Below are 288,358 nucleotides of genomic sequence, written 5' to 3'. Positions count from 1 at the left end.
AGCACAATGTTCCTCACCCACTAGCTACATATAGAAAAGTCTTGCATCTAGCACGGTGTAGCAGAGAAAGGAAGAAAGAAAGACTTGCATTTATATAGCGCCTTTCATGGCCTCAGGGTGTCCCAAAGCATTTTACAGCCAATTAAATACTTTTTGAAGTGTTGTCACTGTAGTAATGTAGGAAATGCGGCTGCCAATTTGCACACAGCAAGATCCCACAAACAGCAATGAGATAAAGGCCAGATATTCTGTTTTAGTAATGTCGGTTTAGGGATAAATATTGGCCAGGAAACTGGGGAGAACTCCCTTGCTCTTCTTCAAAATAGTGCAGTGGGATCTTTTACGTCAACCTGAGAGAGCAGACGGGGCCTTGGGTTAACGTCTCATCGAAAGATGGCACATCCAATGTATAGCACTCCTTCAGTACTGCAGTGGGAGTATCAGTCTAGATTAGTTGCTCAAGTCTCTGGAATGGGACATGAACCCACAACCTTCTAACTCAGAGGTGAAAGTGCTACCACTAAGCCACTGTTGACACTTCAAAGTACAGGGGGTGAAATTGGTATTTGCCAGTAGCACCAAATAATCTCATTGAGAATCAGCAATCCTGTTTTACACCACGCCCAACCAGGAACACTTGGAAAAGAAAATCAGACGCAATATAAACAGATTGCCAATTCGCTAAGAGCCTGTTTCACTTTACTGCAGAAGACCAATTTCACCCCCAACAACTCAAATGTGTTATATATCTGTATGTCAAGAAATTTATGATAAACTCAAAGGGCGCTAAATTGGGCCGTGTAGCGCCCGTTGTTTCGGCGTGACGCTGCCTCTTCGACATCCAAGATGGCGTCTTGGATGCGCACGCACGTTTCCAGCGTGACATGCGCCAGATGTCATTTTGGTATAGAAGTTAGTGCAGGCGCAGGTAATGAACGCTGGAATCATGTAAAGTAGGGAGAAAATGGCTTCAATCAGTGTACAACGCTGATTTAAAGTGATAAACACCATTTTGGGACTTAACACTCAACTCAATGCAGTCTTAACCCCGACCATCTGAACGTGTCTTAGAGTCCTGGAGGACCCCCCACCGGCGCTATTTAAAGGGACCATGCAGGATTTGCAGATTAGTGGCTGGATTATTGCTTCTGGCTGCCGAGACATTTGTAACTGTTTTTGGAGGTCTGCTACACTTGAATACTAGGATGCAGGGAAATAGCCTAACATTTAAAGCCAAGACATGCAGGAGTGAAGTTAGGAAATGCTTCTACGCACAAAGGGTGGGAGAAGATTGGAACGGTCTTCTGCAAACGGCAGTTAATGCTAGCTCAATTGAGAATTCTAAATCTAAGATTGATAGATTTCTGTGAACCAAGGGTATTAATGGATATGGGGCTAAGGCGGGTATATGGAGTTAGGTCACAGGTCCACCCTGATCTGATCAAATGGTGGAACAGGCTTGAGGGGCAAAATGCCACTGCCACTTGCTGCCTCCTGATATGTGCCAGCTTCTCCTGCAAGAAAGCGGGACGTGTGACTGGGTGATGTGCCTATCATGGTTGAATAGCTGCCAGTGTTTTGTGGGTGGGCGGCTTGCAATGGTGGTAATGTGTAAGAGTGGGAGGGTTGAGTACTGATGGAAAGAGTTTGTTGGTATGTGAATGATGGGGGGGTGTAGTGCGTGGAGCAATGGATGCGGCTAGTGGTGTAGTTAGTAGGAGACGCCACTTGACAGTTGACCTCACTCATCTTGACCACTCATGTCAAAGCATTGAACTTCTTCCTATTCTGCATCCATGTTCATGATGCTGTGCGCCTGGCATTGATTTCATCCCCTACTGCCTCCTACTACCTTTTGGGTGTATGTCTGGAGGGCCTCTTGCTCCCCCGCTCCCCCCCCCACCGCGGAAATAGAATATCCCTCCTTCTGTCCACCTCTTGCACCAAGGCATCTGGTACATCAGCAGAGAGCCTTGGTGCACAGAGTCTCAGATCGGCAGATTGGTGAGGTCTGGCATGCAATTTGGAGGATGTGGGATTTAGTGGTGCGCAACCTTTATTCAATGTTTTAACATAACTCATCAGTATATAAAAATAGGGATGGGACCTGCATCTGTGCTTTATGTGTGTGATGTCTGATCTCTGTTCAGACTCTGTGCAGACACCAGGCTGTTATATTCAGAAAATAACAGGTACCAGCTACCTTTAAGAGATTTCTAACAGACAGCCTGCCTTTAAGAGATTGGAGCTTTCCCCTGCTGGTGGAATGTGCGAATTGCATGGAATCCTCGTTCAACGCTGATTTCCAATGCAGATTGCAGGTCAGTCCTCAGGCCTGACAAAAATCTCGTCCTGCCTGCGCAGGGACCATTGGGCACGGGGTAATAGCGGATCGTGCTACACCCGCCCAAAAACAGGCCCTATCCAATTTTCCCCCCAAATAATCATAATCTGTTAAGTTATTCAAGCTGATTGGCTCAATTATGCCTGTGCCTAAAGGTGAAGCATTTAATGGACAGGTAAGAAAGCTTCTAATGTACCATGAGCAAGCAGCACACAACTACCCAATCAAATTCTGAAACTATTTTCAGATCCAGTAATCTGAAACGGGCAGCTACCACAAACTACTCAAATAATTTTTTCACTGTTTTTGGTCACCATTTTCTTTCTTGATAGGAACATAGGAACAGGAGTAGGCCATTCAGCCCCTCGTGCCTGCTCCACCATTTGATAAGATCATGGCTGATCTGTGATCTAACTCCATATACCTGCCTTTGGCCCATATCCCTTAATACTTTTGGTTGCCAAAAATCTATCTATCTCAGATTTAAATTTAGCAATTGAGCTAGTATCAATTGCCGTTTGCGGAAGAGAGTTCCAAACTTCTACCATCCTTTGTGTGTAGAAATGTTTTCTAATATTGCTCCTGATAGGTCTGGCTCTAATTTTTAGACTGTGCCCCCTACTCCTAAAATCCCCAACCAGCGGAAATAGGTAAGTGTATCGAGGAATATGGAACACGGGTGGGTTAATGGAGTTGAGGTACAGATCAGTCATGATCTAATTGAAAGATCTACAAGTTTTAGTTATCTTTCTCCCCCTCTTTAGGTTTCGTCTTTGCCACAGAGCATTCTCTGAACAGGAGGCCAAGTAAGCAAGCTGTTACTCTGTAAGTAGCCACATTTTCGTCTTTCCCTATGAGATATACGTCACCTCCACTTATCCCCAATTGCATAGCTGAGATTACAAGTTCATCAGCAAACCCACTTCCTACCTCTTTGTTTGGACAGCTCATTAATAATTAAATGCACTCTGGTATGATCACTTTTTGGATTCCCACTGATCTGATATGACTATGAGAACAACATCAGCTTGGCTCAGTGGTAACACTCCTGCCTCTCTACACTGCAGTACTGAGAGAGTGGTGCATTGCTGGAAGTGCTGTCTTTCAGATGAGATGTTAAAGCAAGGCCTGGTCAGATTCATTTAAAGATACTTTGACACCATTTGAAGAAGAGCAGGGGAGTTCTCCTTCCACCACTAAAACAGACTAATTGTTCATTTATTGCATTGCTGTCCGTGGAGCCTTGCTCTTTGCAAATTGGCTGCTGCATTTGTCTATAAAACTGCAGTAACCTCTCTTCAAAAGGCTGTGATGTGCTTAAGGTATGAAAGGTGCTGATCAGCAATATCTACAAGGTGTCGCACAACTGGAAAATAACATTCTAGGGCCTCCTCTAGATATTGGTTAGGATATCCGGGGTTTTTTGTTAGTAATTTATGTTAGTAATTTTTGTTAGTAATATCTATGACGTGCAGAATTTATTTTAAATTAAATTCCTACTTTTATTTTTCTAGCTTCCCAGAATTATGTCAAACAGCCTCCAAGAAGGCTATTCAATAAAAATCTATGGCAGTCATGGCCCAAACTAAACTGTTTTGCTTACTGTTCTTAGAATTAATGAACAAAGGACTAAAATTCATAAAATAGTTAACTTTGAATTACTTCCAGTGGATTATTTTAATGTGAAAAAATGAATGTATTTGTTTATAACATACAATTTCATTGTTACTTGTTAGGTTGAAAGAAATGGGCAGCTTCTCCTTCATTCCAACAAGAATGAGCAAACCAGCCACAATTTCTTGTCATTTTGGATTAAGTCCAACAAATCAAAAGCTGATACCCTCTACATGCTAGGGTGGATTTATGAAGCTCTGATAATGGCATGGAGCCATGTTGGATAGTAGCATGGGTAGCAAAATTGGGCTTGCAGGCATTTCGTGACCAGGAAAAATGCCAGCATTTCTGAAGGCTGCATTGATGTCCATAATGCCTCATTAAGGCTCCAGAATTATTTAAACAGCTCCTTCACTGGATCTTGCATCTTTCTGGCTACCTTTGTGCCAGGAGCAATGTTTGATCAATTTAAAACAGACGTGGATGGCCTGGCCTGTGGGAATAGACTTCCCACTTTTAATTTACTTTTTAATTTTTGGTTGGAAAATTTTTTGCTAACTATTTTGCTTTATCTGCATTTTATTGATGCATGCATTTTTGTTCCTGTTTAGGCCTTTTAAGTTATCTCCCCCCCTTTCCACTCTCCATCATCCCTCTCACCAGCTGCCTACCACTTTTCTTAATCTCCCTAAGGCTGCTGCTTCTCCTCCAATGGTCCACGGCTTTCTACCACTCGTCCCTGTTCGAGTGAGGGGAATTCTATTTCCCTCTGTTTGACAGGGCAGTTAAAACAGATTGGGTGAAATACTCTGTTCCTGCTCCATTCTGATTTTAAAATGCCTGATATTTCAGGTGTATGAGGTGCCCGCCAGAGTCAGATGAGTGCATCATACGTTTATGCAAATTGGAGTCCTATTATGTCAATAGGACTCCGACGCCATCTTAACCTGGATGAGAGTGGGGCGTCCACAGTGCTCGTTCATCAGCTACAATCTGTTTTGAAGATCAAACAGGCCTTTCCAGGTAAGTTTAAAACTTTCCTTTGTTGGGCCAGGAGGAGCAGGAGTACTCCCTCACCCCTCTTCATGAACTGCTGTTTGCCCCAGAACCCCCATCCTCCTCCTGTGCCCGCACTTACCTTGGCCCGGCAAGCAGCATCTTGGCCACCTAACTTTCCGCTCCTTCTCACCGACACCGCCCCCCCCACCCCCCACCCCGTTTTAGGCCATAACTTGGCCAGCGACATATTAATGAGGGCCAACTATTAAAAAACACTGGGACTCCCGCTGCCATTCCTGGAAGGACCAGCTACTCACTAGGCTGCTTTCCCGCCCGGGAGATAAAACTCCCACCAATGTGACCTACAACCGCTTTTCATTTTTTTCATCTCGCTTTTCATCTCCTCCACTGCCACTCTCCCATTTGCCACCATTTGCCTTTGGTCCCAATCTATGCTCTGGCCTGCGGCCTGCTGCTGCTCCTTCCTTGCAGCTCACTACCACTCTTGCTTCTTCTGCTGATTCATCTCTGGCTGCTTTACATTTCAAAAAATCTTTTTATTCCCACTCCGCCTTCCCCCTTTGCACCACCACATTTTCTTCGACCCTGAACTTTCTTGTGGCCCCCGGCTTTGTACTCCTGCTCACACTCCTCCTCCTTCTGCCTATTAGCTTTCCAAATATGAGTTCTCTCCCTGATTTGCCAACTCCCAGACAACCACAACATCAAAAAGACAAACAGAACACTACAGTGAATGAAAGATAGATATAAAAAAAACAAAGAACCATAAAAGTCAGAAGCACATTGGGGAAAACAAGACAAAGAAAAAAAATCACATTTAGGTATAAGAAAAATACACAGACAAATAAAACATAAATTAGACAGGGAAAAAACCCATGAGAACACAAACATAGTGAAACACAACAGCACAAAAAAAGAAACAAGTAAAGCACAGACAAACTAAACTACAAAAGACACAGAGCTAAACACAAAGTTATTTCTATATATTGATATTCATATTATCTGAATTACTATGAGAAATATCATGGCAGCCCATTAGTTCTCTTCTTTGGATGTCCTTATTGATACCCTACTTAAGAATGGAAGTCACCCTTAGTACTGAGCCACATAGATCAGAAAGATCACAAGTTTGATCCATTGTTTGTGCTAAATTAGCTGATCACAGCGAGGTCACTACAACTGACTATAGTGTCCCTGGGCTAGAGAGGGTTTACCTCTCATGATCACTATCTAGTGGCCTCTGTTAGAAAGTCTGTGAGCAGATGTCAGGTGAGGATGGGATGAGGCTTGACTATGATGCCACACAGTTGATTAGTGTACAATACCATCTGAGCACACAGACAAATATTGGCCACCTAGGAGGAATACAGAAGGACTGACAGGCCTGTGGAGCTGCACGTCAGCGGGGGTAACTGCCTTCAGAAGATGAGGCGAGAAAATTGGAGTTGGGGGGATGGGGTGGGATTCAGCTTGCAAGCTTCAAGAAAATTTATTGCTCATGAATTATCAGGGTTTTACCTATTATGGCAAAAATGGTCAATTATGCTGCTTTTTCAATTCCTTAATACTACATTAGTGAAAGATAGTCCTATGTAACTAATCAAAGCATAATAATTCCTTTGTAAACACTGCACCATTGTATTTTGATGGATTGAAGAAAAAAGATTTAGTAGGCTTGGTTAGGGTTAATAATTTCAGGATTCCCAGCAGGAACAAAAACACTGACTGACTGTGAGACATTTCGCATCTGTGCATGTGGTGAGGTTGTTTACAAAAAAGTTAAAGGAGAAGCAGGGGAGAATACAAAACACCTGCTAAAGCAAATTTATGCAATGCGATTTCCATGGGAACCGTAAATAAACTGTTTCTGTTTCCAGTGCTGGTGTCAGTTTATATGTCATGATTAATTAGCAGGTGGCAGAACCCCCTTAATGACAAGTCCAGCTGGAGCCAGAACACCCCTTGTGGTGTACCCTAACCTTTGGCACTATCAGGTGAAGTCAAATTGAAATTCAAATGACCTCCAGAGGAAACATTAAAATTGACACACAGATACCCAAGGGAAGAATGGAAAAGACGGATGTTCTCTCTAAACCCAGCTGGGCGTGTTGACCAAATTACTGATTATAACAGGGAGTTGTCTGATTCGGAAAATTGCAACACTGCAATGCAGAATATAAGAGATTGAAGTCTTATGTGGATGTAACATTAGCTGCTTAACACTTCAGTTGCTGAATTTTCTGAAGACAATGCTGAATCAAATCTTATTTTTCCTCATCTCAGACCCACAGGAATAATAAAATTGACACATTACAGTCTCAACGGTCACTAAATTTTATTATAAAGATTCCAGGGAAACAGGTGAAATTTTAGCAAAGTGTTACTTGAGTACAGATCTTAAAACTGGAATGCAGTTTCAGTTCATAAAAAAAATATGTTTAGCCATTTCCTCAGTAAAATATGGTTGCCTTTCCTCGCCTAAATGGTGAGCTGCCATTTCCATGTAGGCCTGCCATTTTTCAAAATGAACATTATGAAAATCAAGCCATTAGCATCAGACGCCATATGGTTGCCATCTCAAGAGGTGTAAATGATGTAACACTGAAATCATTCAGAAAAGGACAGAAACTGCACAGTTACAGGATATTACAAACTCTTTGAAGTGTGACAAAAATGAAAATGTCAGTTAATTAACCAGTACTCCTGTTTAATTGACTGTTTGAATGTTCTAAACATTGCACTGCTAACAAACACCATTAAGGAAAACAGTATTTTAGATTAATTTTATATTGCATATCTTAGAACATTGCTGAGACTCAAATTCAAAATGATTAATTTTTAGGTGATATTCTGCTTCATTAAATTCCTCAGTATTGGATTATTGTATATGCAGAGGTTTGTTCACTACTTAAGAACTGCTGCATTCTTTTTAAATTATCCAAGATTTTTCTAAAATGGTGGCAGTTAAAATATACTTGCCTATTAAGCCAGGTAAAAATAATTCCTTGAGCATATATTACTATAGCTTCATTTACTGTGAAATTAGTAAAGTGTACAGATAATATAACAATTGATGGAAGTGTGTTACTGCTGGTAACATGCTCAAGAGGTGCGAATGATGTAACAAACTATGAAGGTAGATTTCCTCTGTGCACTATATGTATCAAAATTGTAAACAAGTTTAGAAATAGTAGGTTTACAATTTCATTACACACCAACTACAGAGGAAATCATCCCATGAGAATAAATTTCAACCAGTTTACGTAGTGAGATACAAAATTCTACTGGTGGTTCTACTGGTCTTCTGCGACTGGAACTATGACTAGAGACCAGTGGTGCCCCCAGGGTCACAGGCCCGTTTGCAGGCCCCAAATTTGTTATATTCATGAACATATCTGCAAACTTCATTATTATACAATATATCTATCTATCTATCTATCTATCTCTCTCTCTCTCGCTCTCTCTCTATATATATATATGAATATAGTATAATAATATATATTACAAATTGGCTGTGGAATTGCCCACGGTCAGTTGATGATGAGTATGTTTTTTTGGTAAATACAAGGTGGCAACAGAGTTGGGATAGAGACTTCAAAACTTGCTCCCTAGAGCCCCCCATTGGCTAGAGTCTACCACTATATTGTGAGAATTGACAGCAAATTTGAATGGAAATTGTTGATATAACAATTTACTGGTAGTCATTAAAATATTTCTAACTGAAAAAATATCTATATAAGTAGTTTCACAAAACATGGTGAAACTACAGAATTATGTTACACTTCAGGAAAATCTATAGGGTACATTTTGCAACCTTCCATGACAGGTTTACAGCTTCCCAAAATTCACCCTTATATGTCACATTTAACATAGTCTTAAAGGGCACCATTTTCCTGAGAAAATGTTAGCAAACCTTTTTTATTGGTTTACAAATAATTCAATGTCACATTTACTTCAAAGCATATTGTCATGTCACTTGCACGTGATGCCATTGTGAGAAAAATGCTGCATCGGTCTGCTACCTCTTCTTCCTCCCCAAGTAAAAACCATTTGTTGAACACTTTTTAAGTGAAGACATTACTTAAAGCTGCAATGCTCTGTATAATATAACAATGGATTTTGGCACCAATCTAGAGGCTGTTTGTTTGTCTAAGCAGGAAATATACAAAAGGCATAGGTACAGGGAAAGTAGCATTAATAAAGTGCATGTAAAATGGATTCAGGTATGAAAAATCATAAATTATCATACATTTGTGATAAAAATGTTTTTTTTACATAGTTGGGCCTTATACGGTATTTACGAATTTTCAAAAAGCATTGTTCTGTCATAAAGACAGCTTTAGAATGTGAGTGGTAAACATGAAAAGTATCTTAGCCAAATTTAAACAAGAGTATTGGTATTAACATCAATATGGTTCCCTTTCTCTGTACAATAATGAGGGTGGTATTGACAAAGCTCTGTAGACCTGTAGCAGTTAACCCCAAACAGGATTGCAAAAGTCAGCAGCTCCCATTAGTTACCTACTGTCAGTGTGACAAATTCCACGGTATTGTCACTGTATAAAGATAGATGGAGACAGAAACTAACTTTGTGTATAAATGTATATATGAGTTTATTGCATTCTGCATAAATTTTAAGCTGAGTGAGTTCTAAGATGGCTGCCCGCTGCAGCGTGTCTAGCTTTCGGCAATGGTCTTTTTGTTTTTGACTTCCTTACAGCATTAACATGTTAATTAAGCTAAGAAGACCTGATTTGGATGATATGACCCACTTATGGATCGTTCAACCTGGAAATGGGACTGCTTGAGGAAACATTAATCCATGAATATGCATTCCAGGCATTTCAAAGGCTAATGAAACATTTAAATCTCTGGCCTGACATGGAGAGAGAAAGAGAGAGGGAGACTGTGCCGTAAAAGCATGAGAAGTAGGGTGGTCCTGAATAGAATGGAACCAAAAGTGAGTGTTGGTAAAGAGTTTTTCACTATATGCACCACTGACAGGAACAGAGTATAATTTAATTTCCTGCTGTCATTGTACAATACCTTTTATTGCTCCATATGTGTCTTACTTATTTAATTTCTATAAATGAATGTAGTTAGTTCATTTGGAACCTGAGCCCAGCTTCAGTGGAGCATACTGATATTGCCATCTTACAGAGTGGCTTGGAGAGAAATAAAGTGCAGTGGATACTGGTGATCTATGATTTTGAGAGTTCTGCAGGGGTAGAAAACTGGAGAGCTGCAACTTCTGGATCATGGGGGATGCAGGCCACTTACGGCAAGTATGGCAAGACTGTTCCGAGAGGAAATGGCTCGTTAACAAATCTAAAATTAGGATGGTGGCAATGAGTGGTGAGAGATACCTGTACTGTCACAAGTAAAAAAGCCACAGTGCATTAAAATTGGTTACATTTCTAATAAGATAACCCTTCTAAATCAAGTGGGAGAGTGATACCCATATAGGTCAGCATCCATTAGATGTGAAATGCATTCTGGGTGAAGCACTGTTCTCTTTCTATTGCTGAACAGCCAGAATATACTGCAACAGTGTAGTAACACTGCTCAGTCCCTCTGAAGGATGCAAAGTTGCAATTACCCTGCTACTGTTTGAGCCCAAGATCACAAGTCTAATGTTCAAATGACTGAGCAACCCAGTTAAGGTAGGAGCCATTTTAGCAATATCATTAGCTGAGTAGCAATATCATAGTACTTACAGCACGGGAGGAGGCCATTCAGCTCATCGTGCCTGTGCCGGCTCCTTGAAAGAGCTATCCAAATAATCCCACTCCCCTGCCCTTTCCCCATTGCCCTGTAAATTTTTTCCCTTCAAGTATTTATCCAATTCCCTTTTGAAAGATACTATTGAATCTGCTTCCACCACCCTTTCAGGCAGTGCATTCCAGATCATTACAAATCGCTGCTTAAAAAAATGTTTCCTCATGTCACCTCCAGCTCTTTTGCTGATCACCTTAAATCTGTGTCCTCTGGTTACCGACCCTTCTGCCACTGAAAACAGTTTCTCCATATTTACTCTGTCAAAACTGTTCATGATTTTGAACACCTCCATCAAATCTCCCCTTAACCTTCTCTCTCTAAGGAGAACAATCCCAGCTTCTCCAATCTCTCCACATAACTGAAGTCCCTCATCCATAGCACCATTCTAGTAAATCTCTTCTGCACCTTCTCTAAGGCTTTGACATCATTCCTAGAGTGTGGTGCCCAGAATTGAACACAACACTCCAGGTGAGGCCTAACCAGTGTTTTATAAAGGTTTAGCATAACTTCCTTGATTTTGCACTCTATGCCTCTATTAATAAAGCCCAGGATTCCATATGCTTTTTAACAGCTTTCTCAACTTGTCCTGCCACCTTCAAACATTTGTGTATGTGCAGCTCCAGATCACCCTGTTCTTGCACCCCCTTTAAAATTGTACCATTTAGTTTATATTGCCTTTTCTCGTTCTTCCTACCAAAATGCATCACTTCACACTTCTCTGCATTAAATTCCATCTGTCATGTGTCTGTCCATTTCACTAGTCTGTCAATGTCCTCCTGAAGTCTGTTGCTTTCCTCCAAATTGTTTACTACTTTTCTGAGTTACACGTTATCTGCAAACTTTGAAATTATAGCCTTTATACCTTTATACCTAAGTTCAGGTCATTAATCTATATCAAAAAAAGCAGTGGTCCTAATACTGACCCCTGGGCAACACAACTGTATACTTCCCTCCAGTCTGAAAAACAACCGTTCACCACTACTCTCTGCTTTCTGTCCCCTAGCCAATTTTGTATCCACATTGCCATTGTCCCTTTAATCCCATGGGTTTTAATTTTGCTAACAAGTCTATTATGTGGTACTTTATCAAATGCCTTTCGAAAGTCCATATACACAACATAAACTGCACGACCCTCATCAACCCTCTCCGTTATTTCATCAAAGAACTCAATCAAGTTAGTCAAACACGATTTTCCTTTAACAAATCCATGCTGACTTTCATTTATTAGCCCATACTCTTCCAAGTGCCAATTTGTTTTGTCCCTGATTATTGTATCCAAAAGTTTCCTCACCACTGACATTACGCTGAGTGGCTTGTAATTGTCAGGTTTATCCCTCTCCAATTTTTTGAACTGGAGTGTAACATTTGCCATCCTCCAGTCCTCCGGCACCATCCCCATACCTAAGGAGGATTGGAAGATTGTGGCCAGAGCCTCCGCAATTTCCACCCTTACTTCCCTCAGTAACCTAGGATGCATCCCATCTGGACCGGGTGACTTTTCTACTTTGAGAACTGCCAATCATTTAAGTACCTCCTCTTTATCTATTTTTATCTTATCCAATATCACTACTACCTCCTCCTGTACTGCAGCTTCCTCTTCTCTAGTGAAGATGGATGTGAAGTATTCATTACTGCCTTATCCATGCCCTCTGCCTCCATAAGAAGATTTCCTTTTTTGTCCCTAATCTGTCTCACACTTCCTTTGACTACCTTTTTAATATTTATATGTTTATAAAAAACTTTTGGGTTCCCTTTTATGTTAGCCGCTAATCTATTCTCATACTCTCTCTTTGCTCCTGTTATTCCCTTTTTTAGATCTCCTCTGTACTTTCTGTATTCAGCCTGGTTCTCTACTGTATTATGAACCTTACATTCATTATAAGCCTCCTTTTTCTGTTTCATTTTAATATTATGATCACTGTTCCCCAAATGTTCTCCCACTGAAACATGCTCCACCTGCCCCACTTCATTCCCCAGAACTAGATCCAGCACACTTTCTTTCCTGGTTGGGCTGGAAACACATTATTCCAGAAAATTCTCTTGAACTCACTTCAGGAATTCCTCCTCCTCTAATTGAAGTCCCCCATTATCACTATTCCCTCCACCACAACATGACCAGAATTTCCATGGGCATGGGGCAGGTGGGCGCCAGAGGTGCATCCAAACTGACACTTATACCCACCTGCCCCGTGCTAATAAAGTGCCCACCCACTGACCCCACAAACTCCACCAATGGAGGGCACTGTCAGGCGTGATGCCTGCGTAACTGCTGAGATTGTGACCTGAGGAATTTCAGGGCCACTATTTGCATAGTTCTTAAAAATATTTTCCCCAACATCAAATTTTACATTTTTAATATGAAGAAGAGCCATATACCAGAAAGCCCTGTAAAAAGACAAGAGGTAAGGTAGGGGACAGATAGGCTGGTGCTGCTTGTGTGCCTGCCCAACCACTTATTTTCTGTATTGTTGACAAAATTACCCTGCAGCATATACAGACCAGTTACACCAACGGGAAGTGGTGCCTCTGTAGACTTGAAAGGCTTTCAATGCAGTTGTGTTGTATAAATGAAGTAAAAGGCTCTCACGGTCTGACATTTTGACTTCAGCACTACAGCACAAGGCTTCCAACTAGCCTAATGATATACGCTCTACCTATTAAATTACTATATTTCTAGAAACATCCATGAACATTCTCTAGAACTGGATCACTATTTACTGTGCAACAAAGCTTACAAGTCACAAGTACTTGGTTAAGTAAGTGGCCCTGTTTATCCTCAAGAAAAGAAATATTAACTGTCCAAACACCATGAACAAGCTTATTTGTCTGGTTACTGTCAGGCTGCTAACAAATATACAGCAGCCCTTCTGGATTTTGACTGTGGAAGGTGGAGAATGGGAGGCCAGCAGGGAAAACATTGATATAGTCGATATTAGAGCTAACAAAGTCATGAATGAGTGTTTCAGCAACAGATGGGTTGAGGAAAGTTGCGCTGGGTGATATTACAGAGGCAGAAGTAGGCAGTCTTTATAATGGAGAGTAAATGGGGATGGAAGTTCATCTCGAGGTCAAATAGGATGTCAGGTTGCGAACAGCATGGTTCAGCCTGAGACAATGACCAAAGAGGGGGGATGGAATCAATCAGGAGGGTATGGAGTTTGTGGCAGGGGACAAAGACAATAATTTTGGTTTTCCCAATGTTTAGCTGGCGGTATTACAGGTCATCCAAGACTGAATGTCGGCCAAGCAGTCTGAACATAGTGAAGGAGTCAAGAGAAGTGGTGAAGAGGTAGAGCTGGGTGTTATCAGCATTCATGTGGAAGCTATGTCTGTTAATGATGTTGCCAAGGGGCAGTATGTAGATGAGGAAGGGTCAAGGATCGATCCTTCGGGGACTTCAGAGATAACAGTGCGGGGGCAGGAAGAGAAGCCGTTGCTGGAGATGCTCTGGCTACAATCAGCTAGGTAAGAGTGGAACCAAGCAAGAGCTGCCCCACTGAGTTGCAGAATGGAAGATAGGCGTTGGAGGAGGATGTTGCAGTTAACTGTGCCTAAGATGGCAGAGAGGTCAAGAAGGATGAGGAGGAATAACTACATTTAAAGTCACAGAGGATGTTATTTGTATTAGAGTAAAGAAGTGACAATAAACTTTTACAAAACATTGGTTAGGCCACAGTTAGAGTACTTTGTGCAGTGTGGAACCTCTTTTTCAAAAGAACATTAAAACCATAAAAATTGTACAGCATACTTACCCTGGATAATGTCAGGGATAGAAAACTATAGTTATGAGGAGAGATGAGATTCTAGAACTGATCCCACTGGAATAGAGAAGGCTAAGGGTTTTAATAGAGGTTTTTAAAATTCCGAAGTTCTTTAATACAGCGAATAGAGAAAGACTATTTCCTTTGGTTCGGGACTCAGTGGTCAGGTGGTCATGAATTTAAATTTGCCACTAATTCAGTGGGGAGAGAGGTTAGGAGAAAATTAATTGTCCAGAGGATTGTTAGAGCATGGAATGCTTTGCTACAGAGATTGGTTGAGACAGAGACCACTGCATTTTTCATGGGAAAATTGAATAAATATTTGAAGCAGAGGAAGATGCAGGGCCATGGGAAGAGAGTTGGGCACTGGTTTCTCTCTATCCATCCTCATCCTTCAATGCATTTCCATTGAATACCATAAGACCATAAGAGATAGGAGCAGGAGTAAGCCATTCGGCCCCTCGAGCCTGCTCCGCCATTCAATGAGATCATGGCTGATCTGATTTTTACCTCAACTCCACTTTCCCGCCCTTTCCCCATATCCTTTGACTCCCTTGCTGATCAAAAATTTGTCTAACTCAGCCTTGAATGTATTCAATGACTCAGCCGCAACAGCTTTTTGGGGTAAAGAATTCCAAAGATTCACGACCCTCTAGGAGAAAAAATTCCTCCTCATTTCTGTCTTAAATGGGCGACCCCTTATTCTGAGACTATGCCCCCTAGTTTTAGATTCCCCCATGAGGGGTAACATCCTCTCAGCATCTACCCTATCGAGTCCCCTCAGAATCTTGTATGTTTCAATAAGATCTCCTTTCATTCTTCTAAACTCCAATGAGTATAGTCCCAACCTGTTAATCTTTCCTCATAAGACAACCCTTCCATACCCGGAATCAACCGAGTGAACCTTCTCTGAACTGCCTCCAATGCAAGTATTTCCTTCCTTAAATAAGAGCACCAGAACTGTACACAGTACTCCAGGTGTGGTCTCACCAGCACCCTGTACAGTTGTAGCATGACTTCCCTGCTTTTATACTCCATCCCCCTAGAAATAAAGGCCAATATTCCGTTTGCCTTCCGGATTACCTGCTGCACTTGTATGTTGACTTTTTGTGTTTCATGTATGAGGACACCCAGATCCCTCTGTACCGCAGCATTTTGTAATATTTCTCCATTCAAATAACATTTTGCTTTTTTATTTTTCCTCCCAAAGTGGATGACTTCACATTTCCCACATTATATTCCATCTGCCAATTTTTTGCCCATTCGCTTAACCTGTCAAGATCCCTTTGCAGACATTTTGTGTCCTCATCGCAACTTGCTTTTCCACCTATCTTTATATACATTACATTTGTATACAATGCATTCTGCTATTCTTGTGTTTTCCTTTCAAAATGTATTACCTCCACATTAAATTGCATCTGCCACCCATCTGCCCATTCTGCTAACCTGCCTATGTCTCCTTGAGGTCTTTTACAGTCCTCCTTGCTGTTTAAGAAATCCCATACATTTGTGTCATTAGCAAATTTTGAGATTGACATGTCCAAATCCTTTGTATATACTGAGAACATGGCCCTGATTTTAAAAAGAGAGCGGGTATGGTGCAGGCGACCCCTGAAGTGGGCGGCACATCCGGGGCGTCTGGGGACGTGGAGGCCCAGCCGATCTGGAAGGAGGAGAGACAGATGAGGATTTGACCTCCCAGGGCAATAACCCATCCACCCCTCCCAGCCAATCTCCTCAGAGCACTGCAGAAGATGCAGGTATCAGCAAAGCAGCCGGCCAGCACAGATTCTGGAGCACTGGCAACGGGCAGGTCCACCTCAAGACACAAGGCGTTCATCTCTGGCAAGTCACATGGTCCCAATTGAGGAGCAACAGTGTGCCACGGCACTTGCTCCTCCCACTGAAATGACACTTAGAAGGAGCATAAGATTAGGAAGTGGACTGTATGCACTCTACAGATCACCAAAAGCAAGTACCAGAGATGTAAACATTGATGCAAGAATACATGTGGAGCAAGAAAATAAACTGATTGTGTCATCTTTGAAATGTTTAGTAGTGATTTGTTGGTAAGAAGGGATTATATGAACCTTGGTATTGGGCGCAAGCATGCAAGGGTAGTAGTGAAGGCAAGAAGATTTAGCCTAGCATGTGGGTATGTGGCATTGAGGTATTGAAAGGACCATAATAGTGATCATATAGGGGCTCAAGGGCTGTTTTTAACAATGTATTGTCAATCACTCCTTGACACACCAGTCGGCTTGGCCATGAATCAACCCCAACCACTTCTGCTTCCTTCTTTTCCTCTTCTTCTTGCTCTGTAGCCAAGGCAGGCTTGCTTTCGAGCACTTCTGGCTGCATGAACCCCTCATTATCATTGGTGAAGTCATGAAGTACACAGCAGACACGGATGATCTTCATCACTTTTTCAAGGCTGTAGAGTTCAACTGATCCATCCAGATCTCAAAAGCACTGCTTTAACATACTGATTGTATGTTCCACTACAATTTGTTTGGAGGTATAAGCTTAATTATTTTCTTGCCAGATTAGTGAGAGGTTCCTGATTGGTGTTACTAGCCAGAGCAACAAGAGGTAGCCTGGTGCTTTAAATTTTGGTGGCAACGTAGATTGTTTTAAAATGAAAGCAGCGTGGCTGTGGCCAGGTTATCTGGCAATTACTTGCATTTTTGTGTTGTGGTGGTCCAAAATCATTTAGAAGTTAATGGAATTAAACCCTTTGTGATTCATATTTGTCACTGGGTTGTTGTTTGGTGTCCTGATGGCTACGTAGGTGCCATCAATGAGGCCCTGCACCTTTGGGAAGCCAGCCATCTGGTAGAAGTGCTGTACCACCTTGAGTTGTTCCCCTCTTTCCATGGGGAAAGGGACATATGTTTTGCCTCTGGCAAATAAGCCTATAGTCACTTCTTTGATGCATTGGTGCATGGACAATTGATTGATCGAGCAAATGTCACCAGTGGTGGCTTGAAATGACCCAGGGACATAAAAGTTCAATGTGGCAATGAGTCTGACTGCAGTGGACAAGGCTATCCCTAGGTACAGTCTGAATGTCAGGCTAACTTGAATAGCTGGCTTCCAGTTGAATCATAATTGGCAAAGGCAAATCTCTCCTGACAAGCCTAATTAGTTGCACCTGGGTCATACCACATAATTCCTGGCCACCTATAAATGGGCGTCAGAAGCCTAAGGAGTAAGCATCCCTGCTTCTCACAAGATCGGATAAGCCATTTAGCCCATCTTAATTCATTCATCCAACAAAATCCTATAATCCCCCCATTACTGCATCTAGTTGTTTCTTAAATGATTCTATTGTTTTTGCCTCCAACTGTGTGCTTAGAAGTCCATTCCAAATGTTGATCACTCTCTGTGTGAAGAAGAAGCTCCTGCTATCAGTCCTAAAGTTATATTTTACTATTGTGAACCTGTGTCCCTGGTCCTAATCCCACTCTTTATTTTAAAGTAATATTCTGGATCAACCTTTTCCATACCATTGTCTGTCCTTTCAGCATTGCCCACCATTTCTTCCCTTCCACCCCTATCCTGCCCTTTACAGCCTTTGCAAAGGTTGAAAATGTGTGAGAACCAATTTTGAGCTTTTAAAAAGAATCCAATATTTTTATCCTCATATATGCAGTCACTTACCTTTAAGTGTTCTACGAGACCTCCTTAATTACATTCTCTGCACAAGGTTCAAGCCATGCAGATGGCATATGATAATAATATTCATGAACAGATCTCTCAGCATCCGGCAAAGCCCGCTGATTGTTCTGCTAGTGTGGGATTTGGGCTTGTGCAGTGGTCCCAGCAGCTTTTTCGGAAGAATTGCTAAATCAGCCACCATATTTGCTGAAACATCATCTGAAGTCTTGAGTTGAATATCAAAATTTTAATTGAACTTCTCCTTGAATTAACTAAAACCAGACCAGACACAACTAAAAATGTTCTTCCAAAGCTTTATATCAGGAGGCACAGGGAGTTTGAATTCTAGAAGCCCTATACGAAGAACAAGCTACATCCTGATTCATTTATTTCATCTGTCTCTCCCAAGTGATCTTGTCCAACCAGAAATGGAAAACAAAAGATATTAAGGTACATTTTGTGAGTCTCTCCACTACAGTCGAGATCTCGAGTGAAGCCAGAGCTCATCGGAAAATGGTGGGCATCGCACCCATGATATTCCAATATTTGATGGCTGCATGCAAAGCCCCACAAGTGGTGCAAAATTTACCCCATTGTACCTATTCACAAGAAAGGATGAAAGTTAAGAGCTTGCCAACCAGAGTCAGTATCCCCATTTTCAATCATATGACAGCTTATGGAAAACAGAATGAGAAACTAATGTAACACGTCAGTCACAATAACCTGTTACTGTTAGTTTGGCTTCAGAGCAAACTGATACTCTCAATTTAATTTCTCCCTTATGTCCAGCATGAAGTCAAAGCAGTATCTTTTGACAGTTTAAAGTTTTCAAAAGGCTATGGCTTCTCTGCTTTAATGCAAAACTGGGGTGCTGTAAAGAAAGCTTGATCATGACACTCTTCAATTTTCAGCTTCTTTCTTGGTAACGACAAGTAAACTACATTGAAGAAAAGAGTTACTTTATTTTTGGCAGTCAGCAACATCAGTGTCCATTAGTGGAATATTGTAGAACTGTTGGGCAAGCAGCAGATAAAACCTAGCTTTTGGTGGTGGGCTCAGTACAATCCAAAACCATTAAGATTAGTGAAATGTGTGAAGCCATCTTTTGAAACATCAGAGAAATGCTGTTAGTCCTCTATAAAATCATAACCAGAGCAGCATTACAAAAGATGTAGGGGGTGAAATTGGTCCTGGGTGGTAGTGCAAAACAGTCAATAGCAAATCGGTGCCCATTTTACACCCCGCCTGAATTTCTAGTCAGGTAGAGTGTAGAACAGGCTACTGATTCGCTGTCGCTCAAGACCAATTTCACCCCCGCAATATTTATGCCAAGGCTGTATGAACTACTGTAACTCTGCCTCAGCGTTATGCAACATTCATAGTATCGTAGTAAGTACAGCACAGGAGGAGGTCATTCGGCCCATCGTGCCTGTACCGGCTCTTTGAAAGAGCTATCCAATTAGTCCCATTCACCTGCTCTTTCCCCATAGCCCTGTAAGTTTTTCCCCATCAAGTATTTATCCAATTCCCTTTTGAAAGTTATGATTGAATTTGCTTCCACCACCATTTCAAGCAGTGCATTCCAGATCATTACAACTCGCTGCATAAAAAAATGTTTCTTCATATCACTTCTGGATCTTTTGCCAATCACCTTAAATCTGTGTCCTCTGGTTACTGATCCGTCTGCCACTAGAAACAGTTTCCCTTTATTTACTCTATCAAAACTGTTCATGATCTTGAGCACCTCTATCAAATCTCCCCTTAACCTTCTCTGTTCTAAGGAGAACAACCCCAGCTTCTCCAGTCTCTCCACATAACAGAAGTCCTTCATCCCTGGCACCATTCCAGTAAATCTCTTCTACACCCTCTCTAAGGCCTTGACATCTTTCCTAAAGTATGGTGCCCAGAATTGAATACAATACTCCAGCTAAGGCATAACCAGTGTTTTATAAAGGTTTAGCATAACTTTCTTGCTTTTGTATTCTATGCTTCTATTAATAAAGCCCAGGATCCCATATGCTTTTTTAATAGCCTTCTCAACCTGTCCAGCCACCTTCAAAGGTTTGTGTAAGTAGACCCCCAGGTCTCTCTGTTCCTTCACTCCCTTTAAAATTGTACCATTCATTTCCTGTTGCCTCTCCTCATTCTTCCGCCAAAATGTATCACTTCACACTTCTCTGCGTTAAATTTCATCTGCCATGTGTCTGCCCATTTCACCAGTGTGTCAATGTCCCCCTGAAGTCTGTTACTATCCTCCACATTCTAAAACATCAGCACTGAATATCAGCAGTGAAGCTGTATGTACCGCTATTACTGCATTCCGATCTGGTTGTCACCTGGAACTCTCACTTGTAAGTAAAAGTTCAGAGTTAACCATCTCTTGCTAAACCAAGGTCGTTGGCAAACACGAGGATTAAGCTCCGGGAAAAGGTTTGGGTTATCAATAAGCACTGTAGGAATGCATCAGATCTTCAGAAAAGAAAAAGAGCTGCATTAAATCTCTTTAGCAGGCAGATCTGCCTCAAGTCAGGCTATCTTAAACATCCTCTGGAATGTTCTGTGTGAGCAACCCCTTGGGATGAGATGTCTGTGCTAGTGATTTCTATTCTGAAATCCACAGCCAATTCTGTACTTGTTTATTGTGAGGAATCAGTCAGCTCTGCTCTTAATCGAGCATTTGATTTTTCCACTTAAATCAGTGTTGCAGCTATGTGCTGTATTGCAGTATTTTGAACATCCATCATTGTTTTAAAATCTATTAGCATGCTACATGATCTGTATTTTGTGCTTTGCTTGATGGTGAACCCTTCTTGTCTTAATTTCCCAGCAATATTTATGGTTTCCTCTATTATATCTATTCCCTCTCACTGATTATACAATACTGATTATGAATGGTCAGCAAATCTGCACTTGTGCATCTTAGTGACTTGTGTGTTGCATATCAGATTTTTTTTCCTGCTGACTTTGCAAGTTACCTATACAATCGACTCCTAATAAATCAGTCATCTTTTTTACAAAACATTCAAATTATTCAGCAATTCAAACTAAACAACTGTACTAAATTAGCACTGGAGGCTTTTTATTGCATTTGAATTTGAACTATCCAGTAAGTCAAGTTAAATGAATTTGAATTAACGGGAGTAAATTGAAGTTTCAATGGTCCAGGTTTAGATTCCTGCCCTCTGACTTGGCCTATGGTCCAGATTTAAATTCCTGCCCTCTGACTTGGCCTATGGTCCAGGTTTAGATTCCTGCCCTCTGACTTGGGCTATGATCCAGGTTTAGATTCCTGCCCTCTGACTTGGCCTATGGTCCAGGTTTAGATTCCTGCCCTCTGACTTGGCCTATGATCCAGGTTTAGATTCCTGCCCTCTGACTTGGGCTATGATCCAGGTTTAGATTCCTGCCCTCTGACTTGGCCTATGATCCAGGTTTAGATTCCTGCCCTCTGACTTGGGCTATGATCCAGGTTTAGATTCCTGCCCTCTGACTTGGCCTATGGTCCAGGTTTAGATTCCTGCCCTCTGACTTGGCCTATGATCCAGGTTTAGATTCCTGCCCTCTGACTTGGGCTATGATCCAGGTTTAGATTCCTGCCCTCTGACTTGGGCTATGATCCAGGTTTAGATTCCTGCCCTCTGACTTGGGCTATGGTGCAGATTTAGATTCTTGCCCTTTCACTTGTTGAATTCCATAATAGTCAAGCAGCATATCTTTGTAGCCGTTTGTTGGAAAAGGCAAGAATAGAATATTAATGTTCACAAGACTGAATGAACAGTGTAGCAAACATACTGATCACCAATTAAAGCATATGCAATGAATGTACAGCTTCTTCTCTGCAAATCAAGAACCGATTACCAGACTAACCATTTTCACAGACCTTTTCAATATACTGTTGCATTAGGTTTTTCTTCATTTTTTGTGGGGAAAAGATTTCCTATGTGTGCTATGTATCAACCCAATTAAAAAGACCCAGTTTATGATTTCATTTCACATATGTTTAGATCTTGCACTTTGGTACTCCCTAGTGCACTCAACAATAACTAGCATTTATGTATTTACTTATTTATTTTTTATTCATTCGTGGGATGTGGGCATCGCAGGGAAGGCTGCATTTATTGCCCATCCCTAGTTGCCCTGAGAAGGTGGTGGGCCTTATTTTTGAACCACTGATAATGGTTTGATACAACTGAATGGCTTGCTAGGCCATGTCAGAGAGCAGTTAAGAGTCAACTCCGTTGGTGTGGGATTAGAGTTGCATATAGACCAGACCGGGTAAGGACAATAGTGAACCAGTTGGATTTTTATGAGAATCTGATAGCTTCGTGGTCACTTTTACCAATACCTTTAATGCAAAAAAAATCCATAAGCACTTCATACAGGTGTAAGGGAAAATGTGGATGCTGAGCCAAAGAAGGAAACATTAGGACGGGTGACTTAAAGCTTGGTAAAGGAGTGGGGCTTTAAAGTGAATTTTAAAGAAGGAGAGGCAGTTGGAGAGACTGAGATGCTTAGGGAGAGAATTCCAGTGTGTGCAGTCTAGGAAGCTGAATAAACGGCGGCCAATAGTGGGCCGAAAGGAGGGGGGAGATGAACAAGAGGCCACAGTCAGAGGATCGCAGAGTTTGGGGTGGGTTATAGTACTGGAGGAAGTCACAGAGATAAAGAGATAAAGGTCACAGAGATATAGAGGACAAAGCAGCCCGCTTGATTGGCACCCCATCCACCACCCTAAACATTCACTCCCTTCACCACCGGCGGACCGTGGCTGCAGTGTGTACCATCCACAGGATGCATTGCAGCTACTCGCCAAGGCTTCTTCAACAGCACCTCCCAAACCCGCGACCTCTACCACCTAGAAGGACAAGGGCAGCAGGCATATGGGAACAACACCACCTGCATGTTCCCCTCCAAATCACACACCATCCCGACTTGGAAATATGTCGTCGTTCCTTCATCGTCGTTGGGTCAAAATCCTGGAACTCCCTTCCTAATAGCACTGTGGGAGAACCTTCACCACACGGACTGCAGCGGTTCAAGAAGGCGGCTCACCACCACCTTCTCAAGGGCAATTAGGGATGGGCAATAAATGCTGGCCTTGCCAGCGACGCCCACATCCCACGAACGAATAAAAAAAAGACCATGGACCAATTTAAACATAAGGATGAGAATTTTAAATTTGGGGCATTGGAGGACCGGGAGCCAATGTAGATCAGTAAGGAAAGTGGTGATGGGCTAACGGGACTTAGTACATGATAGGATACAGGCAGCAGAGTTATGGATGAGCTAAAGTTTACAGAGGGTGGAGGATGGGAGGCCAGCCATAAGAACTTTGGAATAGTTGAGTCTGGAGGTGACAAAAGCATAGAAGAGGGTTTCAGCAGCAGATGGGCAACATTACAAAGTAGGTGTTCTTTGTGATGGAGGGGATATGCGGTCAGAAGTTCAGCTCAGAATTGAATAGAAAGCTGAGGTTGTAAACAATTCAGTTCAGTCTAAGACTGTGGCTGAGGAAGTGGGTGGAGTCATTGACAAGGGTATGGAGTTTGTAGCAGGGACTGAAGTCTGGATGTCGGACAAGTGGTCTAAAAGCAGAGAGGCAGTAGGGCAGGGGGTGGGTTAAGAGAGGTGGGGGGAGGGAGAGCTGGGTGTCATTAGCATATTTGTTAAGGCTGACCCAATATCTTCAGATAATGTCACCAAGGAGCAATCTGCAGATGATGGAAAAGAGGGGACCAAGGACAGATGCATAGGGGACTCAAAATCAAAATAGTTAATGGAATACTGGCCTTTATCTCAAGGGGGGTGGATTACAAAGGGGAGTAAGTTATGCTTCAGTTGTATAGAGCCTTGGTTAGACTCCATCTAGAGTACTGTGTTCAGTTTTGGGCACTGCACCTCAGGAGGGATATACTGGGCTTGGAAGGGGTGCAGCCCAGAATCACCAGAATGATACCGAGGCTTAGGAGGTTAAATTATGAGGACAGGTTGCATAAACTTGCCTTGTAAACCTTTGAGTATAGAAAATTGAGGGGTGATCTCATCGAGGTATTTAAAATGTTAAAAGGATTCGATAGGGTAGATACAGAAAAACTATTTCCTCTGGTGGAGGAATCAAGAATAAGGGCACATAATCTTTAACTTAGTGCCAGGCCATTTAGAAGGGAAATTAGGAAGAACTTTTTCTCACAGTAGTAGAAATCTGGAATTCTCTCCCATAAAAGGCTGTGGAGGCTGGGACAATTAGAGCTTTCAAGACAACGTCCAGTAGATTTTTATTAGTTAAGGGTATCAAGGGATATGGAGCTAAGGTGGGTAAATGGAGTTGAGGTATAGATCAGCCATGATCCAACTGAATGGCAGAGCAGGCTTTAGGGGCTGAATGGCCTACACCTGTTTGCATGATTCCTGAGGTGATGGTGCAGGTGTGGCAAGAGAAGTCGATGGTAGATATGCTCTGACAATCATCAGACAGGTAACAGTGGAACCAAGTGAGGGCAGTCTTACCAATCTGGACAACAGAGGAAGGTATTGGAGGATAATCGTGTGGTCAACCATGTCAAAGGCTACAGAGAGGGCGAGAATGGAAAATACACCATGGTCATAGACAATGTTGTTTATAAATTTGGTTCACACCATTTCGATGCTGTTGGAAGAGCAAAAACCTGATTGGAGGGATTGTAAAAGGGATTTGCTGGAGAGATTGGCACGAATCTGGGAAAAGACAACACATTCAAAGATTTTGGAGAGGAATGGGAGGGTGGAGATGGTGTGGTAGCTTACAAGGACAGAGGGGTCAAAGGTGTGTTTTTGAGGGGGGGGGGGGGGGGGAGGTGATGACGGCAATTTTGAAAGAGAGGGAGACAGTACCTGAGGAAAGGGAACCAATTAAAATGTCAGCTAGCATGGAGTCCAAGAAGAGAAGATGGGTGGTCAGCAGTTTAATGGGGACAGGGCCAAAACAGCAGATGGAGATTATTTCCTGATATGCTTTCCTAACATATGCCGTGCAGAAGTGGAAAACCTCCTCTATAATAAACAAAGTAAATGTTCTTTATGGTCTCTTCAAAACATAAATTATTTCCTGATTAACAGGGCAGGGAGGCAACCAACCTTCAGGCTCCTGCCTATGCTCCTCTGTGACAAGCTGCTAGGAAATAAGTGAGACATCCTGGGGTGGGCCTCTGCTGAGCATCTCTCCACATAGTGCAGCAGAGATTGGTAGCTCACAGTATAGGGGAATTATGGTGTGAACTTGTGTCCTACTGCTTTCTGGCACGGTACATTGGAACTCTAACATTTTGCAAAATTATGTGACCCCACTGTCAAATTTCAAATCATATATCCCAGGGTTTTATTAAAAAGACAAGCCATAAAACCATTACACAGAGTAACAGGGCAGAGGTTCAACCTACACTGTCACTAAAATTAAGACATTTCCACTCAGTGATTGTCTCAGACTGACATTAAATGATATTTATAGTAGCAAATAGCAGATCAGTGAATGGATCCTTATCCTTTTTTCTAAAGCTCCGATAGCGGATGCAACTGAACTTTGCTTTCCACCACTGTAAGGGGGTAAATTTGACATTGTGCGATGTTTTTTTATTTGTTCATGGGATGTGGGCATCGCTGGCGAGGCCAGCATTTATTGCCCATCCCTAATTGCCCTTGAGAAGGTGGTTGTGAGCCGCCTTCTTGAACCACTGCAATCTGTGTGCTGAAGGTTCTCCTACAGTGCTGTTAGGAAGGGAGTTCCAGGATTTTGACCCAGCGACGATGAAGGAACAACGATTTATTTCCAAGTCAGGATGGTGTGTGACTTGGAGGGGCACCTGCAGGTGGTGTTGTTCCCATGTGCCTGATGCTCTTGTCCTTCTAGGTGGTAAAGGTCACGGGTTTGGGAGGTGCTGTTGAAGAAGCCCTGATGAGTTGCTGCAATGCATCCTGTGGATGGTACACACTGCAGCCAAGGTGCCCTGGTGGTGAAGGGAGTGAATGTTTAGGGTGGTGGATGGGGTGCCAATCAAGCGGGCTGCTTTGTCCTGGATGGTGTCAAGTTTCTTGGGTGTTGTTGGAGCTGCACTCATCCAGGCAAGTGGAGAGTATTCCATCACATTCCTGACTTGTGCCTTGTAGATGGTGCAAAGGTTTTGGGGAGTCAGGAGGTGAGTCACTTGCCACAGATTACCCAGCCTCTGACCTGCTCTTGTAGCCACAGTATTTATGTGGCTGGTCCAGTTAAGTTTCTGGTCAATGGTGACCCCCAGGATGTTGATGGTGGGGGATTTGGCGATGGTGATGCCATTGAATGTCAAGGGGAGGTGGTTAGACTCTCTCTTGTTGGAGACGATGACTGCCTGGCACTTGTCTGGCACGAATGTTACTTGCCACTTATCAGCCCAAGCCTGGATGTTGTCCAGGTCTTGCTGCATGCGGGCACGGACTGCTTCATTATCTGAGCGGTTGCGAATGGAACTGAACACTGCAATCATCAGCGAACATCCCCATTTCTGACCTTATGATGGAGGCAAGGTCATTAATGAAGCAGCTGAAGATGGTTGGGCCGAAGACACTGCCCTGAGGAACTCCTGCAGCAATGCCCTGGGGCTGAGATGATTGGTCTCCAACAACCACTACCATCTTCCTTTGTGCTACGTATGACTCCAGCCACTGGAGAGATTCCCATTGACTTCAATTTTACGAGGGCTCCTTGGTGTCACACTCGGTCAAATGCTGCCTCGATGTCAAGGGATGTCTTACCTCACCTCTGGAATTCAACTCTTGTCCATGTTTAGACCAAGGCTGTAATGAGGTCTGGAGCCGAGTGGTCCTGGTGGAACCCAAACTGAGCTTCGGTGAGCAGGTTATTGGTGAGTAAGTGCTGGTTGATAGCACTGTCGACTACACCTCCCATCACTTTGCTGATGATTGACAGTAGACTGATGGGGTGGTAATTGATCAGATTGGATTTGTCCTGCTTTTTGTGGACAGGACATACCTGGGCAATTTTCCATATTGTCAGGTAGATGCCAGTGTTGTAGCTGTACTGGAACAGTTTAGCTAGAGGCGCAGCTAATTCTGGAGCATAAGTCTTGAGCACTACAGCCGGGATGTTGTCGGGGCCCATTGCGTTTGTTGTATCCAGTGCACTCAGCCATTTCTTGATATCATGTGGAGTGAATCGAATTGGCTGAAGACTGGCTTCTGTGATGGTGGGGATATCGGGAGGAGGCCGAGATGGATCATCCACTCGGCACTTCTAGCTGAAGATGGTTGCAAAGGTTTCAGTCTTTTACTTACAAAGGTTCCAGTGCTGGACTCTGCCATCATTGAGGATGGGGATGTTTACAGAGCCTCCTCCTCCCATTAATTGTTTAATTGTCCACCACCATTCACGACTGGATGTGGCAGGTCTGCAGAGCTTTGATCTGATCCATTGCTTGTGGAATTGCTTAGCTCTGACTATAGCATGTTGCTTCCACTGTTTAGCATGCATGTAGTCCTGTATTCTAGCTTCACCAGGTTGGCACCTCATTGTTAGGTATGCCTGGTGCTGCTCCTGGCATGCTCTTCTACACTCCTCATTGAACCAGGGTTGATCCCCTGGCTTGTTGGTAATGGTAGAGTGAGGAATATACTGGGCCATGAGGTTACAGATTGTACTGGAATACAATTCTGCTGCTGCTGATGGCCCACAGCGCCTCATGGATGCCCAGTTTTGAGCTGCTAGATCGGTTCTAATTCTATCCCATTTAGCACAGTGGTAGCGCCACACAACACGTTGGATGGTGTCCTCAGTGTGAAGACGGGACTTCGTCTCCACAACGGCTGTGCGGTGGTCACTCCTATCAATACTGTCATGGACAGATGCATCTGCAACAGGTAGATTGGTGAGGACAAGGTCATGTTCGTTTTTCCCTTGTGTTGGTTCGCCCACCACCTGCAGCAGGCACAGTCTGGCAGCTATATACTTCAGGACTCTGCCAGCTCAGTCAGCAGTGGTGCTACCGAGCCACTCTTGGTGATGGATTTGAATTCCCCCAACCAGAGTACATTTTGTGCCCTTGCTACCCTCAGTGCTTCCTCCAAGTGGTTCTCAACATGGAGGAGGACTGATTCATCAGCTGAAGGAGGGCGGTAGCTGGTAATCAGCAGAAGGTTTGCTTGCCCATGTTTGACCTGATGCCATGAGATTTCATGGGGTCCAGATTCAATGTTGAGGAATCCCAGGGCCACTCCCTCCTGACTGTATATCACTGTACAGCCACCTCTGGTCGGTCTATCCTGCAGGTGGGGCAGGACATACCCAGGGATGGTGATGGAAGAGTCTGGGATATTGGCTGTGAGTATGGCTGTGTCAGGCTGTTGCTTGTCTGTGGGACAGCTCTCCTAATTTTGGCACAAGTCCCCAGAGGACTTTGCAAGGTCAACTGGGCTTGGTTTGCTTTTGTCGTGGTCCGATGCCTTTATGACTTTTTGTAGCGAGATTGTACAACTGAGTGGCTTGCTCAGCCATTTCAGAGGGCGATTAAAAATCAACCACATTGCTGTGGGTCTGGATAGGCCAGACAGGGTAAGGACGGCAGGTTTCCTTCCCTAACGGACATTAGTGAACCCAATGGGTTTTTATGACAATCCAGTAGTTTCATGGCCACCATTACTAATGCTAGTTTTTTTATTCAATTGAATTTAAATTCCCCAGCTGCTGAGGCGGGATTTAAACTCTTAACTATTAGTTCAGGCCTCTAGATTACTAGTCCAGTAACACAACCACTATGCTACCGCACCCAATAATGTAAAATGGGTGATAGTGAATCAGCTGGCCATTTTACATCTTTCACGATTTTTATTTCCATTGAAGTCAATGGAAATTAAAATCAGGAGAGATAAATCAGGCTGCCGATTCACTATCATCCATTCTATGCTATTGCACAAAGTCAAAATGACCCCCTTATTTCATTGGCTATAACACATATTGAAATGTCTTGAGGTCATGAAAGTTACTATATAAATGCAAGTTCTTTCTATCAGTAAGTTTTGGTAAATTACTGCACTAGTGGTACAGGGAAGTGGGAGTGTTTGTGACAGTCAGACTAATGGCGGTGAAGTTTATGGCGACCATTTTCAGCGTACCGCTGCTAAATTTGCCCACATTATGAACGGGGTGGTTTTACCAGCAAAAGATTGAAATTCTTAACAAAAAAAAGAGTATAAACGTACAAGCTCAAACTAACTTCTGATATATACACCATCTACCTAATTAACAGATTTCTAGAAACCTCCAGGAAGATTCATTAGAACTGTCAATCACCAGTCCCTCAAATAACAAGCCTCTACTGATTAGATGCATAGAATCGCTTAATAAGTTTCCCAGCTCCAGGAATTTAACAAATTTTGCAACAATCCCGCGAAACACAAGTAATAGAAATTCAGATGTTTTTGAATATCAGCCAATGTACCATGAAGCCAGCGGCCATTTCTGCTGTTGCAGGCCACACAGGTTCAGGGCTTATTTGAGAAATCAAATAGTGAGACAATTGCAAGTTAACACAGCAGCCATTTTGCTTGTTTCATGAAAACAAGTAATCTGTGAGATCTTAAAGAATTGTAGATTATTTGGCATGTTCCTATTATACACGTTAATTTCTTCATGATTGCAGGTTCACAAACATTTCACAAAATGTTCTGGCAATAATAATTATGCAATTCTGGAAAAAAAACATAACAGATAACTACATATTTTTTGTGAACAAATCAATTGTCAGAATAATATTTGGGGTCTCCAGGGGACCAGCAAGAAAGAATTGTTCAGCAATCTCCTGAAAGATTGGCTAACTTGCTGAATGCACGAATGTTGTGTTGAGATCTTATGCCCTCTGTAGGAATGGTGATATAAAGGGAATGTACAACACCTTTTACAACACATCTGTAGTTGATGATATTTACGCTGCAAACTGACCTGCCAAATATCCAAGGATCAATGAAATCATAAGTTGTCTAGGGTAGCCTCATGACTATCAGAATGGGAGGGGAGTGGGTGGGAAGTGGCAGCAGTTCAACAATAAGGCTGAGACAGCTGAAGGCTGGTCAATCAGAGAAAGAGGGGATGGACAGGAGGCCAGAGTCAGAGGACCAAAGGGCGCAGGCAGCTACAACATAATAGGACTGGAAGAGGATGAAGTGTTGGGTTTGTTAAACCATGGATAGATTTGTAAATGAGGACAATTCAAAGCATTGACAGATTGAGGAGGGAGCAATGGAGATCAGCCAACTTGGGTGATCGGTGAGCAGGATTTAGTTTGTGTCTGAAGGCGGGAGACAGGGTTTTGGATGAGTTGGGTAATACTTGGGAGGCTGGCGAGGACAGTGTTGGAGACTTCAAGTCTCAAGGTAACAAAAAAAGTAGATAAGCATTTCAGCCAGGGATGAGGTTAGGGCTGAGGCAGACATTTTGCGGAGATAGAAGTAAGCGGCTTGACGAGGGATAGGATATGGGGTTTCAAACTTCAAACAGGACTCTGAAGTTGTGCATCATCTGGTTCAGCCTGAGCAAGCAGCCAGGAAGGGATTAGTGTGGAGGCAAGATTGTGTTTTTGTGGCAGAAGTCAAACAGGATAGCTTTGATCCTGCCAGGATTCAATTGGAGAAAGTTCTGGCACATCCATGACTTGATGTTGGACAAGTCATCCAACAGCAAAATGGTGGTCATGACTAAAATAACCGGCAAAATAAATGACAACTGGACATAGATATAAACTGGTAAAAAGGTCAATTCTGGACAGATGTGAGAAGTACCACTTCATACATAGAATTATCAATACCTGAAATGGCCATCCATGTAGGGTAGTGGAGGCCTTAGAACCAATTTTAAGAAATCACGCTCCCAGAAGAGAGCCTTCCACCCACACCACCCTCCACAACCTCCCCGCCCGCCAGCCCCCACCCCCCCAACATCAGGAGTATACATCAGGAAATTACAGCTGTACTCCCTGTGATTTTGTGATATATGCTTCCAGCAGGCAGGGCTTCATGTCAAGAGTGCACATCTGTCAAATTGGCCCTGTAACCTCTGGAATCAGATGCAGTTAGATGTTATGATGGGGTGAAATTGGTCCTTATGGAAGGATGTGGTAAAATGGCCGAATGGCTTCTGTTATCTGTACTTATCATTGTGACTATATTTCATTGTTCTTTTCCTGCAGGTTAAAATTCCGAAAGGTTTTATTAAATTTTTTATTGCACCTTCAAAGATCAGAATCATCATCCCATAAAAGCAATTTAAGCTCTTTACCTGTGGTTGTTCAATCCACATTTGCAGATTTTAGAATGAGTTTCTCTTACTTGCACATTGTAATATTGTTGCAAAGCTAAAGGCTGAAAAATACTAGACTCCTTAAGAACTGTGAAGCAAAAAATCTGGGACCCTTCAAGCACACCCCTGTTACACTTCAGGCCTGAACATCTGCCGGCAGGCCAGTACTCCAAGTAAAGGCAGGCGGGATTGAGACCCACCTGGGGGGTCCAAGCCTGGGTCATGGATTGGGCTCCAAAGATTTTAAGAATTTCTGGAAAATTTTCGACCCCTTTATAAAGGGAGGAATTCTGGGGAGGCCCCGGGATTTGCACCACCCCCGCCCCCAGATCAAGCACCTCACACTGGGGGTTCTTGGCCTCCCCTCACTGGCAGTCACCTGAGATGAACCCTTAGTTGTTCAGGTGCCCGCCACTGACATTGTAATGAGGTGACCTCCCCCTGACCCTGCAGATTTTAGGTCCAGTATTGTTGGCAGAATTATCTTCAATCAAAGGTTCCCAAGAAAAATAGATTTCAATATTTCCAATGACAAATGGCCATCTTAAATTATACTTAAAGCAGCCGGGGTAGTTATCAAAGGCAAAAGAAAGAAAGCGTGAAGTTAACTCCCACCGTTACAACGACAATATCCACTGGAATCTTCCACAGGCTAATCTTTAAGTTTCAGTCTTGTCAGAAATTTCAGGAAATTGGGAATTGATATCACAAAAATGTCGCTGTGTGAAATTCAGCTGAGTTCCTTCGTAGGCTTTTAAAGTACTTTGTTGTGTTCTCGATCCTGAAAAATATAGCTGACTATTTTGAGAAGGTCGCAGGTCTGTTCAACAGATCTGACAGATAGTGCTGAATCACAGCTCGATAAACCAACAATACAACAAAACTGCAAAATGGCACAAAGGAGATGTCATGTCGATTTGATTTATTTCAGTTGGTTTCGAAATGTAGCCCATAGATCAACCAAACCGCTATAATTCAGAGAAAAACAACAATAGAGGGGAAAAAATCACATCAGGGTTTGCTGATTCGAATAGCATTAATTTTTTGAAGTGGTGCTCAGCCAGTGCCTGCTTGTAAATTAGAAGTTCAGTGGTAAGTAATTGGAATCTGCCGACATGTATAGAATTGTTTTCCAGAAAGTAGTGTTGTCTCACATCGCCATCTGCAGGAACAGGTAGTAAAGTTGAACTATCACTCAAATCAAATTTTTAACTAAGTACAATATTTTTAATAATATTGCTGGTGATTTCAAAAGTATTCAGCAGCAGGAACAGTCTTGTCACTGTTTCGCTTTGCAGTGGTGGTGAGTTTGTTTCTTGCAGCAACAACAACAGAAAACGCTGGGAATTTAAACAGACGAATTGGTACCTGAAAATGTAAAAAGTTAGCTTTTCAAGTGCAATTCTTCATCAGGATTTTGATGAAGGGTTCAAACTCAAAATGTTAAACTGACTTTCTTTTTCAGGCGATGATAGATCTGCCATGCATTTCCAATATTTTCTGCTTTTATTTTCCAGGATTCCACATTTTTTCTTTTTGTTTTTTCACTGCATTCACCACTCTACTTCAGCTTCATAAAAATATCAGCATGTACAGATGGATTGAGGAGGCAGGAGATGACCTGTTCTTCAATTTTTCTTCCAATCTTTTCTGTTCTTCTCCATCATTTTTTAAAAATCTATCTCCCTATTTCCCTTGATCCCACAACCAGCTCTTTGCTGCGAGTTCCTGCCTGACATTAGGGTTGTGCATAAGCCAGAATTTTCACCAGAAGTAGGAGGAAACCAATGTTTTTGGCCACCACCAAAAGCTCTGCACCCTTTCCAAAGGATCATTCCCCTCCTTTGCTGCTCACACAGGCTTAATAGAACTTTGAGGATCTGTTCTACCCACATCTGAGCTTCAATCCCATCATATTCTATCCAGTACCAAAACTGATTTTTTTCTACCTCCCCAACACTACCCACCTCTGTCCCTAACATACGCTCACTGCTGCTAAAACCCTTATTCCATGTCTTTGTCGCCTCTAAACTCAACTTCTCCAATGCTTTCCTTGCCAGCCTCCCAAACTTCACTCCTTCATTAAACTCCAAACTGTACAAAGCTCCATTGCTCACATCCTATCCTGTCTTACCCATCACTCCTGTCCTGGCTGACCTGCACTGGCTCCCTGTGCTCCAGCAGATTGACTTTAAAACACTTATTCCCTTCTATTAGTCCCTCCATAGCCTCACCCCAACTTATCTCTGCAGCCTTCTCCCCTCCCATGTTCTCTAGTCCTCCGACTTTAGCCTCCTGCATCACTACCCCCCCCCCCCCCCGCATCCCCCACTTCACCTTTGGCACCAAGACTTCAGCTGTCTTGTTCTACTCTCTGGAAATCCCTCTCTAAGTACTCCCATGTAAGAATGTGGTTTATACCAAAACATAGTCAAGTATCCTGACAAGCACCAGGCATTTCCAAGACAGTTGTGCTTGTGGAGAAGAGCTCCTCATCTCTGGGTTGACAAAGACATGCTAGGTCATGAAGTCTGCAGCTGGATAAGGGGTGTGATTACTAAGAACAATTGAAATTACTTGTATCATTGAAAGACTGGTGAAACAATTAGCACCATAGAACTGATATCAGCAGAATATAGCAGCCGAATAATATAAAAACAGGGCCCGTGGGACCCCAATTTTAGAGCTCTCAGGATGGTCAGAAGTCCACAACCCTACGGAGGCTGAGCTTGATCACCTTGAAATCTGCGGGAAAAATCAGGTTGTACAAATGCTTGTTGTTTGATAAAACTGTATTAGAACATTGTTCTTTGGTCTGTAATAAAGCTTTCTGTTACGAACACACTAGTGTCCGAACCATGTGGAAATTATTGAAAAGGATTAACAACCCTTGGTAGCAGTAATAATATTTTCCAACACCCCATCTCTCATCCTCCCTTCACACCTTTAAAAAACAATATTTAAACCATGCCTTTGATTGCCTCTCCTAACCTTCCCACAAAGGCTCTATGTTTACTGCTTTTATCTTTCATGAAGCAGCGTAAGATGTTTCTCTATATTAGCTGCAAGTTGGGAAGCAGAGGATTTGGTTGGAGCTTAGAAGTTTCTCTGCAGTGCAGGCTGGGGAGCTGGAAGATGTACAACTGAGGTGTTACAGCACCACCACTGGCAGCAGGACATAATTACAGCATAATAAGCCTTTAAAGCAGTTCCATTATATATGGGAATGTAAGAATTTATAATGGAAAAGTTGACAGGAAGTGCACACAGACATAAGATTATTAAAGATTATTAAAGATCCATCTCCCATGTTATTGCACATGACAAGTCAAAGAATATGTGGGTAGTTTTTTTTTCTCTGGGCAGTAATCTGATGGGGAAGATCACATGGCCTTTATAGGAACTGCCTTTTTTCATTCCATTGAAATGGAAAGGCAAATCGGACAGGGTGTATAATGGCAGTGAATTCACAACTGCCAGTTTTACGACTATGCCCAAAGTGAAAATGACCCCCAAGTTTCTTTTTTAAGTAATGACATTTAAGTAATATTCTTTAATTCAGACTTCATTTGAAGAAAGCTCTCTTTCAAAGTGAAAATATTATTTGCTATTGTTCTCCATTACCTTATTTGACATCAAATCAAAAATGTTATGAAATCTCATTTTGCTTGCATAAGTGTCCTTATATAATTGTATATATGTATTTTTAATGGTACTCTTAAGTAAATTGATGGTTTTAAAAGCTTCAGGTTTGTGGCCTAATCCTGCTCCTATTTCTTATGTTCTTGTCAGGATAAGGGGTCAGCCATTTAGGACTGAAATGAGGAGAAATTTCTTCACTCAGAGGGCTTTGGAACTCTCTACCTCAGGGGCCTGTGGCTGCTCAGTCGTTGAATATATTCAAGACAGAGAGATAGATTTTTGGACTCTAAGGGAACTGAGGGGTATGGGGATCAGGCGGGAAAGTGGAGTTGAGGTCAAAGTTCAGCCATGATCTTATTGAATGGCAGAGCAGGCTTGTGGGGCCGTATGGTCTACTCCTGCTCCTATTTCTTATGTTCTTATGTTTTGTTGACCTTATTTCTCCCCAAGCAGTTTGAATTTTAAAGCAAAAACTTTTAAAAGTCCATCATTCGCATTTTCAAGAGGCTTGAATAAAAGTGCAAGTTAATCTTATAGCAATCTTTAATTGGTCAATGAAAGATGCTATTAAAGTGATTTTTAACAACAATTTTATTGAGATATGCGAGGTTTGCAGAATCATGGTACAGGTCACACAGCACTTGAACAGTGCTATACATACCAATGCAAAGGCTCATCCAGAAGGCTTATATATAGTGAGGATTAGGCTGTCTAAGCCCACCTTCAAAAATATATTTTCCAATAGCTGTTTATGAAGTAAAAACCTCTTATGAAGTAGATGTGTGCAGAGTAAAGATCTCGGCCTAGAAATTGGTTCATGCCGGCCTACTGACAGCTTGCCAGTAAAAAGGCAGCGGCCCTCATGATGGTCCTGGGAGAGGGGGAAAAGCGATCAGGAGAGGCGATCAGAAGGGGGACAGGGGAGCAGAGACACTTCGGGGTTCAGATGCACATAACTTTTAAAGTAGGAGGATGTTCATAATAGGGTATAAAGTGCAAAAGCAAAGAGGTAATGCCCAACCTACATAAATTGTTGGTTAGGCCACTGTTATAATGTATCCAGTTTTGAGTGCTTTACTTTAGGAGGGATGACAAGACCGTGAAGAGATTGCAGAACAGAATCTCTGAAATAATGTCTGAGAGGTTTCAGTTCTGAAGAGAATCTAAAGAAACTGGGGCTGTTTACATTAGAACAAAGAAAGTTAAGAGGAGGTCTAAGAGAGGTATTCGAATTAAGAAGAGTTTTGATAAGGCAAATAGAGGAAAACTATTTCCCTGCCTTTCCCAGGGAGAGAGCCCAACAAGTTCTAAAGAGGTAATTTCATGTAAGAATTTATAATGAAAAAGTTGGAAGTGCACACAGACATAAGATTATTAATATATTACTAGTCCATCTCCCATGTTATTGCACATGGCAAATCATGCACAAATCTTTACCCTGCAGGAAGCAAAATGGGCTGCAGTCAGAATGTAATCAATCCCTTTGTTTCATTGCATCTTGGGGGCCTTTAGTAAGCCCACAATGGGACCCATGTGTGTTCTCAGCGGGCATGGGTTCAACTAATCCTATAGGGTCCAATAATGCAGCGCTAGTGCAAAGGTAATAGGACTGCTGCTGCTTGGATGCTGCAAACACCTGTATCGCGTATTGCCCCCTAGATATTTGTGCACTAATAGGTATTGGGGGAGACAATATTGACAAAGTGTGTACAATTTTAAAATTGCTGCCCTCACCCCAGTATAGCAGATATTAGTAAGAAAATCTTTCCTAAAACAGAACCGATACAGACATTCTTGTTCTGTTGAGGACAAATGGATAGCCCCACTTCCATAAAGCCTCTGGATAAGATAATCTCTCTTCTTCCAGATTGTTGTCCTCTGACTCTCATCTGTTGTGAAACAAATAATCCAATCACAGGAGACATATTTGAAGTCAAAAATATGACACGAGGACTGAGTGCCTGGTAACAGTATTCAAATTTCTTTCAACCTTCACAATGAATATAAGATTTTTAAATCAGCTTGGCTTAATTTAGCCAGATCTTCCTACTACTAAAAAGTATTAATTAGTGTTTTAGTCATTGTACACTAATCCATTGCAGCTTGGTTCAATTGTACGTACAAAATCCAAATTGAGCTACTTGTCATGGCCTGGAATTTCCTCAAAACCAGCACCGAAACAATGGCATAAGTACAGCATAATGCTGATTTTCAGCACCAAGGTCGAGGAAATTCATGTGTAAGTGATCTATGCCGGTATTTACACTATGCCCGTGATTCTTTAATCTTTTGCATCGGTTCAGCGAAACCTCCGCCAAACCCTTTGCTGTTCATTAACATAGCTCCGCCCCGTGCAAAAGACCAGAGAATGTGAGTTTCCTGCATTTACACTAGTTCTGAATGGGCTGTAAATTTACACCCCAAATTTTAGGCACAGCAGAACCCAAAGTATTATTTCTGGTGTTTTATAGTGAGCTTTTAAGGGGTTTTTTTAAATTTCAACTCACTGAGACGCGCACTCTATTTTCTGTATCTTTGAATGCATTTTTATGGCATTAGAATGAGTCTCATTAAAAATTGAACAGCTTCTCCGATTGCATTTTCTTAAACATGCTGTGCGAAATGTGCATAAATGATAATTTAAAGGCTTCAAACTATAATTTTCATACATAAAGAGGAACTTGAAGGAATATGGTGTAACTTCCACGCATTCCTCGGGCCCTGATTGTTTATGTTGATTTCTGACAGTTTTTATGTTCCAATGCATGCTAATAAGATTGGCAGGAAATTTCAATGACAGTTGGCAAGATCGGTGTAGAAACTGACATAAATTTTGGCGTAACCTGCCAGTTACGCTGTTGCAGGAAATTCCGGTTGTTGCATTATTATCAGTGGTACTACATGACAAATGGAACAAAAGACTGGTTTCATATCACTTATAGGAACTCCTGCATCTGGTAACACAACAAAACACCTGATGAAATTTGTCAGTAAAGAGGAAATGACTTCGAAAGGCAATTGAAGTCAGGAGGATTTGAAACTGTAAGCTTTTGGCTTAGATTTGCCAGTCTTCTTTTTTGTATTGATTTTGAATCTATGAAGACCAAGAATAGGTTTCTGCAGCATGTCAACATATTCTTGATAGAGCTGCAAATTCAATGGACTTGACCTTTTTCAGTATGAGTTTAAATGAAATATTAAACAAAAGCAGCCTTAAAATACATTAAAATAATATCACCCTATAAAACCGCGTAATAGGAAACAGTCGAGTATGAGGTAGTCAAATGAATCTATCCCTGACTCAATAGTGTTTTAAAAGGTCACTGTATTTTTAATTTGATTGTCTCTGATACCACAATCTCTCCAGTTTAATTAGAAGAAAAATGTATGCAGACAAGCCCGTTCCTAGCTTCTAAAGTTAATGTCAGTGTAGCAACATTTTTTAAAGGAGGAATAGCAAAGCATGCTACTACACTGATTAATAACAGTATAAAATATTGAACTTAGATACATTTTGGAAATATCCACAGAAAGAATGTGACTTTTGTATAAAACCATCTGCAATCCCAACAACAATAAATGCTTTAGAAAGAGGGAAAAGGTCAGGTCTTCTAGTTTTATGTATTATTTTAGATAACCAAAAACCCATTCAGTTACTTCTTGTATATGACACTGTGATTACTTTCCCCCCAGCCCCCCCTCCCCCCAATGACCACCACCACTTTAATTGAATTAAAATGAAAATATTACATTTATAAATGTGCCATTGGTACCAATGCAGTTGTATTAAAACATAGCAACATTATCTTGATTTAACCTTTTACTACCAATTGGCAACATGAATTTTACTAGTTAGTGTCCAGCCTTAAAGATTTTGGTTTCTCAAAGGAATTATTGTCAGGTAAGATTTCACCCCAAACAACTTTAATACTCTTTCAAAAATGAAAAAAAATTGCTGCTTTATCATAGTATCAAAGTAGGTACAGCACAGGAGGAGATCATTTGGCCTATCGTGACTGTGCCGGCTCTTTGAAAGAGCTATCCCATTAGTCCCGTTTCCCCGCTACTTCCCCATAGCCCTGTAAATTTTTTCCCTTCAAGTATTTATCCAATTCCCTTTTGAAAGTTACTATTGAAGCTACTTCAACCATTCTTTAAGGCAGTGCATTTCAGATCATTAGAACTCACTGCCTAAAAAAATGTTTCCTCATGTCACCTCTGGTTCTTTTGCCGATCACCTTAAATCTGTGTCCTCTGGTTACCGACCCTTCTGCCACTGGAAACAGTTTCTCCTTATTTACGCTATCAAAACCATTCATGATTTTGAACACCTCTATTAAAGTAACCATAAAACAACAAATGAATGGCTTACTGAAAGGTTAGCAGTATAATACATGAGATGTTGGCAAAATGTCACTGAACAATTTTAACCCTTTCTTAACTGGAAAACTATACGTTAACAGCTTTTATGTTACATTTTAATTTAAAGGTTTATTTTATGCCACAACTCTATAGATGATCACTTCACTTCAAGACATCTTTTTGTCAGCATGACAGTGCCTTCAAACAGGTCACAGTGCTCATGACCATTTACAACTCTCGTTTTGTTCTCTTGGCCTCCATCCATCGCGATACTCGTTCACAAATACACAAACCAATCCTTGGACTCAACACGAACTCATTTCCACGTCAGCCAATATCTGGACTTTCACCCCCATCTGTTATCATCATTAAACACAAACATCCAGATTTACTTGAACCCATTGTCTTCAATATCGCATGCCCATTAAAATAATACCAGAACATATGGAATGAGAAAAATTCGGCAAGCCTATCAAACCTGTTCCTTTCTATAGCATTATTCAATTCTCTTCAATATCACATATCAGCTTCCAGACTCCTTTCCTTATTAGTTCTGACAATATTTACCAGCAAAATAGAGCTGTTTCTATTACTGACTCATCTCCATTTGTGCATGGTTACAATGAAGGATCCAAAGTCAGGTGAAAACTGAAGCAAGAAGTTTTTGTGGGTGCGGGGGGGGGCTGCTTCTAGTGGGATTGTTGAATCAAGCAAGAATAAGGGAAGCTTCAGTAAGGAAACATTGGCTGAAGTAAGGATTCTTAAAGCCTTGGAAAGTTATTAGATGAAATTTCCATTTGATAATGGTATTAGTTTTTTTTAAATCACTTTCATTATATATACATATTCGGCCCCATCATCGCTACCGAGCTGACGGATGGGAATTCAGTAGCAGCAATATATAGATACACATACACACACACTTGGTACACAGTGCAGCAATATAGCAAATTTTATGCTATAAAGTATCTATATAAACTTCAGATCCAATTAAGAAGTCTCTTGAGATGGCTGTGCAGCATGTAGTAACCAATTAAAAAAGCTATATTAGGATAGCAAAAGGGACATCAGGGATTTAAAGGTATGTTAAAAAGGTAATGTTAAAGGGGTTTTAATGTCCATTGGTCTTTGGTCTGCTCTTTCATCCCTCATTGAAATTCTATCCACTGAGCACTACTGCAAATTTCATATTTAAAATATGTATGTAAGTATGGTGCAAATATAGTAAATTCCAAATAAAAAGACTTGGCTCCTGAAAAAGTCTGATCCAAGTATAGAAGTTCAAAGTACCACATCACCCATTCACTTTTATTAAATGCAATTTTGTATTCAGTCATAATAGTTAAAAAATACATAATCCATAAAATCTGCCCTAATTTATGCTTTATTGCTCACCATGATGAATATTTTATTCCCTCGCCTAATTTTGCCCAAAGACAGCAATACTTGTTAGATGTCATGCCTTTCATACATTAACAGTCTTTCGGAAAAGGTTTGTTAATATTTTATCATGGTAAAGTGTTTGTGGTTTAATTTACATTACATCGCAGAATGAATGATTACATGGATGAGCTTAAAACACTCCAAATTGGTATTTAGAAATACTAGTCTAGGCATAACATTTCTCAGCAAAGCATTAATCAGTGTATCCCATTGTCAAGTATAAAATGAAACTTTTAACAAGAAATGCATAAAACATTAAAATGAACTCCACAACCAGTGGGTGAAAATTGATTTGGATTGAATTGTAGAAACCATATGCAATTGTACTGAAAAGAAGCACTGAAAATTCCTCTTCAATAAAAGCGTTACAAACTCAAATTCCAACTTTTTGCCCACCTGATCTTCCGAAGTCAGTACACCTGACGTTAAAAGTACCCACCCAAAAATGGGTGAGCATGTGGTAATAATATGATGATGTCAAACATCCGGTTTCCCATCATTACCATCCTATTAACACTGGTCAAAAATCACAACCCTATAAAATGGACATCAGTTGTATTAGGTGGTGAGAGAAAGGTGGAAGTACATTTAAAGGCTCCACCACTACTGGAAAAAGATTCATAAAAAGCTTTTTTTAGCTAACTTAATTTATTTTGTTTTTAGCTTCTGACAACTACTTCAATGTCTACCTTTGTGTGTTTTGTTGCCGGGCATCCATTTTTGCCTCATTCCAGCTCTAAGGAGGTTAATGGGTTTTCTTTTTTTTTATTCGTTCATGGGACGTAGGCGTCGCTGGCAAGGCCAGCATTTATTGCCCATCCCTAATTGCCCTTGAGAAGGTGGTGGTGAGCCGCCTTCTTGAAACGCTGCAGTCCGTGTGGTGAAGGTTCTCCCACAGTGCTGTTAGGTAGGGAGTTCCAGGATTTTGACCCAGCGACGATGAAGGAACGGCGATATATTTCCAAGTTGGGATGGTGTGTGACTTGGAGGGGAACGTGCAGGTGGTTTTGTTCCCATCTGCCTGCTGCCCTTCCTGTTGGGAATGCCCCTGTATCTTTGTTTTTGGAGGAAGAAGAGGATGAGGAATGGAGGCAGGACAGACTATTCAAGCAGTAGAGGAGACATAAGGCACCCACCCACCAGTACCTCCATTCCAGAATATAGAGCCCAAGGTGCTCCTACCTCCAACTGACCCAGAAGTGAGGCTTGCAGAGGCTGCACTTCACAAGGGAATGAGTTACATCATTGCTGCTCTTGACTTGCAGTACACCACCATCATAGGTACCACAGTGTCAGTACTTGTGAAAGTGATAACTGTCCTAAATTTTTATGCTGTGGGGATCATTCCAGGCTGCCTCTGAGGACATCAGTAGTGTTAGTCAATCCGCTGTAAGCAGATCCATCAAATAAGTTGTAGATGTATTGCTTGCTGAAGCAAGACCATTCATCCACTCCCCACAGACAACAGTTTAGAAGAATGAGAGGTGATCTCATTGAAACGTATAACATTCTTAAAGGGCTTGACAGAGTAGATGCTGAGAGGCTGTTTCCCCTGGCTGGAGAGTCTAAAACTAGGGGTCATAGTCTCAGGATAAGGGGTCGGCCATTTAGGACCAAGATGAGGAAAATTTTCTTCACTCAAAGGGTTGTGAATCTATGGAATTCTCTACCCCAGGGGGCTGTGAATGCTCAGTCATTGAGTATATTCCAAACTGAGATCAATAGATTTTTGGACACCAAGGGAATCAAGGGATATGGGGATAGGACGGGAAAGTGGAGATGAGGTCAAGATCAGCCGTGAACTTATTGAATGGTGGAGCAGGCTCAAGGGGCCATATGGCCTACTCCTGCTCCTAGTTCTTATATTCTTATTTTCTTAAGAGGTGGCAATGTAACAGGGTGTTGCAAGTGGCAGGATTCCCTAAAGTGCAAGGAGTCACAAATTGCACCAATATGGCCGTACGTACTCCCTCCATTAATTCTATCAACTAAGTAAACAGGAAAGAATTCCATTTGCTCAATATCCAGCTTTTTTCTAGAATGCTGAAAGAGGAAGGGTGGGGAAGATGTGTTTATACTCGTTGCTCACGATGCGGTCCCCTCTACATTGGGGGAGGCCAAATGCAGATTGGTGATCGCTTTGCTGAACACCTCTGTTCAGTCCATAAGCGTGACCCTGAGCTTCCGGTCGCTTGCCATTTTAATTCTCCATCCCACTCCCACTCTGACCTCTCTATCCTCGGTCTCTTACACTGTTCCAATGAAGCTCAACGGAAGCTCGAGGAACAGCATCTCATCTTTCAATTAGGCATTTTACAACCTTCTGGACTCAACATTGATTTCCTTAGAAAGGATATATTGGCCTTGGAAGGAGTGCAGCGCAGATTCACCAAAATGTTACCAGGGCTCCAAGGGTTAAATTATGAGGCGAGATTACATAAAATAGGCTTGTATTTCCTGGAATATAAAAGATCAAGGGGTGATTTGATTGGGGTTTTAGTTTTTGAAAGGAATTGATAGGATAGATAGAGAGAAACTTTTTCCGCTGGTGTGGAAATCTAGGACAAGGAGACATAATCTTAAAATCAGAGCCAGGCCATTCAGGAGAGAAGTTAAGAAACATTTCTTCACGCAAAGGGTGGTAGAGGAGTAGAACTCACTCTCACAAAAAGCAGTAGATGCTAGCTCAAATAATAATTTTAAATCTGAGATTGATAGATTTTTTTGCTAGCCAAGGGTATTAAGGGATATGAAGCCCAAGGCGGGTTGCTTTGAATGGCAGAACAGGCTCGAGGGGCTGAACAGCCTACTCTTGTTCCTACATCTTGTAAAGCAGTCAAGTTCCGCATAACACTGAATGTTCAGTGTGTGCACTCTGTGCAGACCAACGGTTACTGTTCAATCTGTAAAGTGATGCTTGACTCTAACAGAGACAACAGGAAAGAGTATAACTAAGAGAATGAGAAATGGAAAGAGCTAAAGAGAAACGTATGGAAACAACGTTGGTGCCAAGAAATATTAAGAGGTCTGGAGGGAGAGCAGAGAGAATCAGAAATGCAAGCCAGAAAATAAAACAAATGGCGCACAGTGCACTGCTGCACTAAGGAAGAACCGGATCACCTGGATTTTCTAGAGGCACTCATTAGAATAGAGAATTAAGACTTTGTGTGCAATGGATGCACACAGTTGGAGCAGGCCACACAGGTGATAAGACGTTCAGGTGTAACTGGACCTTTAAGGCCTGAGGCTGATTGAAGGGGCATGGAGCAAAAGGAGGGCAGAGGAAGGAAGTGCTGCAGAACAATTATAATTGACTAGGCTTGAGGTTCTTGCAAAAAGGTAAGTGGCAGTTGTGGCTCCTCCTGATAGTTTTAAAGTTTAATAAAATCCTGTCAACGTATTACTGACTGAAGTCTTCCCTAGAATGCATTGCCCATGCTGTTTTACAAGTTCAATCCCTTGTTGCTGTTTGATTCTCTAACACGATAGGAGGGAAACAGCACAAAGAGGAAGACAAGAGGCTTCCCAGTTTGATGAAGCAAGCACTGAAGTGCTGTTACAGGCTATGGATGGGCAGAGGGTGGTGTTGTACCCACATCTGATGTTTTTAAAGTCTCAAAAACAGCTAGACATAATGCGTGGCAGCAGATAGCAGAAGAACTGAACTCCAGCTGTATGGTCCAATATACATGGATACAGAAGAATTTGACTCACCTCGTCAGAAGGGGCAAAGTAGGGCACTGGATGGCTATGCTTCTCACCGAGGAGAAGGTGATTGTTGGGTGCATCTCAATACATTCTGCCCCTTACAATCTCTATTGTTTTTCACAGGTCCTGAAAGCCAACTGTCTCCACTCTTCTAAATCTTCCTTACTACCACTCATCTCACAGCACAAGCATGCCCACTGCTAGAAGATCCCACATTTGAATGCGCCATTATCCCCATGAAGCATAGTGCATAGAAGCTTCCAACAAATGGTGGTTAGTTCAGAGGAGTCCAATTGTCACAAAAGTGGGGTATTGAGGGCCAGTTTACAGAACTTCCAGACATCCTTGGTGCACGCTTTTCAGGCACTTTTAGTTGCAACCACCTGACAAGCCTTACCGGAAATTCAACCGCAATGGTATTCAGGCACCAACAGTGGGGGCAAAGAATTAGCACTCATTTTCCCTGTGCATTGTGATTTTTCAGGCATTAATTTGGTGCTAAACCTAGGAAAATTTGCCCTACTGTTTCAAGCTGGCATATTGACTTGGAGAGGGGCAACTGCAACACAAGGGAGGTAATTTTAACTTTTGGCGATAGCACAAAAGTGGCAATATCAGATCGGCGGCCCATTATACATCTCGCCCAAGATTACTTTCCATTGACTTCAAGTGGATCACAAGACTAAACTGAAAGAAAAATTGAGACAGATATAATAGCAAGCAGTAGTAGGACAGAGATATTTTTAATTATTTATGCAAAACCGTTGACTGCAGGGTAAAACCACCATTGTCAACCTAATATGTATCATAAATACAATTAGCCATTATGATACCTAAGTTTCATTTGGAAATCTTACAAAATATCAGATGACAAATTATGATATGATGACAAGAGACAGAGACCCAGAAGAGGACATTGAGCTGTTTCACTCAGTTATACCTAAATACAGTAAAGAAAGAAGGTTGAACTGGTGATAATTTTGATGCTACACCCGCTTCAAAAGTACTTACAGTCCATAGCAATTGGATAACAGGCATTCTCTTCAAATATCAGTGTATATAAACCTAACTAGGAGACAATGGGATATTCATGCTAAGAAAACAGATTTTAAAGCAGGTCATAAGTGATTCATTACTATATTCATACGACTATAACTGGTTGCAAAGAGCATTTTTTTAGTGTAACAAATCAAAATTATGGTTGGAATAACCTTGATAAAAGATGAAACTCTTCCGTTGGAACTTGAACTTGTTGCTTGCAATTTCTGAACTGGTGTGTTAACATATAACACAGCATTAGTTGAATCTAAACACGTCTTTTAGTGCATGAACAGGGGGAGATGCACATTCACATTGCCTTTCTCCCTAGTTTAACAACTCCCATCTGCCAAATTGTCCAATTCTGTACTATAACATTACCTTGCCAGTGGGTACACATTTGTTCTGTGCAGTTTTCTTGAACTGTAAAGAAGGAAGAAAGAATATTTAATATTGTATTAACATCAGTCCTCTTTGTCAATGTTTTATTCAGATAAAACATAATAGGCATGTTACAGAATTAAATATTTCAATAGTATTACCTTCTTTAATGGTCTAGAGCTAAATGAATTAATACTCAAACCTTTCAGTTATAACTCAGAATATATTGGTATAATAAAACAGCACTTAAGTGTTTTAACAGTCCTTAATGTTGAAGTAATGCCCACTAAGCTTGGGTAATGGCCCTTCACCACGAGGATCTGATAACTTCCCTTTAACTTCATGTACAAAATTTTCAAAAAGAAGGCAAACATGTTAAAAATACATACTTGAAAAGAAATATGAGACATCAGCATTTCCAGTGCCAATGACATTCTAAAACAGATGAATGGTTCAATGATGTCCATTTCTACTCTAAAGGTCAGAGCAGTTACAGGAAGGTTGGCGCCAGACACCTTCAGTTTACACTTGCAATCAAATTTGGTGAGAATTTACTAAAGATTTTGTGTTATTTTTGAGTATTGTATTAACATCAGGCCTCTTTGTCAATGTTTTATTTAAATTAAAAAGTGGACTATAAACATTCCTTTTAATGATTCTTCTCAGCAATAGACTTTTCAATGTTTAAGGGCCAATGTTCTTGTACAGAAACCCACGCACACACAGTATTCGCATACATGCAAAGATATTCTCTCACATGCATGGACCAACTGTTCTAGTTTATATTTGCGTAGCATTCATTCTTTAATAAATACAAACGCAGCTACAGGATACTAAGATCAGGGTGGCATACAATGTGACGTGGTTCTAAGTTAAGTTACTACTGAAGCAAAAAAATGTATTTAAAAATGTTATATTGTTCAGTCATTTTAAACTTTGCTTGAAGCATTAATTATAATTATAATGTCAGAGAAGTGGATTGTATTATCCACAATCTCATTATATTGCTGAAGGATTCCCTAGCAATTCCAACTCAAAAACTAGAGTTAATCTCAGAATTCAAACACGTTGGGGACAACCCCATATCCGCTCCATCACCAAGACCACCTACTTTGCCTGCCTCCGCCCCTGCCTCAGCTCATCTGCTGCTGAAACCCTCATCCATGCTTTTGTTACCTCTAGACTTGTCTATTCCAATGCTCCGCTGGCTGGCCTCCCATTTTTCACCCTCCATAAACTTGAGCTCATCCAAAACTCTGCTGCTCGTATCCTAACTTGCACCAAGTCCCGTTCACCCATCACCCCTGTGCCCACAGACCTACATTGGCTCCCGATCTGGCAATGCCTCGATTTTAAAATTCTCATCCTTGTTTTCAAATCCCTCCATGGCCTTACTCCTCCCTATTTCTATAACCTCCTCCAGCCCTACAACCCTCCAAGATCTCGGCGCTCCTCCAAATCTGACCTCTTGCACATCCCCAATCTTAATTGCTCCACCATTAGCAGCCATGCCTTCAGCTGCCTAGGCCCTAAGCTTTGTAATTCCCTCCCTAAACCTCTCCACCTCTCTACCTCTCTCTCCTCCTTTAAGACGCTTCTGAAAACCTACCTCTTTGACCAAGCTTTTGGTCACCTGTCCTAATATCTCCTTATGTAGCTCAATGTCAAATTCTGTTTAATAACATTCCTGTGAAGCGCCTTATTATTACATTAAAAGCGCTATATAAATGCATGTTGTTGTTGTGTTCTTGTTGTTGTCAGCACTGCTGGGGCCCAGAACAAAACAGTAGCTCACAATACCCTTGTGTCCCTCTCACCAACATTTGCAAACACCAGCACAGCTACAATCTAGAGCACACAGTTTGTGAGCTTGAGAAGGCAGCACAACATGTGCATAGGTGAGGAGAAGCAAGTGGTGGGGCCAGAGGAGCAGGAACCTACAGTTGGGTGTGACTGCCAACAATTATCTTCTCTATGATGAAAGAGCGGTAGCAATCTGGAATTCTCTCCCCCAAAAGGCTGTGGATGCTGGGACAATTGGAGCTTTCAAGACTGAGATCGACAGATTTTTGTTGTGCAAGGGTATCAAGGGATACGGAGCAAAGATGCGTAAATGGAGTTGAGGTGCAGATCAGCCATGATCTAATTGAACGGTGGAGCAGGTTCTAGGGATTGAATGGTATATTCCTGTTCCTAAATTGCTAGCAACTGACACTATCTCTATGATGGGAGGTAAGCTGCAGGTATCCTTCCAGTTGGTGGCACAGTTGTGCAATTGGCTTTGTGTTGATCCAGCACCTGCAAAGCCTGTTGTCCTTGGTCATTGCCAGGTATGTATGCTAGGGCTTGCAGATATGGCTGGTAGCATTGTGATGGGTGCAGGCAGTCTATCTTTAGTCCTATATGATCTCCCTGACATGCCCTCATGCCAATTCAACAATGAAATCTGTACTTGAGACACTTTAAATGCAACCCTCATTATTAATTTGACATTCACATGGTAACCAAGTGCCAGCCTGGTGAAGCTAGAACACAGGATTACATTCATGCTAAACAGTAGAAGCAACATGCTATAGACAAAGATAGGCAATTCCACAACCAACAGATCAGATCAAAGCTCTGCAGTCCTGCCACATTCAGCCGTGAATGGTGGCGGACAATTAAACAACTAACGAGAGGAGGAGGCTCTGTAAACATTCCCATCCTCAATGATGGCAGAATCCAGCACGTGAGCGCAAAGACAAAGTTTGCAACCATCTTCAGCCAGGAGTGCCGATGAATGATCCATCTCGGCCTACTCCCGATATCCCCACCATCACAGAAACCAGTCTTCAGCCAATTCGATTCACTCCACGTGATATCAAGAAACGGCTGAGTGTACTGGATACAGCAAAGGCTATGGGCCCCGACAGCATCCCGGCTGTAGTGCTGAAGACTTGTGCTCCAGAACTAGCCGTGCCTCTAGCCAAGCCTTTCCAGTACAGCTACAACACTGGCATCTACCCGACAATGTGGAAAATTGCCCAAGTATGTCCTGTCCAGAAAAAGCAGGATAAATCCAATCCGGCCAATTAACGCCCCAACAGTCTACTCTCAATCATGAGCTAAGTGATGGAAGGTGTTGTCGACAGTGCTATCAAATGGCACTCACCAATAACCTGCTCACAGATGCTCAGTTTGGGTTCCGCCAGGACCACTCAGCTCCAGACCTCATTACAGCCTTGGTCCAAACATGGACAAAAGAGCTGAATTGCAGAGGTGAGGTGAGAGTGACTGCCCTTGACATCGAGGCAGCATTTGACCGAGTGTGGCACCAAGGAGCACTAGTAAAATTGAAGTCAATGGGAAGCAGGGGGAAAACTCCTCAGTGGCTGGAGTTGTACCTAGCACAAAGGAAGATGGTAGTGGTTGTTGGAGGTCAATCATCTCAGCCCCAGGACATTGCTGCAGGAGTTCCTCAGGGCAGTGTCCTAAGCCCAACCATCTTTAGCTGCTTCGTCAATGACCTTCCCTCCATCATAAGGTCAGAAATGGGGATGTTCGCTGACGATTGCACAGTGTTCAATTCCATTCGCAACCCCTCAGATAATGAAGCAGTCCATGCCCACATGCAGCAAGACCTGGACAACATCCAGGCTTGGGCTTATAAGTGGCAAGTAACATTCATGCCAGACAAGTGCCAGGCAATGACCATCTCCAACAAGACAGAGTCTAACCACCTCCCTTTGACATTCAACGGCATTTCCATCGCCAAATCCCCCACCATCAACATCCTGGGAGTCACCAATGACCAGAAACTTAACTGGACCAGCCACATAAATACTGTGGCTTCAAGAGCAGGTCAGAGGCTGGGTATTCTGCGGCGAGTGACTCACCTCCTGACTCCCCAAAGCCTTTCCACCATCCACAAGGCACAAGTCAGGAGTGTGATGGAATACTCTCCACTTGCCTGGATGAGTGCAGCTCCAACAACACTCAAGAAGCTCGACACCATCCAGGACAAAGCAGCCTGCTTGATTGGCATCCCATCAACCATGCTAAACATTCACTCCCATCACCACCGGCGCAACGTGGCTGCAGTATGTACCATCCACAGAATGCACTGCAGCAACTCGCCAAGGCTTCTTCGACAGCACCTCCCAAACCCGTGACCTCTACCACCTGGAAGGACAAGGGCAGCAGGCATATGGGAACAACACCACCTGCACGTTCCCCTCCAAGTCACACACCATCCCGACTTGGAAATATATCGCCGTTCCTTCATTGTCGCTGGGTCAAAATCCTGGAACTCCCTTCCTAACAGCACTGTGGGAGAACCTTCACCACATGGACTGCAGCAGTTCAAGAAGGCGGCTCACCACCACCTTCTCAAGGGCAATTAGGGATGGGCAATAAATGCTGGCCCACCCAGTGACGCCTATATCCCATGAACGAATAAAAAAAAACAGTATAGCTTGCACTCTATAGCTTGCAGGTAGACGTCCTGACGCTTCCTGAGCTGCAGTGCAAGGTGGTATTCTGATAATCTCTTTTCTTGTCTACACTTCTTTATGATCTTCCTGTTCAGCTGAATTCTTGTAAATGCTTCAATTGGAATTTATTTTCTGGTGATTTTATAGACAATATTTGGCTGCTTTGTTTCTTTTTTAATTATGTTTTTTGTGCTCATCAAGGTTGGGGAATGGAACGCTTTCCATTTTAGGCAGCCATTGACAGCATCAAGCACTCTTAAGTTAGGTATAGCACAGCCTGATCAAAGTATAATTCACTCTTCTCTGCCCCAGCAATGTGCTTCAGCCCAAACTCCAGAAGAGCTCCCCTTACTGCACCAGTGTTGCATCTTTTCATTTCCCACACCAGTCATCTTAAGCATCTCTGAATGACATTGACCATCAGTTCCAAATTTGGGGTGGTTTTGTAGACTAGGAGCTGGATTGAAACTGCCCAAGTTCATTTCATAGCCAGCAGACAGAAGTTTTCATCCCATCAGTCTGGACTGCATTTGAACCCAGGTTTTTGTTTCATTTGCTCTCAGGATGTGGGTGTGTACCCTTCATAAGAACTGGGAAATGGGTGATGACTGGAAGGAAAATGTTCTTTGCTGGGAGAATGTAGCACAGTGTGGTTTCCCTCTTATAGTAACAGTTAGTACACAGCCTTTCAATTAACTGATTAATTCTGATTCTTTCATTTTAAAGCAAGATTCCGTAATGTGCCAATTAGCCAAATGATTCTAATGCTTACAGAATGATTGTTCAGTATATTAATTAAGTGAACGATGGTAATGTCTAGAAGCCAGGCTATTGTGAAATATTTTATTTAGAGAAATACAGATATTCATGTAGTAGTCTGGTGTTGAGTGTTTGGTATTGCTGATGCTTTCAATATTCTTCTCCATGTTGGAATTAAGCCAAGTTTTTATAATAAACTACTTGTGTAGGCAACTTATCACAAGTATTCCGTCATCCTGCTCTACTAGTGTAGAGTAAAAGTCCTTCGGCTCCTCCCCCGGCTCACCAAATAAACTGGAAGAGATTCGCCCCCCTTATAAGGCATCCAAGAAACTCCTGGAAACAGTGGAGACCAGACACAACCAGGTCTGCGCTGTTTTCCCAGGGGTCATGCCAGTCTCCACCAGAGTTACGATGGGAAACTGATGGAACCCCCAGGGAATTTCAGGCTATGGTATTTAAAGGAGATTGATTTCCAGAAACCATAGTTTGAAAAAAAAGGGCAATGTCTGAATTTAAAGATTACATATTTTTCAGAAACACAGTGGTAACAGATTGTAATTCATTTTAGTCATTTTGTAACGTAATCTTGGTTGAAATATCTTCATAACTAAAGACAATTTAAACAGTAATAAGCATGTGGGAGTATAAGCAAGTTATAATTGAGAACAGACAGCTTAATTGATGGATGAGATCCCAAACCAAGGCTCTGAATGAAACTGCTCTCCTGTATGACTATGTTTATAATTATGATATATATTCATATATTGCCTTTTATCCAAACACAGGGATCCATACTATAGTTTATAGTCATAAATCTCCTTTAAATACCATATTTTTTATTTCTTTTGGATGAGATGTTAAACTGAAGCCCCTCTGCCCTCTCAGATGGATGTAAAAGATCCCAAGGCACTATTTGAAGACGAGCAAGGAATTTTTAAAGTGGCTTGGACAACATTTATCCCTCAACCAAAGTCACCAAAGCAGATTAACACCTCATTTCTCTTATTGCTGTTGTGGGCTCAAATTGGCTGCCTCCAAAATAACACTAACTCTGCTTCAAAAGTACTTCATTGGCTGTGAAGTACTTTGGGACATCCTGAGAATGTGAAAGGCACTATATAAATGCAAGTTATTTTAATGATATGGTAATAGAACTTTACTTTTTTTTGAAAATCTATATTATTAAAAAATCTCATGTCTATTGTGGTATCACATGATTGCAATATTAGAGTGAGCATCTAACATTGCATGCTGGTCCATGTGAAACATATGACATCACAGGTCAATCAGAACATTTGAAGAAATTCAATCTGCTTTCAGCCTCCATGATAATTTGCCATTACCCCCTCAGGTAACCTCCGCATCCGGCATTTTACTCACTGGGTGTAAAATTGGTCAACGCCAGTAGCGCAAAACGGGCTGATAACGAATCGGCTGCCCGTTTTACACCTCACCTGATTGTCTTTTCCATTGAAGTCACTGGGGGTAATTTTAACTTTTGGCGTTATTGGATGAGTTGCCCTTTATACATCTCTCGTAGTATTCCTGACAGGAAAATCGAGAGAGGTGTATAACGGGCGGCTGAATTGATATTGCCCATTTTACGTTATCACCAAAAGTTAAAATTAACCCCACCATGTCTAGTCACTGCTTCCTCCCAGGCCCACTGTGAATATTCCAATTCTATTCTGTTCTCTAGGTCAAACCCTAGTGCTCCCTGCCTCATACTGAGGGCTGCACCCTTCTTCCATCACAGTAGCTTAGGAGCAAGCCCACTCCCTGACTTTCTCTATGCCTCCAGGATCTCTCATGCCACTTTCCTGGTTCCACGCACCCCTCCTGCTATTCTCCCAGCTCTACACCTAATTTGCTCCACTCTTCTGGCTCCACACACCACTTATTAGAGGTGCAGTGGGATGCTGCTGGAGACCATGAGCATGAGTGTTAAGTGAGCTATCACCCCTTCTTGATTTCAGAATCATAGATCAGCTGATTTGCCAGACACTGCTCCTCCTGCTTCTAAAACTTAAAACAAAGAAATAGCAGAATTCGTGCTGGGATGATCTGCTGACTCTGATGCTACAGAGTATGTATGCCCTTTCAAAACTCTCGCTACCGGTCCGCAGCAGCATCCCTGCTGTGCCACCAGCATAGTCACTGGCAACACTCTCTTGGCCCTCAAATACAAAGGGGCAAGCATTACAACAGCTTCCCCTCCATCATCCATACTTGGGCCCCACTCCACTCCTGCTCCAGCTTCAGGCCTTAAGCCCCATCTTACACTTTCCCAATCTCAGTCCAGTGGGTTCCTGATCCTGTCCAGACTCATACCCCCAGCCTCTCTCTCACCCACAGATTGGAGCTGTTCCCATGTGTGTCAGTATTGTTCCGACTTGTGAATCACCCAACATCAACAGGAAGATCATCGGTGGGTGGGGAGTAAAAATATTCCACTTTCAGAGCGGGATCGCATCCCATTTACTTCTGGATTTAACCCCAGGCAGGTTTGTCTGTGTGTGGAGACCAGATACCAAGAAGTCCCGCCCCCATTTAAAGCCGGCGGGCCGCAACTTAAAAAGGCAATGTACCTCATTGAGATACTTGAGGTACTTAATATTTTGTGTATTAGAAAACTTAAATATTAGAAACCTTATCTGTTCGGGTTTCCCATCGCTTCTGATTCACGTCAGGTGAAAGCAGACGAGAAGGGCCGGATCCATGATATGAGTGCCTTTATTACACTGCTTGTGGGCCAGAGGAGCAGGAGTGCTTCATGCAGGTCCAACAAGCTCACCTGGCCGACAGGAACCCCACGATCGGCCAGCCCCCCTCCCCCGATGATGCCATCCCTCCTCCCCCGCCCCCGATGGTGGACCCCACCACCATGGTGGACCCCCACCTACCTCCAACTCTTCACTCGACCTCCAGTGACCTCCAATCATCTTCTCAGCCCCCCCACCCGATCTCTTCCTCAGCCCCCGATTCCTTTCTCAGCCCCCAATCTTCTTCTCACACCCCCAATCTTATCCTCAGCTCCCCGATTTCTTCCTCAGCCCCTCGATCTCTTCCTCAGCCCCTCGATCTCTTCCTCAGCCCTCCCCCCCCCCCGATCTTCTCCCCACCCACCCCCCCACCCCGATCTTCTTCTCGGCCTATGATCCCACCCTCCCTCTGATCCCCAGTTGCGGCCTGCTGCAGCAGGCCTTCCTGCCCGCCAGCCAGCCAGCCTGTCAATCCCTTCCAGGCTGGAAGTTAAAATTTACCCCTTTGGCTGCAGACACCAGGTGGAAATTTTGCAAAGGACTCCCTTGATTATTTCCATTAAAGAGATAAAAGGTCCCATTACTAATGGCTCTTAATTAGGCTGTCTTTCAGAAGTAATGGATTTCGTGAGTACAGAGGAGTCATTCGGGTGGATGAGTTGTCACTCTCAAGATCTTGAAACATCAATTATCAAAGAAATAGAGAATAAATTTTCGACCAGCAAAAAGCTTCTGAAATTCTATTTCATTTTAATAGTTCATTTCATTTGCATCATTTTGTAATCTAATTGCAATGTCAGATCTTTTACAATTAACCCTTAATCATATACCACACTTCCTGTCACAAATCAAACAGATTAAAAAGACACGCAATGACATTTCTGTCGCTTCCAGACCTGAAAGGATCAGAATTAAATCTGCATGTCATACTTTCTGATAAATTCCAATTCATTCAAAATGAAATTTCAATCTTAAGTTTTAACATGACAGCCAGTTCCGTAAAATTATCAATTAGTAGTCCCAAGTTCAAATCTAGTCCCTCACAGTATCATGGTACGTTACAGCACAGAAGGAGGCCATTCGGCCCATCGTGCCTATGCTGGCTCTCTGAAAGAGCTATCCAATTAGTCCCACTCCCCTGCTCTTTGCCCTTAGCCCTGTAAATTTTCTCCCTTCAAGTATTTATCCAATTCCCTTTTCAAAGTTATTATTGAATCTGCTTCCATCACCCTTTCAGGCAGTGCATTCCAGATCATTACAACACTCTGCTTAAAAAAATGTTTCCTCATAATGCCTCTGGCTCATTTGCCAATCACCTTAAATCTGTGTCCTTTCATCTGAAATTCTTAGTTGTATTTCTTCTATGGAATGAGTTAACCAATCTGAGCTAATTTGTTTGGGGATGGGAATGGGAAAATTGTCCAGAAAGTGATTCCTTTTCTAGGGGCACGGTAGTACAGTGGTTATGCTACTGGACAAATAATCCAGAGAGTGTGAATTCAAATCCGACCATGGCAGTTTGATAATTCACACACCATCCTGACTTGGATATTAATCTATCAAAATCCCTACCTAACAGCATTGTGGGACCACCTTCACCACACAGACTGCTGCCTTCCTTCTCAAAGGCAACTAGAGATGAACAATAAATGCCGGCCTTGTCAGCAATGCCCACATCCCGAGATTTAGCTCCATATTTGCTTCATTTTAAACAATGATATTTAAAGGAAACAAATCACGAGAAACGCTAGAGTGGGCCCATGTGACTGAAAGGTCATTGTGGATTATTGTCAGAGAAAAAAACGTAATGGTAACAGGTGTAAGTCATTTTGTCAAGTCTTTATTTATATTACCTCACTATGGAGATGACATGAGGTGCTGACTATCAGCTACACCATAATCAAAAGCTAGATGCTGGAAATCTGAAATAAAAACAGAAAATGCTGGAAAAGCTCAGCAAGTGAGGCAGCATCTGTGGAGAAAGAAACAGAGTTAACGTTTCAGTTCGAAGACCTTTCGTCAGAACTGGAAGATGTTAAATAGTTAACATTTTTAAGCAAGTACAGAGCTAGGGGAAGGGGGGAGGGGGCAAGTGGAGGAAAGAACAAAAGGGAAGGACTGTGATAAGGTAGAGGGCAAGAATGATTAAATGACAAAAGGGATGATGGTGCAAGGCAAGGAGGGCGGTAATGGGACAAGTAAAGAAACAAAAGATGGGTCTAGAGGAGCTGTAAATGGCAACATTAGAACCATTACCAGCAGCTGCAGTCCAATATCAAAAAAAAATGGGAGCAGTGGTTATGGTCTGAAGTTATTGAAATCAATGTTGAGTCCAGAAGGTTGTAAAGTGCCTCAACGAAAAATGAGGTGCTGTTCCTCGAGCTTCCATTGAGCTTCATTGGAACAGTGTAAGAAGCCGAGGACAGTGAGGTCAGAGTGGGAGTGGGAATTAAAATGGCTATACCATAACGTTTTGTTGCTTACTTCCTCTTCAATTAACAGAGTTATATCAGGAATGTAACATCTGCTTTTGTTTTACACTTTTCAACTTTGATCAGATTTTGTCAAAATATCTCTAATATTCTGCCATTATTTTTGTCCATGAGCAACAACACAGGCAATCAAATAGTAATATAAAGTTCCAGTATTTTCCAACTTTATTGCAGGATTCCAGCTCTCTGTTGTCCCATTTTTTTTTCTTTTCTTGGTTGGCAAGTCCTTCTTTGTCCTGGGATAGCAGGACTATCGTATGAGGAGAGATTGGGTCGACTCGGCCTGTATTCACTTGAGTTTAGAAGAATGAGAGGGGATCTCATTGAAACATATAAAATTCTGACAGGGCTAGACAGACTAGATGCAGGGAGGATGTTTCCCCTGGTTGGGGGGTCCAGAACGAGGGGTCGCAGTCTCAGGATACGGAGTAGGACATTAGGACTGAGATGAGGAGGAATTTTTTCACTCAGAGGGTGGTGAACCTGTGGAATTCTCTGCCACAGAAGGCTGTGGAGGCCAAGACACTGAATATATTTAAGAAGGAGCTAGATAGATTTCTAGACACAAAAGGCATCAAGGGGTATGGGGAGAGAGCGGGAATATGGTATTGAGATAAAGGATCAGCCATGATCATATTGAATGGCGGAGCAGGCTCGAAGGGCCGAATGGCCTATTCCTGCTTCTATTTTCTATGTTTCTATGTTTGTCGCTGTTCTTAAATGACTCAAGCTTCAGTGTCACCTCTTCTGCTATTACACTATCTCTAACACTCTTATCTTTTCATTTTTATTCTGATACCATGAATATTCAGATAAACCAAATTTCTATGCAAATTACAAATCCCAATAGAAAAACTCAGATGACCCTATTGTGAGTAGAAATAGCTGGGAAGCTAGTGATGTTGTGTGAAACACTGAATGAACTCATGGTGCCACAAATTCCTAATTTTCATTTGTTTTTGTTTTCATTTTCTCCACTTGCTCTAAAATACTCCCTTTACATTGCAGAACTCTTCACCGGTAAGCCCTGCTGATTGTTGACATGCAAAGCATTTCTTTTGCGATATTCCCAGTGGACACCTTTCTTCTTTCAGCGCCTTGCTCTGCGCTTGTTCATAAAGCTTGAACAGAATTATTTCTACTGCACTGACGTTCTGACTTTACTCATTTCACTGACAAGCTCAACATGACAGGGGTCTTCAAAGGAACTAAATTCAGTGAATTGGTCTCAGCGTCACACCTAATTAGTGTCCCCTGGTATTGAACCCATTAGCTTGATGAGTGAAAACCACATGTGAATACTAATTTGGACTCATTCCCTGAGGACAATAATTGGAGGTGACACCATTAAAGATATGACTCTTCAAAGCTGATAGAAGAAATATTGGGAACTGTGAACTTAATCCACCAACGTCTAAATTTAGGCATAAACGTAGCAGTTTTTTAAAAATCTATTTCTTCTTCAATTATTTTCTGCTCATCAGAACAAAATGCCGATATTACTCTGGAGTGGAATAATGTTCAATATTTTGTAACTGATGATAGTGCTCAGTACATCCAGATTGCAACCATTGACGGGTCAAATGCAATTCTGTGTTGCGTATTGCCTTCCTTGTGAGGGAAGTCAAGAGAAATGCTGTGCAGTCTTGTCAGACATTCACAGTCAGTAGTAGTGCAGTGGAATTGCCATTCAGTGAGAGATAAGCTGTGCAGACCTCCAATTCAGTGACAGACCTGTAGCAGCGCTGTGCAGACCTACCATTTCATGAAGAATCAGTAGGAGTACTGTGTAGACTCTCCATTTAGTGAAGTATGAGTAAGAGCACTGTGGAGGCCTGCTGTTCACTGTGGTGCCAGTACAAATGCTGTGCAGGCCTGTCATTTGGTGAAGGATCAGTGGCAGCACAATGCAGGCCAGCTATTCGGTAAGGATCAGTAAGAGTGCTGTGTAGGCCTACCATTCAGTGAGGAGTCAGTAGGAGCAATATGGAGGCCTACTGTTCACTGTGGAGCCAGTATAAATGCTCTGCAGGCCTGCCATTCAGTGAGGGATCACTAACAGTACATTCTTTGACTATGGAACTCCATGAAATCACCCGACCCTGGCAAAGTGCACAGCATATACAGCTAGTACCATGTTTTCCTGGGGTTGGGTGGCACCAGATCAATCCCAGACTGGTTGAAGTTGCAACGCCATTAAAAGGAATGGATCCATTCCAGCATGCAGGTGGTTTTTACCCATCAGTAATGAGGGGTCTCCATCAGGGCAGGGAATTCAAAACTTTCTTATATATAAAATGTAACAAGTTTTTTTTTGTAATTTCTTTTGTAATTATGTGCCATTGACATTTAGGGAGTACTTTGAACCAAAGCAAAACTTTTCTCTTCTAGTTATTCTTTTAATGTGCCATCTTGCAGTTAAGTGAAAGTGTGATTCCGGACAGAACAGATATTAAATACCTTGTAATCTAGTGGGGAAGAATGAGAGGAGGATAATAGTACTTCCATTTCACCTTTTAGAAGGGGAAGGTAGATGTGGTAAATTTAAGGTGCTTGTGCAGCAGAGGTGTTAACACAGCATGTTAAAAAGGCACCAGGAAAGAAGTCATCCTACATCTGGTATTTAATAGTGAGCCTGAGGTGCTGGAAGATCTGTTGGTTCAAGAAGGTTTGAATAACACTGATCAGATGATTCGATTCCACCTCGTGGATAAAAGAAGCAAATCTCATTAAAATTCAGAATTCATTTTAAAGAGGAGCTACAAAAGATGCGAAATAAAACTGGGTGGAAAGTAAGGTTAAACAAGAATGGATTGAAATTTTAAGATAATTGGCAAAAAATCCAGGGGGGAAATGAGGAGATTTTCTTTGATGCAGCGAGTTGCTATGATCTGGAATGCACTACCTGAAAAGGTGGTGGAAGTAGATTCAATAATAACTTTCAAAAGGGAATTGGATAAATACTTGAAAAATAGAAATTTGCAGGGCTATGGGGAAAGTGCAGAGGAGTGGGACTAATTGGATAGCTCTTTCAAAGTGCCACCACAGGCACGATGGGCCGAATGACTTCCTTCTGTGCTCTATGATTCTATGCATGCTTTAAAATGGAAGGAAAAAATAGTTTTTGGTACCTCCATAGTAAATAAAAGACTAAAGTACAGAGGAGGAAGAATAAGAGAGGTGAGTTAGAGGAGATCGCCAACATCAAATCTATAATTTATAGAATATACTGGAAGAGGATGTAAAAGACATTTTTACCATATAGAAGTAGGAGAATAATATTAAAACCTGGAATTAAATATTTAAATACACAGTTAAAAGTCACTACCGAGGGAAAAGTTGATTTCAGGAACTGGGGAAAGATTAAGGTTGGAAAATGTAATAAGATTTGATCGTGAAGAAGAAGAGAAAATTGGAAAAGCAAATCACAATTGACACAGAAGAAACGAAAATAGATTCTTTAACCATGCAAAAACGGCAGTGACTTACTAGCCTAGATTTCTAGATTTCTGATCACTGTTATTTTAACATCGGGAATATGCCACTTTCTTTAAAAAGGGTAACGCCAGCATTAACATAACGCCAATCGGATAATCTAGTCTACTGAGTCAGAGGGGATAGGAATGGCCCAGGTTTGACCCCTAGCCTGTGATGAGTTATTTGATATTAGCAGGAGCAGCAACAATTAGCCTCAGTCTTTGTGCAAGAGAGGGGAAAAAGTAATCACGAGTTTCTAATCTTGATCTCTATCCTGTCATCCCTATTATAAAAACACGTGTGGCTACTGTCGGAGGTGGGGTAAACTTCCTTTGGTCGCTATGTGTTAGGAATTTTGGGAATACAGCAAAATTTCCTGTGTTCAATGTTCTCAGCAAAGTCATAAAAACATCCGAAAAGGAAAGATTTACAATTTGACTAGAAATACTGAATAGCGGAAATCTGATCCTTACATGTCGGATGGGAGTTATATTGGATAACCTCTGAAAACGGGCGGTAGGATCGGGGTACATGATTAACCCGCAGGAAAGAAGTCATCCTATATCCGATATTTAATAGTGAGCCTGAGGTGCTGGAAGATCTGTTGGTTCAAGAAGGTTTGAATAACACTGATCAGATCGTTAGATTCCAGCTCATGGTACAGACTAAAACAAGGGACAAAAGAAATAAATCTCATGAAAATTCAGAGTTTATTTTAAAAAGGAGCTATAAAAGATGCATTGTGAAATAAAACTGGGTGAAAAGTAAGGTTAAACAAGAATGGATTGAAATTTTAAGATAATTGACAAAAAATCCAGGGGGGAAATGAGGAGATTTTTTTTAATGCAGTGAGTTGCTATGATCTGGAATGCACTACCTGAAAAGGTGGTGAAAGTAGATTCAATAATAACTTTCAAAAAGGAATTTTGCGATGCAGGCAGCACATAACATTCGTGCTGCCTGATGATTTCAATGATTACTGCATGCAGCCAGTGCTCTTAAAGGGGAGGTGCACTGTGGCTGCAGGAAGTGCTGGAAGTCCATTGGGAAGTAAATCTGTGCTGGAATTTTGTGAAGAATAGCTGGGCTTGCGAGAGAGCATGCTCCAAAGTTCTCAGATGATGCATTGGAGGCCTCAGTGGAGGAGATGGACAGACGGAGGGCCAGCCTATATCTGCAGGGGGGGAGGCAGCCCACCAGACATATGCTGAAGAGGCAGTGGGAGGAAGTAGCTGACGAGGTCAATGCCAGGAGCATAGCACCACGAATGTGTTTGCAATGCAGGAAGAAGTTCAGTGATTTGACACGAGTGGTCAAGGTGAGTGAGTTCAGCTGTCAAGTGGCAACTATCAACTGCACCACTAGCCTCACGCACTGTTCCATGCACTAAACACCCCATCACCCACCTACCAACAAACTCTTTCAATCAGTACTCAACTCTTCAAATCAGATGCTTCATCTCATCCTCACACATTACCACTATTGCAAACCGCACACCCACAACTCAGAGGTCATGCACACTGGTAGCTATTCAACCACGATAGCCACATCACCCAAACATCTTGCAGGGCACTCACTGACTCACTTCTCTCTTTCTTGCAGGGGAAATTGGTACATAACAGTAGGCAGCAAGAAAGAACTGGAGGACAGGCACGGCTACATGTCCTCACCCCCATGGAGAACACTGTGCAGTCCATCATTGGAAAGGCCACCGCTGAGGCCGTAGCCACTGACAGTGCTGGAGGTGTCGATGATGAGGGCCTCTACATACTTAATTCTCCTCGCTTCCCACGTCTCCCTCATCCCACAACCTTTTCTGACTCACATATTGCAGATGGTGTGAGCACGCACTTCTTACTTTCTCCTCTCCCCTCACCACAACTCAACACGTGTCCCTTTGTCATTTCAGATACCCAAGAACTGGAACCGGCACAGTCAGAGGAGGCAGAGAACGATGACAGTGATGATGAAGATACACCATCACTCGATCTTACACTCGCAGCCACCAGCTCAGATACTGACACTGTGCGTAGCTTCGAAGCTAGGATGGAGGACGGATCTGCACGTGGTGAGACACCGGGCACAACTGCACAGGAGCCAGGGCGGGTGGAATGGGTTCCACAGGTGCCAGCTTGCTGGAGGGCGAGGTCGCACACTAGTTCTACTGCAGAGGAGTCAGATAATGACCTTGATGGGCCAGGTTACAAAAGATGGCTGATGGGTGTACACAACCAAATGCTTGGTGCACTGGAAAGCCTGCAAGAAAGCCTGCGCACAATGTTAAGAAGCATGGAGGAGTCCAGCTCCAACACGGCACAGGACTTTGCACAGAACTTGGAGCCCATCCTTTCCCACATGGAACGGGTGGTCACCTCTATCAGCACACCTGTGGAACCCACCATGATACAACATCCGATGACCGATGTCGCAGCTTCTATTGCAGCACAAACAGCTGCCATCCGAGGTCTGACTGCTGCATTTGGAGCTCAGACTGCTGCTTTCGTGGATCTGGGTTCCACTGTGGAACGGGGCTTCCAGGGCGTCACAGCAGTCCAGCAATCTGTTTTCCAACAGATCACCAGGATTGCTGAGGCACTGCCCCGGGAGCATAGCAGAAGATGAACCTGCTGTCCTCTCTCAGGATAACAGCATTCCTGCTCCCACCCCTGCCACACCGCCAGTGCCCTTGCCGTTGCCTGACAGCCAGCCAGGCCAGGCTGCTGCAGCCCAGGCCAAGATGTGAAGTCTGAAGCCAGGCTTTCCTGGCCCAGAGCTGCTCGCAGTCAACCTCCAAGGCCATCTGCACTCTCCTCAAATGAAGTTCAGCAGCCATCCACCACCCATGCTCCACCCACTGGGGATGCACCTCGTACGAGCTCTAGGAAAGGTAAAGGCACACGAATGACAGGCACTAAGGGAATGCACAACGGGGAATAGTATCAGTTTGTTTGAATCACTTCATGTGTAAATCTATAAATGTGCTTTTGAATTTGCATTTGGTGTCGGTTTTCATTTCTGCAATGAGATAAGGGACGAACCAAAGTGCAATCATAAGGGAATGATTTGATGATCATTGGGAGAGGAAAGGTAAGGAGTATGGGACTGTTGGTGAATGGGGAGGTGTCATTGAGGTAACTCGTATCGCTCATTAATAATCTGATCATGCAGAGCCCTGGCAGACAGGGCCTGTCTACCTTGATTCCTCCCTGCCTCTTCCTCCACTTCCTCCTCCGCCTCTTCCGCCACTTCCTCTACCTGTTGCTCAGGTTCTCACTGGATAGACAGTGGCAACGGCTGCTCCCTCATAATGGCGAGATTGTGCAGCATGCAGCATTCAGTGACAAATCGTGACACTCGCTCAGCTAAGTACTGCAAGGCTCCTTCAGAGCGGTCCAGGCTGCAGAAGTGTTGCTTGAGGATGCCCATGATGTGCTCTATGATGTTCCGTGTGGCAGCATGGCTCTCATTGTAGGCCTGCTGTGCACATGTGCGAGTGTTCCTGATAGGAATCATGAGCCACATCATGAGTGGATAACCCTTGTCACCCACTGGCCAGCCTTTGTCTTGCCCTGCTGGTTGAAGTATAGGTGGCACATTGGACTGCCACAGAATGAAGGAGTTATGACTGCTGCCAGGGTAGCGGGCATTGACCTGTATGATGCGCTGCGTGTGGTCGCACACCAGCTGCACATTGAGGGAGTGGAATCCCTTTCTGTTCACGAATATGGCCGAGTTCAGATGTGGAGCATGCATGGTAATATGCATGCAGTCAATGGCACCATGCACCATGGGGAAGCCTGCAATGTGAGCAAATCCTTGTGCTTGCCCCCGCTGCTTGTCTCTGGCAAGAGGGAATGAGATGAATCTGTTTCGGAGCGGGTACAGAGCCTCAGTGACCCTCCTTATACAGCAGTGCAATGCAAACTGTGAGATGTTGCTTATATCTCTGGCGGCAGTCTAAAAGGAACCAGAGCCATCAAAATTAAGCGCCACGGTTACCTTGACAGCCACAGGCAGAGCTGTTCTTGCCCTGCTCTGAGGCTGCAGTTGTGGCTGCAGCAGTTAACAAATTCCAGTCACGACCTCCTCAGTGAACCACAGCCGTCGGATGCACTGGTCATCACTGAAGTTGAGGTAAGAGAATTGGTCCCTGAAGGCCCTCCTTGATAATGGCCTCCTGCTGAGTGCCCTGCTCCTCCTCCTCCTCCTCCTCCCCCCTCTTCTGGCAGCTTGTCCTGCTCTGCGTGGCCTCTCTGCATTCTCCCAGTCATGTTCAATTCCCAGAGGAAGCCCCAGCAGGCCACCCATGTCGAGAAGCAGCTTTTTTCAGCACTACATTTTAAATGCCACTAACAGTACTGCAAACCAGCCAGACCACTCTGTATATAATATTGTAGCTTTCTCCAAGTATAGGAAACTTCCACAAACACGTACAATTGTATCAGCAGCCAGAATAACTAATCCAGCAATTAACCTGTAACTCCTGCATGCTCCCTTTAAATAGCGCTGGTGGTCGGGGGGGGGGGGGGTCCTTCATGCCGTTTAAGTCCTGTTCAGCTGTGCGAGATTAAGCACTGGCTGGCTGGAGTGTGGAGTTCCAAAATGTCGCCAGCTGCTTCAAATCAGCGTTGCACACTGATTCATGTCATAATCTCCTTACTCTACTTGCTGCCAGCATTCATTAGGCACGCGTACGCAAACGCCTTTACCAAGATGGCGTCCTGCACAGTTCACACCGGATGTGTGCGCGCGTATCCCAGACGCCATTTTCGGGCTTAGGCGTCCGCAATGGGTGCTACACGGCCCAATTTCACCTCCAATATCTCAAACACACAGCAACCAGAGAAAATGTTCTTCTGTAGGTGAAGACGGGACAGAGTTCAGATGTGGTGGCCCCCATGGTTGAATTGGCTGTTACCTCTGTTCAGTAAGTGAAGAATGACCGCTTCGGCATGGTTCCAGGATAGTTCTGACACTCAACAAGAGTCATTGGGGGGGGGAACTTCAACTTCCGTCTGAAATGGATGCTAAGTGGGCAGAGGGATAGTGCCACCAGCTCAAAGCCAGGGTCAGGAGGTCTGAATCATTCTCAGGTTCGCATCTCATTTGAATATAGCTGGCAAGCTGCAGGCACCAACTGAGCGTTCTGCTGCAGCTTTCCAGATGTGAGTAGGTGGGAAATTGGCCAGCTCCTACACTGAGCCTATCGGTAGGACAGGCCTGGTGAGGTAGCCGATCCCCGGGGGAGGGGGCGGGGTACGAGCATGGGCCAGCAGCGAGCCTCGGTATTTTTGTGAAACATTCCTGCTCCTCCTGACGCCACAAAAATAATTTTAAAAAAGGTTTCGGGCCCTGTTGTGGATCGGCCATCAGCGGCCCATTTAAGGATTGCTGGTTAGCTCGCTCACTCACTGCCTGGTACAAATCAGCAGAGCATGCAGAGTGTCTGTCCGTATGTACTTCAAAATTGCTAATGGGGTCCTACCTGGTGCCCATTTACAGGCCTGCCTAATTGCACCAGGCGAACTTTGAGTGTACAAGGGTCAGTTGAGGTACCCCCGCCCCCCTCACCCCCATTTGAACTGCTCTCCTCCCATTTTTGAGGTGAGAAATAGTAGGCAGCAATTGAAAATTGCTCCTGCTACTTTCAGGAGAGAAGGGAAAAAACTGCAGGGACAAAAAAAATAGCAGGCAACGTATTAAAATGCATATCAGCACCTGAAGGCTGAGATAATTGGGAAGGTTAATAGTTTTCTCTCCAGCATTTATTTGTACTATTCCCAAACTGGTGACTAAAATGGTGGAGAGACAGGTATATGGAGAAAATAACTGTAAGCAATGAAATGTTATTAAGAAACTGGAACACTTGAAAGTTCATGGAGTGCCACACTCTGATTGAATTCATCCAAGAATATTGTGAGAAATGAGAGCAGAATTAAGGGATGCAGAGATAAAATTCTTGCAGTGTTACTCGACCAAACATTGAAAGGGCCACCACATTGCATAGTAACAATTGCCAAAGCAAATAGAATGTTTAATTGACTACGTAAGGTGGCATTGTCCGGGTTTTGAAGCGAAAGTCACTGCAGGCAGATCTTTGAACAGGTTTCAGCAAAGCAAAATCCATTTGTCAACCATTGCCATTTCATTCAAGAGAATGACACAAAACAAAATTCACCACAGCAAACATTTTCTGCCGGGAGAAAAATAAGACAGAATTCACCTGCAATAATTGAAATATCTATTGGAAGAGACCCATTCATAGGGAACTTTAAAACTGGCATAAAACAAACACAAATGCAGCACCACCAATAGGGGTAATAGCGGGAGTGTAATAAGATATGTGCTGTCTTCTGCCCTGATTCCTCTCTCCCAGACCCTCTTGCCTCTGCTGATTCTCTTCCTCTTCCATTATTATGTAGAACAGAAGCATACAAAATTGATGGGCAGGAAAAGACCAACTGGTCCAGCTGGCCCACACCGTGGTGGCCAGAGCAGCATTACTAAGCACTTCCTCCCTCCCCCCTTCCCTCACAGCCACCTTCCCCGCCCCCTCCAGCAGACATGTAGGGCATCATTTTAGCACTCGCTATCGGGTGCGTTCCTGGCGGGGGGGCTCCGAAAATCAGAGAATCCCGAAGCGGATCGGGAGCCCGGCTCCATCCCGCCCACTTCCGGGTTCCCCACTGACGCGCCGGCGTGCGTGCGCAGCCCCCGCTGGTGGGAATCCCGCAGGCAATTAAAGCCAGCGGGGTTCCACTTGAAGGTATTTATTTTGCTTGTTCAGGTCATTAACTGACCTGATTAAGGGATTATGTGAGGAGGGGTGGGATTTTACAGCAAACTGGGACTGTTTCCCACACTGGGGGAAACACTCCCAGTTCAAATGGACCTGTTGCAGCTGTCAGCCTGTGGCAGCTGCAAAGGTCCATTTGACAGGTGTGGGGGGGGGAGACCCTCATTCATTGCAGGAGGCCACTCTGTCACTTGGGACAAAGTTTGGCCTCCACCACCCTCCTCCTGACAATCAAAGTCACCAACTTGCACACTTACCCTGGGGTCCAGAGACATGTACCTACCTTGCGGACCCCCTCAGATGTATATCTTCCGGATGGGGGCCGCCGTAGCTGCAGTCATGACCTCCTCGGAGGGCGAACAGCATCACCAGCCTCACCAGCCTCGCCATCCGCCTCTGACACATGGAGCTCCACAACAGAATGCTGTGACACATCCACCTGTACAGCAGGAGGGAGGGCAACCGCAGAGAGAGATGCGTCGCAGAGGGCACTACCCTCGCCACAGGGTCCACAGACCGAGGCTCAGCTTCCTAGACCTCTCTGAGCAGCAGTGCACACGGAGGCTCAGAGTCACTCGACATGTAGTCGTGGACATCTGCAGCCTCCTTCATGCCAAGCTGCTCCTGGCTGGCCCGAGCACCATCTTCTTACCTGTCGCTGTCAAAGTCACCACTGCCCTCAACAACTTCTCCTCCGCATCCTTCCAGGGTGCCACCGGGGACATCGCCGACGTCTCTCAGCCGTCTGCACAAAAGAGCCCTGCAAATACACCTACACCCACTCTGCAGTGACACAATGGGTGGCATCAGTTGTGCGTCTTCATAGTGATCCTCAGGAAAGGGCATTATTGCACAAACCAGACAAGATTCGCAAAGACATGGCAGTAGTGGTGCCAATATAATATGTAATGTGAGTTGGTCAGAAATTCAATATAAGTAACAACCATGACAAACCCTCAAACACCCTTGTGCATCCCCTTCATGCTCACGACACGTTTGCCTTACGCTGCCTACTGCACATATGTGATGCATGCCCTGTGGCTGCAGCACAGGTAGTGGCAGGTTGAGTGAGGCTGACCGTGAAAGAGATGCATGAGAGGGTGAGTATGAGATGGAGCCATGAGATTGTATGAGGATTGGGTTGAGTGGTAGTGGCGGGATGAGTACTGGCGAGGTAAGTTCAGGTACGATGAGGATGAGGTTTGAGTTGGTATGAGGGGTGATGTGACAGAGTAGTGTTGGCAGTGCAGAAGATAGGTGTGGGGTGGGGGCGATGATGTGGCAGATGGAGTGTAGGGGAATGAGTAAGTGTACTCACTTTGGCTGACCTACTGAGGTCATTGGAGCGCCTCCTGCATTGTATGCAGGTGGGCGATATGTTGGTGGTGCAGGTGACCTTCTCTGCCACCTCGAGCCAGGCCTTTCTGGTGGTAAAGGCAGGCCGCTTCCTCCCGCCTGCCGGGGGGAAGATCTCTGTCCTCCCCCTCCTCCTCACCCCATGTATTGATACTTGGAGTGAGGCATCATTAAACTGGGAGCAGCCTTCCCCCTGGGCAGCTCCATGCTGTAATTTTTTCTATTTGTTGCAGCATCTGTCAGTGGAGGACTGCCCCTTTAAATAGAGCTCCTCCAGCTGACAGATCTTACTGCGCATGCGCAGCCCACCCGACGCGCAGATCAGCAGTGGGGAACCCGGAAGAGAAGGTAAGTGGATCCAATTGGGCTACGATCGCGCGGGGGGCTGACTAATTTCACCGGGCGCGTTACCCACGTGTCCGATAGCCCCCCCGCCGCGAACCCGCAGCCCTGCTAACATCGAGCCCGTAATCTCCTGCTCATTCGGAAGGCCATTACAGCTGCTTAGTCCTTCTGAGTACATGGTGGTTGGAGGGGGTGTAGGTCCGAAAATATTCAGTTGAACTGAGATTGTCAGCACTTTGGTAACGAATTTTTTGTTTTTAAAATGAAGAAAATCGCTGTCAATCTCCAGAAATTTCAGTTCGGGCCACGCTACATTCTTGTGCAAAAATTTACACCCCACTCAGAACTGCCGTAAATGCAGGAAACTCGTGTTCTCTGGTCTTTTGCATGGGGGCGGGGCAATGTTAATGAGTTAAGTGGGATTTCAGCAGGCGTAACTCGAGGACAGTGCAAATGATTGAGGAAATTCACGCGTGGCAAGGTTCAGGCGTAAAATCGCCACAAGTTACCTTGGCATAAATTTCCTTAAGAGGAACGGCACAATACAGTTCCTATGCCTTTGATGTGCCATAAAATACCAGGAAATTCCTAGCCATTATGCTTTTGGGGCATGAAACAGATATTCAGAAAAAGAGTGATCTTTGCATGCTTGTGAAAAAGACAACAAATATGAATGATTCATAATTAATCAAATACATATGGAAGCCTAAAAATGTACCTAAAAAGATCTGTACATGAAAGAAAATCACTTAAATTTAATTCGCCCCTCTCAGCTCAGTGAGTCAATGCATCAAGTGGTGTGGTACTGAGGCATAAAGACCAAGACGGCCTTAGGATCAATCACTGTTCAGTGTTGAACTAACTGATCTCAGCTGGTGGCCTCAGCGCCCCTGAGCTTGGGAGGGTAAAACATTGCCAGCTTCATGCTGGAAAGAGTATTACCTATTCAGGATGTAACTTAATAAAAGAGCTCCAGCTCCTCGTGGCCCCACAGGATATCTTGGGCCTCCCCTGCCTCCCTCCCCTGATCACAGACTTGCCAATCGCCCTCAAATTCTTACTTATCTTGCCAAGGACCGTTTCTGTCGGTCCCCCGTGGTGGCCTGATCTCCCCCTTTCCCTCCCCCACCCCACCAATTTTGTCTCCCGCCCGCCAATGTTGATGTAATTCCCGCCAGCTTGGGGCAGGAGTCAGTGTCAGGGCATGTAAATGAGGCCTGGGAGTTAAAATCTCCCGATTCCTGCCCCGAATTCAAATCGGTCCTAATGAGTTAAGGTCCATAATGCTCACTTCCCTGCACATGCAACTTCAATTACACCTCGTTTCCACCATCCTGTCTGCCAGCTGCTAAAAAACAAACCATCTTTTTAATATACAGTGGGATCAACAACAGGGCTGTGTGTGCATTAATTCAATCACTGCCACTTCTGTGACATTATAACAGCTACTGCTGCTCTCACAACTACTGCTGTTCTCATTGAGTTTAAGCTTTACTCTTCATTATAAACGTGTTAGATAAGAGAGCAAGACCCATCAGCATAAACAGCAGACATTCATTTTGCGGTACATATACAGAGGCATGTTTTGAAGCCAACTTCTTAAATATGTGTTATTGACGTTACAACAGAATCAGAATCACAAGGATAAGCAAAGATAACTTAACCTTTAGTACACTATGAACAAGTTATCATATTCAAGCACAACTGCATGCATAGCACTGTGAACATGACAACTTGTCTGACAGAAGTAGGTGTCTGCTTGACATGAGAAAATTGCATCAAATATTGATCTGGTTACATCCGTCAATCTTTATACTTCGATTGACTGAAAAAAGCTTTCTGCTGTTGGTGGCATTCAGCCCTATGTTACCCCTTCAATGATTCAACTTGGTAATCCCAATCAGGTATAACAAGGCTTTATTGCAACAGTAGCAGAATCAATAACACACACAGTACTTAAGCAACAATTGACAGAATCAAGGTGGATATTACCCGGTCCAAGTCACTGGACAGCAGCGCAGCATGGTCTTGTTTGAATCTACTGCTGTGTTCTGTTCTTGTTTGGCCATTCATTTATACCCTACCCTATGGCTCTAATGAGGTTAAGGCTCCCTGACATCATCTGCCATTTAATGAGGTTACTTCACATGTGCTCTTGCATCAGCCAAAACTTGTCACACACTGGCTGATTGCCTTTGCTCTGTTTAGCAGTTAACGATGTTAAGGCTCCCTGAGGTAATCTGCCATTTAAAGAGATTATCTTGCACTGCGCTAGTTTTCAGCCAAAGTCCAATTGGCTCCAGAATGGACGTGACCTACAGGGCTGAGAAAGGAAGGCAAGAAAAATGGTTTAAACTTTAAGAAGAAATTGTTAGAAAAGATAAAAGAGGGCATATTCAGTTGAAATAAAGTTAAAAGTAATAAATTAATGAGAGAGTGACAAAGAAAGGGAGGGAGTGGAAGTAAATTTTTATTTACATGTTTTAAGTCTTTAATTAAGTTGTACAGAGATAAAATTACAACGATAAAGCTATTCCTAATATCGCAATAGCTTTATTACTGTCATATCAATATTTGCTTCAGCTAAAGTCAAAAACTTACAAAAATTGTCAGCCAAAGATTGAAAATTCTCTGGACCTGCTGTCATTCTAAAAGTTAATAGTAAATTCATTAACGTCTCAAAGACATCTGTACCTAAAGTCAAACTAGCATTTATATCATATAATAGCCACATAATATACCATAGCCACAAAATTTCATGGGGCCAATTATGTCAGTTTTGCAACCCTGAGCGAGGACTTTCGCCTACCTATGTCCTGCAGCACTGACCCTGCTATCATTTCAGGGTCAGCTCATTTAAATATCCCTTGGCCGTTCTATAGCATAAATCCCATGTAAAATTGAAGTACAGTGCTGGGGTGTTTGAGAATTAGAGTGCAGCCTTTAAAAAGCCACGTCTAGCTGAACATTACAGCAGCAGATCGGGTTTGGCTCAATGAGTTGACTGTCAGGAAGCTGCAACGGATGGCTCATGTGTGATTTGTGCCACTTTTAAAGAAGGCCTTCCAGCGGAGACAGCCAAAGAAGGGAGAAGGGCATTGCACAGAGGCAGACGAGAAGACCAGACAACTTCAATGAGACCCACCTACTAACCCTCTTGGATGAGGTTCAGCAAAAGAGAGAGGGACTGCTGGGTCTCCATGGGCATTCATAAGCCAAAAGGAAGCCTTTGCCTTTATCTGCCACCAAGGCTAATGGAATGCTGGCCTTTATATCTAAAGGACTAGAGTACAAGGGGGCAGAAGTTATGCTGCAGCTGTACAAAACTCTGGTTAGACCGCACCTGAAGTACTGTGAGCAGTTCTGGGCACCGCACCTTCGGAAGGACATATTGGCCTTGGAGGGAGTGCAGCGTAGGTTTACTAGAATGATACCCGGACTTCAAGGGTTAAGTTACGAGGAGAGATTACAAAATTGGGGTTGTATTCTCTAGAGTTTCGAAGGTTAAGGGGTGATCTGATCGAAGTTTATAAGATATTAAGGGGAACAGATAGGGTGGATAGAGAGAAACTATTTCCGCTAGTTGGGGATTTAAGGAGTAGGGGGCACAGTCTAAAAATTAGAGCCAGACCTTTCAGGAGCGAGATTAGAAAACATTTCTACACATAAAGAGTGGTAGAAGTTTGGAACTCTCTTCCGCAAACGGCAATTGATACTAGCTCAATTGCTAAATTTAAATGTGACACAGATAGCTTTTTGGCAACCAAAGATATTAAGGGATATGGTCCAAAAGCGGGTATATGGAGTTAGATCACAGATCAGCCATGATCTTATCAAATGGCGAAGCAGGCACGAGGGGCTGAATGGCCTACTCCTGTTCCTATGTCCCTATGTTTCCTATGTAAGTTGGAGCTGCAACTTCACTGGCATGGTAATTAAGGGGCTTGGGGCCAGTGAGTTGCAGGTTACATTGCTATCGTGGCACCATGCTGTGGCTGAGTGCTTGGTGCATGCGCAGTGCAGGTGTTCGTTTCCTTTCAGTGGGCATCCTTTATTCAAGCCCTACCATGGCAGTCTTCTTCAGTCCTGAGAACTTTTTCTGCTCCCATGACCTACTGATGTGAGAGGCATTTACTCTGCTGCTCCCTCCTGCTGTGCCTGCTGCACCTTTGCATTTTTAGGAGGGTTCCCCTCAGCCCATAAAATGGCCACTTTCCTCAGTGCCACCTCCTCCAGCAGGCTCTCCAGGCTCCTTTCACTGAGGGGACAGATCTGGAGCTTCTACAGCCATCTTGCTTAGCAGCAGTTAGCCTCCACCAAAAGATCTATTTTTTTGTGAATGTTGTGTTCATCAACTTGAGGGATGTTAGCTCTGGGCAATGGTATAATTTCCATTTCAAGCACTCAGTCTCAGTATTGAACATTCTCAGGTCAAGGGTTAGATAAGGAGCAAAGTTTTCTCTATTCTGCCCCAAAATTATGCGTCCGCCCTAGTCTCGGAACATAGAAAATACATAGAAGTACATAGAATTTACAGCACAGACACAGGCCATTCGGCCCAACTAGTCCATACCAGTGTTTATGCTGCACACGAGCCTCCTCCCACCCTACTTTATTTAACCCTATCAGTATATCCTTCTATTGATTTCTCCCTCATGTGATTATCTAGCTTCCCATTAAATGCATCTATGCTCTTCGCCTCAACTACTCCAGGTGGTAGCAAGTTCCATATTTTAACCCTCTGGGTAAAGAAGCTTCTCCTGAATTTCTTATTGGATTTATTAGTGACTATCTTATATTTATGTCCACTAGTTTTGGACTCCCCACAAGTGGAAACATTTTCTCTATAACTACCCTATCAAACCCTTTCATAATTTTAATGACCTCTATTGGGTCACCCTTCAGCCTCCTCTTTTCTAGAGAAAAGAGCCTCGGCCTTTTCAGTCTTTCCTGATAGTTAGAACCTCTCAGTTCTGGTATCATCCTTGTGAATCTTATTTTGCACCTTCTCCAGTGCATCTAAATCCTTTTTGTAATATAGAGGCCAGAACAGCACTCACTACTGCACCAGTGTGTCATTCATGTCAATTAGGGGCAGTTTTGCACACTGTGTCCCTTCTCACTAAGAACTAAATTGAAACTACCCAAACTAATTCCACATAGTTACAGCCTGCAGACAGTGAAGATGTTCGTCTCATCAAACTGGGCTTAATTTGAACCCAAGTCCCAGTGCTAACCTCTTCCAGCTGATTTTATAAAATGAGCTCTCAAATGAACTCTCAGAACCTCAGTCCACAACATTATGGTCTGGATTGCTTTCTCCAGCAAAAGCAAAGTCTATAACTGTACCATTTGGTGTTTTTTTACACTTGAAGTGGACATAGTACATAATTTTCACAAGCTCACCATTAAGCGTCAATCAAATCCTCGTGTCAACACTAGACAAAGAACCTGAAGGAATACAGCATCTCATAACTGGTACTATAGTATTACAAGCTTATTTTTAACAGCTGATTATTATTTTATGCTATATGCAGTATGTGCAACAGTTTTAGTAAAACATAGAGTGAGACAATTGCTCACCAATTACTGTGCATTATGACTATTCTTTGATTGTAAAAACTGAACTATAGCTCATGAATTCAATTTGCTTTTCACAAAAGGCCTATAATTTAATGTTGCTGGGGAAAAACTGTTAAATTTATGATTGTTTAGACCCTACTCCTGGTAAAACCTTAAGCATGTCCAACTTTAAGCATGGCCTTTTGTGAATTTGAGAACACCATATCTCGTCACTTACTTTTTCCTATTTTCTCCTTGAAAATAAACTATAGCTAGCCTTGCCGTCACTGCTGTCCTGGGCTAACTTCACCCTGTCCCAGCTTCTGACAGCTAACCCATTCCTTGCCACAAGATGAGCACATGCTCATGTGGTAATTTCTCCTTGTAAACCCTTAAACTTATCCAATACCGCATGAAAGCACTAAATCTTTCAGGTTCCCCCGTAGGAAAGGACTATGAGGTGTTCAGTAAAAGTCACAAAAATACTTCCATCATAAAAAGAAAGTGGCCTAGAAATTGGATCACGTAGAGCTTGTTTTTTCAGGCGAAAAGCAGGTTCTGAAGCATCCAATATGGAATGTGATGTGCACGAGCTCAGTCTGGACCAGGACAGCACCGAATGCCGAATTGATTAGGGCACAACAGAAATCATCCAGGGTGCCACTTGAAACTAGCCTATGCAAATGGAGGGCCTAATGCTCATTTCAAGCTCCTTTGGGAAATTGGACTATGCTGTGGTCATTTTTCTCGGGCCAAAGTAGCCAAAAAAGCAGTCCTTAAAGGGACCGCTGGAAGCTACTACCAAAAAGGCTCCACAGTACAACTGTGGGCCACTGCCGGCCACCACTTGCCCCCTCCCAATCTCATTCACACCCCAGACTTACCGTAAGTTGCCGCCAACCAACGTTCTTCCTCTTCGCGGCTGCCTCTTCAGGCAGGACCAGCACTCCTGGCACGTTGGTCGCATCTTGATGATGCAAGCGGATTCATTTAGTGTGGTCCTCTTCTACATCAGTTTCAGCACAGTGGTTATTGCCGCTGCTGGTTTCGTGTCCGAATTTGGTCACAAGCCAATTTCTAGGCAAGTATCTCTAAAGATATCAACGTTTTTTTATTGTAAGCTTTTTGCTATCTTAATCTGTGGTAGAAAACAACGGCAGAATAAGGACAGTGAGATACCATGGTGCTCACATTTGTGAGTAAGTCCTTCCGAACTCTCATTACTTTGTACTGGTTGACCATTATGTCATACACATAGTCAGGTCTCAGTGCAAGTCTGTCAAAGTTGATCCAAGCAATTTTCTGACAAGTGAAACTCTGCAGCATCTAAAAATAATAGTGTCTGGTCGCCTCAGGTTCCCCTGGTACTATGTGAAATATTCTGCATAAATTGTTTTTCAAAAGATGGAATGGTTATTAAAGTCAATAAAGACTTTGTGTGGGTTTGACCTACAGAAAACACAGTTTCAAAAATCATGTTATGCAGGCTTGATTTTTGAATTAGAGTAAATAATCCTTTCGCTGCTGAAAATTCACTGAGGGGAGATTACCATTTCCCTCATCTATGTCGCAAGCTTAATTTAGAAGCCATTTATTTTCTTGAAGTACATTATAAGATGGTCCTTGTGGTCGTCTGAAGTAATTTATAATGACAAAACTGGCCCTGTGTGCTGAATTCCACCCCCCTACCAAAACAAAATGAGCTCTACAATGATTGTAAGTAAAATTTTATTACATTACTTATAAAATTCAATATATTTGCAAGGAGGAATAAATTATTTTGAAAGAGGGGAAAAATGGATGAAAGAGGTTTTCCTCTTATCAGCCATGGCAGGTATTTGAAATTGTCATTCGTGAGCTTAGCTTATGTGGAATGGAAAGGTGGATGATTTTTTTCTTTTAGAATATTTGGAGGTTTAAGTATTGACTTGATTATAGAATTTGCAGATCTAGATGACCATTTTTTATAAATGGAGCCAGCGGGTCCTTTTTGTTTCATCTTTTGATCTTCAATCTTTTGTTTACAAACAGAATATCTGCTGTTGGTCCTTGAATGAAATTTAATTTCTTCAGCAAATCTTGTGGTTTGCCTTTAATTGAAGAAAGAATAAATACAATGTAACTATTTTATACCATGTTTGCTTTCTATTTTGTCAAAGTATGAAGAAAAAATTACTGAATGCAGAATGTGGTTCTGTTTAATTTTTGGCTACTAATTCAGGCTGGAAAATAATCATAAGAGTAACTGGAAGGATCATAGGGCGGTAAATTGGGCCGTGTAGCGCCCGTCGTTTTGGCGCTACATGGTGTTTCTGACATCCAGATGGCGTCATGGATGCGCACGCACGTTTCCAGCGTGACGTGAGCCGGACACCATCTTGGTATAGGAGTTAGTGCATGCACAAATACTGAACGCTGGAAGCATGCATCCGACTCCTGAGGTTCACCAAGGAAGCCATCACCGAGATCTGTCAAATGGTGTGGCCACAACTGCAGCCTCAGAGCTGAGCAAGGACAGCATTGCCTGTGTCTGTGAAGGTCACCGTGGCACTGAATTTCTACGGCTCAGGATCATTTCAGGCCTCTGCTGGTGACACGTGCAACATCTTGCAGTATGCAGTGCACTGCTGCAAAAGGGAGGTCACAGATGCACTGTACCACATGAGGAACAGGTTCATCACCTTCCTTCTCGACAGAGACAAGCAGAACGCGCGAGCACAGGGGTTCACTTGCATTGCTGGTGTCCCCATGGTGCAGGATGCCATTGACTGCATGCATATTGCCCTGCGTGTCACACATATCAACTCGGCTGCCTTAGTCAACCGAAAGAGCTTCCACTTCCTCAACGTGCAGCTGGTGTGCAACCACATGCATTGAATCATGGAGGTCGATGCCTGCTATCCTGGGAGCAGTCACGACCTTCGTCATGTGGCACTTCAACGTGCCAGCTATCTTTCACCCTACTGGGCAAGTCAAAGGCTGGCTACTGGGCGACAAAGGCTATCCCCTCACGCCATGGTTCACGACACCGGTCAGGAACCCAGGCGCATGTGCACAGCAGGCCTATAATGAGAGCCAAGCTGCCACACGCAACATCATGGAACACACCAAAGGCCTCCTCAAACAACGCTTCCGTGCAGTACTCCCCTGAACGGGTGGGCAGATTTGTGGTGGCATGCTGCATGCTGCACAACCTCGCCATCATGAGGGACCAGCCTTTGCCACCAATGATTGGAGAAGACACTGAGCCAGAGGTGGAGAAGGAGGAGGCTGAGGAGGAGGAGGAGGAGGAGGGGGTGAAGCTGGAAGAGGAAGTGGAGGAAGACGCAAGGGTGCAACAGGAACCACACGCCTTGTCTGCAAGGGCTCTGCGTGCTCGCCTGATCCGTGCCCACTATCAATAATGTCAACTACATCCCCCAACTCACCAACAGTCCTACACTCCCCACCTTTCCGCTCCCACAAAGCACTCAAATCGCCCTCCATCTGATTGCACATTGGTTTCCCCCTCAGCTCATTGCATAAATAAAAACCATCACCAAATACAAAATCAAAGTCTCATTCATCAATGAATCAATGAAATTATGCAAACATAACAAAACTATTCACCCTTGTGAATTCCCTTTGTGCCTTTTGTTCGTGTGCCTTTACCTAACCTAGTGCTCCTACAAGGTGCTTCCCCAATGGCTGGAGCATGGGTGGTGGGAGGCTGCTGGCCTTCAGTTGAGTGGTGCGCAGATGGCCTTGGAGGACGACCTCGAGGAGGAGTGTGATGGAATACTCTCCACTTGCCTGGATGAGTGCAGCTCCAACAACACTCAAGAAGCTCGACTCCACCCAGGGCAAAGCAGCCCGCTTGATTGGCACCCCATCCACTACCCTAAACATTCACTCCCTTCACCACCGGCGCACCCTGGCTGCAGTGTGTACCATCCACAGGATGCACTGCAGCAACTCGCCAAGGCTTCTTCGACAGCACCTCCCAAACCCGCGACCTCTACCACCTAGAAGGACAAGAGCAGCAGGCACATGGGAACACCACCACCTGCACGTTCCCCTCCAAGTCACACACCATCCTGACTTGAAAATATATCGCCGTTCCTTCATCGTCGCTGGGTAAAAATCCTGGAACTCCATTCCTAACAGCACTGTGGGAGAACCTTCACCCCACAGACTGCAGCGGTTCAAGAAGGCGGCTCACCACCACCTTCTCAAGGGCAATTAGGGATGGGCAATAAATGCTGGCCTTGCCAGCGACGCCCACATCCCGTGAACGAATAATAAAAAAAAGATGTTTGTGCTGCAATGGAAGCTGTGACATCAGTCATCAGATGCTGCATCAGGGTGGGTTCCACAGGTGTGCTGATGGAGGTGACCACCCATTCCATGTTGGAAAGGATGGGCTCCAAATCCCTGCGCGAATGTTACTTGCCACTTATCAGCCCAAGCCTGGATGTTTTCCAGGTCTTGCTGCATACGGGCTCCGACTGCTTCATTATTTGAGGGGTTGCGAATGGAACTGAACACTGTGCAATCATCAGTGAACATCCCCATTTCTGACCTTATGATGGAGGGAAGGTCATTGATGAAGCAGCTGAAGATAGTTGGGCCGAGGACACTGCCCTGAGGAACTCCTGCAGCAATGTCCTGGGGCTGAGATGATTGGCCTCCAACAACCACTACCATCTTCCTTTGTGCTCGGTATGACTCCAGCCACTGGAGACTTTTCCCCCTGATTCCCATTGACTTCAATTTTACAAGGGCTCCTTGGTGCCACACTCGGTTAAATGCTGCCTTGATGTCAAGGGCTGTCACTCTCACCTCACCTCTGGAATTCAGCTCTTTTGTCCATGTTTGGACCAAGGTTGTAATGAGGTCTGGACTCCTCCATGCCCCTTCACACTGTGTGCAGGCTTTCTGGAGGCTTTCCAGTGCCCCAAGCATTTGGTGGTGTACGCCTATCAGCCGTCTTCTGTAGCCTGGCCCATCGAAGTCCACATCTGATTCCTTTGCAGCAGAACTAGTGAGCGACCTTGCCCTCCGGCGAGCTGGCACCTGTGGTACCCGTTCCCCCCGCCCTGGCTCCTGCGCACTTGTGCCAGGTGTCTCACCATGTGCAGATCCCTCCTCTAACCTAACCTCTAAAGGACGCGCAGTGTCAGTCTCTGAACTGGTGGAAGCAAGTGTCAGATCGAGTGACAGTGTGGCTTCAGTGTCCCCTCCTCCTCCTCCTCCTCGGACAGTGCCGCCATGTGTTCTTGGGTATCTGCAATGACAAAGGGAAACAAGTTAAGTTGTGGAGTGGGGAGAGGAGCAAGTAAGATGTGCGTGCTGACAGCATGTGCAGCACGTGAGTCAGAAAAGGTGATGGGAGGAGGGAGATGTGGGAAAGGAGATGAAGCATTAGATATACAGAGACCCCCTTCATTGGGACCTCCAGCGCGGCATGTTGTCACGGCTGCAGCGACGGCCCGCCCAATGATCCGAAGAACTGTCTCCTCTAAGAGGGGTGAGAATGTGTAAGCGTGCCCGTCCATCCTCAGGTCCCTCCTGCTGCCGGCTGTTATGCACCACCTTCTCCTGCAAGACAAAGGACAGTGTGCCAGTGAGTATCCTGCAAGGCGTGTGGGTGATGTGCCTGTCATGGTCGAATAGCTGCCAGTTTGTGTGACCTGTGAGTGGTGGTTGTGTGGCCTGCAAGTGTGGTACTATGTGCAGGTGAGGTGCAGCATGCCGAGTGCAGCATTGCTTATGGATGGGCAGTGTTTGTTGGTGGGTGGGTGACGGGGGTTGTGACGCATGGAGCAGTGGTGCAGTTGGTAGGATGTGCCACTTGACACTTGCATTCCCTCACCTTGACCATTCATGTCAAATCATTGAACTTCTTTCGGCACTGCACCCAATTGTGTGGTGCAATGCTCCTGACATTGATTTCCTGTGCCACAGCCTGCCAATGCCTGTGGAGCTGCAGTTAACAGTCTCCTGTTACCCTGCAGGTACATGTTGGCCCTGCTTTCGTCCACCCCTTCCACCAGGGCCTCCAGTGCATCATTGGAGAAGTGTGGAGGCCTCTCTCATGTCGGTCCTGCTATCCTCGTGGCCATCTTTCCCTTCTCCTAGTAAACTGTGTACCTGCCATTTGAAATGTGCACCTGCACCTTTAAGAGGTGCAGGCTGCTGATGACATGCGCTGAGCACATCCCATTTCCAACTTCTTCATTCTCCTCACAGAGCGCGAATAGCGATGGCTGCTTGGAGATATCATGGTAAGTAGCAGGCAGCACAAAGTTCACATGCTGCCTGCGTAGGGGCCATCGGGCACAGGGTACCAAGTGCGTCACGCTACCCCCGCCTGAAAACGGTCCTTATCGAATTTCTCCCCCATAATGTCATGCTAGAAAGTAACTTTTTTTTAATATTAATGGTGGAAAGTTTGGATTTTTGATTAATGTACCAAATATTGGTTGATTGCAACTATTCCATGGCAAGAGTTACACATCTATAACATATTAAAAATCCTATGTCTGCGCGTGCTTGCTGTAAGCTTTTTCTCCCATTATAAATTCCGAAGTCCATATTTAAAATGAAAGCTGCCCATGTAACCTTGTCGTGCTGTAATTACACCCTCTTGCAATTGGATGTGCTGCAGCACCACCACTAGCAGGAGGGTGTAATTACAGGCCATTTCCATTATAGATGGAAACACAGGAATCTATAATGGAAATACAAAAATAAGGACAGAATTTATGACTTTAAAATGGGGACTGAATTATATCTGCGCACTCTGGTCCAATTACCTTTGTCCTCTAACTCCCCTGCAGCTAAAGATAATACTTGATAGTGATTCCCTGTGCGCAATGCCACAGGAGATCGACAGGTTTGCTTATAAACTCAGAAGCTGATCATTAGTGCAGGGAGCAAGAGATCGTTAGCTGCGCAAGCATGTCCAACAGATAATCAGCTTTAAACCAAGAACAACAGATATAGCAGAGTGATGCATTTTTTAAGCATCAATAAGATAACCTTTGAGCGAATTAAAAGTCACGGTATTTTTTGCCCATTTAATAACGGTCCAAATATTTTTTTAATTAGAACTTCTGTTACTTTTCTCCTATTGTCTGGGAACATGTCAAAGGGAAACAACCTCAGGGTATGAAAGTAAAAAACATGATTATTATACACTGTATTTATAAAAACTAAAAGATTAGTTTGGTGTCAGTTGGCTCTGCAGATATCTTGCTACAAGACTAGGTGGCTATGGGTTTAAGGCCTTCCTGATGCCTTCCACTGACATGTTAAGGTAAAACTGCATTATTGGATGCACCAGCCTCCATAGAGGGTATTAAACAAGATCGATGTCCCAATCCTGCTGCATGATAAAGATTGCTTGGCATGAGTTCTAAAGAGGAGTGGATAATCCTAGTGTCCTAGTCAATACTACCCATAAATAACAAGCTTCCCTGTACTCATATTTCCCCATAGTCCAAGTGTAAATGAGATTTAAACTGTCATTCAGCTACACAATTAAATCGTTCAAATAAACACAGATTTCCTCCAGTACTTTTAGCAAAATTATGGAAATGAAGTGATTTTGAAATATATAATTATGGTATTCTAAATGCACTCAGGAGGTTGATTCATTACACGATTCATAATGTTATTCCAAAATGGACATCCTTTGCATCCTGATATCCAATGGGCAATAAATATTTTTTTTTATTATTCAGATGGATTTCCTACTGAAATATAGGCTCCTTAGTTCCCTGAGAACCCATTGCTGTGCAAGTGACCTATACAGACGAGGAAGGACCCAGATTCAATTCCTTCTGTGCGTTGAGTTAGCTGCTTTCAGCCGAAGGTAGTCAGAATGCAATTATTGGCCTCAGAATCCTGAGTGTCAGCAGGAAAGAAACCAGACAGAATTCCTGCTGCTTATTGTTATTGTAGGAAAGATTGGATCAGGATTTATGTTTTATATGAAATCCCTAACTTGACTTAAGTTGTCCAACTGAAACTGACTTGAAGTAAAACAAATCCAGCCACTGTACAGTCATTACCAGGAATGCAATAGAACATTAGCTGAAGTATCATCTAATGCTTGGCTCACCTTAGTTATTAAGGACTCACATGCTTTATTTAAAAATGGCCCTGATTTTACTGGGGGCCAGTTTTCAGCGGGTGAATTTTGATGTCAGTTCAAAACTCACACACTGCAGTAAAAATGAGGCACGGGATGTGCCGCCTGCCGACTTCCCACTATTTGGGGCAGGAAACGATGCCAAATCTGCTCAGCCCAGTGACTGGCTGCCAAGGGCAAGTAAGTCCAAGAGATCAGTTGCCGGGCCATCCCGTAGGGTCCCCATGAACAGGGGGAGGGGGGGTGGCGGGAAGGGGGAGGAGAACTTGATAACAGCAGGGGAGGCCTAAGATTTCTTTGTGTGGACCTGTAGGAGCACTGCTGCTTCTCCGGCCCCCACTAGGAAATTTTTTAAAAATAATTAAACTTACCTTTTTCGGGTCTCTCCAGGTCCCGATCTAATTCCTCATTGGATAGGCCTGGTGGAAAACTTTCCCGCTTGGGCCTAGCAGTAAAAATTGCATTAGGCTCCTAACATACCTATGCTAAAAGGACCCCGTCGGCTTTGGGTGGCTCTCCTTGCTGCCTGTGGTGAAAATCCAAGCAGGTCAGCTCCCGGCGGCTCCAGAGCAGGGAAGTGACCTGTGGGAATTGTAACTGCCCATCTGTTTGGTTTCATCATTACAGCAAAATGCAAGTCTGTTTAATAATTTGAGAGTAATGTTATGTTTAACTTGCATAGCTAAGTAGAAATCCCCAATGTGTGCCACTTTTAAAATATTTTAATTATGGCTGCTGTTAACATCCTGAGCATTCTAGTATGGGTGGCACTCAGCTGTGCAGTTCTCTATTGTAACTAAAAGTGCTACTGATGGCCACAGCTAATCCTAACAACAGAAAATAAATTGTCAAATACTCTGGGTTTTTCAAAGTTCTTATAATCAAGATGGGGAAAATAAGGTGCAAAACACAAAATGTAAATAATAAATGCAAATCAGAATCCCATGACGTGCATGGGACCCCAATGGTATTTTAACCCGCACCCACTGCGGCCACCCCTTCAGATCAAGCTAGCGGTAAGCCAGCAAGGCTCGCTAAGGTAAGTTAAGCAGCAGGGCTCCTCCGGGCCCCACAAGGAAAGTTCGAGCCTCTGCGGCCCCAGACTCCTCCCACCTCCCCCCACCACAGCCCGGCCCCCCAGGCTGCGAGACCCTGATAACACCACCCTCTCCAGCCTACCCTTAATGCTGGCAGAAATAAGATGCCACATCAAAGTTGTTGAAGGGATAGCAGCAGTTGAGGCTGAGGTTCTGACCACTAATTCCCCAGTGGAAGTGCCAGGGTGGTCATCGTCAGGGCCGGTATCTTCCTGCAAGGATCTTAGGAAAAGGAGTAGGCCATTCAGCCCCTTCAGCCTGTTCCGCCATTCAATTAGATCAAGGCTGATCTGCACTTCAACTCTATTTTCTCGCCTTTGCTCCAGATTTCCTGGGGGGCTTTGCAGCTTCTCTGGAGATGTTGCTGGCTAAACTGAGGGCCGAAAGAGGCAGACTGCTGCACATTGAGGGCAGGAAGCTATATGAGAAAGTGGTGGAGGGAGGTGGCAGAGGCAGTCAGTGCAATTTGCCCAACCCCAAGAGGTTCAAAGGCCTGAGAAGGGTGGCAGAGGTAAGTAAAGGCAGTCTTAGCAATACACATCTAGCACTCATACAGCCTTCACTTGCCTCCTTATCAATCATACACTTCCTGTCAGGGTGTCAGACAAATTCTCTTCCGCAAAAGGCAACCTTTGCAAACACTCAAGCACCTTCTTTATTTAAAACCACATTAACTGCCACAAGGGACATTGTTAGTCTTCATGGATGTTTTGTTTAAAGGGTACAATTCACCTCCACTTTTCATTATCATGGTGTGCATGCACTCATATGAGGGGAACTATCCATTCCGTCACATGCCCTTAAAATTGTCTTCTCTTCCCCCCCCCCAGAGGAAAAGATAGCTTACAATCAAAGCCAAAGAAGTAATAACTGGGGGAGGCACAACAGTGTTAAAAGCCCTGAGCAGACATGAAAAAGAGATGCTGCAAATTGTGGGCAGGCAGACAGGAGACCCTGTGGGAGAGGATATTTCTTCAAGAGGTAATATTGTGTGGACTGCTGAACAAGATCTTCTGTGTTTCACATCACAGGGGGTGCCTTGCATTTGTTGGATAAGGGCATTAAGGGATATAGAGCAATAGATTTCGATATTTCTTTTGTTCCCAATTCCAAAATGGCCATTTTATTTTTCCAGTAAAAATGTTGTGTTCGGTTACAGAGTTAACATTTGAGACACTCTTAACAAGTAGCAGGTTTTTTTTGCTATATACCAGCATACCCCAGAAATGTCACCCTGTCCAAAGTTATCTTGGGAGAGTTTGCACTTATCAATGTCTAGAGAAAAAGGACTGAGAAAAATGATTAGTACACAGGAAAAGTAGGGCCATGATCTGGGAGTTTTAAATGGGGAATTCTCTAGAATCCTGACTCAGATTGAAATCTTGAATATTTGTAGGCATGTTAAAAATGTTCCTTCCAATCATGATTTAATTCTGCAGTGTACGGATGTCAGTCACTGCCTGTGATCCCAGCTGAGTTCGGATCGGTCAATGCCCTGTGGGTGGCGGAGAGGGCCCAGGGGCTATGTGGCCGGGTCCTGCTCCGACTTCTTGTGTTCTTTAGATTTGTGGTTGGGATCAGATCAGCCATGATCTTATTGAATGGCGGAGCAGGCTCGAGGGGCCGATTGGCCTACTCCTGCTCCAATTTCTTATGTTCTTATGTTCTAACCCAATGATATGGTGCATGCTCACAGGATGAAATATGCAGCAGATTATCTGACTGTGTTGAAGTCTTCATTCCCAGGAGGTTGATGTTCAGGCACGCAGTGCGCTGCTATGAAATTAGAGCTTTCTATGTAAATGCAGATGGACCTGTTTGGGAACCATGCAGAGCGAAGTGAAATTTGCAAGACTGCCTCCAAGTAATCTGTGCAAATGTGTCATTTATTGGCAATGCAACTGCAATAGCATGCAAGAAGTGGAACAGTGAATGGGTGAAGCCAATGTTTAAATGTTACACCTGTCACTTTTTTTAAGCTCCATTTCTGGTCTCTTCTATTAACCTGTTAACAAATGGTTTACTTTAATTTGCACCAAGCCAGCCGACAACTCACTTCCATGTGCTCTTATATTTCATTGCTGCCCTCTAGAGGTATTACTAGATATATCAGCTCAGAGTATGAGCAATTTAGTTTTAAACTTGAAGCAGATGACACTCAATTTTTAAGTTATATATATATATAATATTTTCAATTCTTTGTAACTACAATTATTAATTTAATCATTCATATATTGTAATAATTCTTACATACATTGCAAATTCTGCACCATCCTAAGAGCACCTGTAGCACTGGGACCCTCCCACATAAGAGTTACTTTTCTTTGGCAATTCAGCTCAGTTCCTCGTAACATTCTCCAACAAGAAGCCTATTACAGCTTGCTTTGAAGGAAAACGCATTCACATATTCCAGGCACGCATTTCAGTTGAACGCTTTGCTTAGTCCTTATTTAGTTTGTTCTTTAGTACTCATGTAACCATGGGAATCTAGAAATTCTCTTCCTTCATCAGGCTAGTTACCACTCTGAGCATGAATAATTGCCCATGCTCAGCTGACAGCCATAGATTTTCTAACTAGCTCTTAGCAAGTTGAGTGACTCTCAAGAGTGCCAACATTTCTCATCAATAATTTTTTAAATCAATGTAAAAACATATTTAATAAGTAAGACTCGTGGAAAAATGAATGGCAACTATATTTCGGATCTTAGTGGCAGAAAAACGATCCACCGTGTACTCTTCTTGCTGTTGTTAATGCAAAACTGGCAGATTTGACCTATTTTCCGTCTAAGATAGCATTAAAGTACGGCACAGCCACCCACTGCCCTGCTGTAGACAGCACATTATAACTAAAAATCTGTTGCTTAAGATGTTTAAAATGTTTTCTAAACATGTTTTTATGTTTAATAGAAATCAGGTATATAACTGAATTGATAATCTATGTGAGAAGTACAGAAAAGTCGTGAATGCTGGAGATCTGAAATAAAACAGGGAAAGATAGGTTAACCTTTCGAGTACACTGGTCTTCTGGTGATGAATCATTCCAAAAATATTATTCTATTTCTCAGATGTTAATAACATATGTGCTGCTTTTACATGGTAAATACTTATCATGTAAAAATACTTATATCTGACTGAATTAAATATATATATGCTGTTTTACATGAGTAATGCACTCATTGAATCTTAATAAAGGCTAAAGCCCCAATTTAAACTTGAGACGGGAATTGGCTGGGTGGGGTCAAGGCAGGCAAAAATGCCAGGCCTCATCTGCATGTCCCCCGTCTATTGCCAAAGGAACGGTTCCCATTGTTCAGGTAAGTCATAAGGCGGAGGTTTCGGAAGGTCCTCACAATCCGGAGGGAGGGAGGGGGAGGGGCCTGGGGCTGGAGGAGCACTTCTGGAGAAAACCTCTTCCTCCACTTTAACAAAGTCAAACCCCCACATCTCTTCCTCCACTTTAACTGTTTCTTTTTAATTCGTTCATGGGATGTGGATGTCGCTGGCAAGGCCAGCATTTATTGCCCATCCCTAATTGCCTTTGAGAAGGTGGTGGTGAGCCGCCTTCTTAAACCGCTGCAGTCCGTGTGGTGAAGGTTCTCCCAGTGCTGTTAGGTAGGGAGTTCCAGGATTTTGACCCAGCGATGATGAAGGAACGGCGATATATTTCCAAGTCGGGATGGTGTGTGACTTGGAGGGGAACGTGCAGGTGGTGTTGTGCCCATGTGCCTGCTGTCCTTGTCCTTCTAGGTGGTAGAGGTCACAGGTTTGGGAGGTGCTGTCGAAGAAGCCTTGGCGAGTTGCTGCAGTGCATCCTGTAGATGGTACACACTGCAGCCACAGTGCACCAGTGGTGAAGGGAGTGAATGTTTAGGGTGGTGGATGGGGTGCCACTCAAGCGAGCTTCTTGAGAGTTGTTAGAGCTGCACTCATCCAGGCAAGTGGGGAGTATTCCATCACACTCCTGACTTGTGCCTTGTCGATGGTGGAAAGGCTTTGCGGAGTTTGGAGGCGAGTCACTCGCCACCAGAATACCCAGCCTCTGAGCTGCTCTTGTAGCCACAGTATTTATGTGGCTAGTCCAGTTAAGTTTCTGGTCAATGGTGACCCCCAGGATGTTGATTGGTGGGGGATTCGGCGATGGTAATGCCGTTGAATGTTAAGGGGAGGTGGTTAGACTCTCTCTTGTTGGAGATGGTCATTGCCTGGCACTTGTCTGGCGCGAATGTTACTTGCCACTTCTCACTCCAAGCCTAGACGTTGTCCAGGTCGTGCTGCATGCGTACACGGACTACTTCATTATCTGAGAGGTTGTGAATGGGACAGAACACTGTGCGATCATCAGTGAACATCCCCATTTCTGACCTTATGATGGAGGGAGGGTCATTGATGAAGCAGCTGAAGATGATCAGGCCTAGGACACTGCCCTGAGGAACTCCTGCAGCAATATCCTGGGGCTGAGATGATTGGCCTCCAACAACCACTACCATCTTCCTTTGTGCTAGGTATGACTCCAGCCACTGGAGAGTTTTCCCCCTGATTCCAATTGACTTCAATTTTACTAGGGCTCCTTGGTGCCACACTCGGTCAAATGCTGCCTTGATGTCAACGGCAGTCACTCCCATCTCACCTCTGGAATTCAGCTCTTTTGTCCATGTTTGGAGCCGAGTGTTCCTGGCGGAACCCAAACTGAGCATCGGTGAGCAGGTTATTGGTGAATAAGTGCTGCTTGATAGCACTGTCGACGACACCTTCCATCACTTTGCTGATGATTGACAGTAGGTTGATGGGGCGGTAATTGGCTAGATTGGATTTGTCCTGCTTTTTGTGGACAGGACATACCTGGGTAATTTTCCACATTTGCGGGTAGATGCCAGTGTTGTAGTTGTACTGGACCAGTTTGGCTAGAAGCACGGCTAGTTCTGGAGCACAAGTCTTCAGCACTACAGCCGGGATGTTGTCGGGGCCCATAGCCTTTGTTGTATCCAGTGCACTCAGCCGTTTCTTGCTATCACGTGGAGTGAATCGAATTGGCTAAAGACCGGTTTCGGTGATGGGGATATCGGAAGGAGGCCGAAATGGATCATCCACTCGGTATTTCTGGCTGAAAATGGTTGCAATAGCTTCAGTCTTGTCTTTTGCACTCAGATGCTGGACTCTGCCATCATTGAGGATGGGGATGTTTACGGCGCCTCCTCCTCCCGTTAGTTTTTAATGTCATACCACCACATACCTTCCTCTACTTTAACAGTTGTAAACAATTTTACAACACCAAGTTATAGTCCAACAAATTTGTGAGCCGGCAGTTTGTGGTGTCGATGATAGCCATGATGTGGAGATGCCGGTGATGGACTGGGGTTGTCAACTCCAGTCCATCACCGGCATCTCCACATCATACTTTAACAGTATCATACCCCCACATCTCTTCCTTTACCGCTCCCATGCCACTTAGCACACAATCCTCAACTGCCAGCCTTACCATCATGTGGAGATGCCGGTGATGGACTGGGGTTGACAATTGTAAACAATTTTACAACACCAAGTTATAGTCCAACAAATTTATTTTTAAGCCTTACCATCAGTCCAACAAATTTATTTTAAGCCTTACCATCAGTCACTCTATCGTCTTACAGGACAAATTTGCATACAATGCCCACCTTTAAACTCTTTGTTCCCTTCGAGGACAAGGCCATTGAAGCACTCTGCTCTTACCGTAGGAGGTGGTGAGGTCGATGGCATCTCGCCTGCGCCATGTTATTCAGAGGTGCTTTGCTACTGGATCTCATTTTGACTTATGCAAATGAGGCCAGTAGTTACTCAGCTGGAGAGCTGCAGAAGCACGAGGAAACTCAGGGGAGCTGGTTACACATGGCTTCTACCCAACTTTGCTCACAAAAAATATTGCCATAACCGTTCCAGCACATTAAATGCACTGGAAACAGCAAGAAAATTTACCCCCTTTATGTTTTAGCTATCAATGTCTTACCTATGAAATATTACAGGAGGCCCATCTAAATACTAAGTTGTTTTATGTTAAGATGTTATCCTTTATTGTATAGGATAAATATAATGGTATATCAGTTTGGGTATGCAAATTTAGAGGTATTCCTTTAACACCAGTAAGTAGTGCATTAATATTACAATTAAGCAATGGGTTAGAATCCAGAGAAGTGAATCAGTTTGCAACATGGAATTTGTAAGCTAGCAGTGAGTTACTGAAGGTATGACTGTAATTAATATAGCTGCTATTCCTTTCTCATTCACTGTTGGATTATTAGGAACCGTAAAAACAGTGGGGCTGAAATCCCACGAGGATCTCACTGATCTGCCGCTGTAACTCCAGCAACGGGCATTTCTGACATTTCCCTGGGGGTTCCACTGGTCTCCTGGAGTTATGGGAGGGAAACTTGTGAAACCCCTGAGGAATCTTAGCCCCAACATAAGAGCAACACATGAGCTTTGAGCAAGAGGAGGCTCCACTTCTGGCAAGAACTAGCCTCAGTTCCATGGAATAAATATTCAAATTAAAGTCTGGGATCAAGTGAGAGAGGTTCTGTGGGATTAGGAGAAGTCTCAAATTAAGTGTTACACTATTACTATTTTGGCAAAGAAGGTAACAGCACAAATGTAAATAATGAGTTGCTGCACTCTCTGGGACATAGTCTACAAAGCATGCAAATAACATATTCTCCTCTTCCCAAAATGCTTTATTGCACTACAGGTGTAGGGTAACATCTAGTGAGGCATGCTAATAGCTTGCACTGAAGCACTGTACTCTGAAACAGTATAGCCATCAAAATCAGTATGTATGATGCATTGCAATGCCCTTGCACAAGGTTGTCCACTAGTCACACGGTTACCATTTATAATGCCCTGGATTCTTGGGAAGCCTGCCACGTGGAAAAAGTTTCATGCCCTCACCCAGCTGCTGCCTTCTTTCCACAAAGTTATAAAGGTGTTTCCTCTGTTAAATATGGCATATTTCACTTGTTGTGTGCATCTATGGGTAGCACATTGGCTATCGTGGCAGATGACTCCTGTGGGAACCTGGAAGGATCCTGTGGCATTGAAGCTTAATGCTGTGATGACCTTCACAGTGACAGAAAGAGCTGTCCCAGTTCTTGAAGTTGTTTGCAGGTCAGCCTGGAGCAGATGGTAAATCACTGTCACATTCTCTCGAGTGAGGCAAAGGTGGCAAGAAGATGTTTCTTCAGACATGCTAAGGTACAACTGGCGGGAGATAAATATTGCTCTGGAAGTACTGACGAGTGTACACATATCTCCTGAGATATCATTGCATGTAATGCCCCCGCATGAAATTGTCCTCCTTGTCTCAATCATGCGGATTTTGCAATTTATGTTCCCAGTGCAGAGCATGTTGAGAACATATCAGGAATTTAGATATAGAGGTTAGCATGCTTGATTTCTAATATGTGCAGTTGTTAAACATTGTTCAGTGGTGGGAGCGCTAATTCGTAAAATCTACAGGTCAGTATTCCACATGCAGTGCTTTGCAGTATAATATTGCAGTTTATTGCAGACATTACAGGAATGCTAACCGATGAGCTAAATGTAGCACAGTACTCTGTCTCAATCATTTTCTCTAGTGCTCAGGGAATTTTTTTAAAGTCGTTGATGGAAGATTGCTTTCTTCTCTTATTGGCAATCATGTTCAGCCTGTGATGAACTGTCATAATGGCTCTAGTATTTTCCTGAGTGGTAGGTTCGTGCCCTTCATAGCAGCACATAAATTAAAAGCAAAATTTTTACTATGTAATAGTTATGAGATGACATAGTGCACTTGCTCAGTGTGATTAGAAGCACTGTTATAACAAGTGATAAATAAGTTAATAGATTGATACTCCTGGTTTCTCCTGTAGGTTGTTTGACTTATGATAATTGCATATACACACATTATATATACATACACACACACATATACATACACTTATATATATATATATAAATAAAACAAAGAAAATAATCTATACTAGTAGAACTTAAAGCAGAGGATGACATGCATGATTTTGACTTACCAAGTGGAAAGTTTGGCCAGGTTATTAATTGGTTTCTGTGCCTCTGTACTGTTAGCATTTTGGCAGAACAGGTAAATATATTATTCGAGCACTTGAATTAAGTTTCTGATCTAAACAACAGTGGCTCATTTACCTTCAATACATTTTTCATGCCTATTTCTTATTTCAAAGGAGCTTCTGTTTCCCAGTTCCTGATTCAAATGCTTTCCTCACATTCCCAGCATCTTGCTCTTAGCTCACAGCAAACCCCAACCACCCCCCCCCCCCCCTCCACCCCAGACAATCTTATATCTTTATACTGTACGTTCAGTTTAATACCAGCAGCAACTATATTTACAACAACATACACCTATACAGCACCTTTAAGAAAGCAAAATGCCCGAAAGCACTTCACGGAGGGCATATTAGACACCAAACAGGAATTCGAAGTGTTGTGGCAGTTGATGAAAGGCGTGGTCAGAGCGATAGGTTTTGAGGAGATGTGGCAAAGCCGGGGGAGGGGAGAGCTTAGGCAGAGAATTCAAGAGTGAGGGGCTGTGATGGCTGATGATAGAGCGAGGAGTGAGGAGTGAGGGGGGAGGGATCTACAGTAGTCCAGAGTGGAGTTACGAAATGGGATGCAGGGCTGGAGGAGGTTGCAGAGGTAGGATGGAGCAAGGCCATGTAAATGAGTATGAGGATTTTGAAATCAATGTGCTGGGTAATAGGGAGCCAAAGGATGTCAGGGAGGACGAGGGGGAGACTTGGTGCGGGATAGGATTTGGTTTGCAGAGTTTGGATGAATTGGATTTTGTCTAGGATGGCCAGATACATCACTTAGGCGATCTTACATTCAGTTCTTTTTATTCCAAGAGGGCAGGTAGTGAGACAGCCCGCTCTCTTCAAATGGCTTAAACTAAAATGCAGACTGTTGCCCCACGAAAGTTTTTTTGAAAAAGCTTTTTAAAAAAACATACGGTAAAAAGTAAGATTTAAAAGCAGAGACAGTCATGTTTTATTGGTGCAAAGCAAAATGAGTTTACTTTTTAGAAGTGATCTTGATTACAGTCATACCAGCTCCGTTTTGGCGTTATTACTTAATAATGCTTTATTTATAACTCATATACCCCTTGCCAGTCCTAGTGCTTTACTTCTAGGTCAAGCACTCTCCTGTGAATCCTACTGCTTCACTTATAGGTCATACAGCCCCATGCCAGTCTCAAACATTTGCTTATAGCTGATTAGCATATTCAGGTGGCCTAACACCTGTTTTAAGCAGACGCCCTGGGCACTCAGAAGTTGCCATGTCTGGGAGAATTGAGTGTGTGAGATCGTGCCCGGAAATTGGTCCCCCCAATGTGAATTTTGCAACCAAAAAACAGGCACGAAAGGGACCAATTTCTTCCCCCTTTATCTTTGCATTGTTTTCTATTGTATTTTATAGCATTTAATTTTCCTGTAGCGTTCCTAAGAAGATAAATTAAATGTGTTATGGGATTTATCCCAGTTCATGGAGAAAATTGCTCTTCTTAATGACTTTTTAGTGGTCAGCTACTAAACATTTAATAAGCTAGAGCCCAGAAATTATGCTGTCTGATATTGATCACACAAATGGCTTGATGCATCGGTATCAAAATCCTCAGGCCACTACTTTAATGGATGCTTTAACCATTTTATTTTGAATGTTAACTATTCTGTTAAAATAGAAGGCAAAGGAATTTGATATGAAGGTGTTAAGTGTTCATATTATAATAATGGACAGCTTAATTTCCAGGTTTGTTTTTAATGGATCCTGAAATACAATCTACACTATTTGATTTTGCTTATATAGAAACTAGAAAATCTTCTGCAAGGACTGATATGGCTAATATTAGGAATGGTGTTAAAAAATGTTAGATATTCAAGAGATCATTCGGATTAGTTTCAGCCACCTTGATGACTGGCCACTTAACAAAATCCTATTCACTTTGGATGAGGAGTAACTGGTCAGTATCATTCTTGCAATGGTGTCAACTCCAAGCTGCAATTATTAAATGCAAAGATGGTCACATGGCAGAATTTCTTGCAGCCTCTGGGACAAAGTCAACAGCGCGTGACAATGTACCATCTATCAGTCCAATTTCACTACCTCTCAATGTGGAAATTCCCTCCACGAGCATTATTAGTGAGTCACAAACAACTGAACACTCCTTCAGGAGGGATACAAGGTCCTGAGACCCCATAGACTAAATAAGATAAATATCAGAACCAATTTATGTTAAGTGTATTTAAAGATCAGAGAAAAGCTATTCATTTTGCAAATGGGAAAATGGAAGTGAAAATCGAGAGAGATGTATAACAGGGCGGCTGAATCAATAACGCCCAAAGTCAAAATTACCCCCCTTGTGTGTATAAAGTCAAGCTCCTGTTTGTGGAGACCAAGGGCCCACTTATAGGACTGGTCTTTGGCACCAGGTATAAGAGAAAGATTTGGTGAAATCCTAAAATTATAATAGTATAAATTTTAAACTTAAGAAGCAAGCTGTGGAAGGAGATAATTTGGAGATTTCTTTGTGGAGAGCCAAATGAGAATTAGGTTATGTTATGAACTATTACGTTATGAAAACTGCCAGTAATCACTTCACACTTACCATGTTAGTTTATGAAATATCCTGCAATCCAGCACAATGAAAGTATACTCAGTTGAAACATTGAAAAAGAGATGGACGGGTTCTTGATTCAATGGGGAATAAAGGGAAGTTGGCATCATAGCAAGAGAGAAATGAAAATAGTCCTCAGCAGATACTGAACTGGGATGTAAACAATTGAACAGTCTAAATGGGCATAAGCTCACATCTTATAAAAACATGAGAAAGTCTAAAGTGAGAAAGGCCATTTGGCCCATTAAGCCTGCACCACCACTGTCCATTGTGATTGTTTGATGTTGGATTTCCTTACACTGATAACTGTTGATCCGCTACAAAGGGGTCCCTTTTCCTACCTCCACTGAAATAAAATGAAGCAGTGCAGTTAATGGCCAAGACTTTTTACCTCATTGTGTGCCATCCTGCAATTTTCCAACCGTTAAAGTGAATGGCTGAAAAATCTCAAGCTAATAAGTGGAAAAGCCTGGCCAATATCTTTATAACCCTCAATCATCCCTCTCATCAAATATTGATCCAGCTTCCTTTTATAAGTGTCAATTAGCTCTGAATCAACTGGGAGTATGTAACAAAACTTTTCAAAATTCTCATTCCTATTTTCTCAAGTTCTTTATTGTAATTCACTTCAAAATCCATCTTTAAAAAAATCATCTAGAAAGGAAAGTCTATATAATGAAGTCAGATGAATACAATTATAAAACAATCTATTTCCCAGAACTTTTCAACATTCTGTGCAGCAAAATTGAAGCCATCAACTCTAAAGATATAAAGAAAACAATCACAAATGGAGAGGCTGTTAACTTTTGGGTGTTAACCCTATGGCAATTTTATCTCTGCTTATTGATAGTTTTGTCAGACCTACTGAGTATTTCCACCACTTTCCATTTCTATCAACTCCGCTGAAATCAGCATTCTTGGGGACTTCAATGTTTTCTGTGAGCAATGAGTTTGGGGTTTAAACCCCTCAGATAATGAAGCAGTCCACGCCCGCATGCAGCAAAACCTGGACAACGTCCAGGCTTGGGCTGATGAATGGCAAGTAACATTCGCGCCAGACAAGTGCCAGGCAATGACCATCTCCAACAAGAGAGTCCAACCACCTCCCCTTGACATTCAATGGCATTACCATCGCCAAATCCCCCATCAACAGCCTGGGGGTCACCATTGACCAGAAACTTAACTGGACCAGCCACATAAATGCTGTGGCTACAAGAGCAGGTCAGAGGCTGGGTATTCTGTGGCAAGTGACTCACCTCCTGACTCCCCAAAACCTTTCCACCATCTACAAGGCACAAGTCAGGAGTGTGATGGAATACTCTCCACTTGCCTGGATAAGTGCAGCTCCAACAACACTCAAGAAGCTCGACACCATACAGGACAAAGCAGCCCGCTTGATTGGCACCCCATCCACCACCCTAAACATTCACTCCCTTCACCACCGGTGCACTGTGGCTGCAGTGTGTACCATTCCCAGGATGCACTGCAGCAACTCGCCAAGGCTTCTTCGACAGCACCTCCCAAACCCGCGACCTCTACCACCTAGAAGGACAAGGGCAGCAGGCACATGGGAACACCACCACCTGCACGTTCTCCACCAAGTCACACACCATCCCGACTTGGAAATATATCGCCGTTCCTTCATCGTCGCTAAGTCAAAATCCTGGAACTCCCTTCCTAACAGCACTGTGGGAGAACCTTCACCACACGGACTGCAGCGGTTCAAGAAGGCAGCTCGCCACCACCTTCTCCAGGGCAATTAGGGATGGGCAATAAATGCTGGCCTCAGTCGGAGTGCAAAACGGGCTGCCCGTTCTGCGCTACCATCTAAGACAACAACTTGCATTTATGTAGCACCTTTAATAAATTAAAACATCCCAAGGCGCTTCACAGGAGCGTTATCAGACAAAATGTGACACCGAGCCATACAGAGATATTAGGACAGGTGACCAAAAGCTTGGTAAAAGAGTTAGTTTTTAAGGAGCATCTTAAAGGTGGAGAGAGCGGTAGAGAGGCAGAGGGGTTCAGGGAGAGAATTCAAGAGCTTAGGGCTTAGACTGCTGAAGGCACAGCCTCCAATGGAGGGGCAAAGGAAATTGGGGATGCACAAGATTCCAGAATTGGAGGAACGCAGAATTCTCAGAGGGTTGTAGGGCTGGAGGAGGTTACAAAGATGGGGTGGGGCAAGGCCATAGAAGGATTTGAACACAGATGAGAATTTTAAAATCGAGCTGTTGCTGTACCGAGAGTCAATGTAGGTCAGCGAGCACTGGGGTGATGGGTGAACAGGATTTGGTGCAAATCAGGATACAGACAGAAGAGTTTTGGATGAGCTCAAGTTTACAGAGGGTGGAAGATGGGAGAACAGCCAAGAGAGCATTGGAATAGTCAAGTCTGGAGGTAACACAAGCATGGATGAGGGTTTCAGCAGTAGATGGGCTGAGGCAGGGGCGGAGGTGGAAGTAGGCGGTCTTAATGATGGAGAGAACATGGGATCGGAAGCTCAGCTCAGGGTCAAATTGGATGCTGCAGTTGTGAACCGTCTGGTTCAGCATCAGACAGCGGCCAGAGTGGGGGATGGAATCGATGGCTACGGAAGAGTTTGTGGCGGAGACTGAAAACAATGGCTTCAGTCTTCCCAATATTTAATTGGAGGAAATGTCTTCTCATCCAGTACTTGATGTCAGACAAGCAGCGTAACAAATCAGATGCAGTGGAGGGATCAAAAGAGGTGGTGGTGAGGTCGAGGCGGGTGTTGTCAGCATATATGTGGAACCTGCTGTCATGTCTTTGGATGATGTCGCCAAGGGGCAGCATGACAAATTTATACTGCCTTGTTTTTAATTTTCTATTGATCAAGTCAACACTAATGCTGAAGTCCTTGTTATCCTGAATGACCGCAAATTGGCAATCAGCCTACCTGTATTACCTATTGTTTCTGTAACTTATCTAATCTCTTGGAGCTCTAGCTCATCTCCCTTCCTAACTCATATGCTATAGGGCCAATTTTACGAATGCACATTCCTTGCATGGAGCCTTTCCCACCAGGAGCATATATTGGGAGATCACAGAATTGAAATGGACAGAAAATTGTTGGGAGCACACCCACAATTTCATAACATGTGCTCCCGATGGGCAAGGCCATCAGTGCTTATTCGTAAAATTGGCTGTGTCTCCCTCCTCAGCGTTGGGCTTTTCTGACCACTGTCTTATATCTGCCCCTTTCAGACTAACCTGCAACAAATCACAATCTGCAAGACATTGACTTCTTCCTTGGCCCCGTGAGTTAGCCAACTGGGATCATTTTCTCCTGGCTCAATTACCGTATTTACTCCTTTAATCCCTCTCTCTGTGCCAGTGAAGTAACTGATGTTATTTTACATGGCATGAAAGCGAGGTATGAAACCTCTTTCCCTTCCATCAGGTCAAGTATTGTGTCTTAGTTCACACATGCCTACCACCCTGCTGTCTTTCATAAAAATCTGCCTATTCCACCTGCACCGTTGATCAATCAGAGACATTCTGAACCAACCTTATCTCTGATCATTAACTCCCACAAATTCATTCGAAGTTGCTAACCAGAAATGGATGAAGAAAAATGTCTCAACAGCTGTCTTCATTATTCTCCAGCATCCATTCTTTCTGGTCCCTTGCCAAAGCTTGTCTCTTCTAACTTAATAGTTACCAGCCCTCAAAGAAAAACCTGCCTCCTTCGGCTCACTTTTTCCTCCATTTATAATGTAGGTGATCTTGATAAAGAACCTCCCTCGATTGTTTCATTCTGTAAGACAATTATGACTGATATCAAGTTTAATTTCCACCAAGTTTATTGAATCTTCCACCCTCTGGATTGAAAAAGACCTCTGGTACTTATGGTGTCCCATCCATCATTCCCAAGCTGTGAGTTTCTGAACTTACCCTTGACCTATGCCATCTCTTCAATCTTTCTTACTTTCAATCCAACTTTCCATACCTTGGAAACATATTTGTATTCCCCTGTCTCTAAGAAAGGTGATCCCTCTTGACCACCGAGCTACAGCCTATTTTCTTTTCTAAATTTATGGATGTTACTGTTAACTGTTAAATTATTATTTTTCTTGAAAATTTTGGCCTAATCCATGATCAACAGTATGATTTTTGATATGACCTAGCTGCTTATGTCACAAACCTCTACAACACCATTCTTTAATACTTTGGTAAATCAATTCTCATTGCCCTGAACATCTCCAAAGCTTTTGATAGAGTCTGGCAAATGGTTTCCCACCAAAGCTTTGTTCACAGGTATCAAGTTTCCTCTCAAATTGTTCTCTCTGTGCTGTAGTTAATGGCTTTGATTATTTTTCCATTAATTCAGGAGTTCCTCAGACTCTGTCCTCTCCACCAGTCTGTTCCTTCTTCATACCAATCAACATCCAACCCAATACTGCCTGAACATTAAACATTGCCTGGGAAAAAATGGCAGCTAACAGAACCCTCCTGCTTTTCCGTCCATTAAATTAAAGAAAGAAAAATTGTGCAGGTTCTGCTTTACTGTGGGTTTCACTATTCATTTCAGGCTCTTAAAACACAAAGCTTGGTGTCACAGAATTATTGCTTTTTGCTGTATCTTATTACCTCTTTCACTCTTTTCAACCTTGATGGTGTCCTGCACTATGGGTGTTGTCCCTTCACCTTGGCTTTTCAATTTAAAACAAAATCATGCCCAGAATTGAGTTAGTGAATTAATTCAGGATTTAATTTGGCAGATCCGATTCACGTGATTCTTAGCATACTGTATCAGTGTGAAATAATTACAGTACAATTACCTAGCCATTCCCAAATGACAGCAATTAAGAATGCACTGTTCTGCAGTAGAGATTTGTACAACAGGTCTCTTGATAACATTTTTTATTTAGCAGTAGTTATCATACTGCAGTGTGTTCCAAAATTTATCACATGCTGTGATAACATGATGAGGAATGCAAATCCCCCCAGACTATTGCTACAGCTCTATCATATTCCATTGCTTTACGATGGTAGCACCACATGCATGTCTTGCTAAATGGATCCGAAGTGCCAAAAGCAACATTTGTTCCATACACTGTGACTCTTGTCATTATGGGATGTCATTACTCCCAGGGCATTTTAAGCTGACCTCAAACAACAATGCAAGGTTAGCTCATTTAAGTATTTTAATAGTGTTCTGGGAGTACAATGCATGATGCACCGAGAGAACCAGTGAGGCCAGGAACTGGAATGTCGGGTGTCAGCTGCTCGCTGCCTACACTGTGTTTTGTAACTGGTGGCATTCACAAAATTGCATGTAGAATATTTTTGTTTCCTCGTTTTGTCAAACTTTTTAAAAAGCCAAGCCCAGAATTCCGTCCACGCAGCAGGCTTCATTATGACCCCCGCCCCACCCCCATCCAAAATCACAGGGAAACGGTAATTTAAATATTAGGGGCAGGCACTCACACTGGTATCAGCACTACAGGAGCGCCCACCGCACACAAGCCTTCTGCATCTAGCAGCATCGTTGGGTTGCACAGTGGGCCCCAGAGGCCAGTCTGGCTAAAGATATAAATAGGAACATAGGAACAGGAGTAGGCCATTCAGCCCCTCGTGCCTGCTCCGCCATTTGATAAGATCATGGCTGATCTGTGATCTAGCTCCATATACCTGCCTTTGGCCCATATCCCTTAATATCTTTGGTTGCCAAAAAGCTATCTATCTCACATTTAAATTCAACAATTGAGCTAGTATCAATTGCCGTTTGCAGAAGAGTGTTCCAAACTTCTACAACCCTTTGTGTGTAGAAATGTTTTCTAATCTCGCTCCTGAAAGGTCTGGCTCTCATTTTTAGACTGTGTCCCCTACTCCTAAAATCCCCAACCAGCGGAAATAGTTTCTCTCTATCCACCCTATCTGTTCCCCTTAATATCTTATAAACTTCGATCAGATCACCCCTTAACCTTCAAAACTCCAGAGAATACAACCCCAATTTGTGTAATCTCTCCTCGTAACTTAACCCTTGAAGTCCGGGTATCATTCTAGTAAACCTACGCTGCACTCCCTCCAAGGCCAATATGTCCTTCCGAAGGTGCGGTGCCCAGAACTGCTCACAGTACTCCAGGTGCGGTCTAACCAGGGTTTTGTATAGCTGCAGCATAACTTCTGCCCCCTTGTACTCTAGTCCTCTAGATATAAAGGCCAGCATTCCATTTGCCTTCTTGATTATTTTCTGCACCTGTTCATGACACTTCAATGATCTCTGTACCTGAACCCGAAGTCCCTTTGGACATCCAGTTTTTAACTTTTTACCATTTAGAAAGTACCCTGTTCTATCCTTTTTTGATCCAATGGTGGAAGAAGCCTCAGTCAGAGGTCCTCATCAGGGTCAGAAAGAGATGGAACCTGACAAACAGGTTCTGCTCCAATTTCCTGATTTGCATCCTGAAAAAGAATGGAATTTGTGGGCTTCTAAATTTTCTACATGCTTTTGTTATTCCCAGCTGCTGTCCTGGTTCATATCTTTCAATTGTCCAAGTCAACCACCATTCAAATGTATAGCAGCGAACACTGGGATCTAAATTGAACATCGTTCCGCCTGTTTTTCAGGCATGAAATAGGCACAACGGTAACTAATTTAGTGCCTGATCTGCACAGCTGTTCACTGTTAAATTGGTCCTGCGCCCATTTCCCAACTAGACATGCCCACTTCTGACCCAGATGCCCAAATTGCAGTATTTCCTGGTCTTGAGCTGCGTAGCCAGTCCTTAAAAAAAAAACGCTCCAAAAAAAATGCTCCTAAACATCCTGAAATGGCCTTCTTGTGGAGTCAGAAGGAGCAGCAGTGCTCCTCCTGGCTGCACAAAACAACTGCGGGCCCCTGCCACCCCGCCTTCACCCATCTCCTCACCACCCCAACCCCCCCCCCCCCCCCCCCGCAAACTTACTTGTGTGCCTTGGTGCCGGTTGAAATTGGCTAAGTCCCAACAATCAAGATGCTTCGGACCACCTGATTGTCGCCCGCACTTGCCTGAATTACGATGAGTTCCGAGGATGAATTTAGGATTGTCCTCAGGTCTATCCTTTCTAGTGCATTGTGGTTTCCACAGTACTTGGGACATGAGGCACCTTTAAAGTAGCTCTGCAATACATACCCAGAATTAATTTCTGACTTGAAAGGAGATCGGGAAAAGTTGCCCCCAGGCCGAAATAGATAATCTATAAGCATTTTTAGACTGTAAGACCTGAGATAGTTCCGACTGAGACAGCGTTATAACTTTAACCTTTACGTTACACGTTCATCGGCGCAACGTTGCTGGTAGCATTTGACTGTTGGCCAATAAATGTGAGTAGATAAATGATTTAGAAATGTTGTTGGCTGATCAAAAATAGGCCAAGCAATTATTTTCTAGCATCTGTCTGTAGGGTAAGTGTCCTTTTCCAAATGACTTCTATTCCTCCACACCCTTCAGTATCAAACCAAAATTACTGGTTCTTACATTATTTGTCTTTAAAACAGATTGATAAAAATGCCAACATGTTGAAGGAATTTTGTAGAATTGGTTAAAAATCTGATAAATTCACAATATTTAACCCCATTACATCAAGCGTTGTAATTTTTACAAAGTGAAAAATTCAAAATACCAACATAAAAAAAGGAACAAGATTTTACAGTACTGTGTGTTTATTTGTATATTTAACAGAGTTATAGAAGTGCACAAGAATCAAAAAGACAAAAAATTGCTGACTCCGATTTTTATAATTATTAATCCAATAACTGAAATTCATGTACAAATGGATGAAAATCAGTGATGTCTTTGACAACAGTTTTCCTTCATTTCTACCTGTTAATTCACATTCACTGGCCAGCAGTCTTATCCCAGTGACAGTGGAGATTTTTTAAAACTATTCTCCCTGGGATGCTTACAGTGCATTGACTAGCAGTATTACAGATGGATGAAAAACCCAGGTCTTTTGACGTATATATAGTCAGTGTGTTTAGTAACTTCTGGGGAAGGTGTTTTGGCACTGTTGTCATCAGCAACGGTCAGTATTTACATAACAGATGGAAGAAGTTCATATTACCCTTTAATAAATTGAATCAGGTTTTTTTGTGATACAATAGTCAAATGATTTACCACCACTGACAATTGAGAGGGTTAATTATTTAGTTGAAGTCTGTCAGAGTGCCCAGTTTAGCATAAAACCTCTACAGTAACCTACAGGAGAAGTCAAACTGGTATCTAATGTTAGCCCTCAATTTCTTTTCCCATGAAAAACGTGAGGACCTTCTGCTGGCTGATCATAGCCCTGTGGTGTCAAGGCAGTGAAAGAACCTGGAATCTGTAATCTCCCAGCTAGAGGGTCCTAGCTGACCCAAATAATGTACAATAGTAGTAATAGGGTCAGAGATACCATTAAAAAATGTAAACAAATGTTGCAATGTAAGTGTAACCTAATTTCTTAATAGTAATAGGGAATTCAAAGAAATATTTCTTCAGAAAATATGTTTATCCAAAGCTTTTAACAACAAAATGCTGAAGCATCAACTTCAGCCATTATAAATCTTTCCTTCAATACAATAACACCATTTTAAATGTTGTTGTTCAAACAAAACCATTGTAAAATACCAGTTTATTGTTCCACGGAACAATTAAGATATTTGCATGTTCAGTCCAAGTATTTATGAACCCGTTTTTGCGGTTGAAAATATAATTCGGTATTTCCATTCCATTTTCTAATATTTTCTTCCTCAAATCAACTCAGCAGTCTAGTTTTCTCAGTCAAAATTGGTCTTGTTGCCTGTATATTGCGCTGCTTTTTTTTTGTAGAATCATTCTAAAATGAGTGCTTCAGCAAAAGCAATGTATTGTGGTATCTAAGACATCCAGATTGGAGGACATAACCTCAAACCGTTCCCTTCAAAGAAAACTATATTGTTCCAAAATTACGTCCAGTTGATAAAACTATTTTTGCACCTATTGCTGGCTCCTTTAATGCATCTAAAATTGAGTTTCTGGAAGTCAGTTATTAATTTTCCAGAACCAATCCTTTAAATTTGATTATTGCCCTTCATTCAAATATTTCTTCTTTTCCCAGGTGCAGTTACAAGCATCTGAAGGTTAAATGAAGTGATGTATTCACACTTTGAGATATTCTTGGTAAAAATCCTTCAGGTATCCCTGTCTCTCAAGACGGCAGTAACTTTATTTCAGACATGGTTTCGGACTCTCACAAATTATTAAGAAGCTACACTCAAATCACAAACCTGGATTACTCATCTTCAATTTCAAGCAACTGTTTTGTTCCTTTTGGAACAACTTGTACTCCATTTTTTTTAATGTACCTTAACAAGTAAGTCAATGTCAGTCTATGACTTTTGAAAAGCAAAGTAAGACTAAAAATGTGTTAATTTAAGACAAAATGTAGTTACATGTAAGTCAAACTCAGGCATGAAATGGCTTTGCTTTTATATAATGTCTCTCACAGACCAGGGACCTGTCGAGAAAGGACATGGTGTATTTTTTACATGAGAAAAGATCAGCCTGCAACTGAGGTTTAGGTCACAAGTATTGTCTTCAGTCTATCAATGAAATGTTATCTACACCAGAGATCCTGCCCTGTTCTGTGCAGGTACCATAACTGGTATGCCGCCCATTCGCTGAAGGTTTGCATGACTAACAGTATAGGAGAGTGTGTGCTGTGGGGGTGTCTTACGACCAAGTGAGCCATTGCACCGTGCTATGTTTTGTGGAGATGGAGATGAACTTGTAGCAACGACCATTGCCTTTGGTGTGGTATGGTGGCTTCCATTCGTATACAACGGTCGGTTCTGTGGTTGACTGGACGACGTGGTAATTGAGTTCCGCGTGTGACCATTATACCGATTGAATGAATTCGACTCATAGGTGGGCTTCTTGTTTTGCCAGTAGTGGGCATTGTATGTGTTCTTTGATGTGAGGGTATAATTTTCAGAGGAACCATCTGGATGGAAGCCTTTAATGGATGATGATGGTGGGATGTCATCTTCCCTGAATGAAAGGAATATTGAATTTTTAAAAATGTTATCAGAATAATTGTTAACCACCTATTGATTCTGTTGCATCTTTCTATTATGTCAAGAAATAATACAATTGTAAAGATGATTATTCCATGAGTTAGAAAGTGCTAAACCTGATGAGTCACATAGAACTAAAATGTAATAAACTAAACAGGTCAGCTCTAGGCCTACAGCACTGTAGCCTCAATATTCCGACCCATGCTCCCATTGCATGTGGCTCCCCACTGGGGGCACAGGATCAATAAATTTATCCTAATATGTCAGTTATTCTCTATATATTTTGTTTGTACCACAGGTATAAATGAATTACATTAAAACTCCTATAGTGAAGAATGTTAACCTTCTTTATGACATTATTGTGAAATTAATATGGTATATATAAAGTATTATCCCACGGATTATTCAATTCCAGAGGAATCAGACCGTGCATGAGAGCAAGAATGTTGCATCTTATTCATGAATATTACAAACAATAACAAGGTTCATGCTTTTATTTAATTCTAATCAGAGCGATACTCATTATTGTGTTTTACAAAATAGACCAATATTTCATCAAAACTAAAAGCCTTAAGATTAATTCCACAATATGTTGATTGTTATGCCAGTATTCTGCAGATTTAACACAGAACTTGAAATAAATGACCCCACTATCTTCTGCATTGTTGCCTAGCAACTTTGACATCAAAGTGGTTTCAGCACTCCTATCAGTTTGGCCGAGATTCAAACCCATGTACAACTAGTGAAAGCTCAATCTTCTGATCATCTGCTTCACTATTTTCCTAACAGTCAGACATTTATGAAGTTACTTTCACCTTCAAGACACCGTGGGACACGCCTATAGTTCCGTGGATGAGAGCACGGCATGATATGGTATTGAGCCTGCCCTCCACTAAGTACTTATCCATAGTAGTGTGGCTCAGTAGGGGAATTCAGAGAGAATCAAACCTGTCTCCCACCACTCCCTGCGCCGTGCATGCATTGATGTTCCAACACATTATGCCATCAAACCACATTCATGCAAAATATTTTAACTGGTCTGTGAATCCTTGCTTTTCAAAAGAAACCTCGTTGGGTGAAATACACGAAGCATAAACAGACTACAACTGATCAGACAGCCAGAGAAAAAAATCTCAGGGCCCACAGAGCTCTTGCACATCATCCATTATTCCACAATCCGTCAATCCTTATCATGCAAATTTTGTACTTCTTTTCTGGAATCATAATTAGGGCATGAGATTTTAGTTTAAAGGATGACAAATGTAACTGCTACAGCCGTCAGAATGAAAATTTAATTTATTCATTTAACCTAATAAATCAAGTGCTCTACACAATGAAAATAGAATGAAAATGTGTATTTCCATTAATTTTCTTCTGCAGTACTTAATAGGGAACAATAAATTTCGGAGAAACTTGCACTGATGTCAATCACAGAGTGCCATTATGTATTTACATTGAAATTCACATTAAAACTTCTTGCGGTCACTAATCTGTTGCATGGAAAAAACAGAAAAAATTTAAATCCATATATATTATACAAATAAAAGTCTTGTGTCCAGCATTTATCTGTAACACTTCAGATGTCAGACTTTACACTTCGTGGCTCTGCCCTTGCATATGCAATAAACTTTTACACCACCAGATCCTTCCAAGCCATCAATGTGACATATGCCAAATGAGTCAATCAGCTGCCCACAGATGCATCAAAAGCCTTTGTTTGCAAGGGGTAACACATTCATCACTACCTGTGGAAAGGAGGCAGCAGCTTGGCAGAGTACAGAATATTCCCAGCTGCCAGGGTTCCCCCAAAAATACAGGGGATAGTGGATGCACTCTGTACTGTACAGACTGCTGCCACCTCCTGATAAGCAGTGTGTGCTGCTGCTCACTGGGGAAGATATCCTGAAGTGCTGAACAGGCTACTCCTCCTCGTATTCACCTCATGCAGCATCATGTCTACTTTGCCAGTCATCAAACAGGTGGGCAGGTGCGCTGGCCACTGTCATTTGCCCACAGACTGCATTTTGTGCCTCCACATTGTGTTTCCTTTCACCTCATTTGTGCCTGGCACATCTCGCTCCTCCCAAACCCTGGTAAAGGCTGACAAATATTTGAAATTCAATTGGAAGCTTTAAAAAGGCTGAAATAATATTTACTCTCCTAAGCAGTCATTTACCTCTAAGTATGCACTTTGGTTTAAATCTGAGCTGCTGGCCAGATTTTGTGCATCCTCCATTAGGCTAGCTGCTGGTGCAAGACCAGCATTGTGCTGGGAGCTTATGCTAATTATCAGACCCTACAAAATTGGGCACACTCTCCTCACTGCACTGTGGGCTAGCTTGGGCCAGGCTACTAACTGTTCCCAGAACAAATTTTGCTAGATCATAAAATTGAGACTTTTATTAAAATTAAGATCAATACACATGTAATACAAAAAGGGAAACACCTTTCTGCTTTATTTAAAAAATATCCTGCTCTAATGATGTGCCTGAAACAGGTGCTGAAGAAAATGGAAAGCACAAGGGAATCCCCCTTCATGTCTTATGGGATTCACAAATTGATCGTCAGGGAGGCATGGCCAGTTATTTTAACTCTCATCATTATTGGACATGGTGCAAAAGAAAGAAAGAAAAAGACTTGCATTTAGATAGCGCAATTCACGACCTCAGGATGTCTCTAAGTACTTCATGGTCAATGAAGTACTTTTGAAGTGTAGTCACTGTTGTAATGTAGGAAACGTGGCAGCAAATTTGCACTTGCTAAGGTCCCACAAACAGCAATTTGGTAATGACCAGATAATCTGTTTTAGTGATGTTGGTTAAATAAATAAATATTGACCAGGACACCAGGCAGAACTCCCCTGCTCTTCTTCAAAATAGTGGCATGGGATCTTTTACATCCACCTGAGGGGGCAGACGAGGCCTTGGTTTAACGTATCATCCAAAAGGCAGCACCTCCAATAATGCAGCACTCCCGCAGTACTGCACTGGAACGTTAGCCTAGATTTTGAGCTCAAGTCTCTGGAGTGGGGCTTGAACCCACAACCATCTGACTCAGCGGTGAGAGTGTTACCACTGAGACACGGCTGACACTCTATAAATGCTTCTGTAGTTCTCAAAGGGTTTAGTAACTGCTGCCCTCTGTCGAAAGCCCACTAAGTACTGAGGGAGAGCTGCATTGTCGGAGGTGCCATCTTTCGGATGAGACATTAAACCGAGTCCCCATCTGTTGTTCAGTTGATTGTAAAAAAAAATCCAATGGAACTGTTCAAAAAAGAGCAGGGGAGTTCTCCTGGTGTTGTGGCCAACATTTACCCCTCAACCAACACCATCAGAAAAACAGATTAACTGGTCATTATCTCATTGCTGTGTCTGACACCTGGCTGGGCTCCAATTAGCTGCCACATTTGCCTAAATAAAAGCGGCGACTGTGCCTCAAAAGTAATTAATTGGCTGCGAAGTGCTTTGTGATGTCCCAAGGATGCGAAAAGTGCTGTATAAATGTGAATTCTATATTTCATAATAACCTGAAGTACTAACCGGATCTCGTTGGGAATCTCTTCCTCTTCATACTTGTTTTTGCTCCTCCAGTAGAACAGAATGACAACAATAGAAAGGATGCAGAGCAAAAGTGCCAGGATGCCCGTCACCACAGCTCCAACTATGATTCCAACATTCTGGAGCTGAGCTGTTGAAGCAAAAGAAAACAGAAAATTTTAGCTTCTTTTTCCTCCCTGCAACCAATTTATGTGAAGTATTTTCTTCACATTGTTCATCACTCCCCAAATGCCAAGACAGGCAAGTGACCTACTGCCAGGTTTCTGATGCTTTGTAACCAACTGTTCTGAAATCTACTTATTCCTGCCCTCTGGGGAAGTATCAAGCCTCTGTTTGGGACTTTTCCTGATGTACCAACCGAGACTGGGACATGAACCTGCATGCAGCACACTGATACAACATATAGCATGCTAGCCCAACAGTGCAATGTCATCTTTAACTTCTATTGAACCATTTCATAATAAAGGTATTGGGCTGAACTGTCAGAGTATTTTGATGGTAAATAAGATTTTCTCACTGTCTTGCTGTGACTTCCATTTCCAGGTTTGTGTTTGTGGCTTGTTCTGCAGCACTACTCTGAAATAAGTTCCCAAGATATTGGCAATTGTACACATTTTACTGCAGGACTAAATTCTGGGTGTGGAACGTTCAGAAGTTCCTTGCAGCTGCTCCCACTTCTCTGCCTTAACTTCATCGGAAATGTGGCGAAAATCCCATTTACACGTGTTAACTTCCGTAAGTTGGAAATTGAAATGGGAAGTGTAGCAGTTCACAATGACAGTATAAACAGGGCACTATTCACCTAGTCCTTTTCTCCTTCTTTATACCACACCATAGTTATCCATGATTTGGCTTTTCTTCCTTCTTTCTAGCCAAATATATATCTGGAAAGTCTTGGTGCCTTCTAGTGGTTTCACAATGGCATGATTGCAATAAAAATATACCTTCTTAATATTTTACAACATTTATAGAAACTTTAATGTTTAAAATCTGCAAAACAGCCGCCTGGGAGGGACCGAGAAAGGTCTGAGATTATTGTTCGTATAGCATTGCAAATATAGTTTGGTGCAGAAACCTTATTGGAATCCCCTCCCCCTACTCTCACTATATTAGCATGACATTTCCATTTCCCACATTAGCCAGCCTCATAACATCTCTGTGAGATTGCCTCATTAGTGTCAATTAGCGCCAAAGTATTGGGAGGTCTGTGCTGTGGACCTGCATCCCCAGAGAACTGGGTTGTGATTGCCTGAACTAATTTCACTTAAGACCATTAACAATCATGAGAGAGAGGTGACTTTCATCCCAGCAGTCTGACTTGGTTCTGTCATATGACAACACGCAGTCCCTTCACTAATAATATTTTTAAAGATCAACTCAGATGACAAGCAGACAATGAATAACAAATAGCAGAAGCTTATAACATAGGATCTGTAAATGGTAAATTTAATAAATATTTTTGACATGTTCCCATGTGTGCTGTTTACGTCAATGTTAACAGCACCTAATAGTCCAGATCTTTATCCATCTTAGTAGAAACACATGCTAATTATGACACCATATATGTATAATATTAATAGTTACTTTTTTGAGCAGTTTCACTTCCTGCTTAATAACATTTTCCCCACTTGTTCTGTATGTTTTCATCTGAGTTTATCTCAAATGTGTAGTGATAAAATGGTTTAAATGAAGGAGATAGCACATTTCAAAATATTTTGTTGGATCGAAAAGATTTATTAGCAATTTTAAAAATTGCAATTAATGGTAGATACAGTTCCCAGTGTAAAATGAGTCAGAAAAGCCACATTCAATCCCTAGTTTATGCTAACTTAATTGATCTCAGCCAAGGTAGCATCAGGTGTGCTACAATTGGTCCTAAGGCAAGGGAGATAAAAAAAAAACATCCAGTATTCCCACTAATGCTCACTCAGTACATTTGTATGATCACTGGGTGAGAACAAGATGGGCTCAACTACAATGCATCTTATGATCAAATAGCATGTCAAAACTCACTGCCTAGACTCACACATGAAGAATGGCCACTAAGGCAAGGTACTAGAGGATAGCCAGTGTCTGTGAAACTGTAACCCCGAATCAATCAGTGCCTTCAGCAAAGGAGGAGAGAAAATTGGAGGGTTGAAAATAATGGGAAGCCAGTTTATGACTACAAGAAACATAATTAAATAAACCAAATAAACCTCATATTTCTAGAAACCCATTGTAAAACTACTTAAACCTCACCCCCCCATCCCACCCACCCTCCAGAAAAAAAAAAATCAAAAATGTCAGCTTGGCTCAGTTGGCAGCATGCTTTCCTTTGAGTCATAAGGTTATGGACTCAGACTCCACATCAGGTCCTGAGCACATAATCTGAGTTAACACTCCAATGCAATGCTAAGGGAGTGCTGTATTGTCAGAGCAAATGAACCATTAAACTGAGATTCTGTCTAGCTGCTGAGATGGATGTTGAAGCTGTAATGGGCAGACGGTAGGATTGGTTTTACAGAAGAAGTTGTTCAAATGGGGCAAGGGCCTTATTCATCTGATGTATAATGTACTAATTTTCACACTAAATAATCCCCCAAAATATTACTGTATAATAGCATAGGTTATTGTTAAAGATAATTGTTTGTAAAATTCACAAGATGGCTATTTTTATGATAATTATGCCACCTTAAATATTCTTTTGATGTCCCTTAACTCTTTGCTTAATCCATCTTGAGCCTGAATCATTTCAGTGCCTGGACAGCTAATGTCTACAAATGGTGTAGAGTTCAAAATCTCAGTTGCTATTATTGCATGGAATATATTGAAAACCGTAGAGAGATAAAACTAAATTCTGCGCTTATAGGGAGAGAAAAGAAAAAACACAAAATGATATTTTCTGCCAAAGCCAGTGTTGACAGTGTACTTACGCGCAATAACCTGTAGATCAAGGGCACAGGTACTGGATCCAATTGCATTTGAAGCGGTGCACTGGTACAAACCATTTGTAGCAGTGCTAATATTCCGGAGAATCAATGTTCCCTGCATCTGATCTGGAACGATATATTGAACATTTATGGAATGCACAATAATTTTCTGGTTCATAAAGACCATTTTTAAAGAGTTCTAAATTGTATCACCTCACCCACAAGACCTTGCTGCAGCTCAGGGGCACTCCCTAGCTTTTTACTGAAGGCCACATTCCAACCAGATGATTGCTACAGTTCGAAGGAAAAATACAAAAAGGTAACCCCCATACTTTACCTTTATGCCACAGCCCACCTGGGTCACTATTCAGCAATCTGGACCACTGGTTCTGTTTCTATTAGCGACAAATCTTTGACAGTACAACAAAAATTTTTAAAAACTCTGCAAATATTGGTAATCTAAAACAAAAACACAAAATGCTGGAAGTAAACAGCAGCTCCATCTGTAACCGCAAAGAGAAAAGAGAGGGTCACATTTCAGGTAGAGACACCTTGGCCAGGGATTTTCAGAGCTGCTCCCACTCCAATGCCATAACTTCACCAACAGTGCAGTGGTTACTCTGTTTATGGGCACAGTTACAGTGGCGAAGCCGGTGCAGCTCCGAGGAAATTCCCAACCTTTATTATTTCTTGTAAAATAACCCTGTCTTTTCTATTTTCAAATAGTCATGGGCCTACTGTGTGTTTCCAGCATTTTCTGTAGAGAAAGAAATGATGGTGGAGTGGAGATAAAGGTAGTAATATTACTTGCAAGCAAGCACATTGCTTTGTTTTCATTTTAGCTTGCCAAAGTTGGAAAGTGACTTGCCTGGTTTGTTGGCAAGTAGGACTTTTCAACTCTGTTTTCAGAATGTATCAGGATAGTTCTGCTTTTAATTAATCTACCATTCTGTTTCTTCACACTTTTCCAATACATTTAAAGAAGTTTATTTTAAAATATCCCTTATAAAAGGAATGAACTTTGCAAAGTCATCATCGAATGACGATTAAGCCCTTCGATCCTTTTATCAAAAGGTACTGTTTGCACTGTAAGTTTGTATTCCTAGAGACTGCTACAGAAGCCTGTCCTTTTTGTGGTTTCCAACCAATCAGTTGTTGAAATATTAGGGCCAATTTTCCTACATTTTGTTCCCGGGATACGTCCATTCCCTGTATGCACAAATCAGGAAAAAATGAGCAGCACTCAGTTCACTAGGTCTCTGACCCCTTTACACCAGGGTTTACACCAAAGGGTGCAACATGGCCTGCACCTCCAAATGGCACAGGTCCAACCTATCAATGCTAATGAGGTGGTAGGGAATGTTCACACCTCTTTCTCCTGCAGTAACACCCATGGCGCACCAAGATCCAGGGTACCCTATCGAACTGGTGTTGGACATGCACCAGCAGCACCCCCCGCCAACCCCCACCCCCCCGCAAGACCAGAGAGGCTGAGGAGCAAGTCAAGAGGAGGCCAAATGATAAGTTGAAAATTTCTTACTAATTGCCCATTTTTGGGCTTTAGGGTCGTCGTACTGCTGCACTCCAGATCCCAAGTCTGGCGGCAAGGAACATAGCTGCTAGCTTCGCAGACTTCCCTCCCCCTTTTGTCAACAAGGGATAGGCCTTCATCGAGGCCATGTTAATGGCCTGGGAAAGAAAAGTTCAGCACAACTGGATCTGGACAGCTGCAGCGCACTTTGGGTGCACTGTTCGTGTCCAGCGCCAGGGCAGAGGGGTGCCAGGACAATCAGCAATATAGAAGCTAACCATCCATGTTTTACATGGACAGTCAGTGTTTGGACAAACTGCCTCCCACTGACATTTCCAGGTGCTGCACTGCGCAGAGCTGTCCTGTCACCCACCATGTTCAGTTTAAGTGCGCTCTTTGGGACAGATGGAAGCGAGAATCAGGCTCGTATTTCCTCTGCAGCGTGGTTGTAGGTAAGACAGAGGCTACATCTTAGAAATTACATTGTTGGTTGGCTAAAGCTACCTTTTGAGGTCTAAAGGAAAGTTATAAATTATATAAAAATACATAATATATATATATATATTACACACACAAACACGCATGGACTCATACACACAAACATATTACATATATATATATTTGTAAGTTTTGTCAATAGGTAAGTTGTGGCTCTGGAGTATCAGTGCATGTATTATTTGTTGGGATTTGGTACATGTCTCAGCAAACTGGAATGGAGGATGATGCTTAGCAGTTAGAAGGCAGAGAGAGACGACAAGGCAGCAGTGAAGTTGGCCCAGACTCAGAAATGTTTGCAAGTCAGGAATCACAGTTTTGAGGTGGAGCAGAAGGGGCATGCTATATGCAGCTGCTGGGGTTCTAGTGTTCCCAGTGCCAGGACAGGTTTGCTCCTCATTAAGAGGAAATGGAAGCAGTACCTGCCCAGATCAGTTCCCAGCAGCAGAGACAGCTCTTTCCCAACCAATCATAGTAGGTACAGCACAGGAGGCCATTCAGCCCATCGTGCCTGTGCCGGCTCTTTGAAAGAGCTAATCAATAAGGCCCATTTCCCTGCGGCCCTGTGAATACTTTCTCTTCAAGTATTTATCCAATTCCCTTTTGAAGGTAACTATTAAATCTGCTTCCACCACCCTTTCAGGCAGTGTATTCCAGATCACAACTCACAGCATTAAAAAAATGATTCCTCATGTTGGCTCTGGCTCTTTTGCCGATCACCTTAAATCTGTGTCCTTTGGTTACTGACCCTTCTGCCATTGGAAACAATTTCTCTTTATTTACTCTATCAAAACCGTTCATGATCTTTAACACCTCTAACAAATCTCCCCTTAACCTTCTCTGTTCTAAGGAGAACAACCCCAGCGTCTCCAGTCTCTCCACATAACTGAAACCCCTCAGGCCTGATACCATTCTAGTAAATCTCTTCTGCATCGTCTCTGAGGCCTTCACATCCTTTCTAAAGTGTGGTACCCAGAATTGAACACAGTACTCCAGCTGAGGCCTAACCAGTGTTTTATAAAGGTCTAGCTTAACTTCCTTGCTTTTGTACTCTATGCCTCTATTAATAATGCCCAGCTGCCCTGTCCCTTTAATCCCACAAGCTTTAATTTTGCTAACAAGTCTATTATGTGGTACTTTATCAAATGCCTTTGAAAATCCATATACACAACATCAACCACATAACCTTCATTAACCCCTTCCATTACTTCAAAGAACTCAATCAAGTCAGTCAAACACAATTTTCCTTTAACAAATCAGTGCTGACTTTCATTTATTAGCCCGTACTTTTCCAAGTTCCAATTAATTTTGTCCCGGATTATTGTCTCTAGAAGTTTCCCCACCACTGACGTTAGGCTGACTGGCCTGTAATTGTTGAGTTTATCCTTCTCCCCTTTTTTGAACAGGGGTGCGATATTTGCAATCCTCCAGTCCTCCAGCACTATCCCCATTTCTAAGGACAAATGGAAGATTGTGGCCAGAGCATATGCAATTTCCACCCTTACTTCCCTCAGTAACCTAGGATGCATCCCATCTAGACCGGGTGACTTTTCTGCTTTGAGTAAAAGCTCCTCCCTGCGCGTCGAGGACAGCGATGGAGGTGGGAAGAAGGAATGTCCCTCCAGCTACATTTTCCATCCAGCTGCTCCTTTTAGTAAGAAACACTCCTGCAAATTCTAATTTTTGACATTTTTCCCAGCATTTAATTAGACTTGGCAACTTGACCAATATTATTGACAGAAATATTTGCAAGAGAACTTACATAAAGTATATAGATTTTTTTTTTGAATTGCTCTGATTTCAGTAAGTGATTTTTAAAAACTTTTTTTTATATATTTTAGAAAATCTATATTTTATAGCTTGATTAAATTTTTATTACCAGACTTTAATATTTTAAAAGTCTATATCTTGTTGAAATGTTATTTACTTATTATTTATTTATAAGAACATCCTTACCCAATAGATTGTGGAAATGGGTTGTACGGGGGAAAGGGGATTGAGGTTGGTTTATCCACTCTATACCATGAAATGATGAAAAATTCACCAAATAAAATGTCAAAATGTCTTTTTTTTTCTGGGATAGTGTGCCCATGTTTACCCTAGAAAATAAATGTTGTGCCTTCAACACTTGTAGCCCCCTTTAGGCTTTTATATACTTATGAGGAGAAATTTTGCACAGTTCTGCTCCCAGCCTGCAGCTCTCCTGATCGGGGGTTCTGATGATGGATACACACACAAAACAGCATATCCCGTCTTTGCTCTTTACTGGTGCTGACTAAGCCGGTGTGTATTTCCAGCCTCTTCGGATTTTATTTTAGATTTCCAGCAGTTGCAGTTTTGCCTTTTGATTTTATTAGGTGCGCGGCTGCCCTTACTCCAGGATCATATAAACAGACTCACTCATACCTGGGCATCTCAGAAGAAACCTGTCTTTGCTACCTCAGCTTCACAAGGAAGGCAGTGACAGAGCTCCTTGAGGCTGGCCTGCAGACAGCTTTAACTGCAGGGACGGTTCTTCCGTGCCTGTAAAGGTCACCACTGCATTAAATTTTCAAGCCACCATCGGTGACACGTGTCAAATATGTCATATCGCTGTCCAAAGTTGCATCGAGCAAGTGACAGAGATCTTGTCTGATAGAGACAACACATTTATCACTTTCCCTGTAGAAAGTAGGCATCAACTGGACAGGACACAGAGCCTTTGCCAGACTGCAGTGTTCCTAAGAGTACAGAAGATCATACAGCCATTCAGGAACCACACACCAACCTATGGCCTACATGAACTGATTGGGTTTCCATTCCCTTAATGTTTTTAGGGGGGGAATTCCCGCAGGGATTCTCCTACTCGCTTTAATTTTGGCAGGAGAACTGCGGAAACTCCAGAAAAACTGCCTGAACAGCGTTTGCACTGTTTTTCTGGGGTTTGTGCAAAATAACCCCATAATCTGCCTTATAATACAGCCCCTGCACAATCACTCATGCACAAGCTATCACCATTCAGTAGCCCAATAAACAATCTTCCCTACATTTTCATCTACTCTACCTTAAGTTCAGTGCATGCCCACCCTTCCAACTGCCACTATTTTAATATGGCCCTTCTCAAAGAAACTCAGGACTAAAGTGAAATTAAGTGCAATTATTTTATTTCTCTAAAATTGAAAATGTGTGTGCGACTCTAGAGCTTCATGGTGCATGTCATTTAGAATCTAAATTGCTGCTCTTCAAAACACTACCCAAATGAGACACACAAATGCGGTGGCAGGCTGACTTTCATCACTGGGGCCTCATGGCCCTTTAAATGCTGGCACCATGCCTAATACTGTGGTTGCCGTCAACTCCTGTCCCTAAACCAGCACTTCTTCAGTCCAATGTGCCATTGTCTTCAGAATCATCTAGCTCATCTGCTCCTCTTCCTGCCATGCCCCAGATACTGGGCATTCCTTTAGGATGACTAGGGATCTGTGTGGGAGCAAATTGTTGGTCACCACTGGGAAATCTACCATCAAGGTGCTCTCTGTCCAATCCCCCAGCTTGTCCAATTTAGAACTGCACTCCATGAAATGGAATAAAGTACACATACTACAGCCCAATACTAATAATCTTCCAAATTTGGATAGTCTTATTCCTGTGTTCCTAGAACATGCATAGGGATAGGGGCCCAAGAATTCTTAATCCAGCTCTGCATAGGGAGTTTATTACAATTAGCTTTCAGTTGCTGACGTCAAAAAAATTTAGTAGGTTCAGTCCACCATGCTTCCAGTCCATATTTTGCCAGGATCACAAAATCAGCCCTATGTTTATTTTGAAAAAATGCAAGTGGAGGAATGTTATGTATACTTACTGCTTAAGTTACAACAAGCTTGAGTCCTATTGAATGTTAAGTATCATAACTTGTTGCAACATGTCACTGGTTTATATTTAGGACTGTCTTTTAGCAGTGAACTCTTTTGGGGCTCGGTCAGCTTTTTTGAAGGTTTTGATAGTTTTCGACATTGGATTGTTTGTTGAAGATTTTCTGCTGCATATCACCGATGGAAACACGTACAGGCAACGAGATGAGCTGCAGCCAACGGAATGTTAATGGAACTTTCTTTTAAGACTGATATAGTCTTTGATCAAGGCCATAGATAAGGAGGAGGAGGGCTACATGTTGCTTGTGGGCAGTACTTTGATTATTGGTGATCTATTTGATAAAATTGTTGTATTTCATAACTGTTTTAAAGCAAAAATGTGAGTGGATGCGTTTGGCCGTGAACAGACAACCATCAAAATGATGGAACTGATCGGGATCCACTGGAATTTGTGAACCCCACATCAGTACTGTCCTTGTCACGATGTTACATCTACTTACAAAGCACTTTTCCTTTGGAAATAGCACCACATTCTGATATATTGGGGGATTTTGCTTCATTTCTTCACCTGGGGACGAATACACTAAAACTGTAAATAAATCATGTTATTTTAAAAAGAAACTTCTAAACTTGAAAAATAATATGAAAATATCCACAAAAAACTCATCGATCGACTATGTAGTAAACAATGTGGAGGATAGTAACAGACTTCAGGAGGACATAGACAGACTGGTGACATGGCAGATGAATTTAACGCAAGTATTAAGTAATACATTTTGGTAAGAAGAATGAGGGGAGGCAATATAAACTAAATGGTACAATTTTAAAAGGACTGCAGGAACAGAGAGACCTGGGGGTGTATGTACATAAACCTTTGAAGGTGACAGGACAAGTTGAGAAGGCTGTTAAAAAAGCATTTTGGATCCTGGGCTTTATTAATAGAGGAATAGAGTACAAAAGCAGGGAAGTTATGCTAAACCTTTATAAAACACTGGTAAGGCTGCAGCTGGAGTATCGTGTTCAATTCTGGGCACCACACTTTAGAAAGGATGTGAAGGCCTTAGAGAGGGTGCAGAAGAGATTTACTAAAATGGTGTCAGGGTTGAGGGACTTTAATGATGTGAAAAGACTGGAGAAACTGGGGTTGTTCTCCTTAGAACACAGAATGTTAAGGGGAGATTTGATAGAGGTGTTCAAGATCATGAACGGTTTTGGTAGAGTAAATAAGGAGAAACTGTTTCTAGTGGCAGAAGGGTCAGTAGCCAGAGGACACAGATTTAAGGTGATCGACAAAAAAGCCAGAGGCGACATGAGGAAACATCTTTTTTGCAGCAAATTGTAATAATCTGGAATGCCTGAACAGGTGGTGGAAGCAGATTTAATAGTAACTTTCAAAAGGGAATTAGATAAATACTTGAAGGGAAAAAATCTTAGAGGGCAATGGGGAATGAGTCTAAGTGAATAGCTCTTTCAAAGAGCCGGCACAAGCACGATGGGCAGAATGGCCTCCTCCTGCACTGTACCTACTCTGATATGATACTAAGCCTTTAAAAAGGATGTTTTATTATTAGTAATCCTTTCCTGTCCATTTTTGATTCTTTTTATTTTGAACAAGTTTAGTTAAACAATGAACGCTGACAATACTATCAGGAGCCTCAGAGGAGTCTGATGTTTTCATGAATCTTAAGTGACATTATTGCATAAAGTCATTTACCCGCAGCATTTCAGTGATTTTTGTCCTTTTGACCGTGTGTGTTAATTGAGCCTTTTTTTGCACCATCAGGTTTAGTAACTGTTCCAAGTCAGCTCCTTGATGAGGCCATCAACAGTCTTCATTTAAATAAAAACAGATCAAAAATAAATCACCGGTAATAGATAGAAAATATAAGTTACAGCTTTTTAATTTTAGGACGGGGTGCTGATGCTAGTGCTCAAGTGAGACCAGAATTTTTGCCTCATGGATAAAGTGGAATAAACTCCCATCAAAAGCAGTTGATAGATAAGGATTTGGAATGTTACTGATGTAATTATGCAACTGTGTTTATCAACATGCTGACATGGGAATGAAATTACACTTTGCAATATTAATAATGAACGTATTTGGATGAAATTTCTCTGTCCGCTATTTTAATGAAATCATTACCCACATTTGTTAAAGCAGTGGACAAAGGAATTTCATCCAAATGCATTAACATGTATGACCATAGAACCATACAGGTTAACTTCCAGTTAGTCACTTCTTCTAAAAATTAATACTAACTGATACTTACCTGGCAGGGGCGTTCCGATGATCACGAAGGTGGGGCAAGTAAAATGAGCTATAACCAGTTGGAGCTTTGCTGACATAGAGGTGGGTCCTAATGCTGGCCGGAGACCAGTCTAACACCTTTTTCCAGTAGAGTGAAAACTATTTTTTTTGCAGCAAATATGGTGGCCAGAGCTTCCCTAGCACCTGGGCACGGGGTGTGAAATACCATCAGGCTAACCGCAAGGACGGGTGAAGGAACTTCACCATGGCAACGAAACAGTCTTTGTGAGGAAGGTTCTTCTCGAGGCCGGTGGATTCAAGGCTGCGGACATCTACAGCCTGCAAGACTTCCCGAGGAGCGGATACTTTGACGTGCCCTTCAGGGATGTCGCAGGATGCCTAAAGATGCTCCAGGCCTTCAAGGAGAAGGGGAAGGAAGTGCCGTTGTCATTCCTCACCCCGGAGCCGCCCTTTGCGCTCCTGCAGGAGAAGGAATGGACGCTGATAGTCCACAAATTCAACCCGCATGTGCCCGTCATGGATGTGTTGTTGGTACATGGACTGGTACGTGGACGGAGTGGATTGGAGCATCGACATCGAGGACATGTTCGAGGCAAGAGGAGCATCAAGGCGATGCTGAGGGTGGATGACGAGGGAAACATCGCTCACCTCCCATCAAGTTTCGCAATTGGGATGAGTTGTGGGTATGTGGTGTACCAGGGGTAGCCCAGAGTGTGTCACTGCAGTAGCAAACTCGGGCACGAGGTGGCCGCGTGCAAGGCGGTGATCTGCAGGAACTGCTAGGAGGAGGGCCACCAGACACTGGACTGTGAGTAGGCCAAGTGCTGCAACCTGTGTGGAGAGGTTGGTCACCTGTACAAGACCTGTCCAAACCGTAGACACAGGCAGCGAGAGGCAAGGTCATGCAGGAGAAGCAAGCAGCTGTCGTGGCTGCCCCAAAGGAGGCCAGGCCCCTCCCCCTTGCCGTGGCTCCCCACCCCCCCATGAAAGAGCCAACGATCAGGAGGAGGACCAAGAACAGGATGGGAGAGTGGAGGAAAGCAACCAAACCCCGACACCCAGCCCTGAGACTTCCACTGAGAACATATTAGATTGACCAAGCGATGTGCTGTGACCCTGAACTACCTGTCCAGGGTCAAGGGGGACCTGCTGTTCTTGCATGAGTGCGGGATCCCACATCTCAGCAACTACTGGCAGTGGTCACGCATGTGGACCCAAGGCAGTCGATCTGGTCGGGACGCAATGACAGTTGTTCCTCATTCCTGGGGATTCTGCTGCGAGAAGGCCAATTTACCATCACCGAGGTTAAGGTGGGGGTGGGGGGGGGGGGGGGCCACCTGCTTGTAGTAGACGTCCTGTATAAGAATGCCCCATTCTGACTGATCAATGTGTACGCCCTGGCCCTCAGGAACAAGAGGCTGGAGGTCTTCCAGCGTCTCCTGATGCTGCTGGTGACTTCCAGGCCGGTCGTTATCACCGGAGACTTCAACTGCATCATCGATGGTCCAGCAGGGTCGACAGAATACTGAACACCACGTCCAAACTTCTGATATAAGCAGTGAAAGATGCAAAGCTTCGCAACGTCTTCAGCAACTTTGCAGACGGAGCACCGCAGAGATACACCTGGTCCAGGCCAGACGGGTCCATCCATTCCAGGCTAGACTTCCTATTTGTGTCCCTAACACTCAAGGTCAGATCCAGCCGGTGTTCTTCTCTGACCACTGCCTCCTACCGCCCGACTGTCAATTGCAGGAGGATCAGAGAGTGGGCAGGGAGATATGGAAGCTGAATGCAATACTGTTGACCCCAGAGAACATCGAAGAACTAAAGAGGGATTTACACAGGTTGGACGACCCTCTGACTCCAAGGTGCACTGGTGGGAAGCGATCAAGGCCAACATTAGAAGGTTCTTCATCCTCCAAGGTGTTCAGAAGGTGAGACAGAGACAGAGGGAAGTGTCGCAGCTCCAGGAAAGCATGCAGGATCTGCTCCAGTTGCAGTCGATGGGGGTCGATGTCGGGGAGAAAGGGCCAGCAAGCCTCGCTCTTCACCTCCGAGGCCTCAAAGATCATCTTCCAGTACGTGGAGCAGGACGAGAAGTGCTTGTGCTGCTTCTTCCAGAAGCTGCACAGAGAGACTTCTGTGATCAGCAGCCTGAAGGAGGAAGACGGCTTGGTGATGTCTTTGCAGGCAGACATATTGAGGATCAGCAAGTCCTTTTATGCCGGGCTGTATGACGCGAAGCCCACAGACAACACGGCCTCCCAGTTCTTCCTGGCCCATTCCCTGCTACTCCGTCACAATCACCCAAGCCATCTTCCACTTTGTCTGGAGGTCCAAGGTAGAACGCATCTGTAGGGACACCAGGTACAAGCCCCCAGACAAAGTGGGGGAAGGGGTAGAGGAGGGAGTCCACAATGCCGCTTGATCCTGATGGCCACCTTTGTGTGTGGCTGCCTCAGGATGTGTGTAGAGCCCCAGTACGCAAACACGTGCTGAGAGTCTACCTGTCCAACACACCGAGAAGACTGGGTCTGGCAGGACGTCTCACCCAGCTGGACCGTATCCCACCACCTGTCCCAGGTGGAGAAATTCCTGAGGAGGAACCCCTCCGACTGCAAGGCCATCAGACAGTGTTTGACACGGAACGTTCTGGGGGTCCTGCAGGGAAAGGAGAAGGCGGACCTGAGCGGACAGTTCCCCAACCAGACGGTCAATGTCATTTGGCAGAACGTCTCGTCGCCAGAACTGACCAATATGCACCAGGATGTAGCTTGGATGGTGGTGAGAAGGGCCCTCCCAGTACGGTCCTTCCTACACGCACGGAATCTCAGCGCCACCGCAAGCTGCCCTTGAGGCTGCGGCGGGGACGAAACCATTGTCTACTTCCTGATGGACTGCCCCCTCCCACAGAGGTTGTGGAGAGAGGTGCATTGGTATCTATCCCAGTTCATTCCCAACAGTTCGGTAACACAAGACGCTGTGCTCTATGGGCTGTTCTCCGGGACGCACACCGAGACAGATATCAAGTGCTGCTGGAAGACCATCAACTCGGTGAAGGAGGCCCTTTGGTCCATCTGAAACCTGCTGGTCTTCCAGCTGAAGGAGCTGTCCATGACCGAGTGTTGCTGACTAGCACACTCCAAGGTCCAGGAGTACGTGCTGCGGGACGCACTGAAGCAAGGTGCGGCCTACACAAAGGCTCTATGGGGAAAGGCCACCATGTAAGGCCATCCCATTTTGTTATGTACAGAATGTATTAGAAAATATGTACTGTGTTTTGAATTGTAATGACGGGATCAGAGTGCGTACCATCTGTATTGTAGTTTTGAATTGTAATTGTGTATTTACTTTGAACTGTGTGTACCCTTAAATTTTATGAAATGAAGTATATTTTGAAATTTAAAAAAACTTCAAAAAACTATTACATTTGTCAAACACCACTTGCCTTCACCAAGTCCATGCTGGCTGTCCTCGATTAACCCCTGTATTTCTAAATGATTACTAATTGCATCTCCATTTCTCATATTACATGGTACACTTTCAGCCCAATGATTTGCATCGCAAAGATGTTATGCTTTCACTAAACCCAGCTGCATCGCTTGTATGGTACATCATGATTGAAATGACACAGGTCTTTAATGCCTTTTTCTTCCTAAAATAACTTTAACATTATGTTAATTAAGTCCTTTGAAAAAGAGAGGGATAAATATCGGATTTCCAAAGAGACAATCAGGTTAACTATTGATATGAGACACTGACTATTCCATGCAGCACTACGGCTCCAGGTTTCCAGCACCATGGAAACGTCATAAAATACAACTAGTCAGGTGAATAATGTAGACTGTAATATATTAGATTAATATCACACAATTTCACTGGATTGTCTTCCAGAGGAAATTTCAGGCAGTTTTACCTTTGTGCTTTTCCCTGTGGTTATTTGTTTACCTCATAAGTTGTGTTGAGTCCATGACAGTGGGAATTGCACATGACGCATTGCAAATACTGGGCTTAATGGGCCAAATGACCTTTTTCTCATTCCCATACTTTCTAATGTTTCTATTTTCCTCATGTTTAGCTTCCACTAATGGTGACATAATTCTAGGTGCCCCATCTACTGTCATAGAATTATTCTGTTTTCATATCAATGTAAGATCACTTAACATTCAACACAGACTGACAAAGGTGACAGCACTCATTCAGGATATAAATGTCCTGCTTACAAACTCACTTCCATTGTAGAAAAGACCTTAGACTACAAGAATTCTCTTTATTTATTATCCTTAGCAGTAAGCATTGATAGGTCTGCAGAGGTGAATGACAATGTCCCATGCCAATGTACTATCTCAATGTTGTAATCTATATCTGCTGCATTAATGTGACTTCAGCCTAAGAATAGCATCCTGGTCTATCGCTATTCACTATGATGATCTTACATTTTATACCAATCTACTTCACTATTCCTTGATTAATGTTGTCTGATCTTTTCTTTCCCAGTCATGACTTTCCCATTAATCTCTGTCATTTCTCTTGTTCCCATTTGCAAAAAATCTCAGTGCAATGCTGTTGCTGCTCTGTTGCACCACATTTATTTTTTAATCAACATTTCCCATGTTGCATTTCAAAAACAAATTTCTCTCATCTTTTAAAAAGTTTCTATGTTTTCTTGTGTAAATGAGGCAATTATTTCAAGGTAATTATAACAGAGGCATAGTCTTTGCCATCATCGCTATTGGTTTAATTGATAAGAGTCTATAAGCCACTGCAAGAAGCCAGAAATAATAAGGTAAACTTGTTACTTGTGATGTTGGCTTTGAAAACCAGCTTTTCTATTTCTGCCTGAGCTATCTCTTCAATAGAAATGGACAATCAGACAACTGTAGGTTTTATTTACGATTTGCAAGCCAGAAACAGTTCATTCGGTACCTACTTAAGAGCAGGAAGCAAAAATTTTTTAAAAGCTCATAAATTCACAATAAAATAAAAATTACAAGAAAGTGTTTAACTAGGCAAGTAATGATATTGAAGTTTGTACATTACCCTGCACTGACATTGGTGGTAGTTTAACAAATGAATCCAGTTTCTCCCAGGAATACGTTGGGATGGGGATACCTTCTTCTGAACTACAAGTCAGGGTGACATCATTTCCAGTGTCAACTACTCCTTGAAGTTTGCAAAATGGAATAGTGGGTGGCACTGTAAGGAGAGATTACAAAACATCAGGCCTGCAAAGAAATGGTTAGAGCACCACTAAAACACATCTTCTATTGAAACCAATGAGAGTACAGATGTGAACACAATTATTTACTGCCTGGGGTTATACTTGTATTTAATGCCTCAACTGCAATGGTGTCAATGAGAGAAAAACCACAAAACTCCTGCACGACCTCTCAACTCAGCAAACAACATCACCAAATTACGTGTTTTCACCATAACAATTGTTCATGAAGTTAAAAAAAAATACATTTTAGAAATGTACTCACACTACCTCTGGATCTTAGGTAAGAGGCAGTCTTTAGGGCCCTAAGTTCCATGATATTGCAACTGTCAGTATTATGTTTTTGCAGGGAGAGTGGCACAGTGATTGGTTCATACTTGCCAGAGCAGTCACCAATTCACAGATAGTACCTGACTGAGCGTATGACCTGTCACTTCGGCTGTGGGGTTCAAAACCCCTTTAACAAAAGACATTTGAAGGAAAGGGTTAACTGTATCCCTTTTTTTAAAAAAAATAAAAAGACTTTGGTGGAAGACCAGTCTCTTCTTCACCACCCGGCAGTCACAAGGAATGCGCACTGCAGTTGAACATCACGCAAGAAGAAGAGGACCCCGAGGATTGAAGAGCTGATCAACCTTCAGGCCCGATGAGCAAAATTTGTGGATTAAAAGTTGTATATGTATTAATGATTTGCCTGATGTGTGTATGAATTAAGAAATTACACAATAACGTTCTGAATTATTAAGTGTATAATGGGATTTTATAGAGGAAAGTAATATGTATGGTTTGATTTTGCTTCATAAATGCTCGTATGAATGATATTAAATAATTACTTTTGATTAACAAAACTATCGTGAGTGAGGGTGAGTTTCTTTACTTGATTATTCGTCCAGTGTCCAAGAATCACACAAAATAAGGAATTCCCTACATGGCCTCTGACTTGTACTTTTAAACAACCTATAGGTCCATTCATGGTGGCATTATCAGAACTGTGTTAAATTCTCAAATTAGGGAGATCTCTGATGCTCAGGAATCCAATCTTGGATTCAAGAAATTAAAGTATTATGCTGCAATAATACTTTCCCTCTCAACGAGGTGATTGAGTAGGGATCTCTTACTGGTGTCTAAAATAATATCTAGGACAGAAAAGATAAGTCCAGGATATTACTTCAAATAAAACCATGACAGTAATACAATGTCAAGAAGTTCTTCTTCATACAATGATTAACACATAGAATGGAAGTCTAGTTAGGGCAATGCAGGTACGAAATACTTAGGTATCATTTAAGAAATAGCTGGATGTTGTAATGGAGTACTGTGCTGATAAATAACTATCCTCATCCACATCTCTGATACGAGGTATTACACAATAATTATGCTAGTGAGATTTAGTGGCAGGGTGTCAATACTTTACCAATCTTTATTTTCTATTGCATTGACAAGCTGTCCAATTTGGCCACCACAAATCCTTTCCTTTGTGGTGAACAGTTGATTCTGGAGGGAGGTGTACAGTGGTGTATCCCAGGGGTCGGTGCTGGGACCACTGCTTTTCTTGATATATATTAATGACTTGGACTTGGGTGTAAAGGGCACAATTTCCAAATTTTCAGATGACACAAAACTTGGAAGAGTAGTAAACAGTGAGGAGGATAGTGATAGACTTCAGGAGGACATAGACAGGCTGGTGGCAAGGGCGGACACATGGCAGATGAAATTTAATGCAGAAAAAAGCGAAGTGATACATTTCGATAGGAAGAACGAGGAGAGGCAATATAAACTAGATGCCACAACTCTAAAAGGGGTACAGGAACAGAGAGATCTGGGGGTTTATGTGCACAAATCATTGAAGGTGGCAGGGCAGGTTGAGAAAGTGGTTAAAAAAGCATACAGGATCCTGGGCTTTATAAACAGAGGCACAGAGTACAAAAATATGGAAGTCATGATGAACCTTTATAAAACACTGGCTCAGTTACAACTGGAGTATTATGTCCTGTTCTGTGCACCGCACTATAGGAAAGATGTGAAGGCCTTAGGGAGGGTGCAGAAGAGATTTACTAGAATGATTCCAGGGATGGGGGGCTTTAGTTACATGGATAGACTGGAGAAGCTGGGGTTGTTCTCTTTGGAACTGAGACAGTTGTGAGGAGATTTGATAGAGGTATTCAAAATCATGAAGGGTCTAGACAGAGTGGATAGAGAGAAACTGTTCCCATTGGTGGAAGGGTCAAGAACCAGAGGACACAGATTTAAGGTGATTGGCAAAAGATCCAAAGGTGACATGAGGAAAAACTTTTTTTACACAGCGAGTGGTTAGGATCTGGAATACACAGCGCGAGGAAGTGGTGGAGGCAGATTCAATCATGGCCTTCAAAAGGGAACTGGATAAGTACTTGAAAGTCAAAAATTTGCAGGGCTACGGGGAAAGGGTGGGGGAGTCGAACTAACTGGATTGCTCTTGCACAGAACTGGCGTGGACTCGATGGGCCGAATGGCCTCCTTCCGTGCTGTAACATTTCTATGATTCTTAGCTTTTAATTGCATCTCAGCTATCTATTGACACATTTAGAGATCTAACTGAATCCATGTGGATGTGCTTCACCGCATCAACAGCAGTTCTGACAACTTTACACCACATATGGCTTTGCAATGGGACAATGTGTTTACGGCGACAGATTAGACAATTCCTAAGTAAATAGTAACAGCTACTTTCCTACAACAAAATGATTGCATAACGTGTCATCTGCAGTGTCAACTACATATCGTGATGGTACACTTCGACGCACCACTTAGAATTGAAAGTTCTTGTGAAATGCTTCTTATATTAATATTGAATGCACTGGTGTGCTTGTCATTGAAATGATAGCCAGAAATCACTCTCGATATAGCGAAGGAGTTCAACAGCGCTCTCAGTTTTTAGTGGTGAGTTGAAGGAGCAAGTTCCCGCATTTGCACATGCACAGTGAAACATGGAAATCGTGAACTTGCTCCTAGTGGTTTGCCGGTGATATGACAGCTTCGAATAAAGGGACATCACTGCTGCAATTAGCGAAATCATTGAAAAAGCGCCAACTTGCTTATCTGCCCAGCTGGAAAGTAACTAATTACACCACCAAACAGCTACACTTAAAAATTCAGGTCTAAACTAAGTTTTAACAACACGATTAGGCTTAATGACTGCCAAGCAACTAAAAATTAAAGTTTAAAAATGCTTATTTTAATAGTTTTTGCTCATTAAAAAAATTTTAAATATCAAAAAATAAACTTTCTTTTCCCCTTCTGTCTCTTCCATTTAATTCAATTATTTCTTTGGCTTTTTATTAAAAAAATTTAAATTTTTATTTACAATGACACCCAGAATACTAACTTTAAATGAATGAAGTCTGCTTGCCTGCTTGAGCAATGCAGCCTGAATCTGCGAGCATGACTTCTCTTCCTGACGAATTCTCTGGGTGTGTTTTCTCCTCACAGACATTTCCTGCCACGCAGTTGCTCAGAGGCTGGGTCGATAGCGCACATTTTGTTTAAAGTTCAAATTCAAGCAATTGGATGCCACAGAGTCTGCAGTAAGTATTTTCATTAATTAAATTTGCAGGAGCTGCGGTGAGTGTTGCCTCGCCAGTCTGCGCGATTTCTGCCCCTTTCTCTACAGTGTAAAAGGTAGCCTGGCAGTGGTGCTTCCGCCACTTAATGCTCTATACTATGCAGATGCCACTGATCAGCAATTCCTTATTTTAATATACTGCTGGTTCCTTAGCTATGTGTGTAAATTCTAGTTATCCTATGTATGATGGTTGAAAATGTGTAACAGATTCCATTATTTGCATATTGTGCTATGGGGAGAGATTTCCTCTTTGTAGCAAAATCGTGCACGAGTTCTTGACACTCACATTTACGATTTCACCACAAAGTATACACAGAGAAGATCATCCCCCAAATTAGCAAAGGTACTGTCACATATACACTCATGAAACTGCCTGCAATAACCTTAAGAAATTGAAAACAGTTTTTTCCTGAAATTAAACATTCAATTGCAGCACACAGAGGATAATCATGGTGAGCCATTAGATAAAGATTCTACACAATGACATTATTGAATTTTTCATTTGCAGGATTGACATTATTATTCAACAGTGAATTCTCAAGTATCCTACATGCATTCACCAGATAAATATAATGCTGCTGCAGCAATGAGATATACATCAGCTCCTGAAACAAACCGACATTTTACAGTTTCAAGTTTATGTTATTTCATGCTTTTATCGATATGCTCCTATATTTGGCTATTCAAATAAACAGCACTAAAGAAATGCTTCCACAACCATAAAAAGTAGAGCCTTGGGAGACCTGTCGGAGGGAATGGCAACTGCTGAATGAGACCAAATAATCTTCACAACAAAAATGAAAGCTGTGCAACCTATCAAAGTGATAACAAGAAATATCAAATATTGACCAAATTTTATTTTGTTTTACTCTTCTATTTTACTCACCTTCTGGAGTTCTGGGATCATCCAAATCCTATATTTCATATGGCAAATGGACAACCTAATCTTAAGCTCCTACTTACACTGTTCTTGAGGTAGCCATGAGGATGTGTGCTGAGTTCCCTTACACCAGTCCCTGGAAAAATGCCTGGCCTCATACAGTAACCCAGGTGATATTGGGAATTCATAGTGAAGGTACCCAACTTCCATCCAATCGCTGTTCGTATGCCCCAACATATTACTCCAAATTTTATTAATAAATTTCACCATGTTAAAAAAAAAACTATAGTGGGCTGAAGAATTTTTATTCCAAAATGGACGTTTTTTGAAAATGGGCATTTTTAAAGTGGAAGGCGACAAATATATTGGAGAAACACAGGCCAATCAAGGAATGCATTTTCACGATTTTAAGGCTAGAAAGGTTGAAAAATAGATTACTACTGAAACAAATAATTCCATAAATGTTACTGAAATAAAATTTCACAGGATTGAAGCGCCTTTGCTAGAGACCCTTCACAGTCAGAATGGCAGGGGAGTTCACTGGAGCTGTGGTGCTTTGCAGCATGGATTGGGAGCACATGAGATTGGGTTAGTTCTCAAACTCTGTTGTGCCACTATGTGTAGACAGCTAGCAGAGGCCAGGGTTCAGCATGAGAAGGGAGAGAAAGATAAAACAGAGAATCACTGAAGCTTGCTCTGGAGTCCTTTTAGCAGCTAGTAATAGAAAAGCAAATTGGCAGTTCTAAGGAAGCTCCCCACTCTCTCAATCAAGGAATTGTGTCTTTCACAAAGATGACACAACAGGGAAAGAGGAAAAATAATTCATTTTTAAAAATGTACTAACATGGAATCTGTGATACTGTCCTTAAATCTACAATATCACCTGATAAACATTGTAAAAGGTATAGAGGGTGCAGAAATCTTAAAATGCATTTTGGAGAACTTTTTTAGCCAGTACATAGCAAGCCCAACAAGAGAGGGGCAGATCTGGATTTAGTTTTAGGGAATGAAGCTGGGCAGGTGGAAAGAGTATCAGTGGGAGTCCATTTTGGTGGTAGTGATCATAATTCAGTCAGATTTAGCATAGATATGGAAAAGGACAAAGATAGAACAGAAGTAAATGTTCTCAATTGGGGAAAGGCCAATTTTACTAAGCTGAGAAGCGATTTAGCAAAAATGGATTGGAAACAGCTACTTGAAGGTAAATCAGTGTCAGAGCAGTGGGAGGCGTTCAAGGGGGAGATAGTGAGGGTTCAGAGCAAATATGTTCCCACAAAGAAAAAGGGTGGGACTGCTAAATCTAGAACCCCCTGAATGTCAAGGAGCATACAGGGTAAGATAAGGCAAAAAAGGGAAGCTTATGTCAGATACCAAGAGCTCAATACTGCAGAAAGCATAGAGGAATATAGAAAGTGCAGAGTGAAATTAAAAAGGAAATTAGGGAAGCAAAGAGAAGGCATGAAAGGATACTGGCAAGTAAAATCAAGGAAAACCCAAAGATGTTTTATAAATATATAAAGAGCAAGAGGATAACTAAGAGTAGGGCCTATTAGAGACCAAAAAGGTAACCTATGTTTGGAGGCGGAAGATGTGGGTATGGTTCTTAACGAATACCTTGCGTCTGTCTTCACAAAAGAGGGGAATGATGCAGAGATTGTAGTTAAGGAGGAGGAGTGCGAAATATTGGATGGGATAAACAGTGAGGGAGGAAATATTAAGGGGATTAGCATCTTTGAAAGTCGATAAATCGCCAGGCCCAGATGAAATGTATCCCAGGCTGTTAAGAGAAGCGAGGGAGGAAACAGCGGAGGCTCTGACCATCATTTTCCAATCCTCTCTGGCTACAGGCATGGTGCCGGAGGATTGGAGGACTGCTAATGTTGTACCGTTGTTTAAAAAAGGGAGAAAGGGATAGACCGAGTAATTACAGGCCAGTCAGTCTAACCTCGGAGGTGGGCAAATTATTGGAAACAATTCTGAGGGACAGGATTAATAGTCATTTAGAAAGGCATGGATTAATCAAGGACAGTCAGCATGGATTTGTTAAGGAAAGATTGTGTCTGACTAAATTGATTGAATTTTTTGAGGTGGTAACCAGGAGAATCGATGAGGGTAGTGCATTTGATGTAGTGTACATGGATTTTAGCAAGGCTTCTGACAAGGTCCCACATGGCAGATTGGTCAGAAAAGTAAACGCCTATGGGGTCCAAGGGAAAGTGGCAAGTTCGATCCAAAATTGGCTCAGTGGCAGGAAGCAAAGGGTAACGGTCAACAGGTGTTTTCGTGACTGGAAGGCTGATTCCAGTGGGGTTCTGCAGGGCTCGGTACTAGGTGTCCCTTGCTTTTTGTGGTATATATCAATGATTTAGACTTAAATGTCGGGGGCATGATTAAGAAGTTTGCAGATAATACAAAAACTGGCCGTTTGGTTGATAGTGAGGAGACCGAGAGGTGTAAAGGAACAGAGGGACCTCTGAGTGCTTGTCCACAGATCCCTGAAGGTAGCAAGACAGGTGGTTAAGAAGGCATACGGGATACTTTCCTTTATTAACGGAGGCATAGAATATAAGAGCAGGGAGGTTATGCTAGAACTTTATAAAACACTAGTTAGGCCACAGCTCGAGTACTGCGTACAGTTCTGGTCACCACATGACAGGAAAGATGTGACTGCACTAGAGAGGGTATAGAGAAGATTTATGAGGACTGGAGAATTTTACCAATGAGGAAAGATTGGAAAGGGTGGGTTGTTTTCTTTGAGGGGAAATTTAATTGAGGTGTATAAAATTATGACGGGCCGAGATATGGTGAATATGAAGGATCTATTTCCCTTAGCAGAGAGGTCAATAACCAGAGGGCATAGTTTTAAAGTAATTGGTAGAAGGATTAGAGGGGAGCTAAGGAGAAATGTTTGCACCCAGAGGGTGGTAGGGGTCTGGAACTCACTGCCTGAAAAGGATAGGAGAGGCAGAAACCCTCATCGCATTTTAAAAATACTTGGATGTGCACTTGATGTGCCGTAACCTACAAGGCTATGGATCAAGTGCTGGAAAGTGGTTTTAGGCTGGCTAGCTCTTTTTGGTTGGCACAGACTCAAAGGGCTGAGTGGCCTCCTTCTATGCCGTAAATTTCTATGATTCTATGATTAATATCTTCAATTCAGCAAGCCTCACTCATCAGGATTGCTTCATCACACTGGAGTTTAGTGCATCTTACAGCAACAGAATTGTAAGTGGTGGTTCTTTTTTATTTTTAGTGCTGACGATGTCTTTATTTCACTGACAAGTACAGCTGCTTTATCCACTAACAATCTGTTTACTTCAAGAAAAAAGTTCTTTTTCCTCCTTACTTTTTTGTCAAACACACAACAGGGTCTCTGAGTTTATTTTTTAAATCCTGAGGTGCTGGGTGATTTGTCTACTACAAAGTAACATTTTCTGAAAATATTTCGACAGACCCAGCTGGTGCTTTACTACAAACACCGAGAGAAAAGAAATACATTTTAATTTCTGTTATATCTATTATTGTCTGCTGAAAGCCATTGGAGTTTGGAAGTTGCATTGCTGTAAAGCAATGACTCCTTTGAAGAAAAACTTAGTCCAATTACACCAGCGCTATACTGAAATTTCAGGGTAAATAAAACAGCAACATATTTTCAATTGCCTTCTCTCCATGAATACTCGGATACCCTGTGGCGCTATTCACAAACATGGGATTCAAGACATGTGCAGCAATTACCCACTTGGTGGGACGGGAACCAGATTTTCTAAATTTTAAAACACTGAAACTGAGGATAGGAACATGGGAACATTAGGAACAGGAATAGGGTAATCAGCCCCTCGGGCCTGCACTACCATTCAGTTGGATCGTGGCTAGTCTGAAACTCAACTCCATTTTCCCACCTTTGCTCCATATCTCTTGATACCCTTACCTACCAAAAATCGATCTCCCTCAGTCTTGATAGCTCCCATTGCCCCAGTGTCCACAGCCTTTAGCCAGGAAGCTGTGGAAGCTACATCATTAAATAAATTTAAAACAGAAATAGACAGTTTCCTAGAAGTAAAGAGAATTAGGGGTTACAGGGAGCGGGCAGGAAATTGGACATGAAGCTGAGTTCGGATCAGTCAAGGCCCTGTGGGTGGCGGAGCGGGCCCCGGGGCTGAGTGACCGGGTCCTGCTCCTACTTCTTGTGTTCTTTAGATTTGAGGTTAGGATTAGATCGGCCATGATCTTATTGAATGGCGGAGCAGGCTCGAGGGGCCGATTGGCCTACTCCTGCTCCTATTTCTTATGTTCTTATGTTTTAGGGGGAAAGAGTGTTCCAAATATCTACTGTCCTACGTGTGAAAAAGTGTTTCCTAATTTCGCTCCTGAATGGCCCAGCTCTAATTTTAAGATTATGTCCCCTTTTGCTTGATTGCCCCATGGCTCATCTGTTGTGTACAGGATCCTTTCCAAGATTCTACTTGATTTAATTCCAGTTCCTAGAATTTCATACTGAATTATCCTTGGCTGAGTATAACATGGATAACCGTGGTGCCAGATTATATATCACAAAGAAGTTAAAAAAGTACTGAGGAAAATATGTCACAAGAGCACCCTCTAGTGCATTGCTTCATTCCTGCACATCCTTAAAAAGGTCATTTTTTAAAATTTAAAAATCTAAAAAATATACTTGATTATCTATAGAATACAACATTCTTTCCAGTTATACCATAAAAATGTTATATTCTGGTATGACTGTTTTGCACTATAAAAATACCTAGGGTTGTGTTATTTTAATGGAAAATTAAAAGTGTTTACAAAACTAAGTACATAGGCCATGCAGCAGGATTCAGCACTCTGTATAGCCTGTATAACTGTGGTAAATGTGTACATTAGGTAAAAAGAGTGACTTAGCAGAAATTCATTGCTAATAGTTTTTAATTAATTGCTGCAGAAAAATGTTTTAATCTTTTCATTTTACTTTGATAAAAAATGTGTGCTGCAAGGAGAGGTATTTCAGTGCTGGGGAAGCAAGCAACATTTTACTTTGAGGGGAAGGGGGTGGAGAGATTTTGAACTGCCTGTCGTGGTTGTGAAGCATGCTGCCGACTCTCGGGGCTTTCAGGGTTTGATAGCTACAGTTAGATAAACCGTGCTGCTGATCAGCAGGGACACAGATCAAAGGCCCAGTGGAATGGCAACGGCTGGAGCTGACTTGACCGATACTGCCGTCTTTCTAGACAACAGCGTATGCCAGACCTCTGGCCTTCTCCCTCAGAGCACCACGCCAATGGAACGGAGGAGGCAACACCAGACTGCCCGGCAACAAACTTCAGAGATGCAGCCAACGGTGTCTCCCTGCCAGGAACAAGCTACCATGAGAGGAGGGCCACCTCAGTGCCATGAGCCTTTTGCAGAACATGAGCAGCCAACGTAGTAAAACATCCCAAGGCACTTCATAGGAGCAAAATCAGACAAAAACCGACACTGAACCAAAGAAGGAGACATTAGGATAGATGACCAAACACTTGGTCAAAGAGATAGGTTTTAAGGAGCATCTTAAAGGAGGAGCAGGTCCAGGCAACTGTACCTGTTCTATAATTAGAAGGAGGCATGGAACGGTGGAAGTCATGGAATTTAGGGCAGTTAGTGTCTTCATGTTCTAACTCCTTGGTTTACTTACCTCTGCCACAGAGAATGGGCGCTTCTTCAGCCTGTCCTGAAACCTGCTGGCATTTCTGACACAGCAGTTTTGGGGCAGAAACCTGGCAGATGTAGGGTATGCCCCAAATCCCTGTCCCCGTACAGGCACAAATGCTGACTTTTGCCCTCCCCAATCAAGCTAGCAATTCATAATGACAAAACTATACCTTTTCCGATATATAGTGCAAAATATATTATATATATTAGATAAATAGATATATATATATATATATATATATATATAGATAGATAGATAGATATAGAAGTTAACAGAAAGAAATGCTAACCTTATAAACTCCAATTCTGAGGGAAAAGGTGTTCCAGAAAGATTTCTGTACAAAATAGCAAACTCTACAGGGTACGGTAGCATAGTAGTTATGTTACTGGAAGCCTGGACTAATAATCATTATTTCAAATCCCGCCACGGCAGCTGGGGAATTTAAATTCAGTTAATTAAATAAAATCTGGAATAAAAAGCTAGTATCAGTAATGGTGATCACGAACCTACCGGATTGTCATAAAAACCCATGTGGTTCACTAATGTCCTTTAGGGAAGGAAACCTGCCATCCTTACATGGTCTGGCCTATATGTGACTCAGCAATGTGGTTGATTCTTAACTGCCCTCTGAAGTGGCCTAGCAAGCCACTCAGTTGTCAAGAAGGCGGTTCACCAGCATCTTCTCAAGAGCAATTAGGGATGGGCAATAAATGCTGGCCTTGCCCACATCCCATGAATGAAGTTTAAAAAAAAAGCAAGAAAGCTGGAGTTGCATGCTCATATTTACATAATTGTAGGGTTGAGACCTGAAGAGGTCACTGTGCCACAACAATTGACCCACCATGGCAATATTGCTAGATGGATACACATGCAAGAACTACACTAATGCAGGGATTGCATTAGTATCTGGCTTCCATTTGTACCCATCTATAACACCGAAGGCCACAGGTCAAACACAATTGGGAGGAGCAACAAGCTGAATTGTGGGCTTAAAGTGACTAAATTTGGCAGTTTTGGGATTATTCCTAAATACATAAATTTTGTCCAAAATTGCAATCGTTTTAGATTTAGATGTCTCTCTCCCTTTAATAAAAAGTGTTGCAGCACCAATGATGTCATCGGGTGGCAACTTTTACATTTTAATTAGGCGCCGCCTGCCTGTTGCAGAAGCCTCGACCGACTTGAAAGTCGGCGAAGATAAAACTCTGCCAGGCGGGAATGGAGCAACCACAGGTCAGTAAGTTGACTTGCCCGATTTTTAACCATGTACTCCATGCCGGAGAAGGTAAAAATCGACCCTATAATCACAGCATTCTTACAGTTCATATGTATCTGTGTTCCCTTGAGCTGGACAGATGGCAGGTACTTGTCTGATTGCTGGTGGTTTAGTGTGGATGTTTGGCATTGTTAGGTGGAAGGCGACTGTTGGTCTAAATCCAAATCTTTAATAAGCATCTTTTTTGAAATCTGAGCAATTATCAAATCATAGGTATTGAAATGAATTCGGTGGTAAATTCAGTGCCCCTGCACTCCAAGTAAGGTGCTTTGCTCAAAGGCAGAACTGATGTTGCAGCTCTGTCTTCCACATCATCTTTGAGTCCAACTCCCCATTGAGAAAATGGGATCGCTGAACTTATGCTCTAGTCTCAGATATTAAATATATACGATTATTTCTTACGGAGCTCTAATTAACCCCTTAAAGTTTCAGAGACAGCGTGAATAAAAACTGAAGACTATGAGAACACCCATGAATTATAAGGATGTCTTGTTCTTTGAAATTCAAACACGTTGTCCATCAGTTTTGATTAGATTAGGTATCAAAGCAATAATGGTTCCTTATCCAATGACACCAATCCTAAATCACACTTTAAAATGGACCAATAAGAAAACAAAGGAGCATCTACATCCATCAAAATTGCTGAAGCACCACAGAAATTATGTGTCTTTGAAGTTGTGTACATTATTAGCTTTTAAACCAGCTACCCCAACCATCAATGTATTTTTCTCTTAATTGATTTCTGACCAAAAGGCATTTGACCGTTTCCTACCTTCCATTTTGAAAGACCCTGAAGAGCGAGCAGCATCCATTTTAACCCTAGCTATTTTTAAAAAAAACATGTAAATAAAAGCATGAATTCCCATTTTTGTCACAAGAAACTGAATTCCCTTCTGTGTGGTAGTATCATGAGAGGGTGGAATTCTGCTCACCACCAGAGACTGCCGTAACCCCAACCAATTTTTCTGGGTCGGGTCATTTGATATGCAGGGCCAAGGTGGAAATGAAGCTGCTGCTGCACCAGAAGAGGTGGAAAGAGATGTTAAAAAGCCCAAAGCCAAATTGGGTCCTCTCCCTCCATTTACAGAAATCAGTGCCAGTGCTGTCACTACCATGGGCCTACTGCCCCTTCTCGCCAGGTAGTCCCAAGTAGTGGTGGCAAGAGAGGCAGTCAGCAAACCTGAGCCCTGGCTCCCCATCGGAATTTAATTGCAGCGGATAGGGAAAGGTGGCCAGCGGTGATACCTGCGGGGGCATGCAGAAGGAAATCAACTTGGGACAGAAGCGCGGTGGTAGGCCTTACTGCCGAATTGCTCCCCTTTTTCCACCAGCACCCGTCCGATTTGGGGCAGGGCAGACCTATCTTATCTTGACTGCTGCATTATTCATCCTTGATTGTCGTCTTTCACATTTCATAGACACAGGAGTCATCAAGTTCCATAAAGTATAGCTTTGGTTCTGGTATTTGAAATATGAGAATGTTTAGATGACAAAATATAAGATGGGATTTCAACAATATCTCGATAAACATTACATTATAAATACACTGCGAGTGAAACCGATAAACCAGTGTTACTTGGCTGAATTTTTTAACACAATTTTGTGGTGTGGATTGAGCTAAACCGAAAAATAGGATTGAAAATGGCAGTCTTAGGTGGACCTGTAACCCTTAACAGCCAATCTAGAAAATAAACTTTCATGTCCACTAAATAGCCTCAACTTGAACATTGATTCTATAGTTCAAAGATCATGGTAAATTGCAGCTGCTCATCTCTTTGAAATAGTGAACAACTGTGGAAGAGGGCAGATCAATTGACCTTATGACAAGTCGTTCTGTAGTGTGAGCAGCTTCATGGAAACTGTAGCATTTAAACAAGGTGGCAAAATGTTGTCTAACACATGACATGCAGGGTCATAATCACTTGAAAAGGGTAGACGAATAAATAACATACCTAGTACAGTCAATCCAAGGACACCTATGGTCTTCCCTTTTGTGTCAGGCAGATTGTTCACCAAACATTGATACGTCCCTGTGTCTGACAGTTGTGTGTTATTAATGAAGATGGAGGCACTTGTGCTGGGCATGGTGACGACAAACCCTACACGGGAATTAAACTGAGTGGCCCCGCTGATTACTTGCCCTCCCTGGTACAAAATTACCTGTAACAGAAGAAAGCAAAAAGGAAAAAATAATAAACACATTTAACCTATTTTAAATGTGGATCAGTTTCTAAAACATAACATCACATTAATTTACTAAAATTTCATCTTATGGCAAAATGTAATTATACAGGATAATGTACGACTTTATACACATACAGTTGTACTGATTTCAGGAACACAAGGGGCCCTATAGTGCTTGGCTCCTAGAAAGATGACAATGAGTCCTAAAGATGCCCAGAGATGTTTTATTGCAAAATTTTGATAACCTCCGAATGTCACTAATCCCGTTAATTATCAGAGAATGTATATTTTCTGTTAGTGTGAAAATTCCTTACAGGCATTTTAACCTTTTCTGTTGAAATACTGTGATCATGATGGGTTTTCTCACCTTTGTTGCTGGAGCCATAACTGAACTACATAGAATGTACAGCACAGAAACAGGCCATTCAGCCCAAATGGTCCATGCCGTATTTTCCTGAGGTGGCTTGAAGCACTGGTTTTTAAATGGAGGATAGTCATGACCCATATGAATACTACACCGGTGATAGATCATGATGATTTTGATAATAACTGTGATTACCCATCTCTAACAACAGACTGGAGTATTCTTATAGTGAAAAGCAATGGGAGTGTGCACAGTGAGCCTGGTTATCAAACACTCCATAAACCATTCAAGGGATTGAAGGTACACATTCTAGACAAAAAAATATATCGCAATAGTCTAAGATATTGTTAACGTACAAATGGTGTGGCAGCAATTCAGCTGAGCTAGGCTACACTAGTCTGCTTCTTTAAAAACAACAAAATAGTTTGTTGGATGCATAGGAGCTTGCATCAATCCTCCTTCTGCTGAAAACAATGGGATCTCCAGTGTGTAGGTAGGCAGAATGCAGTATAGCTGCTTTCAAACTCCCATTACCACTGCAAGAATGCATCAGTATGTGTGTCATAATAACCATATGTTTATAAACACCAATAAATGGGTTTCAATCCCAATACATTACTGATGTTTTTATTTGTATTTTCCTAAACCCTTGCTCCAAAATGATCATTTTCTTTCATTTCTACATTCTTCAACCAGAGTAAGCAAGGTAGGGCATCCACTATATGAATTCTACATAATTGCTTTAAGAAGTTTTCATTGCCTCTGGGTGTTTGAGAGAGGAGGCATGTTTATTCAAAAAGGAGATGAACACCGTTAAATTTATTCTCCCACCAAGGTGAAACAGTGTGCTGTTATGCCTTGCTTAGACTTCAAAACCTGATCACAACTAAGGCTGGCAAATTGAAGTGTCAGGCAACAAATGGACTTTCAAGAGTTCAAGTTGTTAAGCAAGGGCTCATAGGTAACCTATGTGTGGAGGCGGAAGATGTCGGTATGGTTCTTAATGAATACTTTGCGTCTGTCGTCACAAAAGAGGGGGACGATACAGAGATTGTAGTCAAGGAGGAGGAGTCTGAAATATTGGATAGGATAAACAGGGAGAGAGGAAGTGTTATGGGGTTTGGCATCTCTGAAAGTAGATATATTGCCCAGGCCCAGATGAAATGTATCCCGGGACTAGATAGAGTGGATAGGGAGGATCTAGTTCCCTTAGCAAAGGGGTCAGTGACCAGGGGGCATAAATATAAAGTAATTGGTAGAAGGATTAGAGGGGAGTTGAGGAGAATATTTTTTCACCCAGAGGGTGGTGGGGGTAAGGAACTCACTGCCTGAAAAGGACGGTAGAGGCAGAAACCCTCAACTCATTTAAAAAGTACTGGATGTGCACTTGAAGTGCCGAAACCTACAGGACTACGGACCAAGTGCTGGAAAGTGGGATTAAAGCTGAATAGTTCTTTCTCAGCCGGCATGGACATGATGGGCCGAAGGGCCGAATGGCCTCCTTCTGTGCTGTAACTTTCTGTGATTCTTATTGCTGGAGTACTGGCACTCCATTAGTTAAACAATGTTCGAAAATTAAACATCACTGCATCACTAATTCAAAGTAGGATTAACTCAGATACAGTTTGAATTATAAATTTCTAACTAGCCATTGACTCTGAACTAAGTGCAACCTAGTATTAAATGAAACAGTTAGAATATCTTGTTTGTACCAAAATGCCTAGGAAAACATAGGAAAAGGCTATACTTGGGACATTATTGGGTGAGACCGCAATGCATGGTGCATAAGGAGCATACAGAACTCATCTCGTGATTTCACAAGGTCAGTTCAATTTAATAATAAAGATAGGCTCTCTGTGCAGATTGGCTTATGTACAGGGTGCTCACTGGGTGAGTATCCGATGAATTACCAGCTCTTAAATGGCCGCTGCTCACAAATAAAGCAGAACTGGATGCTGAATTTTAAGTCTTGCTAACAGTAGTTCTGAATGACATCAAAGGGCGATAGGATCAAGATTGCTTCTTTTGAGGATGTAACTTACTGCACTGATTGAGGGTTACCCTGTTTGCAGTTGCAAGGCACCCCCGATCAGAAACACCATTCAAAATACCTAGCTGGAGATGGCTTAGCAAGTCAAAGCAGATTCCCATGTCCATAGGTCATGACAGCAGATAATAAAAGGAAATTTCTGGAGTCATGAAGATTGTCTAGATAAGACTAACCACAATTTGCTTACTTTAAGTATATAGCCTTATGATGAATGGCTACAAGAGTTCACGCTCACCCTGGTGTGCCTTCATTGTGACAGCGTGCAAAGCACTTAGGCAACCTTTCAGCCAGTTGGCACGTGCCCATATTGCTGGTACAGAAATCCTTCCCATGTCACATATAAATCTTGTACGTTAGGACCACTTAATCACACTGCCTACGCAAGCTACTTGCATATTCATAGACTCACACAAGGTGGCACGTAGCCTACATCCTTGGGTGACAGTGTTTCTGCTCTTCCAAGTTCCAAAATATGTATGCTTTATATCTACACATAGCAGGCTGGAAGAAATGTGGACTGATGTGGACCCTTGTTAATAGCACCAGCTACTCACTATGAGGAGAGTGCTCTTCAAGTTCTGCGCACAGAGGCCTTAATGGAATGTGCGAGAGGGATTTTGGACGCCTCCCCCAAGCTCAGGGCTAATACCAACCTTTGCTTATTACATTTTACTTTCCTCACTCATTTATTCCCTGGCATACAGATATACACCGCACCACAAGGACATAACACAGTGGGCGGAATTACCCACCCCACAATTGAGGATTCACACGGACCAGGCAGCTTATTATTAAAATCGTGGATGTACTGCAACAATTTTCACTCTGTTGACAGTAACGGTGGGAAAATTGTAGGTCGATTCCATTAGGAACTTTGAATAGGCAATTGGATGTGTGCTTTAAGAGTACTAATTTGCAGAGTTATGGGGAGAAAGCTGGGGTATGTGACTAAATAGGACAGCTCTTTCAAAGGAACAGCACAGGCACAACGGGCCGAATGGCCTCCTTCTGTATTGTATGATTCTATGGGGAAATAGACACCTTGGGCTCCAATATAGAACAGTGTCCCTTGTCCAGTTTCAACATGTTGGGAGATCAGACTTGAGAGCTATAATGCAATGCTTCAGTGACTTCATTGCAGCCCAGTGATCTGCTCCCATATAGATTATTGGACATGCTGAGGATGTGCCCAGCAGCAGTTGGCACAGATGCAGAGTTGTCTCTCAGATTCATCGCACCCAGCTACCCGCTCAATGACTGGCAATATGCCAGATAGCATGCAGGATCAGGCAGCCACTGCAGCTTAGATGTGACACCAGCAGTTGCAAAGGCAAGTCACCTCCATCCCAAGAGGCATGCACTGACACCGAGCAGGCAACCACATACTTCCTCCTCTCACTAGGGAATCATTTAGACTGAGCATTAGTTGAAGGCACTCATCAGACACTTTCACAAAAGGCAAAGGACTGGGGTAAAACACACTGAGCACACATGCACCTCACAGCATTGGGGACAACAAAATGGATGAATTTTATTTAACTGTGTCTTGAGCATTCACTTGCAATAGGGCAGAGTAAGACAGCAGCAGAGGAATCGTTTGGTATCTGTGATAGTTGATGGAGGGCAGAGAGTAATGGCAGTGCATTGATCCACTTTGTTGAGCAGATGTCAACGTAACTGTTGAGAGCGGGCAGAACAGGCACTTACGTTAACAACTCATCGAACAGAGCGTGCTGTAAGACTCTTCAGCCTCGATATTTACGGGGAAGCAGGGAGGGAGCAGGGGCGACTTTTAGCAGCTGAAAAACCCGGATATATGGGGAATGTGGAGGTCCTGCCGAATTTAACAGCAGAACCTCATTTGATTTTTTTTTTCCCCCCGTTCCAGCGGTGGAAGACCGCAGCCAGGGACCGGAGAGGAGGGAGGGAGTGATCATGGTGGTGGTGGGGGGGAAAACAAATCAGAAGATCGTGGAGAGGGAAGCAGGTTAGCTTGAGGGATTGTGGGGGGAGGGGGAGCACTCCTGCTCCTCCTGGCCCACGAGCAGTGTGGGAAAAGCACTTATCTGCTGGATCCAGCTGTTCTAGTCTCCCTTTAGCTGCCGAGTTTCCCAAACCCTGGCAAACCCGGCCTGCAGCCGTTAAATCTAAATGGCTGCTGAAGTCTGAGGTACATAGCCTCATTTGTATATTTAAATTACTGACCCGCCTCTCAACAGCAGGTTACTCACCCGCCCCGGTTAAAATGGAAGTGGGCGCATTCACGGCATGTTGGAGTCGGGTTTCACAATTTTAAGAATCTAACCCCCCTGCCCATTCCGGGGGGGTTAAAATTCCCCCCTTCCTGTCCACAAGTGGGCTTCAGCAAGCATGCCTTCAGGCTCAGTCTCACCATGCCCCATCCATCTGCTCCATGGGACCGGCTTTTCGTCTGGCAAAGTTATGCAGTACGCAATGGGACTACTATGATTTTTGACAGCCAGAAAGAACTATTTTGCAACACTCCTCCCCCAATCTGTCCAAGCATCTAAACCATCGCTTCAATATTCAACAGTATACTTGGCCATGATCCTGGTAGACATGTGTTCTTCACAATATTGTTATTCTGCTCTTGTTTATGGTTATCTCAAGGATGTCAGGAGTCAGGGCAATGTCGAGGACATCCTTGGTCAGCATGGAGACATTTGTTCATTTCTTAAGAAGTCTTGACTGTTACCAATGTCACAGGCATTCAAAAGCATAATTCTGTGCCTATGGACACACACAGTTAATTAAGTGGAACATTTTCTCGTTCATAAAGGGTGTGGGATTGGGAGTAGGGGCTTTTAGAGCCACATATATATCTTCAATAACATCCAGCATTTTGGGGGAACCTGCAAGATTGAAAACATGCAGTGCCAGCTATCTATGGAGAAAGTGTTGGAGGAGTTAGTCCTGGTAAACAAAACATCCATCATCTGCTAAATGCATCATTGCGCTGCAGCTTCAGAAATGTGGCACCTTGCCCCCACTGTTGCTTGAATGCAGCAGCATAGAAGTTCACGGATATGGTCACTTTGAAAGTTATTTGTCATGAGTCTGTCATGGAACTTGTATGAAAGTCTACGATGGGGACATAATGTAGGGGGAAAAATTCCAATGTGCCCTTTCCTGGTGCTGCTGGCAGTGCAGGTCACAAAATTTCACATTTCCAACCCACGATTTTGCCTTGATCAACTTTAATGGACAAAAATTGTGGGTTGCGATGGTGCAATTTTATGACATGCACTCCCAGTACATTGGAATTTTTACCACATAGTTTCATGACTGCTTCCCTAGTAAAATTGTAAACATTTATGCGAAGTTGTTCGAGGATTTCATTTCCACATTCACCTGAGGAAGGAGGAAGCCTCCGAAAGCTTGTGAATTTGAAATAAAATTGCTGGACTATAACTTGGTGTTGTAAAATTGTTTACAATTGTCAACCCCAGTCCATCACCGGCATCTCCACATCATCCCTAGTAAAAGGCAGATCTCGTCAGGCATATCTACATATGGCTAATATGGTTAATAAGGCCATAAAAAAGGCAAGCCAAGCACTGGGGTTCATTTCTAGAGGGATAGAATTGAAAAGCAGAGAAGTTATGTTAAACTTGTATGGAACCTTGGTTAGACCACACTTGGAGTATTGTGCACAGTTCCGATCTCCATATTACAAAGAGGATATGGAGGCATTGGAGAAGGCACAAAAATGATTCTCAAGGATAATACCAGAACTGAGAGGATAGGAAAGGCTAAACAGGCTGGGGCTCTTTTCCCTAGAAAAGAGAAGGCTGAGGGGTGACCAGATAGAGGTCTTTAAGATAATGAAAGGTTTTGATAAGGTCGACGTAGAGAAAATGTTTCCACTTATAAGGGAGTTCAAAACTAGAGGTCATAAATATAAGAGAGTCACTAATAAATCCAATAGGTAATTCAGGAGAAACTTCTTTACCCAAAGAGTGCTAAGAATGTGGAATGCTTTACCACAAGGAGTAGTTGAGGCAAATAGCATAGATGCATTTAAGGGGAAGCTAGATAAGCACACGAGAGAGAAAGGAATAGAAGGGTATGCTGATAGGTTAGATGAAGTACGGAGGGAGGAAGCTAGTGTGGAGCATAAATGCCAACATAGACCAGTTGGGCCGAATGGCCTGTTTGTGCTGTAAACTCAATGTAACATAGATAGACCTTGGTCTGTAAGCATCATTGGCCAGATAAGGCAGGTGCAGCAAGCCCATTGTGTAAATGTACTGTATGTTGTGGTATCAAGCCAAGCACACAAGGAAATTCCAAGAAATTATCAGGTTCCTGTGTGGTCTGTGCCGAATTACCCATAGCAGTTGGGCATTACAATCAGCCTCTGTGGCCAGGCAGAGGAAAGGTGTCAAATTGCCCACTCTTGCATTTGTGTGGGTACCAGACAATCACATGATCATACTTAGTTTCCCATCTCAGTTGATTATCCTGCTGACACCCAGAGCCCGAAAACCCACAATCCCACTCCACCACAAAGACTTTTATTTCTAGGTAACTTATGTTATTGACCCCATTGGAATTCCCAGGGTTGGGGATTGAGCATATTGGACATTGGCACCCAGTGAAGCTGGGGTGCCCACTAGGTGGAGGGGCAGGAATATGCGGTAATGAACAGCAGCATGGATCCTGAGCTGGCAGCGATGGTTGAAATCAACAAAAATTGGCCTGTTGTTTTGGCTGACGTAAGGAAACCAGCCTTTGCCAACTTGGTGAGCTTCACTTCAGTCATCATAAAGCACTGTGCCCCTGCCTTTTGCGGATGTACAGTACGTTTGAGGCACTGGAGGGGGGTTCTGGTGGGAATTCTGGAAGATGACATCTATCTCGCCAGTCCTGCCCCCATTCCTAACATCATTAAGCAAGGGGATGGACACAAGAAGAACCCTCTCCCACACCACTAGGAAACCCGACCTGTTCTGGAGCAGAGTGGCTGCATTCTGGCATAAACAGGTACCACCTCTATATCCACCCCCAATTGCCCCAATACTGCCCCAAATCCACAAGGATTGCAGATGTTCAGGGCCACACTGTCCAGGCTAACACAAAAATAATTACTTTGATGAGGTCATTGAGGACCACTGCTACTTGTGGCAAGATGCTCCTGCAGGAGAGGAAAAGGGAGAAAATGGGAAAAGGAAAAAATATTTCCCAGTCAATTCCTAATCTGATGGGCACAGTTGTTGAACTGGTGATTTCCCTGCAATTGTAGTAGAGGTGGAATTGAATTCCTGACAGCTTGGGGGACGAGATAAAGAGGAAAAATGGCCCGTACAAATCCTGCAGGGAGAAAGTGAAAGAGGCTCATTGGGATGAATATAAGAAAATGCAGCAACATGTTAAAAGGGTGATCAAAAGGGAAGAGAGAAACCTGCAAAAGGCACAGTAGCTGAGGCTGAGAATAGCAGTAAAACATTATTTCAGTACCACAACAGAATGAGGATAGCCAGAGCAGAGGTGTGAACCATAAAAGATGCAAAAAGGCTTGAAACCGAGGATGAGCACAAAATAGTAAATATTCTGAAAAACTACTTCAAGTACTCAAGGGAAAACATGAGCAACATGCCCTCTAAACAAACAGGTGGTAATAAGAAGGAAAATTCAGCCCATGCCCTTTTCAGGACACTGTTTATACATCTAAAATTGAATTAAAATCTTGATGTGCATTCTGACCACTATCACACAGTACTGTGTTACATTGCGGTATCCAGATGCACAGGGCTTTGGTTATACTGCAATACTTGTCGGAGAGTTCCTTAAATTGAAACTGCCTTCACTTGTGATTAAACATGGAATGGGCAGACCAGGCATTTTCATGGTTGAAAGGAGCTCAAAAGGGAATAAAGTAGTAATAGGTTCTCAGGAAAAGAAAAAGTACATGGAGTTAGGCTGTGTGCCCCACGGGAGACAATGTAAAGGGATCACAGCTCGAGGGTTGTTTGCAAAGCAAACAGAGCCACAACACAGGATCAGGTTGGCAAGGTATAATTTGTCCACCTACAGATTGCAAGATTATAAGGAAACCTGGGAACATTTGCATCCAATTCACCCTGGCTTTTGTGAGTTAGTTTTATTTACATGTTCTTGGGATGTGGGCAACAGGGGCAAGGCAGTATTTATTGCTCATCCCTAACTGCCCTGAGGGCATTAAGATTTAATCATGTAGTCTTGAATGGAGTCACATGTAGGCCAGGTAGGGGTGGTTGGCTCTCTTTCTTGAAGGACATTAGTGAACCAACTGGGTTTTTAAAACCACAATCCAGTAGCTTTTATGCTCATTTTCTGGCGCCAGCTCGCAAATTACCAGATTTATTAAATTCAATTTCATAACTTTCCATGGTGGGATTATGAACTCATGACTTTCAGGTTACTCAACCAGTACCAAGACCACTAGACTCCTGTACCCTTGGTCATTTGGCTATTGTCACTGCATATACTGTATATTCTAAAAGAAAATGATGAAAACTTACATCTTTTATGGTTTACACCTCTGCCCTGACTAGGCAAAGTATAAAAGCACTAGCTAAAAACTTATCTGTTCAACTGTAACAGAAACATAGAAATTCCAATCTAGCACAGTCCGGATCAATGAAAAATGACGACAATCCAATTGACTTAATATGCTGTAATAGGTTACATAAATGTAAAACAGGCTGGAAACTCTAAGCAAGATAAATGCTGGCAGAGGTGGAGATGATGAGAGTAGGCCACAGTCTACAGCATAAGAAAAAAAACGTAATTAGGAAAGCAATATGCAAGACATGTTTTGCAATATGAGGGAGCAGGCTACTGCTGACCAAAGAAATGGTAAAGTAGGTGTATTATGCTTTTTAAATTTATTTTCATTTTTAAACAGTCAGAAACTTTGGTGCCAATTTTGATCTCTCTACTGCCTTGTTTAGTCGGTGGGAAAAGGGTGATTTCAAGAATAAAATCAAAGTGAAGAGCTTCCCACTCCATTCCCGCCAACATCCAACATGCTGTCATATTTGCAGCAGGCTGGCAAAAAGGCCAGGGTTCCTGCCAGAAACTGGTAGAAGCCTCACTAATGTATGCAAATCGGGGTCCTACAAAGTACTTACATCCCCGATGCAATTTTGAACCACAATCACGTGATGCCCATGTTACATGAGCCCCACCCACTGGGACTGTATGTCAAGCAGCCAGGCCACCAGTCCTCATGAGGAAACTCCTGGGGACCGCTCCTAAACTGCCACAGGTGTGTTTTAAGAATTTTTGTGGGGCCAGGAAAAGCTTTGCGGACCTTCCTCGCTTCCCCCTTTAAACAGCAACTGCTGCCCAGCTCCATGGAGGAGCCGCCAGATTTCCCACAGCCCCCCATTCAGCGAGCTATAGGTACTCATTCAGCACTGGCAACTCGCCAGTTGTATTTTAAATGAGGCCCATCATAAAAGTTGCTTGGGCATCCGCAGAACTTCATTGGTCAGATGATGGGCAAGCTCCATCCACTGCCTGACTGATGTAAGGGGTCACATGAAAATTCACCCCCTCTTGTGCACAATCACCAGTAAAAATCTAGGGATTGATTTTTCTCCTCCCTCTGCCCATGCACAACTGAAGCTCTGTGATACCATTTGAAATCAGGCAGGATAGAGGAAGAAAATGGGGCAATATTGTGAACCAGATTCTACCACCATCTTACCGCTTGACCTTAATATCCCTTCCACCACCCACCCCCCCCCCCAAACTTTGGACCACCTCTAGCTGCCCCTTTCCCACATACATATGCCAGCCTGAGGCAGGGCCCAGGTTCCAGGGGATTTTCCTACATCTGCTGCTGTTCCTGACACTCCCCAGGACCACTGGAAGAAACCTGGTGGCAGCTTCTGGTGGAAAGACCTCGAAGAATCACGATAGAAGAAAGGGTCTAGTAATAACCTCTTCTCTCTCCAATTCAGCACAAAGCCCCGTCTTCGTAGGCCTCAGTCTGAGCCGAGGCTGACAAGAACGTCATCTAAGTGTAAGTATAATGAGGCCCATACTTCCACCTGAGCTATCATCGAACACACAATTAGCATGCTGATACAATGCTTCTGGTGCCTTGACAGGTCCGGCAGGTTGCTGTAATACAATCCAGGCAAATACTCCAGGATCATCATTATTTGCTTTATTCTGCACATCACTGAACGAGGTATCTACCTGGAGGGACAGTTGCAAGCGGCCTCAGAAGAGGTGCTGTAGGACATCCCTGAATGCTCCCTTTAGAATTGTGCCTGCCCACTTGCCAGCTGCATAGGCCACTCACCAGACCTTGGCCGAAGGAACATTTTTCTGAACACAAGAACTCTTCCTATTCCCACTGCTCTCACCAACTTCCCAAACTGCCAAAGACTCTCACCACGTGGTCCCTTACTTACCCTGTAAGCTTAAGCAAGGCAATCGGTGAAAGTCACAGGTGGGCATTTTCACTAGGATATGCCCCCACCCCATGCAGATTTTCTAGGCCATTGTCTTTATGCCACACATCGTTATCCACTCTGCTGAGCAACTCACAACTATAACCTGTTCTCAGTTCAAGCTGTCCTCTCTTTTTCCAGCTGCCTCTTCTTCGGAGACCTTGGGCTGTATTCTGCTTTGTTATATTGCCTGAAGTGGGGCAGAATAGTGGCAGAAAATGAGGCAAAATAATGCAGTGAGGCCTACCACTGCCACACCACCTCCACCTGAATTTCCCCCTCCGCTCACACCAGGACCACCGCTGACTGCCCCTTCCCGCATGCAAATGCCCGCAGAGGGGCATGGCCCATTTCTCTCCCATCGCTCCCAGTGGATGAAGCCAGCAGTAAATTCATATTATAAATTATATTGCGCTAAGTGCGGTGCTAGAGCCTCCAGCTCCTGACATACAAGTCTTCCGCAGCCCCAGAATAAGCTTGCAAGATTTACTAAGGTCAGTCGCCAAGAAGGCCCAGTAAAAGAATTCTGGGCGGCCCAATAGAAGAACAGCTTCCTAGAAGCTGGCCTTAATGAAGCTCGTGATGCTCACTCTGGTGTTACCGCCAGCTGTCCTGGACCTTGTACATCAGGTCCCAGTGACCGTGGCACCCCACTTAGTGCAATATAAAAGCAGCTTTTGTTGCTGACTTCTGGGAGACTCACCTGAGGAGCTCCTCTGAACTTCAGAGACACACGTGGAGTAAGTAAACATAAATGACAAAGAAATGGCCACACCCAGCCCGGCCATACAAGTGCAGTTTCTTGAATTTTCCTTCTGTACCAATAACCTCCCCAGGGGCAGGGAAGCTCTGCATCGGTACAGCTAAATTGAGTGATTTTAACACCAACAGCAAGAAAATTCAGAAACGTGTAAACATATCAATTTATAAATCTGATACTTTTTAAAAGACCAACCTGTTCTGGCTGATTGGCATTGGAGAGAGGTGCCACTGTCCAGATGATGTTCAGTTGATTCAGCGCAGCATTTGTTATGAAGGTACATGGTAGTACAGCTGTTTGACCTCTGGCAACCTGCACACTGTTGCTACCCACAGTAACTTCTAATGACTCCACCCAACCTGCCAAGAAAAAAAGTTAATAATATTACATGCATGCAAAGCAACCAACTAATGCCATTAAAGTGACTGTTAAACATGTTAGACTCAAGTAAGGTATTGCTTATGTTATGCAGTCTTAATGAGCTGTTCACATACAGTGTAACAGTTGAATCGGAATGTATTGTAAACCTGTAACATGATCAAGGCCAGATGATGCCATAAACCATGGCAATTGTGCTACAGTATGGAACTCGTTTTACCTATTATAATCTAAATAAGATTAAGATATTTCTCGGCAACATCAACAAGAACTTGTATGAGCTGGACTTGCTTCAGAAAGGCTGAGGGCCTGAAAGACATTTCAGATAGTTTTACTTTCACCCACAGTAAGAGGTTCTGTGTGTCTGGTTTGGGTTTCCAAAGGGCATTCCATCATTTGCAACTTTAATGGAGGAAAGGTGAGGCAGCATTTGAAAATGATGCATTCTTTGAAATATCATTCAACCTCAAGCAACTTGCAAATCACACAGATCTTATGACAATCTCAGTGAAGAGCTCTGCATGAGAAAAGTGTGCTTCATCAAAGAGGCCACAGGGGAGCTGTGACCAGCTACTGCACTAAGACTGTCCAAGATCATCTGCCTGGACAGTTCTGTCTATGTTAGTGAAAGTAATGATCACACCCAATTTCTGTGCCACATGCTTATTTCAAGCAGCCATATTACCAAGGGTTCAGTCCACACATGTATTCGTCAGGTAACTGACTCACTTTTTAGGAAAGCTGGGGGAATTCATCTAGTTTAGCATGAGACCAAGGCATCAGCGTGACAATGCCAAACAGTTTTATCACATTGCTGGGTTTCCCGAAGTACAGGGTGCGACAGATGGCAATTACATAGCATTACGAGCTCCTACCGTTAACAGACTCAATAGGAAGGGGTACCAACTGCAGAATGTCCAGCATATTTCTGACCAGATGCAAAGAATCCTTCACATGAATGTCAGATTTTCAGGAAGTTGCTATCACCCATTTATCCTCCCTGTGCTCTTCCAGGAAAACAGTCAAGTAAACAGATAGCTTATGGGTCATTAGGCATACCTCTTGCTGCCATGGATAAGGACTCCAGTAAGAGTTGCAAGAACATTAGCTAAGGAGCACTACAACAAGGCACATGCCTCAACCAGAGTTGTTATTAAGACAATGTTTGGGGTCCTAAAATAGCACTTTTGCTGCCTTGATAAATCAGGAATATGCTCAAGAGCATGTATCCTGCATAGTTGAAGCTTGCTGTTGTTAAAGTTGAAACTTTGCCATTGAAAAAGGTTTGGACATGAAGATCCCTGGAAAGGTGGCTGTTTTGAAGCCGAAGAACATGGAATGTAGTATCAGGAAGACTGTCACTCAGAGGACTCCTCAGTGACGGCTGCAAGGGGCATCAGAACTCATCAATGCAACGTTCTTTTCTGTTTAAGACTTCCTTTGCCACCACTACCATTACATGTCTCCCACCTTTACATAAATCACAAATCTTTCAATCCAAAACCCATCTTAGATCATCACATCAGACTTCTTTATGATTGTGCAAGTCCACCTAATATTAATGAATAACTGTACACAACATAAGTGCACCATTTGCTGAATGACTAAGCTGAATTCAAAATAAATGCACATTCTCCTGTATTACAAGCAACTCAAAAGGGAATGTAAGCCATACTACTCTTTCCTCACATTGTGCGTCCTCTGGGCGTTTGTGTGCCCTACTTTCTATTACTCTCCTGCTTCTGCTAGGTGCAAGCTGAGGGCCAGTATGGCTGCTCTTGTGGTACAAAAAGCTCAGGTGACTGCGGCTGCCTTCCTTTCATGGCAACTTGCTCCTCGGTAGAAACTATTGCTGGCTGTATCTATGGAGGATGTGCCTGGACAGCCGGGTGTCACCTCCCACGTGCCACTTGCATGATGCTCGGAGGGGAAGGTCATGTGCTTCATATATGCTGCTGTCCCAAGAATGGCAGTCTTGTGCAGTTCGCCTTCAGTCGTCACCATTGCAATGGGCCCTAGATTTGTGTGTTCACTGATCAGTGGGCTGGCTGGTGTAATGGTAGCTATCAGATCCTAAAAGCTCTGAGAAATAGCTGCCTCTATCCAGGCCTCCGATGTTTGAAAACTGGTACAAAGGGTGAAGTCTAATCTATCTAGTCTGTGTTTCTGCGGAGGCGGAATCATCAACTGGTCCTGGGCCACTTCTGATGGTGGGCTGTTGCAGATATCAATTAAGCTGCCAGATGCTCCACTGATTCATGCAATGAAGAAAAAGCATCTCTGATGTTACCGCAAATAAGGGCTGTAGATTCCAGAGTCACAGCTGTCAGTTGTTGCATGTCCTCAGAGATTGACCTCATGTACGTATGATGTCCCTCGAACATACTTCTTTTCATGCAATATCGCATGAGTTCTGGGTCCTAGACTCCAAAACCATGGTCAGTCTTTTCCTCAACCACCAATGGGAGTGTGGCACAACCTCAGCCAGCTCCCTCATGCTCTATGAATTACAAAATATTGCATCCTCACTAACATTATCTAATTCACCCCCAGGTGAGTGTGTCTGAGCTGGTGTGTCACAGTGAAAATGTAAGTGACGCAGAGGATGAGATTAAAGAGGTTGTGACAGAGTAACATGGGGCAGGATGTTGCTCCAGGGACGACTATGTGGTCTTTTTCTCAGCAACTTCAAACCACTCAGTAATAGAATATGTACAAGGACTTCAGCTGTTCAAGGAGATGGCCACCATCACCATCTCAGGGCCACCAGAGACAAGCATTAAATGTGGCCTCGGCAACATTGCCCTCTTCCTCTTCATCATCCTCTGCCCCCACTACTGTCATGAATCTGCAGGAAAAGTGGGTATAGGCTTAGAAAATGTGAGCATAACCCTTTGGGATTAAGGAGGCTGAAGAGCATGGAAGCCTCCTTTAGTACTCTGTCTTTTATGGGCATCGTACGTAAGTTTCTCCTGTAACAAGCTTGAGTGAATTAAGTGAAGGCTAGCATTTAAAAGGATGTCTCCCATCAGACCGCTGGTGTAACATATATGCCGATATGGAAGAAGGGGTTTACGGTTCTACATGCAAGTAATTGCTGTTAGAGGAGATGGCGACACATATTGTCAAGTCCAGAGTTAGTGAACTATTTTTAATTCGTTCATGGGATGTGGGCGTCGCTGGCGAGGCCAGCATTTATTGCCCATCCCAATTGCCCTTGAGAAGGTGGTGGTGAGCCGCCTTCTTCAACTGCTGCAGTCCGTGTGGTGACGGTTCTCCCACAGTGCTGTTAGGAAGGGAGTTCCAGGATTTTGACCCAGCGACGATGAAGGAACGGTGATATATTTCCAAGTCGGGATGGTGTGTGACTTGGCAGGGACTGTGCAGGTGGTGTTGTGCCCATGTCCCTGCTGCCCTTGTCCTTCTAGGTGGTAAAGGTCGCGGGTTTGGGAGGTGCTGTCGAAGAAGCCTTGGCAAGTTGCTGCAGTGCATCCTGTGGATGGTACACACTGCAGCCACAGTGCGCCGGTGGTGAAGGGAGTGAATGTTTAGGGTGGTGGATGGGGTGCCAATCAAGCGGGTTGCTTTGTCCTGGATGGTGTCAAGCTTCTTGAGTGTTGTTGGAGCTGCACTCATCCAGGCAAGTGGAGAGTATTCCATCACACTCCTGACTTGTGCCTTGTAGATGGTGGAAAGGCTTTGGGGAGTCAGGAGGCGAGTCACTCGCCGCAGAATACCCAGCCTCTGACCTGCTCTTGTAGCCACAGTGCATTGTGAAGGGTGACTTGTGCAGCTAATAATTTTAGTGGATAAGCAGAGTTAGTGTCCATGGTGCCCAAAATGAGATAACGCACGATTTCAAATTAACAAACTGGTTTATTTTACTTAAAATACATGGATAAACAGAATACAGTTTTCATAGCGGGAACAGTCAATTTCCTATGTTTCGCCAGTTTGAGAAGTAATAAATGCACAGGTGGTCAATTTAACTTAACCCGCTCAGTGGGAAACTGGCGGGATCAGATTGGCCGCTGGTTTTATACCCCACACGATTTTACTTTGCAATTTGTCGATTGATCAGTTAGGTTAAAATTAACCCCACAACCTTACTGACTCTCACTGTGTAGGTCAACTTTCAAGCTGAACTATTCCAAAGCTAGCTGGTCCAGAATTTAAGGCAGCCTTCTAAGTCGCTAAAATCAGGGGTTTGCCTTGCGTAACTGTCAGTCACAAAGGGCTCCACAACCTACCCGTAGAAATATGGGCAACCAACTTATCTCTCAATGCTTAATTAACCCAGAATGGCTACCTACCAACACTGAATGAAAACAATCTTTGCTGATAGCCTAAGATGCTCATCAATACCTGGCTATTTCAAATGACTGACTGACTGACCTGCTGGGGTCTTTCCACTGTTGCAAAGCTACAATAACTTGCATAAACAAGAAGTCCCATTGCTGGGATGTCTATGATGGATCAGTTGCAACTCCCTCAATGGATAGCTAATTAACACTTCAAATTGCCATGGCATCCAGCTTGGTTTCATCCTCGCTGACTTAATACTGAAACAAAAGACTGAATTTAACATTACAGAAACATTATAAATTTTAAAATGGGGTGAATAGTGACACCGCTGTTGTCAGCCAATGAGTTGGAGGCGAGGTGAGGCGGTGGAGGAGATCTTGTGGTTTTAATTTACTCATGAACTACAGCAAACAGAGACTCCTGAGCACAGCAGAATTATTTCTCCAACAAAATGCAGTGAGTGGAGGATAGTTACATAATACGAATTATGTGCACAATATCAATCACAGTTACTTACAGCAGTGTGGTCTCCAGCCATGATTGATGGGGGAATTCCCCCATCTCCACCACTCTGGCCAGGGCTTGTGGTGTCACTATGTGCAACCATTTTAAAAATCCAGTTCAGGCAATACAATTAAAGACTAAGGTGTTACATGTATCCTAGCCAATACACGGGAACTGGCTAAAGAAATGTGATGTTACAAAACAAGCAGCAACAAAGAGAGCTGGTTGCAGCAGCAGGCTAGGGGAGTGACAGGTAAGTAGAAAAATGCTTGGCTCACTCAATTCAGCATCAGATAGATTGACTGGATGTCTCATAAGTGTTTTAAGAAAGTCTGCAAAACATGTGCAGAGGTAGCCAGAGAAGGGATAAAGGCATAGCACAGAGACAAAGAAAAGCCCACAACTTTAATGAGTAGGACATGCAAAGCCTCCTCGATGAAATAAAGCAGAGCAGAGACAGACTGCTGGGTGTCCGTGGGAAGAAGCCTCCAAAAATGTCTCCCATGCCATGTTGAGGGACATGGTAGTGACACTGAGTGGCAACTCTCACCCTCAGGACTGCCCATCTTCAATGACTTGATTATGGAAGGTGAGGTAAAACCTAAAAGCAGCACTGGAATAGGGGAAAGAAAACACATTTAGACACAGAACAGGATCAACTTTAGGAAAGATATTTGTTCTATTAAACTAGAATGTGCACTTGTGCAATGCTTTGTTATTCATGGATTACAGTAATACAGGAAAGGGTGCACTTATTTTGTGCTGATTCATTCAATTATTACTATTAGCAGTGTGATGTAGGGACAAAGAGGCCTAATGTGTTTTGATGTTCCAGGATGAATAATGGATTGAAGGATTGGTCCTTACTTTGAAGTTGAGGGAGAAGTAGATAAGGCACTGGCGACAAAGATAGAATCTGTTGAACAGAAGACTTCCATGATCATTGCACCAGTCACTGAAGAGTAGCACACCCCAGAGCACTATCCTGCTGTTTCCAGTTGTCCGTGGTGAATGCGATGAATTCATTTGTTTTAGCAAATATGGCATCAGTCATCTGCTTCATGCGAGTATGAACTGTAGACTGACTGATGTTGCTGATATCCCCTGTAGCTCGCAGAGATCCTTACCCTCCCAAAAGGTTGTATAGGTCCACAGTGACATACTTACAGTTCTCAAAAGAGCAGTGCCTAGGAGGCTGTTAAACACCTGGGTAGCCTTCTGCAACCAGGTCTGGCACCCACGCCCACAGCTCGCACTGCATTGCCTGTTGCAGTTAAAGTTACTACAGTCCTCAACTTCTTTGCTTCCAGCTCTGTCCAAAACTAGAACTGATGGCTCTACAGTTCTAGTTGCAGAACACTGAACTCCTAACCAGAAGGCTGTGAGTAGACACTTATCTTGAACTAATATTTTAACTCATCTGCCTTCGCTGACTGAGCTTTGCTAGTTGCTTTGGTTGACAAACAGACGGAGCATTGTGCAACAACAGAGCACTTCAGCTTAGAGGGACGAAAATTGGCAGGACATCCGAAAGTCACATTTAAAGAACTCTGTGCTGTTGTTAATTATTTTTACGTAGAAATTTTAGCTATAATTGGGGACATTATCGGGTCAATGATGTGCAAGAATCCCAGCAAGAGAAAAGCGACTTTCCTTCAGCTTACAATATAATTTTATCTGGTAACTTTTATATCTGTAAGTTATCCTTTTTTAGGTGAGTACTACATGGAATAAATTGCTAAAATTATTTTGTCACAATTGAATTCTGATCAAATATTTCCATTTTCTACCCTTCTGCTTACCCTCAAAAGTTGTTAGCCTTTGCACTTTTTGTTTGGATAAATCAGAAAATGTCTGTAAAATTATATACTGAATTAGAAGCAAAAAAGTTATTCAAGGAACACCACAGAACAGCAAAGCTTTTAACAAAGAATTCAGTTCTGTAATTATAGATTCAATATGAACTAACAACCCAGTTTAATATTTAATCTCTATCTGCTACTAACTGGGAAATAATGAAAGTACCTGATGAGAATCCCCATTCCAGCTCAGAACTTCCGGGCTGATTCACTGCACTCCTTAATTCATACCTCAGGGTGCACAATATTTACATTTGTTTTAGGTTTATTTTTTCTGCTTTTGTCTTGTTAAGAATTGTGAAGTAATTTTTCAATTAAAATGTTCACACAAAAAGTAATAACCTTTTGCCAGCCAATCGTAATCCTTGGCCCAAGAAAGAAAGAACTAGCACTTTTTTGTAGCCTCTCACAAACTCAGGATATCCCAAATACTTCAGAGTCAATGAAGTACTTCCGAAGTAGAGTCACTGTTGTAACGTAGGGAAATATATTTTTTGGTGGCGTTGGTCGAGGGATAAATGTTGGCCAGATCACCAGGAAACCTCCTATGCTCTTCGAATAGTACCCTAGGATCTTTAACATCCACCTGAGGGGGCAGATGGGACCTCGGATCAACGTCTCATTCAAAAAAACAACAACTGTGTGATGGCAATATTTTTCCCTCCATTTTGATAGTAGAAATTTCAGCTGGGGTATCGTTCCATGGGTGCCAGCAGTTTCCAACACCTAGCTAAATCACCATTCTTCAGGTATGAACTCAGACAAGCTATTTTACCATGGGGATCATAACAGCAAGTTCAAGCTTTCTTCACCCAACATCCACACAAGTTCAAACAGCAGGAGGGGTCACTGGATAGTGATCAGGAACAAAACCAATGGCTGATTTTTCTTCTGCTAAGTCCAGGACTCTTGAGACTAACATTCTAAATTTACAGCACAGAAGTATTTAGCGTTTAACCTGCAAAGAAGGTCAGCGATAAAGTGTTTCTAACCACAACCATTAAAGGAGAACTCTATCCAATTAGAATTGCGGGTACATTCTAAGATAAAAGAATGAATGGATAAAGGGAACATCTTCCTCACCATTGTGGTGTCCCATTAGAGAATTCTACAGTGCTGATAGAATGTACTGGATTGAATCTGGGTAACTTGGTTTTTGTTAGATTTTTCTTTGGAAAATATCGTTCATATTGTACAGTCAAAGGAATATTTAGAATTAAATATCTTAAAGTAGGTTGTCCAACTATCTTGTACAAGTGATAGCTCCTATGCACCCAAGACCTGCAGCCTAAATTTTATTGTGTTGGCAGCTAATGCTTTCTTACATTAATGCCAGGATATATAATTTTCAAAAGTTCCTTCCAAGTTCCTGTGCTTTTTTTTTTCTGCCCAGACACATGCTTCCTTGTACCTGAAAACTCTACTTCAATTGCTCTCATGTTAGCGATGGGGCTTAAAAGTTATTTATTGACATGACAAGGGCAGTTGTAACGATAGATAACAAGTATAAAAATAGTAACTATACTCCTGAAGTTGCATTCTGCCTCATGACTTTGACCACAGCCATTTCATCTACTGAAGATAGATTTTCATTCAGCAAAACCTTGAGCAAGATGAGGGCAATAAAGAACAGGGAATTTTTTATTGTTACCCTTGCAATGGGATTTACAACAAAGTAGAATGGATCAATACTGATGATCAAGACTAAAACTGAAAAACCTCTCCCCTCTGTGAAACTTAGGAATATCCACAAGTGTGACAATGAATAAGGATGACAATACCACAGTCCTAGGAATAAAAGTGTCAAGGATCCTTTATTATTTGTTGCTAGGAATAGAATTAAAAAGGTATACTTTGAAATAGCTACGAAGTAACAATTTCAAATCTCATGATTCAGTTATATAGACACTACTCTCTGACGGAAGACAAAACATGTAAGTTTGCCATTGCTTTTAAACTGATCATTTCAAAAGGTAAGCCCTGCATACAAACACATTTCCAAAATATGATGATCCCATCTTTGAATTGGTTAGGACTGTCCTTTGTTAGTCACAGTCTCAAATAAACCTATGGTACTCATGCATCGACACTGCCCAATAAAGTCAACCATACTCATCCGAACTAGCATGCCCTAATCATAACTGCCAACTGCTACTCGGTACTAAGCCCATCCTGCGCACGTATAAGGTCACCATGGATCTCTAATATTTGAGATTGAGGATTCTCAATCACTTTGATTGAAGGAGGGCAGCCCTACCATTGAAGGATTTGGAAAAATCCATCTAAATTCAAATTTATATTTTTCTGCAATGGGAAGTTTGGAAGTTGCAGGGGGTGAAATTCAACTTCAGTGGGGGCGTAAAACGGGCAGCAGCAAATGGATCACCCGTTATACAACCTGCCCAATTTTCTTTACCATGAACTTTAATGGAGGGGAAATTCGTACAGGATGTAAAACAGACACCTGATCCACCACTGCCCATTTTGCGCACCCGCCGAAGTTGAATTTTACCAATTTTTATTCAATTTTACTGCAATCCTCCAAATAATCTTAACTTCGAAAAAACAGCCTCTGAACTCACTGACAGTATTTTTGTTCAATCTTTCAACCTGCCAGTCAATCAAGCGGCTATAGCTACGAGCATAAACAAGTGAATGAACGAGCACCAAACCAAAATCATGATCAAATTGGGTTATTCTTAGATCTCTGAAAAACCTGAAGATGCAATTCTTTGGAAGTTTAGTGGCATATTCCCTGACAGTCTTGAAACATTGAAGTCTATGGAAACTGAAGAGAGGTTAAGTGATCAAAGTCTGTTGAATGTGCATTTAATCCCTGAAAGTCTAATTACACCATAGTTAAGCAAATCTAACATTAATATGAGATGTATCTGGAATCTGGTGATGTGGTTTCAAACTTCAAAATTTCCTACATTTTGAAGAACAAAGGAAAGCATAGAACAGGAGAAAATCATATGCCATAGACCATGTACAATCTACCTTATCTGGGACTCTGCCCCACTCATTTTATCTCCTGAGGGCAAGGTGTATCTGAGCAATCATGTCCCAGCCTGCACCTTCTGCTCCTTCGACGACTGCTCATCCTCCAGTCCCTCCACTTCACCATCAGAGGCCAAGCTTTCAGTCTTCATACCTTGTGCTCTTTGGAAACTCTCCCGAAACCTCTCCCTTCCTCAAAAGTTTCTTAAAAACCTGTATCTTCATTTGTGCTTCTGTTCCTTCCCCCCAATCTTTTCTATTCCTCCTCTGTACTTCGTCCCTTTCCCCGCTTTCTGTAAAAGTTAGGTGTTGTATAAATGTAAATTGTTGCTGTTGTTCTACCTCCTGTTTCTCAAAAGTAATCAAGCAAAACTATTCACCCATTCTTGTATTTCCACTATTCAACTCTGGCGTGTTTCTCTCCATAGACAGTGATCCCCCCCGGCAAAGTCAAAGTTCAAATACTCATCCTTACAACTTTATTTCATCTCAATCACTCAACATAATCAGAAGCTGCTTTAGGCAAATTGGGATTAATTTTGGAAGTGCTGTAAAATTCAATTTAAAAGATTGTAGGCCACTGCATTTTGTAATTCATCCACTATTGACTTTGTTTTTTTTGTGAGGCAGCTACTCAACCAGGCTGTTTCATTTTGATATTACTGCCCTAGCAATTATTGTATTTCACTCCACCTAGATATAAGGGATTGAAGCAAATCTATATAACTATTGTTTAACCTAACTAATAGGGATAAAAGTGTCCCTGATAAATCTTCAATACTGATGAAATGTCTGATTGCACAGATTACTTCTTTCTTTTCTAAAGTGAATTTACTTGGGGTTTGTAGATTGATGCATGAAGACAGTTTATGTTGAAAGAAGAGTTTCCAAGGGATTTTTCAGAGCTTATATCTTGTGATGATTTCTTGAAAACCTAATGAGATCAAACAAAATTAAACTGCTAGAAAAGCAATGCCTCTGACAGCCTTTAGCGATATAAAATATGTATTGTTTAATTTTATACAGATCCTGAAAAATAAATTATACCCCTTAGGGTTGGATGTATTTAAGTTCCAACTTTCTTTTGATTATTTTCATTCTGGACTTCCTTTTAATTATATTATCCCCCCTCCAATTTCTCCCTTCTCTGAAGTCATTGGCTCGTGCCGGATGCAGTTCCATGCTGCCTGCTCTCTGATGCAAAACGCAAGCAGCCATTTTCCATGTGTGAGCCTAGACCGTGAGTGTCAGCAGGGTCTTCGCCTTACACTAACCTCAAGCCCTATCTGCACTTTAAGCTATTAAATATTCACTGCCGCACTGAGCATGGAAGCAAATAAAATCACTGCATCATGACGTGTAATCCTCCTATTCATTTTTGAATTAGTTTGTTTATATCACTTAAATAAAACATCTCCTTCTTGGAGAGCAACTGCCATTTCCGTATTTACATACAGAGGCACAGAATTTTATGAATGACAAACTAAACTCCAATCGGATTTCCCCACTATTTACTGTGTAGTATTAGTAATGCAGATGTTAGTGTCTAACACAATATGGTACAAAAGTGATATCAATAATTCCTAATATAAAGACCATGAAGTGATGGACCAAAATGCTGTACCACACCACATACCCTCAGCTATTAAATGACTGTACTTTGTTGCTTATGCCATCTTAGGGAGTGATTAATATTGCTATAAGCAGATTAAGACTTCTCCAGCTGCCAGGAGTTTGTGTCCCTGGTCATTGCAGAGCAGGACTTGAGGAAGGGGAGCAGGTGTTGCCTGTTGCTATAGAGACAATCTGCTGTAATCTGATTTTAACAACTATTAATAGTCTTCTTCACTGACACAATGTTATATATATGTGGTGTATGTGAATTCTGTGTGGTTACGGTGCAGACACACCAACCTAGAAAATTAGCAAAAGCTGACAGACCCAAAAGGGCTGACATCTACAAAAACAACTAATAACTCAAAATCAGCTCTGAATATAAGCCTACGAGCAGAGCCACTGATTTGAGGTGGTTGAATAAACACAGAATTTTTCATTGATGTTTTTGGGGTCATATTCTACAATTCAATCTGTTTTTGATGAAAACCTCGAGTCTTGTTCATGATGTGAAAATCAGTACTTATACAGAAAGTGTAGTGGGTGGGATATGAGGCTTGCCATAAATTAGCCTGCAATTATATCCAACATTCCATTACTTGTATTGCAAAAAAGAATTACACCAGGTGCATTTTTCCAGAGGTTGAATTAGAAATTTCTGACGGGGGATATGAACACTGAAAGCATGAGATTTAATTTCTAGAGAGCTCCAGGGTATGCCCTCCCCCCAAGAAATTTAGATTTTTTTGTCACTTTATTCTGTGCGCTGCCTTTTAAGTAAATGCCAAGATCCACTCTCCAGTGACCTCTGGAATAACCCTGCAAAAGTTAGCAATGTCAGGGAGCTCACCTATTCTACATAATCCCCGTGGGTGCCCACACCACTAGCGGTACATCTCCTGTACCCACCAGAGGGGAAAGGCCAAGATCCTGGTGGAGGGTGCCAGATTGAGGATGGTGCCAGGGCCCCAGTAAACATTCCAATATAATGCTCATGAGCCCCCTTTATAAGGCCAAGAAAAAGTCAATAAATTAAATTCTCTTCAGGAGTCCGGGAGCCCCCTGTCGATGATCAGCAGGCTTGAACATCTCCTTTCATTCAGTATGCCAGTCCGCCAATGTTTCACCAGACTGGGGACAAGGAAGCTCCTGATCTGAGAGTCCTCTCCCCGCCATACTCCCCCTCACACCGCTGACCTTGTTTGAGGCATGCAGAAGCTCTACTCCTAAGAAAGCCCTGTGAAAACACCTGAGGAAGGCCAGCACCTAGTATATCCAGATCCTAAACTAGTTTGCGGCCATTCCGCTGCATTCCTACCAGAAGGGCCATGAAATTTTGATCCCAATTTCTTCTGGAAGAGTTACAGATAATTTAAATATGAAAATAAAGTAGTTGTGCAGACTTCAATACAACTTAATAGGGTACAGTTCTCTACTGTGGAGGTACCCCATACATGGCAACCATCTGTGTTTTATATAGACTTGTAAACAATTTTACAACACCAAGTTATAGTCCAACGATTTTATTTTTAATCCCACAAGCTTTCGGGGGCTTTCCCCTTCCTCAGGCGGTGTGGAAATGACAGTTTCGAATCCTTCGCATTTTAAGATCACATAACAAAGCCTGGTGATTACTGCCCGTTGCCAAGGTAATCACAGTGAGCAGACAGAAAGGTGTCATCTAAAAGGCCACTGAATATACAACCCCCCAAAAAAAAAAAAAAAAAAAAGAGAGAGACAGAATGAAGACAGTCAGTGACCCGTTATATTAAAAACAGATAACATTTGTTCGCTGGTGGGGTTACGTGTAGTGTGACATGAACCCAAGATCCCGGTTGAGGCCGTCCTCATGGGTGCGGAACTTGGCTATTAATTTCTGCTCGACGATTTTGCGTTGTCGTGTGTCTCGAAGGCCGCCTTGGAGTATGTTTACCCGAAGGTCGGTGGCTGAATGTCCATGACTGCTGAAGTGTTCCCCGACAGGGAGAGAACCCTCCTGTTTGGCGATTGTTGCACGGTGTCCGTTCATCCGTTGTCGCAGCGTCTGCATGGTCTCGCCAATGTACCATGCTCTGGGGCATCCTTTCCTGCAACGTATGAGGTAGACAACGTTGGCCGAGTCACAGGAGTATGAACCGTGCACCTGGTGGGTGGTGTCCTCTCGTGTGATGGTGGTATCTGTGTCGATGATCTGGCATGTCTTGCAGAGGTTACCGTGGCAGGGTTGTGTGGTGTCATGGACGCTGTTCTCCTGAAGGCTGGGTAATTTGCTGCGAACGATGGTTTGTTTGAGGTTGGGTGGCTGTTTGAAGGCGAGTAGTGGAGGTGTGGGGATGGCCATAGCGAGGTGTTCGTCATCATTGATGACATGTTGAAGGCTGCGGAGAACATGGCGTAGTTTCTCCGCTCCGGGGAAGTATTGGACGACGAAGGGTACTCTGTTGGTTGTGTCCCGTGTTAGTCTTCTGAGGAGGTCTACGCGATTTTTCGCTGTGGCCCGTCGGAACTGTCGATCGATGAGTCGAGCATCATATCCCGTTCTTACTAGGGCGTCTTTCAGCGTCTGTAGGTGTCCATCGCGTTCCTCCTCGTCTGAGCAGACCCTGTGTATTCGCAGGGCCTGTCCATAGGGGATGGCCTCTTTGACGTGGTTAGGGTGGAAGCTGGAAAAGTGGAGCATTGTGAGATTGTCCGTGGGCTTGCGGTAGAGTGAGGTGCTGAGGTGCCCGTCTTTGATGGAGATTCGTGTGTCCAAGAAAGAAACTGATTCTGAGGAGTAGTCCATGGTGAGCTTGATGGTGGGATGGAACTTGTTGATGTTATCGTGTAGTCTCTTTAGTGATTCCTCACCGTGGGTCCATAGAAAGAAAATGTCGTCGATGTATCTGGTGTATAATGTTGGTTGGAGGTCCTGTGCAGTGAAGAAGTCCTGCTCGAACTTGTGCATGAAAATGTTGGCGTATTGGGGTGCGAATTTGGTCCTCATGAATGTTCCGTGTGTTTGGGTAAAGAACTGGTTATCGACACAGATACCATCACACGAGAGGACACCACCCACCAGGTGCACGGTTCATACTCCTGTGACTCGGCCAACGTTGTCTACCTCATACGTTGCAGGAAAGGATGCCCCAGAGCATGGTACATTGGCGAGACCATGCAGACGCTGCGACAACGGATGAACGGACACCGTGCAACAATTGCCAAACAGGAGGGTTCTCTCCCTGTCGGGGAACACTTCAGCAGTCATGGACATTCAGCCACCGACCTTCGGGTAAACATACTCCAAGGCGGCCTTCGAGACACACGACAACGCAAAATCGTCGAGCAGAAATTAATAGCCAAGTTCCGCACCCATGAGGACGGCCTCAACCGGGATCTTGGGTTCATGTCACACTACACGTAACCCCACCAGCGAACAAATGTTATCTGTTTTTAATATAACGGGTCATTGACTGTCTTCGTTCTGTCTCTCTCTCTTTTTTTTTTGTTTTTTTTTTGGGGGGTTGTATATTCAGTGGCCTTTTAGATGACACCTTTCTGTCTGCTCACTGTGATTACCTTGGCAACGGGCAGTAATCACCAGGCTTTGTTATGTGATCTTAAAATGCGAAGGATTCGAAACTGTCATTTCCACACCGCCTGAGGAAGGGGAAAGCCCCCGAAAGCTTGTGGGATTAAAAATAAAATCGTTGGACTATAACTTGGTGTTGTAAAATTGTTTACAATTGTTAACCCCAGTCCATCACCGGCATCTCCACATCATGTTTTATATCGACAGCAGTGTTTCAGACCCAGTGTCTGCTGCTCTGCATTTGTTTGAATTAAAATCAGCATGTATTTAAACTTCCCACACTCCTCGGAAATCGATCTTGTGATGTCATTCAAAAACTTATGGGGAGGAAAACTGATTAGGTAGAACGCACAGGATATCTCAAGGAGTGACAGGACAGGACAGAATTTAACAGAACGGCACAGAGTAGTGAAATATGGCAACCTGTTACAATGCAGGAATGTGATGGCAAGAATCTAAGAGCGAATGGTAACAGGCATTCCAACTAGATACAGACCAGAAAAAAAACGAGACAACAACAACTTGCATTTATATAGCGCCTTTAATGTAGTAAAACATCCCAAGGCGCTTCATGGGAGCGTTATCAAACAAAATTTGACACCGAGCCACATAAGGAGATAAGTAGGTTTTAAGGACGTCTTAAAAGAGGAGACAGAGGCGGAGCGGTTTAGGGAATTCCAGAGCTTAGGGCCTAGGCAGTTTAATTTGCACAACTTAAGCACAGATCTATAAACACAGGTTAAATTATCCATACAACTATGCAGCCAGCCTTACATCCCCCCACAAGCTACAAAAGGCTTTCTTTCCTTACTCTTCTGATTTATCCCTAGAAGATTGACTAGTATTTCACAAAACTAGCACTGCATGGGATGGGATTCCTACAATTCAGAGAAACTCAGCCAATAGACCATCACAATCCCATGATGAGCTTGAGCAAAAAAATCAACTCATGGGGGGCGGAGAGGGTAATTTTCACCTTCACCACCATCTGGCGGAGCGGATTGCCCGTCCATTGTAGAACCCAATCAATGGAATGAAAATTGGGCGGGTTCTTCAACAACCAGACACGCCATTACCCCCATTAATAATAATTGCCCATTGCTTTGCAACCCATTACTGAGAATGCAGCAACTTGGTGCCATTTATTTTTATTTTTCTTTATAGTAAGTGAGAAGTTTTACAGAAAGAAATTAAAGACAATTATCTACCCACAGTCTCCCTTTCTCTCTCTGCTCATTTCAGAGGACCCATAGGTGTCCGAGTCTGTTTGAACATCGTATTATTTTGCTTACATGTCACTGATGCCAAAAATCATATATCTCTCGCTCCCTTCCTCATTTCTCACCCATCTTTCTCCCTCTTCAGCAACAATCACTGGTCTTCTCCTCCCTCCTACTCCAGAGCAGGAAACGTGTATCCCTGACCATCATTTTCCGATCTTCCCTGGCTACAGGCGTGGTGCCGGAGGATTGGAGGACTGCTGACGTTGTACCATTGTTTAAAAAGGGAGGAAGAGATAGACCGAGTAATTATAGGCCAATCAGTCTAACCTCAGTGGTGGGCAAATTATTGGAATCAATTCTGAGGGACAGCATAAATCGTCATTTAGAAAGGCACAGGTTAATCAAGGACAGTCAGCATGGATTTGTTAAGGGAGGATCGTGTCTGACTAACTTAATTGAATTTTTTGAGGAGGTAACAAGGAGGGTCGATGAGGGTAACGCGTTTGATGTAGTCTACATGGATTTTAGCAAGGCTTCTGACAAGGTCCCACGTTGCAGACTGGTCAAAAAAGTAAAAGCCCATGGGATCCAAGGGAAAGTGGCGAGTTGGATTCAAAATTGGCTCAGTGGCAGCGGGTGTTTTTGTGACTGGAAGGCTGTTTCCAGTGGGGTTCCACAAGGCTCAGTACTAGGTCCCTTGCTTTTTCTGATACACATTAATAATTTGGACTTGAATGTGGGGGGCTTGATCAAGAAGTTTGCAGATGATACAAAAATTGGCCGTGTGGTTGATAGTGAGGAGGAAAGCTGTAGACTGCAGGAAGATATTAATGGACTGGTCAGGTGGGCAGAAAAGTGGCAAGTAGAATTCAATCTGGAGAAGTGTGAGGTAATGAATTTGGGGAGGGCAAACAAGGCAAGGAAGTACACAATAAATGAAAGGATACTGAGAGGTGTAGAGGAACAAAGGGACCTTGGAATCCATTAGCACAGATCCCTGAAGGTAGTGGGACATGCAGATAAGGTGGTTAAAAAGGCATACGGGATACTTTCCTTTATTCGCCAAGGCATAGAATATAAGAGCAGGGAGGTTATGCTAGAACTGTATAAAACATTGGTTAGGCCACAGCTTGAGTACTGCGTACAGTTCTGGTCACCACATTACAGGAAAGATGTGATTGTGCTAGAAAGGGTACAGAGGAGATTTACGAGGATGTTGCCAGGGCTGGAGAATTTTAGCTATGAGAAGATTGGATAGGCTGGAGATATTTTCTTTGGAACAAAGGAAGCTGAGGGGAGATTTAATTAAGGTATATAAAATTATGACTGGACTACATAGAGTGGATAGGGAGGACCTATTTCCCTCAGCAGAGGGGTCAGTGATCAAGGAGCATAGATAGATTAGAAGGATTAGAGGGGAGCTGAGGAGAATTTTTTTCACCCAGAGGGTGGAGGGGGTCTGGAACTCACTGCCTGAAAGGGTAGTAAAGGCAGAAACCCTCAAACTTATTTAAACGTACTTGGATGAGCACTTGAAGTGCCATAACCTACAGGGTTATGGACCAAGAGCTGGAAAATGGGATTAAACTGGATAGATCTTTTTCAGCCGGCACGGACACAATGGGCCGAATGACCTCCTTCTATGCCGTAACTTTCTATGATTCTATTTCTATTGCTTCATGGAATGGCCTTGGAAAAACTGAATTGTACCTAGCCACACCTTTTACTGAAGTACACTACCTAATGTAATTCCACAATAAAAGGAAACAGTGATAGAAGTTCAGAGCAAATGATTTGGCGCAATATTAAAAACTTTAAAAAGGAGAATTTAATTCTGATTAAAATTACAAGGATTTAATTGAAAGGCTCCTTCTCCTATAAAATCATTAAACATTTTTGAAATTCTGTCCAGGGAAGGGAAAACTGGAGCTGATTTTGAAAAAAGACTAGTTCAAACAGCAAAATTCACATATCAATGCTTAATACGCAGAGAGAGGAACGTAATACAAGTGCATTAAATGTCTGTATATGAACTTTGCCGATCGGAAAATATATCACTACATCAATGCTCAGTTAGGGTTCCAGCACCGGATCTCTATCCACTGAGCCCCACCCCCCGACACTCAAATCTTCCTAGGTTGTGTACTAGAAAATATAAGGAATCTTACAACACCAGGTTATAGTCCAACTGTTTTATTTGAAAATCACAAGCTTTCGGAGGCTTTCTCCTTCGTCAGGTGAGTGTGGGATTCCATGAAGGTTACCGCATTTATAGTCAGAGAACAATACCTGGTGATTACAGATAATCTTTCCAACTGCCCGTTGTCAAGGCAATCAAAGTGTTCAGACAGAGAGATGTTACCTACAGGACCGCTGAATATACAAACGGCCAGAACAAAAGACAGAGAGAGAGAAACATCCAAAAGGAAGAGAAAGACAGAGAATGACCCGTTGTATTAAAAACAGATGACTTTTTTTTCGCTGGTGGGGTTACGTGTAGCGTGACATGAACCCAAGATCCCGGTTGAGGCCGTCCTCATGGGTGCGGAACTTGGCTATCAATTTCTGCTCAACGATTTTGCGTTGTCGTGTGTCTCGAAGGCCGCCTTGGAGAACGCTGACCCGAAGATCGGTGGCTGAATGTCCTTGACTGTTAGTCTTCTGAGGAGGTCCGTCGGAACTGTCGATCGACGAGTCGAGCATCATATCCCGTTCAGACGAGGAGGAACGCGATGGACACCTACAGACGCTGAAAGACGCCCTCGTAAGAACGGGATATGATGCTCAACTCGTCGATCGACAGTTCCGACGGGCCACAGCGAAAAATTGCATAGACCTCCTCAGAAGACGAACACGGGACGCAACCAACAGAGTACCCTTCGTCGTCCAGTACTTCCCCGGAGCGGGGAAACTACGCCATGTTCTGCACAGCCTTCAACATGTCATCAATGACGACGAACACCTCGCTAAGGCCATCCCCACACCTCCACTACTCGCCTTCAAACAGCCACCCAACCTCAAACAGACTATCGTTCGCAGCAAATTACCTAGCTTTCAGGAGAACAGCGTCCACGACACCACACAACCCTGCCACGGTAACCTCTGCAAGACATGCCAGATCATCGACACAGATACCACCATCACACGAGAGGACACCACCCACCAGGTACATGGTTCATACTCCTGTGACTCGGCCAACGTTGTCCACCTCATACGTTGCAGGAAAGGATGCCCCGGAGCATGGTACATTGGCGAGACCATGCAGACACTGCGACAACGGATGAACGGACACCGCGCAACAATCGCCAGACAAGTGGGTTCCCTCCCAGTCGGGGAACACTTCAGCAGTCAAGGACATTCAGCCACCGATCTTCGGGTAAGCGTTCTCCAAGGCAGCCTTCGAGATCGGTGGCTGAATGTCCTTGACTGCTGAAGTGTTCCCCGACTGGGAGCGAACCCTCCTGTCTGGCGATTGTTGCGCGGTGTCCGTTCATCCGTTGTCGCAGTGTCTGCATGGTCTCGCCAATGTACCATGCTCCGGGGCATCCTTTCCTGCAACGTATGAGGTGGACAACATCGGCCGAGTCACAGGAGTATGAACCATGTACCTGGTGGGTGGTGTCCTCTCGTGTGATGGTGGTATCTGTGTCGATGATCTGGCATGTCTTGCAGAGGTTACCGTGGCAGGGTTGTGTGGTGTCGTGGACGCTGTTCTCCTGAAAGCTAGGTAATTTGCTGCGAACGATAGTCTGTTTGAGGTTGGTGGCTGTTTGAAGGCGAGTAGTGGAGGTGTGGGGATGGCCTTAGCGAGGTGTTCGTCGTCATTGATGACATGTTGAAGACTGGAGAACATGGCGTAGTTTCCCCGCTCCGGGGAAGTACTGGACGACGAAGGGTACTCTGTTGGTTGCGTCCCGTGTTAGTCTTCTGAGGAGGTCTATGCAATTTTTCGCTGTGGCCCGTCGGAACTGTCGATCGACGAGTTGAGCGTCATATCCCGTTCTTACGAGGGCGTCTTTCAGCGTCTGTAGGTGTCCATCGCGTTCCTCCTCGTCTGAACGGGATATGATGCTCGACTCGTCGATCGACAGTTCCGACGGACCTCCTCAGAAGACTAACAGTCAAGGACATTCAGCCACCGATCTTCGGGTAAGCGTTCTCCAAGGCGGCCTTCGAGACACACGACAACGCAAAATCGTTGAGCAGAAATTGATAGCCAAGTTCCGCACCCATGAGGACAGCCTCAACCGGGATCTTGGGTTCATGTCACGCTACACGTAACCCACCAGCGAAAAAAAGTCATCTGTTTTTAATACAACGGGTCATTCTCTGTCTTTCTCTTCCTTTCGGATGTTTCTCTCTCTCTCTCTTTTTTGTTCTGGCCGTTTGTATATTCGGTGGTCCTGTAGGTAACATCTCTCTGTCTGAACACTTTGATTGCCTTGACAACGGGCAGTTGGAAAGATTATCTGTAATCACCAGGTATTGTTCTCTGACTATAAATGCGGTAACCTTCCATGGAATCCCACACTCACCTGACGAAGGAGAAAGCCTCCGATAGCTTGTGATTTTCAAATAAAATAGTTGGACTATAACCTGGTGTTGTCAGATTCCTTGCATTTGTCAACCCCAGTCCATCACCGGCATCTCCACATCAATACTAGAAAATAGTAATAGAATTAAGATGCCTATAGGATGATTTTCTTAAGATATTCTAGTGTGCAAAAATAAAATAGCAACTGCCCTTTATTCTCCAACAGTATTGCAACTGAAGAACACATTGGGGGTAAAATTCAACTTCGGCAGGGGACGGAAAATGGACGGTAGCGGATCAGCCACCTGTTATACACCCCGATGGAAAGGAAAGCGGGTGGCCAAGCCACTATGGTCCATTTTGTATCCCCACCGAAGTTGAATTTTACCCCCATTAACCCTAATCTCTCATTTGCACACATACAATATTATGACTATTGAGGCACAGTTGCACTAACATGCTGTTTTAGCCCCCTTATCCTCTGCAGCATAGCCCCATATGTATGTTATTTCTAACAGTACTATGAACACTAATCTCCAGTCTGCTCAGCATAATTACATCTGCTGTCAGGGGAAATTGAAAGATGCATCCACAGTGTAGGTCTCCAATCCTTTGACCTAACCTTGAGTTTAAACATATCACCACATTGTGAAAACATAATTGTATCACTTTCAGGTACCATTATGATGAAAAAGATGATGGTTTCCCCTCCCCCCTGCAACACTGACACTCCCCCTTTAAAAGAATCGAAGTAGTCAAGTTTTTCTTTCCCAATATGCAAGCATCATTTAATAAATTCTGTTAGACAGCAAAGGGTTGTATTTTGGGGGCAGTGGATAGAATCATAGACGTTTACAACATGGAAACAGACCCTTCAGCCCAACATGTCCATGTCGCCCAGTTTATACCACTAAGCTAGTCCCAATTGCCTGCACTTGGCCCATATCCCTCTATACCCATCTTACCCATGTAACTGTCCAAATGCTTTTTAAAAGACAAAATTGTACCCGCCTCTACTACTGCCTCTGGCAGCTCGTTCCAGACACTCACCACCCTTTGAGTGAAAAAATTGCCCCTCTGGACCCTTTTGTATCTCTCCCCTCTCACCTTAAATCTATGCCCCCTCGTTATAGACTCCCCTACCTTTGGGAAAAGATTTTAACTATCTACCTTATCTGTGCCCCTCATTATTTTATAGACTTCTATAAGATCACCCCTAAACCTCCTACTCTCCAGGGAAAAAAGTCTCAGTCTATCCAACCTCTCCCTATAAGTCAAACCATCAAGTCCCGGTAGCATCCTAGTAAATCTTTTCTGCACTCTTTCTAGTTTAATAATATCCTTTCTATAATAGGGTGACCAGAACTGTACACAGTATTCCAAGTGTGGCCTTACTAATGTCTTGTACAACTTCAACAAGACATCCCAACTCCTGTATTCAATGTTCTGACCAATGAAACCAAGCATGCTGAATGCCTTCTTCACCACCCTATCCACCTGTGACTCCACTTTCAAGGAGCTATGAACCTGTACTCCGAGATCTCTTTGTTCTATAACTCTCCCCAACGCCCTACCATTAACGGAGTAGGTCCTGGCCCGATTCGATCTACCAAAATGCATCACCTCACATTTATCTAAATTAAACTCCATCTGCCATTCATCGGCCCACTGGCCCAATTTATCAAGATCCCGTTGCAATCCTAGATAACCTTCTTCACTGTCCACAATGCCACCAATCTTGGTGTCATCTGCAAACTTACTAACCATGCCTCCTAAATTCTCATGTTAAGAGTGTTTTCTATTAGATGCTGCCTTTTGAGTAAACAGTTCATTCTGAAGACATCTCTTCTGGCTGCTAGTTAGAGTCCAGCTCTCTTCTTCTCTATGATTTACAACAATGCCCCTTTAGATAGAGAAGATGTATAAGGTGCAATGTCAGATATCTTGGGTGAGCGATTCAACAGAACTCCCCCAATGGGTCAAGGCATCTGAACGTTTGTTTCAGCATCTCAATGATCTGATCCTCCAAGGACCCAGCAACTATGTGTTTCTTTTTGTATTTCTCTTTAAGGAGGCATCTTAATTTTAAGACTATTTTCTCTTTTAGAATTCATTAGCCAGGGTTCTAATGGCTAGCCTCGGGCCCCTAGCAGCCATCTATAGGGAAAAGTAATAAAATTCCTGACCTGGGCACTTGCATTATGTAGCTGTGCATTGTAGGTTGAGAGATTCAAGCAGTGTGTCCTGCTATTGTTTTGAATGACCCAGTGGCATAAAAAGTCATGGCAGCAGTCACCTTGACAACCACTGACAGAGGCGCCCTTGTCCTGGAATGGTTGCAAGGTCTGACTGCTCGAGACTGTACAGTTTTGTCATGGCTTCCTTGGTGGGTCACAGTCACCACATGCTGATCGCCTCAGATATGTCCGGGTACAAATTCCTAGGCCTGGTTAGATGGGTAACAACTCATGGGAAAATCCTTCTTGGGAACTAAAGTATAAACACATCTCCCTTGCAAGCCTCCTCGGATCCTCTTCTCCAACACTTGCAGATGGAGAGAATGCCCTGTGGACTACCCATTGATACTAGGTACTATGTAGGCTCAGTAGAATTTTAATGCTGTTGGTGAACAGCCACGAACGGGAGATGGAATGCAGTTTTAAGAAAGTATGCCCACAAGCGTGACCCTGATCTGCCGGTCACTTGCCATTTTAATTCCCCGTTCCACTCCGACCTCTCTGTCTTCGGCCTCATACACTGTGCAAATGAAGCTCAACAAAATCTCGAGGAACAGCACCTCATCCTTTGATTAGGCACTTTACAACCCTCTGGACTCAGCATTGATTTCAATAACTTCAGATCATAACCACTGCTCACAATTTTTTGGACAGCAGATACTGGTAATGGTTCTGATGTTGCCATTTACAGCTCCTCTAGACCCATCTTTTGTTTCTTTACTTGTCCCATTACCGCCCTCCTTGCACCATCATCCCTTTTGTCATTTAATCACTCCTGCCCTCCAAGCTATCAGAGACCTTCCCTTTTGTTCTTTCCTCCCCTCCCTCTCCCCCACCCCCTTTCCTTGGCTCTGTACTTGCTTAAAAACTGTTTGATCTTCAACTTCTTCCAATTCTGATGAAAGGTCATCGACCTGAAATGTTAACTCTGTTTCTTTCTCCACAGATGCTGCCTGACTTGCTGAGTATTTTCAGCATTTTCTGTTTTTAAACTAAGAAAGTAGCACAGCTTCAGTAATGAAATCAAGAAAATGCACAAGCAGCTGGGTCAAAATGCAGCTACTAACCTAGGAACATAGGAACAGGAGTAGGCCATTCTGTCCCTCGAGCTTGTTCCGCCATTCAATTAGATCATGTCTGGTCTGTAGATCGACTCCATTTACCCGCTGTGATTCCATATCTCTTAATAACCTTGCATAACAAAAATCTACATCTCAATTTTGAAATTTTCAATTGATCTAGCCAACAGCTTTTTTTTTTGGTGGGGGGGGGGGGGGGGCGGTGGAGAGGGGGTGGAAAAAGAGTTCAAGATTTCCACTACCCTTTGTGTGAAGAAGTGCTTCCTGACATCATCCCTGAACTGCCTAGCTCTAACTTTAAGGTTATTCCCCCTTGTTCTGGATTCCTCCACCAGAGGAAATAGTTTCTCTCTATCTACCTTATCAAATCCTTTAATCATCTTAAACACCTCAATTAGATCACTCCTTAATCTTCTACGCTCAAGGGAACACAAGTCGAGTCTATGCAAGCTGCCCTCATAATTTAACCTTTTTATCCCCGGTTTACTTGCTACAACTATGCAAACTGCCCTTTTAGAATGGATCCAACATGACTGACTTTGGGTCATACCATTTGGCACCCATTTTTCACACCCTACTGTCCAGCTACTGAGGCCATGTTATGGGACCATTACCTCTAACATTTTTAGTGCCTAATTTAGCATATGCTTGATGTTCAGGCCCTCAATGCTACAGGCATTGCATAATGGTCAGCTTTGCACAATATGTGAGGGAGCACAGAGTAGCAGCTATCGACAGAGTCTGGTTTTGACAAAGTCTATAATTGGGAATTTGGTGAGTGAGGGGATTCGGTGCAGTAAGGAGTGAGGTGCATTTGATTAATCAGCGGAGAGGAGCGTACCGAGAGCGGGTCACAGCAACAAAACAAAACTGCAGTGTGACGTTCAGGTAAGGCAGGTAGGTGGTTGGTGGTGAGTATCTCTTCTGTTTTCTTCTTTCTTAGGACTGTGGGCTAAGTAACTTATAGCATAAAACTACTTTTTTTTTAAAATTAAAATTAATTTAGTTATAGCAAGTAGTGTTTTTTTTTAGTGAATCAAGGTCTCTAGTGTAGTTAACATTCCCTAAATTAAGAGTAATTTAAAGGAGTAAACTCCTTAAAGGGAGTAACCAACTAGCTGAATTTAAGGCAAGTCATGGCAGCAGAGCACGCACCTGTAATATGCTCCTCCTGCGCTATGTGGGAAGTCATGTACACTACACTGGTATCCCTGGCAACCATGTGTGCAGGAAGTGTGTCCAGCTGCAGCTACTGGTTAACCGCATTTCGGAGCTGGAGCTGTGGGTGGATTCACTGCGGAGCATCCGCGATGCTGAGATTATTGTGGATAGCACGTTCAGTGAGGTGGTCACACCGCAGGTAACGATTACACAGGCAGAAAGGAAATGGGTGACCGACAAGCAGAGTAAAAGAGCTAGGCAGGTAGATCAGGAGTCCCCTCGAGCCATCTCCCTCACAGATATTCCGATTTGGATATTGTTGGGGGAGATGGCTTATCAGGGGAATGCAGCAAGAGCCAAGACCGTGGCACCCCGAGTGACTCAGCTGCACAGGAGGGGAGGAAAAAGAATGGAAGAGCAATAGTGATAGTGGATTCCATCGGAAGGGGAACAGATAGGCGTTACGGCGGCCACAGACGTGACTCCAGGATGGTATGATGCCGAACTGGTACTAGGATCATGGAGCGGCTGCAGGGCATTCTGAAGGGGGCGGTGAACAGCCAGAGGTCGTGGTCCATATCAGTACCAATGACATAGGTTTAAAAAAGGGATGAGGTCCTGCGAGCAGAATATAGGGAATTAGGAAATAAATTAAAAAGCAGGACCTCTAAAGGTAGTAATCTCAGGATTACTCCCAGTGCCACGAGCTAGTGAGAGCAGAAATAGGAGAATAGACCAGATGAATGCGTGGCTTGAGAGATGGTGTAGGAGGGAGGGGTTTAAATTCCTGAGGCATTGGGACCAATTCAGGGAAAGGCGGGACCTGTACAAGCTGGACGGGTTGCATCCTAGCAGAACCGGGACCAATATCCTCACGGGGGCATTTGCTAGTTCTGTTGGGGTGGGTTTAAACTAGTAGGGCAGGGGGATGGGAACCAAAGGGCAGGTACAGAAAGGACAATTTCAGACCAGGAAACGGGAAGTAGAAAAGCAGTTAGTGATGTAGTTAGCGACTCAAAAAGGCAAAAGAAGCAAAGGAATTTGATGGGGTTAAAGGGTATATACTTCAATGCAAGGAGTATTACAAACAAAGCAGATGAGCTAAGGGCACAGATAGACACATGGAAGGATGATATCATTGCTATAACGGAAACCTGGCTTAAAGAGGGGGATAATTGGCAGCTCAATATCCCTGGATATAGTGGGCGATAAAAAAGGAGGGGGGTAGCATTATTGATTAAAGAATCAATTACAGTTGTGAGAAGGGATGATATGCTAAATGGATCATCAATCGAGGCCATATGGGTTGAGCTAAGAAATAAAAAAGGGGCAATCATACTACTAGGAGTGTACTATAGACCCCCGAATAGCAAAAGGGAGATAGAAGAACAAATATGTAGGCAAATTTCTGAGTGGAAAAATAAGAGGGCAATAATAGTAGGGGACTTCAACTAACCTAACATCAACTGGGATTCAAACAATGTGAGGGACACAGAGGGTGCAAAATTCTTGATCGGTGTCCAGAAGAATTTTTTTAGCCAGTATGTGACAAGCCCAACAAGAGGGGATGCAATTCTAGATTTAGTCCTGGGAAATGAAGATGGGCAAGTGGATGAAGTGACAGTGGGTGACCATATTGGACATAGTGACCACAATTCGGTTAGTTTTAGCATTATTATGGAAAAGGACAGAGTTAAATCAGGAGTAAACGTTTTAAATTGGGGGAAGGCAAATTTTACAGAACTAAGAGGTGATTTGGCAGAAGTGGACTGGACACAACTACTTAGAGAAATCAGTGGCAAGCCAGTGGGAGGCACTAAAAAGTGAAATTCTACAGGTACAATGCAAACACGTACCCTCGAAGAAAAAAGGTGGCACTGCCAAATTTAGAGCACCCTGGTTGTCTAGAAGTATATGGGGCACGATAAAGCAGAGAATGAAAGCTTAAGACTGTCACAGAAAACAAAATACTGTAGAAAGCCTAGAGGAGTATAGAAAGTACAGGGATGATGTAAAAAAGGAAATAAGGAAAGCAAAGAGAGGGCATGAAAAGATATTAGCTAGTAAGATTAAAGAAAACCCAAAGATGTTTTATCAGTACATTAAGAACAAGAGGATAGCTAAGGAAAAGGTGGGACCTATCAGGGATGATAAGGGTAACTTGTGTGTACAAGCAGAGGATGTGGGTCGGGTTTTAAATGAATATTTTGTCTCCGTATTCACAAAGGAAAGGGATGATCCGGACGTAGTAGTTAAAGAGGAGAGGTGTGAAATATTGGATAAGGTAAACATAATGAGAGAGGAAGTACTAGAGGGACTGGAATCCTTGAAAGTTGATAAGTCATCAGGGCCGGATGGATTGTTTCTTAGGCTATTGAAGGAAGCCAGGGAGGAAATAGCGGATGCTCTGAGGATCATTTTCCAATCCTCACTAGAAACAGGGGAGGTGCCAGAGGACTGGAAGACTGCAAACGTAGTACCATTGTTTAAAAAGGGTACGAGGGAAAAGCCGAACAATTATAGGCCAGTCAGTCTTACCTCGGTGGTGGGCAAACTATTAGAATCAATACTGAAAGATGGCATAAACTGTCACTTGGAAAGGCATGGTTTAATCAGGGATAGTCAGCATGGATTTGATAAGGGAAGGTCATGCCTCACAAATCTGATTGAATTCTTTGAGGAAGTGACAAGGAGGATTGATAAGGGCAGTGCAGTAGATGTTGTCTACATGGATTTTAGTAAGGCATTTGACAAGGTCCCACATGGCAGACTGGTCAGAAAAGTAAAAGCCCATGAGATACAAGGAAATGTGGTGAATTGGATCCAAAATTGGCTCAGTAACAGGAAACAAAGGGTAAAAGTCAATGGATGTCTTTGCAAATGGAAATCCGTTTCCAGTGGTGTGCCACAGGGCTCAGTGTTGGGTCCCTTGCTGTTTGTGGTGTATATTAATGATTTGGACTTGAAAGTAGGGGGCATGATTGCAAATTTGCAGACAACACAAAAATTGGCCATTCAGTTGATAGTGAAGAGGATAGCTGTAGACTCCAAGAAGATATCAATGGGTTGGTGGAATGGGCGGAAAAGTGGCAAATGGAGTTCAACCCGGAGAAGAAGTGTGAGGTAATGCACTTAGGGAGGGCAAACAGTAAAAGGGAATACGCAGTAAACAGGAATATATTGAGAGGGGTAGAGGAAGTGAGAGACCTTGGAGTGCATGTGCACAGGTGGCAGTACAGGTAGATAAGGTTGTGAAGTAGGCATACGGAATGCTCTCCGTTATTAGCCAAGGTATAGAATACAAAATCAGGGATGTAATGATGGAACTGTATAAAACATTGGTAAGGCCACAGCTGGAGTATTGTGCGCAGTTCTGGTCACCACATTACAGGAAGGACGTAATTGTTCTGGAGAGTGCAGAGAAGATTTACAAGAATGTTGCCAGGGCTTGAAAATTGCAGCTCTGAGGAGAGATTGGATAGGCTGGGGTTGTTTTCCTTGGAGCAGAGACGGCTGAGGTGAGACTTGATTGAGGTGTGCAAAATTATGAGGGGCCCCAGATAGAGTAGACAGGGAGTACCTGTTTCCCCTAGCGGAGAGTTCAGGAACTAGAGGACACAGATTTAAGCTGATTGGCGGAAGGACTAGAGAGGACATGAGCAAAAACTTTTTTACCCAGAGAGTGGTGGGTGTATGGAATTCGCTGTCCGAATTGGTGGTAGAGGCAGGGACCCTCAACTCTTTTAAAAAGTACCAGGACCTGCACCTAAAGTGCTGTAAGCGGCAGGGCTACAGACAAGGTGCTGGAAGGTGGGATTAGAATTGGCACCTGGTTGTTCTTCGAGCCAGCGCGGACATGATAGGCCAAATGGCCCCCTTCTGTGCTGTATCTTTTCTATGGTTCTATATGTGCATGGCAGACCTCACATCTCAACAGTAGCCTATGCCTTGTGCATGTCAGCACTTCAAGTGCCATGCATTGCAACATTGCCCCCTATGTCTTTTGAGCCTTGCTTTGTCAGTGCTACTAAGATGATTATGATTATTCCAGGATGGAGGTACAATGGCACCATTTCCTCTGCTTTGTTATATAAGCAACATATCTCAACATAGATGTTGGATGGACCATAGATATCTCAAGCTCAATTTTTGCCATTAACAACTCTTCTAGAGTTTTTTTTCTAATATATCACTATCCAGTGAATGGTCCATTTTAAGTATTACCAAGGTCTTTCCTCATGGCTCTCTCGCACTTTAATGGTGGCAATGGTAGTGCAAGAGCGTGGAGACTGCATATAACAATGATTATTTCAACATTCATTCAATGGTGGATCACCTAAGTTGTAGCACTTAAAATGTTTTAAAAATTACCCTCATGATGCACAAGGCCACCATGCTATTTTGTTTCTTACTTTTTGACATCCCTGCCCCCTACTTATTAAAAGATTAAACAGTTTGATTTTGACCTATTCCTTTAAAGGAGGAGAAGCCATCAGTATTTGCTGGCTACATCTTAATGTTCAGACATCATTTCCCACCCCCGCCCCCCCACCCCGAGAACAGTTCAACTTTGTAATCTTTTCTTTCAGAATGACACTTGGTGTGACTTTCTATTCATCCTGACTTCCAGCCCATTGTCATCCTTAGAGGGACTTGGAAAGCTGAGAAACAATTCAAATCCATTCTGCAAAGTAAAAGTACGTGATTTTGTTTACTAGCAGTAATAAAGCTCAAGCAACAGAAGGATTACAGTACATCAGTGCCCCTCTACCATGAAAGCCTATGCTTAAAAAGAGGCACTAAACAATAAGCTGACTTGCTCACTTTTTCACCAATGTCCTTTCCCATTATCTCAGAGTGTTTTAAGGTGTTTGGAACCAATAATCCAAAAAATAACCCTTTGTTTTAGTTTGCCTCCAAACTTAAAGTCCACTATTCTACCATGAAAACATTACAATCGATTGATATATACCATTAGCATGTTACTTTACTGCCTTGGTGTTCCGTAGCCAAACCCAGCAAACCACCACTTAGAGTTTAATCCTTATAGAACAAAACATTTTTTGCATATTTTTTAACATGGTTTAACTTTTTTTTCTAAAGCTCATCCCAATCCACTGAACAAATTGGTACAGTAGCAGAAGTAGACCCAAACCCAAAGAAGGAAAACTACTTTTATGGATAAAAAGTAAGAGTTGTAAATGCTGGAAATCTGAAACATCAACAAAAGATGCTAGAAACACTCAAGAGGTCTATCAGCATCTGTGGAGAGAGCTTTTCATCAGAAGTGGTTGCATGGGCATAGCTTTAAAGTTGCCGTGGACAAAAATGTCTGGTGGTGTTACTGTGGTCATGAATGCTTCATACTATAACTATATAAAATGAAACAAAGGTCATTATTTGATCCCAAATAGGAACTTAACTATAAATGGACATCAATATTGGATTTGAAATGGGCAACAAATGGTGATTTACACAGGAAAAGGATGAGCATGGACTTTTCTAATATTATATCCCTTATCATCCTACAGTTTACATTCAATGGCAGAGGTTAAACGAAAGTTATCTCAGTGAGGTGGTTTTGGGCAGGTTCAGATCCTAGAACAGTCAGGATCAGTCTCTTCCAGTCATGGTGGCTCAGAAATTTAGGAGGGGGTGTAGAAAAATGGAAATCCCTTTTAATGCAGAATGCGATTTGTTATGTAAGAGAATATTAATCTTTTTGCAGTGGAACTCACTTTTTTTTTAAATTCATTCGTGGGACGTGGGCATCACTGGCCCATCCCTAATTGCCCTAGAGAAGGTGGTGGTGAGGCGCCTTCTTGAGCCGCTGCAGTCCGTGTGTTGAAGGTACTCCCAGTGCTGTTAGGTGGGGAGTTCCAGAATTTTGACCCAGGGACGATGAAGAAATGGCGATATATTTCCAAGTCAGGAGGGTGTGTAATTTGGAGGGGAACATGCAGGTGGTGTTGTTCCCATGCGCCTGCTGCCCCTGTCCTTCTTGGTGGTTGAGGTCATGGGTTTGGGATGTGCTGTTGAAGGAACCATGGCGAGTTGCTGCAGTGCATCTTGTAGATGGTTCACACTGCAGCCACGGTGTGCGGTGGTGGAGGGAGTGAATGTTACTTGCCACTTATCAGCTCAAGCCTAGATGTTGTCCAGGTCTTGCTGCATGCAGGCACGGATGCTTCATTATCTGAGGGGTTGCGAATTGAACTGAACACTGTGCAATCATCAGCAAACATCTCCACTTCTGACCTTATGATGGAAGGAAGGTCATTGATGAAGCAGCTGAAGATGGTTGGGCCAAGGACACTGTCCTGAGAAACTCCTGCAGCGATATCCTGGGGCTGAGATGATTTGCCTCCAACAACCACTACCATCTTCCTTAGTGCTAGGTATGACTCCAGCCACTGGAGAGCTCCCCCCACCCCCAATTCCCATTGACTTTAATTTTACTAGGGCTCCTTGATTCCACACTTGGTCAAATGCTGCCTTGATGCTGCCTCACTGCCACATTACGCCCTTAGTTCGGGGGAGATTGGTTACAATTCTAATTTATTTTCAAAAAGAAAAATGCACTTGCATTCTATTGATGGAACATGGGTTGCATAGGATCACTGCAAGGTCTTTCTGATGTTATCCTGCTCTATGACAAGAAGCAAGGGACTAGCCATTTAAACTTCCCACAATGTGAGAGTTCATTGCTGCACAGCACACTGCAAACTTCTGCCATGAGTGGCACAATTTTCTTTTAAAGGGACGGACTGAAATGGTCAGAATTGGGCCAAGTTAGAGTAAATTCACAAATTAACTAAAATGGTACAGTGAGTTTAATTCTTTGTTGGTACATAGTCAGCCAGTAACAAGAAAATCAGAGTTGGTAAATGCATTAGCAATCGCCATTTATAGCCACAACTTCCCTCTCAAACTGACCTTTTAATAAATGTGGAATTCAATGATGCAACTATAGCTCTTTTAAATGGGACCGTTCTCCCAACTTAGGACCCAATTCCCAGATTTAGTGAGGAGGATTTTGCAGGGTCAACCAGGCTGAGATTGCTTCAGTCTTGCCCTGATACCATGCGTAGGTCTGTCCAGTTTTTTTTGCCTTATTTTTGAACTTTGTAGCAATTGTTTTCAACTATGTGGCTTGCTAGCCAATTCAGAATGCAGACTCTCTTCTCTGAAGGACATCAGTGAAATAGCTAATGACAATCCAGTAACGGTATAATCCTAAAATGGTTGTTTTCTGGCATTAGCCCATAAATTACCAGATTTTATTAAATTCAATTTCATATGGTGAGATTTGAACTAATAACCACTGGGTTGCTAGTCCAGTACTATAATTACTACACAATCTTATCCAGTCTAAACCAAGTAGTTTCCATACATGTAGATATAAATATGGATATGGATAGAGATTATAGATGCAGATGTAGGTGTAGATTTGGATATCAATGTAGGTGCAGTAAATGTAAGCAAACAATGTGTGAAAATTGCTGTGGAAACAGAGCTAAGGGACACAGGTTTAAAACTAACAAACCTCAACCAAGACCAGAGACTACCAATTACAGATGGCAATGTAATCATATGAATATTTAACTTACTTGTATCAAATTCCTTTCTGTGGTATTTTAATGAAGGTGTTAATCCATTTAAATAATAGGATAGATCAATGATAGGATAGATTGTACATGGTCTGTGGGAGCAGCATGCTTGATGGGGTTTTTTTGTTCCATGACTTCTTGTGTTATTAGCTTCTCTAACACCCTGTGCTACCATGCCACACTGTATGTGATATAATCCTAAAACAGACAGGCATGATTGCATTACAGGATAGTGTCTGCATAGTTTCAAACCACAAGACAATCACACAGCAGAACACAAGAGTCCATGTTAATGATATAAATGCCTCCAGCTGCTCTTGCCTTTTGCCCTTGTGAGATGTGTGAATGAATACAGTAGTCATGTTTAGTCAATTAGTTTGTAATTGGTATTGATCAAAGTTAGGTCTGTCATGAGCATCATATGATGGTGCTACAGTTACTGCTCAAAAGCTCAGACAACAATATCTTATTGTAATCTTTCAGATAATGTGACTTTTAAAATGTGAGAGGAAAAGACAACAACACTGCCAATGCTGTGCTTAAAAAGTCAAGATTAATATTTCAGTGCTAAGCTGGGTTCACATATATAGTATTGCAATGTTAAGTAATAATTGAAACGACATAATGACTTAACACTACTACCCCACCCCCAGCCCCAGCCCCCCCGCACCACCCACCAAAAAAACTGCAGGTCCTATAGCGATGGATGGGTGGAACTGGGCAGGATGGATGATGCACATCATTTAATGAATGACCACCTTACCAGTTAGGTAATCTACCCTATTCATTTTTGTTCCACATGTTTCACACGTCATAGCAACACAGTACAAAATTTGTAGGGGGAGGCATCTGCAAAGGATCCATAACTAGGGCAAGAGATTTGTTGCAGCAAGTGCTTCATTACCAGTCAGGTTCTCTCAGATGCAATGCAAAATATAGTACTTTGCCAACAAATCATCCGACATGTAGAAATTTCCAGGATTTGTTATGGGACATTGCAGAGAAGCAAATCACCTGCCTGAGCCATAACACCAGCAGCAGCACCATTGTGGGCTGCAGTTAAAGTTAGATAGTAAAAGTTTAGACAATCTGTGAGGATTGCTTCAAGTTGCAGCCTTGCATATGCTATCTATTGGAACCTGATAGAAGAATGCCTAGGAATCAGTCATAAAATAAGTTGAATAACCCGTAACTCACTCCCAGGCTTCTGACAAACAAGATGAAAACAATGCAAGATGAACACAAGCATCCATTCGGCTAGCTGCTGTTTTGTCACTAGTCTGCCTCTTTAATCACCAGGAAATCCCATACGCCCAGCAGGCAACCCCTCAACTTTCAATTTTAAAGGCGGTAAAATCAAAGACCAACACTGCAACAGCAACACATGCCAACAGCGCTAAAGCAAAAAATCTCAGCCAGTGGGTCTGCCAGTCTCAAAAAGAGGGAAAAAGGCCAACATCAAAGGTGCAGAACATCCCCACCCTCCGGCACTGTGCACTGAAGAAGGGTCCCCGTGCCAAAGGTCCACCCAGTTCCCCTCCTCTCGTCACTGGTATTGTAAAGAAAACAGAGTATACAGCTAAAGTTACAAAAGTCAGTGTTTAGGCCAGAGGGCTGAAGAGTGCCGAGGAGAAAGATTAGAATAATGTTCCTGAAGCTTGCTTTGAGCTTCGTTAGAAAGTGTAGGAGGGGAGCCAGAGAGGTCAGCGTGGGAGGGAGACTTACAGTAGTGAACCACAGGGAGATCAGGAACACACCAGTGGGCCAAAAGGAGGCGTTCAGCAAAACAGTCTCCTATCCCAGTGTAATGGAGGCCATATCGTGAGCTGCAAGCCTCACACAGAAGGAATGTTTGCAGCTCTGGTCAATTAAATCATAGAAAGGTTACAGCACAGAAGGAGGTGATTTGGCCCATTGAGTCCGCGCTGGCTCTAAGCAAGAGCAATCCAGCTAGTCCACTCCCCCGTCCTTTCCCCGTGGCCCTGAAATTATTTTCCTTTCAAGTACTTATCCAGTTCCCTTTCGAAGGCCATGATTGAAAATCACGTAGAAGTGGTGTGGAAGCAGGTGAATGGGCAGGTGTTGAGTCTTCTGTGATCGCACGGGAAGGTGCCAGAGGAAGGATAGCTGGCGGTTGCAGATGATGGACGAGTGAATTAGGGAGTCATGGAATGAATGGTTTCTCCAGACAGCGGCGAATGGATTGAGATGAGGCTTCAACGGAAATAAAAATCAGAAGAGATGTAAAACAGGCAGCCGTCGTGCTACCATCCGTTTTACACTATCGTGGAAAGTCAAAATCTACCCCTTGTGTTCTAAATTATCTACAGCTTTGTCTAAAGTTCCAACAGTAAGTGGTCCACACTTTTGTTTCTTGATGGAAGCAGATGGCAGTAGACAACACAGACTCATGTCCGCATTAGGTAAGCCAGCAACAGTTTACGACCATTCTAAGCTGGGACCCCTGAACAGCTGCACATGATCTATTTACATGTTACAAATCCCAGACGAAATTAGGGATGATGTGAACTGCAGCTAACAGTTCGTTTAGAGCTAGAATTACCATGACACTGCACTATCCCTTTGAGAAATCAAAGTGTGCCCCACCATGATGCTCGATTTACCAGGTTAACCCCATCCGACATACAGAAGCATTTCAGCCCTATGCCAAATGGCAAAGTTATATTATTTAAACAATCAATACCTCACCATACTGCTAGCTGCCCTTAAAGCTGTCCTGCTGTAGGGGAATAAAAAAATAGCTGGAGGCACAATGTCTCCCCCCTCACCCCCAACTCCGAATTCAGCAACAATGCCTAAAATTCTAACAAGACTAGACAGTCTAGATGCAGGGAGGATGTTCCCGATGGCTGGGGAGTCCAGAACCAGGGGTCACAGTCTCAGGATACAGGGTATGCCATTTAGAATCACGATGAGGAGAAATTTCTTCACTCACAGGGTGGTGAACCTGTGGAATTCTCTACCACAGAAGGCAGTGGAGGCAAGTCATTAGATGTATTCAAGAAGGAGATAGATATATTTCTTAATGCTAAAGGGATCAAGGGATATGGGGAAAAAGCGGGAACAGGGTACTGAGTTAGACGATCAGCCATGATCATTTTGAATGGCGGAACAGGCCCGAAGGGCCGAATGGCCTACTCCTGCTCCTATTTTCTATGTTTCTTCGGTCCTGCTTGAGGAGGTTCTGTAGAAAACAATGGCTCTACTTGAAGGAGAGGGCCGTCTTGCATTAAAAAGCAGTGCTAATACAGCATGGATGAATGTGACAGAGTGACTAAATGCAATGTGATGTATTTGGGTAGGGGCAACTCTAAGCACGTGTATATTATGCAAGTTTGCATGCTTAAGACATTGAGTGGGAGATGGATCTGGGGGCTAAAGTGAATGATTCATTGAAGATCCACAGTCAGTGCTGCAAGGTTATTGTGGAAGTGAAAAGGGTGTTAGAATGTATTGCCAGAACAATTAAATATAAAACAAGAAATACTATCCTTTTTTTATATATATAAAGCCTTGGTTAGGCCACATCTAGAATCCTGTGTCCAGTTTTGGTTCCATCACATGGTGGGTGAGAGGGGCCCTGGAAAAGGTTCAGAGGAGGGCAACCAGATTTACTCAGTTTAAGGGCCTTTAGTTTCCAAGGCAGCTGGAAAAGTGTAGACTTCAACATATAAATCCAGAGAGGTTATTTTAAAACTGTATTTGGTTCTGGTGAGACCACATCTGGAAAAAGTGTGCGCAGTTTTGGGGTCTCTATTTGAAAAAGAAAATTCGGTTGTTGGAGGGGGTACGGAGAAGGGCTGCATGGTTGATCCCAGAACTTAAAGGAATGACGTATGGGAAAAGATTGATTACCCTGGGTCCTTTCACTTTTGAAAAGAGAAGACTGAGGGGCTATGATAGAACTGTTTTAAATTAAAGGGTTTGGTCAAATTGGATCCAAGTACAGAATTTGAGCACAAGGGGTGTGAAATAGGTCTACGCCAGTAGCGTGAAATGGGCTCAGTGAATCGGCCACCCGTTTTACACCATGCTCAATTTTCCTTTCCATTGAAATCACAAAAATAATTTTAAAAACCGAACGTGAATATTTTCCAAGCAGCCTCCAGCACTCCGCCCAGTAGATCAAAACTGCATCAGGGTCCTAAATAAGTCATAAAATTCCAATTTAAATATATTAATGAGGCACTTGCCTGTTTTGGGCATAAGCACTGGCTGCCTGAACTGAGGCCTGCTCTAAAATCGCAATGGACCAGCCTCAGATGGCATCTCAGTGGTAAGTTTTATTTTAAATTTTGTCTTGTTCCATCCCCGTTCACACTGAAAAACAGGGCACTAGTGAGATGAAAATTGTGCTTATGGAGAGAGTGTAACTGGGACCACTAAATAATTTTAAAAGGTCGTGCCATGGAATAAAACAGCAAATGAAATAGTAAAACTGAACAAATCGGTCTAATTTGGGATATTCAAAAACGCAAAGTGTCTAACATGGTTTTAAAGAAAAATAATCCCTCACCAAGATGTTCATGGCCCGCTACTGCCCATCAAATTTGGTTGCAGAATCACAGCTTTTTCTATGGCTCTTTAGTTTAGAAGTTTAATATTGGGTTTATTTGGATTGGCAGCACTGGATGACTGTATTGTCAGTCCTTCCCCTCCACACTCCATTGGCAAATACGCTGTCCAGCCAGGTGAGCGAGCAAAAGACCTTGATGGTACTGGTCTGATTTTATTCTTTCTGAAGAGCAGGAACATTTTAAGCAAATAACTGGCCAATGTGAAGTAACTGGACAGTTTGAAGAAGAACACCAAGAACCCATAGGTCGTCTCATATCCTTGTTGGTTCTTTTATTCTGTTGTTTAGATTCCTGGTTCATGTTGTGTAATGGAAACTTGCGCACTAAAATTACAGCTCCCATTTTACGCACTTTGGTACATGTACAGACAGTAAGAAACAGAATGCATATGCAAAACAGAAAGCCCATGATTTTTAGTTGCACAAATACCAAAGAAAAAAGTAGACAGTGTTGAAAAGCAATAGTATTCTTTATTTTAAACAGATGCACCTACGGGGTGGTGGTGGATTAGTACACTGTCCTTTCAACACAGATACCTGAGGGTATATTTTCTTTGGTTTGTTAATTTTAGCAAAAGAAAAGGCGTCAGTATGAAACACTGCTCACCACTTTGTATTCAACTTTTTACTAAAATTAGCAAGCGGGAAAAATAGATCTTCTGGTTTTGAATCCAGGCCAGATTTCTCTCTTATCTTCTTCTCTCTGCCAACCCAAAAGGTCCTACATGAGATCATTTTGGCCTCAACCTGGTTCCTAGAGGACGCAAGAGCACATCGCAAATCTGACTTTAATTCAACCCTAATTGGAATTCACACCTAGAGACCGTAGGACGACTGTTGTGAGAAATAAGAAATTCCCACCAGTGCGGAACATACTTATCTAAAGTTGGGGTTGAATAGAAGCAGGCCTTGTATCTGGCGCCTCAGTTCTTGGAGCCAGCACTAGATATCAAGACTGGAAAGGGTCCCAGCCCTCAGCAATGGCATCTTCACTTTGAATAGCACAGAAATTTACCAAGAAAAAAAACTCTACCCGACAGCAAAATTTACCAGGATTTTCAGCTTTCACATGAAAGTTTAATGGAAAACTATGGACAATATGTTGGCTACAATCTTGATGCTTCTAAGATTACAACCTGTGTTTTTCTGTTTGAGTGAATGAGCAAGTACACGAGAAGCAGATGACCTATTTGGGCCCAAAAGAGATCCAACAGATGGTGAGGATTAAATCAGGGGAAAATACCGTGGCATTTATTTGATGGAAATGAGGTCAATGCCTCCAAAGATCCATCTGTTTCTAAGTCAGATCTGTGGAGATTTCTAATGCAGGTGAAATAAAACCACTATTAAATTGTACAAATCCCTCAAAATGTTTTCCAACACAGCTGTTTGTCTGCCTTTGTAAAAAAATGAGGCTTAACTGGACTCAGTTCTAATAAAGAATGCATAACCTTTTTCTCAATTAGAAAAAATAATCAAATTTCATAAGCAGTTACTCATGGAAGCAGGATTGTGTTTCATATCATTTTTAAAGGATGCTGAACCAAAGAAAAATCTATCAAGCTAGCTTTTTGGCAGCTATTTCAAAACAGCCAATTCGAAATATTTATTTGCCGCTTAACTATCCGGGCATGACCTTTAGTATTGAATCCGTCTCAATTCTGTGCCATTTTCCTTAATAGCCTTAAATGCCATTTTTTCTTCTTTATGAGTTGCTCAGTAGTCCCATTCAAACCAGCAGGAATGCCTTCAAGCTTGGTGCCTTTGCTTTACACGGGTACACATTGGTTCATTGCATTCAGAATCACCTCCTTGAAGGAACTCCATAGTTCCTCCACTCCCCTAGGCATAGTCAATCCTGCCATGCCCACTCTGACAAGACTTTTCAAGTGCATAAAATTGGTGGTCTTAAAATTTGGCAATTTTCTTTGCGTTTTTATGTCAAACATGATCATGTTATGATAACTGGAACTTAAAGCCTCACCCATCTCTGTGTTGAAGATTTGATCATCCCTATTACTCAAACAAATCCAAGATATTTTCTCCCCTTGTTAGCCCTTTTACAAACTGAGTCATAAAACAATCTTCCATTAACTTTAGAAATCCCTTCCCTGTCTTTTTGGTTGGTACCCTACTTACCATCTGTTGTACAGAACTGAAGCATCCAAATAATATTTCACATTGTTCAGAAGTCAATGGCAAATTTGCCAAAATATCTAATTCTTTAGGCTGTGTTTGAGGTTATGCAGCTGATGATTGATACTAGTTCTGTAACTTACTGGTGAAAGTAATAGGTCCCAAAATTACTTGGCCTTTCCAGTAAATTCCCTCCGTAACTGATAAGGGAGAATGGCGGAACAGCCACAAACACTGCCAAGATCTGGAACTACTGGGTCCCAACCTTACACTGGAGTTTCCAGTGGCCTTGTTTGGGGTGGAGTCTCCTCTTGCTCCAATCATGGCCAATGACACACAGAGACCAGAGCAAAGGGCAGAAACTCCTTATCCTGAGAGTTCCTGATTTCTCAGCCTCAAACGGACTCAGTAGGTTTGGAGGCTGTACGCAGAAAGAAACGAAGTGCGAAAGTGGACCCCACTGGGGGATACAGGACAGATTTAGGACCTGAACCTTCAAAGATCGGGAGAGGAATTTTAATTTAAAAAAAAACAAGTGGCTCCCTGACATGGGGCCACTAGAGCCACAAGCTGCTTCTTTCCATGGATGCAAAGCCAGGCACCCCATGGCCCAACTAGCTTCCAACTCAGCTTTCTGGAGTCTTTACAAGAGGGTGCTGCAGATACACCCCACAGCGCCAAAGCTCACTCCTGGAGGCCATTCCCCCAAACTTCAGTTTGTCTGGACGTTTGTTAGAAATTAGGAGAACCCCCTCGCTTTCCCCACACCAACCCAGAGAAAGTTCATAGCATTTGTTTTTCAAATAGGCACAAGGGCTTTCTCTATCGAAAATAAATCTTTACCCTACAAATATTTTACAAAAGTGGTCCCATTGTGTCCCAGTGAATTTGAAGCAGGGTCAAATATCACACATTTCTGTTTCTAAAGCACAATAAAAAAAATAGAACATTTCCGTATTGCAAGTCACAATGCAGAAGTCATTACATGACCCACCGTGGGTTAAATTTAGTAGAGCCAGGACAGTGTATTGGGAGTTTTGAAAATTAAACTCTAGGTAGAGGGAGAGAATACTTTATACTGATAAAATGAGGCACGTCAATGTTTTAGCTTGGAACTTCTTCAGGTCTTAGTTTTACTTGTTCAGGGCCGTTAAGCAAATAAGTACTGTCAGCATGATGATTGTTCTGATGGGAAGTGCTGTATCATGTCTGCAGCAGTTTTAACCAGTCAGCTACCAGGTTGTGGAGAGCCACATCTTTCTATGTGAAGTATTATTATGTACTAAAATGAAACAGTAGCGTCAATTAACAAGAAAAAGATTCACATATATATTTTAAATAGCTGAAGCCCAAGCACTGATCCTTGCAACACCACTAGTTACAACCTGTCAACCCGAAAATGACCCATTTATTCCTACTCTCTGTTTCCTGTCAGTTAACCAATCCTCAATCCATGCTAATATATTACCCCCAATCATATGAGCCTTAATCTTGTGTAACAACTTCTTGTATGGCACCTTACTGAATGCCTTTTGAAAATCCAAATATACTACATCCACTGGTTCCCCTTATCTACCCTGTTAGTTACACCCTCAAAAAAACTAATAGATTTGTCAAACACAATTTCCCTTTCACAAAACCACGTTGACTCTGCCTAATCATAATATGATTTAAGTGCCCTGCTACTGCGTCCTTAATAGATTCTAGCATTTTCCCTACTACTGTTGTCAGACTAACTGGTCTATAGTTCCCTCCTTTCTTGAACAGCAGGGTTACATTTGCTACCTTCCAATCCATGGAGACCGTTCTAGAATCTAGGGATTTCTAGAAGATCAAAACCAATGCATCCGCTATCACCTTTTAAACCTCTAGGATGTAGGCCATCAGGTCCTGGGAATTTGTCAGCTTTTATTCCCATTAATTTCTCCAGTACTTTTTCTTTACTAATCTTAATTACTTTAAGTTCCTCACTCTCATTAGACCCTTGGTTCCCCACTATTTCCGGTATGTTTTTTGTGTCTTCTACTGTAAAGACGGAGGGATTTGAAAACAAGGATGAGAATTTTAAAATCAAGATGTTGACGGGCTGGGAGCCAATGTAGGTAAGGGACCACAGGGGTGATGGTTGAATGGGACTTTGAGAGAGTTAGGATACGGGCAGCAGAGTTTTGGATGAGCACAAGTTTATGAAGGGTGGAAGGATGGTAGGCCGACCAGAAGAGCATGGGAATAGTCAAGTCTAGAGGTAACAAAGACACGGATAAGGGTTTCAGTAGCAGCTAATCATCTTCCACAAGGAAGAGGTTCTATCATTTGAAATTGAAAATCAGCATTAGAGACTTAACGTGACCGTGTATAAGTACCATTTTGAACATACTGACAAATATTTGCTGTATACATTAAAATTGAAAACTATTAACACTTGGTTAAACCCAGCTAATGTTGAGGTATTGTATGATTTAGATTGTTAATTTATGTTAGCTATGAGTTACCTTATGATGATACTAACCAGTGTTGTAGCTGTAGATAAAGTAATTATTAGTAGATACATTAGTCCAGAAATTCCATCCTGGCGGGACAGTGGGAGGAATTTTGGGCGTAATCCATTTCCGCTAATTTTCCACCGCTTTCTGGCACGGTTGCTAAATTCTGATAGAGGGAGAGTCCTTCTTCCGGCCTCACTGCTTCGTCACTTTTGGTGCAGGACTGCCAAGCTCCCCAAGAAATGTCACCTGTTCAGTCCTGTGTATACCTGCAGTGTACTTGTTCATATAATGGCCGTAAGTGGGCCTACAATACTATATCGCGTTGACAATCAAACTCAAAGATCAATTGCCGTTGGGGAAGTTACAACTTGACAAATATAGCTCCCAGAACTTAAAGGGGTAGATTCTCAACTTACCGCCCGGGCATAAAAGCGGCATTGTGGATCAGCCACCGTTAAAGAAACAGCCTAATTTTCATTTCCTTTGAGTATGTTAAGAGTTAACAGTGAATCTTTGCAGTACTGCATTGTATTAAGCACTGTCTGACAGGCTCTTTAACTGAGTCAATTTATTTAGGTTGACTCACAAATCAAACAGAATCACAAATAAAACCAAGATATGAACAGTAAATGCCAATCCAATTTTCCCTGTATAACTGTGGGAATCATACATCCTTCTTAATTCAATTCTTCCTACAGACCTCAAAATCTCAGTAGACTACTCACAGATATCACTAATGTACTATTTCACAAAATTCTGGCAGTCACACTGATGTCCCTTCAATCTAAATTGAACACCTGAAACTAAGGGGCCGAAATTCTAGGACCAAGTCTCCACAGGTGAAAGTGCGGCAGATTGGGACTCTCACATGCCCATGGACAAAGACACAAAACCCATCATAAATCCTAAACTTAAACCCAATCATAAATCCTAAACTTGGGGTCATTAACAGAGTTGGGACTGACAGCCTGTGCCCATAAGGCTACATCAGAGGCACCCGTCCCGTTCCACCAGTAGAAGTGACAGCATCCCAGAGCTCTCTGCTGGGGGGATTCAGAGGCCCTTCCCACACCAAAGCAAAAGGTAAGTAATTTTTTCTTCAGCTCCTAAGGGAGCCAAAAGGCAATTTTCTAAAGGTAATTGATCCAGGGGGAAGAGTCTTGAAACTTCTGCAACCTTTCTTGGGGTGTTAATGGAACTCACACCCAGGCACATGGAGTTCAATGTGGGGATGTGTGAGGTCATCCACTTTGGATCTGAGAAAGACAAATCTGAATATTTTCTTCATGGTGAGAGACTAATGGCTGTGGAGGAGCAATGGAATTTAGGTGACCATGTATACAAATCACTAAAAGCTAGTGCACAGGTACAAAAAAGGAATCAAAAAGGGTAATGGTATGTTGGCCTTTATTTCAAAAGGTTGGAATTCAAAAGTGAGGAAGTGCTTCTTCAGTTGTACAGAGCCTTGGTCAAGCCCCAACTGGAGTTCTGCATTCAGTTTTGGGCACCAAACCTCAAGATATATTGGCCTTGGAGGGGATACAGCTCAGATTCACCAGAATGATACCAGGGCTTAAAAGGTTAAGTTATGAGGATGGGCTGCATAAACTTGGCTTGTAGGCCCTTGAGTTTAGAAGAATGAGGGGGGATCTAATCGAGGTGTTTAAAATGATAAAAGGATTCGATAGGGTAGATACAGAGAAACTATTTCCTCTGCTGGGGAATCCAGAACAAGGGGGCATAATCTTAAAATTAGAGCCAGGCCATTTAGGAGTGAAATCAGGAAGCACTTTTTTCACACCAAAGTGTATTGGAATCTGGAACTCACTCCCCAAAAAGGCTGTGGATGCTGGGTCAAATTGAATAGCATTTATTTTCCCCATGCTGAGGTATGCTTCCACAGACACCAGTAACCCTCTGGTATTCCACCCAAGAGGCCAATCTTCATGTGTGAGCCTCCAAGGTCAGTGTCAGCAGGCTATTTAATTATGGGCAGTTATTACAGAGGATTCTTATCCAGCCCTCACTCAATATCCATACAGGTGCACTTTTCAGAAGCAATCAAGAGTGAAAATTGTGCCTGAACTTTGCTCTCAGTTTGGGTAACTGAGACTAATTACAGAGCTCATATCACGGCCCAGATTGAAATCAGATACTTTGACACAGACCAGGGGTCAAATCTGGAATATTTCTGGTGTGCATGTGGTGCATTAACACATTCAACCAGCAGGGGAGCAGTTTTTTTTTAAACTTTTTTAAAAAAACACTTGCATCTCTTGAGAAAAAAGACCTCTGATGGATAACATAAAAAGATTGTAAAGGAACAGCCGCTTTATACAATAGCGCTCAATAAAACTGTTCTTCCTCAACAACATACTGGCTTTGCAATTTTTAAGCAGTGCACGCCCTAGTACAATATAACACTGGGTTTTAAACATGCTTCCTGATGATCTGTAACAAAAAATTGAGTCAAGCCCTGGATAGACCATCAATATATGCACAAACCCATTTTCCTTTGATGACAAGTATAGGTTGACAAACCATATCCTATTGATGGAAGAAATAAGATAACCATTATTTAGTCCTTTATATTTTAATTGATCAAGCCCATTGTATCTATATTGTACATTCCTGTAAGTGCAAGTTCTCTGCATTGAAACATATTTCTTTCAGTCAAAAATCCATTTGACCTAGTATATTCATCATCATCATCTATTGTCTATATATACACAGCAAATTCTCTGGTAAACTATTGCAAAATACAAAGTGATTTTAGCCTTTCATGTTTCCTGTGACTGTATTATGTTGCCATTACAAAGCTCAGTAGATGATTCTGTCCTGCTGATCACATCAATCAGCATTAGGTTTTAACTACAGATATTGAAATTAAACAGCTGATGAACTCAGAAATTCTCCAGAGTAAATGTAACATAATGATCAGAGCATTTCATTTTAAACAGTGTCAATATATATAGAATATTTAAAATAACAGATGCTGGAGAGGGAGTTAAAGACTGTAATTCAATCTGTAGGAGTGGGGAGCAGATTCTGATGATGTTCAAAGATCACTTGAATTTCGCCAAGTGATGTCAATGGGACCTCTTAACTGAATTCCAAATAATTAGAAATAAAAACAAAAAATGTTGGAAACACTCAGCAGGTCAGACAGCATCTGTGGAGAGAGAAAGAGACCTTTCATCAGAACTGGAAGATGCTGGCGATGCACAGCTTTTAAGCAAATACAGAGCCAGGGAAAAGCGGGGGGGGGGGGGGGGGGTGCAAGGAGGCCTTACACTCTCTCCCCTACTTACAAGAATTCCCACCTACCGTACACAGAGGCAGCAATCTGAGCCACTAGTGCAGGAGATGCAAAGAGGAACAAGGTCCTGTCAATTACATTAGCCACCAGGCTTGGGAGATGTGGAACAGTAGTGAAGAGGGGGCCCCAGTTGCGTTGATCTGTGTCAGCAAATGTTGATATGCTAGCCAGGCCCCCAAAATGTCGATGGTTGTCCTGTATGTCATTGCTGAGAATATCCTTCATCCAGTCAGCCACGAGAGTACAGACACTGCAAATCTTCCCAGAATCAACCAATATAGTTAATTTGAAAAATTGATCAGTCTCATAATTGGATTCCAAGATAAAATAGTATTTTATTGAATTTGTTCCTAACAATGATAGATACAACTACTAATATATAAATCACATGGGAATGTTGCACTGAAACTATATCAACAGAAGTCAGCAGTTACATAATAAAACTCCGAAGACTTTCTGCAGCACTTTGATAAAAAAAACCTAATTGTTGCTTATGAAATGCAGGTGCACGACCACAAGTATATAACAACATTTTAAAAAAAGAATGGGGGCGTTCATAAGGATTACTCAAGGCCATTAGAAGGCCTTACCCTGGAACATTACTTGAAAACATACTCGAGTGAAACGATTAGTTTAACCTTATCAGAACATTTGGCTAAAGGAGACTGGCTTTCTAAAAGTGGTAGTACAAAGCCGCTGAGCTGTAATCAAACTGAGCTTTTAAAGAAAAGTCAGCATATTTAGGAATCCTGGATAATTATTCCTGTTGTTAAGCTTGCTGTCTTGCATTCTCATTTAAGTTGAGGAAGAGACATTGATAGCATGGTTCTGACCTGTGTATCCACTGGAAACCGGATGCAATGAGATTTGCATATTGCACAGATTAGAGTGGTCAAACATCTGGGATTATTTTGTTCTGTATATCTACTGGAATTCAAGAAATCACCACATTTCTCAGTTAAATACACAATTGGATGGAAACAGTTCTCAGACACAGCGCTGAAACTGTGGGTCTTGTGCAGTGGAAATAAGGATTCCAGAGATCAAAAAGAAGCTCAAATATATTGTTATGAATAGGGGGCATCATTACAAACGGTCACCCTTTTTCTGGAATTGCATTCAATTTAAAGTTAACATTGATGTTAAAAGCTCACTTTAAAACATCACTCTTCTCAATCATTACTCTCATTCCCTTAATCGCCTCTAGCAACTCGCCTGCACTCAGTAAGAGTCTCATGCATGAGACTGTAATCTCACACCATCTTGCCTAAGGATCACAATCACATAACATTGGAGAGACTCATCTACCAAAATACAGAGTGACCTTAAAGCCCACGAATCCCAGTACAGGAAAATCAGCAGCACTCAGGTGTGAGGAAGATGATGACCGCCAGGGAGAGGACAAGGGTGCAATGGAAGAGATATCCAAATTAAAAGCATGGCCCCTACAATGCATAAGTGTGTCATAATACAGCCATTGCTCCCTGTTAATTGTATCCATGTGATTTATATCAATCAGTATTAACTATATTCAGGTGGTGCATATCAATTGGGAACTCTCTTGTATCCATTTATAAAAGAGAGCTGATCTAGGGTGTGGTGTGGGTGTAATGTGGAACTCTGTGAGTAAAGGCTTGGAAGCAACTGAAGATTAGGCTCCAGTATTCTATCCTTCACCACCTGGCGATCCAGTTTATAACACTGCCTATTACTTCACTTACACCAGAAACTGTCGGTAACAGAGAACAATGGAACATTTACGTTCCAAGGTTCTTGCTCCGATAGCATGGTAACAAGAGGCCTTGAGAAAACATTAATAGCGTTACAATCCTTCCAAGTGATTTACACACAGGAGAAATAAAACTAATTGGGAGTGAAGATTTTTATAAAATTAAATAAAATTTGGCAATTATTGTTTCTAAGACATGTCTGTTTACCTTTGAAAATACTCCACATAGCTGAATTGATCACAATGATTGGTTAGATCAATTGAAGTGGGATTCACTTTAGCTGTTTAAGAACATAAAAAGATAAGAAATAGGAACAGGAGTAGGCCATACGGCCCCTCGAGCCTCCTCTCGCCATTCAATAAGATCATGGCTGACCTTCGACCTTAACTCCACTTTCCCACCCGATCCCCATATCCCTTGATTCCTCTAGAGTCCAAAAATCTATCCATCTCAGCCTTGAATATAATCAATGACTCAGCATTCACAGCCCTCAAGGACAGAGAATTCCAAAGATTCACAACCCTCACTGAAGAAATTCCTCCTCATCTCAGTCTTAAATGGCTGACCCCTTATCTTGAGACTATGCCCCCTAGTTCTAGACTCTCCAGCCAGGGGAAACAGCCTCTCACTTTAAGAAATTTAAGGTCAGACATCGTTTATCTATATCAGACAGCTTTCAAAAGTTGAGAAAATGTTTTAATATGTTAGAAAGCTTTCAGAAAAGTCAAGATGTTTTAAATCAAAGTTGAAGTGGAGAATATAACGTGCATTTCAACAACTAATTCAATAGCACAGAGACAAAGTACAGCATTACAGCCAACAGAGAAAACTCTGCTTTTGAGATTAGCTATGGTAGGAAGAGAAGAAAATTTTATGCATATGGAATCCAATGGACAGCCTTAACACTGGAACCCTACCAGTGCCACTTTAACTATAGACTGTGAACTTAACCTTACTGAGTTGGTACTGGTAATGTTATTCCGTTATACTATTATTAAGTGAAACACAACCAATTCTGAGATATTGTGATTCTTACAATTAAGCTTATTGTTGAACTGACGATTCAGATACTGTCAATGTATATTAAGTATCAGGTATATTTATTGTAATCACCTACAACAAACCTTGTGATAGCACTAATTGTGGTATAGTTGATTTAGTCAAATAAAGTAGTGTTAGTGAGGCATGTATTTTTGTCGAATGTTGTTTTGGCAGTCGACACTTTAAAACTCAGTCATTGTGCAAAAGGAGTTTAGCAGCCAGCTTCTGGCAAGTAAAAGTTGCACTTCGCCCAGTGTTGTGCTGTGGCCCTGATTTTGACAAACCCAGCTTAATCTGTAATCAATATTTCTTGGATTGGGACAGTTCAAAGCTAGTTAATACATAAAATGCTAGACATAAATGGTAAATTCTGGTCCATTTCTCATTGGAAAAAGGTGGAGGGATTGTTCTCAAAACCTTCAACTAATAGAGGTTATATGCTGGGGTTTTTAATTCACTTTCTGTCTGCTGTGGGTACATATCATTCCAGATTTTCCAATTTAATATTACCTAAGCATTGTGGGCATCGTAGGAAATATGAACGCTAAATTATGAACAATGAGAATTAATTGTTTTTCAAATTAATTTATGGTAGAGCTGTTACTGAAACATTCTGGGCATATTGTTGAATTAAATTTACCTGATCCAGCAACAAGTTTCAATAATTTAATTCCAACAACTTCTTACTGATCTCTGCCCACCATCCCCTCCATCCCGTTCCCCCCACCCCCTCGGTTTACTTTCTTGTGACTAACATTGGGTGTGCTGCTTATTTATTTACTTTTGGGATGCAAGGGCTTTGGGTCTTCATAGTTACAGCTTCTCACTATCTTTCTTCAGTTCTGTGTGACCTTCATGAGTGTCTGGGACTCTCAAGTTCAGCAACTACACTACCCAACTATTTGTGTGCACTGTCCTCAGTTGTGTCTGCTTTACTACTCAATCGAAAATGTCAATGCTTGTGTAATTATGGCTGACTGTTTCAGCCAATGTGTGTTCTGAAACATTTTCTGCACAAGCAGAGCAGCACATACTATAAATATGAAGTTTTTTGTTCTGTACAATCAGAAACCAAGAAGTTCTCAGTGATCCCCAAACAGGAGTTCATCATAGGTAGGTAATAAAGTGGGAGACTGGGCTCCTAAGCGGTAGCAGTACAGTCAAGGCATGTTTGTTGGGGGATTATAGTATGAAACCATACCTCCAGTACATCACTGGCTCCTAAACATCTCACTAACTTTGGTTCAATATTGACGCTTTGCATCTCATGCAACACAAATAATGCATCATGTTAAAATATACTGAGAATTCAAAATACTTTCCTGATTTCGTACTGTGTTTTAAACAAATAGAAATAAGTGATTTATTTGACTCCGTGCAACAATCTGCTTGACTGACTTTGGACTGCTGTCATTTAATCCAGTCGTATGAGGTAAATCAAACCCACGTCCCTTCAATCTGTGGCGTGGAACTGCAATGCATTGCGCTACAACAGCATTCCTCTCCCAGCACATTTCTATCTTTAGGTTTTCAAAACACCTCCTAGACATTATTACCCTATATTTCTCTTTATGCCATGTCTTGTTTTCATGTAAATCAACATTCCCCATCTGTTCAGCATTCTGTGTTGAATAGGCATGGAAACCAAACTCAGTTCAATCAGAAAATTCTAAAGTAATTATTTTAGAAAGTAATGGACAAAATTACCTCTTTTAAAAAAGAAACGATAACCTGAAATTGGAAACCGAGAGATTCTGCAGAATCCCAATTGGTCAGTACTGGGGTCAAAAACAAATGTGCACAACAATCACTTTGGAGTCAGCTTCAAACATGTCCCAAAATAAAATACTATAATGATTTTTAGTGTGACCGTTCACAGGGGTATTGTTATCATTCCTTCAGTCAACAACCGTTATTGGTGGGAACTTCTGTCTGCAGGATCAGTGTCTCGTTAGGTTGAAGTAACACTGAAATACGCAGCAACATCTTGCATTATTTGAGAATTTGTTTAAAGTCACGTTTAGGATTCTACAAGGAAGTACGCCATAGAACAGTTGTTCACTAGTGTTGGTGAATTCCAAACATTTGTTCACTTGTGCAAATGTTACTATGGATCAAACCCACAAAAGGCTGCCTTCGCTCACCAACGCCGGTGAACGGACAAATTTTGGTTTGAAATTTTATTAGAATTACCACTTCAAATATAAATTGGATGGGAATATTTCCTCTCTTCACTATCTGTAGCAAAACTGTAAGTATGTCCTTTATAAATGCATTTCTGATTTTACTAGAAATATTAGAGGGAACCTTCCGCTTGAGTGTTTAGATTTGGATGTTAAATCAAGGAAAATGCAATAGAAAAAATGAATTGACCTTTTTTAATTCAGCTTAGTGCCAAATCCTGGGTAGTTTTGTGCTGTGGACTTTCAAACACAGGTTGAGGTTCTCCAAACCCCTTTCACATACTAGGGTTCCAATTTCCTACTTACCTCTTACTTTTCTGTTGATGCTCAAAAATAGCAGCATTTATCCAGTTCAGCACAACTGCCTAGTGTTAATGATTTCACATACATACAATTAATAAAATATATCTACAGTTAATCAAGCATTCAGATCAAACTTTCAATTTAAATCTCAGCTTAAATCAATTAATCTTCAATTAATTTGAAAAGAACATTAAATCATTAATCATTTACCATGTTTCAGTTCAGTAATATAACAGCAATAAAAGTAACTATTGTTATCAATCACACTTCTGCAAGAATTAAACAAAGTTAGTGTAATTTAAATAAAATGAGGAATGCCAATGCTGGGGAACGGCAATACTTCTTACAATTTGAAGCACTAGGGTAATTTTAACCCCCCAGGTCGGGGGGGGAAGAAAAGAGATTAAAAATGTTAAAATGGGAAACTCAACCCCAACGCGCCCTCAACCCACCCATATGGTTTAACAGAGGTGGGTTGGGGGAAGGGCGTCTAACCTGCACTCTGGAGGCGGGTCCCTCATTTAAATATTTTAATCAGGCTGCGTTCCTTAGATTTTATCTACGTTTCAGGTTTAACACTGGCCGTCTGGGTTTCCCAGGCCTCGGGAAACTTGGTAGCTGAAGGGAGGCGAGAACGGCTGGATCGTAAAAGTAAGTGCCATTCCAGCACTGCTTATATGAGCCAGGAGGAGCAGGCGTGCTACCCCCCGGCCTACCAAGCAAACCTGCTTCCCCTCCCAGGACCGGACCCACTCTGCCAAACTCTCCAACCCTTGATCTCTCTGCCATCCCCCCACCCCCAACCCACAATCTCTCTTTTACACTTCCACAGCTGCAGTATTATTCTATTAAGGACATGACTCCAGGGCACAATTACAAGTTCCTCAGAGTGGAAAGAAAATATTTTATGTGACAGCAGAGATAACAGCAGTTTCATTCTGTCTTTATTTCCCCAAATAGGGACACCAACCAAAGAGAAAAGGGTCCTTCCTTCATTGACCAGGTTAAGATTGGTAACTCACCATGAGAAGAGTTGGGACAAGAACTTGCCTCCCACTTCTCTCTAGCAAAGTAAGTTTCTGTTCCTGCTTACCTCATTAGTCTGCCCTTCCCAGGTCTCGAACAGAATGCATAGTACTAGAATGTGGTATTACCTATTGATATCTTTTGGCTCTTTTCTAACCACCTTACCCAAGATCATTTCAGCACTTGTATCTAAGATCACTTTCATGGGTAAGTCTCAACTCCCCAGAAAGAGTGATATAAGAGGACATTTCTATCAATACATGAGGCACAATATCTGCATCCATAGGCACCTAGGTGGGTAGTCAACCCTGCATAATATGTACTCTTTTCCCATCCGAATCCTGTTAGGCATGGGACGATATCTATGACCCAGCTTATGAAAGAGTCCTTAAAAATGGATAGGGAATGCAAAAGACCTTTGTTTCAGTCCTCCAGCTTACCCATATGTTGACACTGGTCACATGTTTAACAGAATTCAGCTGTATCTTTCAAGATACGATACCAATGAAAATGCTGTCGGCAATCTGTCATTTGCACGTCTTACTCTGATGTCCAACGAGATATATTATCGTGGGCTACTTTAAGTAAATCTTTTTGGTATGCCTGTGGTATCACTATCTGTCAGAAGTCTCAGTTCCTGTCCGTCAACAGATTTGGAAATGTAATGTTGGACCAAAAGTCTGTCCTTCTATTACAAGAGAGAGAGTACGAACGACAAGGAATGAGTATTCTGGCATCACCTTAATAATCAGTTTGTAGTGATCTTAAAACAGGATGTGCGAAAAATACCAGGTAACCAGCAATTTTCAGTGCACAGAATCCATTGTGGAAGTAACATTGATGGGTAAATGAAGTACACTGATTCCAAGCACATGCAGCTATTGCATTTATTTACCATGTTTAAAAATAACCTAATAATTTAATTTTTTTTCCATATTTTTGGTCTTCTAGATACAAAGAACGTAAGAAATAAGAGCAAGAGTAGGCCATCCGGCCCCTCGAGCCTGCTCCGCCATTCAACAAGATCATGGCTGATCTTCTACCTCAGGAAAATGGCATTATCTCCATATTGCTTGATGCCTTTAATAGCTAGAAATCCATTGATCTGTTTTGGGGTAGAGAATTCCAAAGATTCACCACCCTCTGAATGAAGAAATTTCTCCTCATCTCAGTCCTAAATGGCCTACCCTTTATTTTGAGACTGTGACGCCTGGTTCTAGACTCCCCAGCCAGGGGAAACATCCTCCCTGCATCTACCCTGTCGCCATGTAAGAATTTTGTATGATTCAATGAGATCACCTCTCATTCTTCTAAACCCTGGAGAATACAGGCCTAGTCTACTCAAATTCTCCTCATACGACAATCCCGCCATCCCAGGAATCAATCTGGTGAACCTTCGTTGCACTCACTCTATGGCAAGTATATCCTTTCTTAGGTAAGGAGACCAAAATTGTACACAATACTCCATGTGTGGTCTCACCAAGGCCCTATGTAATTGCAGTAAGACTTCCTTATTCCTCTTGTAATAAAGGCCAACATACCATTTGTCTTCCTAATTGCTTGCTGCACCTCCATGTTAGATTTCAGTGACTCATGTACAAGGATACCCAGGTCCCTTTGAACATCAACATTTCCCGATCTCTCACCATTTAAAGAGAAATGCTTCATTTACAGGAAAGATCTGATTAGATATTGGGATCACTGCTATCTTACTCTTCCTGGTTTGGATTAAATTTTTTAAAATACAGTATACATCAATGGAGTCATGAAAAGGATGTGAGATATATACACATCCTGGTATTTAAGGCTTGATGGGCCAAATGGCCTGCCTCATCTGGACTTATCTTTCTGAAAGAAATCTAGAAACTACAGCCATGCCTTGGTAATCTGATCATTGTTTCTGGATATCACATTTTAGTATACGGAGCTGCAGAATTACTCAGTACATATAACCCCTATAATAGGATTTTTTTTCCCCTACAGTGCAGGCAAAGACTTGCCGTATAGAATAGCCTCAATGTGCTGGCGACATCACCACTCAGGATACTTGTATCTTGTTGGAGTTCAGCTCTCATTGACTTAAATGAGAAATGACGAGGAGATTGTATTTTACATATAATCATCAGCCGGAAATGATCACATCACTTGGACATTGAAATATCCAAGTGAACTGTGCAATATTCTGGCACAATGAAAGCCAGCAATAACAAGCATTAGAACAAAAAGCTTTACCTCTTATTGAAATTAAACAGGAGACAGAGTCTGCTGCGATTTATTCATCCTGTGATGACAGTACTAGGAAGCATTATCCGCATTGTGGGCAGAAATAAAAGACTGCACAAATAATCTGTACATCCTGTTTATAACAAAATATTTTTTATCCTCAGCCTATGAATGACAGTTTCACCATCCAGTGACCTGATAAATCAATGCAATGAAAGTAAAAATGGTCATTGACTTTTAATCACCAGACTCAATGGACATCTGTGGAGATTTTGCAGAATATTGTACCCATTATTTTTAATAACAACCCGAAGAAATATATTATGTGGAGGACAGTGAATTTTTCGAATGCCATGATGGCCTTTGGTATAATCAATACTACACAAAAGAAAGCTTTGTTTTTACATTTTGGGAAAGAACACTTGCAAGATAAATTTAACTCACTGTTGCTGGAGATGATGCAGATTATAAGGCAAAGGAAGCCCTAACTGATCATTTCATTCCCAAGGAAAATACAACATATGAATCAATCATATTTTGATGGACTTCACAAAACAAGAATGAATCTGTAGATGCCTGACAGTCTCTATAAACGGGATTAATATCAAACACAAACCACAAATCAGACCTAGGTGAAACCAGTCAAACCAGGTCTACTCCAATCATATGTGCAATTACTGTGATGGAAATGATCCCCACAATGGTCACTGTCCAGCAAAGGGCAAAGAATGATGTGCTTGCGGGAAACAAAATTATTTCTCTGGTGTTGTCAGTCATCCAACCATAGACTTCCATAAAAACATCCGATGAAACATGGTGACTCAGGTACATATCCAGTAAAATAACCAGCCAAAACAGCACCAAGTCAATTAAGTTACTGAAACAGAACCGACGGTATGCAGCTCTGGGAATGGTGATTATATATTACTCACCATATCACAGCGCTACAGCTCCAAGTAAATAGTCAGAAGTCTGCAGTCTTCTAGGCATGGTTAATTACTGTTCCTGTTTTATTCCCAATTTGGCTACAATTGCAAGAACGAACAATGAAAGGTCACCTCTCACCTCTTCAAATGGAAGACAAGCACGATCACGCCCTACTTCAGATCAAGCAATCATTGTCCAGTCACACAGCAATCCAAATGACTAATTTTGGCAATAAAAAATGGAGCTTATGGGGATGCTAATCCAGCAGGTTTAGGAGCCATCCTTACATTAAAAGATGATCTTGGTGCAACTAAACCTATCACCTATGCCAGTCATTTACTCAATTCTGCAGAACGACACTACAGCCATATTCAGCTTAAAATGTTGGAAATTATATGGGCTGTGCAATGATTCCACCTGCACTTCTGTGAACACTTTAAGCTTTCAACCACAGAACACAAGAATACATGTCATGTAGTCAGCAATCAGTGCTGGATTCTAGAAGAAGGTTTTAGGCTGTGGCTTGGAGAATTTGGGGATCAAAGTGTTGATTTGTAGAGCCTTTCTATCAGGAGACTAACTCTTAATAGTGGTTGATGATTTCTCCTGCTTTCCAGCAGTTGAAATAACCAAATGTACAGCGGCTTGAGTCACCATTCCTCATCTACATAAGATTTTTGCAGCACACAGAATGTCAGAGGTGTTAAAGTCAGACAACGGATCTCCATTCCAGAATTCCAGCCATTTGATGAACATCTTAGATTTTATCACCATCAAATCACACCACAATGGCCAGCCACAAACTCTAAGGCTGAAAGATTCATGAGAACAATCAAGAAATATATACAGACAGTTCAGCTGGACAGTTTATCATGGCAGTAACAACTTTAGGCTTTCCTACATAGCACTCCAGCATGGGTAAAGCACCCACAACAACTTTGTTCCATCTCAAACTGAGAATCTAAGCGTCTCACCCTGTCAATTAGAAATGAAAGATAAGATTGGGAAAACAGATTCTAGGGAAATAAAAAGATGGTGAGAAAGATTACAGTGCTAAGGGAAAATTGAAGGAGTATGTTAGTCAAAACACCACATCCAACCTAGTGAAATCAAAGTTGATGATCATGCTAGTGAGAAATAGTGAACAAGGTAAACTCATACCCCACCCCACCACCACCCCCCCAATACAAACAACCCATCTGCACCATGATCCACATCCTTGATTCCACTATAAATGCTCAAAGAGGATCCCATCAAATGATCAAAAATATATTCTTGTTCAAGAAAGTAATAGCATGTCCAGCATCTCAACATACCGTACAGACTGAACACAATATTGATTTTAGTGGTTATGAACCAAATGATTCAACGATCAACATCCAGAATGATGGACCAATTACTGGCATTCTCCCTTTCAGAATTGGAGGCCCCTTTTTATCGAAAGGACTATGCAGTTTAAAATTCTGCATGTTATGTTTTAGAAAGTCTGGTTATTTGTTTTTTTTTAAAATATGTTGTCAGTCTCTCAACGGAAGGAAGCAACAAAGGTCTAGCGATTTCATCCAAACACTAGAGGGGGAATTAGGGTTTTTTTCTGTTAGAACAAAGACGATGTTGGGGCTTTTTTCATTAGAACAACACAGATTACGGGGCAATATGATACAAATGTTTAAGATTATGAAGGGATGGGGCAGGCAGACTATTAGTTTATGGATCTAGAACAAGGGGCTGTAGTTACAAGATTAAATGCAAGAGATTTAGAACAGGGAGCAGAAGAAACTTCATTAGAGAGTTGTGAGGGTGTGGAACTTACTCCCAGCTAGGGATGCCGACCATTCCGCTTTGCCCGGGAGTCTCCTGGAATGGCCGATTGGTTTCCGGGACGCTGCTGCTGGCGACTCAGGAGGAACGGTCCTTGTATGCGCGGTTTGCATATGCGCAGTACCCTGGCTGTCGTAGGAGAAATTAATCACTGGTTGTGAAATGATATAGGAGTGGGTAAAAGGTCGTATGCAATCTGCAAAAAAAGGACAACCCTGGCAACCGTTCAATTCTTAGTCTGTTTCAATCCAAAAGACCCAAAGGACTCAAGTTGAACACACCTTGTGGAGAAAGTTCAAACCACTGAGGCAGTAAACAAAAGTCAAAAAGGTTCTGCATAGCAGGTTAAATCTTGTACTGATTTAAAATGATTAGATGTTTCATTTCCACCACCCCACCTCTTAACATGCTGTATTTCAACTCGCTGACTTTGATTCCCAAAGATTTCAGATATTGGATCAGTGCGCAGGAGAGATCCTCGTCCTCTGGATGCTTCTTGTCTCTGATTGACAGCGTGGAAAAGCCAGGGAGGGAGGGAGGGTTCCTGATCCCACTTGGACGCTTGGCCGCCCCTGTAAAAGGGAAGGCTGGGATTGGAGCTGGTAGGAATCTGGTTCCTATCTCCCAGAACAATGCACAAAGTGTTTCATAATCCCAGTGTATCGAAAGGAGCCTCAGTCAGTTTAATTCTGGAAGTATATGAGATTCTTTGGGCTGGATTCTGCTCTAAAAATAACGGTGAGGTTAACAGCACTCTCCATTATTTTAGTGCAAATGGTAGAGCAACTTCAGGCAACCGCACATGTGCAGTTAAACATAAAAATCCAGAAGTTGCTCTACTAGGTGCCCTGCTCCTCCGTATGTTTGGTGGGAAGGAAATCTCTGCGGCTGACTCACTGTTCAAATGAACGGAACGGCGTGACATTCCTGCACTGCCCTGATGGATATGAAGTAATCTCGCCAAAAAATGGTACATCAAGTATTAGTACCCCTTTTAACGGCGTGGTAAGTCTTAATTACTGCCAAACAATCTCTCTGATACTGAAAATTAATTTTACATGCGTGGAGTCTCATTCCTTCAGATTTTTTTTTTAACTTTTTCTTTGTGGCTCTTTTATCTCTGTCTCTTAATTCAATATTTCTTAACCTCTCTTTATTTCGCTTTCTGTACCTGATTTTACATTGAATTTACTATTCTAACTTACACTTCCTGGTTCTGACTGCTTGGCTTGTTAACATGCTTCAATCTGATTGGTTAAGGGGATAGACAGTTGCTTGCCCCATTCATACAGGTCCCAGATGCCCTGTAGAGGGCACCATGTTGAATTCAGCGCTCCAAGAGAGCAACTTGCTGTGGAAAAAAAAAATTATGGGTAAATGCAAGTCTAACGAGCAGCGGGCGCCGTTCATTCACCGCTCAGAGCAAAATCCAGCCCGAAGAATTCCCATTCCTCACTGTGCCTTTGTTTCTTCCCCCACAAGATCACGGTCTATTGGCGACACAAATTCAAAATCAGTGGTCCTCCCTTCCACTATAACAGAGACTAAGACAATGCCCGATGTAAGCCCTTTGCAATGAAAGATGTGGCTCCTGGCTAAATTGAGTTCATTCTTTTTTATTTCCTTCAATTTTTTTTATTAATGCTTTTACTTGCTCATGTTTATTTTTTATTCTTCCATTAGGAATGGGGATTACAGGCCGAATGGCCTCTTCCTGTGCTGTAATTTCTATCATTCTATGAAAACTTTCCTTTATTGAGTCTGAGCCCAGTGAGTGTTGGTGCTGAGCCGAGTTTAGGATGATGTGCCCTGTGAGAACACCGAGCCCACTGCCTTTTGGTTTGATTCAGGTCGGTCTGTGCTGGATGGTTTAGACGTGTGACGTCCAAGTACAGATAGTCTCTGACCGCGGCTCCCAGTTCAGAGTTGTCACCTTCATACAGAACCTAAATACAAGCCAGAGTCCAAGTACATAGGGAAAGAGATGCAATAACAATTGAAGAAGTTATGTGACCAGAGGTCATGTGGTTTGAATGTCACATGATCAAACCTCCATAAATACCTCCAACCAGAATTGGCAAGCCTACTTCCAGCGTTAGTGGTTGAGGCAGAAACTGTCAGCGTTCAAGATTAGATTGGATAAGTGGATCAGGTGAAAGAGGATAAAATGATATGGAAAGAGGGCAGATAAATGTGATTAGAACTATTTGCTTGTGTGGAGGGTAAACACCGACATGGACTGGTTGGGCCGAATCACCTGTTTCCATGGAGTAACTTCCATATATTCCGATGGGGTGACTGTATCTCTTGTAACAACCAAGGACTTCTCCTGCAATAAATAATCAGTGTTTATAAAGACAAACACAAGAGTCATTGCAGCTTCTAAGATACCAGACATTAATATGGAGGATGCTGGGTTGACATCACACACTACCTGCACATTGACTGAAAAATATCCTTCTCTATTTTTGTATGGCCTGGATTGGCTTGATGCAAATCGATGATGCAAGCATTCTCCACAAACTGTCAACATCCAAGTAGCCCTACAGCTTGGATATCTGCTCCTACAATCCAGCCAATTACCGCCCCATCAGTCTACTCTCAATCATCAGCAAAATGATGGAAGGTGTTGTCGACAGTGCACTTACTCACCAATAACCTGCTCTTTATGTACAAATACATAAAGGGCAAAAGAGTAACTAGGGAGAGAGTAGGGCCTCTTAAGGATCAACAAGGTCATCTATGTGCAGAACCACAAGAGATGGGTGAGATCCTGAATGAATATTTAACATCAGTATTTACGGTTGAGAAAGGCATGGATGTTAGGGAACTTGGGGAAATAAATAGTGATGTCTTGAGGAGTGTACATATTACAGAGAGGGAGGTGCTGGAAGTCTTAACACGCATCAAGGTAGATAAATCTCCGGGACCTGATGAAATGTATCCCAGGACGTTATGGGAGGTTAGGGAGGAAATTGCAGGTCCCCCAGCAGAGATATTTGAATCATCCACCGCTACAGGTGAGGTGCCTGAAGATTGGAGGGTAGCAAATGTTGTGCCTTTGTTTAAGAAGGGCGGCAGGGAAAAGCCTGGGAACGACAGACCGGTGAGCCTGACATCTGTAGTGGGTAAGTTGTTAGAGGGTATTCTGAGGGACAGGATCTACAGGCATTTGGAGAGGCAGGGACTAATTAGGAACAGTCAGCATGGTTTTGTGAGAGGAAAATCATGTCTCACAAATTTGATTGAGTTTTTTGAAGGGGTAACCAAGAAGATAGATGAGGGCTGTGCAGTAGACGTGGTCTACATGGACTTCAGCAAAGCCTTTGACAAGGTACCGCATGGTAGGTTATTACATAAGGTTAAATCTCATGGGATCCAAGGTGAGGTAGCCAATTGGATACAAAATTGGCTTGACGACAGAAGACAGAGGGTGGTTGTAGAGGGTTGTTTTTCAAAATGGATGCCTGTGTCCAGCGGTGTGCCTCAGGGATCGGTGCTGGGTTCGCTGTTATTTGTTATTTATATTAATGATTTGGATGAGAATTTAGGAGGCATGGTTAGTAAGTTTGCAGATGACACCAAGATTGGTGGCATTGTGGACAGTGAAGATGGTTATCTAGGATTGCAATGGGATCTTAATAAATTGGGCCAGTGGGCCGATGAATGGCAGATGGAGTTTAATTTAGATAAATGTGAGGTGATGCATTTTGGTAGATCGAATCGGGCCAGGACCTACTCCATTAATGGTAGGGCATTGGGGAGAGTTATAGAACAAAGAGATCTAGGAGTACAGGTTCATAGCTCCTTGAAAGTGGAGTCACAGGTGGATAGGGTGGTGAAGAAGGCATTCGGCATGCTTGGTTTCATTGGTCAGAACATTGAATACAGGAGTTGGGATGTCTTGTTGAAGTTGTACAGGGCATTGGTGAGGCCACACTTGGACTACTGTGTACAGTTCTGGTCACCCTATTATAGAAAGGATATTATTAAACTAGAAAGAGTGCAGAAAAGATTTACTAGGATGCTACCGGGACTTGATGGTTTGACTTATAGGGAGAGGTTAGACAGACTTGGACTTTTTTCCCTGGAGAGTAGGAGGTTAAGGGGTGATCTTATAGAAGTCTATAAAATAATGAGGAGCATAGATAAGGTAGATAGTCAAAATCTTTTCCCAAAGGTAGGGGAGTCTATAACGAGGGGGCATAGATTTAAGGTGGGAGGGAAGAGATACAAAAGGGTCCAGAGGGGCAATTTTTTCACTCAAAGGGTGGTGAGTGTCTGGAACGAGCTGCCAGAGGCAGTAGTAGAGGCGGGTACAATTTTGTCTTTTAAAAAGCATTTGGACAGTTACATGGGTAAGATGGGTATAGAGGGATATGTGCCAAGTGCAGGAAATTGGGACTAGCTTAGTGGTATAAACTGGGCGACATGGACATGTTGGGCCGAAGGGCCTGTTTCCATGTTGTAACTTCTATGATTCTATGATGCTCAGTTTGGGTTCCGCCAGGACCACTCTGCTCCAGACCTCATTACAGCCTTGGTCCAAACATGGACAAAAGAGCTGAATTCCAGAGGTGAGTTGAGAGTGACTGCCCTTGACATCAAGGCAGCATTTGACAGAGTGTGGCACCAAGGAGCACCAGTAAAATTGAAGTCAATGGGAATCAGGGGGAAAATTCTCCAGTGGCTGGAGTCATACCGAGCACAAAGGAAGATGGTAGTGGTTGTTGGAGGCCAATCATCTCAGCCCCAGGACATTGCTGCAGGAGTTCCTCAAGGCAGTGTCCTAGGCCCAACCATCTTCAGCTGCTTCATCAATGACCTTCCCTCCATCATCAGTTCAGAAATGGGGATGTTCGTTGATGATTGCAGAGTGTTCTATTCGCAACCCCTCAGATAATGAAGCAGTCCGTGCCCACATGCAGCAAGACCTGAACATCCAGGCTTGGGCTCATAAGTGGCAAGTAACATTCGCGCCAGATGAGTGCCAGGCAATGACCATCTTCAACAAGAGAGAGTCTAACCACCTCCCCTTGACATTCAACTGCATTACCATCGCCGAATCCCCCACCAATCAACATCCTGGGGGTCACCATTGACCAGAAACTTAACTGGACCAGCCACATAAATACTGTGGCTACAAGAGCAGGTCAGGCTGCGTATTCTGCAGCGAGTAACTCAGCTCCTGACTCCCCAAAGCCTTTCCACCATCTACAAGGCACAAGTCAGTAGTGAGATGGAATACTCTTCACTTGCCTGGATGAGTGCAGCTCCAACAACACTCAAGAAGCTTGACACCATCCAGGACAAAGCAGCCCACTTGATTGGTACCCCATCCACCACCCGAAACATTCACTCCCTTCACCACTGGCGCACTGTGGCTGCAGTGTGTACCATCCACAGGATGCACTGCAGCAACTCACCAAGGCTTCTTCGACAGCACCTCCCAAACCCCGACCTCTACCATCTAAAAAACGACAAGAGCAGCAGGGGAACAACACCACCTGCACGTTCCCCTCCAAGTCACACACCATCCCGACTTGGAAATATAGCACCGTTCCTTCATCGTCGCTGGATCAAAATCCTGGAACTCCCTTCCTAACAGCACTGTGAGAACCTTCACCACATGGACTGCAGCGGTTCAAGAAGCCGGCTCACCACTACCTTCTCAAGGGCAATTAGGGATGGGCAATAAATGCCGGCCTCGCTAGCGACGCCCGCATCCCATGAACGAATAAAAAAGTTCAGTGCCAAAGTGAACATAACTGGGCACGTGCTTCAGCAGAACCTCAGGTGACATTTTAGATGCTCTAAGGAACAATTTACTTCTTCAAATCCCTCATGGCAGCTTGAGAAGTGTATGAAGCATAAAAATTGTGGTCACTTTAAAAGCGGTGCTTACTGCTGATTGCCCCCCATCTGCAGTGCCACAAGGTGGCACAGCTCATTAATCAACTCCCTGGCTATCGCAGGCATTGTCAGTATTTCCGGTATCACACTTCTTGTGTCACTCTCTGCATGACACTGTGGTGGCACACTTTTTGATTGGCTCATATTTCATATTTCTAAAACAGTAATAAGGGCAGTGAGAAAATTTACCAATAAAAAAAGCAGAAAGTAAAGCAATCAAATCACTCAAAAATGTTTTCAAAAGGTTGCAATTGCCATTTTCCCTTCAGCCAGCCCACTAACCAAAAGGTAAAAACTGTTGAAAATAAATTTAGTAAATAAATTCACTTTTGTCAATGGGTTGCAACTAATTTTTTTCTTGTTACAGACGCTGACTGATATACTGTGTTTCTCCAGCATTTTCTGTTTTTGTTTCAACTATCCACCTTCGCAGATTTTTTTCTTTTATCCATGTATCTTGGTGTTCGGCGCATTAAAAGGAATGGTTGCATGATGTTGTGGATTGCAGCAAGCAGCTGCGCTTGCAATAGTGTGGGTCGGAGAATCAGGACTACAATGTCGTTCCCCATTGGGAGCAAGGAATCACTCCTAAAATGGCATCTTGGTATTCAATATGTACAACAATGTCAAAAAATAAAATCAATTGTATCCTTGACGCTTTTCTAATTAAAAAGTTTGACATGTTAGTTAATAATTATTGTAAAAATTGATCTCAACAGAGTAGTAATTAACACCTACTATGAATTACAATTGAAAAGTCAAAATCACCACTTTCACGAAAGCATCCTGTCATTTGAGGCAAGACTGCGAGTCGAACACCAATCACTAGATTGCTACATTGAAGAAGTTCTGGCAAGTGTCAATACAATAGCAATGAGGCCATCATTTCAACTGCCAGCAGTTAGATATGTTCGGCCCCAGCCGCAGGGTAGAGCCATAGATCTATGGCATCAATTTCAACAGTGCAACAAACTTAGTTGGGTTTCAAGTTTGTCTGTCATTACTGCAACAAATATTTAGCAAGTTTAATTCTTAGAATCTTGGTAGGTCCAAGGAAAAGTCAGAAGCAGCTTTATTACCATAACATTCGCCCTATGCAATTAAAATAAAAATTTAAACTATTATAGTTTTAAAAAAAATTTAAATAAAAACACACGACTGAAGATTTTTTCTGTGCTATTAAAAAAAAACAGAAACTCATTCTTTAGAAATAGGTTTACAATTTTTGTTACATTTCGTAGAAAGGAAATCTTCTAGGCTTTCTCTACCTATCAATTTTTTTTAAAAACTTCGCTTTTCTAACTTTAAAACTAAATTTAAAATCTTTTATTCATCTTCTTCCTCTTGGCTTTCAGCAGCCATTTGGAGGTCGGACAACTTTCACAAAAAGCTCAAAACACTTTGGGCATGATTTTATCATGGCGGCGGGAAAACAGCAGGTGGGGGGATTTGCAGGTTCGAAACCTGGAAGGTAAATGGGCGGGTCGTGAACATAAGAAATAGTGAATGGCGGAGCAGGTTCAAGGGGCCATATAGCCTACTCCTAAGATTATGACTGGTCTTTGACCTCAACTCCACTTTCCTGCCCAATCCCCATATCCCTTGATTCCCCTAGAGTCCAAAAATCTATCTATCTCAGCCTTGAACATATTCAACGACTCGGCATCCACAGCCCTCTGGGTTAGAGAATTCCAAAGATTCATAATCCTCTACGTGAAGAAATTCCTCCTCATCTCAGTCTTAAATAGCTGACCCCTTATCCTGCGTCTATGCTCCCTAGTTCTAGACTCCCCAGCCAGGGGAAACAACTTCAGCATCTACCCTGTCAAATTCCCTCAGAATCTTCTATGTTTCAATGAAATCATCTCTCATTTTTCTAAATTCCAGAGTGTATAGGCTCATTCTACTCAATCCTTAGAATCCTGCTAGGTCCAGGGAAAAGTCAACAATCTACTCAACCTTATGAAGCCAATTAATGGCACGTACCGGTTTCGTGCCTGGCAGCCAGCGATGGGAATCAAGAAACAGGTAAGATTTAAATCATTTTAACTGTCCAATACACAAGATATAAAGTACCTTAAGTATCCCAATTAGGTACATTGCCCCTTTAAGTATCAGGCCGCAGGATTTAAGTGGGGGCAGGACGTCCTGGTGACTGCTGTGCGCACGCACACAGATCTGCCTGGGTCTAATGCAAAAATAGGTAGGTTGGAGCGGGATGTCTGCCCGCTCCTCAAAACATCGATTTTGTCTGCCCCCCCAATCTTGGGGGCTAAAATCATGCCCTTTAAGTCAACTGAATGCAGGACACTGACGATTGACATGATTGCATCTTAGATGTAACCAGATCAAGCTCTGAAATGGTTTATATGTGAAAAAACAAGATGCAGTGGTAAATAAAATGAGTATACTTGCTAGTGCCCTCCAGGGCATAGCATGCCAAGATGAATAAAAGTCAGAACAGTGAGGACCTGTGGTCGCATGACAACTGTAAACGGGTCAAATTCTGACATGGCTTTATGCAACAAAACAGGGAGTGGCTGTCAACAAACTAAGATGCTATTCGCAGCTGCCAGAGCAATAGCAGACCTAGATAATTTTACTAAGCCGAGATGTGATTTAGCAAAAGTGGACTGGAAACAGCTACTTGAAGGTAAATCAGTGTCAGAGCAGTGGGAGGCGTTCAAGGGGGAGATAGTGAGGGTTCAGAGCAAATATGTTCCCACAAAGAAAAAGGGTGGGACTGCCAAATCTAGAGCCCCCTGGATGACCAGGAGCGTGCGGGGTACGATAAGGCAAAAAAAGGAACGCTTATGTCAGATACCGAGAGTTCAATATTGCAGAAAGCCTAGAGGAGTATAGAAAGTGCAGCAGTGAAATTAAAAAGGGAAATTAGGAAAGCAGAGAGAGGGCATGAAAAAGTATTGGCAAGTAAAATCAATGAAAATCCAAACATGTTTTCTAAAAACAAAGAGCAAGAGAATAACTAAGGAAAGACTAGGGCCTAGTAGAGACCAAAGAGGTAACCTGTGTGTGGAGGCGAGAGACATGTGTATAGTTCTTAATGAATGCTTTGCATCTGTCTTCACACAAGAGGGGGATGATGCAGAGATTGTAGTTAAGGAGGAGGAGTGTGAAATATTGGATGGGATAAACATAGTGAGAGAGGAAGTATTAAGGGGTTTGGCATCTTTGAAAGTAGATAAATCACCAGGCCCGAATGAAGTGTATCCCAGGTTGTTAAGTGAAGCAAGGGAGTCATAACGGAGGCTCTGACCATCATTTTCCAATATTCCCTGGCTAGAGGCATGGTGCCAGAGGATTGGAGCACTGCTAACGTTGTACCGTTGTTTAAAAAGGGAGAAAGGGATAGACCAAGTCATTACAGGCCAGTCAGCCTAACCTCGGTTGTGTGCAAATTATTGGAATCAATTCTGAGGGACAGGATTAAAAGTCATTTAGAAAGGCACGGATTAATCATGGGCAGTCAGCATGGATTTGTTAAGGAAAGGTCGTGTCTGACTAACTTGATTGAATTTTTTGAGCAGGTAACAAGGAGAGTCAATGAGGGTAACGTGTTTGATGTAGTCTACATGGATTTCAGCAAGGCTTTTGACAAGGTCCCACATGGCAGACTGATCAGAAAAGTAAAAGCCCATCCAAAGAAAGTAGCAAGTTAGATCCACAATTTGCTCAGTGGCAAGAAGCGCAGGGTAATGGATGACGGGTGTTTTTGTGACTGGAAGGCTGTTTCCAGTGGGGTTCCGCAGGGCTCAGTACTAGGTCCGTTGCTTTTTGTGGTATATGTCAATGATTTAGACTTAAAATGTAGGGAGCATGATTAAGAAGCTTGCAGATGATACAAAAGTTGGCTGTGTGGTTGATAATGAGGAAGAAAGCTATCGAATGAATGGACTGGTTAGGTGGGCAGAGAAGTGGCAAATGGAATTCAATCTGGAGAAGTGTGAGGTAATGCATTTGGAGAGGGCAAACAAGGCAAGGGAATACACAACAAATGGGAGGATACTGAGAGGTGTAGAGGAACAGAGGGACCTTGGAGTACATGTCCACAGATCCCTGAAGGTAGCAGGACAGGTAGATAAGGTGGTTAAGGAGGCATACGGGATACTTTCCTTTATTAGCCAAGGCATAGAATATAAGAGCAGGGAGGTTATGTTAGAACTGTACAACACACAAGTTAGGCCACAGCTAGTGTACTGTGTACAGTTCTGGTCACCACATTACAGGAAAGATGTGACTGCAGTCGAGAGGGTACAGAGGAGATTTACGAGGATGTTGACAGGACTTGAGAATTTCAGCTATGAGGAAAGATTGGATAGGCTGGGGTTGTTTTCTTTGGAACAGAGGAGGCTGAGGGGAGATTTAATTGAGGTGTATAAAATTATGTGGCCTAGATAGAGTGGATAGGGAGGACCTGTTTCCCTTAGCAGGGAGGTCAAAAACCAGGAGGCATAGATTTAAAGTAATTGGTAGAAGGATTAGAGGGGAGTTGAGGAGAAGTTTTTTCACCCAGAGGGTGGTGGTGGTCTTGAACTCACTGCCTGAAAGGGTGGTAGAGGAAGAAACCCACATCGCTTTTAAAAAGTCCTTGGATATGCACTTGCAGTGCTGCAACCTACAAGGTTACGGACCAAGAGCTGGAAAGTGGGATTATGCTGGATGGCTCTTTCCCGGCCAGCACAGACACGATGGGCTGAATGGCCTCCTTCTGAGCTGTAAATTTCTATGATTCTGTTCTATGATAAGTAAACTCATGGTTTATGAATGTGTTCCTCCATCAATATTGCTTTTAACAATCAATTACAAATAATTATGGCCAACTTTAATCACTTTTATTTCTGTATTTCGACTGTTTACACTATTTAACTGGAGGTTCCGCTAATCTCCTGCCAGAAGTACAATGGGAGACTTGTAAGACACCCACACTATTTCAGAGTTACTAAGTCTGGCTGCATGAAAGCAGAATTAAAAGGGCACCATGCTCGTACAAAAGTTTTTTTTCCCAAGTCTTTTATCATTTATTTGCCATGATAAGGACCCATGGCTGATTTTCCCCTGCTTCCTCCAACCATAGCATCCCTATAACTGCCCAGGCAGAGATCAGCTAGCTATGTACAGACCAGCAATCAAACCTGTTCTGTATAGCCTAGTTGCCTAACAAGTCTAGAATTGGACACAAACATTTCCATTCGTTGAGCAGTGCAGTCAATACACTCCTGTCAACATGGTTTCCAAGCAAAATAATGAAAATAGAAATATTAGGACTTTGAGCTACTGGTCAACCACTGGTAGATTTAGGCACAAACTTAACATTTCTATTTACCTTTAGATTGGATAAAATTATCACCTGAACAACTTACAAAGTACTCCATAAAAAGTTTATTAAAATAAATAGTAGAGCTTACTTTTTGAAAAAAAGAGTAAAGGAACTTTTAATTGTGAATTTACAGACAATGCACTTTGTTGTATCTTAATAATTTGTTCAGACAGACACAGCCCGTGGGCCATTTTCAGCCTGTCAACCAGCGCACATAACCCATGCAGCTCAATTCTATTTATGATTTACTCATTAGCTTGTCCTATTTGAAATCTGTGGTCTTAATGAAAGGGCTGTTCTTAACGGTGTTGCCTCAATGGTGGATAAATTCTAAATCAAAACACCAAGATGTGTTATTATTCAGAAGTTGCGATATATGCAGATTTATGGAAACACTGATTTAACTTTATAGGTGACCCCCCAAGTCTACCTGGTATGCCCTTAAGAGGTCCAGGATGACAAGAAGTTTGGATACATCTGATTTAAACCGGTAAAATGCTAGAATAAAAATAACTGGTTGACAAATTTGACAATGCAAAATTCACCTCTTCACAACGTCTTTGTTCAAATGGCTTCCCTGTTACCAACAGTCTATATAAGAAATCTGAAAATCAGTCACAGAAATTTTAAACCATTCTAAAGCTTTCCTAGGCACGAGCATTCAAATCTCAGGTTGATCAATACTAAATTTTCAACATATAATACTAAAAATTTTGTTTCTCGCATTCTCATGTCAATATATTGACTTTAACTTGAACCAAATGTATGTTGTTCATTTGTTTCCACTAACAACCCAATGTGCGGTAATTTATTCACATGAACTCATTACCAAGTCCAAAAAGAAATTACAGTGAAAGGGAAGTTTGGCACATTGTACCCCCCACTGCTCAGTTTGGCTTGTGACACTCAACACTGAGCTTAAAAGACGAACTCCAGGAAAATAGCCCAAAAAACTTAGCACTGGATCTTCTCTAAGTGATTTCTCCAAGCGAGAGCTGGACCTGTTTCTGGCTAGGGTGGAGATAACCTTGTGCAAAAGGTAGGTACTGCATAAAATTATCTGGGCCAGTAAACTCCTGGACTAGTTTCGATCGGAGAGGAATTGCCCAGATTTTTCTTCCCCCCCCCCCCCCCAAATCGGCCTGGATTTTTAATCTTGTTTCTTGCCTATCCTAGGAGATCACATGGTTTCAGGTGGGGTAGGGAATGTATATATAGTGATGTGCAAGGTATCACAAATTGTGTGGGACAGGTTGGATGGACCAGGCGGTCTTTTCTTATTCATCACTGTTCGTATGTTCATACAATCCTCTTCTTTCTTAATTGTAAAATAAATGTCCACCACTCATTCTTTCTCCATCTTTGCAAACAATTCACAGTTCCAAGATGGAAATGGCCATTTTGTGATTATTTATATGATTTAATTTCTGATTACACCATGGAGTAAGAGGAGACAAGTGCCTAGAAATTGGATCAAGGCTGACACATGAATAATGGTCACTTGGGCAAGGTCAACATGTGCCTGTGAAACTATGCCCCAGCAAGGAGTCAATGCTCTCAGGAGAAGTGGAGCGGAGTAAATTGGCTAGTTACATTTAAAAAGTGTAAAAAAAATACAAAAAGAGTTTAACAGCAAAATTAATTTTTGCTAAATTCTTGTTGTATTCAATTGAAATATTGGTTTGTCCTTTTCCTTTGATTTTGATTTCCCTTTTCTTCTCTCCTTCATTCCAATTTGTTTCTCCAGCTCAATGATTTTCCTTTCTTTCTGCCCACCACATATACACAAAAGCTTCTTCATCCTTTGCTCCTCTACCAGTATAATAGTGACTCTGTTCTGGTTAATACGCCGGTAATAACAGATTTACAAACAAAATTCAAAACAACAGTCACATGGTATTCCTGTGTTATAAAAGCCTTCAAGGAAGAGAAAATCATGTGCAACAATCACGGCTAATTGAGTTACTATTCACTAGCGCTTGAAGCCCCATACAAATTAAATACTTAAATGGAGTAACAGCAAAGATTTCCATTGCTACAACATTTGTAAAAGGCATGAGAAAGAACAAAGAAGTGGCAGCTAAAAATTATCTGGGAGTTGATGAGTCTGCCCAAGGCAGTGGTCACAAGCACCAGGAAAAAACTTCCAGACTGCAGCCACATTCATCTTGTGCTAATGCCACTGACTCCCGATATGCGAAGTAAAGACTATTTGCTGCGTTGTCCTGACTGCCACCACTCTTTGCTGCCTTGTTCATTGTCCACTAAACAACGACTCAGAGTCGGTGGCCAGGCATCATTGCGTGATGCAGCATCATGATGTCAGCACACAGGCACATGTGGTTGTCTCAGAGCACGCACCTTCATCACAACATGCTGGATGGATATACATTATTGCTGATGTCATGACACCAAAACTTTGTACAAGCGCAGTGGCTGATGAGTCCCCAGTGAGTCGCATGCGTGCAGATTATCAGGATTACAAATGGAAGCTGGCCTACATGGACACCAAGTGTTAAGAGCAGCTGCTAGTACAAGCATGTCCAAGACAGCTCTGAATTTCTTTCCCCCCGCACCCTCCAAAGAATGTAGACGCCAGCTACACCATTGCACAGCGCTCAACAGCCCTATTTAAATGAGGAACTCAGAGACAAACCAATCTGCTAACAACTAGTCGATCACCAAATTTTCCTGAGCTAGTGCCCAATCATGAAGTACTGCCATGCAGTAATATATGCAGGATGACAGTGATAGTCTCAGACTATGAGTTCAAGCTACAGGATTCTGCCATTTCTTTAATGTCTGACATATGAGTATTCATCACACATTAAAAGACTAGAGTTTAGAGAGAGAATGTTTGGAAATGTTAGTGACTCAGTTATATGCATTGGGGTAGAAATTCCTAATTGCATTTCAAGCAGGAATAGCATGATGCCAAAATCCCACAACTTTCCTCACACAGTCATTCCCACCAAAACTCCAGCATTTGTATAAATTTGTTAAGCAGAGCGAGTTCCCACACACATAACATGCTACCTGTAGAAGCACTCACAAAGCTGACAGGTATTTTGAAGTGCCGCAGCAGCCATTTAAAGAGCTGCATTCTCTCCTGTGTACTAATGAGAGAGGGTTGAAACTAAACTATTCCTGTAAAATGAAGAGTTCGCCTCTGTGCATGCCTAGATTTATGGATACAAAAAAAAATGTATTTTTGTCTCAGTTCAATAACAATATTCATAAAAGAATGCAATCTGGCTTTTTTCTACAGTTCTCCTTATGAGCCCTAACTTCTACCCTCAAAACTTAACGAAAAACCAAGAGGATTCCAATAGAAACCTTTGCTCATAACTAAGATTAAGTAAAGAGTTTGCACTTGTTCTCTTTGGAAAGAAAGTTTTCACGGTGAAATTGAAGATTTCAAGATCATGAAGGGGATTGATGGTGACACACCCGGTCTAATATTATCTTTACTGTCTATTATACAATAAAAATGCTGAAGCAAATCACAATATTCTGTTTCAAAATGCATTCGAAACCCATGCCTATTGCAAAAGTGTCAACATTTTGTTGCACTATATATTATGCATGTAAGTGGTGCTATGATGGGGTTTTTCAATGTTAATTGTCACATAGCATTAATTGCTAACATAAGAGTCAGAATACATTAATTGCTAACATAATAGTCAGAATACAGTATAATGAGAGTTAATAGTAAAAACAAAGTTGAGTCTGCATGCAGGTGAAGGCTCTGGCCACTAGTGTCACTGGAACAGCCCACGTTTTTGCAGCTCCCTTATGTTAGGCAGCAGCCATTTTACTATTGATAAGATGGGTTCACAATCACATGGCCCACTTTCTGCAGCTACTTACCTAATCCGTCACCCTCACCAGTTTCCATTGTGGCTGGCATCGAAAAACTGCCCTGGCCCGCCCACCTGTTCGCCTTCCCACTACCTCTGCTTGCTGGGCTCACCAGTAATATCTTGGACACATGCCAACTTCTGCTAGGACCTACAGTATCTCTGAAAAGAGACTGCATTCATCCCCAATGATTCTACTCCCCATGCTTAACTTCACACCAATAGCACAGCTGCCCCCTCCTCTCCAATGGCTGCATTTTCCTACATCGCAGCTAGCTGCACTTTGGCCCCTGGCTCCCATTTCTTCCCCTTCCCTCGAGCCAGTGACCCCTATAGGCTCCATTTTCCTCCCCCCACCCCTCCCCTCCCCTCTATCGATACCCCCCCATCTCCTCTTCCAGCCCTCTCCACCACTGCCTGCATCTTCCCTTACCCTGCTACTTGCTGTAATTCTGTCACCCCTCTGGCTCCTTCATTCTGATACCCCCTTCCTACCCCTAGCTGTAATTTCCTGGCTCCCTTGACAGCTGCATTTTCCACACCCCCATACTCCTCCCTCCCCCACTGCCAGCAATCGCCAACCTTAACGCAGACTGCAAGGCTGCACATTCACCCACCCACACTGAGCTTCCCTATTTATGCCATTTCTCCGGGAGTTTCGCCAATGTCCTGCCAAAGTTGCAGCAGGAGATCAGGACAACAGAGGAAATTCAGGGCCAGCAACTATAATCTTAACCTGCAATACACCTTTCAAGTAACTAACCAGGGTGACTCCCGAAATTTTAAAATGGAACAAAAATTGACTGACTTCACAGGGAAAATGAACTAATAGGTTCTGCGTGGTGAGGGCATTTGCACCATCTCCCTCCCTCCCCCCCCCCCCCCGCAAAACTGTGTCACTCAGTGATACAACGTCAGGCATCACTAACATCCTTGAGAACAGCAATGTGGCGGTTTTACCCACTATAGGAAAAGATGTGACCATATTGACATACTATTGCTCCCAGTTTACACTGTACTGTACCCTCAAAGTGCACAGCACTGTCACTGGATGCAAAACAAAGAAACTCTTTTCTCCAGTCCTGCCAACTTTCACAAAATTAGGACAAAAAGGGAACTCTGACATCTCCCTTTCAGTTATTTTGAAGCCATTGGACAAAACATTTTGAGACACATTTCTTTCCTCAAGCACTGAGAACACAAGGCCATTGTGTTTGGGCAACAACAGCAGGAAGCCTAAGGTACAAAGCTGGCATTCAGATGTAAATCGGGTTTCTTTGAAAGGAGGAAGATTAATTAATTCTGCATCCAATACCAAAAGAAACAAACCAGAACAAGTTTATTTACAACCAAAATCAAGGGTACCTCATGGCCACCATCACATATGGCTTGTAGCAAGTTTACAATAAAAATATTACTTGATTATAGACTAACAACTCAGCCAAATGATGGTTCCCCACATTGCAATTAACAAGTATGCTAATGTGAGGGTATTTGAACTCTAATTTGCATACAAACAAAATACCTGTAGAAATTGATTTACAGCAACAAGAATGCAGATATGCAAATGCAGTGTGCATGCAATACTGTACCAGAGCTGTTCAGTACTGATCTTATTTAGATCATTACCTCCATAAGAGCCCAACAATTTAATCTCAATTTAGATTAATTTAAGCTGCTATAATAAATAACAAATTATAACTGTGTAACATAGCTTTAGTGCAATCAAGAAGTTCCCAAGAGCTCCAAACCTTTCATTTTATGTTTTGCCAATTTATTCCGTGTTTTTGCTCTTCGGGTCAGGACTTGCTGGCTGAGGTGGGTGGAGCTTGTTTGTTTTTTTTGTTTAATACTTGCTCACCTTTGAAAACGAAATTCATCTATATGAAACAAAGAAAGAATTCGCATTTATATAGCGCCTTTCATGACCTCAGGATATCCCAAAGAGCTTTACAGCCATTGCAGTACTTTTGAAATGTAGTCACTGTTGTAATGTAAGGAAATGGGGCAGCCAATTTGCGCACAGCAAGGTCCCACAAACAGCAATGAGATAATGACCAGATAATCTATTTCAGTGATATTGGTTGAGGGATAAATACTGGCCGGCACACCAGGGACAACCACCATGCGCTTCTTCAAATAGGGCTATGAGATTTTTCACGTCCATCTGAGAAGGCAGATTGGTTTAACGACTCATCCGAAAGACGGCACCCGACAGTGCAGTACTGGGTTGTGATGCAAGTACAGGGAAAAATGCACTCTGGCAAATGGTGCTGTTTCTGGCACAGTTTGATAAATATAACAAAAGTAAATGGTAAGATTCCACACCCCTGGGAACCCCAGCAGATAGCAGAATCACTTCAGGTGGACTTTCGTCAGTCATTCAATGTACCTTCGGGTTAAGGGCCTCCTGTCATTGCTTTCCAAACATGCAGGGCCAATTCTATGCACCTGTACACTTGCACTGTGATGCTATTTTAAGTAATGACACAAGCACACAGAAACCCAGAACCAGCTTCACATCAATGTCCAGGCCCTGATACAATTGTACATGTGCCTAAACGCCTTTAAGCAAAGGCGACTGCACTCCTAATTTGTAGTATGCTGCAGCACATCGTGACATCACAACAGCAGTACACATGGAAAACAGGTCTCCATTTTATGCTCCAACAAGCTCACAGGAACAACAGCAGAAGATTGCAATACAAATCAGAGAGCGGCTCATGAAGGTCACAGGTCTCTTTTTGAACTTTGCTCTGTCAAGGCCTGATCAGTAGGATAAAAGTGCTTTACAAATTAGTGTCTGTAAGTGTCCTAAAAATTGGCTTATACATAGAACTGCATCTAGCTGAAGAATGTGCTAAAGCTCCTAGTGCTCCATAAATCATTCCATTTACACGTGGAACTGAATTCAAAGCATTACGGTTAGCACAAAAACAAATGCACATGCACTTGCACCGTTACTTAAAAATGTGACTACAACTTTCATTTTCTCGCTGCTGACCCGCCTTGATGGCTAGAGGAGATCAGTGCAGGTCAGCAACGTAGAAACCATAATGTTGGTATGTACAAGCAGGCTGAATGCTCAACCCATCTGGAGCCAGAGGAGATGGCAATATTAGTTATTCAGCCCAACTGGTAGCAGGCATTAATGTTATCTGCTGGCAGCGCTGTGGAGAAAAGCCATGTCTTGAGCTGGGTCTCCATGCTGTTGGAGGCACCGGGGACAACTAAATTAAATTACAGTTCTGCTACTTAGGTTGGGGTTACTATAAACAACGACATGGTAATATAAATGCAGCATGATTGTCTACTTCCTACCCCCAATCCACTAAGTAAATAATGACGATCCTTCAGGTTGAGGGATTAATTTGAAAGTCATTAGCCTAGTTAGAATTTCATTAATTGAAATTTAAATGGGTTGTGCAAATAGACTGAAGTAGGTTCATTTGGATTAGTTTGGATTCTACTTAATTAAAACCGTCATCCTGATTTAAAGCTCCTAGAAAATGCCTGACACATAACCTACGCCAATGTAATCTTTTAATGTCAACAAACATAATTAGCAATTAATTTTGCAAGGGAATTGTTGGGGAAGGTGGGGAGGAAGAAGTTATTTCTGTGCATTTTGACCACAGAATTAATTATGCAAAGCACAACTTGCCAAGCTATGTATTGTGTACTAGACTGTACAATTTGTTCCTGCGAAACAGCATGCATATCTGCCCTGGATTAATTCACAATCTTATGCATATATTAGCTTTAATGGAGTTATAGAACACAATTAAAGTTCATAAAACCTTAGAGATTTGATGTGCAGACCCTCCTTAAATAATTTATTTAAAGGAATGCGGCATTCACAAAAAAGTGCTTGAAAAACTCTCTTTTTGGAGGGACTTGGGAGAAAAAATCCAACAGCTGTGCTTTATTTTTCTCTTACAAAAATGACCCAGTATTGCACCTTGATATGATTTAAGTCATGGTGCTTGGCAGGAGTCTAAGCATCCAAGGAAAGAACACCGACTGTCCTTAGGGCCTTTGGTGCGGGGGCTCTGCTGCAAATATTCCTCAAGTTGCCACACGTTACATGGTGGACTGCAATGTTGAAAAACCATCTGCATTTGTGCTCATCCAATCCACCTTCTGCAGCACACTGCAAAGGCACGGTCCTCAGTGACTGCACAGATAGCATCCCTTTTTAAAAACTGGTCCCATGAGATTCAGCTCTCCACACTTATTCAAGATGGGACATAAGCTGGCCGTCCGGACAACAAGTTTCTCCTCTTTCTTTGCTACCATTACATGTCTCTGCTCACTTATGCTGGTGTCTCATCCAATGCACTCCCCCCTCTAGCTCACTGTCTAAAGCCCCATACGTGGAAGTATCTGACCTGGTGCATCAGAGCAATAGAGTGAGTAACATTCTGTGCTGTGAAGTGCAGGTGAGCGTGGGGCCTGGTTTTGCTTCCTACGGCACAACTAGAGAAAGAGAAGAGGAAAGCAAATTATAACTGTGTCTTTCTGAGCAGCCTTCAGATTACAATAGCTCTCAGTAGGATGACATGGTAAATGGCTTCAGTATGTACTTTGATACTGGTAGGTGAAGGAGAGAATAGCGTCAGAAGGAAGAGCAACATATGGTTGGCACGAACCCCAAGCTGGTGGCAGTCCTCCTACTTCCCACCTTCAGTATCCTCAGTGACTTCTCTTCCAATGGTTTCTGGGCTTTCCTTCCCATATGATGGTTGAGCTGATGTGTTGAAGGACCGGAGAGTGCACACAAGGACATGTGCTTGGAAGAGACCATAAAGGTATGGAGGAATTTGAAGGTGAGGATCGTAAAGTAGATTCTATGGGGCACAAGGAATCAATGGAGCTTGGTAATCAAGCCCCACTCTGGAGACTTGATCACATAATCTAGGCTGACACTTCAGTGCAGTACTGTGGGAGTGCTGCACTGTTGGAGGTGCCATATTTCAGATGAGACGTTAAATCAAGGCCCCATCTGCTCTCTCAGGTAGACATAAAAGATCCCATGGCACTATTCGAAGAAGAGCAGGGAGTTCTTCCAGTGTCCTAGAAAAACATTTATGTCTCAACCAACACCTTAAAAAAAAATTATCTGGTCATTATCACATTGCTGTTTGTGGGACCTTGCTGTACACAAATTGGCCTCTGTGTTTCCTACATTCACAACAGTGACTACACTTCAAAAGTGTTTCATTGGCTGCAACGCACTTCAGGGTATCCTGACGTCGTGAAAGGCAAGTCTTTTTTTTTTAAAAAGGATACATCACTGGGATGTTGGCTTTAGTGCATGTGAGTACATGAGCCTTGGCAGTTGTTTTGTAGTTTATGAGGGCAGAAATGAGGAGGCTGGCAAGAAGAACATTGTCGAAGTCCAGCTTCAAGATGATAAAGGCATGGATTTGGGCAGAGGTTGGGGTGGTGGCAGGCAATATTTTGGAGGTGAAAGAAAGTGGTCCTGATATTGGATTGGATATGGACGTGGGAGAGGATTTTTTTTTTTAAAACATAAAGGAAAGGTCAGCCAAGTGCCTCAGAACTGCAACCTCCAGCACAGCATAGTGCATCACCCATATCACTTGAAGCAGATCCCAGTCCAGCAGCACAACAGTAAGGTGCACGAATAATGATGCATGCAACCAACGGTACTCAAGTAATGCCACACATCCAGAAAAAACGTGGCTGCATGTCCAACCAGCACTGCTGAACTGTTTGCATGCAGAGGCATGCTGAAGGAGAGCATCTATCTATTAACCTTGTAATGCAGCAGTGTACTGCATACTGACTAATATTAATGATATCTCCAACTGATGCCCAGAAGGATCCACTTGCATAAATGTTTTCTCAAAAGACCACTCCAAAGTAAAGTAATGACTCTCTGTATAACTGCAATAAAACACTACAATAAAACATAACAATTCACCTTTAAGATTCCAGCATCAGCCTTCAGTCTTTCACTTCTGGTGGAATTTAGGTCAGACCCTCAATGGGACATAGAATTGGCAGATCCTCCATCCTTCCCAAATAGATCCACCAGGTTTACGTTATACCAATTTCAGACCCACGAGTTTGAAGGCATCTTTTTCAATTGAATATAGAATTGTACCTCCTAAATATTGAAGGAATGTTACAGAAGAATTTTATACAGGAGGCTAGAAGTATGTTTAATGCATTTCTCTGAAATTCCTCTCTGCTATTGTAGTGCAGCATTAACCCATTAAAATAAATGGGTTAACCTAACCTACTAATGGAGAGAGGAATTTGAGACAAACAGGGCCAATGAATGTAAAACAGCAATTCTAATTTTAAACGCTGCACTGCCTACAACTAGATCTGTTTTGTTATTTCTAAAACACTTCCAAACATCCTCCAGCAACACTCTCGGCTGGCGTGGTATTTATTCCTTTCCCACTTATATAAAAAAAATGAATATTTGTTTATTACAATTGAACTTCAGTACTTTGTACCCAGGAACAGTAGATAATGCCAGTAGCTGCAACACTCGAGTGTCAAACTATCAGCTTGCAAAGAGGCAGACTCAAATCCCAGTCTTGACTGACACTCACATTAGAGTTTCCTGTATCAGATGCTGCACATGTGTTAACATTAGATGCTGAAACTGTACCCTGTGCCATTAAAGTTTTTTTTTTAAAAACTGGCTATTACCAGTTCAGGAGAACTTGCCATAGCAATTTCTTTTTCAAAGTTACATCATTGCCTCCTGTAAGATTGGGAGTATAGTGATAGTCTTGTTCTTGAGCCCTCATGGTGACCTGCATGCAGATCTTGATGCCAGCGTGATCACCCAGATGAACAAAAACTAAAGAAAGGCCTGCTGTAGCTATCAAATGGATTAAAAAGCCGAAGAGCGCTCAGCACCTGATTGTTCTTTCATCGAAATGCTCCTGTGTAGCTTTGTGTACCTTCCTCTGTACTGTCAAAAACTAAGTGCTGCCTAAGAGTATAGAAAAAGTCTAATCTGTGTCACTCTTACTTATCCATAAATCTCACCTCTAACATTTCTCTAATGTTAATTGCTTTGCAAATTTAGAATCATAGAATCAAACAACACAGAAGGCGGCCATTCGGCCCGTCGTGCCTGTGCCGGCTCTTTGAAATTTAATCCCATACCCCAGCTTTTTCCCCCATAACCCTGCAAATTAGTCCTCTAAGTACAAGTCCAATTTCTTTTTGAAAGTTCCTATAGAATCTGCCTCCACCACACTTCCAGGTAGTGCGTTCCAGATCACAACAAACTTCTGTGTGAAAAGATTTCTCCTCATTTCCCCTCTAGTTCTTTTGAAATTTATTTTAAATCTATGACCTCTGGTTACTGACCCACTTGCCAGACCAAACAGTTTCTCCCTATTTGCTCTCTCAAGAAGTCTCATTATTTTGAATATCTGTTCGGTCTCCCCTTAACCTTCTCTGCTCCAAGAACAATCCCAGTGTCTCCAATCTCTCCACATAACTGAAGTCCCTCATCCTTGGTATCATCCTGGTAAACCTCCTCTGTTATCTCTGCAATGCCTTGACATCCTTCCTAAAAGTGTGGTGCCCAGAATTGTACACAATACTACAGCTAAGGCCTAACCAGTGATTTGTAAAAGTTTAGCATGACTTCCTTGTTTTTGTATTCAATGCCCCTATTTACAAAGCCAAGTATCCCATATGCTTTCCTAACTGCCTTATCAACTTGCCCTGCCACCTTCAAAGATTTGTGAATACGCACTCCCAGGTCCCTCTGCTCTTGCACCCCCTCAAAATAGTACCATTTAGATTATACTGCCTCTCCATGTTGTTCCTCCCAAAGTGCATCACTTCACATTTATCCACATCAAATTGCAACTGCTATGTGTCTGCCCATTTCATCAGTCTGTCCATGTCCTCCTGAAGTCCGCTACTATCCTCCACACTATTTATTACATTGCCAAGTTTTGTATCATCCACAAACTTGGAAATTGTACTCCCTAATCTAAAGTCCAAGTCATTTATATGTAAGAAAAGCAATGGTCCTAACACTGATCCCAGGGGGATCCCACTGCTTACTTCCCTCGAGTCAGAAAAACATCCGTTCACCACTACTCTCTGCCTCCTATCCCTTAGCCAATTAAGTATCCAAGTTACTGCCGTCCCTTTTATCCCACGTGCTTCTATTTTCCGAATAAGTCTGTTATGTAATACTTTATCAAATGCCTTTTGAAAATCCATACATACATCTACTGCACTACCATCATCAACCCTCTCTGATACTTCATCAAAAGAACTCAATCAGGTTAGTCAGACACGATTTGCCTTTAACAAATTCATGTGGGCTGTCCCTTATTAACCCATGCTTCTCCAAGTGAGAATTAATTTAGTCTTTGACAATGATCTCTAGTAGTTTTCCCACCACTTGACATTAGACTGACTGGCCTGTAGTTACCAGGTTTATCCCTCTCCCCTTTTTTTGAATAGGGGGTGTAACATTTGCAATCTTCCAGTCTTCTGGCACCACTCCCATATCCAAGGAAGATTGTAAGATTGTGGAGCTTCTGCTATTTCCACCCTTGTTTCCTTCAGCATCCTAGGATGCATCCCATCTGGACAGGGTGATTTGTTAACTTTGAGTGATGCCAACCGATTTAGCACCTTCTTTCCATCTATTTTATCCTATCCAATATCTCTACTCCCTCCTCCTCGACTGCAACATGAACTTCATCCTCTTCTTTTGTGAAGACAGATGCAAAGTCCTCATTCAGTACCTCAGTCATGCCCTCTGCCGCCACAAGATGATTTCCTTCTTTGTCCTTAATCAGCCCTGCCATTCCTTTAACTATCCTTTTACTTTTTATTTGTTTATAAAAGATTTTTGGGTTCCCTTTTATGTTACCCACTAATCTTCTCCATTCTCTCTTTGCCCTACTTGTATCCTTTTTCAATTCCCCCTGCACTCTGTATTCTGTCTGGTTTTCTACTGTGTTGTGTACCTGACATTTATCATAAACCTCCTTTTTCTGTTTTATTTTAAACCTCTATTCCCTTTGTTATCCAGGGAGCTCTAGTTTTGGATGCACTATCTTTCCTCCTTATGGGAATATGCTTGGTTTGTACCCAAATTATCTCCGCCTTGAAGGCCGGCCATTGCTCATTTGCTGCTTTCTTGGCCAATCTTTGATTCCAGTCCACCTGTGCTAGATCCCTTCTCAAATCAATGAAATTTACTTTCTTCCAGTTGGGTATTTTCAATGGTGATTTTTCTTTGACCCTTTCTGTAACTACTTTAAACATAATTATATTATGATCGCTATTACCCAGATGTTCTTCCACTGAAACACACTCCGGAACTAGATCCAGCTTTACTTCCTTCCTCATTGGAATAGAAACATACTGATCAAGAAAGTTCTCCTGTACACATTTTAGGAATTCCTCACCCTCTTTTTTTTTTTTTTCCCCCAGACTACATTAGGGTAATTAGGACCCTACTATTACTGCTGTATTATTTTTTACCTTTCTCTGAAATTTGCCGACAGATTTGCTCCTCAATCTGCTTCTCACTATTTGGGGGTCTCTAGTAAATGCCCAGCCATGTAACAGCTCCTTTTCTGTGTCATAACTCTAAACAAATAGATTCAGTCTTTAAACCCTCTAGTATATCGTCCCTCCGTAGAGCTGTGTAATATTATCCTTGATCAATACTGCCACCGCCGCCACACCCCTCCCCCCCCCACCCCACCCTGCCCCGGTCTTTCTTTTCTCCCCCCTATCTCTCCTGAATACATTGTGGCCAGGAATGTTTAGTTCCCATTTCTACCCAGGTTTAAGTCAGGTCTCTGTTAGAGCCACTATATCATAACCACGTGGTAATTTGTGCCTGCAGCTCATCAACCTTATTTGTAACACTCCTCACATTAACATACATGCATTCCAACACCACGCTAGTCTGCTTTGCTTTTTTTCCCCTCCATCTAATTCCTGCTCTTTCAACACTATTCTTTGTTTCGTTGCTGTTTGTCCCTCCTAGTTTTCTATGCACCTTGTCTCGTCCCTCTGCTGCTGTGTCCTGGTACCCCTCCCTCTGCCAAATTAGTTTAAATCTTCCTGCACAGCGCTAGTTAACCTCCCCACAAGGACATTGGTCCCAGCCCTGTTCAGGTGCTACCCATCCGGCTTGTACAGGACCCTCCTGTCCCAGAACTGGCCCCAATGCCCAGGAATATAAAGCCCTCCCTCCTGCACCAGTTCTCCTGTCACACATTCACCTGCACTATCTTCCTGTTTCTGTACTCACGAGCACGTGGCACAGAGTAATCCAGAGCTTAACACCTTTGAGGTCCTGTTCTTCAATCTTTTTCCTAGCTCCTGAAACTCTGCCGGCAGAACCTCAACCCTTTTCCTACCTGTGTCATTGGTTCCAACATAGACCATGACTTTTGGCTGTTCCTTCCCCTCGCAGAATGTCCTGCACCCAGTGATATCCTTTACCCTGGCACCAGGGAGACAACACACCATAGGATCAGGAGTAGGCTATTAACTAACCTGGTAGAGTTTTTTGATGAGGTAACAGAGAGGGTAGATGAGGGCAATGCAGCTGATGTGGTGTACATGGACTTTCAAAAGACCTTTGATAAAGTGCCACACGGTAGGCTTATCACCAAGATTGCGGCCCATGGATTAAAAGGGGCAGTAGCAACATGGATACAGAATTGGCTAAGGGACAAGAAACAGAGAGTAGTGGTGAACGGTTGTTTTTCGGACTGGAGGGAGGTGTACAGTGGTGATCCCCAGAGGTCAGTGCTGGGACCACTACTTTTCTTGATATGTATTAATGACCTGGACTTAGGTGTACAGGGCACAATTTCTAAAACTTTCAGATGACACAAAACTTGGAAGGGTAGTGAACAGTGAGGAGGATAGTGATAGACTTCAAGAGGATATAGACAGGCTGGTGGCATAGGCGGACACGTGGCAAATGAAAGTTAACGCAGAAAAATGTGAAGTGATACATTTCAGTAGGAAGAACGAGGAGATGCAATATAAACTAGAGAGCACAACTCTAAAAGGGGTACAGGAACAGAGATATCAGGGGGTACATGTGCACAAATTATTGAAGGTGGCAGGGCAGGTTGAGAAAGTGGTTAAAAAAGCATACGGGATCCTGGGCTTTATAAATAGAGGTATAGAGTACAAAAGTAAGGAAGTTATGACGAACCTTTATAAAACACTGGTTCGTCATAACTGGAGTATTGTGTCCAGTTCTGGGCACCGCACTTTAGGAAAGATGTGAAGGCCTTAGAGAGGGTGCAGAAGAGATTTACTAGAATGATTCCAGGGATGAGGGACTTTAGTTACATGGATAGACTATAGAAACTGGGGTTCTTCTCCTTGGAACAGACATGATTGCGAGGAGATTTGATAGAGGTATTCAAAATTATGAAGGATCTGGACAGAATAGGTGGAGAGAAACTGTTCCCATTGGCGGAAGTGTCAAGAACCAGAGGACATAGATTTAAGGTGATTGGCAAAAGAACCAAAGGTGACATGAGGAAAAACTTTTTTTTTTAAAAAGTGAGTGGTTAGGATATGGAATGCACTGCCCGAGGGGGTGGTGGAGGCAGAATCAATTATGGCCTTCAAAAGGGAACTGGATAAGTACTTGAAAGGAAAAGATTTGCAGGGCTACGGGGATAGGGCAGGGGATTGGGACTAGCTCTTGCATAGAGCCGGCATGGACTCGACGGGCCAAATGGCCTCCTTCCGTGCCGTAACCTTTCTATGATTCAGCCCCTCAAGCCTGTTCCATCATTCAATGAGATCATGGCTGATTTGTGACCTAACTCCATATGTTCGCCTTAACCAAAAGGTATTAAGGTATATGGGGCTAACAAAAATCTATCAATCTCACATTTAAAATTAACAATTGAGCTAGCATCAACTGCCGATTGTGGAAGAGAGTCTAAACTTCTACCACCCTTTGGTGTAGAATTGTTTCCTAACTTCACTCCTGAAAGTCCTGGCACTAATTTTTAGGCCATGTCCCCCTAGTTCTAGACTCCCCAACCAGCGGAAATGGTTTCTCTCTATCTACCCTATCCGTTCCCCTTAATATGTTGGAAGCTTTGACCAAATCACCCCTTAATCTTCTAAATTCCAGGGAATACAACCCTAGTTTGTGTAATCTCTCGTTGTAATTTAAACCTTGGAGTCCAGGTATCATTCTAGTAAATCTACGCTGCACTCCCTCCAAGTGCAATATATCCTTCCTAAGGTGTGGTGCCCAGAACTGAATACAGTACTCCAGCTGTGGTTTAACCAGGGCTTTGTATAGCTTTAGAGTAACTTCTACCCCCTTGTATCCTAGTCATCTAGATTATAAAGGCCAGCAATCCATTAGCCTTTTTGATTATTTTCTGTGCCTGTCAATGACATTTTAATGATCTACGTACATGGACCCCTAGATCTCTTTGGACCTCCACTGTTTCAAGCTTTTCACCATTCAGGACTCATTCTCTGTTCTTAAAACTTATGCCCCAACTGAAAAAAACCAGGAGTCAATTCAAGTCCTCACTTGTACCATGAACTGTGACTGAGTTGGGAGAGGGGGTCAAATCCGCCTTGGATGGTAGCACATCGGCCGCCGTTTTACACCTTGCCCAATTTTCTTTTCCAATCTTTTTGGCCAAGACACATTTTACCTCCAATATGTTGACTTGATCTAGCCGTGAGTCTGATGGGCTGGGATCAAACTGGTTCCAATGGAGCCAAACTGAATTGAAGACCAGAAGTGAGATCAGTTTGAATTATTTGTGTCAATCCTTTGAATACTGAATGTTTAGGATGTATATGGTTTCTATTATGTAACAATCATGCAGCTATCTGTTAATTTTAACAATAAATACAAGAAATTACAATGAGACCATTGGATTCACTTTAGGTCCTTAACTTGGCCTACACAGAATAATTTTGTTTTTCCAAAAGAGTTCCTTTCTAAATGGGCATGGTGTCCTCAGTGGACCAAGGTCCACCATACGTTTAAATACATTTCTATTTTTTTTATACCCAGCCCGTACTTAACTGTAGCTGGACACCTCTACCCTTGACCTCCTAGCACCTTCTGGTTTAAAACAAAAACAGAGCTCATAGCTGGTTGAAAGTTTAGTCATTGAGAAAACATGGCCTATTACCGATAAGGGCAAATATTCGGATTTAAATCATGATTATAAACCCATCAAGCATGATATTTATGTTTTATTACATTATTGGAATCCCTTACGTTAGCCTTATTTGGCTACTGCCTCATAATCCAGGTCAGTTATCCATAATTCTATAATACTGCAATAATAATTCAGCAGTGATTTCATCACATAGCACATTCATTTAGCACTAATGCAGAGTATGCAAACTGGTTAGCAGTTAATGTTGGAGCTTCCTGCTGTTTGTGCCTGTGGTCTCAATGTGACTCAAGGGATAAAACTTGAGCTCGAGTCCACACTGGTAGGCAGCTTTGGTATTAAACATTGACCCACTTGCTAAAAATAGCATAACACGCCACATACTCAAATGGTAAGAGCAATTACTAAACAGGTGTGCTGCAGGATTAAGCAGTTGTAAGTGATTATTTTACTCCACCACTGTTCCTAGAAGCAATTTACCTGTCCACTGTGACAAATGCCTGGAATTTCTGCAGATGTCTGGCAGGAGAACAGCAGAGCCCCTGGAGGAATGACACAAATGTCTAAAAATGGCCATTTATGCCACTTCTCCGGGGTTTCTGCCAATCTTCTGGCAAAGGTACGGCACGAGATCGTGAGAACCCCACAGAAATTCAGGGACAAAATGATGTTTTAAAAAAAATTATTTTCATATAATTGTAAATTTAGCTGTAGCTAAATTTACAAATAACAAATTGGACACAGTTTTACTAATAGTCCACCTCATACACAATTTTCTCCTGTCCCTTTCCAATGTTTCATGTGTGGTTTGATTCCATTGGTGCTTCCTGCCCTCCAATGCCAGACCTCTGTAGATCTCCTCGTGTATGATTCCAGCGAGCGTAAGCAGACTATTTGACTGTGATGACAGCACAGCCCAGCCCAATGCTGTACTGGTCCATCGTGCCCAGTACCATTTATCAACTGAATGATAGGAAACTGAAGTGTAAGAGTTTCACCAATAAAATATTCTATAATAAAATAATTTTAATGTATGGCAGCTTTGTTTTCTATTTTTTTTGCTTTAATTATTTCTCTATAAACATTAAATGAAAATCCTGACCGATGGTAAAACTGTTTGTTATGTAGATATGCCTGAGGTATTCTAACATAATTGAATTTACTGCACCCTGCTACTGAATAGCTGTGAGCTTAGAATACAATCCTGACAAGATCAAGCTTGCGTTCGGGTTTATTTTTGCAAAACATAAACTTTGTACCGATTAAATAGGTTAAATAGAGATTAAAAGGGTTCATTGGAACAGTTTATACATGGTCTGTGGAAGGAACAGGCTTGTTAGGCCAAATGGTTTTAATTCAATCATGCTTTCTTATGTACTTTTGCCTACAGGTTTACTCTTTCTGTTCCCAACATGGTCCTATGATAACTTGAATTCCATTGATTTCACAGGGCCACTAAGTGACTTTGGCTAGATATTCGAGGATTGAACTTTGTACCCGATACAATCTGGGGACCAGAGTGCAACTTTAAATCTTCAGCTCTGTTTTTGTACTAAAAATGGTTTTAGCCTGGTTTATATCTATTTAGAGAACTTGGAAGATGATGTTGTGACAATCGAGGGCATTCAGCTGAGCACACCTGTTTCAGTGTAACACCATATTTACATTCAGACCAGAATGCGTTCTCAATAATCAATTCTGTACAGGCAAATTGAATTAAGCTGACCAGTTCATACAACTGGTTCTTAAGACACCAGTTCCCTACCTGTAATAACATTTCCTTGTACATACAAACACTACTTACTCTGTACAGTTGTGTAAATACAAATATTGGGACACTTTCTGCATACAAATTATTTTGCAGATTTTTTGCTTTCAGATTAAATGGTGCCTAGAACAAACAATAAGTTAGGGGTCTTGGTGAGATTCAGTCACAAGCATGCTGCTATTTTATACTCACCAGCACTGACAGAATTTTATGACAATGGATACAATTAAGCACATAATTCAGTCAAATTTCATGATCAAATAAAAATTGGATTCTATCTGATTATGGCAAGAATTTGATATCCATTTTAAAATATATAACAGAGATAATCATTCTATGCACAGGTGATGTTATCAAAGCACTGCAGAGACTGTAAAATTAGCTAGATTGCTTATAAAGTTTCAAAATGACAACCTTTGCTGTTTTGGGCTGGATTATCCTCTTTGGACAGAGTAGTGGCAGGGCGGGACTTCCATCTGCTCCTCCAACGCCGCCCCAACTTTGACTCATTTCCCTAGGCCACGAGATGGCATGGTCGAGGAGGTGGTCATGAATATGGGTAGGAGAGTTTATATGGAGGGAGAGGTTAAGGGAGGACTGGAGCATAGTGAATTCAGAGGAAAGAGGGCAAGGTTGAAATCACCAAGGATGAGAAGTCGCTCAGTGCAGAGGATGAGGGATGAAAGGAGAGGATATCTAGGTGAGAAACTTGGGCTGGGGCTTGGGTGGGTGGTAAGAGAACAAGGATTTTAAAGATGAAGCGAGTGGGGTGGAACAAGATAAGGTGCTCAAAAGAAGAAGGTGCTACAGGAGTAGGGGGACAGACCAATGTGTTATTTGGTAAGAAGGGCCACACCGCCAACGTGGCAGTTTGGGCAGGGCAGGTGGTGAAAGGTATAGCCAGGTGGGGAGGCTTCAGTAAGGGGGAAGGTATCATTGCCCATGAGCCAAGCTTCCATCAAGGCCACATCATCAATGCAATCATCCACAACAAAGATATGGATGGCAAGGCCCTTGTCCGCAGGTGAATGGGCATTCTAGAGGGAGATATGGAGAGGGGCAGTGATTGTTCATCCGGTGGTAGAGTCCACGGGGTCAGTGGTGGGAGGGGTGCGTGGGACCGGGAGGAGATTGACAAGATTAGCCCCCAGTAGTGACGCTAGGTCGGGTGGTTGGCAAAAGGAGAAGGATTGTGTAGTTGGAATTGCTGTTCATAAGGAGGCAGTATGAGTGCCTCGATGGGCCTTTTGGAGAATGCCAAGAAAGGCACAGAAGGAAGCTGTGAGCTTATCCAAAAGGGAGTCAAGCCTGGGACAGCGGCAGGAGAGTAGGGAGGTGGAGAAATAGTGAAGTTTTGGGGTTAAGATTTGGGTAGGGGGCGGGGCAGGAAAAAAAAGGAGGCATGACTGGGTAACAGGAAATGGAGGAGGCCGGGGAGAACGGACCAAGAGGGGTAAAGAAAAAGAAAAAGAAAAAAAAAGGGAGATAGAAGTAATGGGCTCGGGTCTGGAGTGGCAGCCAAAATATGCACACGATTGTCACGATCAGGATTGCAGAGGAAAATTTAGCCCATTGTATCAAAATTACAAAAACATGAGTCTCAATTTTTCTAACAGTTGAAATTCTGTTCTTATGGCTCCAAAACTCAGCTGTAAAAGAATATTCTCTAAAAGCTACTATAGGGCTATAGATACTATAGTTTGGTCAGTAACAACCCAGTCCATAGCTCCAAACTAGCTACACCCTAAAGCCATCAGTAATTATTATGCCAGCTCCGAGATCCCCAGCATATTGTATCTGATGTCTCGGATCACAATACAACTATTATGTTCTCTTCTGTTGCACACAACAGCACAGTATAGCAATTCTTCCTTGTTTCCAATGAAAGTGTTATAACATCTCATATGAAAAGGAGTATGCAAAGAGGCACACACAGTCCAACTACAAAACTGAGGGAGAAAATAAAGGGGCAATAATTAATTTGAAATTTGGGTGCAATTCAAAATAAAGGATTAATATTTATTCTGGTAGTTCAAGTCATTTCTTGTCTATATAAAACAAACAATAAAGTGCTACTGTGCAATTTTCTATGAATTAGTGCAGTATTTAATGTGACAGTATTAAATATTTAATTCATAGTAATTAGTGCAGTATTTAATATTAATGGCAGCTGTTAATGTGACAGCACAATTGCAGCAGCAAGTGAGGATGATTTGATTATGTTTTTATTGGAGCAGCACAGTAGAAGTCAAGTTCATAAGGAGGTTAAGATATAGTACTACAGAATAAGAGAACTTCACTGCACACTGACACAGGCCCAGCTAGCCTTAAAGAATATTGTACTTTGTAATTCATTATGTATTTTTATTCTGCATCATCTTCTGAATACGACAGTGAAAAGTAACGCTATGGCTTATCCCAAGTAAAATTTCAAGCTATCAATGGGTCTCACAGGAGCTATCCCAGTGGAATAATGTTGCCCCTGATGCCTCAATTTCTTTGTTAACATGTACAGAACAAATCATATCAGGGATGCGCCGGAACAAGCAATTATCATGCAATGAAGAGAGGTACTGCTGACTTGACAGCAAATCACAAGGGCAACAAAATTGTTTCTCAGATACACTATTTTTCAGGGAAAGGATAATTTATATTTCACTGAATCTGTGCACGATAATGAAAGAAACTAGTAGCACTTGAATAATTTCTAATCAAACTCAGGAATTTTTCAAACAAGCCATCAACGAATTACTTGCCAAACTGGCATTTTCTCTGTGTTTTTAAGCATTACACTAGAACTGAATTAGATGCACCTAACTGCAAAATATCATCTGTCAAATACATTGAAGTTTAACCAGATTTCCATGAGCATATTTACGGTCAGTGGTTTGAAATGGGAAATTTACAGGATATTTGCATGTAAAAACGAAACAGATTACACTGAATCTAAGACTGCTGTTGGAATGCACTCTTGCACCACTAAAAAACTAACATTGTGGGATCCATTTCACTGATCGAGCCTCCAATCAAGCATTAATCTGACACTTAATTATTAACACCTGCCCAACTATTAAAGTGCCAATCCTGCCCAATTTGGTAGAATCAGTTTTGTTTACATAGCCGAATCCATTCCGGACCTGCCATTGGAGGTTCACCGGAGGAGGGGTTACTTACAAGGGGTGATGGCTAAATGTAAAGGAGATGCAGCCTTAAAGTAAGTGGCCCCATATGGGGACAAAAATATTGGTATCCTAACAAAAGCTGTTAATATATTTAATGCAGATTTCAACCTTTGCAAGGACTTATTGGATAACAAAATAGCTAGATAAACCCAGTGACTGGTACGATAAATTTAAAAGGAAGGAAACCCAATCTGTGGCTAAGTGATGAACAGCGTAGTACCCAAATACCTTGTTTGATGACTGGTGAAGTGGAGATGGTGCTGTAAGAGACTATAGTGAGCAGATTAGCCCCATTTGCCACTCCAGGGCACATTGTTCACAGAACAGCAATGCAGCATGCCAGAAAGAGACAGAAGAGGACTGGAAAGCAAAGCTAACCATTACCGTCAACGGCAGCATCAGTTCTGTGGTGCATTTTAGATGGAGGTCTCCTCACAGCAGATGGCACAGAGCCAAGACTGTGGAGCCAGTTATACATGATCATTGCAGGTAGGTTTGTCACTGCATGTAAATGTGAGTCGGAGTTCCCTAGCAGTCTACCACTGGTGCAACCTGGTTTGCCTTCCATCCCTCCATTGCTTTTCCTCCAAAAAACATAAGTAAAGAGGGTTTCCATTATGCCAAGGAACATAGGAATATAGGAATTGTTACACAAAATGACACCAAGATCCATCTGGTTCGCATTCTACCATCCTGATAGTCCCATGATACGATAATGGAGTTGTTGACTAATCACAGCAATCAATCTCTATCAATTAGCTTATAACAGACCCAAACAGGAGGTGAGGAAAACCCGAGTGATGGAAAGCTTTGGGAACCATGAGTCCAAAGTCATCTATTCTTCCCAAGCGTGCCACACTTACCATATGCCATGTCCCAAATTACTTGGCGATGAAAGCTTGCAATGGGAAAAGTCAGTGTGGCACTTCCAGGAAGAGCATGCTACATGCAAAACTTAAATATAAACTGCACTTTCAATATATGCCAAGTTTTTATGCTTCATATTACCAGTTAATTATAAGTGAATATATTAGTTGCTCTTTTCAGTAAACCTCTAATCTGCATAGTAATTTTCACCATTTCAAAACAGACTTTGGTAGAAAGTGGGGTAATTGTTAATCCTTTGTTTCCACCTCTGAAGACAGATATAGAAAATTTACAACTTCCAGATTATGGGAGACAATCATTGCAGCTCTGATATGTTATCAGATATGAACAATTTTAATTTTCTTTAAAACAGAACATATTCCCTGGGATGTCTGTAAGCTGGAAAAACATCAGCTCAGAAAGGTTATGTCCGGGATGTTAAGCTATGATAATACCGCTTTGCTGGAAGATTTGCCCAGATATTAATATACAGTAGTTCTATTTTAAGACTCGTGTTCAATCATATTGAACCATCTGCAAGAATCATTACCAGATCATAAGAAATGTTTTATCCCCCAGAGTGCTGACTCTCTTGATGTTGAATTTTGTGATGGATAGTTGATTGAGGTATTACCATGGCATTGCAGATATTGAAAGGAAACATCCTTATCAAATGTCTCTAAATTAGTATTAGATTATCCATTCTCGTAATTGGGAAGTCTAATCAACTGCAAAACTGCAGTTAACAATGCTTCTCCCGTTGGTTTGGAATCAAGATCTTTTAATTCATGTGTCACAAACTACAAAATTAAAAGTGAAATAGAAATAATCAAACCAGAAGGAAATCCCGAGCTAAGCCCGTAGGGCTAAGTTTGATCATCACTACCAGAGTCCGCACCAGTGCGACACTAACAGCATTTGTTCGTAGCCACATGCAAAACTTTTCTATACCAGCCATTTCAGCTCTCTGCTCTTGAAGGTGCTGACACTTGATGGGATATGGATCTACAGTCACTGGCAGCTTGCCAGTACTTTGTCCAAGTGACCATTTTTCATTTGTAAGTAATGGCAGGCTTCCTAACCAAGACAGAGAATTCCAGCCAAGCCCGAATCAGTCCCCGCGCGTGCATTTTCCAGCAGTGGTCACCGGATAGCAATCATGAGTTGAACCCTGGATGAATTTTTCTCTTAATAGCCCATAGGATCTGAGGCCAATTACAGCACCTCAAATGCCAACCCAACTGTATCGGCGAATTCAGCACAGACAAGGGTTAGTGGACTTTTCTTATCTGTGTCGCTCAATACCACGCAATACAGTGCATTTACCCAAATCTCATATGCCTTCAATTTCCATGGGCGTTCTCCCACTGTAGCTTCAGTGGAAGATTGATGAAAACCCAAGAGAAACTGTGTAAATGAGCGTTTACAGGTGATCGATAGAAGTTCAGTGGAAATTCTACCCCATAGTCTATTTCCTCATGAGTTACAATTTGCTGGAATAGAATTTTTCAATACTCATTTAAGTAAACTTCTGAGGGGGCTGCATATCACTGTTGCTACGTTGGTTTGTGAATTTTGTGAAGCAATCCACGTGAGGCTCATTTTCTGTAACTCCACCAGTTTAAAATTGATAGGAATGACACAAATGCCAGCATGGCCTCTTCACCCAAATGGAATAAAATATTATTCAATAATTTTTCATAGATATATACATATCAGTGTGGGGTTCGTGCACATCTGGCAGCACCATTTTGAAAGTACTTTCATTCCACAGACCAAACGGCCTCTCCCGTCTTCTCAAAGCTGCAACTTTTGTTTCTCGCTCAGACCCCCTTTACTATTTTTGACTTCGTCTTTGACATGGAGGGGAATAAGCAAAAGAGAAATGATTTTATTTGTGGAACAAGGATCTCTTCCTTTTGGTCCTTGCCCAGTAACAACGTATATTATAATTTGGGTACACCTCAGGAATCCACCAGAGACCAACCAGATCTGTACTGGAGTTCAACCAAAAGAAACTTTATTGTATAGCTACCAATTCAGATCCAGAGTTACAGCCTCAAGACTTTCAGTAACTTTCTCTGCTGGTCTGCCATTAAACTGATTATACCAGACTTCCTATAGTCTGGAATAAGGGCTTTTCACTATTCATTCATATGGACAAAACACACAAGTACATAAATATTTAGATAAGACCACTTAAATTAGTCACTCTCCATTATAAAGCACCTGTTTATCAGAACTCATAATTTTAGTTAATCAAAATAATCTGTAGATTTTAAACCACAATGATAGTAACAAAAATTAGCAAGGTTACAATTTTGCTATATTTCTGTTTCATGAAGGAATCCACTCAAATAGATATTTTTCTACTCTGGTTGGCACTAACTGAAAAGTGTCTGGAAGCTTATTATTGAGGCCTTTGCTGGCATGCACATCTAACTCAAATGTACTAATAGCTTATCAACACATTCTTCAGCAAATTATGAAATGCATCTGTATCGATGCCACAATACTGGACAAGGCTTTGCCACAAAATTCCAACTTGCATGAACTGCCAACCATACGTGCAATGGTACAGGGCTTCCGTCCACCCAACCAGCCCGACACTGACCCCATCTGGAATCCCGGGGTCAGCAAACTGATTAGGGCACCCTGGAATCGCCTGTCTGAAGCTGCCATTAGGCCCACTGCTTATTCAAATTGGAAGCCAAACGCCTATTTCAGGCCCCTTTGTAAAATCCGTTTGAGACTGACTGCAGCATATGCCGTGTACGCTGCAGTCAGTTTCTTCAGGCGTACAGCAACGGTCCTTAAATGGACTGCTGGAATCTGCCACCCAAAAGGTAAGTTTCAAGTTTTTTTTAAAAACTTACCTTAATGTGGAGCTGGGAGGAGCAGGATTACTCCCTCCGGCTCTACATTAAAGCCACTGCTTGCCCCTCCCCAACCCAGACTCACCTGATGTCCTCGCCCAGCATTCGAATCGGCTGAATTCGCACCCCCTCCACGACGGGCAAGCTGCCTCTGGGAACGTGACTGGCGGCCACAGCTCCGCAGTACCGTCCTAATGAGGCCGGCAAACCAATTAGCTCTGGTCCTGCTGCCAGTCTCATTAGGCGCATGCAGCATGTGCTGCACCAGAATCGCCAAATTCGGGGACCATCCGTTTTCTAGCGCATGACGACATTCTGGTCAAAACCTATCATTCACATGGCTGCATCTTAACTTTGTACCCTCCCTCACTTCCAGCAAAGTTTAGGGCAAAACTTAAAGGTGGCATAAAATCGTCCTATTCTCTCTCGGTCCCAAATTCTGACCACCACCCTCTGCCCCTCCCCGGAGCAACTAGTTATTATTGATAAATGGACATAACCGATCAGAAAATGGGCAGAGATCTGTTACTCTGGATGTTCACCTATTTAGGCCCTGTTCAAAGTTTCTGGTCCACAAGTGGTGTCCATCAGTCTGCGGTTTGTTATATTAAGATTAAGCCTTGATTATGTAATTTACATATCCATACAATTTCCTGCCATTTAGGCACTGAGCTATGTAACCACCCATGTAAAATGAGCAGTTAGGGTTGCTACTTATTATTAATTGGCCGTATCCTTTTAAAATCTATCCACCACGTCTTGTAAGCAACACCCCAACCCTCTGGTGAGCTCCCAATCGAGGATATGAAACCGGCCAAGAGGACATTGGAATAGTTGAGTCTGAAAGTGACAAACGTATGCCTGAGGGTTTTGTCAGAAGGACTGAGGCAGGGGCGGAGGCAGACAATGTTATGTGGGTGAAAATGGGCAGTCTACATAACGGAGGGGATATGGGGTCAGAAGCTGAGCTCGGGATCCAATAGGGAACCAAGGTTGGGGACAGAATGGTTGGATGGAGTCAGTGGCAAGGCTACGGAGTTTGTGGTGGGGGCCGATGATGGGTTTAACCTTTTCTATGTTTAGCTGAAGGAAACTGTGGCTCATTCAAAACTGGATGTTGGACAAATCAGTCTGATAGTACAGTGGCAGGAGTCAAAAGAGGTGGTCAAGAAAGGTGATTGAGGTGGAGAGAGTGGTGCACAGCTAGACTGGGTGTCATCAGTATATGTGTGGAAGATGACCCACATTTGGGATGATGTCGTCAAGGCTGCAGAGAGATCACGGAGGATGAGGAGGGACATTGCACCATGGTCATAGTCACAGAGAATGTTGTTCGGGACTTTGGTTAAGGCTGTTTGGTTGAGGGCGTCCAGCACCAAAACAGGATGGAAGCAGGCAAGAGGAGGGAACATGAAACCCTGACCAATGATGGCAAATAAGACCTCTGCATCATGAGACAAAGTAACAAAATGGAAAAAATTGACTTCTAATTTTAAACAGACTTTTGGGCCTAGAAATTCGGGTGCGATCAAATTTCTAGGCTTTGGTGTCTGGTTTACATTTTAGGAATTTTCAGACAGCTCACTTCAAAACCAGATCAGTTTAAAGTCTGACAAGTGGAAAGTCAATGTATAATGACAACAGAAAATACTTAATAGGGAGATTTCCTAAAACAATTAATGTATATATTAGTACAACACAATGGGTAAGAGTTGTTAAGGTTTTTTTTAAAAAACCTTTTCTTCATTACTGAATTCAATGGGCACAGCAGGTCTCAAGCACCTCAACCATTTGCCTATCTTTATGTGTGAGCCCAGATAAATGAAAATCCATGGACTACTTCCCCATCGGGTGCATCACAGAAAGATCTAATTCTTTCCTCAAACAATGTCCGCGCACATTATTCACTGTGGTTCAGCGTTGCACCACACGGCTCATTTTCCAATGAACTGTTGGGGGCGCTTTGATTATTTAATTACTGCCATTCAGGCTCACCCACTCTAAATTTGAAACCCAAGAGTTTCTGTATACTGAATCAAAAAAAGTGAGCAACTTCATTAATTTTGCTTCCATGATTGCTGACAAACTCCATCCGGTAAGAACAGTTTCATTGTATGAAAATTAGAGCTGCCATTTCAAGTTCACAGTGAGCCTCCCCACATGTCAAAATCCTGTAAAGTAGGCTTCACACAATGAGGTTGGCCATGTCACCAGGCTGGCCATGTCACCAGGCTAATGAGAACTTTGATCCTTAACAGCACCAGGTTATTTTTATTTTCTATTTGCCTATTAACCAGCTAAAAAAAAAATAGAAAGTACAAACTCTGACTTGGACAGGAAACAACAATTCACTGAGTCTTTGGCGCAAAATTAGCCCAACGATCATCGTTGATTGCATTAGTACTGAAACACAAAACAACAGCAATAGTACATCTTTAATCTCTACAAATTGTTTCCTAGTGGTTATTTGTTAGTCTCCAAAGATGTGAAGATGCATACCAATTCCTTTCAGAGAATAAGGGGTCAAAAGGTTAAAGAAATTGTGCTCAAAGAAGGTTCTGACTTGCAATCAGATACATTGGTGCTGTTCAGACAGCAGATGATCCGTTCAGTGTTTATCACAAGCAGCAGACAACAGTCATTTTTAACAAATGCCACGAGGTTGGATTGGGCCTCAAATCAAGAAAAATCCACCCTATGAAATATTTGGACAGAAGTATCATGAGTGATCAGACAATAATAAATGTGTCGTTCACAATAAAAACTTCCAAATTCTAGATCCCTCAGATGAGCTCAGGAATCGTATACCTATAGAGAGATCTGTAAAGCATGAGTTATCAAAAAACATCGTATCATTAGCGGATACACATTCTCTGTTCACCAATCCTAGCCTCAGAAGTTTACAAGTTCTCTGCATCACATGGGATACATCCTCGAATCCTCTCGGAAATGAATACGATATTGGAAAAGGCCATTGTTTACATTTTATATACAATCTATTTAAAAACAAGAGGTATATCTGAAGACTGCAGGATAAATGAATGATGGACCCAAACCTGAATAAATATAAAACATGAGTCAAAGACCAATTGATTTAATGTAAGTACTGGGAAAAATATTCAAGGGGACTTTATGCTATTCCATCAAAGTTCACTTGAAGAGCGCACGGTAAATCAGCATAATTAGTTTCTTTCCATTTCAGACACATATGGGTGAGATGAGCATCAAGCACTCCAGGTCACATGTAGCATTGTCAAATACAGGGTAAAGCTCTCTCTGGTCTCACCCAATAATGTGCTACAGCCCCAACCTCAGAAGAGCACCCCCTTACTGCACCAGTGTGACACTTTTCCCATTTCCCTCCTTGGAGTGAAGTTGCTAATTAGTGAAAAATTAGGAACAGTTTTGTGGTGTAGACTCATATTCATTAGGAATTGCATTGAGAGTGCCCAAATTTATTTCACATAAGACCCTTACAGCAAACAAATGAGACTTTTATTTCTTCAGCCTGCACTTGAATTGAAGAAAATCCCAGAGTGTCTCACTCACTGCATCATGAAGTCATACAGGGTTCAGGGCACACCTTCAGTGTGAATGTTACACTTCAAATCTGTACGTCACACTTTAACAATTGGCTGGAAAGACTAGGATATTTTAAACTTAACCAAACTGCCTGGCAAAGGTGACAAGAATGCAAACGCTGAGGAGATTAATCAATCTCCCCATGAATGTGTCCAGGGAGACCTGATCAGCGCAGAATACAGGGAGACCTTAAAAGGCTAATCAAACTCAGAATACAGCGAGTGGCACAGTCTATCTCCAGTGTGATGCCTGTTATGGATTTTATCACTGAGGATTCACTGCATCTGAACCAACAGGCAGCTCCAAAACACATTACAAGAACTCCCCAATTGTCCCCCACCCTCCCCAAATCCCTTCAACAGGTCTGAGGATCAAGTGGTGAAGCAAACTTTTAACCAGAAAGATCAAACTTCAGAATCCAATCGGGTACAAATTCAGAATACAGAGAACAAAATACAAAGCAAAAGTGATTCTGGTTTACCATTAAGGCAACTCATATGGCAGTCAGCATGTATATCTAGTCACACAAGCAATAATCTGCTACATGTGAAGCATACTTTATTGTGAGGTTTCAATTACTTTTCAATATTATCAGTTATGTGGGCAGCAGACAGTTGAAACAATATTTCATTTTTACAGAAACATTCATCTTTATGTATAAATTCCCCCAAATGTTGTGAAATCTGAACATAAAATTTTGACGTGAAATATTCCCTAGACCCTTTTGGTATGAACTTATGCGGTCAGTGTTCATGAGGGGTCAGTTATCCACTTGGTATCTCCCTCCATCCAATCTAAATCTACATATTGTTTATTATCGATGTACCATTAGTTTAAATAGAATGTGCACTAAAAATGTTTTTGTCCAGTGTATACTGATAATCTAAACGCCATAGAGGTCATACTGTACATTTCACATCTCATTATCCTTGGAAACAGAAACAGACTTCAGGATTATAAGCCACTGCTTTTTATATAAACATATTTTTAATACTTTTCATCCGACTACAATTCCCTCAGGTTTTCATGCTTTTTCACTTATTTTCATCATGTAACTAGATGGACAAGTCAAGTGGAAACACCCATCTGTCCAATATGCATTGCAGCTGCTCCACCATGTTTCAGCAGAGCCAATTAGAACTTTAGAACACTGGCGCCACTATTTTTAGCCCAGATTTTAAGCAATTTCATGTTCTAGAAGTGTATTTTATTTTCACCAAACAGTAATTGGCCTCTCCGGGATCAGAACAGAAAAGAGAGGCCAAGTAGCACCAGACTTTCCTCCAGGAACCTAATTTGAAGGTAGCAGTATTTCATTTCTGAATTGTGCAGCGATGGAATAACAACCCTGGTGGGCGTTTGAGGAGCTGGATCAGCAAAATGTGAATCCAGTTTCAATTGGCTAATGACAAATTATCTTTGCAGCCAAGTTTAATACAAGAATGCTTACTCTCTTTCACGTCGCAATATAACTGGGTTGACAAGAAGGATTAATAAAATTACAAAAACTAGTCCAAGTGCAATCCCTCAATGTACAAAAAGAATAAAAAGTAGCAAAAAATACTTTTTGAAGCCCACCAATAAACTGCCAGATTGATCTGTGCAAAGGAGACCAGCAAAGGGTAAAATGTCCATTTGGAAATTACCTACTTTATCTTTTTGACATTTTAGACGTGTTTGATGCAAAAGGAAAAATGTTAACCACTGGTAATGTTATACCATTGACAAAATATGACAGATCACCTTTAATAAAAGGCAAAATAAGCATTTAATTGGCATTATTCCATTGCAAAAACTTGTTTACTTATCTGTGCTACAATTGGCCTGGGCTAAATAATAAAGAGTTTATTTGAACAATAAAATTATACATTGAGCAGTTTTAAATTTACACTTTGCAGAAAATAAACAAACATTATTACTTAGCAAATCATACAATTAGCTATTCAGTGAAATAAGAGGCATGCGCAGAGCTGTCCTTTTTTGCACATCTGTCAAAAATTTCAATTAATTTCTAGTGATTTGGAAACAATCGAGAGTCTGTTCATTATAAGCCGTGCCTCGGAGCATTTCGCAGTGTCTCCAAGGTCAGAACGGACATTTCAAACAGTTTTTAAAGCAGGTGCTGTTATATAAGGGGGAAAAATATCATAAGAAGGAAAGTAGACATCTCATTCCAAGATAAGGATTCAATTGTGACAAACTACACATCTGAAATACCTTAATCTCCAATAGATCCAAGTTAACGTGAAAAGGAGACAGAATTTGTCTTGAGTTGAGTTGCATACTCACCACGAAGAAAATATGAAATACATGATTACAAACTCCCCAACAACTAAGTAGCATAAGTACCTCCTGGTGTGGTACTGAGCCACACATCGGTTCCTAGCTGTAACATCTCGAGCTAGAAAAGGGAAAAAATCTGCCAATTTCTATCCCGGTCACTATCCAGCAAACCCTGCTAGAAATGTGTGTCCATCTGGATGTCACTTGAGGAGAGAATTCTCACTGTAAATGTTCCCCATGATAAAACTGTAGAATAGACAATTGGACAAGGTACCATAGGGCTACCAGTGCTGATGGAACTCAATTCCAACACAAATTAGTGCCTGTGGAGAGGAGGGGGAAAAATATTTTTTAACACATGATGTTTGTTCTTAAAAATGTACTGTTTACACCCCCCCCCGCCCAACAAGTGTAATTCTTCTGTGTCCCTGTGAGTCAATATTAAATAGTATCAGAACTCAATAGTGGTGAGGCACAAATCACAGTTAGATAATGATCTCCATTAAATGATTTATAAACCCCAATCTTGCAACTCCAGCAAAATCAGGGCTCGACCTACCTGTAGCACGCGCAAGGCTTTTCTGGCAGCAAAGAGGGCTTTCCTCAACAACCTCCGGATCTCTTTCTAATTTTAATAGGGTCTCTGCACATGAACAGCAGACACAGGGAACCTGGCCAGCAGTATAACTGTCAACGGCATAGGAAATCCAGTACATCAGTAGCTCTTAAAATTAAAACGAGTGGACAGAAAATGAAGCGGGCTGAGAATCGGATGCCGACCTCCACACATCAATTTTCAACATCCACTCTTGTCCAAGGCGTCAGGATCACTGACCTTTGCACCCACATCCCCATATGCGCCCCTATCTCACAAAGCTCTGCTCCGGAGCACTGAATCATAAAAATGTACCCTCCAACTTTCAGCAGGTCAGACCAGTGGATTAGCCATGTGCCCATTTTCTATGGGTGAGATTAGTATCATGGACAAAGATCACCAGAAGAATGTGAAATTCAGCGTAACATCTGACTTGAGTCATTTCTGTGCAGCCTCCATTTGCCTGTCACTTTTCATTGCAGCGAAATGTACTACGTTGGAACTCAGGCACTTTTTACAACCGCCACCTGTCCCCAGTGAGGCTCCATGGAGTTAAAATTAAAGGCATATATATTTTTTTGATGTTGCAAATTAGATTCTCTTGATAATTATTTTAGTAATTTCTGGTAGCTGAATATAAGTCTCTAGATTCATGTAACATCGAGAAATTACCATGGAATGAACCATATCTCAAAGTGGAGAAAACACACTATACTGGGCTATGAATACATGACATAAGTATCCCATACTGTGCATACTCTGTGTAGTGATATGTATTGAGATCAATCATGAACTTAATATCCTAGAAGGAAACTGAATATTTCAAAAGCATTTCTCTGAAAGGAATATCCCATTCTACTCAACACTCAGACAACCCAATGCATTCTAAATATAAACTAAATGGTTTCCCCAAATTGGGAATCACATTTCAGATCAAGGCACAAAGAAAGTAGCCTTAGCCCAGCTGTCAGAATACCTTAATGGTTAAAAAATAGATTTGTAAACTAAGATACAGTGCATCAGGTTCCAGACTTTACTCCCGCTTACTGTTCAATAAGATTATTTCCAGGAAATGTTGCCTTTAATCCTAGGTGTTTATGTACACATTTAAATAAAAGTATGACAAAATGTAAAATTACAGTAACGCACTTGCATAATATGGAAGGCAGCGAAATAGTTTGTGAATTTCCAATCTAGTTTGCACTTGCATGCTGGAGCTCACCGAAGGGGAGGGGAGGCATGGGAAATTATGCGAGGATGCAGATCTTTTAAAGAGATGCGACCAGTTAAAAGTAAGCAAGCATATTTGGGGTAAATACTTTTTGAACATCTGTCATGCTTTTTGGTCCTCTTCAGTGGTGAAGATGATGAAAGTGCTGGTCAATTGGTCCTGCTAACCAAAGCATTAGGCATCTGTTTGATACATGTACAGGAAGCATATTAGCTGAAACTGCTTTGCTAGCCTGGAACAAACCAGAGGCAGTGGTGACCTTAATTGTTCTTATGTTTTTTTTAAAATTCGTTCATGGGATGTGGGCGTCGCTGGCAAGGCCAGCATTTATTGCCCATCCCTAATTGCTCTCGAGAAGGTGGTGGTGAGCCGCCTTTTTGAACCGCTGCAGTCCATGTGGTGAAGGTTCTCCCACAGTGCTGTTAGGTAGGGAGTTCTAGGATTTTGACCCAACGACGAAGGAATGGCGATATATTTCCAAGTCAGGATGATGTGTGACTTGGAGGGGAACATGCAGGTGGTGTTGTTCCCAGGTACCTGCTGCTCTTGTCCTTCTAGGTGGTGGAGGTCGTGAGTTTGGGAGGTGCTGTCGAAGAAGCCTTGGCGAGTTGCTGCAGTGCATCCTGTGGATGGTACACACTGCAGCCACTGTGCGCCGGTGGTGAAGGGAGTGAATGTTTAGGGTGGTGGATGGGGTGCCAGTCAAGCGGGCTGCTTTGTCCTGAATGGTGTTGAGCTTCTTGAGTGATGTTGGAGCTGCACTCATCCAGGCAAGTGGAGAGTATTCCATCACACTCCTGACTTGTGCCTTGTAGATGGTGGAAAGGCTTTGGGGAGTCAGGAGGTGAGTCACTCACCGCAGAATACCCAGCCTCTGACCTGCTCTTGTAGCCACAGTATTTATGTGGCTGGTCCAGTTAAGTTTCTGGTCAATGGTGATCCCCAGGATGTTGATGGTGGGGGATTCGGCGATGGTAATGCCGTTGAATGTCAAGGGGAGATGGTTAGACTCTCTCTTGTTGGAGATGGTCATTGCCTGGCACTTGTCTGGCACGAATGTTACTCGCCACTTATGAGCCCAAGCCTGGATGTTGTCCAGGTCTTGCTGCATGCGGGCATGGACAGCTTCATTACCTGAGGGGTTGCAAATGGAACTGAACACTGTGCAATCATCAGCGAACATCCCCATTTCTGACCTCATGATGGAGGGAAGGTCATTGATGAAGCAGCTGAAGATGGTTGGGCCGAGGACACTGCCCTGAGGAACTCCTGCAGCAATGTTCTGGAGTTAAGATAATTGGCGCCAACAACCACTACCATCTTCCTTTGTGCTAGGTACGACTCCAGCCACTGGAGACTTTTCCCCCGATTCCTATTGACTTCAATTTTACTAGGGCTCCTTGGTGCCACACAGAGTCAAATGCTGCCTTGATGTCAAGCGCAGTCTCTCTCACCTCACCTCTGGAATTCAGGTCTTTTGTCCATGCTTGGACCAAGGCTGTAATGAGGTCTGCAGCCGAGTGGTCCTGGCCCACATCCCGTGAACGAATAAAAAAAAAGTTGTTTAATTGTCCACCACCATTCACAACTGGATGTGGCAGGACTGCAGAGCCTTGATCTGATCCATTTGTTGTGGAATCGCTTAGCTCTGTCTGTTGCATGTTGCTTCCACTGTTTAGCATGCATGTAGTCCTGTGTTGTAGCTTCACCAGGTTGGCACCTCATTTTTAGGTATGCCTGGTGCTTCTCCTGGCATGCTCTTCTACACTCCTCATTGAACCAAGGTTGATCCCAAGGCTTGTTGGTAATGATAGAGTGAGGGATATGCTGGACCATGAGGTTACAGATTGTACTGGAATACAATTCTGCTGCTGATGGCCCACAGGACTGTGTGGTGGTCACTCCTACCAATACTGTCATCGACAGATGCATCTGGAACAGGTAGATTGGTGAGGACGAGGTCAAGTAGGTTTTTCCCTCGTGTTGGTTCACTCACCACCTGCCGCAGGCCCAGTCTGGCAGCTACGTCCTTCAGGACTCGGCCAGCTCGGTTGGTAGTGGTGCTACCGAGCCACTCTTGGTGATGGACATTGAAGTCCACCACCCAGAATATATTCTGTGCCGTTGCTACCCTCAGTGCTTCCTCCACGTGGTGCTCAACATGGAGAAGGACTGAATCATCAGCTGAGGGAGGGCGGTAGGTGGTAATCAGCAGGAGTTTTCTTTGCCCATGTTTGACCTGATGCCATGAGATTTCATGGGGTCCAGAGTCAATGTTGAGGACTCCCAGGGCCACTCCCTCCTGACTGTATATCACTGTACCGCCACCTCTGGTGGGTCTGTCCTGCCGGTGGGACGATGGCTGAAAGGTATGATTCTGCGAGTGTGGCTATGTCAGGCTGTTGCTTGACGAGTCTGTGGGACAGCTCTCCCAATTTTGGCACAAGTCCCCAGATGTTAGTGAGGAGGACTTTGCAGGGTCGACTTTGTTGTGTCCGGTGCCTAGTGGTCTGATGCCGGGTGGTCCGTCCAGTTTTATTCTTATTATGACTTTTCGTAGCGAGATTGTACAAGTGAGTGGCTTGCTAGGCCATTTAAGAGGGCAATTAAGAATCAACCACATTGCGGTGGGTCTGGAGTCACACATAGGCCAGACCGGGAAGGACATCAGGTTTCCTTCCCTAAAGGACAGTAGTGAACCAGATGGGTTTTTAACGACAATCCAGTAGTTTCATATCCATCATTACTGATACTAGTTTTTTTTAATTCCAGATTTTATTTAATTAATTTTATTTAATTAATTGAATTTAAATTCCCCAGCTGCTGTGGTGGGATTTGAACTCATGACTCTGGATTATTAGTCCAGGCCTCTGGATTACTAGCCTAGTAACATAACCACTAAGCTACTGTACCCCTATGTTGCACGTTGGCTTCAGGTATCCCTGCAGTAGATGGCAATGCTCTGCTGACCTGGAGCCTGGTGCATCCTGCAAAATTAAGTACACTGGGCATGCCCCAGCTGCACAATCCAAATTCAGCTCACAGAATCACGACTCTAGGCAAAAATATCATCAAGTATGAGCACCAACTTTTGGGAGAAACTAAGGCCTTAAAGTAAAAACTTCAATTAAGGAATTAAAAAGACACAAAAAAGATAAATGTAATTGTTATTCTAAAATATTTTGTTTAAACCCTTATTTTGGACATTAGACATTTCCATTACAAATAAAAATAAATTCTGAAAGTATTTTTAGCAATTTGTGGAAAACTGCTGGCCAGGTGCGCAACCACAGTGACAAGTTTAGATAGGCAAAACGCATTATAAATATAGACATAAAAATTTATAAATGGAGAAATGTTCACACAAAAATGTGTCAGAAACATGGAAACTGGAAGTCAAGTAATGTAGACAGGAACGTGTGCAGATGTAAGATTTAATACACGATGGATGGATGGACGGACGGACGATGTTTAACACATGGATACCATGGGGTAGAAATTGGTTAGCACCCAGAGTACAAAATGATTGCAATGCACACCTGAAGAGATCGGCCTGAGGATCTCCTGAAATTCGTCCTCAGACCTCATCTTAATAATCGTGGCAAGCTGCCGCACCTTCAGAGGCAGTTCGTCACTTTGCCCCATTCCAGAAAATCCTGGGGGGAGGAGGGGGCAGGGCAGATAGGTGCAAGGAGAACAGGAGGGGCTAGCTTGAGTCGACAGCAGCCTTCAGGAGCGCTGTAGAACTGGGCAGAGCACTCTTGCTCCCCCGACTCCATATAAAGATATTTTTAAAAAGATTGACTTACCTTTTTGGTGGCGACGTCCAGCAGTCCATTTAAAGACCATTGGTTATGACCCAAAAAACTGAGTGGAACAGGACCAGCACTAGCTCCATTCATCGCCAACGAATTTAACGGAAAGGTCCCTAAACAGGCGTTAGGCCCCTTGAAAATGTTAACGAGGTGCTCACCACCTCTGTTAGGTGGCCTCCAGGGATGCCTACTATCACCTCACCCAATATTGGGTCGGACGTATTTCAGGCGTCCTTTGGGCGCAGCACGTTTTGCCCCGAAATTGTTCCCTTTTGCCCATATTGTGCCCGATAAATGGGAGCAACAAGGAGCAATTTCTCCCCCCCATGGGTTTTCAGAATGAGCTTTTCAGCATCCACACAAGATTTAGAATATTTTGTTCCAAAAAATCATCTTTAATGTTTAAAATTTCCCAGTCTCAGGAACAGTAACATTCAGACGACAACTCTTGCGTCTGTCTGCAATTTCAGTAGGGTAGGTGATGAATATAGATTTGCAGTACAAAATCTGTTTCACAGTATAAAATACAAATAATATAGAGATATGTATAATAGATGTATGTTTAATGAAACACTGGACTGAGAACCTCCAACCCCCTCACTAGAAAGTCAGTTTCTTTCTCAAAATTTGCTCTTACACTGCCTTGGGGAAGATTTCTCAGGCATTTTCCTAGATTTTTGTTCCAATTCAATGGCAATCAATATCAAAACAGCTTTTCAGATTGTTTCTTTACAAGACTTGTAATTTTGCAACAAATAATTGAGCAAAAAAGATCTCAGTTTTATCATATTTTAAGATGCAATAATGTTATGATCCATTTTTTATTTTCAAATGACTTGCAAGCTTGAAAGGCTCATCGACTAAATTAAGAGATTTAAGACAGAGAGCAGGAAAAACGCTTTTTTTACGCAAAGTTGTGAGGCTGCGGAAAGCACTACCAGAGTTAGTGATTGAAGTAGAGACCATGGCCCCGATATTAGACTGGAGGTGGGATGGTGGGGCGGTAAATGGGCGTGTGGGTAACCCGGCCAGTTAAAAAATGTCCGTTTCCCACGCGATCACAATTGAACTGATGCCACTTAACGTGGCTTCCAGGTTTGCCGTCGGAAAGCTGCACAGTGGGCGGACTGCACACCCGCATCACAGGCTGTCAGCTGGAGGAGCTCTATTTAAAGGGCCACTGCTCCAATGGCTTTTGCTGGAGCAAGACCCAGAAATCACGATAGAGCAGCACAGAGGCAAGGCTGCTCCAAGGTTCAACGAAGCCTTACTCCAGGTGCTACTGGACGGGGTAAGGAGCGGGTGGGAAGTGTTTTACCCCGTGGACGGGAGGAAGCGCCCTGCCTCTGCCACCAAGGCCTGGCTCGAGGTGGCAGAGGAGGTCACCAGCAGCAGCATCATCTCCCGCACCTGGACCCCAGTACAGGAAGCGCTTCAATGACCTAACTAGCTCAGCAAAAGTGAGTACACTTACTGATTCTCCTATATTCCGTGTTTCACATCACCGCCCCCACCCCCGCAACTCATTCTACACTGCCAAGACTACTCCATCACATCACTCCTCACACCCACTCAAAGCACATCCTCAACTTACCTGCACTGCCTCACCTCCCCATTACTCACCACACCATTACCACTCACCCCAATCCTCATCCAATGTAATGGCTCCGTCTCATACTCACCCTCTGATGCACCTCTTTCACGGTCAGCCTCACCCAAAGCAATGCATTCATCGGTTGGCCACTTCTCCATCACTCACTCACACTTCCGTACTTTCTCCCCTTTTTTTAGGAGCAGAGAGCACAAAATGCATGCAAGAGGGTGAGGACTGGAGGGAGGACCACAACAAATAGTGGTCCTCACCGAAGCGGAGCAGGAGGCACTGGAGCTCAGCCGCACCCACGAGTGCCAGTCCGTCGGGGACGGCGAGACTGGCACCCCACAAACATCTGGTGACACAACTTTAACATTCATCACACACAACATGAATTGATGTTAACATGCCTTGCCATCTTCAACACCTCAGTATGCTCATCATAACATGACACATCTGTGATAGTGCTTAATATTACCTTCTGTTCTCATACAGGGCCTTCAGCGATCGCAGGGACGGCAGAGGGAGATTCCTCAGGGAGGACCTGCCAGCCTCTGAGGGTGCACCGTCACATCTTAGTGAGCCATCCACCAGCGCAGATACTCACACCTCGGTGAGTCCTAGCCCTCAGTTAGTTGGGATGGCACCTGGTGAGTTACCACACACAAGTGAGCACGAGCAGACATTGGTGGCAGCAGCAGCTGTGGAGAGACAATGTCGTGGGAGCACTCCTTTCCAGGCTCTGCTCAGCTGGATGCAGATGCTGAACCTCGGGGGCCATCCTTTAAAAAGAATGACCGAGGGACAGCAGCACATTTGCAAGGTGCTGGAACAGGTGGCATGCACACTCTCCACAATAGCGGAGAGGATGGAGGAGTCCAATTCCTGCATGAGTGGAATGGTGACACAGGTACATGAGGGCATCTTAGATACGGTCACAGGGATGTGAGCAACTCTCAGATAGTGCGGGAATGTCTGTGATGGAGAGAAGGCTAGCCTCCATTGAGCTTCAAGCATGGCTCACAAATGAGTCCATTCAGGCCCTGACAACGGCCATTTGGACTCAGGGTGAACAACATTCTGCCGCCTTAGAAAAGCAGACAGATACACTAGCACTGGCCTTACAAGGCATCACACATATCCTCCAAACTGTTATCCATCAGGGGGATAGGGGTGGTGTGGGCCTGGCCCAGGGGAGGGATGATGGTGAAAGGGGACGCCACTCAAAGCGTTCCCACGTCTCACCCGTTGTCCCCCTCCACCCCTCAACCAGTACCCGCAATGCTGCGTCCTCTCCAGGTGGCCGAGTTTGCCCCTGTACAGGTGCTGGTGGAGCAGTCTTTGGAGGGGCCCTCATGGGCACCAAAACCCAGAGGGTGTAGGCCCAAAGCATCTAAGCAGTCAGGGCATGAACACGAGCAACCTGCCACTACCTCTGCTGCAGCCCCAAGGGATACATCACGTAGAAGTCGTTGTAAGAGAAAGGCGAATGTTTTGTGAGTACTAGGGGTATGCACAAGGGTGTTTGACAGATGGTCATATTTTTCATTTAATGTGACTTTAACATCTTGAGCAGCCCTATAGCATGCTCAATCGTAAACCTGGTGCCGACGTGGCTGTCGGTCAGTGATATCGACGCTGTTGGTCAGAGGTGTCATGAGCCACGTGTGCAGGGGGTATCCCTTGTCCCCGAGGAGCCAGCCCTTATAGGGTGGTTTGGTGCGTGGCAGAGGGGCGGGATGTTGGATTCCCTCAGAATGAAGGAATCGCGGCAGCTGCCAAGGAATCTGGCAGCGGTCACAAACGAGCTGAGTGTTGATGGAGTGATATCCCTTTCTGTTGATGAACAGTCCTGGTTTGTGTGGAGGTGCTCGTATTGCTATATGGGTGCAATCGATTACACCCTGCACCAGTGGGAAGCCAGCCACAGAGTGGAAGCCCACCGCCCTCTCCATCTGGCGGAGGTCATCCATGGGGAAGTTGATATAGTGTGAGGCCCTGCAGAACAAGCCATCGGTGACCTGCCTTATGCACTTGCGTGCAGACGACTGAGACACCCCAGCGATGTTCCCGGTGGCTTCCTGGAATGATCCAGAGGCAAAGAAGTTGAGGGCAGTGGTAACTTTGATAGCGACAGGTAATGAGATGCCGCTCAGCCCAGCCGGGAGCAGCTCGGCATGAAGGAGACTGCAGATGTCTGCGACCACCTGGCGACTCACTCTCTGCCTCCGTACGCACTACTCCTCAGAGAAGTCCAGGAAGCTGAGCCTCGGTCTGTAGACCCTGTGGTGAGGGTAGTGCCTCCTGTGACGTCGCTCTCTCTGTTTTCCCCTCTGTGCTCTTATGCAGGTGCCTGTGGCACAGCACTGTATTGTGGAGCTGCAAGAGGTGGAAATGCACGCTGTGCCTGGCGAGGCTGGTGATGTTCCTCGTCCTCTGATGTCGCGGTGAATGCAGCCATCGTGCCCCCCATCCTGATGATGTGAGTTCGAGGGGGTCCGAAAAGTTGTTAAATGTGTGAACAGAAGAATTGAGTGAAAAGTAAGAATTTTCAGTGAAAACGCAAAGATCTCGAGCTAAAAGTTTGTGTGAAAGAACTGAATGCCCTGCTGCAAGGACTCACCTTTTCTCCCCATCTGTCAAACAAGCATTTCAATGTCCAACTGGCTGCTGACTGAAACACATCTGGCAGAACACGGAGGGTTTCCCACAGCATGGGAAACACGTCGAGGATGCTTCAAAATCGGACCCCTGCCTCAATGTGGACAAAATTAAGTACTTGAAGTATCAAAATAAGTCTATTAACTATCATCCAGCCGGCTTTAATTGCTGGTGGGACTTCCGCATTCGGGAGGCGTATGCGCACAACCAGACGCATCAGTGGATTACCCGGAAGTCTGCGGGTTGGAGCCAGGTTCCAAACCCGCTCGGGATTTCTGGGATTTTAGGAGGACCCTGCCCCCAACGCACCCGCTACCTCACTCAAATATTGACATGGGGCTCAATTTTCAAGAATAGGTTAGACAGGTGATAGAAGGAAAGGAGAATAAATGGATATGGGAACATGGAGTTGACACATGAGATTAGGACTACTGCTCAGGTGGAGGATAAACACCAACACGGACTGGTTGGGGCAAACAGCCTATATCCATGTTATAATTTTTATGTAATTCTATGTAGAGATGTCTCTGTATCGCTTTAACAATGATCGCTTATGAGGAGATGCTTAATTCAAATGTGATGAGCGAGCATGATCATGGTAGAGGTGCTTCAGAAAATCGGCACTGCCATTTACTTTATGCAGCCATGTAACAGCCTGTCATTGGTCACTTACACACCCCAAAAAATAATTCCACAGCATAACGAAGTAAGCATTAGTGCTGAGCTCTGCAACGGCAACACCTTTTTGAACAGTAAAGAAATCCTGGTTCACTAGAGTTGCACACAATCGGAGCTTTATTTTTAAACGGATACAGTAACACTCCAACAAGCATATTCATTAGTTTCCACTGATGTAGAAAATTTCCAATACAGACCAAAGAGACAATAACCCTTCTCCTGAACCAAGAGAGCTGCTTGTCAGAAGTATTAAACCATTAACACGATGACACTCCAGCCACTGAGGCAGAACATTAAACAGGCAATACTCCATTCTGCTGGTCTAGTAGGTTCTAAGTGGAAACTAATCACCACAGAACCTCTCTCAGCACGCACCGACAGAATTAGCCATTGCACTGATTCCACACAACTTTTTAATTAGTTTCCAAATATCCAACTGCCTATCAAACAGAAGATGCAATTTCCCTTTTCACCCACAGGCTTGAAAGATGACATGAATTTTTCAGACATATGTGGCTTTGGTTGTTTTGAAATTCAGGCTGCGGAGACTGGTGTATAAACATATATCCTAACAACCGTACAGCTATCTTCTAAACAGCACTTTTCTCCAATAGAATAAAGTGTATTATAGCTCTGCCGCCATCCTATTAAAAACGTTACTGAAACAAGCAGCAGAGATTTGCACTAGAGATTAGTTCAATTACTATCAAATTTTGGAACTATTATGCAATGTGTGGCTGCAGTGTGCACCATCTACAGGATGCATTGCAGCAACACATCAAGGCTTCTTCGACAGCCCCTCCCAAACCCACAACCTCTACCACCTAGAAGGACAAGGGCAGCAGGCACATGAGAACAACACCACCTGCACGTTCCCCTCCAAGTCACACACCATCCTGACTTGGAAATATATATATTGCCGTTCCTTCATCGTCGCTGGGTCAAAATCCTGGAACTCCCTACCTAACAGCACTGTGGGAGAACCTTCACCACACGGACAGCAGCGGTTCAAGAAGGCGGCTCACCACCACCTTCTCAAGAGCAATTAGGGATGGGCAATAAATGCTAGCCTTGCCAGCGATGCCCACATCCCATGAACGAATAAAAAAAAATTGCAATGCCAGAAATCTAGGGTGATAAACTTTAGAACACACACTGGGTCCAGGAGCGATGGAAGAATTTTTTGGTATTCAAATACTATACTGGCAAAACAGGAGTCTGGGAATAAGTCTCCAATGGAAGGTGTCGCCATTAACATCATTGGCAGAGGGAGGACACAAAGTCTTGGAAATGGCAAAGCTGGTGGCCATGCGCACAAAGGTGTTTGAGTATTTTCTTTATCTTTTCGCTTTCTACTTAACTCTCTCACTCCCACGCACAGGTGACAACCTGATGCTACATCTGCCACTGCTTATCCTAGCCATTATGTGCTAACCCTTGTCCCTCTGCCCTTTTTCTAGGTCTTTCAAATGACTTGGGCTCTGTAGCCACACAGACGGAGAAGGATAACCCTCCCAAAGATGCACCACGACTGGCTTTTACCCTTACAAGCCCCAGCACAGAAACCAGCACCTCGCTGGTATTGATAGTGAGTTAGAGGGGTCGGCACAGGGTGATTCACAGAGCACAGGTGAGCAGTTGCAGGTGAAATGGAAAGGACAGCCCAGGAAACAACTCACTAGAAGGCCAGCTTGGATCTTAAAAGGTGCTGAAGAGGATAGAGATGTAGACTTTAGGGGCCCAACCTTAAAAAAAAAATGCTTTCTCTGCACCAGCAATTGCTCTATGTATTTGACTGCCTGCCAGGGAACTTCTGCAACATGGTGGACATCCACTACTAACTTGTGTGGAGTTCGGGCACATGGTAGCACCTACAAGGACAAGGGCATTGGAATGGGAACACCGTTCACCTTCAAGTTCCCCTCCAAGTCACACACCGTTCCTTCATTGTCGCTGGATTAAAATCCTGGAACTCCCTACCTAAAAGCATTGTGGGAGCACCTTCACCACATGGACTCCAGCAATTCAAGGCAGCGGCTCACCACCACCTTCTCAAGGGCAACTAGGGATGGGCAGCAAATGCTGACCTTGCCAGCGGTGCCCATATCCCAAGAATGAATTTTTAAAAACTCATTAGTGTTGTCTCCCTCATCATACTGAAGGTCTTCATCCAATGGTAGCTGCATGTGTTGTCCCCGTTGTAGAGCAAAGTTATGCAGCATACAGAAAACCACTCTCACACAGGACAATCTTTCAAGGTTGTATCAGAGAAAGCCACCAGACCTGTCCAGACAGCGATGTTGTTGCTTGAGGACACCAATGGTCTGCTCAAAGAGGGGCCTGGTTAACTCATGGACCAGATTGTAGCATAGTTCAGCTGCCGAGCATGGTTTGCCAAGAGGAGCCATAAGTGTGATGAGGATAACCCTTATCCCCAAGCGCCCAGCCTCTCACTTGCGTTGTGGGGACAAAGAGTGAGGGATGGAGGATTGGCACAATATAAAAGTGTCATGGCAGCTACCAGGAAAGCAGACTCAGACCTGCATGATGTGCTGCTGGTGATTACAAGTTGTTGCATATTAAATGGAAGCCCTTGCAATTCATGAAAGCAGTGGGCTCATCTGAAGGAGCCCACAGGGCAATGTGGGTGCAGTTCAAGAAGCACTGTAATTGGGGTAAGCTTGCAATCTCTACAAACCCCAGAGCCCCAAACTGCCATTTCCAGTTGTTCATGGGGAAAAATGAGGAAAAAGCCTGCTTTTGCGAACATGGGATCAGTCACCTGCTTAATACAAGCATGAACTGCAGACTGACTGATATCCTCTGACAGCCTGAAAGGGGCTGGAGGAAAAGAAATTAAGGGCTCCGGTAACCTTGATTGCAACAGGCAATGCAGTGCCAGCTGTAGCAGTGGGTTGCTAGTCTTGCAGCTGGAGATGACATAACTTTGTGACAGCCTCTATAGAGAAGAGCAGCCTCCTTTACGTGCTGCTCCTCAGAGAAGTGCAGGTATGTTGTCCTGGGCCTACACACTCAGCTAGATGGGTAATGATACATGCCTCCTTCTATCTGATCTCCCTGCAGCTCTACTTGCTCTTTCCTCCTGTTGCTGCTGCTCCTCTCCATCTAGCCAAAATGAAATTGCCGTGAGCATCCTCATGCCAGAAGCCCCTTAAGATTTCAGAAGGTTGTTCAGCCTCTGCAAGCACTTTAAAAGTATCTACTTTGCCAAAAGCCACCATTAGCCACCAGCAAAATGCTTCCCAAATCTTTGTAGCATTATAAATGAGAGCAGGTGAGTATCCCTTTCATTAGTGCTGTAAGTGTCACCTTTGGACTTCTAGCACCCCGGGTTATGTTCAGGCTGAGGAAGTAGCAGCGGCAACGCTGACTGACATGAAGATGGCGTTGGGGGTCCTGGGGGTCCTGACATCAGTTGATGCTATCAGTATATTTTAGTTTGGTATCCACCTGTTTCTGGTAATCACGGTCTGCCCGAAAATTAGAACCAGCAGTCCTCCAATGATAAGTCGGTGTTCTTTTCCCCCCAATTTTCATCCTACTACTGCCCAATTTACAGACATAAACAAGGCGATAGTGAGACACACATCGGCCCCATAAACTCAATTGCTAAACTGTAACAGAAAGTGATAAAAGTACGTACAAGACTGTTTCAGAATGTGTTCAAGATTGTCGCACTTACTCCACTCATTCTGCTTACTACATCATCCAACCCACAGTGCGTTTGAGCTGTAAACTACACTCTTGTGAAAGCACAATAAATGTGCATATTTAGTGAGACTCAAAAAGACTGGACAAAAGACAAAGCATTAAAATGGATAAAATCCTTTTTATTTACTATTCATAGTCAACAATATACTGATTTTGTTCAATACAATTCAAATCTCACCCAGAGTTCACACTCACCCAAACATTCAAAATATTATCTTTCATTTTTTAAATTTGTTTCATAATTGGGATGAATACTCTGTTCATGCTGTTTCAAAGGATGGCCTCCTGCACATTCCCTGTGTTCAATAAACTGCAGAGATTATTCCATCAGTTTAAAGACAGACAATAAAATTTTCATTAAAAAAAATCTTTACACTTTCAGTGGGATTTGAAAGAGTCATATTATTATGGCAGTTTTCTGTGAAGAGCGCCTGTGTTCTGACTGATGGGATTCCATGCTTCATCAATTCCGCTCATTAAAAAAAGCGGCTATTCCTCCAAGTGTGCAGCTTTAATGCTTTATACTACTCCCATATGAGCTACAGTTCCCCTTCTTCAACCCATAATTTGAAATCAGACATAAAACTCCGCCAACCATCAACATTAGGCACTTTCAACTTTTTTTTAAATTTAAAAAATGTTGGGAATCTGTTATTTTTCTCCCATATGTGACACAAATTTAACAGAATGACTTGAAACACAAATAGCACTTTGACTTAAATACAACAGTTTCATTCTTTTGAGAGAGATCCTAACAACTGACCCCAAATGACCCAACTGTATCAGCTCATTCCAACAGTCTTGGCAGTCCAAGAAACAGAGCAAACTGTCACAGAAAAACAGGAATGGAAAAATTAAATTAGGAAACTTTTCTTGTTGGCGAGGACTGAGTGGCACAAACTTCTGTCTTTCTATTTCTAAAACTGGGTCAGTAAAGCACCCCAGACAGAATGGACAATGATCTCCCATCTTTGCTTGCTGAAAGACCCCTGAACAAAGGCAAATTTGGCCTGCAGTCTAGCATTCACAGCTGAAAACTGCCCCCCAGTGTGGCACTAGCTGGCACCTGTGTGACAATCTTGCTAAAGATATTGAATGTGGTGAACTAAATGTTACATTTACCCAGAAATGAGTCATTTCTCAGCTTTTTTTAATTGGCAATATAGAGCTTACATTAGTTTATATTTATACTCATGCAACATATTAATGACAGGGTGCTTGATGGCTTTCCTTGGTGCAAGGTGTAAAAAGTTTTAATTTCTTATAACTTTCATCCTTCACTTTAAAAAGACCACATATACTTCAGAAGTGAAAGCATAGCACTTGTGCAATTCGGTTCTCACCAACTGAGCTTGTTACAGGACAGCAACATATTCTTACATTGCTAAACCATATGGTTCTTTTCCCATCATTAGGAAAGATCCATAGCCGATATGTAAAGTCACCAGTGTAACGTCTGATCACACACGCATGCACCAAATCTTGCACACGCGCAGGAATTCGCCCAATATAAACTAAGTACATTCAGAGCACCAGCAATCTCTCATCCCTACCATTAGAAGTTGTCCCACAGTGTAATACAAAGAAGTCCATGCTTTGTTGACATTGACTGTATTTGAGATTTTCTTGGTAAAGTGAGCGCTTAGCGTGACATTACATTAATATAACATCCATTAGACATTACTGTTGCTGAAGTTTCAAAAAAAACTTTTGAACTTTAAGACTACCAAATATTGTAAATCTATTCTTAAAATGAGGATTATAAAACTTTTCTATGGTTCAGCAGAGAAAGTCCCATTTCAATAATCACTACAGGTCGTACAATACTTTATGCCCCTCACCCATTATTTTCTTCTAAGTGTTTTTCCAAGCAAATGGTGAAATAAAGATGTAACCAGAGAAATATTTGGAAGCAGCTCTTTTGCCAGCACTATTGGCCCTCATTTGCACAAGACTTATAACTGAAGAATCACATTTCCTAAATTTGGGAATGCAAATCCTTAAAATGTTTTCATCATACTTGACCTAACAACTTGTCTAAACATTAGCACAAACAAAACAACAACCACATGGCTCCAAGTGCTAGAACGCCTTTTACCTCAAAGATTTGGGTTAAAGTCAAGCCCAGACTGATGTAGTGGAAGTCTTTGCCTCTCATAAAATGGTGTTAATGTGAAATGAATTTTGCCATTATCAGCCCAATTACTATTATTGGTCTGCAGGCCCATAGGACAAATCTGCCCATCAACTTACAATCTCATTCAGAGAGCCTATGAGGATGGGAGGTGGAAAAAAAAATCACAACTCCAGTAGGGGGGTCTTCATCGAAAGTTGGGATAGTATAATGTATGGAAACGTTACTCAGCATTTGGCCATACTGTATCTGACTTGCAGTGCTTGATAATTGACACTAGCAGCCCAAAGTTGAAAAATATTTAATTTCCCAGCACTAATACAGAACAAGAGGGCATAATGTTAAAATTTAGGAGGGAAATTAGGAAACATTTTTCACGCAAACGGTAGTTGAAATCTTGAAAACTCTCCCCAAAAGGCTATGGATGCTGAGTCAATTGAAATTTTCAAGATTGAGATTAATAAGATTGCTTGTTTGTTGGGTAAGGGTATCGAGGGATATGGAACAAAGGCGGGTAAGTGGAATTAAGGTACAACTCAACCATGATCTAATTGAATGGCAGAACATGCTCGAGGGCCTGAATGGCCTCCTCCTATGTTCCTATGATATCCCTCGCCTTACCAATACAAGATCTTAAAAGTTAGCATAATTTAGAATCTTTATAGTTTTGAAAGTTGAAAGCAAAATATAGATAGTAATGGCTAACATAGCATTTATATGTGGACTAACATATTATACAGGTAGTGAATATTACTCATTATAAACTGCTTTTGCTCATATAGAAATCAATAAAAAAGGGAATTTTTTTAAATTTTACATTTGGACACTAATACCCTATTGATTTATTCTATAAAGTGTTCTGTCAGCAAAGCTTGCCTTTGAAGTCACTTCTATGTATAAAGGAGGCAGTGTAATGCCTCAAATGCAACAGAACATCACCCACAATTTGGCTTTTCACCCTGCTTCTGGATACAAAGCACCACTAGCATACATCAATGGCTACAAACTGGCAATGTGGAACATTTGGGTCACCATTTTGTTCTAGACAGACACAGGTAAGCTGAGCTAAACACAGGCCAGGAATATGATTTTTACATTGTTGGCCTTTACAAATTGTAGCCAGAAATACAAAGTCATAGATGCAAATTTTAAGCAACTACACAGACACGAGGGCCCAGGTTTTCCTGTCAAAATAATTGGCCTCACTGTTATCTATGCGCAAATCGCACAGTGACTTCAGGCTAGGGCGGATGAGAGGTTAAAAGCGAAAATCCGAAATTTGCTGGCCGAGATGCGTCGCTCTGCCATTAGCTTCACGAAAACAGTATCTCGCTGTCTGACTCACCACTGAAATGCATTTAACATCATGCAGTTCCTATAGTTGCATAATAGATACGCACTAAACTTGTCATAGAAAGTTAGGGCTTGTCCATTTTAAGTACCCTTTTTAACAGCATGATACGTGTTAATGACTGCCATACAACCTCTCTGGCACTGAAAATTAACTATTACAAGTGTGGAGTCTCATTCCTTCAGCTTTTAATTGTTGTTGGGGATTATTTTTAAAATTAAATTAATTTTTTTTTTAAATGTTTCTTTGTCTCTTAATCCAATCTTTCTTTCCTTCCCTTTCTGTACTGATTTGACATTGAATTCACTATTCTAACTTACACTTCCTGGTTCATTTCACAATCCTTCAATCTGATTGGTTATGGAGATACACAGTTGCTTGCCCTGTTCACACAGATCCCAGATGCCCGGTAGAGGGCGTTGCGCCGTTTCCATCTCCCATTTCCAACAACTTCCAGTGCAAGATCTCATGGAGATTAAACAGGCAAGGGCAAGTCTAACTAACAGTAGGCGGCGTTCGTTCACCGGCTGCAGCAAATTCTGGGCCAAGATCTTGCGTGTGTGTATGCACTTTAATATTTAGCCTGATTATATCAGGTTTGAATCCAGAAGCAAAAAAATATATTTTCAGCACATCAGACATCTCCTCCTTTGTTGACTAAAAGGAAAACTTGCTTAATACACTGACAGATCTATTATGGGTTTATTAATGTACCAGAACGTCATTACTACAAGATGATTCTAAATCAGGATAGGCCGTTGTAAGTGTCCAATCAGAAAAAACTAAAATGTCACAGTGTAGTTAGAGAAGTTCTCCACTGTACAGCTTCTAATAGACAGAGTTGCATAATAATCACCGCACCATGTATTCTTACATACAAGATGACCACCCCCACCCCCATCTACTTTCCAGGCAAAAACAAACTGAAAAAAATTGGCCTACCTAAGATCTGCCATCAGTGGCTGCAGCTCCCAATAGAGTGCGCAATTGAATGCTGACTATTCCATGTGCAGCCAGCACTGTGCACAGGCAGGGAGTGGGATACTAGAACCTTGAGAGGGGGGACTGGGAGACTAGGAACCATAAAAAAGCAATTGGGAATGGGCTAGGAATTAGTGAGTGTACTCTCCAGACTGAGTTACAGTAGCATCCACCACAATATTTCGCATATAATATGACCCTCTCCCACTTTCAGCAGGAATCTGCCAAAACAGCCCCAAGCTCTGCCTGGATCTGCATACGCCAGGTTTTGGCTTCATCTGGGAGTTTTCACAGGACCAACTTATCAAGATGATGAATAAAGTGGAAATTATGCAAAACCTCATTTATGAGAAACTGGCACTGTAATCTGGGGAAATTATTGTAAGAATAAGCTTAAGAAATGTAATTTATAGACAATTTTATTCTCACTTCAACTGTATTACGTTGCCACCATTTTGGTGACCAGAGCTACCGATTTCTGACAACATCATCAGCATTTATATAGCACCTTTAATGTAGTAAAACATCCCAAGGCGCTACACAGAAGCTTAATCAGACAAAAATTGACACCGAGTCGAAGAAAGAGACATTAGGACAGACAAAGACGTAGGTTTTAAGGAGCTTTTTAAAGGAGGAGCTAGGCGGAGAGGCTCTGGGGCTAGACAGCCGAAGGCATGGCTGCCAATAGTGGGGTAAAGGAAGTCGGGGATGCATAAGAGGCCAGAATTGGAGAAACGCAGAGATCTCAGAAGTTATAGAGCTGAAGGAGGTTACAGAGATAAGAAGGGGCAAGGTGATGGAGGGATTTGAACATAAGGATGAGAATTTTAAATTCAAGGCATTGGTGAACTGGAGCCAATGTAGGTCAGCGAGCAAAGGAGGTGATGGTTAAATGGGATATATGTACATATACATGTTAGCCAGCAGAACTTAAAAATTTGACATTCCTTTTTTGGCTGTCTTTTTAACAAGATGGCCACAATGTTCAACTTGTTGGTCATATTATTTGCCTGAGCAAATATAAACTGTAGAGCTGTGAACTGTGCACGTAAGTTTGAGAGAGTATAGCTTGAACAGCCACTAAGTACAGTGAATGCAGAATCTGTTGAATCATTTAAGAAGGAATGGAACATGTTTATCGTTTGGAAGGGAGCAGAAGCTTACAAGCTTGGGTATGAGGTGAGAAAAGTGGAAATATGTGACTAGAATACAAATTTACAGTAGACAACTGGAGGGAGCTAGATGAATCTAATGACTTTTCTATGACACCACCATATAACAGGAAACATGCAATTTATACTGAATAAGAGTGCATAAAATAGTAGGTTTAAACAATTTGGTTCTTATGACCACAGTAAATGTTCAGATATTCTATATTAAAATCCTTAATGCATGTAATTTTTCAAATTGTAAGACATAAAAATTGTTCAACTAGATGACTAAAAAGCACATAAATCATAATACTTATGACTGCCACTTATTTGAAGGATTCCTGATGACTTAAGTTTTCTATAAGAAACTTAGAGCTCAATTGCAGCCTTTGATCACTGCCTGCCATTTTTTTATTCTGTAAATATATACAGGTGGCATTGGAAATTATTATTGAATTATTTGAATGCTGTGAGCTAGTAGAATCACTGGAAAATGTAGGTGCTATCATACATAACAGTTGAGTAATCTGCAAAGACTGTAAATGCTCAAGGATGGAATAATGGCCAATCTTTGCATAAGTGAACAAAAAGAATGAAGAGAGAGGTTAGCAGATTTTTTTTAAAAACAGGGTTTTTAGGACATATGCTCCAGCAGAAATAGTGGTGGAAGAATATATAATAGCTTTTAAAAAGAAAGTGGATAAATATTTAAGAAAAAATTTAAATGATATGGAGAAAGGGCAGGGGAATGGGACCAATGTCTCTCACAGGTGTTATGGCCTCCTTCAGTACTATAAAATTCTATGATTCTAGTTACAATGATGATTTTTGGCAGTATTCAAATGGCTGTTTTGATGAAAAAAAGTGTTTGACAAACTTTATTTCGTTTGCTTTACAAACATATGGTATAATCATCTAAGTTGTGTCAAAATGCATCACCTCGTTACTTAACCTCAACATCACATTGACAAAATTAATGCACAGTTCTTGCTCCTCTGCCAAACAAAAAAGATTTGCAAACATTTTCACAAAGACAGTGTTCCCTTTAGCAGACTTACATAGGAACTGAAAGAACTTGCAAACATGCCAACTGACACTGAGTAAAACTTTACTGACCAATAATGAAGATCATCAAACAAACAAACTCTCTGTAATCTTCTGTTCGCTCTCCAAAAATATATATTTCTCTCTCTCATACCAGCTGCTTAAATTAAGCAAAATTAAAATGAATCAGAAATTCCAAAAGTCATGATATTGTAATTGTAAATTACTTCTCTACAAGCTCTGAGAAACATACAGATCTCTGAAAATACAGCTGAGGTTTTATTATATTAAGTTTTCATCTTAACAAACATGACCTAGGTTTGACAACTCGTTGCATGCAATTTCCAAATGATCAAGAATTATCAGTAATGTTGTTACAATCGAGTCTACAACACAGAAGCATGCCATTTGGCCCAACTGATCTATGCTTCACAGGAGCCTCCTCCTACCCCTCTTCATCTAACCCTACCAGTATACCCTTCTATTCCTTTCTCCCTCCTGTGCTTATCCAGCTTCCCCTTAGATGCATCTATGCTATTTGCTTCAACTTCTCCTTGTGGTAGCACATTCTTACCACTCTTTGCATAAAGAAGTTTCTCCTAAATTCCCTACTGGATTTATTAGTGACTCTCATATTTATGACCTCCAGTTTTGGACTCCCCCACAAGTGGAAACATTTTCTCTAATATCTACCCTATCAAACCCTATTATCTTAAAGACTCCAATCCACATTCTTACCACTCTTTTGGTAATTGGTTAGAAAATGTGTCATTTCTAAGTGGCTAGTTCAGGAACTCCCCCACCCCCAACTTTGGAGGAATTGCTAATACAGACATCAACAAAGCAAGGTTCACAAACTCTAATAAATACAAGAAATATCGAGAGTAAACAGCTCTGTTTTGTTTCTATTAAAACCATGGTCAAAACCACAAAAATCAGGAATAAACAAGTAAATAAAACAACCTGAAACAAGACTTCGTTTAGCAAAGTATTTCGTCAACTTTCCTCGTTATCTTTCGCCAACAACATACTCCGTCACTCTGTCGGTAAATTATTTAAAAGTCTTAGTGCTGATATTTGGTTGCAGTTTTCAAAACATTAAAATCTTACCTTCGAAACAAACTATCCAAAGATAAGCAATCCACAGGTTCCAATCAACCCGTTTCAGCACCATCTCAGGACACGGCGGTCGGGCAGCAAGAATGCAATGAGAGAATTAAACCCCAGCCTCTGGCCAAGTACCAGAGTGTCTAAACCAGAGCAAAGACTTCGTGCCGCTGCATTTGCCTTGGGTTTCTCACGGTTAATCTCACGGTGTTGCAACCGTTCCCAGCGCCTCTGATGAAGTTGCACGCGTTTCCACGCCGGACGCTCGCGCAACCTTTGATTGACATTAATTGACAACCACCTCCAGTAACCCAGCGACAAACACCCTCCTCTGCTTCGGGACAGCGCCCTCTCCGGATCCAAAACAAGAATTGTGTGCAATTTTTTAATATCTTTCAATGCCACTTAAAAATTGAAGGATAAAGAATTTACTTCCAGGTTTCGCGCCCAATAGTCAGGTGGGAAAGCAGCCAGGGAGAGATCAGTGTCCTCGGGGGTTGGATGGGGGAGGTCGGGGAGAGATCAGTGTCCTCGGGGGTTGGATGGTGGAGGTCGGGGAGAGATCAGTGTCCTCGGGGGTTGGATGGGGGAGGTCGGGGAGAGATCAGTGTCCTCGGGGGTTGGGTGGTGGAGGTCGGGGAGAGATCAGTGTCCTCGGGGGTTGGATGGGGGAGGTCGGGGAGAGATCAGTGTCCTCGGGGGTTGGATGGGGGAGGTCGGGGAGAGATCAGTGTCCTCGGGGGTTGGATGGGGGAGGTCGGGGAGAGATCAGTGTCCTTGGGGGTTGGATGGGGGAGGTCGGGGAGAGATCAGTGTCCTCGGGGGTTGGATGGGGGAGGTCGGGGAGAGATCAGTGTCCTTGGGGGTTGGATGGTGGAGGTCGGGGGGAGATCAGTGTCCTCGGGGGTTGGATGGGGGAGGTCGGGGAGAGATCAGTGTCCTTGGGGGTTGGATGGTGGAGGTCGGGGAGAGATCAGTGTCCTTGGGGGTTGGATGGTGGAGGTCGGGGGGAGATCAGTGTCCTCGGGGGTTGGATGGGGGAGGTCGGGGAGAGATCAGTGTCCTCGGGGGTTGGATGGGGGAGGTCGGGGAGAGATCAGTGTCCTCGGGGGTTGGACGGGGGAGGTCGGGGAGAGATCAGTGTCCTCGGGGGTTGGATGGTGGAGGTCGGGGAGAGATCAGTGTCCTCGGGGGTTGGATGGGGGAGGTCGGGGAGAGATCAGTGTCCTCGGGGGTTGGACGGTGGAGGTCGGGGAGAGATCAGTGTCCTCGGGGGTTGGATGGGGGAGGTCGGGGAGAGATCAGTGTCCTCGGGGGTTGGATGGTGGAGGTCGGGGAGAGATCAGTGTCCTCGGGGGTTGGATGGTGGAGGTCGGGGAGAGATCAGTGTCCTCGGGGGTTGGATGGGGGAGGTCGGGGAGAGATCAGTGTCCTCGGGGGTTGGATGGGGGAGGTCGGGGAGAGATCAGTGTCCTGGGGGGTTGGATGGTGGAGGTCGGGGAGAGATCAGTGTCCTCGGGGGTTGGATGGGGGAGGTCGGGGAGAGATCAGTGTCCTCGGGGGTTGGATGGGGGAGGTCGGGGAGAGATCAGTGTCCTCGGGGGTTGGATGGGGGAGGTCGGGGAGAGATCAGTGTCCTGGGGGGTTGGATGGTGGAGGTCGGGGAGAGATCAGTGTCCTCGGGGGTTGGATGGGGGAGGTCGGGGGGAGATCAGTGTCCTCGGGGGTTGGATGGGGGAGGTCGGGGAGAGATCAGTGTCCTCGGGGGTTGGATGGGGGAGGTCGGGGAGAGATCAGTGTCCTGGGGGGTTGGATGGGGGAGGTCGGGGAGAGATCAGTGTCCTCGGGGGTTGGATGGGGGAGGTCGGGGAGAGATCAGTGTCCTCGGGGGTTGGATGGGGGAGGTCGGGGAGAGATCAGTGTCCTCGGGGGTTGGATGGTGGAGGTCGGGGAGAGATCAGTGTCCTCGGGGGTTGGATGGGGGAGGTCGGGGAGAGATCAGTGTCCTCGGGGGTTGGATGGGGGAGGTCGGGGAGAGATCAGTGTCCTGGGGGGTTGGATGGGGGAGGTCGGGGAGAGATCAGTGTCCTCGGGGGTTGGATGGTGGAGGTCGGGGAGAGATCAGTGTCCTCGGGGGTTGGATGGGGGAGGTCGGGGAGAGATCAGTGTCCTCGGGGGTTGGATGGTGGAGGTCGGGGAGAGATCAGTGTCCTCGGGGGTTGGATGGTGGAGGTCGGGGAGAGATCAGTGTCCTCGGGGGTTGGATGGGGGAGGTCGGGGAGAGATCAGTGTCCTCGGGGGTTGGATGGGGGAGGTCGGGGAGAGATCAGTGTCCTCGGGGGTTGGATGGGGGAGGTCGGGGAGAGATCAGTGTCCTCGGGGGTTGGATGGGGGAGGTCGGGGAGAGATCAGTGTCCTCGGGGGTTGGACGGGGGAGGTCGGGGAGAGATCAGTGTCCTCGGGGGTTGGACGGTGGAGGTCGGGGAGAGATCAGTGTCCTCGGGGGTTGGATGGTGGAGGTCGGGGAGAGATCAGTGTCCTCGGGGGTTGGATGGGGGAGGTCGGGGAGAGATCAGTGTCCTCGGGGGTTGGATGGGGGAGGTCGGGGAGAGATCAGTGTCCTCGGGGGTTGGATGGGGGAGGTCGGGGAGAGATCAGTGTCCTCGGGGGTTGGATGGTGGAGGTCGGGGAGAGATCAGTGTCCTCGGGGGTTGGATGGTGGAGGTCGGGGAGAGATCAGTGTCCTCGGGGGTTGGATCGGGGAGGTCGGGGAGAGATCAGTGTCCTCGGGGGTTGGATGGTGGAGGTCGGGGAGAGATCAGTGTCCTCGGGGGTTGGACGGGGGAGGTCGGGGGGAGATCAGTGTCCTCGGGGGTTGGACGGTGGAGGTCGGGGAGAGATCAGTGTCCTCGGGGGTTGGATGGTGGAGGTCGGGGAGAGATCAGTGTCCTCGGGGGTTGGATGGGGGAGGTCGGGGAGAGATCAGTGTCCTCGGGGGTTGGATGGTGGAGGTCGGGGAGAGATCAGTGTCCTCGGGGGTTGGACGGGGAAGGTCGGGGAGAGATCAGTGTCCTCGGGGGTTGGATGGTGGAGGTCGGGGAGAGATCAGTGTCCTCGGGGGTTGGACGGTGGAGGTCGGGGAGAGATCAGTGTCCTCGGGGGTTGGATGGTGGAGGTCGGGGAGAGATCAGTGTCCTCGGGGGTTGGATGGGGGAGGTCGGGGAGAGATCAGTGTCCTCGGGGGTTGGATGGTGGAGGTCGGGGAGAGATCAGTGTCCTCGGGGGTTGGACGGTGGAGGTCGGGGGGAGATCAGTGTCCTCGGGGGTTGGATGGTGGAGGTCGGGGAGAGATCAGTGTCCTGGGGGGTTGGATGGGGGAGGTCGGGGAGAGATCAGTGTCCTCGGGGGTTGGGTGGGGGAGGTCGGGGAGAGATCAGTGTCCTCGGGGGTTGGACGGTGGAGGTCGGGGAGAGATCAGTGTCCTCGGGGGTTGGACGGGGGAGGTCGGGGAGAGATCAGTGTCCTCGGGGGTTGGGTGGGGGAGGTCGGGGAGAGATCAGTGTCCTCGGGGGTTGGATGGGGGAGGTCGGGGAGAGATCAGTGTCCTCGGGGGTTGGGTGGGGGAGGTCGGGGAGAGATCAGTGTCCTCGGGGGTTGGATGGTGGAGGTCGGGGAGAGATCAGTGTCCTCGGGGGTTGGATGGTGGAGGTCGGGGGGAGATCAGTGTCCTCGGGGGTTGGATGGTGGAGGTCGGGGAGAGATCAGTGTCCTCGGGGGTTGGATGGTGGAGGTCGGGGGGAGATCAGTGTCCTCGGGGGTTGGATGGGGGAGGTCGGGGAGAGATCAGTGTCCTCGGGGGTTGGATGGTGGAGGTCGGGGGGAGATCAGTGTCCTCGGGGGTTGGATGGGGGAGGTCGGGGAGAGATCAGTGTCCTCGGGGGTTGGATGGGGGAGGTCGGGGAGAGATCAGTGTCCTCGGGGGTTGGATGGGGGAGGTCGGGGAGAGATCAGTGTCCTCGGGGGTTGGATGGGGGAGGTCGGGGAGAGATCAGTGTCCTCGGGGGTTGGATGGTGGAGGTCGGGGAGAGATCAGTGTCCTCGGGGGTTGGATGGTGGAGGTCGGGGAGAGATCAGTGTCCTCGGGGGTTGGATGGTGGAGGTCGGGGAGAGATCAGTGTCCTCGGGGGTTGGATGGTGGAGGTCGGGGAGAGATCAGTGTCCTCGGGGGTTGGATGGGGGAGGTCGGGGAGAGATCAGTGTCCTCGGGGGTTGGATGGTGGAGGTCGGGGGGAGATCAGTGTCCTCGGGGGTTGGATGGTGGAGGTCGGGGAGAGATCAGTGTCCTCGGGGGTTGGATGGGGGAGGTCGGGGAGAGATCAGTGTCCTCGGGGGTTGGATGGGGGAGGTCGGGGAGAGATCAGTGTCCTCGGGGGTTGGATGGTGGAGGTCGGGGAGAGATCAGTGTCCTCGGGGGTTGGATGGTGGAGGTCGGGGAGAGATCAGTGTCCTCGGGGGTTGGATGGTGGAGGTCGGGGAGAGATCAGTGTCCTCGGGGGTTGGATGGGGGAGGTCGGGGAGAGATCAGTGTCCTCGGGGGTTGGATGGTGGAGGTCGGGGAGAGATCAGTGTCCTCGGGGGTTGGATGGGGGAGGTCGGGGAGAGATCAGTGTCCTCGGGGGTTGGACGGTGGAGGTCGGGGAGAGATCAGTGTCCTCGGGGGTTGGACGGTGGAGGTCGGGGAGAGATCAGTGTCCTCGGGGGTTGGATGGGGGAGGTCGGGGAGAGATCAGTGTCCTCGGGGGTTGGATGCGGGAGGTCGGGGAGAGATCAGTGTCCTCGGGGGTTGGATGGTGGAGGTCGGGGAGAGATCAGTGTCCTCGGGGGTTGGATGGGGGAGGTCGGGAGAGATCAGTGTCCTCGGGGGTTGGATGGTTGAGGTCGGGGAGAGATCAGTGTCCTCGGGGGTTGGATGGTGGAGGTCGGGGAGAGATCAGTGTCCTCGGGGGTTGGATGGTTGAGGTCGGGGAGAGATCAGTGTCCTCGGGGGTTGGATGGTGGAGGTCGGGGAGAGATCAGTGTCCTTGGGGGTTGGGTGGGGGAGGTCGGGGAGAGATCAGTGTCCTCGGGGGTTGGATGGGGGAGGTCGGGGGGAGATCAGTGTCCTCGGGGGTTGGATGGGGGAGGTCGGGGAGAGATCAGTGTCCTCGGGGGTTGGATGGGGGAGGTCGGGGAGAGATCAGTGTCCTCGGGGGTTGGATGGTGGAGGTCGGGGAGAGATCAGTGTCCTCGGGGGTTGGATGGTGGAGGTCGGGGAGAGATCAGTGTCCTCGGGGGTTGGATGGGGGAGGTCGGGGAGAGATCAGTGTCCTGGGGGGTTGGATGGTGGAGGTCGGGGAGAGATCAGTGTCCTCGGGGGTTGGACGGTGGAGGTCGGGAGAGATCAGTGTCCTCGGGGGTTGGATGGTTGAGGTCGGGGAGAGATCAGTGTCCTCGGGGGTTGGATGGGGGAGGTCGGGGAGAGATCAGTGTCCTCGGGGGTTGGATGGGGGAGGTCGGGGAGAGATCAGTGTCCTCGGGGGTTGGATGGGGGAGGTCGGGGAGAGATCAGTGTCCTCGGGGGTTGGATGGGGGAGGTCGGGGAGAGATCAGTGTACTGGGGGGTTGGATGGGGGAGGTCGGGGAGAGATCAGTGTCCTCGGGGGTTGGATGGGGGAGGTCGGGGAGAGATCAGTGTCCTCGGGGGTTGGATGGGGGAGGTCGGGGAGAGATCAGTGTCCTCGGGGGTTGGATGGTGGAGGTCGGGGAGAGATCAGTGTCCTCGGGGGTTGGATGGGGGAGGTCGGGGAGAGATCAGTGTCCTCGGGGGTTGGATGGTGGAGGTCGGGGAGAGATCAGTGTCCTCGGGGGTTGGATGGTGGAGGTCGGGGAGAGATCAGTGTCCTCGGGGGTTGGATGGTGGAGGTCGGGGAGAGATCAGTGTCCTCGGGGGTTGGATGGTGGAGGTCGGGGAGAGATCAGTGTCCTCGGGGGTTGGATGGTGGAGGTCGGGGAGAGATCAGTGTCCTCGGGGGTTGGATGGGGGAGGTCGGGGAGAGATCAGTGTCCTCGGGGGTTGGATGGGGGAGGTCGGGGAGAGATCAGTGTCCTCGGGGGATGGATGGGGGAGGTCGGGGAGAGATCAGTGTCCTCGGGGGTTGGATGGTGGAGGTCGGAGAGAGATCAGTGTCCTCGGGGGTTGGATGGTGGAGGTCGGGGAGAGATCAGTGTCCTCGGGGGTTGGACGGGGGAGGTCGGGGAGAGATCAGTGTCCTCGGGGGTTGGGTGGGGGAGGTCGGGGAGAGATCAGTGTCCTCGGGGGTTGGATGGTGGAGGTCGGGGAGAGATCAGTGTCCTCGGGGGTTGGATGGGGGAGGTCGGGGAGAGATCAGTGTCCTCGGGGGTTGGATGGTGGAGGTCGGGGAGAGATCAGTGTCCTCGGGGGTTGGATGGTGGAGGTCGGAGAGAGATCAGTGTCCTCGGGGGTTGGATGGTGGAGGTCGGGGAGAGATCAGTGTCCTCGGGGGTTGGATGGGGGAGGTCGGGGAGAGATCAGTGTCCTCGGGGGTTGGATGGGGGAGGTCGGGGAGAGATCAGTGTCCTCGGGGGTTGGATGGGGGAGGTCGGGGAGAGATCAGTGTCCTCGGGGGTTGGACGGTGGAGGTCGGGGGGAGATCAGTGTCCTCGGGGGTTGGACGGTGGAGGTCGGGGAGAGATCAGTGTCCTCGGGGGTTGGACGGTGGAGGTCGGGGGGAGATCAGTGTCCTCGGGGGTTGGACGGTGGAGGTCGGGGAGAGATCAGTGTCCTCGGGGGTTGGATGGTGGAGGTCGGGGAGAGATCAGTGTCCTCGGGGGTTGGATGGGGGAGGTCGGGCAGAGATCAGTGTCCTCGGGGGTTGGATGGGGGAGGTCGGGGAGAGATCAGTGTCCTCGGGGGTTGGACGGTGGAGGTCGGGGAGAGATCAGTGACCTCGGGGGTTGGATGGTGGAGGTCGGGGAGAGATCAGTGTCCTCGGGGGTTGGATGGTGGAGGTCGGGGAGAGATCAGTGTCCTCGGGGGTTGGATGGTGGAGGTCGGGGAGAGATCAGTGTCCTCGGGGGTTGGATGGTGGAGGTCGGGGAGAGATCAGTGTCCTCGGGGGTTGGATGGGGGAGGTCGGGGAGAGATCAGTGTCCTCCGGGGATGGATGGTGGAGGTCGGGGAGAGATCAGTGTCCTCGGGGGTTGGATGGGGGAGGTCGGGGAGAGATCAGTGTCCTCGGGGGTTGGATGGTGGAGGTCGGGGAGAGATCAGTGTCCTCGGGGGTTGGATGGGGGAGGTCGGGGAGAGATCAGTGTCCTCGGGGGTTGGACGGTGGAGGTCGGGGGGAGATCAGTGTCCTCGGGGGTTGGACGGGGGAGGTCGGGGAGTGATCAGTGTCCTTGGGGGTTGGATGGGGGAGGTCGGGGAGAGATCAGTGTCCTGGGGGGTTGGATGGTGGAGGTCGGGGAGAGATCAGTGTCCTCGGGGGTTGGATGGGGGAGGTCGGGGAGAGATCAGTGTCCTCGGGGGTTGGATGGGGGAGGTCGGGGAGAGATCAGTGTCCTCGGGGGTTGGACGGTGGAGGTCGGGGGGAGATCAGTGTCCTCGGGGGTTGGACGGGGGAGGTCGGGGAGAGATCAGTGTCCTGGGGGGTTGGACGGGGGAGGTCGGGGAGAGATCAGTGTCCTGGGGGGTTGGATGGTGGAGGTCGGGGAGAGATCAGTGTCCTCGGGGGTTGGATGGGGGAGGTCGGGGAGAGATCAGTGTCCTCGGGGGTTGGATGGGGGAGGTCGGGGAGAGATCAGTGTCCTCGGGGGTTGGATGGGGGAGGTCGGGGAGAGATCAGTGTCCTCGGGGGTTGGATGGGGGAGGTCGGGGAGAGATCAGTGTCCTCGGGGGTTGGATGGGGGAGGTCGGGGAGAGATCAGCGTCTGGATGGTGGAGGTCGGGGAGAGATCAGTGTCCTTGGGGGTTGGATGGTGGAGGCCGGGGAGAGATCAGTGTCCTTGGGGGTTGGATGGAGGGGAGCGAGCGTGAGGAGGGAGGTGAGAATTCGGCGCTCGCGGTGGGGAGAGGGGCTCGGACAACTGGGGGGGAGGGGGGCTCTGATGTCGTTGGGGGGGACCCGGACGTTGGAGGGGGGTGCTCTGCTAAGGACGATTACAGGGATCCAATCGCAGCAGGTAAGCTTGTTGGGCCTGGAGGAAACACTCCTGCTCCTCCTGGCCCCAAGCAGTACAATAAAGGCACTTACCTCATGAACCAGCCCTTCTCGCCTCCTTTTACCTGGCAAGATTCATGAGCCCCGGGAAAGCCGTCCTGGAGGTGTTAAATTTAAAGCTCAGTTTAAATCAATTAACAAAATATTACTTAACATCTCTTAATGAAGTTAAGTGCCCCGCTAGATACCCGCCCGCCGGCAATAAATGGGGAACCGACCTCGGCCAGTGCGTTCCTTGCATGCATATAAAACATGCCACATTAAACCCAGAAGTGGGCGCGTTGGAGCCGGGTTGTGTTCACGATCTAAATAGCTGTTATTTTAATCTCCCACCCGCCTCCAACCCACAAGTTCTTTGGGATTAAAATTCCCTCCATGCAATCTGCAGAAAGGGACACATGCCTTTTGTCCAGAAATCAATCAGGATAAAGCTATTTTAATGGCTGGTACAACAGGTTTGAAAGGTGGTAATGTATACAGCTTGACAGATGGAGATGTAATTTCTTCAAAGACACTGGTTCTACATCGATGGAATACACCCCTATAAACCAGGGATCCTCTCTGTATCTTCAGTCTTCTGTTCGATTAGCTTCCTTTATATGAGGAAAGCAGAAACTCCATAAAAAATAAATCTTACTTATGTACCATTCGTCATGCTAAGAATATGTTAAGAGGAACTACAAGAATTATGGACTGCTTCATTGCCTGTATTTATCTTGTGGTCTTGTGAATGATTAGCATTAACCTCCACCAACCAGAAAATCATTTCTGAGAGTTGTCACCTTCAGGTTTTTGATGAAGTCCACTCTGAAGGACACGCATTGAAAAATCTCACATTAAAACAAGGCAAGTGCTCCCTGAACTCTTGTTGTAAACTAGCATTTTGTACATACAGGATCTAAAGGGGCATTGAGAGTCTAAGTCAGCCAAGTTGTTTAAGATTATTGTTGCCTGCTGTGTCTTACACAACCTTGCCCTGAATTTGCTGCTCCTCGCTCATGCTCTGTGCTTCACCAAGTTCTCCTTCTGTAACTCACTAACTGAACTTCCTGCCCTCCCCCCAAAATGGATGTATCTATGATGGTTCTTGCCACTGTAGGAGTGAATAACCCATGGTGTGGAATGGTTTTCAGTGAGACTACACATTGAGCTTTGCCAACAGTCTCCTCTTGGCAACTTGTAGGGAAGTTGTAGTTCAACAAGCGGGTTTAAGTTCTTACATGATTTAATTGTTCAGACTAAATGGCCAGTTCTCTACATATACAAGCAAGTGGTGTCAATCAAACAAAGAACGACTTCTATTTTTGGGTGAAGTGGCCTTGAGCCTTGGATAAGAACAAGGAGCCAGACAGTCTTACAGCTGAGGACATTGCGTACCGAGCCTTCTTGACTGTGTTATCAGTACAACATGCTATCTTACTAAATTTCCCGACAGATCGACAGCTACATTTTTCTAAGACATGTCTGTTGCTTAAGTGACATGTTAGAAAAGATCTACATAACCAACAGATTCTCTTTATGTAATTTAAGGTAGTTAAGGTCAAACTCCATTTATCTAAATGAAGAAATCTTTGCGGCTTCAAATGAAAGGTTTTGGGTAGTGAAAGAGATATTGAAGGTTTTCAAATGTTTCAAGAGAATTTAAGAATGCAAAGTTAGAAGACATATGAAAGAGCATAAAATTTCAACAACTTATGTTTCTAAATACTGAAAAGGCAGTATAACAGCCAAAAGAGAAAACTAACAGAACGCGTCAGGTTAGCTAATTAGAACTATAGCTAAAGACAGAAGATGATGATGACAGCACACCACAGACAGGTTTAATCACAAAAGCTCTCAGACTGTGGTAAGTAGGACAGTCCAAATTAAGCCAACTTAGGCATTGTATATAAAACTCTAGACATTAAATGGTACATCCCAATCTAATTTATAGATATGCGCATATTGGTGAAGGGAGAAAATTTGTCTGATATCCTTCCACTACTTTAGGCGATATGTTGAGATTTTTAATATTTTGAATACATTGAGGGTCTTGTGTGGGATTTAGCACTCATATTCCCTACAAAACCTACAGGAGCAGGAGAACAAACTGGCAGTAAGACACACCTTGAAAAAGACTTTCATGGCAAGACATTCAAGTGTGTTATGCTCCATTGCTTCTGTGTATACCTGTGTGTGAGGGAGTGAATGAGTCACTGAATAAAGAGATAAAAATGAGTCACTGAATAAAGAGATAAAGAATGAAATACAAAGGATGATTTTAGCCGTATATTTGGGGATGCTCCTAACCTCAACCTCCCACTTCCATTATTGTGTCCACCCAGAATCTCCAGGACCTTCTCTTCATAAGGAGTTAAATGTCATATGTTAGGTGTCTACATGCACTGCCACCTCTTATGTACCAGATAGAAAAGGGTCATATACGAACATATGGGACCATCAGACAGGAAAAGACCAGCTGGTCCATCTAGCCTATCCCATACAACTGTAACACCCTATGAACCAGGTCAAGAGACTCTGTACCCCCTAAGTGCCATGTAGTCTCCTAAAGGCAAAAAACTAGATCACAAACCAACAGCCAATTAGGGAAGAAAATTTCTCTCCAATCCCACTGAGTGATCAAACATGGTCCAGGAGACAACATAGACCATGACTTATATTAAATAGTACCGACCTCTTGTATGGTGCGATCTCCAGCCAGGAACCCGTCCATTTCTCTCTTGAAGGTACACAGTGAATCAGCACTCAAAGCACAAGCAGGCAGTCTGTTCCACAGGTCTAATGTTCTCTGGGAAAAGAAGAACCGCCTACCATCTTATATGATGGAAAGAAGAATCTGAGAAAAATGTGCGGCACCCAAGTATCCAGGTCAGTACATGATTCTGTAAATGCGCAGCAGGTTTGTGTAGGGAAATGCTGGATAGTCTTTCCTTGGCAGTCTCAATGAACTGCCAAACCTTTTCCCCATCTGCTATCAGTTCCTGGAATATTGGAGACTAGATTGGCCCTTTTACACCATCTTCTTCCATGCAGTATTGACTGCTCTTCTATGAGGATAGTGCCCTACTGCTGCAAAGGGAGCAATTCTCTTTTCTTCCATTTGCTCCTGCAGCACAACAAAAGTTTCATAAAAAATGATGAGATTCTATTTCCTCTGTGCTGCTCAATTAAGTTGGAAGGATTGCAGCAATAGACTTTCCTCCTGGCAAAATGGAAAACAACATTCCTTTACGTAGAAGCAGCAGCCTGTTAACATTTGCCGCTGTCCAGAAGATCCTGTGCCTGCAATCAACAAAATCACACCACGAGGCCTAATTTAGGCTGGAAGCTTGCTGGAAATGTTCAAATGATTTCACTTCAGAAGTTTCCATGAGGTCAGCCTTCTTCAAAACTGGTCAATACAACACTACCTGTGATCCAGTGCCAAAATTGGAAAATCTACCCTTAAATGTAGTAAGAGAAAATAAAGAACATTTGTGTTTTATTTATTTTGATGAATTTGCATTGAATCATCACGCATGCAAATAATAGCCAATTACAAAATTGTAAATATAAATTATGCTAATTATTCTCCGGTCTCCAATCTTCTTTAGCGTTACAGCCCAGCTAGCACGCTCTGCTCTTTTGACTTTGGTCTACTGTGATCCTCCCCCACCCACTTCACAATCAGCGACAGTGCCTCAGCAGTCTGCAATTTTCTTTCTAAACCCGTTTGCCTTGTTTCTTCTCTGCCCACCTTCTCAAGCATGCTCAAAAACTACCTCTTTGACCATTGCTTCAGTCACCACCATCCCCCCACCTAATTTCTCACTACTTGGTGTCCACCACTACCCTGATAAGCACCATGGCACATTTTGTTCTTGAGAAGTGCTATAAAATGTAAGTTATTGTTATTATTGTTGTACCTTAGCTGTACAGTCTATAAATGATTATTTGCAGTATTTACATTAAAACATTTGAAGTGCTCATATGGCATCCCCCTGTCTGCTATTTTAACAGAGGTATTAACCCATGGAAGAAGTTAAAGAGTAACTTTTAACATTTAACATCTAACAAGCACTTTAACCTCTTCCAGTTCTGACGAAAGGTCATCGACCTGAAACGTTAACTCTGTTTCTTTCTCCACAGATGCTGCCCGACTTGCTGAGCTTCTCCAGTATTTTCTGTTTTTATTTCAGATTTCCAGCATCTGCAGTGTTTTGCTTTTGATGGCCAGAGGAATGTTGTGTGAACATATTAGGCATTTGTGCACTAATATCACAAACAGTCATTTCTAAGTTTATAAAATTACTATCATTTTTGGCCTGCTAAAATAACCTGCTCTGCAGCAAATCTGTGTAAATCTCCTATGTTGAATATTGCAGACTGAAATTAGAGAAGGACCCACTGAACATTTATTAATTTGCTCTGTGTTTTGAATAAACTATTTTTTGAAAAAATATACAATCACCAGTATTTTAAAAATGTAGAAAATTGTTCTGCAGTCCTCCAAGAGTTACATCTGGGGAGAAGGCTTATGCAAGGAGATTATGAATGATTTTATTGAATAAAAACTTGAATTCAGCTGTGGTGGTGCCTTAAATCCTTCCCAAGTTCACACAGTGCCCTCTGCTGCACAAATTCAGAAGTGCAACCTCTGCAGAAGAGTATTTTCAGTTCATATGTAGCTATAAAATGGGTTAAAGAGATCCAAAAGCCTTTGATTCTTTTTACCTTTAGTTATATATACCATAAGTTTTTCTTCCCCTGCTAAAGATAGTACAGAAATAGTATTTGCAATAGTATTTCAACAGACAGCAGTTATATAAATGACCAATCAATCTGTTTTTTGGTTGTATTGGTTGACAGTGGAATATTTGCCAGGACACAGAGAGAACTCCCTTCTCTTATTCAAGTTGTTGGAGTGGTATAACTGTCCTCTGGAATTATCTAACAACAACACCAACAACAACTTGCATTCATATAGCACCTTTAATGTTGTAAAACATCTCAAGGCGCTTCACGGGAGCGTTATTAAACAAAATTTGACACCAAGCCACATAAGGAGATATTAAGACAGGGCTTGGTCAAAGAGGTAGGTTTTAAGGAGCGTCTTAAAGGAGGAGAGAGAGGTAGAAAGGGGGAGAGGTTTCAGGGAGGGAATTCCAGAGCTTAGGGCCTAGGCAGCTGAAGGCACAGCTGCCAATGGTGGAGTGATTAAACTTGGGGATGAGCAAGTGGCCTGAATTGGAGGAGCGTGGAGATCTCGGAGGGTTGTAGGGCTGTGTTAGAGAGATAGGGAGGGGCAAGCCCATGGAGGGATTTGAAAACAAGGAAGAGAATTGTAAAATCAAAGAGTTCCCAGACCGGGAGCCAGTGTAGGTCAGCAAGCACAGGGATGATGGGTGAACAGACTTGATGCAAGTTAGGATACAGGCAGCTGAGTTTTGGATGACTCAAATTTATGAAGGGTGGAGGCTGGCCAGGAGAGCATTGGAATAGTTAAGTCTAGAAATAACAAAGGCATAGATGAGGGTTTCAGCAGCAGATGAGCTGAGGCAGGGGCGGAGATGAGCAATGTTATGGAAGAGAACGAAGAGAGGCAATATAAACTAAAGAGTACAATTCTAAAGGGGGTCCAGGGACAGAGAGACCTGGGGATATCTGTGCACAGATCGTTGAAGGTGGCAGGGCAAGTTGAAAAAGTGGTTAAAAAAGCATACAGGAGCCTGGGCTTTATAAATAGAGGCATAGAGTACAAAAGCAAGGAGGTTATGATGAACCTTAAAAAAACATTGGTTCAGCCACAACTGGAGTATTGTGTTCAATTCTGAGCACCGCACTTTAGGAAGGATGTGAAGGCCTTAGAGAGGGTGCAGAAAAGATTTACTAGAATGGTTCCAGGGATGAGGGACTTCAGATAGGTGGATAGACTGGAGAAACTGGGGTTGTCCTCCTTAGTGCAGAGAAGGTTGAGAGGAGATTTGATAGAGATGTTCAAAATCATGAGGGGCCTAGACAGGGTAGATAGAGAGAAACTTCCCATTGGCAGAAGAGTTGAGAACCAGAGGACATAGGTTTAAGGTACTTAGCAAAAGAACCAAAGGAAAAACTTTTTTACGCAGCGAGTGGTTATGATCTGGACTGCACTGCCTGAAAGGGTGGTGGAGGCAGATTCAATCATGGCTTTCAAAATGGAATTGGATAAGTACTTGAAGGGAAACAATTTGCAGAGCTACAGGGAAAGGGCGGGGGAGTGGGACTAACTGGATTGCTCTTGCAGAGAGCAGGCACGGGCTCAACAGGCCAAATGGCCTTCTTCTGTGATGTAGCCATTGTATGATTCTATGATTCTAGGTGGAAGTAGGCGGTCTTGGTGACGGAGTGGGTATGGGATCGAAAGCACATCTCAGGGTCAAATAGGACAGCAAGGTTGCAAACGGTCTGGTTCAGCCTCAGACAGTGGTCAGGGAGAGGGATGCCTTTGTGGCTAGGGAACTAAAGACATTAATGTAAAGATCCACAGTAGCTGGTTTCCATCCAGTGCCTGCCCAAGTGGCCATTCTCCACAGTGACAGTCAGCAAGCTATTAGACCATGGAACGACACAGATGAGCCCAATCCTTTCCTCACCCAATCTCCACACACATGTTTTTCCTACCTGGATTCACTGGATACTGATTATGAAAAGGAATCTTAGCTGATTCCTGAGGACAGTTATAACAATCTAACTGCTGGTCTAGCTGAGATCACCCAACTCAACAGAGGCTGTTGGTCAAAACTGGGGTGTCCTGCTCTGTGTGGCTTATACCGCACCAGACAGTACATTAACCCACTAGGTTATTGGATAGAGCTGGGTATCTATAATTTTAAAATAAATATTTGGATGACTAGCTTGATTTACATTTTACATAGTTTGTATTGAACTCTTAGGTTTCCGTTGGCACAAACAGTATCATTGAAGTACTCTGTGAAGCGAACTTTAAAAAGTTCACAAGGGAAAACTTCATTTTTAAACTGTTTAACATTAAAATGGCTGGAGCACAGCGCTGTGATAACTCAAATGGGACAATTTCTAATAATATATCCTTTTTGATGGGACTTTAGATAGATTGATGCAAATTTAAAATTGACTGAACTATAAAGTTAATTTTTCAATTGTGCGCTCTCAGCACAAAGATTTGCCTGCTGGGAGTGCATATCAGGAAATCATACACAGCCCACAATTTTCTATCCATTCATTTTAATTCCTGAGATGCACATATAGGGCCCGAAGTTCCAATCTGGCCACTCCATTGGCAGAGCAGGACCTAAGTCTGCCAATGTAGGGTCACCCAAACCGATCCCAAACTGCGGGGATGGAGTCATCTGCATACTAGGACCGAGCAGGTGACCCACACCTGTAAGGGCGCATCAATGATGCCCACCCTGACGTAAGCCCTGGAAGTCAGAGTGGAACCATGCTGTTCCAAAGGCAGTTCAATGGCCTGAGAAGGGCCAAAGCTATGGAGGAAATAATTGAAAGATTTTTCCTAAAGAAATGCTGCGCCACTAAAGTCAAGGCAAACAATCCCCTCCATGATTGATTTTCGTTGGCTGCAAGAGCTCTAGAGCCTTTTCTTGGGTCTCAGCGGGACTCACTGAGGGATGCCGAGGATGTACTGGGAGGAATTACCACATTAGCCTGGAACTATTCCAGATTACCCCTTGATGTGGGTCATTTAGGCTGATAGAATTTCCCAATTTGCATTTCCTAAAAGTGGAAGTGAATGTAGTTAAAGCCATATAAAAGGTCAATAGCATTTTAGGTTTTATAAATAGGGGCATAGGTTACAACAGTAAAGATGCAATGATAAAGGTGTACACAGCAATGGTCAGGCTACAGTTAGAATACTGTGTGCAGATTTGTGTGTTCTGTTATAGAAAGGACATTAAAGCCATAGAGAGCATAAAGCGTAGATTCACCAGGATGATGTCAGGGTTTGGATATTATAATTATGAGGAGAGGCTTGGGATACTGGTACTATTTACACTGGAGCAAAGAAGGCCAAGAAGAGATTTAATAAAGGTTGAAGAGATAGTTTTGAGGGTTCAACTTAAAATTATTGGCATAGAAACCGACGTAAAGTTTGATGTAATTTCTGAGTAAATGAGATCCAGGAAATTCGGGACCAATGTTGTCTCAAGTTTAACATCTGTAATAATTTTAACTGGTTAACTATTGTGAGGATCTGCTCGATCGTCAAAGAAATTATACCTTTGGGATCCCAGAAGATAAAGGAAGGGCTGAGGTTTCCCCTGAAGAGTTTTGTTCCTTGTTTTGATTGCCTTTTTCCAAATTAAAGCAGTGGAGAGAACCTCCATCAGGGTCATCACTCACACAATTATAAAGGTTTTGATCTTTTTTGGCACTGTTTAAATATTGTGTGCAAATCAAGCATTGTACAACTATTCACTTTCTTAATTTAATTACTTACTTAATTTCATTTGTAAATAATCCCAAACAATTTTAGCCTGAACAAAATGGTCTAACAGTGTCATATTTATCACCTTTTGAAATGGATAGGAGAATGTGGTGAGCAATCTCGTAGTCCCCAATGATAAAAGAGTAATTGCTACCCTGTGGCATGCTATCTCATTCACATCAAGCTTAACGTTATTAGTTTCAGCTTAAAGGAGACACTGGTCTGCTTATGGAACTTGCTTGTTTACTGTGACTATGCATTAACAGTGTTGGGAGAAAATGCAAATTGTAACAGTTAGCAACCACGTGCCACTATTTGTGACCAGAGAACAGTGTTTTGCCAGCACTATAGCCCAGGTCTCCCAGTTCCGAGCAGATACTCGTCTCAAACTGGTACCTGTAGTGTAATGGTACCATTAAACTCCATCCATGTAAAAATTCAGCAGATGTTATAAAGAAACAGAAACAATTAATGGCAGTGGCACACATTTGATAAAGAAGCCCATTACTAGTGTAATCGTTGTTTTTGCATTCTTCAGCCAGCTGTTTCTGGCTGTTTCCCTTCTCAATCATCAAATACAACAAACAGTTTGAAACAACTACAGTGGAGCAGCAATTAGTACCTAAAGAAGAAGGAAACCTTGGAGCGTTTTGCCTTTTGCTGTTAAAGAGATACCATATGGAAACTTTACAGTTGGGGTGGAAAATTTATCACAGACATACATTT

General features: G+C 43.2%; 1 protein-coding gene across 1 annotated transcript; it reads right to left on the bottom strand.

The window, feature by feature from the left end:
- Positions 1–101,629: 101,629 nt before the first annotated feature.
- igsf11 (immunoglobulin superfamily member 11) lies at positions 101,630–271,134 on the bottom strand. The gene is made up of 7 exons (XM_067992312.1): positions 270,914–271,134; positions 149,318–149,481; positions 137,246–137,453; positions 123,676–123,831; positions 110,493–110,615; positions 107,560–107,707; positions 101,630–103,994 (listed from the first exon to the last, which is right to left on the bottom strand). The coding sequence occupies exons 1-7, from the start codon at positions 270,975–270,977 to the stop codon at positions 103,565–103,567; spliced, it is 1,293 nt and encodes a 430-aa protein (XP_067848413.1). The 5' UTR covers positions 270,978–271,134; the 3' UTR covers positions 101,630–103,564.
- Positions 271,135–288,358: the final 17,224 nt, after the last annotated feature.

The sequence above is a fragment of the Heptranchias perlo genome, chromosome 11 (genome assembly GCF_035084215.1).
Source record: "Heptranchias perlo isolate sHepPer1 chromosome 11, sHepPer1.hap1, whole genome shotgun sequence".
In the NCBI taxonomy this organism is placed as follows: Eukaryota; Metazoa; Chordata; class Chondrichthyes; order Hexanchiformes; family Hexanchidae; genus Heptranchias; species Heptranchias perlo.
Note: the sequence above shows the minus strand (reverse complement) of the source record. Positions and strands in the feature narration are given on the sequence as shown.

Bases quoted from the DNA above. Each gene is read 5' to 3' on its own strand.
- igsf11 (XM_067992312.1), bottom strand. From the start codon at position 270,977: ATGGTGCTGAAACGGGTTGATTGGAACCTGTGGATTGCTTATCTTTGG. The intron at 137,454-149,317 runs GTTGGTCTTTTA...CTTCTGTTACAG, and splicing joins ATGCCAATCAGCCAGAACAG to GTAATTTTGTACCAGGGAGG. The intron at 103,995-107,559 runs GTTAGTACTTCA...CCTTTCATTCAG, and splicing joins GAGATTCCCAACGAGATCCG to GGAAGATGACATCCCACCAT.